The sequence below is a fragment of the Sphaerodactylus townsendi genome, linkage group LG06 (assembly GCF_021028975.2).
Source record: "Sphaerodactylus townsendi isolate TG3544 linkage group LG06, MPM_Stown_v2.3, whole genome shotgun sequence".
Lineage (NCBI taxonomy): Eukaryota > Metazoa > Chordata > Lepidosauria > Squamata > Sphaerodactylidae > Sphaerodactylus > Sphaerodactylus townsendi.
Window position 1 is genome coordinate 102,512,001 of NC_059430.1, and position 271,896 is coordinate 102,783,896.

General features: G+C 47.0%; 10 protein-coding genes, 1 long non-coding RNA gene and 1 other non-coding gene across 24 annotated transcripts; 4 read left to right on the forward strand and 8 right to left on the reverse strand.

Annotated features, from left to right (window-relative positions):
* The first annotated feature begins 6,339 nt into the window (after positions 1-6,339).
* Positions 6,340-37,814, forward strand: LOC125435159 (CYFIP-related Rac1 interactor A-like). Of its 3 annotated transcripts, XM_048501238.1 has the most exons (13): positions 6,345-6,724; positions 20,897-20,981; positions 23,571-23,651; positions 25,080-25,159; positions 27,279-27,400; positions 27,945-28,050; positions 29,265-29,401; positions 29,746-29,823; positions 29,959-30,075; positions 30,936-31,015; positions 32,601-32,727; positions 34,954-35,026; positions 36,956-37,814. In XM_048501238.1, the coding sequence occupies exons 4-12, from the start codon at positions 25,087-25,089 to the stop codon at positions 34,978-34,980; spliced, it is 867 nt and encodes a 288-aa protein (XP_048357195.1). In that variant the 5' UTR covers positions 6,345-6,724; positions 20,897-20,981; positions 23,571-23,651; positions 25,080-25,086; the 3' UTR covers positions 34,981-35,026; positions 36,956-37,814. The 3 variants fall into 3 exon arrangements, with proteins under 3 accessions (XP_048357198.1, XP_048357195.1, XP_048357196.1); XM_048501241.1 differs by lacking the exon at positions 25,080-25,159 and having other exon boundaries at positions 6,340-6,724; positions 32,601-32,734; positions 34,963-35,026; XM_048501239.1 differs by lacking the exon at positions 25,080-25,159 and having other exon boundaries at positions 6,347-6,724.
* Positions 37,815-48,483: 10,669 nt separating this feature from the next.
* Positions 48,484-74,479, reverse strand: TRIT1 (tRNA isopentenyltransferase 1). 2 transcript variants are annotated; one of them, XM_048500925.1, is made up of 11 exons: positions 74,316-74,479; positions 65,538-65,678; positions 63,798-63,896; positions 62,173-62,327; positions 60,207-60,349; positions 59,616-59,727; positions 57,866-57,978; positions 57,111-57,188; positions 54,884-54,993; positions 52,963-53,080; positions 48,484-49,474 (listed from the first exon to the last, which is right to left on the reverse strand). In XM_048500925.1, the coding sequence occupies exons 1-11, from the start codon at positions 74,442-74,444 to the stop codon at positions 49,320-49,322; spliced, it is 1,353 nt and encodes a 450-aa protein (XP_048356882.1). In that variant the 5' UTR covers positions 74,445-74,479; the 3' UTR covers positions 48,484-49,319. The 2 variants fall into 2 exon arrangements, with proteins under 2 accessions (XP_048356882.1, XP_048356883.1); XM_048500926.1 differs by lacking the exon at positions 74,316-74,479 and adding an exon at positions 73,311-73,547.
* Positions 74,480-79,835: 5,356 nt separating this feature from the next.
* Positions 79,836-89,993, reverse strand: MYCL (MYCL proto-oncogene, bHLH transcription factor). The gene is made up of 2 exons (XM_048502317.1): positions 89,359-89,993; positions 79,836-82,384 (listed from the first exon to the last, which is right to left on the reverse strand). The coding sequence occupies exons 1-2, from the start codon at positions 89,561-89,563 to the stop codon at positions 81,813-81,815; spliced, it is 777 nt and encodes a 258-aa protein (XP_048358274.1). The 5' UTR covers positions 89,564-89,993; the 3' UTR covers positions 79,836-81,812.
* A 13,229-nt stretch (positions 89,994-103,222) lies between these two features.
* On the forward strand, positions 103,223-135,384 carry THRAP3 (thyroid hormone receptor associated protein 3). Of its 2 annotated transcripts, none has more exons than XM_048499954.1 (12): positions 103,223-103,373; positions 112,509-112,583; positions 117,725-117,885; positions 120,356-121,243; positions 123,414-124,163; positions 125,939-126,111; positions 127,267-127,372; positions 128,203-128,287; positions 131,000-131,181; positions 132,250-132,448; positions 133,552-133,707; positions 134,023-135,384. In XM_048499954.1, the coding sequence occupies exons 3-12, from the start codon at positions 117,749-117,751 to the stop codon at positions 134,245-134,247; spliced, it is 2,901 nt and encodes a 966-aa protein (XP_048355911.1). In that variant the 5' UTR covers positions 103,223-103,373; positions 112,509-112,583; positions 117,725-117,748; the 3' UTR covers positions 134,248-135,384. The 2 variants fall into 2 exon arrangements, with proteins under 2 accessions (XP_048355911.1, XP_048355912.1); XM_048499955.1 differs by having other exon boundaries at positions 103,284-103,389.
* A 7,037-nt stretch (positions 135,385-142,421) lies between these two features.
* On the forward strand, positions 142,422-174,729 carry SH3D21 (SH3 domain containing 21). Its single transcript, XM_048501622.1, has 18 exons — positions 142,422-142,514; positions 144,054-144,211; positions 147,505-147,565; positions 148,555-148,673; positions 157,640-157,730; positions 158,127-158,221; positions 158,781-158,877; positions 159,411-159,517; positions 160,300-160,398; positions 160,968-161,004; positions 162,261-162,333; positions 164,456-164,524; positions 165,102-165,104; positions 165,490-165,554; positions 165,729-165,844; positions 170,812-170,963; positions 173,557-173,620; positions 173,771-174,729. Exons 1-18 carry the CDS (start codon positions 142,511-142,513, stop codon positions 173,873-173,875), a joined length of 1,515 nt encoding a protein of 504 aa, XP_048357579.1. The 5' UTR covers positions 142,422-142,510; the 3' UTR covers positions 173,876-174,729.
* Positions 174,730-177,105: 2,376 nt separating this feature from the next.
* On the reverse strand, positions 177,106-194,439 carry EVA1B (eva-1 homolog B). Of its 7 annotated transcripts, XM_048502518.1 has the most exons (5): positions 187,846-188,280; positions 185,260-185,485; positions 184,628-184,824; positions 180,626-180,712; positions 177,106-177,922 (listed from the first exon to the last, which is right to left on the reverse strand). In XM_048502518.1, exons 4-5 carry the CDS (start codon positions 180,690-180,692, stop codon positions 177,507-177,509), a joined length of 483 nt encoding a protein of 160 aa, XP_048358475.1. In that variant the 5' UTR covers positions 180,693-180,712; positions 184,628-184,824; positions 185,260-185,485; positions 187,846-188,280; the 3' UTR covers positions 177,106-177,506. The 7 variants fall into 7 exon arrangements, with proteins under 7 accessions (XP_048358475.1, XP_048358474.1, XP_048358470.1 ...); XM_048502517.1 differs by lacking the exons at positions 185,260-185,485; positions 187,846-188,280 and adding an exon at positions 194,247-194,439; XM_048502513.1 differs by lacking the exons at positions 185,260-185,485; positions 187,846-188,280 and adding an exon at positions 191,886-192,036.
* A 1,001-nt stretch (positions 194,440-195,440) lies between these two features.
* On the reverse strand, positions 195,441-223,678 carry STK40 (serine/threonine kinase 40). Of its 2 annotated transcripts, none has more exons than XM_048501151.1 (11): positions 223,561-223,678; positions 210,303-210,416; positions 209,220-209,305; positions 207,969-208,112; positions 206,338-206,565; positions 205,443-205,495; positions 203,697-203,812; positions 202,418-202,562; positions 202,111-202,230; positions 199,969-200,053; positions 195,441-198,676 (listed from the first exon to the last, which is right to left on the reverse strand). In XM_048501151.1, the coding sequence occupies exons 1-11, from the start codon at positions 223,562-223,564 to the stop codon at positions 198,458-198,460; spliced, it is 1,314 nt and encodes a 437-aa protein (XP_048357108.1). In that variant the 5' UTR covers positions 223,565-223,678; the 3' UTR covers positions 195,441-198,457. The 2 variants fall into 2 exon arrangements, with proteins under 2 accessions (XP_048357108.1, XP_048357109.1); XM_048501152.1 differs by lacking the exon at positions 223,561-223,678 and adding an exon at positions 223,506-223,524.
* TRNAT-GGU lies at positions 200,760-200,834 on the forward strand. The gene has a single exon. It is a non-coding gene; the product is annotated as a tRNA-Thr (tRNA).
* Positions 223,679-226,356: 2,678 nt separating the features above from the next.
* LSM10 (LSM10, U7 small nuclear RNA associated) lies at positions 226,357-227,870 on the reverse strand. The gene is made up of 2 exons (XM_048500833.1): positions 227,755-227,870; positions 226,357-227,061 (listed from the first exon to the last, which is right to left on the reverse strand). The coding sequence occupies exon 2, from the start codon at positions 227,039-227,041 to the stop codon at positions 226,670-226,672; it is 372 nt and encodes a 123-aa protein (XP_048356790.1). The 5' UTR covers positions 227,042-227,061; positions 227,755-227,870; the 3' UTR covers positions 226,357-226,669.
* A 3,333-nt stretch (positions 227,871-231,203) lies between these two features.
* OSCP1 (organic solute carrier partner 1) lies at positions 231,204-249,242 on the reverse strand. 2 transcript variants are annotated; one of them, XM_048500633.1, is made up of 11 exons: positions 248,932-249,242; positions 243,812-243,841; positions 240,504-240,658; positions 237,912-238,079; positions 237,161-237,241; positions 236,919-237,022; positions 235,997-236,125; positions 235,837-235,906; positions 233,252-233,391; positions 232,870-232,933; positions 231,204-231,817 (listed from the first exon to the last, which is right to left on the reverse strand). In XM_048500633.1, the coding sequence occupies exons 1-11, from the start codon at positions 249,041-249,043 to the stop codon at positions 231,701-231,703; spliced, it is 1,170 nt and encodes a 389-aa protein (XP_048356590.1). In that variant the 5' UTR covers positions 249,044-249,242; the 3' UTR covers positions 231,204-231,700. The 2 variants fall into 2 exon arrangements, with proteins under 2 accessions (XP_048356590.1, XP_048356591.1); XM_048500634.1 differs by lacking the exon at positions 243,812-243,841 and having other exon boundaries at positions 248,932-249,240.
* A 4,497-nt stretch (positions 249,243-253,739) lies between these two features.
* On the reverse strand, positions 253,740-255,076 carry LOC125434849. The gene is made up of 3 exons (XR_007244834.1): positions 255,004-255,076; positions 254,140-254,198; positions 253,740-253,848 (listed from the first exon to the last, which is right to left on the reverse strand). It is a non-coding gene; the product is annotated as an uncharacterized LOC125434849 (long non-coding RNA).
* Positions 255,077-256,405: 1,329 nt separating this feature from the next.
* On the reverse strand, positions 256,406-267,580 carry MRPS15 (mitochondrial ribosomal protein S15). Its single transcript, XM_048500635.1, has 8 exons — positions 267,398-267,580; positions 265,478-265,540; positions 264,903-264,978; positions 263,560-263,608; positions 263,004-263,088; positions 260,309-260,367; positions 258,835-259,026; positions 256,406-256,584 (listed from the first exon to the last, which is right to left on the reverse strand). Exons 1-8 carry the CDS (start codon positions 267,471-267,473, stop codon positions 256,468-256,470), a joined length of 717 nt encoding a protein of 238 aa, XP_048356592.1. The 5' UTR covers positions 267,474-267,580; the 3' UTR covers positions 256,406-256,467.
* Between the last annotated feature and the right edge of the window lie 4,316 nt (positions 267,581-271,896).

The window sequence follows — 271,896 nt, forward strand, 5'->3', positions numbered from 1 at the left end:
TGTGATGGGGGAGGGCGGCTGCCCATATGGGGCACTGGGCTACATTGTCCCTAGATATGCCTCTGGAGATAAGTGGAGGTGGTTTCCCATTGCCAGCCTCTGCGTAACAATCCCAGTCTTCCTTAGTGGTCAACCAAGGATTAACCAGCTCTGACCCTGCTGAACTTCCAAATTCTGATGAGATTGGGCTCATTCAGGCTGTTCCGGCTTCTGCCCAACTGCAGAAGTAACCCAAACTGGGCGGAGCACTTCGATGAAGCAATGCTCCAGGATTCCTGTCCTTTCAACATCATACAGAATGCTGGAGCACAAATCATGCGGCTGAACCCCTTTGCTAACTCTGCAGAGTGTTTTGGTGCCTCCTGGGGTTCATTTCTATGGAATCATTCCAGAGCAGAGGGTATATACCCTGTTTCCCCGAAAATAAGACAGTGTCTTATATTAAGTTTTGCTCCCAAAGATGCACTATGTCTTATTTTCAGGGGATGTCCTATTTTTCCGCTCCACAGCTGCATGCTCTGGTCGACAGGCATGCTTCCAAACAAAAACTTTGCTACGTCTTACTTTTGGGGGATGCTTTATATTTAGCACTTCAGCAAAACCTCAGGGGATGTCTTATTTTCGGGAAAACAGGTATGGGGAATGGCAGCTCCTGTCCTGACTTCAGGGGAGTTTGGCCTCCGGGCCATGTGGAGAAAGACTCTTCATTCCACCTGTTGTGGGTTTTCCAGGCTTTGTGGCTGTGGTCTGGTAGTTTTTGTTCCTAATGTTTTGCCTGCATCTATGACTGACATCTTCAGAAGTATGTCACAGAGAGATGTGTTTCTCTCTGTGGCAGAGTGTGGAGCGATTGTATGGTGGGGTATATATATTTTGTCCACCTCACAGGAGGTGTTTGAGTGGCTTTCATTTACAGTTGCATTTGGTGTTGCATTTTCAGTCACATTCACAACTGCATTTGCATTCACACTTGCAAGTGCGCCACTAGCAATTGCATTTGCAACCGCATTGGTATTTGTCTAGGTGGAATTCATTTGCAGTTGCCTTTGAATGTCTCTGGCTTTCGGCTTTGGTGTCTTTTTGTGCTAGTAGCCAGGTTTCATTGATTTTCAGACTTTCTTCTTCCTTTGTTGAAACTGTCTTGATATCTGTGGATTTCAATGGCTTCCCTGTGTAGTCTGACACAGTAGCTGTTGGGAGTTATCAAGAATGTGTGTGTCTTCAAATAAGATCCTATGTCCAGTTTGGTGGAGCATTTTCAGCTGCTGCTGATTTCTCGGTTTGAATTAGTCGGGTGGTGCCTTTCATGCTCTTTGTCAGAATGGTGCATTTTGTAGTTTCTGTGTAGTCAGCTGCATGGGATGCAATAGACTCCTGTGGAGGTAAGTAAGGGGATCTCTCTTATCCTTTGCTGACCATAGCATTTGCCGTGTTTTTCTGGTGGGTCTGAAGACTGTTTGAAGGCTATGCTTTCCCATCAGTTTCCCCATTCAGTTGGTGAGCACCCTGTGGTACAGTAGAAACCCCTTCCCTGTGTTTTTTTCTTGGATTTTTTTTTAGCTCTTCTGATTTCTGTTGTGGAGTTGCCATTTGCTTGCAGAGCCCAGACAAAGTGATTCAGTTCACTGGTGAGAAGGTGATGTCCACAGATCCGTTTGGCAGTTTACCAGAGTTTTGATCATGCCCCATTTTTGTTGGGGGTGGTGATTGGAGTTTTTATGTAGATATCAGTCTGTATGTAGATATCCTCTGTGGACTTTGTGGCCCGATTATTGGTTTGTTTTGCAGATCACCATTACATCCAGAAAGATCAGCTTTCCCTCTTTTTCTTTTCCCATGGTCAATTGAACGTTTGGATACATAGTGTTAAATGTGATCCAGAAGTTTCATCAATTCTTCATCAGTTCTTCGAGCAGTGGTGTAGTGGTTAAGAGCAGGTGCACTCTAATCTGGAGAACTGGGTTTGATTCCCCACTCTGCCACTTGAACTGTGGAAGCTTATCTGGGGAACTAGATTAGCCTGTGCACTCCAACACATGCCTTGGGTGACCTTGGGCTAGTCACAGCTTTTTGGAGCTCTCTCAGCCCCACCCACCTCACAGGGTGTTTGTTGTGAGGGGGGGGAGGGTAAGGAGATTGAAAGATCCTTTGAGTCTCCTTACAGGAGAGAAAGGCGGTGGGGTATAAATCCAAGGTCGTCTTCTTTTCACCATGGCTCCAAATTGTGAAAGTATCATTCATAAATTGGAACCATACCATGGATGTTTAGGGTGCTGCTTCCAGGGCTTGTTTTTCAAAGTGTTCCATGTAAAAATTAGCTATAACAGGGCTGAGGGTGTTCCTATGGCCACCCCATCTATCTGTTTGAAGATGTCATTGCCCCATTGGAAGTAGCTGGTGGTTAGGCAATGTTGAAGCAAGGATGTGGTATCATTTGGGAACATCTGGTTGATGAGTGCAAGGGTATCCCTTTTTTAGGACCTTACTGAACAGGGAGACCACATCAAAGCTGATCAGTCTGTCATTGGGGTTGAGTTAAACTCCACCCAGACACATGCTAACGCAACTGCAAATGCAAATGCACTTGCCAGTGAATTTGCTAAGGTGAATGCAAATACAAATGCAAAAGCAGTAAATGAACACCATTCAGACACATGCAAATGTGCCTCCCCCCTCTAAGATGAACAAAATATATATCTCCCTCCATACAATCACTCCACACTGTGCCATGGAGAGAAACACATCTCCCTGTGACGTCCCTCTGATGCCAGCCGTAGATGCAGATGAAAAGTTAGAAGCAAAAATGACCAGACCGCAGCCACACATCCTGGAAAACTCACAACAAACAGTTGATTCTGGCTTCAACAATGCCATTTGTTCCCTTTGCAAGTCTTGGGATTTGCATCTCGTTGAAAAGTTCATCTGCTTCTCTGTTTTGTAACTTGTCCCACATGTGATAGACTTCAACACAGAGGTGCCGACATTAGGTTGGGAAATTCCTGGGTATTTGGGGGTGGAGCCTGGGGAGGGCAGGATTTGGGGCGGGGCGTCAGTGGAGTATGATGCCGTAGAGTCCATGCTCTAAAGCAGGGGTCTGCAACCTGCAGCTCTCCAATTGGCCATGCTGGCAGGGGCTGATGGGAATTGTAGTCCATGAACATCTGGAGAGCCGCAGGTTGCAGACCCCTGCTCTAAAGCATAGGTATCAAACTCATGGCCCTCCAGATGTTATGGACTACAGTTCCCATCAGCCCCTGCCAGCCTTTGCTCTATGATTGCACAATTGCCCTGGAGGAAACAACTCCATCATCCCCTGCCAGCCTTTGCAATTGATATCTGTAGTCTGGAGAGAAGTTGTAATTGTAGGAGGATGGCAACCTTACTTCAGCTGCGGAAAGAAACCGTTGACATGTTCGGTTTAGGATTAACAACCATCCAGCGGGGTCTGGAGATCTCCTGGGATTACAAAGGATCTCCAGACATTTCCTAGAGGAAATGGCTGCTTCACGGGGTGGATTCTGTGGCATCACAATCTTACTGAACTCCCTCCCTTTCTCAAACTCTGCCTTCCTCTAATCTGCAGGGTTTCCCCCAGCCAGAGTTGGCTCCCCTACGCCCAGTTAGTGGGGTGTTTGTTTTGTCTGCTTCATCCCTGAAAACCTGTACTGGAGATTCTGCGGGACTGCATTTCAAATGTACACCATCCAAGGGCAAGGGTTTCTTGAATCAACAGCCTCTCAACCTGACAGCTATTTGGGATACGTCTGATCCCAGGCTCTGCCATCTTGGATGCAGTCAGACAGCCCTGCATCTGAAGAGTGTATCCCCATCCCCCCCCCCACACACACACACACACAACACACGCACAAAGAGGGAGGGAGAGGTTCTTACTAGCCATTGGGCAATTGATGCGTTCTGCATAGCCAGCTCACATGAGATGTGAAGAGCTCAGCAATGTTAAGTTGTCAGAGCCGATCAGCATCACCTGCGTTGCCACTGGCCTAAGATGAAAAATCTAGTTCAGGAGGCCAATGTGTTCCAATCCAGCCCCCACAGCAGGGGGAGTGTCCTCTCCAGCAATCCTGCTTTGGGAAGGGGGCCAAGACATTCTGCTTTCCCTTGTCTCTGGGTTGCAGCGAGCAAAGCGTTTGCCCTAGATTTCCCAAAGCGCTTCAGACCCCATTCTCTCAAATGGATGAGCCAGCAAAATCTCAACTGATGCAAATGATTCAGCCTCCTGTGTTCATTTCACGGGAATATCCATCCTAATTTCAGAATCCCCAGCAGACTTCAAAGCCATACCCATAGGGCTACTTCTTATACTCTTGAGTAATTACTTTGGTGCTCATATAGAAGAGGGGGGAGGGGGGGCAGGATCGCCAGCAGCTTATTACATTACAAATGGGATGGAGGGTTGGTAGAAAACCTTCTCCTCTCCTCCGTTTCTTGTGCTTCCAGAGAAAAACACTCGCTTTTTTTGTCTGTGGGGAATCCCTGTGCGGAACGTGGAAAGCCAGCCACGCAACCTGCACAGGCCAGAGTGGCCACGCCCCAATGTCTGCTAGCCACAGAAGCCAGCCTGAGTGGCACATGGCAGTGGTGTAACGTAGAAATGCTACAGTAGTCAGGTCACCCCCACACAGGCACCAGGGCTGACCACAGGGTTTTCATGCCCTAGGTCAGGGGTCTGCAACCTGTGGCTCTCCAGATGTTCATGGACTACAATTCCCATCAGCCCCTGCCACCATGGCCAATTGGTCCACTGTAAGGAAGTCCACTGCAGGGAAGTAATCACCCTCCCCATTCTCAATGGGCAGATTGAGAGGCAAAAACAGATTAGAACAAGGACTGACCCCAGCCCACCTATTGCCCTGCTCTTCCAGACACCGAAAGAAAGAGGAAGATGAGGAAGGCTTGCCATGGGGCGCCCAGTGGGACTGGGGCACTGCCTGAGCTGCTCCTTGCAGCGGCAGACTCTGGCACCATGGTTGAGGTGGTGATAGGGTTGGTTTTGGCACCTGTCCTCCCCTTGGCGATCACCCAGCTGTGCCTAGTGGATGGGCAGGCCCTGACTGGTACATCCCTTGCCTCTTGTTTCAGCAAACCAATGATTTATGGAATGAAAAGGGCGGGTCAAGCCCCTCAGCCCCGCCAACACCCTTTCCCTGCACTCTCTAGTCATGCAACGCAGCTGACATGACCAGGCAGTTTTGAAATACCTCTTAGACTTAATTGTTTCTTGCGCATAGACTCCTCCTGTCCTGAAGGCAGATATCAGGATATGTTGAAATGTGCACAAAACTTTCAGAACACAGTAGAATAAAGACATATGTAGATAAATTGTGGGCATATTGTAAGCATTTCTGTTGCTTATAGGAGCAGGGAAATGTCTGCGCAAAATTAGGTTTCTGTGTGTTTATGTTGTGTATATTTGCATGGATTATAGGGTTATAGACCTCCTGGATCATAGAAGAAAGTGGCAAGAAGGTCTCAAGTCTATCTGGAGGTATTACTTGATAACCTGTTTTACTATTGTCCTTGCACTGGATTATGTGGGAGTTGATGTCTCTGACTGTCTATGCCGGTTTGCAGCCCGTTGCTCTTTAGGCTGTGAACAGAGTCCAGAGGACTTTCCAAAACGGGGACTTGGACCAAAGAGGATCACAGCAGCTTAGCCTTTCAACACTCCCAAAACCTCCTGACGCTTGACATCTTGTACAAGACCACATGGTGAGTTTCATGGCTGTCTCAGGATTTGAACCCATGCCTTACCAAAAACTAGGTGGAGCCTGGAATTCTTCCAGAAATTACCACTAATTACCAGTTGACCTAGATCAGTTTCCCAGGAGGAAATGGCTGCTTGGGAAGGTAGGTAACCACTCCGCATTAAGCGCCCCCCTCCCCAAACCCCACCTGCTGCGGGCATCCCCCATTCATTTTGAGAAATTCCCTGAAGCTGGTGTTGGCAACCCCGTGTTTTCCAAGTCACGCACCACGACATGGAGCTTTCCAGAGGCCCTCCAATTTTTGCAAAAAGCACGCATTATCTCTAAGATATGATGTACCGAGTTCCAATCCACTAGGGATGGGTTATGCTCCCATTCTGGAGAAAGTTGGACGCTCCGAGACACCACATGTTTCATTATCCTACATGCCCAGAGCAGAGGCATAGCATGGACTATGTGACTTGAGCATAGCCCACCTCAAGGTTCAACCCCAGGTGGGTGGGATGGGAACAGATGGGGGCCCGGCTGGATGACCTCTCGGTGCCTTCCTTTCCATTCTTGGCATTGCATCTCCAGGCTTCCCTGGCTCGACTTCTCCTCCCTTTTCTCTCCCGCTGTGGAGAGGCAGACCTGAAGGGTGGGCTCGATGCCGCGAGGCAAGGGTTAACCAGCCCCGGCTTTCTTGCACTGAGGACGTCACAGATGTTTGAGAAGGAGGGGAGGGGGCGAGCCGTGGTCTATGGTGGTCTTTGTGAGGCATCGGAGACGGATCGCGGCAGCTGCACCAGCAACGTTGCCTTCCCGCGGCTGTCGGCACTCACAGAGAGGCTCCCCCACCCTGCCTGCCTTCCTTTCTGTCCAAGGGGCGCAGAGAGAGGGCTCCTCTTCCCAGACACCAGCAGGATCCGCAGAAGTCTGGGGGCCAAGATCCCCTCCTTCCCAACGTGCAGCCTCTCCCCCTCCACGATCTGTGCGCTCGCCTCTTCCTCGGCGGAAAGGTGGGTGCCTTTTCCATCAATAAAGGAGGTGGTGGAAGCCGAAAAGTCAGTGAATGGAGAATGGCTTTTGCAAAAAAAAGGGGGGGGGGGTTAGAACACTGAATCTTTCCAGAGTGCTCTGAAACAGGATCTTCCACCAAGCGTAGGAAAAACTGTCATGCTATGTTAAGTTGCATGAAGAAAGGGGCTGTGCCTGGCTGTGTGGGTTGGGGGGGGGGGAGCAGCACAGTGGGCTGTTGTGCCTCTCTGGGCACTCTGCATGCGGCTCTGCAGCCCCTCTGCCTGTTCCTTTCCCTGTTCAACAAAAATCTGGGCATCTCGCTTTACGGCATCGCCTCTCTTCTTCATCCCCACCCCACACCCTGTTTACTGGGGGGGGGGGGTGTCTGCTCGGCAAGCATGCAGGTGGGGCTGGGGCACTGTCTGCATGCGGAGCCAGGGGGTCTGAACCCCGTTTGCGGTACCCAACCGCAGATGAGGCCGGGGTCTCTCTGCTGTGTCGAAGGGGTGGAGTGCTTGTCTGTGCACCTCTCCCGCCAGACTGCACGCTGTGCTTCTGCTGCTTCAGCTGTTGCCCCTTTGCGGATTTTTTTTGATCTTCGCCTGCAGTTGCAGGAAACGAGATGCCAGCACACTGCCCTCCTTGCCTTGTCTCGAGCTGAGTGCCTCCTCGGCAAGCTTCCTTTGTGTTTGCAAGCCCGTCAGCTGTCCGCCTGACCAAGATTCTCTATTTGTAGGCTTCTGGAGTATAAATGGGGCTTTTGCCCAGAAGCCTCGCCAGTCCATTGGGACCTAATTTCAATGGAGTAGTAAACCAGGCTGGGTCTTTGGTTACCACGGGGATGCTGCTGGTGTGTGAATGCATGCTCTCTGGTAAGGGCTACCTCCCCAGCCTGGGGCGAGGGGATGGACTGCATTCAAATTGACCTTCACCGCTTTGCAATTCCTCCAGTTGACATTGGTCCAGGCAGAGGTCAAAGCCCCATGGGATGCTGGACTGATCTTCCTCCAAATGCAGCATCTCATTTCTTCTGCAAAACAGTTAATGGAAGCCCATCACTGCCTACAACCAGTAGCACCTGAGCGGTCTGAATAGGAGACAAGGGGGGCAGAGATAGGGTGGTGGGGACTAGTCTTCATGTCCTGATTGGAGGATCCTGGATGAGATGCAGCTACAGAGCTTTTTTGGGTATCGATATATGACAAGGGGCCTCCGGGTTATCTGTTGTGCACAGGTTTTCTGCAGAAACCGCTCTTTACTACTCAGCGTGCGTTAGATGTCCAGAGTGGATTCTGTTTGGGTGTATCAGTGCAGTTACTACAGCAAGCTTTACTCTGTGGCAACTCCCTGAGGAGAACTCGTAGAGGAAATTGGGGCAGCCGAGGAAAGGGGATGCACTCTGCATCCACACCTGCCTGAGGTTGATTCAGGTCACTCGTTGCTGGAATCTCAAGCAGGAGTTTGCAACCAGACATGCTTCACTGTCTGCGTTCAGACAGCCCCTTGGAGTGTGTTGGTCATCTTCTCCGAGACCATTTCCTTCCTGTCTGTTTGACTGGGACACCCGGCCGAATCTTGGGGGCTGTGGACTCTTTCCAAGCTATGGCCGAGGAGCAGAATTCAGGCTATAGTTGTGAGGTTTGAGCAGTGAAGCTAGAGAGCCCCAGAAGTGTGCATAAAGGCAGTGTACACCCCCAACAGACAAAGCAGTATAAAGGCTTCTTGCTTTTGGTGGACAGGAGGGAGAATTTCTTCAAAACAAAAGCTGATCTTCCTTCCTGTTGAATGAAGGCTCCATCTTCAACTGGTGCTTTGCTGGAGCATCACAAAGGCGCATAGCTAGGTGGGCCCAAGAATGAAACCTGTGCAAAGGAGCAACAGTCACAGAGAGGGAGGGAGAGGGAGGCAACACTGAAGGGGAAGAAGCTCTCCCTGCAAAGGAGCCCCTCCCCACAAGTCTTCTGAAGTGAGACAAGCCCAGGGAATTAATTCTCCTCCTTGGACTAATCAATTCATTCCCTCTCCGGACATCTTTGTCCTGGGCTATTCTTGATCCTAGCAAGGCACCACTAGTAGCATCCGAGAATCAAAACACCTGCAGGTTTTTCTTGGGCCCTATTTGCTGAATTTGGTTGCACGGGTGGTTATCCGTACAGTGAACCGGGAAGAACTCACTTGGATCCTTCGATTAGCCTTACCACTCCGTATGTTCATTTTCATGGCTTTGCCTTCAGGGGCTTCTGGCTGGGCAGGAACATGGGAGCAGCGCTCAGTGGCTGTAAGAGAGAAACTGCTGGGCTCACAAGGCTAAGGAAGCATTTCTTCCACCTCAAGGCAGGATGCCAGGGGCAGAGGCAGGCTGAACAAAGTCAGAGACGGAAGAACAGGGATGATGGGTGGGGCGGGGTTTTGGATTTGTTCTTCGCCCATTGCACTTGAGACTCCCCAGTAGGGTGACTGGCTTGAAAACAGATCTCCTTGGCTCAGACTTTCTGGCATCCTTCCTCCAAAGAAGCAACCGACTCCCACTTCTCCTCCACCCTGTGGTGTGTTCCAGTTAGGCTGAAAGCTAAAGTTGCTAACTCTGGGTTGATAAATTCCTGGAGATTTGGGGGTGGAGCCTGGGGAAGGCAGACTTTGGGGACAGGAGGGAGCTTTAGGATGCCATAAAGCCCACCCTCCAAAGCAGCCATCTTCTCCAAGTAATCCTTGTCATCTTGAGATCAGTTGTAATTCCAGGAGATCTCCAGGCCAAACCTGGAGGTTGGCAGTCCTAAGACCATGAGATGGTGGATGAGGTTGTGGGGAGGGCAAAATGCAGCCCGAGGGAGACAGTTCCAGGTAACTGGTTGGCATCTTGCAGGACAGGGTCTGGAGGAGCCCCGAAGGACAGCTGAAGGTGATCCGCCAGGGGTGTCAAAACTCGCAGCCCTCCAGGTGTTCATGAATTACAATTCCCATCGGTCCCTCCCAACATGAGCATTGGCTATACTGGCAAGGGCTGATGGGAATTGTAGTTCATGAACATCTGGAGGGCCGCGAGTTTGACACCTGTGCGCCAGAGTGACAAGCCTAGCTGATTCCTCCTTTGTTCAGACAGGGCCCCAGAACTGCCACTGACTCCCTCCCCCAGGGAAATGGCAAAGGGCTGGCTAGATATGCCAACTTCCCAGTGGAGCCTGGAGTTCTCCCAGAATTACAACTGACCTTCAGACTGTAGAGATCAGTTCCTGTGGAAGAAATGGGAAGTTCAGAGGGCAGACTCTGTGATATATCACAAATCCTCCAATTTCCCCCGCCACAGGCACCTTTCCTCCAATTTCCCCCGCCACAGGCACCTTTCCCATGATGGAGCTTTCAACTCTAGGGCCAGCTGTGGCTTAGTGCTTGGAATTTTGGCAGCAATGAAGCACAGGTGTCAAACTCGCAGCCCTCCAGATGTTATGGACTACAGTTCCCATCATCCCATCATGCTGGCAGGGGATGATGGGAACTGTAGTCCATAACATCTGGAGGGCTGCGAGTTTGACACCTATGCAAGGATATCCTCCGCCTTCCCCACAGGGGCCCCCAAAGGAGCAAGCTGGGACCCATCCAGACTCCTCCCTCCAAAGGTCAGAGTTGCTGGCCTTCAGGTTCATTCCATTCTTCCTTCCAAATAGGGTTGCCAACCTCAAGGTGGGTTCTGGAGATCTCCCAAGATCTGTTCTTATGGGGGGAAATGGTTACTTTGGAAGATGGCCTCTAGGGTGTTCTATTGTGCTGAAGTCTGTCCTTCCCCCAAACCCTGACCTCCTTAGGTTCCACCTCAAATCTGCAGGAATTTCCCAACCTGAAATTGGCAACCCTACTCCTCCAAGAGGTCTGCAGTTAATCCATTTGGGTGGAGTCAGGGACTGTGGAGGCCGCATGGCACACAGTGGGAGATAGTCTCCTGGGAACCAAGTCAGAAGATCTCTGGGCTTCCTCAGGTCTACCTTCACCAGCACACTGGGGCCTGGTTGTGCTGTAGATGGTGCTGCAGAAGAGCACTTCTGAACATGTGCAGAAGTGCTTTACTACAAAGCTTGCATTCATGCATAGAGATCAGGAGGAGCCAGGAAACAGTTTTTGGTCCTGGACTTCTGCCTTCCTTCCTTCCCCTGCCGGCCTGTCCCCCATTTCTCTTTTCTCACTCCAGTCTCTCAGATGCTAGTTTGTCAAGGGTTTTATCCCCTCCCTGAAATAATTTCCAGATCCCCCCCCCCCCGCCAATTCTGCATTCCTGAATAGTTATGGTGGAGGTGGGAAAATTAAACCGTACAAAACAAAACCTTTAAACATATGTAATTCTGGTCAGCAAAACGCTTTTGCAGAGAAATTATTTTTTAAAACTGTTGCAGCTGTTCCTCGTTTTGTGACCTGGGGGGGGGGGGAAATGGCTTGTAGCTCAGTGAAAGCCCAGGGCAGGGGTGTCAGACATGCAGCCCAGGGGCCAAATTCAGCCCATTATTAGGCCTGCGAGCCAGCTGAGGCAACCTTTCCCCCGGCTGAACCTGCTGCAGGTTTGCCAGCTGTGGCAGCTACCCTCCCCCCAGTACCAACCACCTCCCCAGTGACATTCTGGGCTGACAAACCTACTACAAATTCAGCAGCTCCTAATCTGACCTGGTAAGCCACGCCCTAATTCCAATCTGGATTGGCAAACTAGCTGCCAGCCTCCTCTCTCTCTCTCTCTCTCTCTCTCTCTCTCTCACACACACACACACACACACACACACACACACACACACACACACACACACACACACACACACACACAGAGAGAGAGAGAGCAAGTGCTGACCATTTCCCCAGTGCTGATCTGGGTTGGCAAGCCCACTGCAGACTCCCCAGCCGAGGAAGCCCCCCCCCCCAGCTGATCTGGTGAGCCTGCTGAACCCAACCCCACAAATCACATTGATGTCATATACAGCCCTTGTAACAAATTTCAACACCCCGGACCTAGAATTATTAACTCCCACTTGAGCAATTTCTGAAGATTTGGGGGGTGGAGCCTGAGGAGAGCAGGTTTGGGGGAGCATCCTGAGCTGGGTGTAATCCCATATAGTCCCCCTCCCAAGCACCCATTGTCTCCAGGGGAACTGACCTCTATACTTTGGAAAGCGGTTGTCATTTCAGGAGCTCTCCAGACCCCACCTGGGGATTTGCAACTCTAGAAGGGTCTCCTGGAGCCCTCAGGGTCACTTTTAGTCATGATTTGCCACCATCCGTTCTTTCTCCAGTCAGGGCAGTCTGGCTGTGGATAAAAGTCAAGTCACATCAAGAGGACACAAGTGCAATCCAGGGACCCAGCAGGGAAGATCTGGACTCCATGGCAAGGGCAACAGCTCAGGGGGGCTCTGCAAATGCAAGCCCAGGAGAAACAGACCCTTTCCTGTATTGTTGAAGGCTTTCACGGCCAGAATCACTAGGGTGTTGTGGGTTTCCCAGGTTGTATGGCTGTGTTCCAGTAGCATTTTCTCCTGACGTTTTGCCTGCATCTGTGGCTGGCATCTTCAGAGGCTCCAGAGGCATAGGAGTCCTTCCAGGAAATGGGTCCCTTCAGACTTTTCAGACATGAGAACACAAAGGGATCCTGCGTGCTGGCCCTGGTCCTGCACCCTGATTTTCATGTTAGGGTGCCAACTCTGGGTTGGGAAATTCCTGGAGATTTGCAGGTGGAGCCTGGGCAGGGTTGGATTTAGGCAGGGGAAGGAGCTCAGCAGAAGATAATGCCTCCAAAGCAGCAATTTCCTCTGTAGTCTGGAGATCCTTTATAATTCTGGAGGATCCCTCAACCCACCTGGAGGTTAGCCACCCTGATTCAAGCTTGCGTTTACTACTGTGTGTAAATAGGGCGCTTTCCCCAAGATGAAGAAACATGGGAAATGCAGGTCCCTGTCTATGCCAAGAGCCCCCTGTGCGTATTCAGTTACCTCTGTGAAAGTCAGATCACCTCAGACGGTCAAACCAACATGTGTAGGAATAAAGTGTGGCAGCCATCCCCTCAGGGTCACAATCCTGAGTACTGGGGAGTGACACTTATGGAGCAGACAAACTGACAGACTGGAGCGGGCTGGGGGTGGGTGGGCTTGAGGTGGAACTGTGCATGCTCGAAAATGGAAGTGGTCCCACTGAGGTGCAGTAGGGCCAGCATGAAAGAGATCATGTTTCTATTGAAAAATAGCTGTGGAGGGGCCCTCTGCCTTTGATCAAAGCAGCAGAGAGAGGTTCTGAACTCTCCACCCCCTCTTTCTGCCCCCCCTTCCAAACCGCTTTCACATTTGTGGTAGGAATGATAACATCTCCCCCTCTTTCACTCTAATGGAGAGAGCTTTGCCTGTCAAATGTTTATACCCTGGAAATCTTGTTGGTCTTTTTTTGGTATCCCGGAAATCTTATTGGTCTTGTTGGACTCAAATCTTGCTCTTCTGTTGCAAACCAATGCTGCCTGCCTCCCTGCAATTCTCTTTGCCCCTGCAAAAAACACAGCTGCCGTGTTGGTTTGCAGGGAAAGCTTTAAGCATAACCATAAGTGGTGTAGCGGTTAAGAGCGGTGGACTCTAATCTGGAGATCGGGGTTTGATTCCCCCCCCCCACTCCTTCACATGAGCAGTAGACTCTGACCTGGTGAACCAGATTTGTTTCCCTGCTCCTAGATTACTGCTGGGTGACCTTGAACTAGCCACAGTTCTCTGAGAACTCTCTCAGCCCCACCCATCTCACAAGGTGTCTATTGTGGGGAGAGGAAGGGAAAGGAATTTGTAAACCGCCCTGACTCTCCTTATAAATCCAAAATCTTCTTCAGCTCTTCACTTTGGACTGGTGTAGTCAAATTCAGTGCTCCACCTCTTATGGAGTCTTTTTAAAAGAGGCTGCCTGCTATGGGTGAAAATCAAGCACAGAGCTCCTTTGCAGAGGTATCATCCCTGGGACCCACAAGTGAGTGCTTTTTCCTCACCAGCATCACACTGAAATTAGCTGAAGATAACAAACCATAAGTGCCAGAAAAAGTACCATCAGCAAAGCAAGATGTCCAGTTGACCGTATGGAAAAGGAAGCATACAATGGGCTACTTACAAAAATGTTAACGTCAGATTTAAAAAGGAGCAGACAACACAGACATATAAAATTCCACGGCCAAGACAATTTAAACTATACAGATAGGGGAAAAAATGATTTCTGGCAAAAACAGAGCAAATGGTACCCGCTTGCCTGTTAGGGTTGCCATAATCCAAATAGGGCTTGGAGATCTCTAAGAATTACATCTCCAGAGTACCGTGATCAGCTCACCTGGAGAAATTGACTGCTCTGGAGGATGGACTCTATGGTGCCACATCCCTACTAAGGTCCCTTCCCAAACCCCACCCTCCCTAGGCTCCACCCCCAAATCTCCAAGGGTTTCCAGACAGCCTGGAGAGGGATTCAATACTTAAACAAGTGCTGGGAAGTCTCCAGTCTGCACATGCTCGTCTATTCTGTGGGGATTGCAAAAGATGATAATCCTGCTGTTGGAATCCCAACCTGAAGAGATCAAAGCTGAGAATAGGGATGGGCTGTGGCTCAGTGGCAAAACCTCTGCTTTGCAGGCGCAAGGTCCCATGTTCAATCCCCAGCAGTTCCAATTTCTTTTAACTGGACAATGCTGCACAGTCATAGAGCTTTAAAAGGATGGTGAGGCCTCTGTAAGAAGTGCTTCTCCTGGTAGTCATGCAGGATTCTGGAGCGCAGCTGGGGCTGATTCACACATAAATTCCACACAACCCCTTTGTGCCCAACCCGGTCTTTTTAATCAGACATGTGCTGGGAGTTCTGTGGTCAGAACTCCGTTCTCAGGTGTGCACGGGCCCCATAAAATGTCTGGAGAAGGGCCTCAAGCCTGGCCCCCCGCTCCATTTTCTTGGCCTGAATCAGCACCAGAGAGCTGCTATTTACCCCACAGGGAAAACTTACAGGGAGCCCATCAGTGGACATGCAGCTCCCCACCCCAATTGGGCAAATTGGGGGTTTTCTGGTCAGAAAAATGGAATAGGAGTGAAGCTTACAGCCCCTTTCCCCTTAGACCACAGTCCTGATCTGAATCAGGCCTATGTGCAACTGGAGAGTTAAGCTGTTAGTACAGAACTCTCAGTTATGTCTGATCAAAAGGACCAAAGCAGGCAGGTGATGGTCAAGAGGACTTCAAAAGGCGTGAATCAGCAATCAGGCACCAGATTGGCGGGATGAGCACTCCCACTACTACTTCTGAAGCCACAGGTGTAACAACCCGGTCAAGAATTTTGAGGTTCCTCATCAGCATCACCTCCATCTTGTTTGGGTACAATTTCAACTTGTTTGTCCTCAGCCATTAGCCCACAGCTTCCAGACACTGGCCCAGAACTCAGATGGTTTCCTCTGGGTACTTTGATTAAGAAATACAGAACTGGATGCCCCCATCTTATTAACAATCCTAAAGCTCCAGATGATTTCTCCCAGCTGCTGCTTATAAATATTAAATTGCACCAGGGGAAAAAAACCATCCAATCTTGTGACCCTCTCTTGGTCAACTCCCACGGGGCTGAACTTTCATTTCCTCAAGTCATAAGTACTACAGACAAACCAAAGAAAAGAACTGGCAAGCACAGTTGAAATGGGATTGATACTGTGATATGATGTGGGTATGGACTATAACCATGCCAACACTCGATGGCACAATCAGAGTTTGTGTTGACTGAACACAGCTGGACCAATTTGCATTTCAGAAAGATGCAGCAGCCCTTTGGCACAATTAGCTGTGGGTAACTAAAAAAAACAACCCTGAAGATTTTCCTAGCTGAGGAATTGTCCCTATTAACAAATTTTATGGAGATTTTCATTTACGAAATTACTCTTTGGCATTTCTTCAGCATGCCACAGATGCTAGATGACCTGGAAGATGTTTCCTGCTATGCTGATGACATTTTAAGTTTCAGCTCCACAGGCCCAATACAATGAAATGCTGATGGCCATGCTTCGAAAATTCCAAGAATCAGAGTGTCTTGAGACAAAGTGCATCTTTGCCAAATATATGTTTATGGGACATGGGATCACACTGTAGGCATCCAGGTGCTGTTCCCCCTCCTCTCAAAACAAAGATAATCAAAGGAAACCGAGAATATTTTTTGTTTACATGGTATTGTTGGAAAGGTCACCAGTCTTCCATGTTTTGTTTCAAGCTTGACTGCAGCCCCCAAACTACAGGGCTTTTTATCACCTGTGAAGAACGCGATGCTACCAAGAAGTAACTTTCAATATAGACCAGTTGAGCAATTCTCAAGCAGTTTAAACATTCAAGGCCAGAAGGACAGTGTATTTGTTAGGAAATACATTGTTCTGGGCAGAGGAATGGGGGGAAACCCTCTCTGCTCACTAGCATGTTTAAATATGGCCTTTTTTTCCGGACAGCTGCAGCATCTCAATTTCATTTGATTTGCAAAAAGTAATTTAAGTCTCAAGGGAAAAAAAATCAGGTTTATTCTGGGGGAAAATCAGTTGAAGAAGGAAGTTCAGTGTTCGTCTTAACACCACTCCAGCATTGTTGGTGCTTCTCAGTCGATCGAGCAGAGGATGGAGGACTGCAATAGAAAGATGAGGAATCTGAGCCCAAGGAAGGCCAAATCGCACAGACTGTGCTGAGTTAATGGCAGATACCTTGCCTGTACCATTCAGCACAAATCACAGCTTTTGGTATTTGCTTCCAAAGAAAGCATGAGCAGAAGTACAGAAATGAAAACCTGCAGCTTGAGTCCTTAGCAAACAGTTTTGATGGGCAGTTTAGTACAGCCATGGTTTTAACCAGGCATGGAGCAATAAAAGGGTTTGAATAAACTCAACAAAATAATGTACTGTGATTTGGACTGTAAATGTAGAAGGGTAAAGAATTGAGCCTTCTTCCCATTGCCTTTCCATCTGCCCTTAAGCTCCTTTGACTGTACTTAATTGCTAACAGCACATTGTTTTTCTCGTTCTTGGGTCCTAGACAACCTTTTGCACCTGATGAAATTGGTCTTTTGTTTATTTCCCAGGAGTTGTGCTGTTCAATAATTCTATGGCTTACAGCTGAGTAGTTAGGGTTGCCAGCCTCCAGGTGGCGGCTGGAGATCTCCTGCTATTACAACTCCCAAGCGACAGAGATTAGGTCACCTGAAGAAAATGGCTACTTTAGAAGGTGGATTCCCCTCCATAAACCCAACTCTCCTCAGGCTCCACCCTCAAATCTCTAGGTAGTTGCTAACTTGGAGCTGACAACCTTACCAATAGAGAAGAATGCCATTCCCTGACATCACAGCAGTGCTTTTCATGACATCACAGCAGTGCAGTCAGTGGCTGGAGATGGCAGGGGAGGTGTTTTGGGGAGGGAGCAGCAAATAATAGACAAGTAACTTCTACACTTCTGCATATTGTACATACACCACTTTTAAAACTAAAACATTCAATTAATGTCTAAAATAAGGTGTCACCTGCTTTGCCTTACAAATGTACACAAGGGCAAATAAACTATCTCTTGTAAAGACAGCTCTGCTTTGTTAGCTCATTTCCTGGTGAATCTATCCAGCTCTGATAAATGAAAGGGCAAAAATGTACTTCCTCCCAATTGGTTTTTTTTCCAGCAGCCCAAAGCTGGCTCAGCTAAGGGGAGCAATCCATTGATATTGTCCCATGGAAATAGTTAAGACAGTCTTTGTTGAAAAATGCTCAGAACCTGAAGATGAGTTCTGATTCCAGGAGGACCCCAGGCTCTACCTGGGGGTTGGCAACTATAGGTGCTGAGGCACAGGGTTTCCAGCAGGGCCCAGTGCTGCTGATGCCCCTTGCACACTTACGTGCTAACTCTCTGCTTCCAGTGCTTTCTGATGCATGCACTGCCTGGTGTCATCGGGGGAAAGAGCTGCAGGCAGCTATGAGGAAGGGCAGAGGGAGGACAATTAAGCTGGTTCATGAAGGACACACAAGCTGGTGGGGGTATCCAGGTGAGTGGGAGGAACTTCAGGCATGAGTGCCTGGTAGTTGTCAGAAGAGGCAAGGAGGCTCTGGGAACTGTCTGTCTGGAGGCCCTGAAAACCTGGAACTGTCACTGCAGGGGATGCATAAGAACTCTCACACCTACTCCCAGTGAGAGTTGACCTTGATAGACCAAAGGCCTCAGTAGAAGGCAGCTTCATTTAGAGGAGCTCGGTGTTAAAACATCTGGTCTGTACACGGAAGGGCCCAGGTTCAATCACTGGCATGTCCAGCTAAAGGGTTCAGGTAGCTGATGATGAGAAGGGCCTCCACCTGAGATCCTGGAGAGCTGCAGCCAGTGTAGAACTGGATAACCCAATGGTCTGGCTCTGCATCAGGTAGCTTCATGGGTCTGAACAAAGAGCACAGTCCCAGGCCCCTTGCAATGATGTTGCTCCTGCCCATTCCAGGGAGGCTTGGGCAGGAAAACGTCTCTGTGTGTAAAATATTTTCTGTTCCAAAAAGTCATTTGATAAGAGTCAAGCTAATGGAATTTTGAGGTGTTATCTTCCATACCCGCTCCATAGAGTCTGGCTTTCTGGAAAGATATCCATGCCTTCGAGAATGTATGAAGTATTCTCTTTTCACTGCCAGCCTCAGAATATCTGTGAGTATCAAACCGGGTTACCAACTCCAGCTTGGGAAATTCCTGAAGACTTGGGGGCAGACTCTGGAAAGGGGCTGAATTTGAGGAGGGGAGAGCTCAGAAAGCACATGATGCCAATAGTGGCCATCCTCCAAAGCTGCCATTTCCTCCAGGGAAACTGGTCTAATAAAGATGGGAGACAGTGGCAAACCACTTCCTAATGTCTCTAGCTTTGAAAATCCTATGGGGTCACCCTGAGTCAATTGTAACTTGAGGGTAAAAAAAAGGGGAAGGAACTAACTAACAGGGGCCAATGTGGGGAGATTGGCAAGTGAGTTACCCACCTAACTCTTGTTCTCAATCACATCTTTATATCATCCTATCACTAAGCTGCTAATTATCCTGATTTTGTTCACCAGTGAGGCAGGTAAAGCTGAGAGAGTGATGGACCCAAAGTCCATTTGTGAGGTTCATGATGTAGAGGGGGATTTGAACCTGAGTATTCCCTGTCTCCATCTAGCATTCTGACCATTCATGTTAATAAGATAAGTGATGGCTACAGCCAGATATTTTCAGGCTGACAATGCCAGGGGAGAATCTCAAATCTGTACCTGGTGGAGTCCAAGAGCATGCTGGAACCCAGTAGACTTTCCTTCCCAGAGCACTATGGGCAAGATTTTGGCTTTTCTTCTGGCCCTGGCTCTCTCTGGGGATGGCTGGACTCTTAAATGCTCTGGAAACACAGCCTTCCCAACTCAGGTCCTGCTGGCTTGCCGAAATGGCCATTATTTGTCCATCAGGACCAAACCAGAACTCTTTGTACCACAGCTTTGCATTTGACCATGATTTGTGCATAAGTGAATTGTGTCCAGAGATAACCCTTCCACTTCCAGCTTGAAAAATACCAGGAGATATGGGGGTAGAGCCTGAGGAGGTCTGGGTTTGGGAAAGGGGTGAGAGCTTAGCAGGAGTGTGATGCCATAGGGCATTTATGCACTTGTGGTCTCCTTTGCAGTGAGTGTACATTCTCTTTGGGTTGGATTCTCGGTTACACACACATTTTCCCCACTCCTGAACTCCCCGTGCCTCAGATCAGAGAATCTCCACAGTTTCAGAAATCTCTGAAAGCTTGACTTTTTCCCTGCATGGAAAGCAAAGGGGAACAACGTATATTTGGCTTGCACTGAATTTCATTGCTCCTCTCCACTTTTCTCCACCCACCCAACAGCAGTTCCTCCCACTCTTCAGGGCAGCAATTCAAAACAATCGGGAAAGCTTTTATTTATTAGTTAGTTAGTTTGTTTGTTTAACCGCTACTGGTCTATCGCTGGAGCAATAGACTGGTGATATATACATGCAATTTACATGGTCTGGCAAAATAATGCTAGTCTCAACAGAAAGAGCGTGCATCGCTAGACCCAACAGAAAGAGCGTGCGTGCGCACACACACAACAACAGAAAGCAACCTCCCCTGCTGGAGGTTGCACAGAGAGAATGGGTGGGTAAAATGGCAGATCAGTTCAGCTGGGTACACTTCACAGCAGGAGAATCCCAGTGACTTATCTGCCTAGGGACAGGAGGGGTACCCTCTATCCCCGGGTGCCACTAATCTGGTCACGCAAAATCCCCCCCCCCCACGTGACCAGGAAGATGCCAAGGCAGCAGGAAGTCCTGCTGCCTCGTCATTTAGGGCGCCCTCAGCCCTGCACATGTTGTCATCAACATGGGTGGGGCCAAGGAAGCCCGAGGATACTGCCCCCCCAGCCTCATTCTGCCCCATTCCCCAGTTCCCAGCTCTGAGCCGGCAGTCCCTTCTGCCATCCCCTTTGGGGAGAGCAGAAGGAACTGAAAGGCTCCGTCCTTGGCTCCTTTGCTTTTATAAGCGGGGAGGGGGGGGGATGCCCAGAGAACAGCTGTCTCTGGGCGTCATTTTCCCACCAGGCACCATTTTCCCACCATATGCCTCTGGAGAATCCTGTTTAAACAAAAAAAGTGAAGCTGATAGCTGCATGGTAAGCACTGCATGTCTAAAGGGCCATAGAGTCCACCCTCTGAAGCCTCTATGTTCTCTAGGGAACTGATTTCTGTAGTCTGTAGGTCAGTTGTAATTCTGGGGCATCTCCAGACCACACCTGGAAGTTGGCAAACTTGCTCAGAGAGCATTTAACCTGCAATCCACTGCAGGAAGGGCTCAGGTAATGGAGAGCATTCCTAACCTTTGTACTAAATAATATCTGTCTCAAAGCAGGTGGCCTGGCAATGCAAAAGATGACAAAGGAATTGGATGGGGCCAAGTATCCATTCCAGATTCCTTGGCCAGGTCTCCTGTTTGCCTGAAAGAGTACCCGGTGACCTTGATGAAACCATCACCTCCCTCTCTCTGGAGCTGGGTTTGGTGATCTCTGTGCTCAGGGTATCTACCAAGGACACTGAACTATCTGAGTCGCCTCAATCAGCACTTTGAAGGGGAACTGCTTAGCTCATGAGAACGACCTAAACTGATGAGGCATATTAATTCAATTCTCTCTCTCCCTCTCTACTGCAGGTTTCTCTCAGTTGATGAGGGGTTTTATGAACCCTACAGATCCTCCCTTCTTCCTGTAGAGGCTGCCAAAGCATCAGGAATTAAGGTAAAGTTGGCCACATCTGCTACTTTGAGGGCAGGGCTTTTGCTACGCTGCCAGAGGTGGGCGGGCACCTGCCACTCCACCACCGAATATCCCTCCAGGTGATAGAAATAAGGTTTGTGCACCAGAAAACTTGAAGTACCTCATACAAAAGCCAATAAAGTATTTAAATTCACAAATGCAGCCTCTCGGTTCTTCAATATGAATATATAACAAAGCAAATAGCAATGTACTCTTCTCCTTCAAGCATTGCAATGCTGTAACAAATCGAAGAATCTTATACAACACTTGGTAGCTGCCAAAAATAAAGCAAAGGTATGGCTGTGAGGCTCCAAGCACAGCTGAACACAAACTTTAAAGGGACCGTGCTCTAAAATGAGTCACAGGTTATCAAGGCCTAACAACGGCCTGTTTAAATGGGCCGTGGGCTGTCTACCTCCGAATAAGGTATGACTTTGTGGGGAAATTTCTGTAAGGCCCAATAATATGCTGTCATCTGAAGCTGTAAACAATAAAGATGATTACAGAACAGACTCTTCCATGTTGTCCTCACTTTCCCGGGACTGATTTTCTGCCTCAGCTTTCTGTTGAGCACCAAGACACAACTGCAGAAAGCTGGTCTGGAGACAATACTGAACAGTTTGTTCTGGAGTTATCTGGGGATCATTAGGAAAGGAATTGATAATAAAACTGCAAAGATTGTCATGCCCTTATATAAAGCAGTGGTGCGACCGCACTTGGAGTACTGTGTCCAGTTCTGGTCGCCGCATCTCAAAAAGGATATTGAGGAGATAGAAAAAGTGCAGAGAAGGGCAACAAGGATGATTGAGGGACTGGAGCACCTTCCCTATGAGGAGAGGCTGCAGCGTTTGGGACTCTTTAGTTTGGAGAGGAGACGGCTGAGCGGGGATATGATTGAAGTCTATAAAATTATGCATGGGGTAGAAAATGTTGACAGAGAAATTTTTCTCTCTTTCTCACAATACTAAAACCAGGGGGCATTCATTGAAAATGCTGGGGGGAAGAATTAGGACTGATAAAAGGAAACACTTCTTCACGCAACGGGTGATTGGTGTTTGGAATATGCTGCCACAGGAGGTGGTGATGGCCACTAACCTGGATAGCTTTAAAAGGGGCTTGGACAGATTTATGGAGGAGAAGTCGATTTATGGCTACCAATCTTGATCCTCTTTGATCTGAGATTGCAAATGCCTTAACAGACCAGGTGATCGGGAGCAACAGCTGCAGAAGGCCATTGCTTTCACATCCTGCATGTGAGCTCCCAAAGGCACCTGGCGGGCCACTGCGAGTAGCAGAGAGCTGGACTAGATGGATTCTGGTCTGATCCAGCTGGCTTGTTCTTATGTTCTTATCTTTATTATATTCAACTCAAGATGAGAGCATATTATTGGGCCTTACAGGAGCTTTTTCATCAAGTGGGAGGGAAAAGGAGGCCCCTCCCAGATGTGAATGCTGGGCATTTGGACTGACAGGAAGAGGGAATCCAGTGGAGCTGGGATGCTCTGGAAAACCACTGAAGATGCTCAGAGGGAGCCTGCCCTGTGGCACAGCCCGCTGTAAACAAGAGAACATAGAAGTGGTTGTAAGGTTTTAATGAGACCAGTGCAGTGAAGAATATGGGTGGGGGGCACTTAAAGCTCCTTTGCTGAGCTTCCCGCAGTCCTTCCCCCCACCCCCACATTCAGATGGACACACACAGAAAACTAGGCTTGCTTAGGTCAATTCCACTAAATCAGGCTTAGCTCCACGAGGCAACATGGGTCACAGAATTTGGTAGGCCCATGTGGCATGCTGGTTACTAACTCAGCTTGCCCTTGTGCCAAAGCTGGCAGAGAGGAAAGCAGAAAGAAGAGGGGGAGGGGGCATTGGTTGGCTCTTGCCCATGGGGTGGGGTGGGAAGACAGTTTTGCACCAAGCCAGGAGAAGCTGCTCTATAGGGTTGCCAATCTCCAGGTGAGGCCAGGAGCTCTCCCAAAATTACAACTGACCTATAGATTATAGAGGTCAGTTAGGGGAGGGTAGCCTTTTTCTCCTCCAAGGTCCTTCTTTGAGAGCCAGCGTGGTGTAATGGTTAAGAGCAGGTGCACTCTAATCTGGAAAGCCAGGTTTGATTCCCCGCTCTGCCACTTGAGCTGTGGAGGTTTATCTGGTGAACCAGATTAACTTGTGCACTCCAATTCTGCCACTTGAGCTGTGGAGGCTTATCTGGTGAACCAGATTAACTTGTGCACTCCAACACATGCCAGCTGGGTGACCTTGGGTTAGTCACAGTTAGGGTTCTTCTTCTTCTTCTTCTCCTCCTCCTCCTCCTCCTCCTCCTCCTCCTCCTCCTCCTCCTCCTTCTTCTTCTCCTCCTCCTTCTCCTCCTCTTCCTCTTCTTCTTCCTCCTCCTCCTCCTCCTCCTTCTTCACAAACCCTGCCCTCCCCAGATGCTCATCAGGCTCAACCCTCCAACCATGGGATTGGCAACCCTCCCTGGAGGGCTAGTGGGGAGGGAGGTGGGGGTTGCTGTTGTTGTTTTCTCAACTCCTTGGCTGTTCTTTTCCATTCTGTTCTGTTTCTCTTGCTCAGGTCTGCTGGTCATGGGCAATCTGATAAAGGTATTGGGTAAAGATTTAGAAAACTGCCCTCATTTCTTCTTGGATTTCGAAAGTAAGTCCCAGGCATGGGGTGGGGGAAATTTCTGTGCCGCTGGTAGCTGGAGTCGCTCTTCTCCACAAACATGGGGGCTGGGAGGGAGACATCCTTTGTGATCGATTTATGTTGGGTCAGCATCCTACTTCTGAGATGCAGCTGGCCTTCTTAGGATTAGGGCTGGCAATGATTCACACAGTCTGGCAGCCAGTGTGATCTAGTGGTGAGAGTGTTGGACTAGGATCTGGGTAACCCGGGTTCAAATCCTCACTCTGCATGGAAGCTTGCTTGTGACCCTTGGGCCAGTTACACACTCTCAGCCTAATTGATCTCTACTCGGGCTGTTGCTGAAAGGATAAAATGGTAGGGAGGAGAATGATGTAAGCTTCTTTGGGTCCCCAATAGGAAAAAGCAGAGGTATCAATGAAGTAAACAGAAGAAATAAAGGTATCAAGTTCTTTGGAGTTATCCTTTAGATTAGGGTGCCAGAGAATGATATGTCTAAAACATACCTCAGCATGGCTGAGAGGGGATTTGAAGGTGGGACTGTCAGGTCTGATCACCACTCTGTCCCAAAGTAAATAAGAGAATAAAGAGGACCTCTCTTGGGCCAGTAGTGAGTCATTCAAGGTCAGCTATTCTGCAAGACACGATTCAAGCCCAGTAGCACCTTAAACACCAAGGTACCGGACGAAGGGAGTTTTGACTCTTAACAGCTCGTTTCTTGGAAAGCTGATTGGTCTTTCAGGTGCTACTGGACTTGAATCTTGCTCTTCTGCCACAGGCCAACACAGCTAGTCTCTCCATCCAGCAAAGCTTCTTCTGTCACTCCCTTCCCAAAGAAGCAAGTCCAATTTAAAGGTGACAATGGCCAGGAGAGGGGCCCTGGTTCCAGTGTGGTGGCACGACTCCTACTGTGGCCACAATTGTAAATGCAGCAGTGCCTTCAAAATTCTGGTGTACGTTTAAATGCTTTTCCATCCTGTTTAAATGGGTCCTAGACAGGGCAATTTCCAACTCATCAGCCTCTGGCCCCTGCTGAACATGCGTGTCCCATGCGCCCTGAAACCTTGTTGGAGAACAGCGATTCTCTTCCCTCTCCGTTCCTTACCATTAATCTCTCTCCCCATCAGTCAATGTGCATCTCCACTCAGGGGCAGGAAGAGGCGGGAAGGACCAGTATTTACTCAAAAATGGAGTCTTGGCTTCTGGTCTCCAAGTCACTGTCAAGGGGGAACTGCTACATTATCTGCGCACTTGCCTACAAGGTGACCCTTGGTGTGGACATGGAACAGCCTTGCTTGGAGGCCAAGATTTGTAGCCAAAGGATTCTTTCTGCCACTGCAGTGGGGAGTGCTTTCCACAACCACGTTGTCCACAGACCCCTCCCCCTCCTTGCCTCCACTACCCATCATGCTTTTCTCCCTCTTGTCTCTTCTCTTGCAGGTGTCACATGGGGAACCTTCTTAAAGTGTTGACTTATAACGAGCTTGACCAAGGCCCTAGTTTTTTCCTTGACTTTGAACGTGAGAAGGGAAATTTTTTTTGCCTTTTATTTTGAGCCATGATTTGTTTCATTGATTTATTCATTCTTAAAAGTTGATTTATGCCATCTCATGTCACTTTGCCAAGCGGAGGGGAGGGGAGAGGGCAAGAGGTGCAGGAAAACTGGGCAGATGAGATTATGATACAGAGCATGGAGGGAGAAGAAGACCAAGACCAATGCAGGGGGAGCTGTTGCCTAGACAAACCTTCTGACAAGAAGAGGATGCTGGGCATGCTTGCCAATCTCCAGGCAAAACCTGGAGATCTCCTGGAATTACAGCTGGCCTCCAGAATACTGAAATTAGTTCCACAGGAGAAAAAGGCTATTTTGGAGAGTGGACTCCATGGCATTATACCCTGCTGAGGTCCATCTCTTCTCAGCTTTCCCAAGGCTCGTTCCCTCCCCCACCCCAAATCTCCAGGAATTTCCCAACCTGGAGTTAGCAACCCTAATGTAGTGGTGGCGAACCTATGTCACGGGTGCCAGAAGTGGCACTCAGAGCCCTCTCTGTGGGCACGTGCAAACAGAGTTCCCCCCACACACACATCTAGGCTGGCCTGGGCCGCTGGGCTCGATTATTAGCATTAAATCTAAGACCTAGTTTTGGGGAAGCAGTGTAGGTAACCCTGTTAAGCGCTGTTAAACCCCACTGATTTTCATGCGAAGAACTAAAGCGTGATCCTTTACCAGGGAGTAAGCTCGGTTGCTGGCAATGGGGCTTGCTTCTGAGTAAACCCTCCTAGGGTCGTGATTCACCCGTTGGAAGAGTTGCGCGGTTGCTTCAAAGGAAAGCCACCGACTACCACCAAGCTTACTTCCGAGTAACGAACACCTTGGAGCCAACCATTTTTTCTAAACTAAAACCTCAGTGTTCAGGTTAAATTGCCATGTTGGCACTTTGCAATAAATAAGTGAGTTTTGGGTTGCAATTTGGGCACTCATTCTCAAAAAGTTCACTATCACTACCCGAAGGGGAGGGGAAGGGAGGGCTGGTGATGTTTCTTAGGGTTCCAGAGACCAGTAGCTTGGGAGGGAGGGAGGGGGAGTTGGGAAATCCAGCTGCAGCTCTGCTTCTAGAACATGGGCCTGCAACCTGTGGCTCTCCAGGTGCTCATGGACTACAGGGGCTGATGGGAATTGTAGTCTGTGAACATCTGGAGAGCCGCAGGTTGCACACCCCTGTTCTAGAAGGTCCCCCAGTTTCTATAACCAGCAGTCCTGACACTGCAATTTGGCCTGGATGGTGGCCCTGATGTGAGTCCCAGGTGTGTTGTATGAGAGACAGCTCTCTTCTAAAAGAGGCTTTGACAGCCTCCTGAGCAACCTGGTGGTGCAGGAGGATTTCAGTGGCACCCTGTGGCTCCTTCTCATGAGCAGACTCCAACCTGGGGACAAAGCCCCTGTGGGCCTGGGCCCCTGAAGAGTACACCACTGACCCTGCTCCTGTCACTCAACTGCCTGCAAGTGGAAGGATGTGCAGATCCTTAATCACGGGAGACCAGGACCATGACAACAGGAATCTAGGCAGAGGGCGAGTGGCATGAGAGAAGGGACCCTTGAGAGAGACTGAAGCCTCGGATAGAGTGGCGGGGTGGGCCACTCCTTGCCAGCGTTGCCATTGACTTGGTCTCTGTTTGGTTTCCATACTTCTGATTTTCTTTGTCCTGCATCTTTATTTTCTAACTTTCCTCCCGTGCAACCAAGAGCCACAAAGAAGGCCTGTGGACTCGCTAGAGAGAAGCTTGGCGCGTCCTCTCTCTTGCAGCCCCCAGCTCCTACCTAGAGTGCCCAGGCCCTTCAGGGACATTTTAAGAACCTGTCCCCTCTGTAAATAGCGTGTCCCAGGATCCCTGGCAGAGTTCTGAGCTCACATGTGGCAACTCCACTGACACCCCTGAGAATGCTGGGTTTGTTTGTGCTGTTGGGGCAGCCCTGAGTCCACAGAAGGATGTTGTTGGCACTTCCCCTCTCCTGTTAACCCTTTCCCCACAGCAAGCCCTACCCACTTCCCATGTCCACCCTGCATAGGCACTAGGCTGAACCCCCTGCTGGGCAAGGCGCCTTCTGAATGCTGTCTTTCTGGGTGGGTTTGGATGTAGATGCGCAGCCCACAGAAGCCGAGACGGCTGTGTGGAACCAGGTGAATGCCGTCCTGGAAGAGGCCCAGACCATTCTGGCAGAATTGCAGTCCTACACGGGAGCTGGACAAGAGATTAGAGAGGTACGTAGGGCCAGCTTCCACATACCCTGAGGTAGAGCAGTGCTGGGGACTGGGGGTTCTGGCAGGGCCCACTGGCACCCCCTGCCCACTTGCTTGCTTGCACTCAAGCACCCAAGCTGATACATGCACTGACCACTGGGGACCCCCCATGTGATGAAATGGCATGCACCAGGGGACATGTGACACTGCTGACCAGTGTTATGGTGGACAGGGCTGCAGGCAGCTGTGAGCATGGGCACTGGGAGTGACTTGTGAGCAGACAGGGGAAGGATGCCCAAACAGGTGGGTGGGAGGGAGGGAAGGAAGGAAGGCGTAGGCTGGAGAGTTTCTGAGGAAACTGGAGACTGGGTTGAAGTGAGAGAGCTTGTTGAGACCCTGTGTGCTCACAACCCAGAAGGAAACAAGCAGGCTGCAAGATCAGCCTGTGGGTCAGGGAAACAGTGTGAAGACCAGGCCTGGGAGATCCTTCTGCAAAGGGAAGAAGCCCCAGCACCTGGAAAGGGTGAGATGAAGTGGTTCACTGCTTGTTTTTTCCCCCTTGCAGGCAATCCAAAACCCCAGTGACTTGGAACTGCAAGAAAAAGCGTGGAATGCCGTCTGTCCTCTAGTGGCAAAGCTGAAGCGGTTCTATGAGTTCTCTCTTAGGCTTGGTAAGCATCTGTTTAAAATTGGGATTTGGAGGAGGAGGAGGAGGAGGAGGAGGAGGAGGAGGAAGAAGACCAGCTTCTCTCTCTTGTTCTGCACTCTGTAGATGGTATCTGGCTGCCCAGTTTAAGATAAGCCATTTTTCTAACTCAACTGAGCAGGGGATCTCTCATGCACCCTCGCAGGATAAGAGATTGCATTTACCAAACCTAGTGGGTGACTTTGTGCAGGTACAGGAGCAAGGTTGGAGGGCAGGCTGTGCAGAGAAAAACCTGTCCAGACTGTGGGAAGCAGAGGACATGGGAGCTTCATAGCTGACAGTGATGGGAGATTAGGTCTTGGAAGTCACCTGATTCCCAAGACTGGGTCGTTCTGAGTTGTGGCTTCAGTTGCCTTCATTCCCTTGGTGACCAAGAGAGCAGTGCCTGACATGGAAGGCCCTGTGTCTTAGGTAGGAGTTGGGTCTGGGGACGCTGCAACTCATTTCTGAGCTAGCAGATATTTTGCTTATTGGTAGAAAATCTGCTTGGTGTGCAGAAGGTCCCAGGTTCAATGCTCAGCATCTCTGGTTAAAAAGGTCAAGTACCAGGTGATGTGAAAGACCTAAGCCTGCATCCTCACTGCCAACCTGGGCAGATGAAATGGGCCTTGACAAACCAACAGACTGGTTCATTATGAGGTAAATGTAGTCCCCTGTTCAAGTACCAGGTCAATACTGACCCATGGGGTGACATCATATGATGCCGTTTACTAGGCAGACTGTGTTTATGAGGTGGTTTGCCATGGCCTTCCCCAGTCATCTATGCTGTACCCCCAGCAAGCTGGGTGCTCATTTTACCGACTTCAGAAGGTTGGAGGGCTGTGTCAACTTTGAGCTGGCTACCTGAAACTGGCTTCTGTCAGGATCGAACTCAGGTTCTTTGTAGAGCTTGGACTGGGGCTCCTAATGCCTACTGGAAAGCGGTACCATCCATTCGCTCTTCAGCCGTCCACAGTCTTGCATTCAGGCCTGAACTGTAGAGCTCAACAGCACGGAAGTGCCCCACCCCCCATACTTTGATCAGCAAGTCACCTAGCTGTGTTGGGTCTGGGTAGCGAGCTCTTTTGATCCTCTCTCCACAAGCTGGAAAGACCCAACCACCCTCTTCAAGGCTATGTTTGGTCTGGCCGTGTCTAGACTATGTGTGACGTGCCGTTTTCTGCCTTCTGTCTCTCCCAGAGAATGCTTTGCGGAGTTTGCTGGAAGCCCTCACCAGCCCTCCATATGCACCAACTCAGCACCTGGAGCGAGAACAGGCCCTAGCCAAGCAGTTTGCAGAAATCTTACACTTCACTCTCAGTTTCGATGAGCTCAAGGTACTGCTGGAGGGGGTCAGGAGAGCACCCCGCTAGCAGGATGGTGTCCGCAGACGGGGTCTTTGCCTTTAGTCACCCTAGTGGGGATGTCATCTCAGGATAAAATGCCACAGCCCTGCCGTAACAGTTTCTGAATTGCGCTTATGCAAACAATGTTGTATGCGTTGGACAGCTTGTGTACATGTGCTCACGCATGCACAAAACGCGTTCTAAATGATCGGAACAGGTGAGGTCCTGGCTTATGAAGTGCATGCTACGTTTTCTCCCATACCTGGAGAGAAGCAGCCTGTTTCACACTGAGCAGGCACTAAAAATCCACTCTTCTGTCTTCCTCTGCACACCAGATGACCAACCCTGCCATCCAGAATGACTTTAGCTACTACAGAAGAACTATCAGTCGAAACCGAATCAACAATTTGCACGTGAGCACATTTCTGCCCTTCTCAGTGTGGAGGGGGAAACTTTTGCACACACAAAAATTGGGAGAATGAAGCTGTCATTAGTGGTGAGCAAAAATGTCCCCCTCTCAGCACCTCGTTTCTTTTCCTGTCATGCAGTTAGATGCAGAGAGCGAAGTGAACAATGAAATGGCCAATCGGATGTCGCTATTCTATGCAGAAGCCACCCCCATGCTGAAAACTCTGAGCAATGCCACAACTAAATTTGTGTCAGAGGTGAGTGACAGCTCTGTGGAGAGGAAGATGCCTCTTGCTTTCAGGAACTACAAATCCCAGAGTTCCTTGGCTGACTGGGTTGATGCTGCTCTAAATATGTAGCTTGCAGTGAACAAGCTCTAATCTGAATAGTCCTGATTCGCCTGCTCTTGTCAGAACCTGGAAGCTAAGCAGGGTCAGCTCTGCATACACCTTTTTTGACAAAAAGAACTAAACTTTATCTGCCACGTGCTGGCCTGTCTTCGTTTGAGAATACTCCGTTGGGGTCCTAGTGCTCTTACCTATCAGAACTAGGTAAGCACTAGGACCAAGGTGGAACATTCTAAAACAAAGATGGTCCAGCACATGGCAGATGAAGTTACAATTCTACTTCGTTCTTTTTGTTGAAAAAGGGATGGGATGGGGTGGGAGACCATGAAGGAAGATGAGGGATGGTATGCAAAGGAAGGCAATGGCAAATCAACTGTGCTCCTATCTTGCCTCGAAAACCCCATTGTCCTGGGGTAGCCATGAGTCTGTTGCAACTTGATGACACACTATAATTATTTCTTAGGCCCCTTCCGCACATGCAGAATAATGCACTTTTAATCCACTTTCACAATTGTTTGAAAGTGGATTTTGCTGTTCCGCACAGTAAAATCCAGCTGCATTGAAAAGTGGATTGAAAATGCATTATTCTGCGCATGCGGAAGGGGCCTTAGACAAGCCCTAATGGCTGACTTCTGCCAAAAGGAGCTAATCTGTTGGTGTAAGCATTGAGGTGGCATTTCTCCCATCAGGTATGAGTTCTCTTTTTCTCGAGCTGGGAAGGATGAATTAGGAGATCGAAATGCCAATCTTGTCCCTTCCCTTCATTTCAGAACAAAACTCTCCCCATAGAGGACACGACTGATTGCTTAAGCACCATGGCCTGCGTCTGCAGAGTGATGCTGGAAACTCCGTGAGTTCTTTGCCTTCAGTTACTAAATGTAAAGTTTGCTTTTTGGCTCTGATGCCATTCTAGGATGGTTTGCAGCAAGATCTAAAACCACGCAACAGGCAAAAAGGAAATCCACACATTCAAACACCAGACTGAAAAAGTGCAAAATAAGCAGGAAGAATCAAAATCAGTCACCAAGGACTTTCCTTAAGCAAAAAGCCTCTGCTGGCCTGAACATGGCCCTGTCCTGAGTGGCCTAGGCTCAGAGGTGTAGGGGAGGGGCAGAAATGGGACCCAGGGCAACACCACGGTCCCCCGCACTGCACTTACCTTAGCCAGTGGGAGGCTGCTGCAGGCTGCCTCTCGGCCCAGCCCCGCCAAGCTACTCTTTTAACCACGGAGCCTCCACCAGTTGAAGGAGCGGCCTGGCAGGGCAGGGCTGGGCTGAGGGGAGTGGTGTGGGGGAAATTCTCTGCCCCCCTACATGACCAGCTGGCATGCACCTGAGGACATGTGCCCCCCCCCCCCCCAGATACCCCCCACATACTGCCTAACCCAATCTCATCAGATCTCGGCTAACCCAATCTCATCAGATCTCAGAAGCTAAGCAGCATCGACCCTAATTAGCATTTGGATTGGAAACCACTGAGGAAGTTATTATTATGTATTGAATTTAATATGCCGTCTCTCTCATTCCATGTTTGGGGCATCACGTACATAATAATATAAAATCTCTACAAACTTATAAATACTACACAAATCCAAGTGGCACTTACATATCCTGTCTATTGTAGTTTTAAAAAAAACAGTAACCCCACCAAGGTGTCTAGATGGACTAATAAAAAAGTTGGAATCCAATTTGAAAAACTGGACCAGATTGATGGGGGAGGCCCAGGTGGTTGACCGTAGCTGCCTCAACAACAGGCCTGGTGGAACAACTCTGCCTTACAGGACCTGCAGAACTGCGTAAGGTCTCACAGGTCCCTGGTCTCCTGAGACAGAGTGTTCCTCCAGGCTGGGGCCGGGGCCGTAAAAACCCTGGTTGAGGCTAACCAGATTTCCTTTGGGTTGGAGCCTAGCAGTAAGCTGGTATTCATTGAATGGCGAGACCTTTCAGTTGTCTGGGACCTAGAGGGGGCTGAGGTAGCATGGTGCAAAGAGAAGCACTTGGCAGGATCCAGATCTTCATCTGGCAGTGCCAACAAATGGGAAAATGTATTGTCGAAGGCTTTCATGGCCGGAATCACTGGAGTGCTGTGTGGTTTCCGGGCTGTATGGCCGTGTTCTGGCAGCATTCTCTCCTGATGTTTCGCCTGCATCTGTGGCTGGCATCTTCAGAGGATCTGATGTAGGAAAGAAAAGCAAGTGGAGTATATATACTGTGAGGTCAGATGGCCTCACCTAATGACCTCACAGTATATATACTCCACTTGCTTTCCTTTCCTACATCAGATCCTCTGAAGATGCCAGCCACAGATGCAGGCGAAACGTCAGGAGAGAATGCTGCTAGAACACGGCCATACAGCCTGGAAACCACACAGCACTCCAAATGGGAAAATGCTGGAGGAGCCTCTTTCCTGAATCTTCCTTCTCTTCTTTGCCACAGGGAATACCGGAGCCGGTTCACCAACACGGAAACCCTCCTGTTCTGCATGCGAGTAATGGTGGGGGTCATCATTCTCTATGACCATGTCCATCCTGTGGGGGCTTTTGCCAAGACCTCCAAAATTGATGTGAGTGGCATTTTGATTTTCATAGAAGCAGCAACCCTGTGCTCATCTGTTAGCCAGAAAGGGGGGGGGGTCATCCTGCTGATTGGGGCATTATTTGTCCCGCACCCCATTCCCAAAGTTATACATTTTTGGTATGTTTTATTAGGGTGGTGGACACCTCAACCAAAGTCACGTTGCAATTAACTTTCCCCTTCTGGATTTCAGAATGTCAGTACACATGGTTGCTTTCCTATACCCTGGGTAATGCACTTCAGTGATGGCTTGCAAGTGGATTTTCCTCTGTGAAACATGAAAACCCACTTTGAAATGATTGCTAAAGTGCATTGAAAATGCATTATCCAACGTGTGTGAAAGCATACGTCTCCCTTAGATTCTCTCCTCCCGCCCATTTTCTTCTCTCCTTTTGTATTAACTGGGGTTTTCTCCTTGTTTCGAAGCTTTTCTCTGCCCCCATTCAGAAGGCACACCAATAGGAATCTTTAGAGTGGGTTTTTCGAGTTGTATGGCCGTGTTCCAGTAGCATTTTCTCGTGACGTTTTGCTTGCATCTGTGGCTGGCATCTTCAGGTGGAAAAGCTTGGGTGAACAGGGTTGTTTTATTGGTGTCTCCAAGTGAATTCCTGTGTCTTGCAGTCCTGAACTCTTCTAGGTGCCTTGTCCTCACAAACAGGGGCCAGGGCCTCAGAGAGGCCAAATGGATGCTTTTGGGGTAGGGGATCTTAATATAAAAAATACTCCTCCCATGATGAGGGATTCCATGGTAAAATATGGGGGAGGACAATGTTCCTCAAGTATGCGGGTCAGAGTCCACTCAATGCTTTGAAGTGTTTAAAACAGAATTTTGGACATGATGGACTGGAACTCACTCGGCATGCAGTGTGATGGCATGGTGGAAGACCTGGGTGATCTGGTCACAGCTTTTGATGCTCCAGTAAGGAGCCAGGCTTTGCATGTCGGACTAGCTTAAGTTTCTCCTGATCACAGCCAAAAGCAGGCCAGCGTAAAGCAAGTTACAGTAATCCAGTCTGGAGGGGACCGTTGCATGGATCACTGTGGCCAAATCAGAGCTGGAGAGATATGGGGCCAGTTGCCATGAGTGCAGAATTAGGGAAAATGGAGGCCAGTGTAAAATCTTGGAGTTTTGCCAAGCCCCCATGATAGCTTGTGTTTTTTGTATTGTTTAGTGTTTTTGAGCCAGCTAGAAAATGAGCCTGCAGGGGGGCATAGTTTTTAGGGTTACACCATCAAAATTCTTTTCATAGTAATTCTTTAGGAGACTGTCCTGATGATACCAGAAAGGTGTGGTGAAATTTGGTTCAGGGGGTCCAAAGTTATGTGACTCTCAAAGGTGTAGCATTCTTTCATCTCCCAGCTAGTTCCCATTGGAGGAGCGAATTCAGGGCACCCCTTTTAGAGAGTCTATACAATCTCTAACTCCTGTCCAAAGTCTCTGCACCCACTGAAAGTTGAGTAGTACTATCAAGGAGAGTCCCCTGAACCTCCCTGAAATCTAGGCCAGCTAAACACAAAACTGCGCCCCCTGAAATCCGAAAAAAAACCAGAAAACAATAAAAAACACAAAAAACAAACCTGACATTTTTGCTGCCCCCCCCCCCTCCCCAGCCGCGTGCCCGGTGCAACGCGCGCACCCTGGCCCCCTTGTTGCTCCGCCTCTGAAAGTTCTCACAGCTAGTGCCTGCCAAGTAGAGTGAGTAAAAAAAAGTCACTTTGGCTACCTAGGGTGACCCTATCTCCCGTGATAACACCAGGTCCAGGATCACTCCCAGGCTTCTGGATAGATTTGGTGGCAATGACAAAACTTCGCTGTCCAACGTAGGCAGGCATGAGAGATATGGAGCCACTGGCCTCCCCCTCCAGCCCAGCCACAGGACCTCTGTCTTTGCTGGATTCAGCTTCAGTCGACTCACTCTCAACCAACCAGCAACAGCCTCTAAACAGCGTTGGAGAGCACCTAGTGGCCTTTCAAGATTTTGCTGGTGCTTGGTCCATGATAGCACATTGGTGACACCGCAGCCTCTGCATTGACATGGTTGCCTCAGTCATATTCATGTTTTAGAAAAGCCTCCCTACCAGCCATAAAGGTTTTTCTTTCTCTCTTTCCCTTGGGGATGAAAACGTCTCCCCTGAATATTTGTTCTCTCTTAGTGCACTGCCTCCTTTCTTGTAGCTTTTGGCTAACTGCTTCTCTTATTTGTTGTCTTCCTAGATTAGAAAGGATGCACTCCAAATCTAGAAAGAGACCTCCCCAACAGCACAGAGGGTCTCCTCAACGCATTGAGGTAAGATCACCCAAGAGGCTTCTTTGAGAGCCCCTTGGAAAGCACAAGAATCATCCGCTACCTTGCGAAAATTGAGGTGGTCCTAATAGCCCAGTTTGGGCTGAGCTTAGGAGATAAGCAGGGTTGGCTACAGTCAGTACTTAGATGCAATAGGCTGAGTGCCAAGGAAGATTAGGGTTACTTCATGGAGAAAGGCAGTGGCAAACCACCTCTCATCTCTTGCCCTGAAAACCCTTTGAGGAGTGGCCAAAAATCAGCTGCAATTCGATGGGACATTCTTCTTGGTAAAAGGCATTCACGGCTATTGGTTGAGAATTCCAGCCTTACATGGAGAACAGGGCATGGATTAGCGCATGGATTCCCTTGTGTATGTACGTTCCACCTTCCTTCTATCATAAATCTGAAAGTAATATGCTTTGGTTTCCCACGAGGTCTCCCATCCAGACTAAGTCCTACTCTTAGCTGCCAGTAGGGGGCAGTATTGGGCACCCTGGGAACACACCTTGGGAACCGGGAAAGCACGGACAATCTTTCCATCATCAGTTTGGCCAAGGTGCAGGTTCTAGTCCAGTTGAGGTACTTGTTGGGGTGGGAAATGGCGAGGAGTTCTGAACAGACACCTGAGGCAAGGGGGAGTTTCTGATTCCAACCCCAGCAAGGGCGGAAGCAGACAGGTGGCCATGTCGGGCCAGGGCAAGCACCAGCGCTATATTGCTCAGCTTGGCCAGTCTCCATCAGGGAAGGGGAGGATTAGCCTGAGCCTTTAAAGGGCCAAGCCCTCCTTTGTGCTGGCCATGTGCTTGTGGGGGTGGGAAATGACGAGGAGTTCTGAACAGACACCTGAGCTGCATGAAATAATGGCCCAATCTTGCCAGATCTCACAAGGTCCACCCTGGCTAGTATTTGGATGGGAGACCTCCAAGGAATACCAGGGTTGTAACACGGAGGCAGGCAATGGCAAACCACCTCTGAATGTCTCTTCCCTTGAAAAGCCCAGCAGGGGTCCCCATAAACCAGATGTGATTTGACAGCAAAAAATAATAACCTGAAACTGGTTCAATGGAGAGAGAATAGCGCAAAAATGTAATGTTACTAAGCATAGCAATTCAATTAGAACAAAAGTGACTTGCATCATTCTTCTTCAAGTTATCTTCACAACAACCCTGAGAGGTAGGTTAGGCCCAAGGTCACCCAGCAAGCTTTTTTGGTTGTGTGGGGCTTTCAACCTGGGACTTCCAGATCGTAATCCAACACTCCAAGCAGTACACCATGCTAGCTCTGTGTACATCAATTTCAGAGCCACCCTAATGAGATAGATCACTGTTGTTCCTCATTTAACAGATGGCGAAGTAAGGCTAGGGTGCCTTTCCAAAAAAACAGAGGCAAGGAAAGGGTTGACAGTATTCTCTGGTCTCCACCATCCCTCCAAAGCCAGCATTGTGTAGTGGGTAAGAGCAGGTGGATTCTAATCTGGAGAACCAGGTTTGATTCCCCACTCCTCCACCTGAGTGGCAGAGGCTTATCTGGTGAACCAGATGTGTTTCCGCACTCCTACATTCTTGCTGGGTGACCTTGGGCTAGTCACATTTCTTTGGCGCTCTCTCAGCCCCCCCTACCTCACAAGGTTTCTGTTGTGGTGGGAGAGGAAGGGAAAGGAGCTTGTAAACCACCTTGAGTCTCCTTACAGGAGAGAACGGTGGGGTATAAATCCAAACTCTTCTCTTCTTCTTCAAACCAGAGAATTTTGAATTCAGGCATTACTCACCCCGCCCTATTTCACCCTTACCAGTCCTCTGTTCTCAGCCAGAATTCTGCATTTGGGGTGATGTGCTATGACCATCATGGAGCACTGCTGACCAAGGCTCAAGCAAGCTTCCCACAAGGCAGACAAGGTGTATGTCTCTTCACCCCCGCTCTGCTCCTTCTTAGGTACACCACTCGGCACCTCAATGACGACACCACATCAAAGCAGATCCGGGCCTTGCTGCAATGAACGCCTCCTGGGAGTCAAGGTCAAGTGTCCTGAGTTCACTCTAGCAGCCTTGGGTAGAATTTCACTCCATCAACCCTATTACAGTTTTAATGTTGATATACATGCTATAAATAACCATTGGCCACCATATCCTTCATTTTGTAAAAAACAAACAAACCAACCACACAAAACAAAAACAAGAGGGGGGAGGGGGAGATTTTAAATATATATAAATAAAAATTATATATACATATATAAAATTATGACAGAGAATCCTACCAACTCAACCTGCCAGCTTGGTCCGCCTCCTGAGATAGCTTGGTGTTGAACTCTGACCAAAGCGTGACTCTTTCCCTCAGCCCTCCCGGCAGTTCTGTGTCCAATCCCATTTGCATTGTTGTGATCTGTCCTCTTCTCAACCCTTACAAGTTGCCAGAGTCTGACCAAGCTTTAGGATGGAAGGGCAGAGTTTGGCCGTGAGAGATCAACCCCTTGCAGAAGCCATCTTGGAACCAGGAGAAATGGTCTGCCTTGGAGTTCTTCTAGGGCCCAGAGGTGGTCCAGGGAAGTGGGTGGGGTCCCGGGGACTGGCAGCACAGAAATTGCCTAAGGTGTAAATAATGTCTGGAAAGTGACTGTTGACTGGGAGGCCCAGGTGGATTGAGGGATGGTGAACGGCATCATCATTAAAAATCTTCAGCACTGATTCCATTCAAAATGGCTCAGTCACACCTTTTAGATTTTTAATATAATTAAAAATCACTCACATGTTATTTTGTACATTTTTGTGTCAAATAAAAGGAGATGGAAAAATGATGTGTTGGAAGAGACTGCCCCAGTTGCCTGTTTGACTATGCTGACATTCTGCGTGTTCTCAGAGGGATTTCTTTCCCGTGATTTTTTCACCTTTTATATGCTTGTGAAACAATTATGGCTCCAGTCTGAAGAATACTTTCCCTAGGAGCAGTTCTCTTTTGAATAACATGGACTGACTTCCAAGGAGACTGGTTGAGCATTGCACCCTGTGTGAACTAGCTCAAGACAGAGGCAAAAATCCTTACCCATGGCCAAAGCCTTTATTTATGGGCAAGTATGCACATGTGATCTCCTTTGCATTGGGCATACAATCTTTTCGGATTTAATTCTCAGTTTTGCCATCTTCAGCAGTCATCCTGCCCTCAGATCAGAGAGTTAGGAAACCTGTTTAAGTGTAACCTTTTCTCTTCCTTCACAGGGAAAGTGAAGGAGATCCGTGTGCATAAGGCTTTCTTTGGGTTTTCTCGCTCCTCCCCACCTGCATCATGCTGGCAGGGGATGATGGGAACTGTAGTCCCTAACATCTGGAGGGCCGTGAGTTTGACACCTATGCACTAGACCAAGGATGCCCCATCCCCCCCAAAAAGGCAGCAGGCAACCTCCCCAAATGGAGGTTGCACAGAAAGAACAAGGAAGTGGTAGACGGGCAAAATAGTGGATCTGGCTCAACTAGGGACAATTTACGGGAGGAAAATCCGTGTGCAAACAAAAAACTGTGGGAAAAACCCACTACGAAGCAAACAGCTGCAGGGTACGAAGGGCAGGCATCGATGGCCTTTGTGTAAATCAAGCCTGCAAAGTTAAGCTGCACCTGCTACATGTGGAAAAGAGTTATCTTGCCTGGGGCCGTAGAAGATTCGGTCTAGCATACTTGGCTGACACAGAGATGTGTAGCCTAACTCTGCTGCCTCTGTTTAGTGGAAGTGGAGGGTGACAGTTTGCTCTGCTGATAGCAGGGTCTTAACCTGGTGCCAGTTTTCAGGGAACAGCAAAGCAGCCATCCCCTGAGCAGTCCAGCCTCCGCCTGCACTGCTTCTCTGTACTAATAGGTGGCTCTCGGAGACCACAAACCACCTCTGAGTGAAGCTCACTTATCTGAATGGGAGGCTGCTGCCCTACAGTCTGCCTGCATGAAAACTCCCTGCCGTTCCCAGCAACATCAGCAGACAAGCAGAAGAAAAACTGAACACAGACCAACCACTGTCTGTTTTGGAACTGCAAACACTCGGAGACCATTACGTAGGAGCCAAGCCACTGCAAGAGCTTTCCTGGACTCTAAAACTGCCTAATCTCTTATGACCAGTTCACACATTATTATTATTTTGAGGGGAAGAGGAGGGGTAAGAAGAAGAGTTTGGGTTTATACCCCACCTTTCTCTCCTGTAAGGAGACTCAAGGTGGCTTACAAGCTCCTTTCCCTTCCTCTCCCCACAACAAACACCTTGTGAGGTAGGTGGGACAGAGAGGTCAGAGAGAACTGGGGCTAGCCCAAGGTCACCCAGCAGGAATGTAGAAGTGCAGAAACACATCTGGTTCACCAGATAAGCCTCTGCCATTCAGGCGGAGGAGTGGGGAATCAAACCCAGTTCTCCAGATTAGAATCCACCTGCTCTTAACCAGTACTCCACGCATAAGATATTTATGCTAGAAACTGGAACACGTGAGCAACAGAGGCAAACACATGTGTCAGAAACAGAGAGCAGCAGTGGCGTAGTGGCTAAGAGCAGGTGCACTCTGATCTGGAGGAACCGGGTTTGATTCTCCGCTCTGCTGCTTGAGTTGTAGAGGCTTATCTGGGGAATTCAGATTAGCCTGTGCACTCCAGCCAGCACAAGCCAGCTGGGTGACCTTGGGCTAGTCACAGCTTTTCGAAGCTCTCTCAGCCCCACCTACCTCACAGGATGTTTGTTGTGAGAGGGGAAGGGAAAGGAGATTGTAAGTCCTTTTGAGTCTCCCATAGGAGAGAAAGGTGGATATAAATCCAAACTCTTCTTCTTCCTCTTCCCTGTGAAAACAAGCTTTCAGTGACCTAAATTTGCCCCGAGTAATACATGAAGGGGCTTCTAGACCCCTTTTACATAGTCACCTGAAAAGCCTGCTTCAACTCGCATGGAGACTGTGTCCCTTGTGAATGTGGGTAATCACACAGTGGGGAATGTGGAAGTAAACTCAAATGTTGCACTCTATTGAGCATGACTTTGCAGTTCACACCATGCACTGGATTAAGCACAAACTGCTGTCAAGTCTCACATGGGAAAATGCTTAGTTGAAATCAGTGGGTCACGTGAGTCGCTTGCTGTACTGCAGACCACTGTTGGGATAAATACAAAATGGTACTCTCGTTCAGAGGCTACACAAAGCTTGTGTGGGGCTTCGGAAAATAGCCCCAAAAAAAATATCACACCATTGTGTATAGTGAAGAGTCTGCCAAAGACTGCAAAGGATACTGAGACATGTACAAAAGTGGGCTCCTGACTCATGCAAGGGCCTTCTCAGGCCTTGGGGACTGGCAAGAGCTGACAGTCTGTCCCAGTCTGCACCCACCGCACTGAGAGGAGCAGCAGTGCCGTAGTGATTAAGAACAGGTGTACTCTAATCTGGAGGAACCAGGTTTGATTTCTCGCTCTGCCGTTAGAGCTGTGGAGGCTTTTCTGGGGAATTCAGATTTGCCTGTACACTCCAACACATGCCAGCTGGTGACCTTGGACTAGTCACAGTTCTTCTGAGCTCTCTCAGCCCACCCACCTCACAGGGTGTTTGTTGTGAGGGGGGGGGGAGGGAAAGGAGTCTCCTTACAGGAGAGAAAGGGTGGATATAAATCCAACTCTTCTTTTTGTGTTGCTGTGAGCCAGCATGGTGTAGTGGTTAAGAGCAGGTGGATTCTAATCTGGAGAACCAGGTTTGATTCCCCACTCCTCCACCTAAGTGGCAGAGGCTTATCTGGTGAACCAGATGTGTTTCCACACTCCTACATTCCTGCTGGGTGACCTTGGGCTAGTCACACTCTCTCAGCCCCACCTGCCTCACAAGGTGTCTGTTGTGTGGAGAGAAAGGGAAAGGAGCTTGTAAGCCACCTTGAGTCTCTTGCAGGAGAGAAAGGTGCAGAGGCGTAGCTGGGCCAGAGTGCTGTGGGGAGGGAATCACGCTGCCCCCCCCCCCCCAGCTGGCGCCTTTATGATTTCGCTTCTAGAGGTCTGAACAGGCTGCAGAACAGGCCTTCCTGTTCTGGTGGGAACTACATTTCCCAGGAGACCCTTGGAAATGTAATCCCCACCAGAACAGGAAGGCCTGTTCTCCAGCCTGCTCGGTTTTCTAAAGTAAGGGGGGGGGGAGAGAAAGGGGGAGGGACCGGTGGATTTTGCGCCCTCACGTGACCCAAATTCGTGCGCCCGGTGCGTGCCCCCCCTCCCCGGCCCCTGGGAGCTTCGCGCTGGAAAGGTGGGATATAAATCCAAACTCTTCTTCTTTGTTGTGATGGTGGTAGTGCTCACTTTCAGAAGGCCTTATAAACTGTTAGTGATAGATTCACTGAGGAGTTCTCAGCATACATTCAAAGCTCTTTGGAGCTACCTGGACCCATTTGGAAGTCACTGATCTCAGTTAACAATGGCACCAACCCCAGACCACAGGGAGCCCAGGGCTTCCAAACCTGAGGGTACAATTGTCCAAGATACTGAAGTACTAACAGCTTTTCTCTTGGAATCTTAGCACTTTCCCTGGAAAAGCACAGTCCCCAGGTGGGTGGTTCCTTTCCTAACTGCCACTGTCTCTCTCCTGCTCACTGCAGGGCAGGAGTCCAAATTCCAAGAAGTGTTTCATTGTGTGTGCAAATACACCTTTTGTGGATTTTGCCGCCAAACCCTCTGCACTTTCCCGCCCAAGATCCATTTCCATGAATTGCAGCGGTTGGTCTGAACCGGTGCAAGCCCTGATGCCTGACCCCAACATGAACTGGAGGCTGTAGGCAAAAAAAATAATAAAGTGGCAAGAATGGAGCAACTTTCTGCAGTTTTAATTGTAGGGCTCAGCATCAGAACTTGCAGAAAAGGACACTGAGAGAGAATTCCTTAGGGGTCTTTCCAAGACTGAAATTGAGCGGGTAAGCCACCTCTGGTTCAGCCCTGGAATGTGCCACCAGAATTGGCGGCGGGGGGAGATCCATCTAACAAAGAGGAGACTCTGAGCATACTCTGAGTACATTTCTCTCTCCCTTATTCAACCGCCTCCACCTGTAATTAGAGGAAGGAATTTTCAAGCAAGTTCTATTTAGAAATCAGCCCACTGGGAATTTCCACCTAAAGAGGCTGGTTTGCCAGAAAACCTAGTGGGATTTCAGGAAGAACCTGCATTGAGGGTTGCCAACTCTGGTACATTAAATTCCTGGATATTTGAGGGTGGAGCCTGGGCAGGGCAGGATTGGGGGAGCTGTGGGACCTCAGCGTGGTATAACGCTACAGAGTCTGCCCTCCAAATCAGCCCTTTTCTCCAGGTGAACTGATCTCTCTCTTCCGGAGATAAATTGTAATTCCAGATCTCCAGACCCCACATGGAAGTTGGCAACCCTATCTGCAACCACACAATGGCTAGGGACCCTTCCTCTCTTCCTCAAGCCTTCATTCTATGAAGGATGTGACCAGGAAGCAGGAAGAAAGGCTGAACACTCCAAATGGGGGAACTCAGCAACTGAAAACAGAAAGGAGCAAAATGAACGAGTGCCCACAGGATTTCCCAATTCTTCACTGATGCCTCCAATAGTGCAGCTACCTCAGAGTCCCGCCCAGTTCCATGCACAACCAGGACAGTCGTGGAGCACGTCAGAAGCCAGCAAGAGATTGGCATTTGCCCAGTTGGATGGGGAACAGGTGGAGGGAGGGGGGAAAGTTTGCATGGGGTGGCTTTCTTTCTCTGCTGGGGACAGCCAGGCCTGAGCCAAGGGTGTAAAGCTAAACCCGCAGGTGCTGGGGAGTGGCAAAGAGCATTTCAGAAGCTTACTGGAACTGCTGTTCAGCCCGCGCCTGTGGGTTTGCACCAGGGTGTGCCTTGAAATGAAGTTTCTATGATATGAGCAGCGCAAAACCTGTGCCGTGGATTCCTCTCGCCTTTTTTGCCAAATCCAGAATAAAGTACACTGCATGAAGGCACACCTTCTGGGGACCCCATCAGCTACAGAAGAAACACAGCATCGGACAGCCCCTTCGAGCCGGGGGCCAGCACATCAGAGAGCTTGATGCTGCACACCTAAGTGCCGTCAAGTTGCAACTAATTGATACCTAAGTGCCATCAAGTTGCAACTCCATCAAAAGGTTTCAAGGCAAATGAAAAGCAGAGGTGGTTTGCCACTGCCTCCTTCTGCAGAGCCTTCCTTTGTGGTCTGTCATCCAAGTAACAACCCTCTTTAGCTTCTAAGATCTGTTGAGATCGGGCTATGCTGTACTGCCTTCCCACCTGACTTTGATACTAAGAAGCTCATGACTGACAGAAGACTCAGACCAGGGATTTCTTGATTCTTTGCCATGAATGCTACACTTGCTATCTTAGTTAGGGTTGTATCTGTGAAGAAGTTCATAAATGCAAAACTCTGTATTCTCCTGCCTGTGTTGGAAAAAGCTGACATGTGTCTGAACTCACCTCCCATTCAAAAAGCATTTACTAAAAAGGTCATCACAAGAAGCAAAGAGTGTGAGCTAGCATCTGTCTGTTAGAACCCAAGGTGACTTGGTAGGGGATTCAAAGCCAGGCCGTGCAAACCACAAGGTGGGGCTCCATGAAAAAGGGTGGAACCCTGCTGAGTGTACTTACAATGTCTGGTCTGGATCCTTCCTTTACACATCTGTCTGCCTGCTGCAAAGATGTGAGTTTTAATTTTTTAAAAAGGCATTTAAGGGTAAGGAGTTTAAGAAACAATTAACACTATTTTTGTTTGCAATCCCCAAAAATTTCAACCAAAACCTCCCTTGCAACAGACAGAGCTCCTTTTGACTCGGCTCTACTGAAAATGCATTCCACCCAGTGAGAAGTTGCAACTGGTTTCCACCCTGCTTCTGTTTCGCCGAAGCCCTAGCTGAAAGGCTGCCTCAATAGCTGCCCCTGATCGTATTTGCCATTTGACTCTGTATTTGAGCCATGGTTGCTAATCCAAACAATGTCCAAGCTGCTCACCTGCAGGTTGGGCAGATAAGCTGCCCCAAGGAGTGCTAACATTTTGTCCTCTGCCACCAAATGGCACCTCCCTTCCCCTGCTTCACAATTCACTAGGAACTTCTTGTGCCCCAGATTCATTGGAATGAATGAGGATGGCTCAGGAACACGCTTTTCTGTTGCCTTTACTTTCACTACCTAAGGCCTTTTCTAGTTTATGGGTCTCTCTTCCAATCCTATCAGCAGCCCATGCTAAGTCAGTGGAACCTCCATGAGAAGAGGCAGTATATCTCTGAATACCAGGTATTTGTCTCTAGCAAAAGGGTAGGGCCAGCACAGTTATGCTGTGGGCCTCTTCGAAACCTCTGGCTAGACATTGATGGGAACAGAATGCTGGGACTAGAGGCACCTGGGACCAATCCAAGAAGGCAAGTTTTATATTCTTAATGTGTTGCAAGACACATTCTCAGAATTAGGAACAGTCCTTCCGGCAACACTGAAGAAAAGCTGCACCTTTGGAAATCCTCCTCTCGCTTTGATTATTAAAGCCACTGGAACTTCCTCCGGGATGGGGTTGGTGCAAACGCTTCCTTGCTTCAAAGCCTCCAGCTCTTCCTCCTCCTTCTCCTTTTAGGCCTTTGTTCTTCTGCTGAGCGGCAGCATTGAGGGGGAGGGAGCAGGAAGAAACTGCACCCAAAGGGTTCACTCCTCCTTTGGTGCTCACGGCAGCTTCCTCCGGTTCATTTGTGCAAACAAGACACTTGGTCCCGCAACCTACATTAGAAACAGACTGTGGTCTCCCTCTAAAAACAGTCCTTTTCAGCTGTGTGGATGTCCATTTACACAGCATTTCTTTTTGGGGGTACTTGGGTTGCTATCAAGGGGAGGTTTTGCTTTGGTTCAGCACCCAAATTGGAGGTTTGGGTCGTTGCAGGGAGGTTTGCCTTTTGTTTTGTTTGATGTCATACACATGTCATTCCAGTTTCCTGTTATTCCTGTTTTAGTACAATCTTTTTGGGAAAAGTTGCTGTCAAAGCATCTTTGCAAATCATGTAGAGGGGAAGGCATGCATTCTTGAAGGTTGTGCCCACGTTGGCCCCATTATCTCCCCCCATGGACAACATCCCCCTCGCCAGACCTTTAAAAAAAAACTGGCAATCATTGCACCAGTACGGTACAAAAATGTTCTATTTATTGCCATTTTACCTTTGCCTCTGAATTCCTATTTTTAAAAATGACTTTTCGCTCTGAGCATTGCATCAGAATTCAGAGGAGTGAGAAGAAGAGTTTGTATTTATATCCCACCTTTCTCTCCTGTAAGGAAACTCAAGGTGGCTTACAAACTCCTTTCCCTTCCTCTCCCACCACAACAGACACCTTGTGAGGTTGGTGGGGCTGAGAGAGTTCCCAAGACTGTGACTTGCCGAGGGTCGCCCAGCAGGAATGTAGGAGTGCGGAAACACATCTGGTTCACCAAATAAGCCTCTGACACTCAGGTGGAGGAGTGGGGAATCAAACCTGGTTCTCCAGATTAAAATCCGCCTGCTCTTAACCACTACACCACGCTGGTAGTTCCTGACCATAAATTATGTTATTAGACTATAGTACAATAGCAATTACTGATTTTCTTTAAAAACCCTAGTGGGTTTGTGGGATCAGGCAGTCCAGAGAGTTAAAACTCAGGGAAGCATGGGGCGAGGGACTACCATGTGGCTATTAGGCTGCCCCTGCAAAAATAGCTACATGGTGTGGAAGCAGGTTAGATGTCATCCCCAGCTACTTGGTACTACTACTGATGTACCCATGTTCTTCTCAATAGAACCCCACCCCCTTCCATTATTAGCTTGACTATGTCTTTCTTAACAAACCTAAAGACCAGGCTCCACTGGCAGGCCTAACCAAGACCCAGTCTGGACACTGTGAGGAACTGAGGTGAGGGAAGACTCGTCTGAGAACATGGGATACAGCTGTTTGACGCAGCAACTACCTTGGGGTGGGGGATTGTATCTTGGATTTGTATACAACCCAAACCTCTGGAGAGCTGTCAGAAACCCCTTCTCCCTTATTTTTTGACATCAAGTCACAGCTGATTTATGGCAACCGTGTAGGTTTTCAAGGCAAGAGATGCTGGGAAGGTGGTTTACCATTGCCTGTCTCCACCTCACAACCCTGGTATTCCTTGGAGGTCTCCCATCCAGGGTTGGGGCTGAGCGTTTGTGGCTGGCTCGAGGTCACCCATCTATCCCCCCTAAAACATCAATTTAGTGGTGTCTCACCTCCAAGCCTGCCTTGAATGCGGATCTGCTAACCCAGCAGCTCTTCTCCTTAATACCAAACACAAATTTGTCAAGTGCTGAGGAAAAGCTACTCTGTACAAGCTCAGAGACATCTTCTCTCATGACTTAGGATCACTTGAGGCCACTGTGCAAAACAAGATTCTGGTACAGAGCCTTGTGGTTCTAATTAAGCTCTTCCCTTCTCCATTTTAAGCTCTTTTCTTCTTCTTTTTTTAAGGTGACGGGGTGGGGGTGGGAGGAAACAATTACAGGCCAGGCAGGGAGGGGCGTGCGCTATTGTCTAATCCCAGTGTAATTAATGACCTTCTCTTTAGCCCAAGCCGGTTAGCTAAAAGTGGCTGGTGGTGGTTGGGTGAGTGCGCGGGCGCTTGAAGAGCACAGATGGGAAGCTGGCATTTGTCTGCGGATTAGCCACGGCCAGATGGAGCTAAGTGGCATTCCTAGTCTTCCCCCCCACCGCAAACCCCACAATACGCCATGCCCTGAATCTGACAAATGAGTGAAGTGCTAGAGAATTGAACAACCCATGTTTCGAGCTTGAAGAGGCAGGAGTCCACAATGATCTCACCCTAGCGCTTCCAGGAGGCGCAGAGACTCAGACCCTGCCAACTGCTTGCTGCCAAAGAGATCTACCTCATCCGGTTCCCTCAAAGACCCCAAGAAGCCCACAAGTAGCTAGGTCTAGCCAGCGGGTTGCTTTTGCACTAGCAATGTGAAAAATGGGTTTCCTGGGCAGCCAAACAAGCTGGGCGTGTAGGGTACAATGGAGGCTGTTATTTTGTCCCACCCAGTCAAGGTAGACTGCTTCTGAATGTGGAGGTTCCATGTTGAGCTATGGGGGCTTATGCTTCCAGGCTGATTCTTGTGAAATCCCAGCTGGACTAACACAACATCCTATGTCAATGAAAAGGAGGAGGTTGCGGGGGGTGGGGTGAGTGTGAAGAGAAAGCCAAACGGTTCCAATTTAGAGACAACCCTGCGATTCACGTCACAAGGATGTGAGAGAGCAGCGGGGCAACCTGTACTTATTTTGTCTTTATTTCCTACTTTTCTCCCTTGTAGATAACCCAAAGGGATTTATCACAAAATTCTTATTTCCTCCATATCATCTTCCCAACCGTAGCCTTGAGAGGTAGAAATGTTGTGATGAGCCAAAGGCCGGCTGGCAAGCCCCTGAGGCAGAGCAAACATTCAAACCCAGCGGTCCCAACTTCCAGACCAGCAGACTAACCGTTACTTTAGGCTGTAGTGGCTGTGCTGCTGGCTGCCCATTTAAAGAATACAGGGCACATCTCCTGCTTTCAAACAAAACAGGGGGAAAGTTTTGACTGTTAAGCAACAAAAATATGGGGGGTATAAAAGAATATCAGCCATAATTTAAAAACCTACAAGACTATTGGGGCATTGTGAAGCTTTGCCAGCCTAGGGCAAAGAGCCTGCTTCTAAATTCTAAGTGTGGAACAGGTTGCTGTCTGTTCAAGAGTAAGGGAGACACACCTTGAACATGCTCAGAGATATTTTACTTCTTAAGGCCATGTTGCCTAAAAAGAGGGGGTGTGAGGCTACCTTGACCCGAGTCTAAAAAGTGACCCGGGTTACAAGTTCACTGCCAATGGCTCCTCCAAGATGTCAGAAGACCCCCCCCCCCAAAAAAACTGGATACATATAAAAGCATGAGAGCCTGCCCCATCTACTGATGTCAGATAACGCAGCCTACCCTTTGAGGATAGAGCACCAAGAGTAGAAAAAAACGAAGATGGTGACCCCAAAATCAAACAGCAACTGCTCTCCCCAATTCCAACTTTCCATTCCACTTGTTATCAACAGGAACAGGAACCATTTCAAAATTATCCCTATTCCAGTTTGTTTTCTATGAAGTTTGAGCAGAACTTCTGGGTGAATTCCATAAAAACAAAAAGCAGGATAGAAATATTCTAGAAAATATTTTGGAAAAATGCAACCTCCCAGCAAAAACCTTCCCTGGATTATTGTAAATGCACAGTGTTCCCAGCCACTAGACTAGCTTCCCTTCATGGGGACCACTACCTGGTTTTGGAGTAGGGCCAGCTATGGCCCTTCATCCTAACAGAGAAGTCTGTCCCCTTTTCACTCTAGATAGCTTTGACACTCAAGCCTTCTCGACTTCCACCCTTGCAGATTACAACACCGTGGGCATTCTCTAGTCCAGAGTCCAGTGTCAGGCAGCTAGCCATCTGAAACACAAACAAAACCACTTCAAAGTTGCATTTTACTGCGATTGTATCTCAGTTTTGCCTTACAAGACAATCCAAGAATGACAGAGAAATGAGACATCATGGCAGGAGTGGGCAAACCTTTTGGCCCAAGAGCCACATTTGAGTCCCCCCTTACTTCTAAGGTCTCCAAGTCGAAGACTAGCTCTTTCTGTTTCCAGCAGTCATCTAACTTGGAGCCCCTGAAAGTGGGCAGAGATGCAGCAGCCCTCGAGCTACTGAACTATTATTTGGTCTTCCAAGCAATGCTGCTGTTTCCTGATGGGTGGATGCCCCAACAAGCTCTTGAGCAGCTTGAGGGGCAGAAGAAAAGCTCCTGCATGCTGAATTTGCCCCCCTGAGCCACTATTTGCCCATCTGTCAGAAACAGAGGCTTACAAAACAGACGATGTGGGGCGGTAATGGAGAGCTCATGCCCCACATCATTGTGGTGAGTGGGTGTTCGCCTTCCTCTCATGATCTCTGTCTGTGTGTCCCAGGAAGGTTGTCTTGGCTTCCCCCTGGCCCTAAGAGACACAGTGGTCTCAGAGTCCAAAGACACTGCTAACAGCTTTGCAATACAAAAATGTAATTGATGATCATCTTCACAATGCAAGTTAGAAAGACAAACTGGCACCAACGTGTTCAAACCAGCATTAGCTCGATTCTTTCCAGACAGTTCCAGGCTGGAGGCAAAACACCTTGGTGTATTAGAGGTCCCAGATAGGTGGGTTCCTTCTCCCTGGATCCATTTGCTTTGCATGGCACAGATGGAATCCTGCCCAAATCTAGCCTTTGAGGATAGCTGCCCGGTCTCTGAATTCCCACCAATGGCTGGGCTACGTTTTGCAGGCTCCCAAGTTCCCTGATGATGCTTCCGTGCATGTTCTGGTAGTCTCTGTGTCACTGCTCTGGACCTTTGCCGAATGGGCGCCAGAGTGCAACTTCTGTGACTTCCTCAGATGGAAAAGGTGCGACTTCGATTTTACGTGAGCTGTTGACACAGATAACACATAGAACCATTCAGGAGACTGATTCAGAAACAGCTGGATACATAACACCATTTTTCTAACTAATATGTATGAAACACATGGCATACACCCGAGTAGAGGCTGGAGCTTTAAAGGGAAATTAAAAAATAGAATAATGAAACTACTATTCTCTGAACTTTAAGCTGTGCAAATAATCTGTGCAATTTCATTCCCTGCGCATGCTGAACACTTCCATTTATTCAAAGCTCTGACTGTGTGGCTATCTTAGGCACTATCCAGCAAAGAAAAGTCAGCCCTGTGTCCTGATCTACATATGCAGTGGATTGAGGATGGAGTACACCCCGTCAGCCAGCAGAAAGGAATACATATGAGGCTCTCTGATACTTGAAAAAAAAACATTCCCTCCAAGTATTAAGTAATTTTTTTATCCTCCAAGGAGCTCAGAGTAGCTGATATATTGACTGACTGAGGTGGTACACGTCCTCCACAAGAACCTTGCAAGGTAAGGCTACATACTGCAATAGAATGACTGCCTGGCCCAGGTCAACCAGAGAGTTTCTGTGGCATAGCAAGGACTAGAACCTGGATCTAACAACTGGCTCTCATCAGGTACCGTTTCCCCGAAAATAGGACCTACCCTGAAAATAAGCCCTAGCATGATTTTTCAGGATTTTTGGAGGATACCTGAAATATAAGCCCTACTCCAAAATAAGCCCTAATTACAGATTTCCAGGCGCAGCTGATCTGGTCATGTGGGGGGCACAAAATCATGGGGGGGAAAATAAGACATCCCCTGAAAATAAGCCCTAACGCATCTTTTGGAGCAAAATTAATATAAAACTATCTTATTTTGGGGAAAACGCAGTAGCAGTAGAACTCTACCATGTAAAGAAGATTCAGCTAGAACTTCCTGTTTATAGACATGAGAAGATCCACTCCTGATGGACATCTGTCCACCCCAATGCAAAAACTGGAAATTGGGGGAATGTTGAAGGGTATTTATTTATTTACTTAATGTATATCCTGCCTTCCTCTGTTAGGGGCACCCAAACAGTCATACGTTGTTCTCTTCTCTTTCATTTTATCCTCACAACAAATGTGCCAGGTAGGCAAGGCTGAGTGTGCGTGACTGGCCCAAGATCACCAAGTAAGCTTCTTTGCCAGAGTAGGGATTTGCCCCCCCTCAAAAAACCCTCCTATGATTTTTTTTTTCTTTTGGAATGAATGACACACTTTAAGACCATTAACTCAAAATGCTATCTAAGTTTGAAGATAACGATACTTCCTGTGTAGATACAAACAATGTATTTTCAAAGACAAACTTGTTTAAATGTGACTAATTCTGCCCATAATTTATGTGACATACTGTCCGGTGACAACGTCCCACATGTTTGCAGTGTTGAAGATGGCTTCCGAGCCCAAATAATAGACTTTCTTTTAGAAACCAAAACTTCCATTATTCTTTCCTACTTTCCAGATGGAAACTAAGATTCACGAGGTTAGTTGCCTCAGTAGCAGCAATTTGCAGTTCTCTCTCTCAGTACTGAGTAGATATCTTCAGGACAGTAATAAGAACAACTTTTTAGAAAACTGGAAACCTTTTATGGAATACCTTTTGAAAACCTATTCAAACAGAGAAACACTAGCAGGGTTTGAAATCTAAAAGAAAACAGCAGAATGTATTAGAATATAAGCAAAACAAAAAAACAAACAAACCCTGAACTATTTTTTTAATTATATGCATGAATATAGATTTAACTTTCAATCAAAGATGAGAGAGCTGGGAGTCATTTTGGGTGTGTAATGGGTTGTATTTTGTTATGTTTTAACTTGTTTTTTCCTTGCTGTTGTTGTTGGCGCGTATGTATGTTTTTTTCATGCGAGAAAAAAAATTAGTATTCAGAGTAATGACTAGGCATCTTCAATTCTGTCAAAAACTGAGGCATTTACTCTTTTCAGTTTTATGAATATGCTGAACAGCACATTTTTAACATGCTAACAAAGTTACATGTGATACATTTTAAAGCAGTGCAATAAGTTTAGGTTTGAGGAAAAAAAGCAGGTACTACACATTTCTCAGTTTCCCACAAAATTTCACCCAGCATATCAATATCAACACCTATTCACTGATATACCAGTTTTTCACTGGGAGGTAGTTTGTACTGCAGAACCCAACATTCAAGCACCATTCCTCTGCAGTCCGAAGTGGAACCTCTGCCTTTTAGCTACTTTACACAAACAGGAATATGAGTTAGGAGAGTCCCAAGGAGGGAGTGGATGGTACTAGTTTAGAATGCTGTCCATGTAAAAAAAACTGATGCAAGGAAAAATCCAGCACATGAGGCGAAAGGGTTCTAGCCCAGCCGAATGCCTGAGTGCTAGTTTTCAATCAGCAAAGAGGTGTTTTTTAAGGGTAGCACTGGTCATTCGAAAATATAGCCAAACAGGAGCTCAGGTTGGGTTGCAGAGACCTAAAGTTTGAAGCAATGCATCCCATTCTACCACTTCAAAACCTGAACACCACATTGTGCCTCATTAGTAAATCAGGCCCAAATGCCACTCATGAGCTCATAAGAAAGAGCCTGCTGGATCAGACCAGAGTTCATCCAGTCCAGCACTCTGCTACTCGCAGTGGCCCATCAGGTGCCTTTGGGAGCTCACATGCCGGATGTGAAAGCAATGGCCTGCTGCTGCTGCTGCTCCTGAGCCCCTGGTCTGCTAAGGCATTTGCAATCTGAGATCAAGGAGGATCAAGACTGGTAGCCATAGATTGACTTCTCCTCCATAAATCTGTCCAAGCCCTTTTTAAAGCTATCCAGGTTAGTGGCCATCACCACCCCCTGTGGCAGCATATTCCAAACACCAATCACATGTTGCGTGATTGTGTGTTACACATTTTACGATGTTACTTGCAAACCAAAAAAACGTCGGGGTTGAAAGGACAGCAAAGAGCAAACTTTCCAAACCAAGCTCCCCTTTTACTAGATTCATAAAGGGATGGTTTTATGGAGTGTTTTTACAGAGCAGGCAAGAGACGCCGGACTAGATTTGGCAGTATCTGGTCAGCGCCCAGCTGTTCTAAGCACACAGTAGACACCTCCCTGGCCATATGTCTCCTAAACTATTAGACTCTTGCAGACTGTGTTCAGAAAGAAAGCAAGCAGGGCACCCACAGAAACCAAACCCATCTCCTGGCTCCTTTGGCCAGGAAGAGGAAAGATTTTTCTGCTACATCATGCTGGAAGGTGGAGCAGTATGGTAGGAAAGGAGGAAAAAACAACAGATAGCTGCTTATGACTGTGCTTACTTTTGACCATGCCCAGTGACTGCTTCTATATTTCAGTTGTTAACAATAACCTCGTGGTTCCAATTTGAGTGACAGTTTTGTTTGAGACACCCTTGTACAGTGGGCTTCCCCCCCCCCCCCCCCCCCCAGCTTCTAGCAGCCTGTGCAAATTGGGCTTTTTCACTCCCCCAACTGCAACCTCACCTTTCCATTCTCGGTCCCCAATAATGATTTTGTTGCACACCTCGCACTCGTGGCTTCTCCGCTTGTTCTCTTCAGGCTCAAGCTCCATCTTGATGGGCTCTACTGGCGACGGCCACCCCTTGGGAAGGAGCAAAAACAGACAACTTCAGACTAGGATTGCTTTGGCATTCCTCACCTTCTCTGAATCACTCTTGCTGGTGGGGAATTTTTTCCCTAAGCTCCATCTGGCCTACCAGCAGTGCCTCCAGCTCAGCAATCACACTGATGATGCTCAGCTATGCATCACATTGAACAAGCCTCTAGAAGCAGCCGTCTCTGTGTCAGGACAGTGTCTGGATGCTGCGATCAAGGGACTGAAGAAGCACATGCTGAATCCTGATAAGAGATGATTCTGGCTGGAAATGATTCTGGCTGGAAAGACTGAGATGGTGGAAGGAATTATGCTGCTTTATCAGTCTCAGATGGTTAGGAACTTGGGTTCTGATGGAAAAGGAGACAAGCATGGTGGAAAACTGCCTTAGACAAATCTTGCTAAGTCTAGCCTAGCTAGGGTAGCCTCAAGACAGGGCTACTGTAATACGATCTACACACAGCTGCCCTTGAAGACAACACAAAAGCTACAACCACTGCATACGGAAGTAGCTGTAATGTTGAAGGATGTTAAGAATTTTGAACAAAGAAGTCCATCTTTAAGGTCATGACACTGGCTAGTGATTTTTTTCTGATTCCAGTTTAATGTGTTTAAAAGCCTTTCATGCCCCTCATATCTGCGGGACCGTCTCCACCCCTGTATGTCACTATGGCAGTTCCGACCATCAGATCAGTTCTCTCTGTTCAATGCAGCGAGCACAGTCTTTGCATGGACTTTCTCAATGTCTGCTTCTGATTTTTGGAATGGGCTTCCAGAGTACCCGAGGAAGGCCCCAAAACAAACAGATTATGGCTTTCAGCATGGGTTGGGGGGCAGCACTACTGATAAACTAGCCTGGTGAACCAGAGCCCTCCTAGGATGCATTTGTTTAGTTTGGAAACTTCTCTAAGCTGTTTGGGTCCCTCAGGGGGAACAAAAGCATAAATGTGTATAAACAAATAAATAGTTGTGGGGATCCATCAGTAGTGAAGAATTCAGGTGGGTAGCCATGTTGGTCTCCGGTAGAAAAGATTCGAGTCCAATGGCACCTTCAAGAGCACCAAGTTTTCCAAGGTGTAAGATTATGAGAGTCAAAGCTCTCTTGAGCCTTGTACCTGATGAAAACAGCTTTGACTCGTAAAAGATTATACCTTGGAAATCTTGTTGGTCTTGAAGATGCTACTGGATTCAAATCATGCTCTCAATTAGTGGTAAAAGTAATGCTAGCAAAATACCAGTCATATCAGCAGGGTGTGTATGCGTGTGTGAGGAGAGAAGGAGTCCCTGAAAGAGTCATACGTTTCTGTAAGGTGAGACCTGTTGCGTCCTCAGGTACACATTTGCACACACCACATAATCCCTGTTGGCCACCCAGTGTCATCACTTGATGAGCATGAGTGTTGCACACTCAACTGTTTCCCAGACTACCGTCTCTCCCATAAAACTGATCTAGCTCCTGTCTGTAACCCAACTCCAATAGTTCTGAGGCTGTCGGCACAGTGTAGTGGTTAAGAGGAGGTGGATTCTAATCTGGAGAACCGGGTTTGATTCCCCATTCCTCCACCTGAGTGGCAGAGGTTGATCTGGTGAACTAGATGTGTTTCCACACTCCTACATTCCTGCTGGGTGACCTTGGGCTACCCCCAGCTCCATAAAGCTGCCCTTCTATTCCCATCAGCTTCCCAAATGCCCCAGATGCAAGTTCCCAATGCTCCCAGTCATGCGTTGGCCTGGGAAATGCCACACCCCCATTTTCCTTCCTCGCTTCAAATCCAGCTGCCTCTTTGTTACCTGGAGAAAGCTGTCCACAATCTGGATGGCAGGTTCCAGCACTTTCTCCTCCCACTGAGAGAGATCAGAGACTTCCAAGCCGTAGACAAGAGGAGCGTTGGGTCCGGGGCCTGTACAGAGAAAAAAACACTGAGGGTCAGCAGGGGCCCAAATCTGCATTCTTCCGTGGAGGAAGCACAGCATGGCTATGAGGAGTTTTTTCCACGATGGTCCACTCTTCTGAGACCCAGTCCAACTTATGAACACTTTCGAGAAGTAAGGAGTGGCCGAGGGAGAGGGAGACAGAGATGGTCACCCGGCCCCTCACTCAGCCTGGTTTTGGTGGAAAGTGCCATCGAGTGGCTTTCAATGTATGATGACCCCATGGGGTGTTCACAGCAAGAAACACACAAAGATGGCTTGCCATTGCCTGCCTCTATGCAGCAATCCCAAATTTCACTGCTGGCCTCCCATCCAAATAGTAACCAGGGCCAATTCTGCTTAGCTTCTGAGATCTATGATTGGGTCGCTAGCTTAAGCCATCCACAACAGGGCAAACTTAGCCTTGGAAAACGAACAGCAGCAGCTTTGCTAACTCAGGTGGGTGGGTGGCGACCTCAATGCAGGGACAGGTCAGAGAACAGTAAAGCCTCCTTGCAAGGGAGCAGTCATTCCCCAAAAGCAGGACCACCTCAGAATGGCACATCTGAACTCTCTGTTTAAAACAATGCACAGGAGGGTGGGTTGATCTTCTAGAAACTAAGATCTGGACACTCGGATAGTGTTTCCCAAAGGCGGGGTTGGAATCAGCTTGCCAAAGGCTACACTGGAAGTGAAGGGGAGACAGGGCCCATGGGATAGGTCTGCAGGAGCTGGAACACCCAATCCCACCAAGCCCCAGCAGCTCCTTTGCATTTCCCTCTGGCTACCCTGTGCCAAGTGCTGCCTTCACCTGCCAGTTGCCTGACCCAACTTCAACAGCAGTTAGGACAAAAGGCCTCCCAACAGGAGCTGGGTGCCAGCCTCTGAGCAGGTGATGCCGATTATCACCGAGACCACAAAAACCCAACCCGAGGCGCACCTGTTGGCTGCTCGGCGAAAGGTGCCATACAGCCGGCCTGCGAAAAGGCTCTCCACTCCTTCCAACTCCCCCTCCCCGACTCTCTTCCCTCCTCAAGTTTCTGCGCAGCTTCCCCCGCCCTTCTCCTGACCCCACCAGGAACCTTTCAGCAAGTGCTGGGCTCTCAGCTGCCAGCCCTGGCTCCGCTCCAGGACTGGAGTAAGCCAGGGAAGTCCTGCTGGCTCCCAGCCAGGGTCTGAGCAGTGAGCCAAGCGAGAGCTGATCAGATCTGGAAGGGCAGCTGTCAACTGGGCCTTTCGCTCTGGCTTGGGGGAAAGGAAGGAGCCGAGGGGGGGGTGGGGGGAGCTGTCTGGTTCACAGGAGAGCAGGAACTGGGCTCAGCAGGCCGAGGAAATAGTTTATTCGGGGAGGGGAAGCCTCTGCACTAAAACGCAGCCATATTCTGGTCAAAGCTGAATCCTGTGTTCCAGTGCCACACCCTGCACTTTCTCCTGCAGAATCGGAGCATGCACAAAGTGCTTTCTGGTCTCCCATGTTGACAGGCGGTCAGTGGCCATGCCCCGAAAGGGAAATGGAGAGCTGAATATCACAATGATCCAAGATCACAGATTCATGGTTAGACTTGGGGGCCTAAACCTTTCTGCAAGCCACACCCTCTGCCCAGGAGGGTAGCTGTGACTCAGCAAGGGAGGGAAGGGCACTTTGCATGTGCTCAAAGGCGCTTTTATTGGTGGTAGAAAGTGCTGCCAAGTTGGCAGTTGGCTTATGGTGACCGGATGGTTTTCAAAGCAAGAGTCATTCAGAGATGGTTTGCCATTGCCTGCCTCTGCTTCGTGACGCTGGTATTCCTTGGTGGTCTCCTATTCAAGTATTAACCAGGGCTGACCCTGGTCAGTTCCCAAGATCAGATCAGGTTAACTTGGGCTATCCAGATCAGGGCCAATCTTTATTAACAGCTCCTGTGAGAAGTGAGTTCTGGCAGAAAGCAGGTTCTGGAACAAAGTCCAAGTGTGCTCTGGCTTGAACAGCACTGAAAAAACATACAGGAGACAAGAAAGTGGAGCGAACAAAGAGAATGGCCCTCTTCTACAAGCGGAGCAGGAGAAAGAAAGGTGCTTCCCCACTTCTCTTTCTGCCAAAGGGATGCAAAATCATGGAATGACTCACGTTTTAAGAAGCGGTTCTTGACCCATTTGTTCTGTTTGCGGGCATATCGCCTGGTCACCAACTTCAGAGCCTCAATTCCTGGATGCGGGGGGGGGGGTACACAACAGGATACGTTAGTACTGAACCCAGAGAACATCTAGAAGAAGAAGAGATGAAGAGTTTGGATTTATATCCCCCTTCCTCTCCTGTAAGGGGACTCAAAGGGGCTTACAATCTCCTTCCCCCCCCCCCACAAACACCCTGTGAGTAGGGCTGAGAGAGCTCCTAAGAACTGTGACTAGCCCAAGGTCACCCAGCTGGCAGGCACTGGAGTGCACAAGATAATCTGGTTCACCAGATAAGCCTCCACAGCATAAGTGGCAGAGCGGGGAATCAAACCCGGTTCTCCAGATTAGAGTGCACCTGCTCTTAACCACTACGCCACTGCTCTCCTGCATTACTGCATGACACCTGCACCAAAGCAGGAAAAGACCCTGGGTGCACTCCGTGAGGGCTGGCAACTTGAAAGAGAAGCCAGACTATGTTCTGAGAAAGTTTTTGAAGGGGATTTGTGCAGGAAAAGTATTCTCAGCAAAAATGCTAGAGCAGAATTTACAGCGTAGATTCCAGCTGATTTATTATGCCAGGAGGTCTTCTCCTGCAGATCTGCAAAAAGCTCTGGAGGATTTTAGGCTACAAATCCCACTCATTTCCTCTCTTGCTATCAAATAAAAAAGCCAAGAGCCATGCTCGCCGGCCTCCAAACCAGCTCTTACCTTTATTTAAGAGCTGTTCGCTCTGCTCTGCTGGGCACTTGCCCTCTGTGACCAGGAATTCATGAAATTCCTTGAACCCAATGGACTGGAATATACCATGCTGGTAATCCTGGCTGAAGAAAAAGACAAAGCTGGCTGGTCAGGGTAACGGGTAACATGCATGTGCACACATTCCTCCATCTAGGCAGCCCAAGCAAATGGCACATCTGCTCAGTTCAACACGGGGCAGGTTTAAGAAGCGACCTTTCAGTAAAGAAGGAAAAAGCACGCTGGCGGGGAGTGGCTCAGCACTCTCTGCCACCCCCACTACAGCCTCGTTCTCAGGTCCCAGCTGCTTGCTCCTACTTCCTCCACTGGACTGACAATGTCCAAAGGGACAATTTTGGGGCATGGGGCTCAGGGGGCCTTGTTTTGTTCTGGCCCTGTGGCTGCAACAGCATCCTCTGAGACATACAAACAAAGCAGAGGACGCTCCTCCCAGCATTCCTCTCCCAGCCGGGAGAGCTTAACTTCTACACAGTAGAGGCAAAGGAGAGAGAAGAGAAAACACTGCGGTCCTGGGATTGGGAGAGGCCAGGGGGAATGTCCTGCCTGGGTAATGCAGGAGGGCAGTTGTGGTTGGAAGAGCTGCCACAGCAAACCATAATCCCTTACATGCATGAAGATGCCTTATCCGGAATCAGACCCTTGGTCCACCAAGGCCAGTACTGTCTAATCCAGGGGTTTGCAACCTGCGACTCTCCAGATGTTCATGGACTACAATTCCCATCAGCCCCTGCCGGCATGGGGCTGATGGGGATTGTAGTCCATGAACATCTGAGAGTCGCAGGTTGCAGACCCATGGTCTAATCCAGTGGTGGCGAACCTTTGGCACTCCAGATGTTATGGACTACAATTCCCATCAGCCCCTGCTAGCATGGCCAATTGGCCATGCTGGCAGGGGCTGATGGGAATTGTAGCTCATATCATCTGGAGTGCCAAAGGTTCGCCACCACGGGTCTAATCAGACTGGATGCTGCTCTCCAAGGTCACAAGTGGAGATCTTTCACATCATCTCCTGCCCAGTCCTTTCAACTGGAGATGCCTGTGATTGAAATTAGGACCTTCTGCATACTAGTCAGAGGCTCTTCCCACTGAGCCCCAACCCCCTTCCTGTTGAGTCTCTCTGGTGCAGGGAGCCTCCATTCAATAGGGAGCCCCTCTGCTTTCCAAAACCTACCACGAGAGGCGTAGCTGGGCCAAACTGCGCCCGGTGTGCAGTCTATATTTTCCACCACCCCCCATGGCCCCCCTGTGGCACCCCCTCTTCCCCCCCTTCCCACACTTACCTAAGTTCCTTTCCTTCTCCTAGAACTTTTTCAGACTGAAAAAAAGGCCTATTCACAGTTCAGGCTTAAAAATGGCCTGATGGGAACTATACTTCCCAGGAGACCTTGTGAGCCCCAAGGTCTCTTGGGAACTGTAGTTCCTCAGGCCGTTTTTAGCCTGCACTGTGAACAGGCCTTTTTGCAGCCTGAAAAAGTTATCGGAAAAGGAAAGGAACTAGTAGTGGGAAGGGGGGTGGGGTGGCACTGCAAGGGGGGTGCCAGGGGGAAGGGGGAGGGGCCTGGGGGCGATTTTTCATGCCTCCCAGACGTGCGCCCGGTGCACGGTGCCCCCCTGTCCCCTTGTAGCTCTGCCACTGCCTACCACAGAGTTTCAGCTTTGCCTCTATCTCTATCCGTGGCAGAAGGAGGGATGTCCCACTCACCAGCTTTCTGCCACCTTCTCCTGGTTGTATCGCCGGTGGAAGTCTCGCAGTTCCTCCAGCAGCCCAGCCGCCAACATGTCATCCACGCGCGTGTCGAGCCTTTCATCCAACACTGGAAAAGGTCAGAAAGAGGGTGGTCGAGAAGCTGGTCAGAAGGGTGCAGACTGGCACTTGGAGGAAAAAGGGAAATGCTGCCACGCTTGTGCCTGGAGGAGGCAGGACATTCATGTGTCTGGGGGCCCCAGAATGCACTACAAAGAACAGAAGGATCAGCCTCCTGAATTTCCCTTTCAGTCCTTTCTACCACGTCTGTGGCTATCTGGCCTGAAATCTAGAAATTCATTTCCAGCCCTGAAATATCCCAGGTCACCTTGAACACCCTCTGCAAGAGAGCCAGCCATATCAGCGTTTCCTCAGTGACTTTGGGAGAGATCATGAAGGTAAAAAAACAACCAAAGAGCCCCAACACTAAGCCCAGGAAAGGGACTATTTGGGGGTGGGGTGGGGTGGGAGAGTATATAAATAATGGAGGCACCAAGGAGGAATCCTGGGGATCTAGGATAGCTGTTTCCACCCCCTCCTTGTTTTTACCTGCCTGTTCTGCATAAAGCCATAAGATGCATGAGTTGGGGTACTTCAGCGGGCCCCCCAATGGGCCCCCGCCCTCCTCATCCTGCTGCATCTGCAGCAACTTGCTATGGGTGAAGCCTGTTTCTTCGTACACTTGTAAACTCCTGCAAAGAATAAACAGAGAAAGGCAATTCTAGGGACACAGCCTTTTCTTAAAACTCTCAGGCTTTAAAATGGGGCTGCCGGGTGTGTGTGTGTATGAGTTGGCACACAAGGAAGGTTGCCTATGGGCAGAGGGGCACTAAAGGAAGAAAAATCAGCACCAGTGAGAGAGAGAAGGGTTTGTGCTGTCCCCCAGGGCATTTGAGATGTCTTCTTCTTTGGGTACCTGGGATCTGCTAACAGCTGAGAACTCCCAAACGTGGCAGTTTTGCCATTCATTGTCCCGAGCACTCCCAAAGACTTCTCCTGAAGCCATGAGAGGTGAGGTGCCGGAAAGGTTGGCCTGGTCTCTGCAGCAGACACCTTTCACCCTCCCTCTGGGCAACACAAGAGTTGGGCACTCACAGCTGCTAGCCATGACAACTGTCCTGATTGGTGTAATACATTTGGGAGCACCAGCGAATGAAAAAAACTGTGATGTTTCAGAGCAACGCGCTCCCGGGGTGTACGTTTTTTATGCAATGCTTCTCACTTCAAAAAAAGGAATCCTCACAAAGCAAGAAATGCAACGGTGTAGGTCACTGCAAACGACTCATGGGGAAATGGCTATCAGCGGGTAAGCAGTCTAACGCTGCCTGTTCTGGCAAGGGGTAGCCCTCTTCCAAGGTTCCCCACTTAACTTGTACAGGTGCCATATCATGCCCTGAATTCTCCAGCATTCTGGAAAGGAAATCAGGCCGTAACCAATACCTGCCCTCTACTACTGGCTTGGAAGGCAGGAGGAAGGACCCCCTCCCCATTTCCAGGAGTACCTTCCCCCCAAGAAGTCTTGAGGCTGCAGATTTTGGCTGCGGTTTAGGCTCTTCTTAAATGCTTGTCCAATCCATGTGAACAAGGCATGTGTCTCTCCGCCTGGCCCCGGGGGAAGGCAGGGCTGGGAAAATCTGGCCCAGGCATCAAGTCTGGGCGCGCTGCAGCTCTGTTTCCCACAGTGCCAAACTATGCTGCTCAGCTGGTGTGGTGACTTTCTCTCGCAGCAGCCGAAGAAAAACCATCCGTTGATGGCTAAGCCTAGCCCAGGAGCTCAGGATCTGGCAGCTGCTGCTGCTTCTTGGGGTGTGAATCTTCACATTGGAGTGCAGTTCAGCTCCAGGGGAAGAGCAAGAACAGCTCCCTCGAAGCCCTGCAGGAGAGGTTCTTAAACTAGGTCAGGGGAGACCTTTCCCAGCCTTTCCATTCTTCAAACTTAAGCCAGGCAAATCCAAAGGAAACAGAGGGAGGCACAATCCGGGCATCACAGACGCATCCCCTAAACATCAGCAAGGCTGCAGCACACGGCCCAGTTTCTCTTCAAGGCACTGGAGCTCACAAACCCCCTGTGAAGAAGAACACACCTCTGTGCACGTGCAGAGTGCTCCTCTCACTCACTCTTCCATAACCTCATTAAGGAAGTTACCACAACTTGGAATTAAGCTATAAAATTCAGGTATGGCGATGGGGAAAGAAGGCCGCACGCATTTGTGGAGGGAAAGATCTGGTAACAGCTCCTAACTCTAAATAGAACCTCCATGTTTAGAAGCAACATGTTGGTGAAGAGTTGTTGCATTCCTGTCCATCTGGTGAGTTTCCCAGAGGTGGCCAGCTGGCCACTGCTGCAGACAACACAACGTGGTCTCATCAGTGGGCTGCTCTTGCGTTATGGTCTCAAGGAATGCTGGGGTTTGCTAGATCACATCCAGCTGTCTGTAAGTCCATCTTGCTCTCCCTGATGAGAACAGTGACTGAGAATCTCCCTGACAGCTGGGCTCCCAGGTGGAAGACTCACCTGGCCACCTTTCGCTTATCATGGGGGTGCAACCTGTCTGCCATCTCGGGATCCACCTGTTTGAGGAGGCGATGGAGCTCTTCGCCATCTAACTTCTCCAGCTCAACTTTCCGATCGGCCGCTCCTCCTGCTGGACCTGGAGTCTTCGTCTTCTCCTGTGGGAGATTTTTCTGGGTAATATCTAAATCTGCATCTCTCTAGAACAGGGGTAGGGAACCTGCGGCTCTCCAGATGTTCAGGAACTACAATTCCCATCAGCCTCTGTCAGCATGGCCAATTGGTAGGGGCTGGTGGGGGCTGATGGGAGTTGTAGTTCCTGAACATCTGGAGAGCCGCAGGTTCCCTACCCCTGCTCTAGAAACATCTCTCTAGAAACCCATAACACACGTTCCTGCAGGTGGGCTTCTACCTTGTCTCTTACTTCTTAGAACAGGGGTCTGCAACCTGCAGCTCTCCAGATGTTCATGGACTATAATTCTCATCAGCCCCTGCCAGCATGGCCATGCTGGAAGGGGCTCATGGGATTTGTAGTCTTTATTTTGTTTATTTATTTATATTTCATTTTTATACCGCCCTCCCCCGGAGGGCTCAGGGTGGTGTACAATACTGACAAATAAAAGCAAAAATACAAAGTTAAGACTTGAAGAAGCACAGAAGCCGCCCCACCCCCATCCCCACCTCCTTTTAATGAAGAACCACATTAAGCACAAAGCCCTACAAACTATTCTCACTACAATGGGCTTATTAATTATTTGTTTCCCCTGTTTATAATCTGTTTTCCGCTGAAGCAGCTTCCAACATTCTCCTCTTCTCCATTTTATCTGCACAACAACCCTGTGAGGTGGGTTAAGCCAAGAGATGCAACTGGCCCAAGGTCACCCAACAAGCTTCTGTGACAGAGCTAGGATTCGAACCTGAGTTTCCCAGATTCCAGTCTGATGCTCTAGCCATTACACCACACTGGCTGTCCAGAGTTCTACGTAATTAGAAAGCATGTTCCTTTCAAGAACAAACTGGGCAAAGCTGGCAACAGCCCTCAGTCACAAACAAAAACACCTTCACTTCAGTCACCGAAAGGTATTATGAAAAGTTAATCTGGCAATTAAGGTTTGTTTAATACTCAGATTTGTTCATGCTTGAAGGCTTGGGTAAGAGACAAGGCAAACAAAGGTTTTGAGGCCAAGAGCAGCGGCATTTGAATGGCAAAGTTTTGTAGGGATTCTTCGAACATCTCAAGGGGTACAGGAATCAATGAGATCCAGGAAGTGTTTCTTTTTGGGGTGTGGATTAGAAAATGCAGGGGAAGAAAATGCTCTTACTGAATTGGCCACTTTCAGAGAGAACCTATCAATATCTCCACACACACACACTGTGCCCCATCTCAGACCAGCTCAGCAGAAAACGGGAGTACCTCAGAAAGCTCTTTTTGAATTGACCCAAGCACAGCAAACTGAGCAGGCCAGAATCTCGAGGATCAGTGGAATCTGGGTGAAATTCTTCCCTATCTTGGATATATGGCCCAGTCAGGCACAGCACCCAAGGCTATGAGACATCCTGCCTCTAGTTTTAAAGCTACCTACGGGCCCACAAGCAATCTCCCTCCCACAAAGGCAAGCAGTTCTTACCCCTGGTTCAATTAGGACCTTCCAGAGCAAAGACTCGATATAATAATTAGTCCCCCCAACCACAACTGGGATCTTCTTGCGGGCAAAGAGGTCTTCAATTTGTACTGTTAAGGAATGGCGAGTGAAGATTGTGTGTGTCATCGCCCTACACTGGCTGAGAAAATGCTGCCCTCCCAGACACCCATGGGCCACCGAAATGAGGTGCCAAGAGTTAGCCTCCAAATCCTGTGCTCCGTTTTCAAAAACACAACCAATGCCTTCTCTTTTTCCAAAGGGGTAATTGAAGACACCACTCAGATGTGGGGTCAACTAGCATAACCCTTCCTCACCTCTTATCCTCTCCCTTCCCTTACTGATGCCAGACAGCCAATTTTCATATTGGTCGTGGTGGGTTTTCTGGGCTGTGTGGCCGCAGTCTGGTGGATCTTGTTCCTAACGTTTTGTCTGCATCTGTGACTGACATCTTCAGAGATGTATCACAGAGAGAAGTCTGTTACACACTGTGTCCAGTGAGAAGGGACTGTTTTAGTAGGGTATAAATTGCCATGTTCCCAGGTGGAGAACCAATCACTGTTTGGATGGAACTTGCTGATTGATTCCCCACCTGGGGACATGACAATTTATACCCCACTAAAACAGTCCCTTCTCACTGGACACAGTGTGTAACAGACTTCTCTCTGTGATACACCTCTGAAGATGCCAGCCACAGATGCAGGCAAAACGTTAGGAACAGGATCCACCAAACCGCAGCCACGAAGTCCAGAAAACCCACCACAACCACTTGAATCCAGCCGTGAAAGCCTTTGACAATCATATTGTCAAATGATACATGCAGAAACTTCATTGCTGGGGTAATAGCAGCCGTCACCTCAAGCCTGAGATCTAAAGTGCACTGAATGTGTTTATACAAGAAGGCATCAGTCCACCCTACAATAAGAGTTTTACTGTAGTGCGGCTGTCCAGAGATCGTTATCCCGGAATGCAAGCCAACTGTTGAACAAGTTTGCAAAAGTTGGGACGGGGAAAAATAGTCTTTGATTTGTTTTCAATTCCATTTTTATTTCTTCTTTCCAGTTGCCCCTCAAAATACAATTGAGGACTAGAAATCTCAGTTCTGATTTACAGAATTCTAATGGAAGATGACTTGCTGCCTACCTCTGCTCAACTGGGAGACGACCGAGAGATTTCTGGCACATCTACTAGGATAAGTCGTTTCCACATTTCCATTTTTGGTTCCCTTATAACCAGCCCCAGAGTTCCTTTCTCCATCACTACTTGCCTGGAAAATGTTGCTTAGCAGCTTCTGGCTGCAATCTAAGGCCTTCTTCATTCTGCCCCATACCACTGACCAGGGCCGTATCTGCCAGAGGGAAATGGAGTGTCACATGTCCCTGGGTGTATACCATCTAATCACATGGGGGGGGGGGGAGGCCCAGGCCACACTTGCTGGCTCTGAGCAGTAGACTTGGGTGCCTCACCAGCTCCGGGCAGTAGACCTGGGCGCCTCACCAGTTCCGGATGATAGACCTAGACACCATCACCCAGGTAGATTCGGGCAGTAGAACTGGGGACCTCACTGGCTCCAGAGGGTAGAACTGGGCACTGCTCCGTGAGACCTGTGGGGGAGAAGGGCCCAGGGGGCAGAAAACTCAGATTTTGCCCCAGGCTCCATTTTCCTAGTCACGCCTCTGCCATTGACGTTACACCGGGGGGGGGGGGGATCTCCCCTGAAAAGGATATGAGGGCTGTGGCCTTGTTCCGGAAGTCCACCACAGTGTAGTTTGTCACCAAGGGGTCCACAAAACTGATCATATGATGCTTGCACAGCGCCTGCTCTTCTGTGGACGCTTTGTTGGTGATTATGTCCAGTCCTTGATATACCTGAGACAGGCAGACAGAAAGACGTTATGGCACAAGTCTCATTTCCACTAGGGGGGAAAAGCTGTGTTTGGGCTAAGCCACTCCTTACTGCATGCGGACTCTGTAAAAAACAACAACAACAACAACAACAACAACAACAACAACAACAACAACAACAACTGGTGTTGTGGAAACAAGTCTTTGTTCTCCGGCTGCTAGTTTTTTGTGTGAAAGGGTTTTATTTTGCACTGAAGAAAATTCAGAAACGTGAACCTCTTTCTGCTGTCTGAAGTGGTGCTGCTCAAACACAGGTTTAGCCATTCAAAGAGGAAAAGACTACTCAGTGAGTATGTATTAGTCCCCCCTCCCCCACCAAAAAGGTGTGCATAAAAAGATTGTACTTTGAAAGGCTGCTATTTGCAAGGGTAGACAAACTGTGTGGGGGGAACTGAGGTCTTTCCCCTTGCAACTTTCCCCTTTCCAACTTTCCACACTTTCACACACAGAGACACACACCGCATGAGGGGGAAAATTAAATACCCCCACTTCCACACTGGTCAATTTTGCCTGTTGACATTTTCTCCTAGTACTGCAGGAAATGAAACAATGTTGGATACAATCCAGACACCGGTTGTAAGACCTCGCTGTGTGTGACTGGTGAAACGTGCCCCAATGACCCAGTGCTCGAAGGTACACGGCCTGCCCAGGGTCAACCAATCCTGCTAAGACCTACTTTTCAGCATTCAGGCACTCTCATGGTTGCTCTGTGGGCACATCCAAACAGAACTCACCAAAGCACAGGTAGAATCCCCTGGAAGCCACAGCTGAGTCAAAGATACATGAACAAGGAAACATGGCCCGGCCTCAGAGACACCCCAAAGCTCAGACCGTCTCCAGAGTCTCTTTCGCATGCCAAGTGTAGAATAACTGAACCTCACTCAATTCTGCCCTGGGGATTGCTGATCCCCAAACTAAGCTCTACATATACAAAGCGACAACCAAGAACATAGATATCCAGAGCAAGAACAGAGTGTTTTTGGGTCATCCCTGCCTGACCACAACCTGGCTGTACAGCGTATGACTCTAGGCCCAAGATGAGCTCCAATGGGTGTATTTGTGCCAGTACTGCCAAGATGAGAAATTAATTGTGGAATATGTTCCCACAGACATTGTGAAGGATCACGTCTGGGCAGGTTGGCAGCGGCGCAGCAGAACAAGAAAGGGAGAGGCAGGTCAGAGCAACGGCCTCCAGTTCCCTCAGGAAAAGCTTTCCCTTCTTGAAACAGATTACGGGCCCTAGAATAGAACCCCAGACAGCAGGCTTAGGTGTAAAGCCACTATTGATGCCGGTGACCCAGGTAGGGAAATTGGTGAGCAGTTCAGGCACAAAAAAAGTAGAGGGTTCAAACCACTCAGGATAATGGGCAGGGGCAGATACTAGAGAACTTGGCTTTGTGATGTTCAATCTGTGGAAGCATTTCTTAGATACATTCACACCCAGATTCTGCAGAGAAGGACCTAACCCTGGGTTATTTTGATACTCTTCCCACCTGTCAAAATCATTTAATCTGACAGAGGGGATAAACCAAGAATCAGTTCATGGGTTATTTTCTTAGTACCGAAATCCTGGCAAAAAGACCAAAATCCTCTACCCAGACCAGCAGCTACTTCAACAGAGTGAGCTCCACTAGACACTTAGGTAGACCGGGTGGCATGTCAGACTAGGATCTGAGAGACGCAGGTTCAAATTCCCACTTTTAACAGGGAAGAAGGAAGAATTTGGATTTACACCCCCACCTTTCTTTCCTGTAAGGAGTCTCAAAGCAGCTTACAAACTCCTTCCCTGCCTCTCCCCACAACAGAGTTTGGAGAGAACTATGATTACCCCAAGGTCATCCAGCAGGTTTCATGTGGAAGAGTGAGGAAACAAATCCACTGTTTTGCACTGCAGTTCCTTAATTTTAAAAAGAAATGTATGCCTTCCCTGCTCACAGGCAGTAATTCCTAACACAGTGCCCACTAAAGGATTTTTGGTGACTGATCTTTGTTCATCCTCACCCCTTTCACATGCCTTCCATTTATTTCTTTATATTTATATCTGCATCCTGACCCCTTTCACATGCCTTCCATTTATTTCTCTATATTTTTATCCCACCTCATACCAGCATCTCTAAACAGCTTACACATGTTAAAAACAATAAAAAACCACAATAAAAACATCTCAAATAACATGTAACAATTAAAACAACAATAAAAATAGCCTTAAAATGACCCCCACCCCAGGAGCTGTAGAGGTGGATTTCCAAATGCCTGGGTGAAAAGGAAGGTCTTCACCATGTGCCTAAAACCATATGGCACATGGCAAATCTCCAAGGGTAGAGTATTCCACAGCCTGGGGGCAATCACAGAGAAACCCTCTCACATGCCCCGCCTGCTACATCTTGATGAGGGGAGGTGCCACCAGGAGTGCCTCTCCCTGTGACCTCAATGCCCAAGCAGGTGCATACAGGCACAGGTGCTCCTTCAGGTAGGCAGAGCCCAAGCCATTTAGGGTGTCTGTATGTCAGTGTCAACACCTTAAGTAGGGCCTGGGAGTGAATTGGGAGACACTTCAGTTCCTTAAGGACCAGTGTGATGTGTGTCTGGCCAGATGTACCAGCTAACAGCCTAGCTGCTGCATGCTGCACCAATGCCAGCTTTCGCGCGGTCTTCAAGGACAGCCCCATGTAGAGCACATTCCCTGCAAAGTTCTTCTTGTCATCTTTCACCCTTGTCCTCTTTCCTTTTCTCCTGCTTCTCTCACCTTACACATTCCTTATTTTCCATTTCAACATTTAATTCTCTCTCGGTTACTGCCCTTACAGCCCCAGGATATCTGATTTGGAAATGTTCTAAAGGCCAATGCCTAGGGTGGGACGGGATGCTTGGCTGACCAGATCTGGATACCTTCCAGTGGAAGCCAGGCTGTAGCTTGAGGGGCAGTGGGTGGTAAGCCTTGAATGCCATCTCCATTTGTCCTAGATACGAGAATGTGCCTGGACTTGAGTGGCCCAGGCTAGCCTGATCTTGTTAGATTTTGGAAGCTATGTACCTGGTTAGAGCCAGTGTGGTATAGTGGTTAAGAGCAGGTGGATTATAATCTGGAGAACTGGGTTTGATTCCCGACTCCTCCACCTGTGGCAGAAGCTTATCTGGTGAACCAGATGTGTTTCCGCACTCCTACATTCCTGCTGGGTGACCTTGGGCTACTCATAGTTTTTTGGAACTCTCTCAGTTCCACCTACCTCACAAGGTGCCTGTTGTGGGGAGAGGAAGGGAAAGGAGCTTGTAAGCCACCTTGAATCTCCTTACAGGAGAGAAAGGTGGGGTATAAATCCAAACTCTTCTTTTTCTCTTCTTAGTACTTGGATGGGAAACCACCAAGGAAGAAAGGAGTTACTGTGCAGAGGCAGACAATGGCAAACCACCTCTGATCATCTCTTGCCTTGAGAACCCTAAAGGATCACCATAAGTCAGCTGTGATTTGATGGCATTTTCCACAAGAGGCATGTGGTTTCTTGACACAACTCTATTATGACAGCAGTTCAATGTCCAGCAGGAAGGGGAGGGAAAATGCCCATTACAGGAAGTGAAAGTCAATATGAGTGAGCCAGCAAAAATTAATAAAGAGATAGCAAAGGGCGACAGTTTTACACCCCACTCATGTAAACTCAGGAAACACATAGGTTACGTTTAAAATACTTCACATTCACCAACTGCCCTCCCCAATAAAAAATTGTTGAACAAAAGCTGAGGGATTCGCCAGGAATGGCTTCAGTTGGATTCCGCCATCAGTTCCATTAAGACTTGATGATAATAAATAAGAACATGCACCACAATTTAATTCAAATGAATTAATATTGTGTGTATGCAGTGTCGTCCAGTCGCAGATAGCTCATGGCAGCCCATTGGGGTTTTCAAGGTAAGGGATGAACAGAAGTGGTTTTCCCTTGCCTGCCACTGCATAATGACCCTGGACTTCCTTGGTGGCCTCCCATCTAAATACTAGACATCACATTCAAGTACTAGCTATCCCATCCCAGTACTAACCAAGGCCAACCCTGCTTAGTGTCTGAGATCTGACAAGATCAGGCTAGCTTGGGCCATAAGGAGCTCCAAAAATTACCACATTATTTGACACTGAAATCCTCCATTTCCCTTGCCCCCACACCTGACATTTCATTGAAATTTTATTTTAAAAGTATGTATGAGGGAAGGCTAACCATTCTCAAATTTGCAAAAGGTACCTACAGATTCGACAAGGTGTGGAACGCCTGTTTGGGTGAGTGGAGAACTGATTTTCCAAATTAAAAAGCTGAATCATAAGATATGGCCCCTTAAGAAGTGGCTACTGATGCTGCATATGAACCTGCAGGAATGTGGGAGGAGGACATAATTTGACATGGTGTCTCCATCACTGTACTGAAGTGACCCCACTTGTGCAAGCAGGAGCCATTTTGGGAAGCAAAAGCTCCTCTTTCTTTAACTGTTGTCTTGCCCCGCCCTGTGACCAAAAGCAGCCAAGACCCCATCCCAGGAGATGGCTCTTCCAAAGAGGGCCCATTGTTCCACAGACGGGCGCACTCTTTGTCCGAGCCCCATCATTCATTCTGGCCTACACAAACCTCTTCAGTGCTGCCTTATCTTCAGACCCTGGCACTGCCCTCGCACAAAGGAGCCGGGTGCTACGAAAGCATCTGCTAAGCTGCTCTGAAAGGGCTTTGCAGACAAGCACGGGTCAGAGAAAGCTTCTCCAGCCTTGGCGCTCGCTCCCAGAGGAAGCCTGTCCTCGTGTGTGCCTCATGAAGACCGCCTTTTGGTTCAGAAAGTAGATTTCAGTGTGGAGAGCAGGACTCTGTCCTTTTTATGTTTGTCACTGTAACTTCAGGATTCAAGACTCAGGGGTAAGGGGACTTTTAATATTGTCGGTCCTCCCTACTCTCAGAGGACCAGGGTGCAAACCCAAATCAAAAAAGAAGAGTATAAAGTGAAGGGGGAAAAACACTAGTTACCCAGTACGACTCTGCAGAACGTGCTGTTCTGGCCTTGTCTCCAGGGATGGGCTTTGACAACATTATTTAGTCATGTCCAATTTGCAGAGAAGATTACCTACCTTGAGGAGAGGATAATTTGTCTTCCATCCAGAATGGAGAAATGCAACAGGCCATCTCCTTTGAGGCTGTACAATGCCTACTCTTTGAAATTCTTAGTAAACCTTTTTGGAGGGAAGGGGGCATTTTTGCCTTTTTAATGAGGCTGTACACCAAAGATCCCCAATGTAGCACCCATGGGTGCCATGATGCCTGTTGACACTGTTCCTGGTGCCCACCAAGTGTTTTTAGAAAATGGGTGGAGCCAAGTGAGGTTTCTGTCTATCAAAGCTTCTGATTGGCTCTGGAGATCTGATTGACTGTGAAGATCTACTATACTGTATCAAAATTCCAAAGTTGCCCAGAGGCTGAAATAGGCCGGGAACACCTCCTGTAAACTCTGCTGGGCCAGGGCCTCGCCAATCTCCTGCACAGGCTTAGCCCAATCCCATCAAATCTGAATGGAGCTGAAAGGGCCAAATGGTGCCATTAACTGGGAATGGCACCCATGAGTGATGAACAATAGTGCTTTCCTTGCAACAGCACACAGAACTGGGGCTCACTGCCCTCTCCCCCCACCTTTCATGTCAGATTGCTGCTTCTGTGCTGATTTATTAAAACATGTATTTGCCATTCACAGTAGGTGCAGGTACGTTTTGCCCTGTAAGCTCTATCAAGGATTTTAAACAGAGAAATGAAAATCAGCACTTATTGTGTGGGGTATGAGTGGAATGAGGAAAGGAAGGAGCTTTACTTACACACAATAGATCTCCCCCTTAGGTTATCTGAACTGCATTCAAAACCTCTGCAACTGAACCTTCCACTCTGCACCAGCTTCTTCTTGTGTAGACAAGGCTTTGGGTGACCATTAAGGACTCAGATAAGATTTGCCACCAGCTGGTATGCTGGTGGTGGTGGAAAGTGTCATCAAGTCACAGCTGAATTATGGTGACTCTGTGGTTTTCAAGGCAAGTGAGAGACAGAAGTGGTTTGCCTTTCCCCGCTTCTGCATTGTACTCCTTGGTGGCTTACCATCCAAATATTAGCCAAGGCTAACCCTACTAAGCTTCTGAGATCTCATGAGATCAAGAGCCAGCGTGGTGTAGTGGTTAAGAGCAGGTGGATTCTAATGTGGAGAAGCGGGTTTGATTCCCCACTTTTCCACCTCAGTGGAGAGACTTATCTGGCAAACTAGATGTGTTTCCGCCCTCCTACATTCCTGCTGGGTGACCCATGGCTAGTCAATGTTCTTCGGAACTCTCTAAGCCTCACCCACCTCACAAGGTGTCTGTTGTGGGGAGAGGAAGGGAAAGAAGCTTGTAAGCCACCTTGAGTCTCCTTATAGGAGAGAAAGGTGGGATATAAATCCAATCTCTTCTTCTGCTTCTAGCCTGGGCAATTCAGGTCAGGGCATGAAACTGGAAAGACAGCCATTTATACCAAGCGACAGTGTCTAGATATGCACCTATTTGACTGCAATAGTCAAGTGAACATGCGCTGTCCCATTTTCTAGCAACAGGCAAGGTCTTAAAGACAGGCCTTGCGGGGTCATGTCACTCCTTCTCCAAGAAATGCAGGCTTAGAGTTTCTGCTCCTAGCATAGACTGCAACTGGTAGAAGAAGAGTTTGGATTTATATCCCCCCTTTCTCTCCTGCAGGAGACTCAAAGGGGCTTACAATCTCCTTGCCCTTCCCGCTCACAACAAACACCTTGTGAGGTAGGTGGGGCTGACAGAGCTCCGAGAAGCTGTGACTAGCCCAAGGTCACCCAGCTGGCGTGTGTGGGAGTGCACAAGCTAATCTGAATTCCCCAGATAAGCCTCCACAGTTCAGGCGGCAGAGATGGGAATCAAACCCGGTTCCTCCAGATTAGATACACGAGCTCTTAACCTCCTACGCCACTGCTGCTCCCCTTAGGTACTCCTCTTAGGCTATTCCCTCCTTGGGGGCTTCTTTGAATGGACTGTGCTTGCAAACCTTCCACACAACTCCCTTTGTGCCATATCAGAGATGAAAGTGCTGTGGGAGGAGTCTCCAAGCAGGTGCTCCACCCTCAGAAGGGGGTGGAGCTAACTCTGCCTTCAAGATGGCAAAGCTAAACTTTGCATTTCCTCCTTGCTTTGCACTGAAGTTCACTTGGGAAGGGGGCAGCATGTCACGACCATAGTGCTGGTGCTTCTGTGAAGGATGGCAGTAGGAGCAGAGTCAGCAGAAAGTGAGGGGGAACAGGGCATGTGGATGTCATCCATGCCTGCTCTCATTCTACTTGTTGCTGCTTGTGGGGGGAGTGGGGGTTAATGCCCCTGCATGAAGGTGTTTGATTGTGTATTCCTACACGGAAAGGGGCTGGACTTGATGGTCCTTGTGGTCTCTTCCTATTCTATGATTCTATGTGTCCTTCCTGCAGCTGAGAAGTCTGGGAAGCGTGATATGGGGAGAGCCAAGAAATTCTGTGTTTGCCTCATGCCTGCCCTAGATAAACTGGTTGAAAGCACTAAGGTCAATAACACAGAGAAGAACAAACCTTGGGTAGAAAGAATCAGAAAAGGGAAGCCTTCTCCTATTAATTGTTGGGAATACATTGCGAGAAGCACCAAGGGTGTAAAATGTTAGCTTGGTAATTCTTCAGCTAGAAGATCAACAGGCTGAGAAGCAAGCCTGTAAGGTTTGTTTGACAGTGAAATATGCTGCTTCAGAGTGTGGTGGAGTCTCCTTCTTTGGAGGTTTTTAAAGAGAGGCTGGATGGTCATCTGTCAGGAGTGCTCTGACTGTGTATTCCTGCATGGCAAGAAGTTCGACTTGATGACCCTTGTGGTCTCTTCCAATTCTATGATTCTATTATTCTAAGCAGAGAATGGTTACTCCCCCAGCTAGATAAACTGGTTGAAAGCACTAAGGTCAATAACACAGAGAAGAACAAACCTTGGGTAGAAAGAATCAGAAAAGGGAAGCCTTCTCCTATTAATTGTTGGGAATACATTGCGAGAAGCACCAAGGGTGTAAAATGTTAGCTTGGTAATTCTTCAGCTAGAAGATCAACAGGCTGAGAAGCAAGCCTGTAAGGTTTGTTTGACAGTGAAATATGCTGCTTCAGAGTGTGGTGGAGTCTCCTTCTTTGGAGGTTTTTAAAGAGAGGCTGGATGGTCATTGAATACATTGCGAATGGTTACTCCCCCAGCTACCATGGAAGGAAATAAGCAGGGTGGTCCCTCCAAGGATCTGTACTGTAGGCTGGAGCCATCTCCGTGTTTCAGCCATGATCTGTGACCAAGGGGTGAATGCTGAGATGACGGACACCAAACGACTCAGGATTTAGACAGCTAAAGAGACTCCCAAAGGAGAACGGCAAGAAGATCAAGTGGAAGAAAGCCTGAAGTGATGCACCTTGGGGCAAAAAAACCAATTAGTTTTGGGAAAGACACTAGAAATAGCTTGAGCGGGCAGCAACTAGCCAGGTAAGAGAGGGGCCACAGAGAACTCTGACCCACTGCACGTGCTCAGAGGCCCCCTCGTCCGCGAGCCGCCCTACCTGCATGGAGTCCGCGCTGATGATCTCGCCGCCGAGCCGGGAGCCGAGCTGCAGCGCCAAGCGGGACTTGCCGGTGCCCGTCGCCCCCAGGATCACCACCAGAGGCAGTTGCCGCGCCGCCACCGCCATGGCCGGCTTGGGCAGCGACCTCCCTGCGCTGCTGAACCGGGAAGAGGAAAGGAAGGGGCGGAGCGGTGCTGGGGGGCGGGGCCGAGCTGAGTGGTCCCTTTCATCTCTAGGGTGGGGGCGTGGCCGGCAGCTCCTGGCTCGAATGGGGTACTCCAGGGGCATCTAATTGCTTGCTAGAGCGCCAGAGGTACTCGGGGACGGATGCACTCGAGGTGTACTTTCACATGCCCAGAGGCATGGGGAAGAGCACACGGGAAGAGCACACATGCTCAGAGGCACGGTTTCCCTTGGAGCATTTTTTGTAGTAACAAAGAGAGCAAGCGCTGGCTCCCTTGGCAAAGAATAGATGCTTTCTCAGTCGTAGTACATATTGAGGGATGCAAGCGCTGCCCAGAGTGAACTACCCGGGTTCAAATGTGTCTTTGTATACATATCTCTGGACCTCGAAGACCAGGCTCCAAGCCTTAACTCCACTTTGTGGTCTTGCCTTGGGCCATTCTTTCTCAACACCCATGGACGTGACACTGTTTTGTGACATGTGGGGAGGTGTCAAAGTGATTTCTCTCCCTCCCCGAAAAACCTCATTAAATTACAAAATCCGACTGGTTTAAATCTTCCCAAATGAGGGCTCTTGTGCCTATTTTCTCAGCAGCTGAAATGTCACCTTAATTGTATCATCATAACCAAGAATTAAATGTGGAATAACTTGGACTAGAAAGATGTGAGTTAATCTGAAGAGGGAGAAAAGTAGATACATCAGATCCCCAACCTTGTGCCCTTGGTTTACATACAAGTCCCATCTGAGCCTCTCCTGCCTTTGTTTTCCTTTTCAAAGATGATAATGAATGTTCCCCCCCTTCCCCTCCCCCCAGATCTTTTTCTTGTTGGTTATTTGGAATGGGGCTACATATTAGTTGAGAAGATGAGGGACAGTTTGCGTTGGGTTTTAGCGCCTTAGGATTTTTATTGTACTTTATTATGTGTTGTAATTTATTGTAGGGAATGTGGAATTTATATATTGTTATGTTGGAAGCCGCTCTGAGGCCACTACAGTGAGGGAGAGCGGGGTAAAAATCAAATAAAAATAAACACATAATAAATAAAAAGCTGGGAGTTAGGTCCTGTTTTCCACTGGGTGTGAAGGGCTGCATTGGCTTGGTTAGGATTGGGAAAAATGTGTGGCTAAGTTGTGGCTATGTAAGCCCTGTGCAAGTTTTGGAAAAAGGAGGTTCAGAACCTTTGAAAATGGACCACAGCGCTACTCAGCTGTGACCTTGTTCACTAGGGGAATTCATAAGAGGCCCTAGTCTATTGTTCTTTGGTACATGGATTTCATTCCATTGTAGGCCTGAAAACCTATTTTTCTTGATGGGAAAATGATGGCTTGTAGCTATGGTTGCCAACCTACCAATGGAGCCTGAGTAACCCCTGGTATTACACCTGATTTCCAGAGCACTTAGCTCAGTTTCTCTGGAGGAAATGTCTACTTTCCAGAGTAGTTTTCATAGCATTATACTCTGCTGAGGTCCCTCCCCCTTGCTCCCCCCCCCCTGCACCAAATCTCCAGGCATTTCCCAACACAAGATGGCAACGCTGTGTCCTAGCTGATGTGTCTGTTTATTGTATTGTGGAAGGCTTTCACGGCTGGAATCACTGGGGTGTTGTGGGGTTTCTGGGCTGTATGGCCATGTTCCAGTGGCATTTTCTCCCAACGTTTTGCCTGCATCTGCGGCTGGCACCTTCAGAGGATCCTGAACACCCCACTCTCTGTTTATGTATTACAACTTTTATACCCACCTTTCCCTGTGAACTTGTACAGATGCTGTAATGAAACCATTGGTTTTATCTGAGGTATCTCCTATCTGTGGGGTGGGGGCTGACAATGTGACAGAAAATTTTCTGGGTGGGTGAAGTGATGAGTGGGATTCACATGGCAACAATACTGAAAGTGAAATAATTGTATGTGGCACCCGAGTGGGATGCCCTTGGGAAGGGATGAAGAGATTACCTTGCGATCAAAGACCAGGAGAAAGGAACTGTTACTGTAGCAACAGAATAGTCAGGAAGAGAAAAAGATAGGAATACAGTTAGTTACCAGGGTGATGAAGCTATTGTCAAGGTAACAGAGGGGTTCTGTGATTTTCTGCCATGGCAACAGAGGGAGGGGAGACGGCTCTCCTAGCAACACACATCTCTCCACATGGCAACAAGGAGATCAGGGGTCCCCGGTTCAAAAGCGAGAGATGTTATTGGAGGATTATAGCAGCTATGGCGAAGCTGGCAGGGGAAATTTACTAGCCTGGGTTTGGACCCACCTTCTTGTCATTCTACAGCAAAACAATATGAAAAATATATGATGCTTTGGTTCACCCGGGTTTTTGTTTTAAGAGGTTTACCCAGCAGGGATAAAAATCTTCCTTGACTGCGTTAGTGTGTGTGTGTGTGTGTGTGTATACATATGAATGAGGTCATCAAGGAAAAATCTTCCTTGACTGCGTTAGTGAGTGTGTATATATACATATGAATGAGGTTCCAAAAATCCAGCTCAATGTAGGTTGCAATGGAATCCAAGATTTTCTGTTGTGGCAGGCATCACTAATCAGAAAATTGGCCACCAACTTCAGGAAAATTGTGGGAGAAGTAATTAGAACATCCTGGATCACTTTATATCTACAGCTTCCTTGCTATTTGCAATGGAAACAAAGGTTCTCTGCAGCAGGGATCACTCATCAGAAAATAAAGTTATGAGTCTCTACAGTGGTCACCAACTTGGAACATCCTGTCCCAGAGTAGCTCCAGAAAATCCCTATAGTATTTGCAATGGAAGCAAACATTTACTCATGAGAAGTCAGGAAGGTGCAAACAGCACAGACAAGGAGGGTGGAAATTATAATCCCAGTGACAAAGCAAAGGGGATTGAAAAATTTCCTGAGCCAGTGTTGTATAGTGGTTATAGTGTCTGAGTAAGATCCAGGAGACCCAGATTCACCTCTGCCCCGGAAGTTTTCCGGGTGACCTTTGACCAGTGATGTACTCAGCCTAACCTACTTCACAGGATTGTTGTGAGGATAAAATGGAGGGCAGGAGAATGACGTAAGCTATTTTGTGTCTCCATTCAGGACAAAGGGTTATGATGTTTGTAGTCAAAAAAAGGATGATCGCAGTTGCTGTTAACGTCATCCGGTATTGCGGCAGCTCTTTAGGCAGGAATAGGAACTGCTTGCTTGCTATTTAAACTATCATTAAATATGACAATTGCAAGCAAGCAGCTATGGGGCTGGTAATAGGGCACTCCTCTAGTGAAGTAAATGAAAATAATGTTCATGTTTCTGCTCCAGATCCAAACCCTCCCTGGAGCTACCCTCCAACCTGTCTTGGTTTGAAAGTGCCCATGCTTTTAAGGTATAGTTAGTGCCAAGCAGAATGGGATCGCACGCTACTATCCATCTCACATGGTGGGTGGTTGCCTATCCCTGGTGCGGCCTAGCAACATTTTAAAAGCAACCAGATTGATAAATCTGTAAGAATTTCGGTACAACCAGTTTCCTTTATGTTTTGTTGTCACAGATTCACACAACTACCTCTTTGAAATTTGTCTTATTAGCAAATTACCTTCCTGACTCTGATCAAGACCCATAAGAGATATATCTAGGAAAAATGGAGCTTGGAGATGAAGTCAGAATCCCCCCTCCCCCTCCACAGGCACCCAAGTCTACCGCCCAGAGCCCAGGTCTACCACCCTAGAGCCTGTGCCAGCGTCCAGGTCCATTGCCTGGAACTTGCGCCAGCATCCAGGTCTAATGCCTGGAGCTCGCACCGGTGTCCAGGTCTACCGCTCGGAGCCAATGCCAACATCCAGGTCTACCGCCTGGAATTTGCACTGGCATCCAGGTCTAATGCCTGGAGCTCGCACCGGTGTCCAGGTCTACCGCTTGGAGCCAATGCCGGCATCCAGGTCTACCACCTGGAGCTGGTGCTGGCACCCAGGTCTATGTGCCCCCGGGAACATGGGTTACCCCATGTCCCCATATGCAGTATGCCCAAGACCCATCAAACCCAGTATTTGGTTTCCAGCAATTTCCTACCAGATTATCTATGAGCCATAAATCTGAGGACCATCTCCTATATGTGGTGCCAAAATCTGATATACTGCCACTGTAGGAGGAAGTTCCATTCATTAGTTACAGAGTCCCTCCCTCCAAAAATCTGTGGAATGTGGTGCACAGGATTGTTACATGACTCTGAGTATGTGAAGTCCTTAGGCCAAACCTTCAAGGCTCCGGCAGCTGAGGAAAGCAAATTATACTTTGGAAAAGGGACTATAATCCAGTACCAGTGCACACAGAAAGTTCCAGGTTTAAATCCATTACATCTCTAATTATATGGTCTCAGGTAGCCAGGAAGGGCTCTGATTCAATGTCTGGGAAGCTTCTGTTTGTCAGCATAGACAACATGAATCCAGAAGTCCGCCTTAGTAGGATTTACATTTTTATATCCCATCTGTGCCTTCTAGCTATTGAAGTCTGGAGGCACATGACCTACATACTTTCTTTTGCAACATGACCTCCGAGTCCCTGCTTCTCATTAACCCCATAAAACAAGATGCTTTCCCATCTCCTCCCATCCCTATATTGCTTGGTCATCATGCATGTCAACATACCTCACTGGTATTGCAAAATGCATGGTTGGAATTTCTAGAGCTTCTCGCTGAAACATGAGAAAGATGTTCTTTACTTGGCCTTTTGCCTAGCTCCCTTTCCTGCACAAATACAGCTACATTTTAGAGAGGAATTTGCTTTCATTTATTATCGGGAATTATTATTTGGAGGCTTTGGAGAGCATTTAAGTCAAGCCTAAGCTAAAGCTATACTAGGGATCTTTTAGACAGAAAAGCAAGCTCGATATAGTTTAATATTTTCATATATAACACTGTTATTATATCAGGGGAGTGATATATTTGATGATATCCCTGCATTGTATAGTTATTTTCATGTGATCCCTGAAGGGGAAAAAAGTTTGCTTTAGTTTCACTCGCAGTTTGCTGACTGAGGTTGATTACAGGTACTGGATCCTGTGGTATCATTACAAACTAATTTTTGTCTTTCTCATATCAGCAGCTTGAATATAAAAATGAAGGTCTCCAACCCATGTGGGAAAGAATCTTGCAGCAGGCAACTCCCTCACACCATTCACTGGTCATGTCCCTCAGAATCCAGTCAACTGTGAGGGGCTGCTGCCAGTCCCCTGACCCTAGAGAGGTCACCAGCTTTTGGCAAGAATTGGTTTCTCTTGGGTATTCAGATCACCTAAATGGGAATGATAATGCTGTTCTGGGACACAGGCTTTCTCATTCCTGGGTTAGCGGTGGGGGAAGAAAGACAGAGACAAAACTTTGTCTTTTGCAACTCCTTTATTTACAAAGCCTGAGGTAACAAAGAAAGTGCTAAGTCCGACTGCACAGCCTTACAACTTAAAAGTAGGCTAGTCAAGGGATGCCTGAGAGAGCCTTGCCTAGAGACCAGTAAAGAACAAGGACGCCCTCCCAGCAGAGATAAAATGGCCATCCATCACCTTGGCTCTGCCTTTCCCTCCAAGGACACAAAGGCTGATGGGTGGGGAGAATTTGCATAAAGGGGGTGAATAGATGGCCTGACCCCAGCCAAAGCAACAAAAGCTGAGAAACAACACTTTTATATCAGTCTCTTCTTTCATGCAAGGGCCTAAATCCCTCCCACCCCCCATACACACACCCTGAAAATATTTCCATGTAGCCCTTTGTTTAGAAAGAAAGCGGGTGGGAGGGGGGAGAAAAGGGATTCCATTAATCAGAGATTCAGTAACACCTTCTATGTGAGAAATGTTTCTTTAGGGAACACACTGCAAGTGATAAAGGTGCCCTCCCTCCATTACTTTTGGAAAAGGATATCCCCAAATACAAGAACCCCACAAGCCCACCACTGTTCTCACAGCTGGTGTCTGAAAATTGAGACCAGCCAGGGGAATTCCCACTAAATGCTGATATTAGAAGCCATAAGCAGAAATACATGGAATAATTTGCAGGGGGGTAAGTAGGTAGGCAGAACTCTCCTCCCCTACCTTTCAGGGGAAAGCAGTTAAATTAATTTTTTAATGTATGTGGAGTACTTTTATAAAATAATGTTTTAAAAAAGTTGTACAAAAATACAGCATATTAAAAAAAGCCATCCAGTATAAACAGGCAGTTAAAACAATGGGATTCTACAGTATACAAAAATCTAGGTCAAACTACCATGTGTAGTAAAAAGTGAAGCATGAGGTAAATCAATTCCAAGGTGATCGCAGTGCATTTCCAGTGAAAACAGCTCAGTTGGATGAAGAAAGGGGACACACGTTCAGCAGACTTTGAAAACTGACCACCACCCAATTGTGGCAGATTTTGGCTCCCACTAAAGGACAGTAGAGTCTGATGTCAGACAGCTTGGAACCACAGGTCCCCATCTGACAGGAAGATTTGTTCATGCCCTGTCATAATTAAGAGGAACTGTTCAAGATCCCCGCAGGATCATGTCCTACTTTATGTTTCTCCTCCCAGGCAGAAGGATCTTATTCCAGTCTTGGAGAGGTATACCAGTTACAGCTTCTATCTTCTAGCAAATATCCAGAATTTAGGCAAAACCCAGCAGATTAAAGCCTCCTCCAAAAACTGCAGCTAGGATATTCCTTTGTTAGCAGTCAGGATCATCTTACAGGTCAACTCTAACCAAATTAGAGAGTGAGAGAAGGAAAACAGCAGTCCTCAGTAGTTGTGGGGGGGATTGTGCAAACAGATGCGGCCTCAGGGGACAAATCTTGCATTCCTCTGACAACAGCTAGGCTTAGCAATGTTGACTCAAGACCCTCCGTGGGCTTCTCACCCCTTCATCTTTTCTAGAAATTTATAACATCCAGTTCAATGAAGAGTTCCACTGAGCTCCAATACTTGTCCAATGTTTTACGTCAGTCTGGTTGGTCCTAATAAAAAACATTACTCAGACTGTGTTTTTGTCTCAAAGCACTGTGTTTGAACGCACGGCTGAAGAGGCACTCCCGGTCAATCCGGAACAGGAAGGCAGGAAACTCTGCATTTCGCAGAAGCCAGCATCTCATCCCAGGAACTCCAACACCTCAGCTTGGCCTTGCAGGAGTCTAGAAGGATAACACCTCCCCCATCCGCTGGGGGAACCACACATGAATGAATGAAGGGGGGTGGGGAGATACACAGAATGAGAACTAGTAAGACCTTCTGGAATGCGAGCCCTGTGCGTGTGCCAGCTGCAGTTTTGGAGCAGCAGTGTGGAAAAGGCCCACAACCATCACCACAGGAAGAAAACTGGGCAGGGTCTTTGGCATCTAATGTGTCCCCCTAAGGTGTGAAATCTGTTTCAGCAGCTGCTGCTGCTGCAGCTTCAGCCACTTTTTCTCTGCTACCATTTGCTGCTCCGTGCTGATGAGGGACTGCATGTACTCTGCCGCTTTGCTCAAGATCACCACTTTGGGGGTTTTGGGGCAGTTGGCAAGGCCAGGCACCTGGTCCCTCAGTGCCAGAAAACGCGAGCGAAGGTCATTGCGCCGCTTGCGCTCCAGGTAGTTGTGGTTTTTCCGCTTATTCACATCCTCGCTGTCTGAACTGGGAGCGCTCCCAGATTTAGGAAGGAACGAATGGGGGGAGAAACTCTCCACCACTTGCCCTGGGGACCTTGGGCCAGAACAGTCCTCTTCCTGGGTGTCCTTTGCCAACGTCGCAGATTGGGAGCCAGCCTCTGGAGGGGAGCGGGCTGCATAGTTGTGTTGCTGCTGGTGGATCGAGATGTGGAAACATTTCATGCATGGATCCGAGGGGTCAGCCCGCACTGTGATAGTGACTGGTTTCCTCACCAGTGACTGCCTCTTCTCCACCGTCACCACGTCTATTTCTTCCCCTTCTGTGCAAAAGACAAGTGAACACAGAACAAGCTGTCAAACTTCTGAAATTTACACATCGCCACAATCTCCCTCATGAACCTATCCAACCACTATGGTCATTTTTGGAAGCCCTGTTTGGGTGGCCCTGCCTTCTGAGACTAAGCGGCTGGCAACCCAAGAGGAGGGCCTTCTCAGTTGTGGCACCAAAACTCTGAACTCTCTCCCCAGGGAGATCCATCTGTCCCTTTCTGTTGCCATGCTCTATCAGTGGCTGGAGACTTTTTTCATTTCTTTTGGTGTTGCCTCAGAATTCCCTCCTTTCTGCCCATTGTTAATTGTCTTTTTATGTCTGTTATATAATTTAATTATGGCTTTACTGATGTGTGTCCACTGGTTTTCCTAGTTTTGAAATGTGATGTTATTATGTATACTTTAATTTGTTTGCCATCTTAATGGCAGGCCCTTGTGAGGGCAAAAAAGCAGGTCGTATGTTTTGCAAAATAAAAATAAAAGTATTTTGCAGGCAAGAGCAAGAAACTGATTTTGGCATGACTGAAATAAAATTGGAGGAGGCTGGAATACTACAGCGCAACCCTGGAACATGTTCTGACAGGCTTTGCCTCACCTTAAAAAGCACACAATTTAGGGCTCACAATATAAGGAGGTACACAGTAACATCCAACACATTTGGGGCAGGCCTCAGTTTTCAAGTCGAAAGGATCTCTTTGAGACACCCGACCTCAGTGTGCTCTCAATCCCGAGGTGCCAAAAACTATACTCTCAATCCTCACCTCAGGTAAGCACAGTCTTCAGTCTACAATGGGCTTTGAAGAAGGCATTTATTTTCTGAAATGTTATTCCTGCACACCTCTAGAAGCCCCTCCTTCTGGTCTTCTTTTGCTTCCTACATGGTTTCACAGTACATCAGGACACCCACAACAGCACATCATTGTACAATCTTCTGGGTGTAGTCCTTGAATACACTTAAGAATTATATGAGGAAAGAGAATCTTTGCCCTCCTCACCACCCTGGGGTAGATCTGTTCCTGCATGATGCTACCTTGCGGGGTGGGGGGGGGGAGGATATGCAAAGCAGGGTCGCAGACAACTTTGCTGTGACAAGCAAGAACTGCTAGCAGGCAAGCTGGGATGTTTTGTAAACTGAAGAGGAACCTTAGGCTATAGAGATTTATGGCAAGAAAAAAAATGGCTCTCCCCCTCCCCTTGGGAAAAAAACCAAGGCAGTTTATGACCTTAAAAAGCTTTGGGCTGCCGGCACACCCAAGCCCTTGCCATAAGAACACAAGAAGAGCCCTGATGGATCAGACCAGTGGCCCATCCAGCCCAACATCCTATCTCACACAATAACCAACCAGTTACTATGGAGGGCCAACAACAGGGCATAAAGGCCCTTGATGTGGCCTCCTGCTACTAGGATTGAGAAGTTTACTGTATTGAATGTGGAGAGTGTCTTTAGTCACCATGGCTAATAGCTGCAGATAGACCTGTCCTCTATGAATCTGTCAAATTCCCCAAAGGGAGAAAAGTAGTTTGAGACTCTCCTGTGGGTCAGTAGCACTTAAGGGGTGGGGGCTAAGTGCAAAAGGCTTTTCATTGTTACATGTTACATTGTTACATGGGAGACAGAGAACTGGTGGTGGGCCTGCCTCCAATTGCCACCCAAGCAGCCCTCGGGACAAGACACTACAAGTCACTCATGACTTGGGAACAGTAATCCATTCTTCAGTGTCCCTGCAAGGACAAAGATGAAATTCTTCAGGAATCGTGCTCCTCAAAAGGGAGAGGGATCACATTTCTAAAGCCCCCGGCCTTTGTCCTGACACAGATTGCTAAGTTGACAGAACTCCTGCCTGAGTTTTCTTTTTGGGCCGGAGGGAAGAGGACAAGAACTTCCATCTCAAGTTCCAGCTCATTCATGACCTCACAGGCCCAACACACCAGCCTCTATGACTAAGGGAAGGCTGCCCCGCCCCCAGGCAGTTCTCCCCAGGCAGGAGCAGCAGTGGCGTAGGAGGTTAAGAGCTCTTGTATCTAATCTGGAGGAACCGGGTTTGATTCCCAGCTCTGCCACCTGAGCTGTGGAGGCTTATCTGGGGAATTCAGATTAGCCTGTGCACTCCCACACACGCCAGCTGGGTGACCTTGGGCTAGTCACAGCTTCTCGGAGCTCTCTCAGCCCCACCTACCTCACAGGGTGTTTGTTGTGAGGGGGGAAGGGCAAGGAGATTGTAAGCCCCTTTGAGTCTCCTACAGGAGAGAAAGGGGGGATATAAATCCAAACTCCTCCTCTTCCTCCTCCCCCCCCCCCCCAGGACTTGCCTACACCCCCTCACAAGATAACATGGGGAGAAGAACAATCCCCACCAGGCTGAACAAAGTTTTCACTCTAAAGCTCTTTCTTCCATTCCAGCCCTCTAGGCTCTTTCATCCCCCACTGGAATTGTAAATGAAGTGGGCCTGGGGGGCGAGTTTCCTTTGTCCCCCGCAAACTTTACTTTACACTTCAGAGGCTGCTACTTTTCACAAGTAGTAAATCCTGCTCAGCCCAAGTCTCTCTCTACTCCCCCCACCACCTATTCAGCCAGAGAAAGGGACTCAACACCTCCCCACCCAGCAAGCAAAGAAAGAGGGTCCCCTCCAAGGCAATTTGCACAGAAGGCTCAAATAAGCCTCAAAAGCTACCCAGTCGTCCAATATTCATGCTTCAGATGAACTAGGGGGCCTTTTACAAAGGAGGAAGAAAAGAGTTTTAAGGGGAAAGGTTATCACAGTGGAGCACAAAAGGAATGGCTCTGAACCCATCATTCACTAGAAATCAAAGCAAAGGGCCCATTCCTGAGTTTTGGGAAGAAGCTGGCTGTTTAGATTTATTGTGCCTGAAGCTTTCAAAGGCAACAACTGCCAGTGAGTAAACTCATGATGACAGAAGGCAGATAAACCAGTATTGGCTAGCAAGGAAAATAGGGAGGCTCCGCTATAGGAGCACTGTTTAAAACGGGGAGTTTCCTCAATTGGCACAGATGTTTCTGTCGGCTGAAAAGTTTATGCAAGGTAAGAAGGGAGGTTGACCATCTTACAATTGTTAGTCGACTAATAATTCTCACTTGCCCTCAGCAACCAATATTGTTAAGCCGAGTTGCCTGGAGATTGATAGTCTGCTACTAGATGCACCTTAGACTACTGCTGGAAGACACTAGGATAGTTTAGTTTCTCCCTGGATTCTTGACTTTAGAGAGGATCATTCTGCAATGGAAGACACATTTTCCCATCCTCCTCCAAGAAACCACCTTTGTCAGGTCCCTTTGTCAAAAGCAACATTCTCCCTCCACATCTGCACAAAGAAACACAGGATAAGCCAGAACTCCATCAGACTGGTAGCAAAGCACAGCAGGATAGCATGAGCATTATCAGCTGGAACTGCTGTGCCTGTATCAGCTGTGTGAAATGGAGCCTTTCAGCCAAGCATGTAAGAAATGCTCTTGTTTTGGTCAGCTCATCAGAGCAGGAGATGTGAACACCATACAGCACTGTTCTAAAGCTCTGAGCAACTCACAAATACAACATTCGCTGAACCCAACAGAAGTTTCTCATTCATTCGTCACCATGTGACCCTAGTCTGCAAGACGATGGCATTTTGATAGAGACAGACTGGCACACAGCGGCAAGTTGCGCCAACTCAAATTACCCTCTTCTTCGTAGCTATTCAGAATTACAGGCCCCTTTTGCCCACCCAGACATCTTGCCTGCCTTGCCTAGGGTTTTCATGACAGGTTAGCACAATGCTTTTGGAAGGAGGGAGAGAGAGAGATCCTAAGGGCTGGTGGAAGGCACAGGTGGGTTGGCTGCATCACTGGCAATTGGGGAAAGAGCACAGAGAGCAGAAGAGCGTCCAAGGCATTAGCAGCCCATTCCCTCTTCCTGAGGAATTCTGCCAACGATTTAGGGAGGGGCTTACAAGAGGCTTTACCCACAGATTGTGTCCTAGGATTTTTCATTCCCCTTGCACGCTAACAAAAAATGGCTCTCTATCCCACCATCTGATGTGCCAGACTGTTTTCTGCAAGATCTCCGTCCTCCTGCCCATGAATGCCTTACACACCAACAACAACATTAAACATTTACCACTTGCTTTGCATATTGCAATTTCCTCCTACCAAACTCCTATGGTTGCGTAATATTGTTTTCCCACTAATAATAATAATGAAAAATCTTGGCTAGCAGGCCTTTCTTCCTCCGACCATGCTGGAAATTAGCCAGTGCAGGGCTTGGACTCTTGCTGCTCCCTCCCTGATTGGCTTGGACTCTAATCAGTCATTGAGCATGCATGGCCAACTCCCCCCCCCCCCCCCCCCAGCATGCTTATTGTCTGCATCTGTTGCTTTTTGTCTAAGGGGAGCCCATGGGGTTAGCTGAAAACAGCATCTGAGAAAGAAATCAATGTTGGAGGGGGGGAATATCATCCAGGTCAACAGAGAGACCTGATTAAAGCGAATCAATAACAGTCCCCACTCCCCTTTGCTAACAGAGATTAAGCCTCTCTAAGATCCGCCTATTGCTTAATGTAATTAAACCTTATACCCAATTTGAACAGGGCTGGAATTGAGAAGCAATCTTGGGAGTGAGTCACACACAGCCGTTGCTCACCCAGTGACTCAGCCAGGTCACTCAGTTCAAAGCTGCATCAAATTTCCTTCAATAAACCTTCCTTGGTTTATTGTATAGAATTTGTGTCCCCCCCAAACGACACTTAACAGTTTAATTCACCTGGCCATAGTTGATTTTTTAACCCAAGCCCTTTCAGTGCAGATATTTTAGTTCAATATCTGAGTTTAGTTCCTGTAATAACTTTGGAGATCCCCAAGCATTTTCCACGGAAGCTCACAAATAAGGGTCACTTGTATGCATCACAGTACCTAGTACTGGGAAACCATTTGTGCATTTTTCCCATTGTTTAGGACAGGGGTAGGGAACCTGCGGCTCTCCAGATGTTCAGGAACTACAATTCCCATCAGCCCCTACCAGCATGGCCAAGTGGCCGTACTGACCAGAAGAGCCTGATAGAGGTGGTTCAGGCTGTGGAAGATCTGAGAGCCGCAGGTTCCTCGCCCCCCTGGTTTAGGAGCTGGGCAGTTTACAAGAGTGAAATTTAGATTTCAAAGGGCTTTGGATCAAGCCACTTGGGGAAGGCAGAGGGGAATCCCCTTCCTTAGGGACTTACAGGAAGCAGACAGCTGGCTGGCATCCTTTCTACAGCTCCTGCCTTGAACAATTGGTGTGAATGGGCTCAGACACCAATTGGCTCATCCTCTTCCCCCGCCCCCACCCACAAGCTAGCTGGATATATCTTCAGACATGTTAACAAGCTCATCACCTCTTGGGACCCAGTTTGCATACAAGCAGGTTTAGCTTGGCACGCAAGAAACTGAGCAGTCAGCCCAGAAGTCTCCTGTCCAAGCCTCAATGCTTGTTAACCTTAAAAAGGAGAAACACTGTCCCCCAAGTATGTTGCCAGATCTTTACAATGACCTTGGTTAATACTCCAGCAAGTTCCTTAATATTTCTTGAAGTTCCACCTCCATTGCTTCCCTCCCCCCACCCCCCCCAAGCAGGAATTGTAGAACACACTTGAGATTCTTAGAGCCCCTGACAACCAGTGCACCTGGGATTTTAGGCACCCAGATCATTTGGCACTAAACTGAGTGGATTAAGTCCTCCCACTAGCCATTCACTGCTGATTCTACTCAACAGCAGCTCTATAGATCCATAACAGCCTCCAGGTGGGTTGAATCAATCCTACTCTGCAATAAATCTGACAATCCTTATATATCTTATAATAAGTAATGATGTTAGATACGTTCTTTTGTTCTTTCTAACAGGCAATAATTCAAAACAAAGCAATCCAGGGAAAGACTGTATGATATTATCAATAACCAGAAAAATTTAATTAATATTTTCACAGAGAAAATACCAACTCTACATTTCTGTTTATTGAGGATTACCAGATTCAGTGAGACCTTTACATGTTTGGTGCACAGTGCGACTGATTCAACCTTCAGGTGCACCAGGACAGATATGGTATCCTCCAGGTGGGATCTGGAGCCCTCTTGGAATTATAGCTGCTCTCCAGACTACAGAGACCAGCCCCTGGGGAGAAAATGGCAACTTCGGAAAGTGGACTTTGTGGCATCACATCTCTACCGATGTCCTGCCCTTCCTCAAACTTCACCCTCAAATCTCTGGAAATTTCCAGAGTTGGCAACCCTTTGGAAGTGACTTTAAGATTCTGTTTATTCACACAAGGGGCACAGCCTTGAGCCTGAGGATTTCAACAGGCATGTAAACACCAAGACAGCAACAACCCTTCCCGACTGGAACTCCAAAGGAGTTCTAGTGTGTCAGAAGCCCACTCCTTTTGCTCAAGAGGTGGCAAACTCTGCAAGGTTCCTAAAGCAGGGCTCTTCTCTCACCATCTGCAGAAACAGAAGTCTGGGGTTTACAGTTCCCCGCTGTTGCAAAACAAAAGCCTGCCTGGGTTCCTGCACTGGAGAAGGAAGTGCGCCTTTCTATAGACTTCATGGCAAGAGAAGCGCGCTGCTGCCCCTCTCTGCTTCCCTGGCCAGCTGGCGCAGGAGGGCTTGACTCTTGGCAAGCTGGAGGACCTCGCCTTTCTGGTCTGGGCGCTGCTGGGCTCCAAGGAAGAAGCGCAAGGGCTAGGCTCACAAAGTTGTGCAAGAGAGGCAAAGCAGCTGGCAAGCTAGGAGGACGGGCAGGCGGGTGCAAGCGGGGTCTCGCTCGGGTTGCAGGGCAGCAGCAGCGGCAGCAACCGGGCGAGCCCGTGGAAGTCCTCGCTCGGGGCCAGCAGCAGGCAGGTGCCTTCCCCACCCCCCGACCGACTTGCGAGCGCACGCCCCGCTTTCGCAAGGCAGCGCGACCCGGGAACGCAGCCAGCCCCACGCCCCGGGCTCAGCCTTACCCGAATCGCTCGGGCCCTCCGAGCCGGACGAAGCGGGCACTTTGCCGTCGGCCAAGGGGCAGGGGAAGATGGCGGCGGGGTCCACGCACTCGCCGCCCAGCCCCAAGTCCGGCCCGAAGGAGGGCTTGGCGGCGGGCGGGCCGGCCCACTTCTCGGTGGTCAGCGCTTTGCCCAGGCGCTCGCGGGCCGAGAAGCCGCTCCACATGCAGTCCCGCAGCACGAAGGCGCTCAGGTTGCCCAGCAGCCCGCCGGGCTCCAGCAGGTAGTCCCCCTCGTCGCGTGTCGGGCCGGTGCCCAGCAGGGGCGGCGTGGGCACCAGCTCGAACTTCTTCCAGATGTCCTCGCTGGGCTGCTGGAGGGTGGGAGGATCCTCCGCCTGCAGGTCAGCCTCTCAAAGTAGGAGTGGCTGGTGGAAGAGTCAGCTCCATCGCCGGTCCGCGTTGGGCACAAGCGAGGAGAGCCCGGCCGGCCACCCGCTTCCCCTTCCCACGTACAGGGAACAAACGGGAAACTGGGGCGCAGCCGCTCCTCTGGAAGAACCCTTGGCCCCCCACCCCCTTCTTAATCCGGATTCTCCTTCTGCCCCCAAGCGCGCTCCCGATTTCTTGTATAAAGCGACCCAGCCGGGATCGGAGAGCTCATTGTTTGAGCTTTGCCTTATACCGCGCCTGGAGTCTCTTGCCCCGCCCGCAACAGAAGCCGAGCCAATGATCGACGCCAGATTTGCAAACTGGGTTTAGCTCCGCCCTCCGGGGCGTGGCCCCGAAGGGGCGCGGGCACCTGGTTGAAGAGTGCCGCGGGAATCTGACAAACGGGCACTTTCTGGAAAAAAGGGGCCCTGGGGTCCAGGCTTGCCTGAACGGGGGCTAACTGTGGTGGGAGCAGCCCTGCGCTCCGCGAGCAACGCTGCTCACTGGCACGCTCTTCTATTTGTTCAAATTAAGCTTTACTTGGTACACTACAGGCTGTTGTTCATCCTCTCCTAATGCAGAGAACGAAGACAACCAAGCTAGCACAGAGTTAATGAATTAGTAATATAATTAGTAGATGTATTGTCCAAGGCTTTCACGGCCGGCTTCAACTGGTTCTGGTGGGTTTTCCGGGCTGTGTGGCCGTAGTCTGTTCGGTTATTTTGTTCCTAGCGTTTAGCTACCATCTGTGGCTGGCATCTTCAGAGGTGTGTCACAGGAAAACAGACTTTTCTCTGGCGATACACCTCTTGAAGAGGCCAGCTCACATATCCTTGAAACGCTAGGAATTCAAAAATCCACCAGACCATCGGCTACACAGCCCTGAAAACCTTCTATCTTTAATAGATGTTTCTCTTTACCACACAAATACAACAAGTCCTGCATATAACGTCTTTTTGATATATTTTCTTCTTGTAGATGGAATGTGAAGTTAAGGTTAGAAATTAGAAATGATTGTACAAGTAACTACTCCGAAATGGAGGAGTTGTCTTTGTGGGGGGGTTTATCCTTTCAAGAAAATTGTACTTGCCTTATTCATTTTATTGTATTTTTGAATTGACTTAAACTTTATTTAAATAAAAAGAATTTTACATGACATCAGCAGGGGCTGATGGGAATTGTAGTCCATGAACATCTGAAGCACCAGAGTTGGACACCTCTGGTTTAGAGTATTGGACTAGGTCCTGGGAGATCCAGGTTCAGATTCCAACTCTGCTCTGAAATCTTGCTGAGTGACCTTGTGCCAGTCACACACTCTCAGCTTGACCAGCCTTACAGGGCCGTTGTGATGATAAAATGGAGAAGTGGAGAGAACAATGTAAGCTGCTTTGATACCCACTGCAGAGAAAAGTGGGGTGTAAATGAATTACATAAATAAAATAAAACTCAACAGCAAAGAAAGTCTGTAGGTGGATTACACAACATCATATAAATTATGACATGAGACAATATTTAAAAGTTCTGTGTAAATTGATCTCTTTTGCACAAGGGAATGTAGTTAGGTTGAAGATTTATTCCCCCACCCCCAACACACATACCCCAAGGCCAACTCAGGAATTAAACAAAACTGCATTTAGGCTTAAGCCAGACTTAATGTTGGCTGCCACAGAGAGAATGGGAAGTGAAAACGGGGCTTGCAGAAATACATCTATACAAGAAATTCTATCCCAACAGATATTTGCCTGCACAGCATGGCATAATACACCCGAGTGTGTTGAAAAACTTGCATGCTCCCTTCAGAACTTTGAACTCCATTGAAACATGGCCTTGGAAAGCAGTAGAAGAAGAAGAGGAAGAGTTTGGTTTATATCCCCCTTTCTCTCCTGTACGAGGAGACTCAGAGGGGCCACAGTCTCTTGCCCTTCCCCCCCTCACAGCAAACACCCCTGTGAGGGTGGGTGGGGCTGACTGAAAGCTCCAGAAGCTGTGACTGGCAAAGGTCACCCAGCTGGCGTGTGTGGGAGTGCACAGGCTAATCTGAATTCCCAGATAAACCTCACGCAGCTCCAGGTGGCAGAGCTGCCAGGAATCCAAGCCAGTTCCTCCAGATTAGATACACGAGCTCTTAACCTCCTCGCCACTGCTGCTATATGCAATACATTACAATACAGCCCAACTTAGATTGGGTACTGTGCACCTATAAAGCTCCACACAAGAAGTGTCTTGCCTTGGTCAGTGTAAGGAATAAATCAAGTCTTGGTGGATTTAATATAGTAGTATTTCTTGCTTGGTCCCTGGAATGTCAAAGAATAATTTGTCTGGCTGAATCATAACTTGCTGTTGAACACTGACCTCAGCTGGTGATTTACCAGCAATGCACATGCAAGGGGATTCTTGGTGCCTTATCAGCAGACCTTTGGGTTGTAAGCAGGGGAGTACTACCCAGGGGAACATATGAGGTCAAAAGCCCCCGGGCTGTATCCATTTAGTCACTTGGGGGGCAGAAAATCCCCCCCCCCACACACACACACCTCTCCTCCTTTCCCTGGGTCCATACACTGACTTCAAGATTTGGTGCAAAAAAAGTTGTTTGTGGTCATCATGGGTGGGGGGGAGGCAGCCATATATGGGAGTGGGGACTCAGATTTTGCACCGGGCTACATTTTCCCTAGATGCACCTGTGGGTTGTAAGGTTGTGCTAGCAGATGCTAGATCAGTTACCTGAAAGCCAGTTAATATGGGAAGCAGTCCTAGATAATCTGGCATCAGAACCTGGCTTGTTGAGAAAGAAGGTGCCGCATTTTCACACCTGCATCAGCCAGGTTTCTAAGTATAGCACCAGACCAGACTCAGTGGTTAGGATATGTTTTCCTGTGGCCATGTTTGCAGACTTGCCATAGCTTACTAGATGAGCTCAATCTTAGATGCTAAGCAAGATCAACTCTAGTTAGTACTTTTATGGCAGACCATTAAGAAAGTCTAGACTCGTTACACAGAGAAAGGCAGTGGCAGACTGCCTTTGTTCATCTCTTGACTTGAAAACCCTGTGGGGAGTTACCATAGATTGACTGCGACTTAACAGCCCTTTCCACCACTTCACGATCCAATTCTCTTTAGCGGGCGCCCTGTTTAGTCTCAACATTTTGAGGACACTGGGATCCTCCAAGAGAGAATCTAGGGATTCTCAAAAGTAGGGTCCAAATCAAAAAGGAAGTCTATGGGGTGAACCACATTGAGTGGAAGAAGATGAACAGAAAGATCTGTTTTTGGTGGGGTAACGCTGTCTCCGAAGGAACAAACTTACAGCTTGCAGATGCTCTTTATAGCCGGATGAATAGGTGATGGAAATCCCATGCTGACTTCCCCAAACCAGCATATCTCCCAACTGGGCATTTCTTATTTATATTCCTATGCTTCTCTACAGTGCAGAAATAATGTCCAGAAATGAGTGCAGAGAGCATAGTGATGGTACTGGAGTCTGCCACATGCCAGCCAACATCTGCACAGCATGGAGCAACATGCCACTGATGCCTCCTTGCCTGGCAGACAAGGACAGCCCTCCAGCATTTGCTGATGTAGCCACATCCTCCTGATCTGGGGTGCCACCATTCCTACATAAAATCCTTCCCGTGGAATTAAGACTTTCCCCTGGCAGGAGCTTTGTAACAGAATCTGGCCCTGCAACAAACACTGCAGAAGTAGATTGCTGTCTCCCCCTGCAGGCAAGTTCCCTTTTGGCAGGCAGGCACCTATGAGGAAGGAAACGCAGCCACTCCAGTCACAGTTCTCATGAGCTTCTGGAGCACGTCCAGCTGAGGCACCCGTGAGAATGCACCTGAGATCTCTCCTGCAAAAAGGTTGGGGGCTTGGGAGCACTGACCTTTTGCCTGGCAAGGGGGGAGCAGATTTTGAGGCAGCAACGTGGGGACATGCCACTGCACCTTCCCCAAAGGAAGTGCTGTCATTTCCTCCAAACTGCTTACTGGGGAAAAACAATCAGGATCCCTTGTTTCAGTTCCCTGTTATGGAAGGCGAAGGTGATCAATTGGCCATGCTGGCAGGGGCTGATGGGAATTGTAGTTCATGAACATCTGGAGAGCCGCAGATTGCAGACCTCTGGCCCAGATGTACCAGCAGATCTTCATAGCATTTAGTCACCATCCTATGACCTTTCAAGCTGGGGTTTAGAACTGCACTGTGGGACTGTTAAGGGACAGGCATTTGGAAAAACAAAATAATGCTCTACTAAAGTTCTTCCTGGTCTAAGTGAAATTCCAGACTTTTTCAGATTGGCTGCCAGAAAGCTTAGCCACCAGCATTCCTGAAGAAGTAAACTTCCCACTCGGGAGAGGACAGGAACCTTTAAGAGCTGTTTGTAAAAGTGTTTTTCACTTGAATTCTGACCCACACCCCTCTTATTTAGATCTATCTCTGTAAGATGTATTTTTTCCTAACTAGCATCACAGCCCAGAGATCTGCATGTGGAAGTTGATGCCCCTGCATCTATCATTTGCTGCCGCAAGAATTGCACTAGCCTATCTTTGCAACCTCTCGTCCCCACCCCTTTCTGTACTAGAACTCAAAGAGTAAATGTTGCTGCTTTGGATGGACACACTGTGCATCAAGTGTAGTGAGTTATCATTTATGAACAGGTATGCTGGAATGTTGTTTTGTAAAGTAGTCTGACTACTGGGCCCTAACCTGGATGATCCAGGAGGTGACTACCAAGAAATCCAGGGTTGCTGTGCAAAGGCAAGCAATGAAAACCACCTCCAAACATCTCTTGCCTTGAAAACTCTTTATGATGAGAGGGAGGGTTGTTGGTGCCCTTAAGCTTTCCCAGTGACACAAGCCCTGAGCAAGTTTTTCTCTCAAAAATTCTAATGGTCAATTATGCTTTGACCCTTTTGTTTGTCAATATGCAATGCAGCAGCGAGAATGTGGTAATTTAGACTTTGTATATACACTGTGCATTTTCCCACTTTTATAGATACATTAAACAGTAAGAATGGTCTTTAGTTGTTCAAGCAGGCACTTCACAGACAGGAAGATTAACAGCTCTGTGAAAACATCAAAATATTTTTTCCCTAATGTCAGAAAATAAAATAATAAACTGGCACCAGAGGCTTGCAAAGTTTAAACAAAGAATCAAAAATTTTAATTTACAAGAAATAAATGGAAATTTTTTTCTGACAAAGGATAAAGTTGTAATTATTTACAAGAAGCTGACTTCTGAGAAGTTACTATTTTATAAGTTGTTTCAGTAACTTTTTGCAGTTTACCCAGGTCACTATCTCTAGTGCATAGGTGTCAAACTTGTGACCCTCCAGATGCTATGGACTACAGTTCCCATCATCCCCTGTAGCAGTGCCTTTGGCAGGGGATGTCATTGCAATCCATCTCGGAGGGCCACTAAAGATTGACACCACTAGCTCTAGTGCATTCAAGTTGTTACAGTCACTTAAATTCTTCACAAACTAAGGACCCACCAGGATAAGTATTTCATTTTCTGTTTGGCAGTCTAGTTAATGTACTAATGAAACTTTAATTTCTGCCCTCAGGTAAGTGTAACCTATGCAGTTCCTCAAACATTAAGTCTAAGTGGATATCCCACCCCACAGGACTAGTGATGGATCAAGGCATCAGGCTTTGAAATCAACGAAATTCCTTTTCTAACCACAAGATGTCAGTGTTTAGTTGGAGTTTTGTTTTTGGTTTCAGTCAAAAACAAGGAAAATAATTTTTGAAGAAAAAAATAGAGAAATCCATAAACTCCTAAAGTATAACAAAAAGGAGAGAAACATTAAATATGGAAAGTATCATTATAGGAAGTACAAGTACAATTATAGAAAAAAAGTGGAACAAGGCTTCAAAAAGTCAGAAAATGTTTTAAAATTGCATTTTAAAAAGTGCTTCCAAAATGGAACCAAATATTTTGAAATAAATAATACTTTGAAATAAATAAATAATAACTACAGCTATTGATGATGTCCAGCCTGTCAAGTGAATATCTTCCTTGCATGAATTGGATTTTGGTGCCCTCTTAAGCCACCTCAGCCATGGCCACACTTTGTAGCTCAGATAACTAGCCATGTGGCAACATTTATCTGGTCTTATGTTGTGAACTCTGCAAATGCACACAGGGAAATAAGAGTGATAGGTAATGGTGGAAAGTGGAAGCCAACTTATGGCAACCCATAGGGTTTTCAAGGCAAGAGAACAGCAGAGGTGGTTTGCCGTTGCCTGCCTCTGCATAGCAACCCAGGAATTCCTTGGTGCTCTATCATCTAAGTACTATCCAGGGCTGACCCTGAGATCTAATGAGACCTGGCTAGCCTGGGCCATCCTGGTCAGGGCATGGTGAAAGGGACCCACAGAAAGAGCTCTTTAGTCTAACAGTCAAGGAGGACTGGACATACCAGATCTGGGCCAGCCTTTTCCTGATGTGGCAAGTCGAGGGGTGGGATTTTCCCCCCTTAGTGCTTGCAGGGGAGAGGACACAGAGGGCATTTCTGTGCCATCAAGTTGAGGGAAGGAGGGACAGTCAAAATATTTGGATCTGTGATGTCACTGAAGTAACCTAATGTGCATGCAGATGTAGCAAAAGTATCAGCTGCCTTCAGTGATTGGGAAGCTAGGGCATGTTTGAGATGTCTTCTGATTCACAGAGAGAATCAGATTGTGGGAGTGGGGGGTGTTGTCTATGAAAAATAGACACAAGATGCCCTGAAGTCTCGTTCTGATGGGCCCAGCAAAGAGGATCAGTCTATAATGGCAGAGGTCTAAAAAAGACAGGGGGGGGTAGTATTGTAATTTTTACCTTGATATTGTAGGGTGGGCCCTGTTGATTATATGGGATGGAGATTGTATTGTCAACCATACTCAGAAGCCATTCCCAGTCAAGATTTATCCCTCCTGCAGAGCAGCTGCTATGCTGAGGTGAGGTAGCATAGCCTCCTCACACCACACACCTGAGGGAAGTCTCTTTCCTTCCTGGCTAATGACGAGTTGTTTTGTGGGCAGGTTGATCTTCCCTCTTACCTGGTCTTCAGGCAGATCCTGCTACTACTTCACTTGAAGCAGGGGTCTGAAGAAGTCCTTCTTGTTACCTGGGCTCTAACCCTGTTCCCCATTGATTTTAATGACCTCATTGTACCCGTTCATCAACTCTTTTGGGACACCTGCCCTATTATGAACCAGTTCATAAACTATGTAGAGAAAGGTACAAGGCCAAGAATGTCTGAGCCTAAAGTGCAGTTCCCACGAACCATGCAACAGGGAGAGAGACATGAGCTGACCTCACACGTAGGATTGCCAGCTTCCAGGAAGTAACTTGAGATTTCCCACTGTTATGACTGATTTCCAGGTGAGTGACAGATATCCATTCGCCTGGAGAAAGTGGCTTCTTTGAAAAGTGGACTCTATGATATTATAGTCCTTTGAAGTCCCTCCTTTAAATACTTAAATATAATTCCTTTAAATACTTAAATATCATTCATCCACCATGGCAAGCATTTGGTCCTTCGTGACATGGCTAGGTCATAAACAATACAACCTCTTGCCCCTCATTAGAGCTGTAAACCATGTTTGTGTTTACAGGAACAGAAACTGAATATCACAAGCCTATATCCTAGGACCTGACAGATAGATCTTAATCACACCTCCCTCTTCCTGGAATAGAGGGGAAGATGCTATTAAACACCCAGGCAAGAGAGAGAGAGAGAGATTCATTCTATTCCATTCGAATAATTCTCAGATAGATTCAACTCATTCTTTCAACTGCATTTGCTTTTTTATGTTTGGAACTGTCTGGAGCTGAGAGAAACTTTTCTTGTAATTTTCTTTCTTTTTAATAAACTCTTTAAAACTTTGTGGTTTGCCTGTTTTCCCAGTATGTTACAGGAAAGAGGGCGCCCAGCTCAGGGCAACCCCACTTTTTCCTTCACACCTCCCCTACCCTCCTCAGGCTCCCCCACGGCAGTTCACAGGTCCACACCCGGCTGCAGATGGCCCAGCTCAAGGCTAAGGAGGCCTCCCCCTGCTTGCATGAAACTAGTCAATAGAGCTTGGCCATTCATCCTTATCTGCCTTCCTGAAGAGGTGAACTGTCTGTCCTAAACAATGCTTCTATTCCCACCATCCTTTCACATGCTGATATTATAGGAATGCGAGGGTGGGGGGATTTTGGGTTGAGCCTTTCTGTAACTTACAGGTATATACCAGGGGTCAGAGAGCCAAACTCCAGTTTTGGCTATCTGAACCTCTGGGCTGACACTGTTCCAATAAACCTCTTGAAACGTTCCCGAGTCTTGTTTGATGACAAGTAACAAACCCTAACACTACCAAAATCTCCTGGTATTTCCCAACCCAGAGATGGCTACCCCACTCATACGTGAAACTCATGCTCTCTTGAGGGCAACTGGGACCCAGGAAACAACTAGAATTGGCAAGTTCCAGGTAGAACATGGAGGTCTGCAGCCATTATAACTGATCTCCAGATATAGAGATTCGTTCCCCTGGAGAAAATGGCTACTTTGGAAGGTAAACTCTATGGCAGTGATGGCTAACCTTTTTGAGACCGAGTGCCCAAATTGCAATCCAAAACCCACTTATTTATCGCAAAGTGCCAATTTAACCTGAATACTGAGATTTTAGTTTAGAAAAAACGGTTGGCTCTGAGGTGTGCGTTACTCAGGAGTAAGCTTGGTGGTAGTCGTTATCTTTGCTTTGAAGCAACCATGCAACTCTTTGAACGGGTGAATCACGACCCTAGGAGGGTTTACTCAGAAGCAAGTCCCACTGCCAGCAACCAAGCTTACTCCCAAGTAAAGGATCACGCTTTAGTTCTTTGCATGAGAATCAGTGGGGTTTAACAGCACTTAACAGGGTTACTTACACTGCTTCCCCAAAACTAGGTCTTAGGTTCAATGCTAATAATCGAGCCCAGTGGCCCAGGCCAGCCTAGATGTGTGTGTGTGGGGGGGGAATGCTCCCCCCCATGATGAAATCTGTTTGCGTGTGCCCACAGAGAGGGCTCTGAGTGCCACCTCTGGCACCCGTGCCATAGGTTCGCCACCACTGCTCTATGGCATTATTTATACCCTGCTGAGATCTTTCCCCAAACTCCCTCCTCCCAACCTCTAAATCTCCAGGAATCTCTCAACCTAGAGTTGGCAGCCCTAGAAACCACTGCCAGTTTATCAAAGAATTCTGGAGGGATGAGAAGAGCAAAGATCCCAGTTGGTGTACTGCTTTGTTTCTTATCAGAGCTTTTAAATTATATTTAGATTCAGAACCTCTCTCACATGCATCCCATCCCAGGAATATTTATGCCCAGTACATTCTGGGTTTTGTAATAAAAGTTTTAAAGAGCACCAGAGGATCTCTCGCTATGCACGCTCTCTTTGCTACAGCTGCTTTGGAATTCAAGCCTGTGATTTCCTGACATCAGGAGAATCAGGCTGTGATCTTAGGGACACCTGTCCTGGGAGCAAGCCCCATTGAATTACATGAATCTTACATCTGAGTAACTTTCTCCCCTGAAGTCCAGCAGCACATTTATTATCTTAACTACCATTTGAGAAAATGACGCCCTGAAGACCAGGACAAATGTTTCTGCCATTCCATCCACAGCGGTCGGGTTACAGCCCCAAAACTCTGCCTGCTGCTTTATGGCCAGCAAGGTAATAGAAGAGAAGGCAGCCATTGTGCCCCCTACCTACAACAGTCTGTTGGCTGGGATCTGACACTGCAGAATTGTGCAGCACGGTAGAGCTCAAGGCCCATAAAGGCACATCAACGCATTTCACAGAGAAGATGCTCAGCTCAGCAAGCAATTTCAGTATTAGGCTCCCCAAAGAAATGGTTGCTGCAGGGAAGGTGTCACTTCTATTTGCAAGAGCACCAATGCAGCTGGGCATGGGGAGACAGCTGCACATCACTGGCATCTTAAGCAGGGTGACATCTAATCCTAGTGGGAGCAATGCTCGAAGATGAGAAGGTGACAGAAACTCTATACTACCTCTGCAAGCAGTTCTGGAGTGAGTGGCAGTGTAAGAGAGGAGGCTGAATTAACAGATGGCTAGAAATATATATGGCCCAGGGGGACTGGTGGGGGAAGGGAAATTGCTCTTGTTCCGATTGCCCATCTTCTGCTTCCAACTCCCCACTCACTCTTTTCTTTCCCTCCCTCGATTATGCACCTACCCAAGCTTTCCTGGCTGCCCCCTCAGCTGGCTGCCCACCCAGTCTTTCCTCGCTCCCTGCTGGCTACTTGCTTCATTCACATGTTCTGTTTTTCTCTTCATTCACCAGTTCTCCTCTCCCTTTGCAGCTCCCCACACTTTGTCTCCCCTGCAATCCATATTGTAGTATTTGCAGCACTGGTTTTCAGGTGCCATTTTGAGCCCATCTGAACACTGAAAAGCCTACCTGGATCTCTATCAACCCCCCCCCCCCCCACACACACACACCCATGTCTGTGCAGGCAGAAATGTTGTTACTGTTTCAGGGGGGGAATAGATTCCTCAAAGACTTTTTTTATTTTTCTGCAAACCTGGTGAAAAAGCCAGATTTGCTGAAATGTGTACTCTTGCCCTGGGTGGATTTTTATGTTTTTGATCTGCAGCGGGGGCAACTGGTACATAAATGGGATGTAAATGTATAATTCATTTCCATTCAGGGTTTGTTTTTCCCACTCAGCAGCTACAGTTTCTGTTCAGCATCAGCGATGGAAGTTAACGGTAGGCCCTTGTGACCAGTCTGTGCATCTGGAGAACTGATCTCCTGCCCATGAAAGCTTCTTTCACAATATTTTAGTTTACCAGGAATCTTGTATAATTTTAGATTGTCAGGAATCTTGTATAATCAGCAATTCCATGGTCTGACTAGAAATACACCACTGTGTGATTTAAATCTACCAGGGAGATAGCTATATTGTAGAGCAAAACAAGGCTTCTTGAGATTCCTGATAGTCCAATCAATTTGTTGCACAACAAGATTCCCACGAAAAAAAAGCTCTCTTTGTCAAATGCATGAGGTGAATTCTCAGGCAGCACACATACACACACAACTCGTGTGTGTGTGTGTGTGTGTGTGTGTGTGTGTGTGTGTGTGTGTGTGGTAAAGTGCAAATACAGAGTTAGATAAGTGGCATGTGGCTCACATTGTTCTCCTTTCCTCATTTTATTTCTTCCATTGGGGAGAAAAGAGGGTTACAAATGAAGTAAATAACAAATTTCCCTATGGAGCCATACTTTGATGCTATAGCACAACTCAGCTTGGACAGGAAGAAGCCCTTTAAAGGGCAGGATTTGGCTTTCCCCCTTCCTTACAGCAGCTAGAGATGGAGAAAGTGGGTAAGGGCCACTTTCAACCATTGTTGTACGTGCGCTAAGTGCAGTCAAGTCACTTCTGAGTCATGGTGATCCTATGAATTAATGACCTCCAAAATATTCTGTCGTAAACAGCCTGAGCAAGGTTGTTAACGAACAGGATGTTTTGGAGGTTGTAGTATTATTATTATTATTATTATTATTATTATTATTATTATTATTATTATTATTATTATTATTATTATTATTATTATTATTATTGGTATCAAGTGTCAGGCCTGGCTCCTGCCCTGCCTAGCATCAGCTGGCTGGAGCCAACATCACACCTGCACTTGCTGTTATCTGTCTATGTCAGGGGTCTGCAACCTGTGGCTCTCCAATTGGCCATGCTGGCAGGGGCTGATGGGAATTGTAGTCCATGAACATTTGGAGAGCCACAGGTTGCAGACCCCTGGTCTATGTTAATGGGCCTTTCTGTTTTAATCGCTGTGCTTTGCAATATAGTGAAGTCGGCTTCCTTGTCCCAGTCCTCTTCTGGGCCTGAAGCAAAGACTATTGCATGTCCTTGAAACACTTGTTCTCATCTCCGTATACTGTTATTCTATTCAACTGTGGGAAGATGGGTGGGGTGGGGGGAGAAAGAGCAGGAGAATGTTTGGGAATAAATGTGTCTGCAGAAACCAAGATCTCAGATCTGGCTTTCTACTGCAATGGTAACTGACACAGTTCAATAAAGACTACTGAATTCCTCTAGAACCTCAATTATTGACTGTTGTACATGAACCTTACATAAAGTCACATGTGAATTATGGTGACTCCGGTGGGGTTTTCAACGCAACTGATGTTCAGAGGTGGTTTTCATTGCCTGCCTCTGTGTCATGACTCAGGCATTCCTTGGAGGTCTCACCTCCAAATACTTGCCAGAACTGCCCTTGCTTAGTTTCTGAGATCTGATGAGATCAGGCTATCATTAATTCATACGGTCATTACAAATGGGGAGCTCGTTGACAGCACTTAATGCACATACACAATGAACACATGCAAGCAACTTAGAGTGGATCAGACCATTGCTTCCTCAAGATCAGAGTCTCTAAGGCTCTCCAGGGTCTTAGCCTTTCACATCACCTACCATTTAGTGCTGGAGATTGAGATTGGGACCTTATGCATGCCAGTCAGATGCTCTACCAATGAACCAAGTCCCCTCCTCTTAATCACATAAGATCAACATGATTAATCAGGGACGAAGCAGTCCTAAGCACAGGAAATATTTACTAACATCAGTAAAAATTATAACATGTTTAGGAGCCAATTTAGCCTGTAAAACTGAGTCCTGTTGGGTTATTAGCAATTAACGTGAGAAAAAGAAACTAAAGTTTCTATGAGGAGGCCCACTGTTACCGGTTTCAGTTAAGGGGCTGTTTGTAACTAAGCAGAGGTCCTGAAAGATAAATATATTGTACCTAGGCCAGGGAGGACTAGATCAACCATGTTAAATTGGAACGGTTTTAACTTTCTGCGACGTTGCTGGGATATGTAGTCTTTCCTTCTCTCCTGGGCTCGGGGACACCATGGACGAATCCAGATGGGACACTACAACTCCCAAGATGCTCCACAGAGAACCAAGCTAGCCACGGCTGACCCCAGCAGCAATTTCCCCTTGAACGGAATAAGGCCAAATCTATATAGTTATTAATATGATGTATTTAATTAGCTGCCATTTAACCGGCCCAAATGAACAGAGGCGTGCTTTCTAGTTCCCTCCAGGCTTTTTCACACCCCCATCCCCAAATTCTAACGATCACGTCGCGCGTTTACCGTCTCTTCGCGACTTTGACTCTCCCTCAAGCCCTTCTTGGGAGTTGTAGTCCACCAACTCCAGGAGATCCCATAATAGGTAACGTTCACGTTTGCTCCAAAATGACTACATTTCCCATCAGCCTTTAAGGTCGCTCTCGCGGACGGGAACACCAGGGAGTGGGAAGGATTCTAAGTTAGGGGCTCGGGGTACGAGATTACACAGCGGAAGTCAGTAGACGGCGGGCGCGTGTTTCCCCCTAAGCGTGATGGGAGTTGTATTCTTCTATCCGGCAGTTGTTCATAGATGCTAAGGGGCACTTGCCGAGAGAAGAACTACATCTCCCATGTGCTTTCCTGTCTTAGCGCCTCGCGGGCCGAGTTTCTGGGCCTTTTGCTGCTGTGAGGCGGCGAAAGGTGGACGAGAGCGCCTCGCGGTCGGGAGTGAGGAGGGTGGCCATCGTCGTCGGCTCTTGAGGTTGGGAAAGGATTGGGTTCGTTTTCTCTACCTCATGCCTCAGGATTGGAGAGGGAGCGGGGGCGCGGGGAGTCGTAGCGGGGTGGGAAGGCGACGACTGTGGGGACACGTCCTAAACCTTGAGGTAAAGTGGCTTACCGTGGCCGCCAGGCCCGCACCTCTAAAGTTCCCGAGTTTCGAACCTGGGAGGGACCGCCGACGTCTCTCACGGCTCCCCACCCCCTTGTATGCGGCGATGGTGCTTAATCTTACATTTCCTTTCGACCCCCCCCCCCCCCCCGGGGTTTTATTCCTGAACCTTGGCCGGGCGTGGATTTCTTTCCGTTAGAAGAGTCATTAGTGGGAGGGGGAGCCCATGCGGCGGGCGGGACAGCTCGTGCGGGCTGGGGGGAGGGGGGCACGATGAGAATCTCTGCATGGGTTGGATCGTATCCGGGTGCTCCCGTGTTAGGACTCCGGAATGAAATTCCTTGCGTAGTCTCCAGGCCCCTCCTTCTTGTTCCCAAAGTCGCAGTTGTCACAGAATCTACGCTATGCAGCCCGATGGAGAGTGCCTCATTTACTTTTTACATATTTCTGACTGGAACATTATCAGGATCCAAAAAAACTCCAGCAGAAGGGATTTGGTAGTGGTGGGGCTCAATGGCTGTCTAGAACCACACAGAAGAGGGTCGGATACGGGGTGTTTGATGTTGGCTGTGGTGGAGGGGTGGATGATACAGAAGCAGGATTGCCATCTCTAGGTTGGGAAATACCTGGAGATTGGGGGCGGGTGGGTGGGTGGAACCTGGAGAAAGCAGGGTTTGTGGAGGGGAAACGGGTATAATGCTGTAGAGTCCATCCCCAAAGCAGCCATTTTCTTCTAGGGAACTGACCTTGGTTGTCTAAAAATAATTTGTAATGGCAGGAGATCTACAGATGCCACCTGGAGGCTGATGACCCTAGACAGAAGAAGTGCTTAGTTAGTCTGTTCGCTTTGTAAAGTTTTGCTGCTTGTCAACTTTTGGGGGCATCTGATTGAAAACAGAGAAATGTCCGAAAATTTTATTCTGGCATGAAGAAGAGGAGCTTGGATTTATATCCCTCCTCTTTCTCTCCTGTAATGAGACTCAAAGGGGCTCACAATCTCCTTTCTTTCCCCCCTTCCACCAACAAACACCCTGTGAGGTGGGTGAGGCTGAGAGAGCTCCAAATAACTATGACCAGTCCAAGGTCACCCAGCTGGCATGTGTTGGAGTGCACAAGCTCATCTGGTTTACCAGATAAGCTCAAGTGGCAGATCAGGGAATCAAACCTAGTTCTCCAGATTAGAGTGCACCTGCTCTTAACCACTACACCATGCTGGAGTAGCAGGAGGATAGACCAGCCCAAAACAAGATAAGTCCTCTGTAGTGTTATTTTGTCAAAAGGTAAGTAATAGGCAGATGCAGAATTTTCACTGGACAAGGGGAATTTGAGTAACCAACACCGTCTACTGGGCACCCCTGCAATTCTGTGCTATTCATGCTATATCACATTAGATAAGCTCAGGATTTCCCCTTCCTGAACCTCACTTCTCTGAAGCATCATGAGAACAAATGGGATGAGGCTTGAACAGCTGTAGGTTTTGTGATTGCATGCAGGACTTGGAAATGTTCTTGAGAGCACAACTGGGTCACTTCAGTGCAGTTAAGAATAACTGTAATAAGAATATCAAGAGATTTCCTGATAGTTGCACATATGCCTTCATAAACCAGTTTCACAATGATGCCAGAACATGATGAACTGGCACCATATCTTGTAGGAACAGAACTGTGCATTTGACTTTCAATGACCAATGGGAGGAGTTTTAGAGAGTTTGGTGGCAATGCTTGTGATTTTGTTAAAGATTTTCCTGTTTTTTTGCCCATCATTTGAGCATTGCTTTCAGGTTTGATTTTAGCGAAATGGTTATTTGCCACCAAGTGTTGGGTCTTGGTTTATAGCCAACATGGTGTAGTGCTGTGGTGGCGAACCTTTGGCACTCCAGATGTTATGGACTACAATCCCCATCAGCCCCTATCAGCATGGCCAATTGGCCATGCTGGTAGGGGCTTGATGAAATAACAGTCCCATAACTATCCTGGAGTCTCAAAGGAATCCATCACATCACTAAGTGTGATAGTTAAGAGCAGATAGATTCTAATCTGGAGAACCCGGTTTGATTCCCTGCTCCTCCACCTGAGTGGCAGAAGCTTATCTGGTGAACCAGATGTATTTCCACACTCCTACATTCCTGCTGGGTGACCTTGGGCTAGTCCAGGGGTAGGGAACCTGCGGCTCTCCAGATGGCCAATTGGCCATGCTGACAGAGGCTGATGGGAATTGTAGTTCCTGAACATCTGGAGGCATGGGTTTCCCACCACCCCTAGGCAACTAGTCACAGTTCTTGGGAAACTCTCTTAGCCCCACCTACCTGACAAGGTGTCTGTTATGGGGAGAGGAAGGGAAAGGAGTTTGTAAGCCACCTTGAGTCTCCTTACAGGAGAGAAAGGTGGGGTATACATCCAAATTCTTCTTTTTCTCTTACCCCCGCCCCCTTGAGTTGCTTATCTGGTACCCGAAATGTGAATACCTATATATTTCCTACTTCATTCCTGCTTTATTCTTTGTCACAGGTGCTAGGACTTCGCTGATGTGATTGTATGAGTTACTATGGTTGCTTTTCTCTCAACAAATCAGTTGCTGAAAATAGATAAAATCTGTTAGAGAACTAATATAGTATAATGACTAAGAGACTGAATTGTGAATCAGGAAATCTCGTTGTGTTCACATGAATTGAAACTTTGTGCTTGCATTGAGGACAAAGAATTAGCCGCTGTTCTTACCTACTTAAATTGAATGGTGTTGCTTTCCCACACTGAGTCCAAAAAAGTAAAAATTGGCAGCATTCACTGAATGGGCTCAACAGGTTTGCCTTGAATTTTGTTATGGAGCCCAGTATTTCCAGCAGTGGTTTTAGGAAAATTCCTGTTGACAATTGTCAGTGGGGGAACAGAGCTTATTTATTGATTTGCTTCAGAATATTTTGTTGTATGACATAAAAAATAATTATGCACTAAGTTTTTGTTGCTTCTTGTTTAATGTAAAGTTAATTCAGATTAATTCAGCTTCTTCCTATATTGGCTCCAATATTCAATTAAATAGTTTTGAAAAGCAGAAACCCCTCTATTTTGTACAACACCTTTTGTCACAGCTTAGATAAAATAGAAAGAAACCGAAGAGTTTTGCAGTATCAATAATAAGAAATATGGTCCTTAAAGCTTACATTTTTAGGCAAGGCTTCCTCCAAGATGTGTTCTGATGTTGTTCTAAATTGTTGGGTGTTATCAGTTCCTGTTCTTCAGCCTCTTAAGCATTATGATTTGAGTCTGGGCCCAATACCCCCTTCCCTAAGGATTCAGTTCCCTAATATTAAGAGACTTGAGAGTCTGGTTAAAAGACTGGTCTGTAATGAAAGCAGTGAGTTTGGGGCTAGTTATTGAGTGACTTTGAGTTCACTGCAGTTTTTGCAAGAGCTGCATGGTGCATTTGGTTTATTGGGCACATCTGAACAGGCATTGACTTGGCCTAAAATTGATATCTACTTTTTTAAATAACGTGGCCATGATTCCCCTTCCTTTTTCAGAGGGTGGGTACTTTGTGCTTTGTCATCACTCTCACCCTTCAGCCAGCTTCTCGGCATGCCCTTACATGAAAGCTGAGAGCAGCCTCTTTTCTGAGCATGCTCAGAAGCAGTACAGTGGTCCTTGGAAATCTCTCAGGGCTAGATGTCCCCTTCTCCTGGGATTGTGGCTGGCTTTGTGCCAGGGACTAGATGTGTTTCAAAGGATTTGTCAAATGGGAGTTGTGATTTCTTTCTGCCGCAACTGTTTCCAAGGATTGGGGAGACTGAGCATGTGCTGGACAGGTCTAATTTTTCTCTGAGCCTTTGCCAGTTAATACTCTAGTATGTATTTTCCAGGGACTTACTAGAAGAAGAGTTTGGAAGAAGAGTTTGGATTTATATCCCCCCTTTCTCTCCTGCAGGAGACTCAAAGGGTCTTACAATCTCCTTGCCCTTTCCCCCTCACAACAACACCCTGTGAGGTAGGTGGGGCTGAGAGAGCTCCAAGAAGCTGTGACTAGCCCAAGGTCACCCAGCTGGCGTGTGTGGGAGTGTACAGGCTAATCTGAATTTCCCAGATAAGCCTCCACAGTTCAGGCGGCAGAGCTGGGAATCAAACCCGGTTCCTCCAAATTAGATACACGAGCTCTTAACCTCCTACGCCACTGCTGCTCCTAGGTGTTCTCGATCCATTCACTTGTTATATAATGTTAAAAGTTTGATTCACATGACGGTGTAGATTGGTGTGAAAGTGAAAGAGATGTGTATCTACAGCTTATAAAGTATGGTATAAAATCTAGTGTCAATTGCCTTGGTGATTAAATTTCCAGTTCCATTACTGAATAACATTGCATTCTACTTCCTTCTGTACGCATGAAAAAAATTGTACGTTTGTGATTTTAAACACTTAATCAGTGGGATCAGTCTTTCACAAATGTTACATAACATATTTAATTCTGTAAAGGATTGAAATTTAACATTGTAGTATTTTATTGATATTATTGGGAATGCTGAAGAATGGAAAGGAAAACCAGAGCACTGTTGTGTCTCAAATAATGGCTTATTGCCATTTTCAGAAGTAATTGGTTTCCACAATAGAGAAAGTAGCTGAAATTTTGTTTGATTAAGATACAGAGAAGTCGATAGTATAAGGTGGAGTTTTGGTAGCTTCCTTGTTGGGAGCAGCTGAAATTCCCTCCACTTTAGATCTGCAAATGGTTTTATGTTGCTGACTTATTTAGTACTTAGTAATGCTAGGTAGCAACTGCTCTGATCAGTTGAGTGATGTACTGTTTAAAATGGCTTTGAGTGTCTTGCTTTGAAGCAGTCACATTCAAAATTCTTTCTTAGTTTGTCATATCTTGGACATAAATTTTATTTTCCAGTGAGGGGCTAAGTTTAATGTTCTTATTCCCCCCTAAATTGTGTGTAACAGCCTTTTGGGGGCTTGGGGATAAGTGTTCTTTCCTGATTTGGCATAGTTTCTTCCACATATTTCAGAAGTTTCTACTTGTTTGGATTAGCTTGGCACAGAGAGGAAAGCATTGTCAGTATTTTGACTGTTTTGGATTATTTTGTGTAATTGGAATGGAAATAGCATTTTAAAATGTATAAATCACCTTCTGTGACTTGATCTTTGCCAGAGGCATAACTGAATGACTAGTGTAATCTTTTTAGCTGCTGTTGTGGGGATTTTTTTAAAGAGAGAAAGTTATATTTTTGCGAATTTTTTTGCTGGTTTTGTGATACAGACCATATGCAGTGTCTATTTTGATCTTTTTTATTTTTTGGGATCCAACTGCCTTGGCACTCCTGTGAATATTGTTTTCAGTGGCTTCACTTTCAGCAGCTTCCAGTTTCCTCAGGGTTCTGCTCATAAAGTTAATCCCTTGATCTGTCATGATCTCCTTGAAAAATAATGAGGAGCTCCTGGGCCATCACATTGACTATCACGCTTCTAAGAGCAGTGAGTTTTTGGTGTAGCCCACTAAGAGTAGCAAGTAGGTGGGCACTGGGACTGTTTGTCTAGAGCCCCTACCAGCTCAATGACTGCACTATCAAGTGGAACTTCTATTAATGGCATAAGTTTCATGGGCCCTCCTGGGTGCTCATTGGACTGAGACAACTGGCACTCCGGGCAGGATGTGTGTACCATCTGGCCTAATCTATCCATAGAGTTCTGAAGCAGCTTGTTAGGACTGTGGTCAAGCATATGAAAAATTATCCTGGGAAAAGCATTAGAATGTGGATTTAATTCCTCTAAAATGGTCGTGTCTAGAAATGCAGTTGCTCCACATAAACAGGACTCTTCCAAAACACAGATTGTTGCAGCATTCTCTTTTAAATAAGGCAATAAAAGTATATGTTTAGCTACTATAGTACAGATTATCTCTTTCTTCAGGATTTAACTCTTCCTGGGTGAGACAGCAAATGCTGTTCCTCAGTCAGAGCAGTCCAGTTTCAGCATGTTTAGCAACATACAGAACACAAGATGATTTTGTGGTAGCTACTCATCAAAGCATAAATGCTGATTTTACAACTATGCAGTCAGTTAGTACTTTGTTTACTAGTGTACATGCATGTCCTTTTTGTCTTCCTGGGGAATATAATGTTGAATAAGCTACTGCTTTGAAAAGATTTCTCTTGAATTTTCAGTCTACTTTCTTGAATTTTTTTGCTTGCCAGTGGTAAATTGACTTCTTGGCACAGAGCTTTATATTTTGCTTTTTCCCATGTGTTCCATCACATTAGAGTGAATTGCTGTAGTTTGTTTGTTTGTTTATTTATTTATTTAGTAAGTAAGTAAGTAAGTAAGTACTTTAGGCTTCTATACCACCCTGTCCCCGAAGGGCTCTGTTCCCATTATACTAATTCCCATTATACTAGTTCCCATTATACTAATATACCCATTATACTAGTTCCCATTATACTAATAGAGGGAGTGTAACTTGCTTAAGCAGTCTGGAATTGAGCAGTGCTTAAATTCAGTCTGCTCACTGGGATTACACTGATTCTCTTTTTGGAAGATACACTTATTTCAAGTGGTTCGGCTAGCAACTTCTAAGATGCTTTCCAAGATTTACAATTCTAGGAATATTTTCCTAATTCTTTACATGATCTTTAGACTTCATCGTGGCATACTGATTCTATCTGAGTTTGATTTTCTCCCAAGCTAAGTGAGGAGCTAGGTATAAGGAGGAGCAAATTTTCCAAGTAAGCAGATTCCAGCATGCTTAGTGTTAGTTCTTAAGGTTGTCAGGTAAAAAGAACAGGGTCCACTTGAGGTATTAATTGGAGGTGGAAACCTTTCGTGGTGCACAAACTGTCAGTTTTAGGAAGGGGCCATTGTTGTTCCATAAACATGCCTTCTGTGTGTGGCATAGAAAACTGACTAAATGTGGGCGATCTCTTTTGCACAAAAGCACACAAACAAACAAAACAAAAAACCCACCAACACATTATTTCAAAACAGGACTAAACTTTAATGGCAACACAAAGGCGACTTGTCTCTTACTCAGTCATGAGACATCACAAGCAAGGTAGGTCTCGAGGGGCAGATGATACAATGTACCCAGAAGCTTAGGGCTACATTATAATCTCTGTTCAATTATGGGGTGAAAAGATAATGCATGGGGTGTTTCCAGGATGGATAAAATTAAAACGTCCTTTGAGACTGGGATCTCAGTGGACCAGTTTGAGCAGGTGGTGACTTCTTGTTTTGAAAAACCCAGATGGATTAGAAGAGTTGTCTGCCACAAGAAGAGCGTTTGGCTGGCTGCCATACCTTGGGGCTTTTCCGTGTTGAACAAAATATGTTTTTTTTCCTTTTCAGGTTTTTTAAAAGGAGAAAAAATCTTTTGTAATTTTGATTTGCTGCTCTGACAAGTGATAAGGCAAAGGAAACCACTTGTCTTCATAGGAACCAATGTTTGCACCCATCTGTTCAAAGTTAAAAATAAAGGTGCACAGAGTATCTCCTGTTTCATCTATGTGCATTTATATGCAAGCCATTTGATTGAGGCACATAAAACACCTTTCTCAAATCTTGCTTTGTTTTTTTTTATAATTCCCTTACTGTTGGGGTTTCCATTTGTGTTAATGCACCTTACTTAGGTGGGTGCAAGGTGAGTGTAGGACTGAGGGCTGGTGTGTACAGAAAGTAGATTGTGTTGACTCTTATGACGCCATAACACTAATGTATTTTGGATCAGAAAATGAAAGCAGTTAGAACAGTGAATCTTCTGTTCCTATCCAGCGTGGTTCCCCCTCTAATTTGATGCTGTGTTCTGGCTCTTGTCTTGGGAATTTCCTGTAGTTAGCAGCCTTGGGCTTGGCTTACCTGTGTTAGTTATCTGGAGCTGTTTTGCCTTCCTGCTGTGCTTTCTGTGGTGTACCTGCTCTCTTCTGGTCGTATGCTGTGTATTGATGGTGGATGAAAAGCAGGAGGTTAACTAGTGGACCTTCGAGCTGTAGAATTCTTTCTTGTTTGCTTCTTTGTCCTGATAGCTCGGCATTCTCAAGTTAGTGCCTGTCATTTCAGAGTGTGCCCCCCTTCTGGGAGTTCAGGAAAGCACTTCAAATAATAACTGAGTCAGTTGCCTCATAACAAATGGGAAGGCTAAGTAGTTTATATAGTTGTTAGGTGTGACAGGTACTTGTGTGCAGTTCCTCCTACCTATGATAGGAAGCTTCAGAACATGTTTTTATATGCTTTCGAAATGGCAATATTCTACATTTGGAGGACTAGCACTTTGCGGCACACTATGTTTTATTAGAGATGTGAAGGTTGGGGTGGGGGGGTTCTAAGGACTCTTCTGGGAAATGTCCAAATCTATGAATGCTTATGTCCAGAGCCTGAAGCCATGAACTAGAGAGCTCTTTCTACAATCTTGAGAAAAGCCTTGTTTGTAGGGGGAAAAATCTGAAATCTTAAAATATGATTACTTAGGGGATTTAAAACCAATTCAAAATATCACTTTAGTGCCTGTACCTTTAAGAAAAAATACTCTCTTAATGGCTGTTATGGCTGCTGCTAGGCAACTACAGCAGTATTGTTAGCTTTCAAGCCTTTTGTTTCTGCCAAGAAAAGGACCTTCTCCATGGCTGTTTTGGCCTTGAGGGGACTTATTGGGACAAAGTCTGACTGGCAACCACCAGGTGACTTGCTGCTGTGCAACTTGGATGACACACCTGTTCAACAGCAGCTACTTCACAAAATCCATTGTGGTATAATTGTTTAGATTCCCACTTGGCCATGGAATTTACCCTGGCCGCACACATAGCCTAATCTGTCTCATAGGGTTGTTGAGAAAATGAATGGAAGAGAATGTTGTAAGCTGCTTTGGGTCCACATTGAAGAGAAAAACAGGATATAAATGTAGTAAATCTCTGAAATTCTGTTGCTGTGTGAATTGTGTTATATGATTATACTGATCCCCCTGAAGAAGCAAGGGTGAAATGCATAAGAACAGTATATCTGAATAAAACATGCTATTCCTTTTCTCTTGCAGAACTTTTTGATTTCAGAAGCTGAGGATTGCAGCCAACAATTATATTGTGTGAAGGAAGAGAAAATATCAAACAAGGTAGGCTTGCATCACCCTAGCATTAAAAGTGGGAAGAGCTTAGATAAAATTTAACTCATCTCCATGAAAAGTACTGTTCTTCAATGAGGCTTCAGTCATTCAAGCTGATTACAACATGTCCCCTTATCTCCTGGACAATAGGGCGGGGGGGGGGGGGGTCTGCCTTTCCAATTTGGATAGCCCTGCCCGTTGAGGCAGGCATTATTCATACAGTTCCTGAAAGGGATCCTATTTTTAGGAGCAATTTTTTAAAAATCCACTTACCAACAACCGTGGAAGAAGACAGGCCTATAAAGAAGGCTTCAACTCAGAGCCTAAAAAAATACCTTAAGGAGAGACCCTTTCCCCCCGAAGATCCAGAGAGGGGAACTTTGAAAAGCCAATGGTGCTGGGGCATTTTAGGGGGGCCTTTCACTCCTGTGGGGAACCAGTGGCCTGGATGAGGACTCATTACCAGTGTCCCAGAAGATGCTGTGAACAGTGAGCTAATCCAGCCTACATTGCTCCCCCACCACTTGCCCGTGCAACAGTGTGGCTGCAGGGAGCAAACCTTCTGAGCTTAGAAATTGACTGTAGTAAAGAGGTGTTGACCCCCCTTCCTAGGGAGTTGAGGGAGGACAGTGATGACAAGGGACTGATTCAGTCTACTTGGATCACTCCTTGAGAAGTTATGTCTTCCACAATCCTGGGTTCCAACAGGGAAGAGGGGAAGTGATTGGGGGAAGAGGCTAAATTGCAAGAGGACTCATCCCGACTATTCCAGGTAGACCACTTTGTCAGGCTCCTTTAAAAAATTAATTGCTACTCTGCATTACCAGATGAAAGAGGCTGTTCCATTCTGTGACAGGGAGAATGCGCCGAAGTGCCGCAGGAAGGATTTTTGCTCGTGTGATCAGAGCAGTAGCCTCGTCAGCTGCATTCACCACCAGATCTCTGCTGGAAGAGATCTGGAAGACAGCATGTGTTCCTCCTTCTCCACCTTCTTACAACACCACAAACAGGATCAGCAAAGGTCTGCGAGACCTGCAGTGTTCAACCAGTTAGGTGCACTGCAGTAGAGGAATGGGACTATGTACAAGCATCTTAAAAGTTTTACCTCTCCCACTAGTAGTAAAACTTAGATACATAACCAGCTTGAATGGCTGAAGCCCCACTGAAGGGGAATGCATGGGACTTACTGTGATGGTGTCTTCTCTTCAGTGAAGTGAGGTCATCCACATCCCACCCTTGTGTAAAAAAATAGAGAGAGGATGGTGTGCAGAAGAATATTTTCATTAACAGGAAGACCTATGTACAGTGTATAGGCTAGGGCTTTTCAATAAATAGAAAGGCCAGCCCCCTATTGTCCAGGAGAGAGTGTACAAATTTGCAAACTCTGCCTAAACTATTGGGGCCTAACCAGTTTGGATGACTCTCCCCACTGAAGAAAAGACACCTTCATGGTAAGTCCAATGTGTCTTTTTTAGCATTTTCATGCCTTACCACTTCCATTTTTAGAGTCTTACGTTGTTGGTTCTACTTCTGTGTGACATATTCACAATACAGTTAACCTTAGATTTTCTTCAAGCTCCCTTGAAATCCCTGTTTTCTGTTTCCATTGTTTTAATAGCTTATGAAGCATAAACCTATGCTGTGAACTTACTTGGGATTTCCCAGGAGAATCCATTATGATTGCAGCAACTGTTGTTTCCTAAAATTTCAATATGTGTGTCACTATACTCAGTAGTTTTTACATCCTGTTCTTAGGCATTCATCTACCCAACTTCCCTGTAGTTATGCTTGATTTTTCAATAGCAGGTCATAAATAGAATGAGTATCACTTCCTGAAATGCACGGACTATATTGATGGTGCTATGTTTTAAGTCATTTACCGGTATGTTAAAAAAGAAAAATGCTTCAAAGCTAAGGCATTGGGTACTGGTATGCGTAAGCATGGGTAAGCTTGGTCATATTTTATGGGGCTTTTGGAAATGGTGTGGAACCACAGTATGAAAAGTTGAGAGAAATATGCAGGCAGTATGTTAGTTAGGCTAGCCTATTAGTGCTCATTACAGCTTTGTAAGATCAGTCAGTATTTTTATCCTCATATAGAAAATGGCCAGGGACTGAGATTTAGAGAATAATGACTTGTTTCACCATAAAGTGAATTGGTGAGGCGACATTTGATTGCAGGTCCTCATAGGTGAATCATTACATGGACCTGGGTCTTTTCAAGTTACTTATAGGGAGGTGCAGCAAATTAAGGATGAGCTTAGTGGACTCACTTTGTGACAAGCTTAAACCTAAAACCTTAGCCCTGCTCTGGCTAAGTTGGCCAAAAGGTTACTTAAATGAACCATTTTGCACTTTATGTAGTCTCGGTAATAGTACTGGATATATTGCTTTTGAGAGGCAGAAACATCTTAGTAACAACTAGATTGAGGATTTAAATCTGAAGGAGGCTGTGGACTGAGGGGAAGCAAGATAGTAGAAACTAAAGAAGGGGCGATTATATTGAAGGACAAGGAACCATTTGGAGTGGCCTGTAAACTGGATAATTTGCGTTTTGCAGCCCGGAGCCCCTCGGGGACAGGGCGGTATAAAAGCTGAAAGTATAAATAAATAAATAAACTCTTAACTAGCCATTTTGAACAGAATAGGGAAATCTGTTTTCAGTGCATATCCTGAAGTGCTCTTTTCGTGGTTTAATTTTTGCTGTCATTGTCTCTTTAGCCCAAGAGGAAACAGCAAAAGCATCTTTACCATGCAGTTGTTGGGGAGGATACCTGGTCCGTATAAAGAAAGATGGAATAGATTGGCTAACATTTCAGTGAGGGCACCCCCAGTTCTAATCAGTTTTCAGCCACAATCAATTTGTCATAGGGTGTACCACACTTCAGTTGTTCTTCTTGGGAATCTTTTCCTACGTACAGAATTAATGTGAACATTAACACAAATGGCAGCTGTGCAAGATTGTATCTTCGTGGCAGTGATTCTCTGTATGGCGTTCATCGTTACTCTGAATATAGCAAAACATTCACATGGACATTTTCCCTGTCCACTCCTTACTATGACTGATATTCTTCCCCCTCCTTTAGAGCTTTTTCAGGCTGAACAAAAGACAGTGGTATATATATTACTATAGAGTTATAATGATATTTCTACTAGTTTCTCTGAATTCCCATCTTTTTTTAAAGCAAAAAAGTCTTTGTTGTAGAATTGTATGGGAGAAAACATTTATCAAAAATGAAAAGGGCTATAGATGTAGTGCTTTTAAAAAAATAAAAGCTGTGTAAAAGTAAAAAAAAGATTGTCAGATCCCTTTAGGGATATGTCGATTGCCAGTTTAAAAACCAGCATAAAAAAACTCTCTGGTGGCCACGGGTGGGGGGGGGGGTGCTGAAGAAGTAAAATGTTGCCAGTGTTTATGGGATATGTAAAATTGTTTCCCTTCCCATCTACACTGCATAAAAAACATTCTGATCTTTCAAAAAAGACTGTAACAAATGAAATTTGGAAAATTGCAGCAGAGGGAAAAAAACACAGAAAGTAAACAATTTGAGGATGATTATGGAACCAACTTCAGTTAATTTTTCTGGCAAATGTCCAGTTAGAAGTGACACCTCTGTGTATTTTTAGAATTTTTCACCACAAAAAATGTTCTCTTTGGGGTCTGTTTAGAGTCTTTTGTTTTTATCTCTCCCATATTTGTATCCTGCTGGGTGAATGTGAGGGCTGCAGAATATAGCCGACTCCAGCACTTGTGCAGGAGTGGGAGGAGAATGAAGATTTAACCCTTTGTAAAACAGTGTCTGGAAATCCCAGTTGTGGTGTTGCTTCTCCTCTTATAATTGCTAGGGAAGAATGTGGGAGTGTACAGCAGAACTACTGTGATAAGCCTCCTGATTTTTCCTTGCTTTCAAAGTAGCAAAAGTATTTATGGTTTAAGGGAGTCACTCCATGTAATTCAGTCAATGTATGCTTAACCGAACAGAACTTAAGCTCCAGTGTGCTTTTTGTTAGGTGAAAGTGATAAGCCAGACCAAGTACTAGCTTTATAGGGTTAGGTTTGCAGCACAGCCTTGGCAAAGATACAGCAGAAGCTTTTACAGCCTGCCTTGAGGATTACTTGAGGTATGTGACATCCATGTTCCATTTCAAAAATGGGCTCGGCATGCAAAAGGACTGGCTTTGCTTTTCATTTGCTAACCTGAATTAGAACTGTGTCTAGGGGTGGGTGTGGAGAGATGTGTTTTGTACTATATGTGTGCACTTCTGAAATGAGTTTTATATGTGCTTTGTAGTCAGTTAGTAACGTTAAACTGTAGGTAGGAAAGCTTTGCTTGTTCATGAATAACCAGGAGACTTTCATGTAGGAAAGAGTAGCTCATTTGTAGAAGAGGGCTGTTTTGGTTTGCTTTGCAGCCATAGACTACTTTTCTGTTGAAAGAGGTTACTTGACTAGTCTAGGTGTAAAATCAGCCTCACAAAAGGTGCCTCTTGAGGAGCTTAGTCATTCTCTACTTAGTTATACATGGGGGCGGGTGACTTTTTTTTGCTCAGCTGGAAGGATGGGGTATATCTATTAACAAATAACTTTGCTGTGTTCTGCCTATGCAAAATGGAACTCTCAAAAGACATTTGATTCTGTAGGGAAATTCTTTTTCATTACCAACATTTGAGACCTGGGAATACTTGGAAGGACTCCCAATTTTATTTTGGCTGCAAGAGGAGTACCTAGTGGCTGCTTGATTATGAGAAGTGTGTAACTTGGTTTACCCAGCATCAGGGCTTTCCATAGAGTCAGTATCTCATCCTTGGATCTAATGTGTAAGTGTACATCCATCTAAGTGGGGAAGATTTTAACCAGTGGTGGACAGTTAATTTTGTGTCTCTTCTAAACATTTGAGAAGGCTTCAGGAACCCTGGCCTTTTGCAGTTAGACTCTAAATGGCTTTACATATGCTGGCAGTAAGAAGAGAGAAATTCTTCTGTAATGAAAGAGCTCATAAGTAGTAGATTAAAGTTCCGCTTCAAAATTGTTGGATTTTGTTTTGTATTGGCATAGAGAAATGTACCGTTCTTAAACTTCTCAGAACACCCAAGTGAAGAAGCCTAAATGTGATACACCTTTTTGTTTGTCTTTCTTTTTGTGATGACAGGTTTGAGACAAGGAGGTAGCAGAGATGTCAAAAACAAATAAGTCAAAATCGGGATCCCGTTCCTCTCGTTCAAGATCTGGATCCCGGTCTCGGTCCAGGTCTTTCTCAAAGTCTCGGTCCCGGTCCCGGTCTGTTTCACGGTCAAGGAAACGCAGGCTTAGGTAAGTGCTGCTGGTTGCTTCTAATAGAGTTGTAATCATCTTTCTTTTTCTTGTGCACAAACTGGAGCTGTCCTGTGGAAAGCCCCTTGCTGGATTGCAGGTTATTTTAAATATTCTGCCCTCTCAAGTTACTGCATTTGTTGTCTGCCACCTCTTTCTATTTTTATAACCTTTCCCTCAAAATGGCTCGGGACTCAGCCACGGCAAGAGTAGCTTTTTAACCCTTCTGTCTCTTTTTTTCTTTTCTTTGATTCCTTTGGAGAGGCTTTATTTTTTGTTTGGTTGTTGGCAGGGGTTCTGAGAGAGATTCTGGCATGCTTGTGACTTTGTGGACTGTTGTAAATTATAGTTGCAGGTGAACAGATATTCTGAAGGGATTTTGGAAGAGTATCTCTTGCTGTGTGCTTAGATGAGCAGGGGTGAAGTCTGTTCAAGACTTCTGGCTTAGAGTTGTTGTATTTAACCCAAATTCCTTATCCTTGAGCTTTTGACAACTGGAAGTTGAGAATGACATAGTGACGCTAATATGTGAATTTTCTGTGACTCATGATGAATATTCTTGCCATTGAAATTTGGGTTAAGGAATTAATTTTTAATGTGGTTGCAGTTTCTCTTTGAGCCTGGACTCATTTAAGGAAAATATGAATTGTTCTTGATAATCCAAGGGAGCAATTTGCTGGTACATCATTTAAACTGAAACCTTTAGCCTTCTATGATGTTGGTTTGCTTTTCAGAAACACCACCTTCCACCATCTGATCATTTCAAACAATTAATACCCATTTTGTTTAGCTGAAATAACTGTAAAGGGGAAGGCCAAGACTCTGAATTGTGCTGAGCTGGATGCACAAGAGCCACTGTTAATAATTAGTGTGTGGTTTTGAGCAAGATACAGAAAAACAACAAAATACTAGGGGAGGGGGAGTAGGGGAAGAGAAAGCCAGATGGAGGAGAGGAGCTGAAAGACAAGTAATCTCTTAACAGCAAGCAAGAGTGTTGGGAAAAGATTCCCCGTAGTCTGGCTATGTCCAGCTACATTTAGGAGAACTGTGGTAAATGGAGTGTCAGCCTGGCATGCAGCATGTCCCTGGCAAGGGTCAGCTGTGGACATGGCTTCAGTCTTGTGGATGTCTTGGCTAGGAAGCAAAATGGAGGAGACTGGTGCACACAAATCATTTGGCAAGAGCTCAGCACACTGGCAGAGGTAGGTTTTGCTCAGTGTCTTGTGTCAGGAAGAAGCAGCTGTTGCTCTTGGGTGCTTGGTTTGGGTAAATGTGACTGATTTTTCTGGGAGTTTCTCCTTAACTGTGTTTCAAATCTAGTTGAGTTCTGAGGTGGTAGGAACTAGCAGTTTGCTTGTCTTTTTCATTCCACTGCACAGTTTGTGAACCTAAGATGCAAGTATGGCTTTGTGGCTCACTGTGAACTTCATAGCCCAACAGCAGTCTTTGGAAAACAATACCTGCCTCTCCACCTGTCTCCAGTGTCCACTATACTTCAGGTTCTATCTCCTTTCAAGTGATTTCTCTGGAATGGCCTTTACGTATTTTTGAAGGAAAACCTTTCAAGATCTGTGACTCTAAAGTGACAGAATGGATTTTGGAAGGAGCAGGCAGCAGGTTTCGTGGCAGTAATTGATAAGGCAAGGCAGTAGCCACCTGGGGACTGACTCTTGCATGCACTGTTTAGTGTTTTCTGAACACATCTTAATTGGCTCATTTTCACCACCTGCACCAGGCTGTATGCATGTCTCTTCCATCTAAGGTTACTGAAACTGTTTGCGAATGAAACAGTACCTGAGGTAAGTTTCTTACCTTTCTTCCTCTCAGCAAAGGAACTGTGTTAATGCAGGAGACAAGACGGCAACTTCTCTTATATAGATTTGTATTAAATGTTTCTGTTGCATGCAAACATTGCCTTTACTGTTCTAAAGTCAACATGTGTTTGTCTTAGTTTTTTAAATCCATTTAGCAAGTGGATTTCTTCTCTTTCCTTTTCCATTCTCCCAAATTCATTTATACACATCTTAGTTAGCTCCTCCTCAGGATCAAAATCTTACACCTAGTCATATTATTGGGCCATTTGAGTTAATCAGGGTTCCTCTGTATTGTGCAAAACACTTTTAAAAAGTCTTTAGTCTGTTGAAATTAATCCTTGTCATGAGCATGCTGCCAGTGAGGTTTTTGATAATGTTCAAATTGGGTGCTTGTTTTCCACCAAAGAGATGGCTTCCTCCAGAACTATTTTGTATCTGTCATCTACAGAGTATCCCTTATGTGCTTGAGAATTACATTCATACTTCTTGCACTGTGTTTTCTGGCCTCACTTTATTTTGATAAAAAAACAGATATAAATTTCTGCCAAGGTGGCAGAAGGGAGTGATGCACACAAAAAGGCTTGCACTGTTATTTTATTGTTAGTGGTATGGAATACTAAATGCCACAGTTTCCAAGTACCTTTTCTTTTTATCAGTTCTAGGTCCCGTTCGAGATCATATTCTCCATCTCACAACAGGGAGCGAAACCATCCAAGAGTATACCAGAATCGGGATTTCCGAGGGCATAATAGAGGGTATCGGAGGCCCTATTATTTCCGTGGAAGGAATAGAGGATTCTACCCATGGGGCCAGTATAATCGAGGTGGCTATGGAAATTACAGGTCCAACTGGCAAAACTACCGCCAAGCTTATAGCCCTCGTAGAGGCCGTTCACGGTCCCGGTCACCCAAGAGGAGGTCTCCCTCACCTCGGTCTAGAAGCCATTCTAGAAATTCTGACAAGTCTTCATCTGATAGATCAAGGAGGTCATCTTCCTCTCGGTCCTCCTCTAATCACAGCAGAGGCGAGTCCTCCAAGCGTCGATCCGTGAAGGATAAGAAGTCCTCTTCCAAGGATGCGCGAGGATCTCAGGGTGCTGGAGACAGCCAAGGAGATGACACCAAGGATCAGCCTTTCTCAGGAGGAACTTCCCAGGACGCCAAATCTTCAGAGGGCTCAAAGTCTTGGCAAGAAGTGGGCACTTATGGCACCAGCACAGCATCAAGGGCCTCTGTTGTGACAGAGCTGAGTCCAAAAGAGCGCAGCCCGGCATTAAAGAGCCCCCTGCAATCAGTCGTAGTGAGGCGCCGTTCCCCCAGGCCGAGCCCACTTCAGAAGCCCAGCCCAACTTCATCTAACCCTACCCAGATGGGCATGGGTCTGCAGAGCAGCAGCTCCTTTCAGGCAGGCTCTCATCAGTTTGAGCATAACTTGGCCAGCCTGAGTCCAACGAGGAAGAGCCCTTTGTGCAAAAGCCCCACAACAATTGGTTCCATTTATGGGGCATCTCAGAAGGAGGAAATGGGGTCAGCCTTCTCCAAGAGGCAAGCTGTCTTGATTCCTCCTGTTTTTGATGTGCTGAATGTTTGCCTGACTTTTCAGTTCATTAGTAGCTTGGCTTGTGGTTAGGCCGAGCCTAAGTAGTCTAAAAAGTTTAATTGAGACTCATCAGAAAATTTGGGCACACCTATTACGGGAACAATGGAGTACTTTCTGTAAGAGCAGACAAAGTATTCTAACGGTGTATAGTTGGCTATGTGGGTTTTAACATTGTGGGATCTTGATTACTTCAGGCATTTCTAGGCTTCTCTTTGAATGGCAGATTGCTCAAGATGACATGCATGATGATGTAAAATGACAATAACATGATTAAAGTTGTCTTTGTGAAGTCCGGCAAGTTTGTTAGGAAAAGAACCAAATACCCTAATTTTAAAATCCTTGCCAAATAATATTGTAACCAAATGGCTGAAGGCAGATGGTTGAGTGGCTTAGTGGACTTCTCCACAAATAGGTGCCACCCCTGAAAGACTAGGCAAGTCAGTTTTAGAAATAATGGTTCCCTCTATTTACACTTCAGTTTTGTATATAATTTTTCTCTAATGCCCAAGTACAGAGTATCTTCCTGAGAAACATATATCTCTAGGCACATTTTGCTCCTGTTGAAATAAATCTACAGTCTTGTCCATAATTATTAGTATAAGTAGGCTTTGAAAGGGGTAAGAAAAACATTTGTAAGATAAGTTTAGTGGAGGCTGTATACCATGCTAGCCATTTTTAGAGATGGTGGGAGCCAGAAGGTGTCAGAACCCGCCCTCTTGTTCTCCGTAGATGGAACAGATAGATAGAACAGTGTTGCTCTGTCCCAGAATGACAACTGTTGTTTTCTTAGAGGAAGAAAGCTGTCTAACTGCTGCAGGTTGAATGGCGCTTGGGGCTTCTTGTGCATATTTTAGATCTGTAGTGCATAGATCAGGGGTGGCCAACCTATGGTGTTCCAGATGTTCATTCCCATCAGCCCCTGCCAGCATGGCCAATTGCTGACGGGCTGATGGGAATTGTAGTCCATGAACATCTGGAGCACCATAGGTTGGCCACCCCTAGCACAGGTGTTTCATCAGACCTCCAGGATACAGTACCTTTTCTTTTTTTTTAAATAGGAAGTCAGATTGCCAGGCACAATTACCGGTAGTCTCATGTTTTAGTCCTGATTTTAGAAATCCTTAGATGAGGCTCGTAAAAGAATGGGCAGGATCTTGGCTCTCCTTAGGAATCCACTCATGAGCTCAACTTCTAGCTGGCAAATGCTGGTAACAACCTTCATATGCAGCAAAAATTAAAGCCGCATACAACTACTGAGACGGCAGCTGGTACATGTTCTTTGGGCAGCTATACTGTTTGAGCTTCATTGCTTGTTTTCCCAACCTCAAAGTTCAAGAAGAACCAGTAGTAAAACTATTAACAAGCTAGGGAAATACAGCCCTGCATTTCCTGTTCTCTGTAATTGACCCCAGCTCTTTCAAAAGCCTAGTTCAGAAGGAAGGATATTAATTTTCTGATATTTTGTGGTGATTTTTTGCTCTAACTTAATTTTGTGATGCCATTCACCATCCCCCCAGGGTGCTTTTGAAATCCATCTTGAATTGTCATTAACTCCCCACCCCCCAGATCATGCAGTTCAGTTGGGAGTTGCCAGGCTTAATGAGGTTGCTGATCTTTCGTGTTCCTCCTACCCAATGAAATATCTTCCCCGTTAACCTTTTTGCTTCTATTTGTGTTTTGAATTATTCCTAGCTTCTCTAGGAGACTTGCCTCCAAAATTTGAAGTAGCTTTTGAGGCTTTAATTTCCAATGTGTGTTACTTAAAAAAGCATCACAGTCCAAGGTGAAAATATTGATGGGTTAATTCTCCACAAACAGGTTTGTAAGTGAATACACAGGTGGGGTAAGACCTTTTGCATATTTTCCCCCGTTCTAGCTGTGGAAACAGGTTCTTTGCTCATGCTGCAGTTCCATTTTATCGGTGGTACTTAAGTTCTGTCTGTCCACCTTATACAGGACCTGTTGGGAACAGGTCTGTTTCTTAGCATTCACAGATGAAAGAAGCTAAACAAAGTAGTAACTTTACCAGTGACTTGGGGCCTCCCCGCAGTTCTGATCGAGCAACTTACAAAATAATAGTTCCTGACCTGTGTATATTTTGTCTCTGTAAAACAGGTACTTGGAAGAGCAAAAATCTGAGAATGGAAAAGAGAAAGAGCAGAAACTGATGAGTGTGGAAAAGGAGAAAATGAAGGAGAAGGGAATTTTCTCGGAGATAGGATTAGCAGATGGCAAAGCAAAACTGGACCCCTATGCTCCCAAAGCTGATCCTGAGAAGGTCTATCGTGGAAGCCAGTCCCCAAAGCGCTATAAGCTCCGAGATGACTTTGAAAAAAAGATGGCCGAGTTCCACAAGGATAGCCACTATGGCAAAGAGGAGGCAGATGAGCCGGACAAAAAAATGAAGGGCAAAGGGCGGAAGGATCCCAATTTTGACGAGGATGAGGATGATGAGCCCAAGTTTCTGTCTAAGACGGTGTCTGCCTCCAGTAAAAACCAGGAGGAAGATCGGGCGGGCAAGTGGGAAGGCCTGGTCTCTTTCTCAACCAAAGAGAAACAGAGGAAAGCTGAAGAGTTGGAGGAGGATTCCTATGCTGAGCAGTCTAAGAAAGAAGAAAGGCAAGCTGCCAAGAGAGCAGAGGCCGGTCACAGAGGTTTTGTTCCAGAGAAGAATTTCCGAGTGACCACTTACAAAGCAGGCCAGGAAAAAAGTGCTGCTTCTCCTCCTCCAAGAAAGGCCTCGGAGGGTAGAGAGAAGGCAGGTGCTCGGGGAGATGGCCTGGCCACTGGGAAGTCCTCCTTTTCAATTACTCGTGAGACCCAAGTCAATCTCCGGATGGATTCTTTTGACGAGGATCTTGCACGGTGAGAGGCTCCGCTTGTCTGTCTTTCCAGTGGAATAAAAGGCAAAGTGATGGAGAGAGAATCAAAACGGACAAACCACTTTATACTGATGTAGTAATCTAAAGAGAATAGACATGTAACGCTTAAAGAATGAACCATAGGAATGTGTTTTGAAACCTAATTGAACCATGCATCTGTCACTAAAGATGTAAATATAACCTTAAGGCCCAAAATCAGAATAGATGTCATGAAACTTGAATAGGAAGGGAAGAGCAGAAAATCACAGGTACCTGAGGATGGGGGACCGGAACTCCTGCTTACAGTTTCTCAGGAGTGGGGAAAATTCTGCCCTGAGAATGCTTACAGTTTCTGATTTTTATGCAAAACCCGTCATTCAAAGTGGCACTTGGCATGAACTCATCTGAGTCATTTATCAGCAGGTGAAACTACTAAGAGTTCTTAGATTATTTCTTAAAGCTATTTTGGATAATGAATTTGATCAGTTAATGAACCTGCTCGTAGTGAAGTGTCTATATTTGTCTTTCCTATTTTTTAAACAGATGATATAACCATAATTGTGCCGTAGTTATAAAACACAAAACATCAGATCCAGAATAACACCTTTTTGCAGAAAAGGTTGGAGTTCAGTCTCATTCAGCTGGTTGGGTTTTTACTCTAAATCAAGATGTGCTAAAGATCACCCAGATGTTCCTTGATTAGCACCTTGGCTAAAATGTAAAGGCTACATGTAAATGTTGGACCAGAGGAGCTTTTATTGATCCTTGCTTTCTTTTACTCCTCTATTCATTGGCTTCATGACCTATCACAGGACCTTTGTCTCTCTCCTCCCCATATGAGTTACTAAATTTGTTTATACCAAATGACATTCTGTCTCCTGTAAGGAGTGAACTTGCAAAAATATTTTTAATTCACTGCTTGGAAGAGGTTATGAAGAGAAAACACAGTTGTGCCTTTTACAGTGACCTCTGCTGAACTTAAACTTTTTGTTGAAAAACTGCTGTAAGACTATCAGATTTCTTTGAAGATGCAAAACACGTAGATAATTTTATCTGAGTAATAAAAAGTATTTTTCCCTATTTTGCATCATCAGCCTTGGCTTTATTTTTTATCTCCCATGACTGGTATGGCCCTTTTGTTTCTTTTTGCTTTATGGATGCTCCCTGTGTTGACTTTCCAACCTGTAGAACAGTGTCTGCTTTTTGGTATAACCTCTTCTATGAAGAAAGTGCAAAGACCTACAGATGAAATCTGAAATTTTTCTGTGAACCATAGTTAACACCTCTTTGGGCTCTGGATAAACTGCTTTAGAGGCGATGTGGATGGAAGCCATCATAATACACGATAACATTTTGGTCAGGTTTTCATCTGTTAACACATTCACTGATATGTAAAGAGAGACTGATATAGTAAGCTTGGAAGGCTGGAAGAATGAAATTAATCTGTTCATGGAAATCATACCCTTGCTCAATCGTTAAGTAGTTAAAAAATACCATATTTGTGACAAGGCACCATGTTTGCCTTAAATTAATCGTAAAGTGCTTTCAGTTAGAAAACTTTGGTTTGAAATATTAGGGCGCCCTTTCCCATGATGCTCCCCTGCCACAGGACCATCTAACAAACATTCTCCCCACAGATGACTGGGGAGAAGCGCAGCCAATTAGCTTTTATGGCAAGACAGCCTGCATGTATGATATTGAGTGGCAGCTGTTGATTAATTTGCCTTCATGGTAGCCATGCTTCTTTAACCCAAGTCTGTGTGCCTGTTTCCTCACCAGCCCAAGTGGGATTTTGGCTCAGGAGCGCAAGCTGAGTCGTGATCTGGTGCACAGCAACAAAAAAGAGCAGGAGTTCCGGTCAATTTTTCACCACATCCAGTCAGCTCAATCCCAGCGGAGTCCCTCGGAGCTCTTCGCCCAGCACATAGTTACTATTGTCCATCATGTGAAAGGTGAGTTGCCACAGGTGCATCTGGTGACCATGTGCCTGGCTGGGTTGTCAAGCCTGACTTCGAACTGAAGGGGTGTGACTTGCTGAGCTCATGAAGGGGCTCCATGCTTATTTCTAACAGGTTTCTTCTATTAATGAAAGTGCACAATGATTAGTGCTCAATTAACAGTTGTAAAGGTTTTTCCAGATAAGAACAGGAGTAAAAAACCTCAAAGGATCTTGAAACTGTCTTCTTGTGCTTTTATTTTTCTGACATGTTTGCATTTCCTAGCTATGCTGGGAGTGGAGGAGCAATAGCAACTGTCTCTCTGAGGCCAGAGGGAACTCAAAATACCTTAAGTTGCCAAAGAGCCAGCATTTTAGCGTCACATGTCTTTTATGGGGTATGCGTGCAGTGCTTCAGCTCCATTTGAGTGGGTTGCCATCTGGAATCACAGAACCCTTATCAATAATTCTGACCATTATGAAGCCTGACCACTTGTGAAGAGGCCAATTTGTGGGGCAAAATGCATTCTGGCCTCCAGCCTGTGTGTGGAGATGATGGTAGCTCTCTGGTGAAAAAAAAATAGCTTCTCCTGAACTCAGCAGTTAGCTCAACAGAATACTCTAAAGTGGGAAAGAATGTAGCAGACCCTCCTTTCTGCTTGGCCTCCCTCTCACAAGTGCCCCCTCCCAGAGGGATTGAAAAAAAATCTGAGGGGGTCACTTAACTGAACAGGACACATGTGGGGCCCCCACTTCAGGTATTCAGTCACTTTAGGTGGATTAGAATCCTATTACTGGATCCTGCAGATTTACTTCTTGAGCAACAATGCTGTCCCCTCAAGTAAGAAGCCTTCCCATACTCCTGAGTTCAGGAGTGTCCCTTGCATTAGGGGAGGGGTGTCTTTATCTGGAGTGGGTTTAGTGCAGCTGGTCCAAGGGGCCCAGCCACCTTTTTGAAGGAGAACAGATTCTCTCATAAAATGGTCTGCATCTCTTAGCAGTGAGATGAATCCTTTCTTCTTCTTTGTTTTTTCCTCTGCCCATTTACTTCTTACATCGTTTGCTTCCCTAAGGTAATTGAAGACTTGCTTGCAGAGTTCACTTTAATCTCATCCTAGTGTCTAAATGCAATATTAACTCTGTGATATGTTTCATCACTTCAAATTAACAGAGCACCACTTTGGGTCTTCGGGAATGACGCTGAACGAACGCTTTACAAAATATCTAAAGCGAGCGGAGCAGGAATCGGCTAAGAACAAAAGCCCTGAAATCCACAGGTAAGCGGGATTTGGCATGATCACCAGGGTTAGGGAGGGTCTGGGTGGCTTGTCATTTCTTAAATTGTCTCTGTTCTCCTAGTTTGTTTGTTTTTTACCTCCCCAAGGCACCAGAACTTTTATTTGTTTGTTTGTTTTTTATTAGTTTTATATACTGCCGCTTCCCCGAAGGGCTCTGGGCGGTGTACAACATAAAATACAACAAGTAACAAATGGAGCTCAGAGGCAAAATACAAATTATAAATTAAATAACACAGGCTCCATAAACTGAAAGCTCTAAACACCTCTTAAAACAGCGTTACAAACTTATCGGCGTCCACATTAAAACCCTCATTAAGAAAAAAGCCCCCCCCGGGGAGGGGGGGAACAGTGAGTCCCATTGGTGTTGAAGGGACCCAAGATGTACTTTGGGGGAAGTGCTATCACATCACAGCCAATGTTGGGTGACCATGTAGGTTTTCAAGACAAGAGGCAAACAGAGGCGGTTTGCCATTGCCTTCCTCTGTGTGGCAACCCTGGACTGCCATGGTGGTCACCCGTCCAAGTGCTAACTAGACCCTATTGGGCTAGCCTGAGCCAGCCAGTCAGGGCAGATAAGGCTAAGCAGCAGTAGTGGGTCAATCAGGATAACCCTAGAGGTTCATGGCTGAATCGGTGTTAGGCTTAGACCCCCTATATTGAAATTTACACTCTGTTCATCAAAGTCAACTGAACGTTGTGGGCCAGCTGCTGTTGGCTTCATGGCTTTTATGTCTGATTTGTCTGTTACTTGTATAACCAAAAAAGTGGCTTTCATATGGTGATTTCTTGTCCTATCTTTTTGTTTTTAGGAGGATAGACATTTCTCCAAGTTCATTTAGAAAACATGGATTCTCACAGGAGGAAACCAAAAGTTCCAAAGAAAGCAGCTATAAGGTGAACTACTGTTTTGATCTGTAGTGGAATACGCTGTGTGCGTGCTGTGGGCATGATCTTTATTTTTTTTTGAAAAAAAAGTGATATTTTTGTTTAACTTGCTCTCTACTTAAGTTTGTGTTTTTCTTTCAAGGATGGGCATAATTCTAAAAATGAACTACAAAGGGTTAATTTTTATTAAAAAAATGTATCAACAACCTTTGTGAAGTGGTTAGAAATATGGTAAAAATGACCCCAAAGTCAATTGAGGTTGAGCTTGAAACAAAAAAAGTGGATTTTTGGAAACAAGTGACCTTGATGATGGAAGAGACTTTTTGTGATATTTTGCTGCTTGTAAGTATGACTAAATCACTTGTATTACCCGTGATATTTCCAACCATGTTTTCCAAAAGACATGCATGTCAGAAACAGAGGAAAGTCAATGGAATCCATATCTGAGCCAAATGCACCGTTGCTTAAAACAAATACTTTTCCTGCAGGTGTATTTTCTGTTGACTGCCATTGCTTTATTTAAAAATACAGCAGTGAATTAAACTTTTCTTGGATCTTTATGGACAGTAAAATGATTGCGAGTTCTTTATTTTAGTATCGTTTTAAAAAACTGAAACCAAAAAATACGGGCACTTTTTTGGGTTTAAACATTTGTCTGTTCGCCATCGTACATGTTTGCTGCAAAGTGTTGCTTTCCTATCATCTGTGTTTGCAGTTCTTCAAATTCACCCGTCACTTTTGAAGGATAATAGACTGCTGGAATGGATGGGGCCTTGAGCACTAGTTGTCAGTGCGGGCACGCACAAAGAAACACCTTCTTCAGGTGTACGGTCCTAAAGAGCTCCGCACGAAACCGAACTAAGCAAAATGTCGGCTACCCTCCTTAAGTTTTGCTGCTGCCATTCAGATACAGATCAGTTTCCGCTGGGGTGGCCAGCAATCAGCTTTGTTTTCTGAGTAGAAAAGAATCCTCCTTCACCTGTGGAAGGCAAAGGAGCAAAAAAGAGGTGCACGTGCAAAAATTGCCAGCTCCTGCTGTCTTTGAAAACAACCTTTGTTTTGACCAAAAATGTGCTAGCAACACGTGTAAGTAAAACCTTTAGTAGAGGGCTGCTAACCCTTTTAAAACTTTGCTAGTACTTGCCCCAATTGTCCAAGGCTTCACCTAATCATGGGCTTGAAAGATTCTGAATTGGGTCTAGAGACTCTCGAGATCCACTGTAACAGAAGCAGCTGAGCAAGGATGTGTAACAATTCAGCAGTTGTCGAAGGCTTTCACGGCCAGAATCACTGGAGGGTTGTGGGATTTCCAGGATGTATGGCGTGTTCCAGTAGCATTTTCTCCTGACATTTCGCTTCCATCTGTGGCTGGCATCTTCAGAGGATCTTCATATGCCAGCCACAGATGCAGGTGAAACGTCTGGAGAAAATGCTACTGGATCACAGCCAGACAGCCTGGAAATCTCACAACACTCCAATTCAGCTGTTACTGCACAGGTATCAAACATGACTGTACTGCCAGCAAGTTGTGTTTGCTCATTGAACTGGATCTTCTGACTGCTCTCTCATGTTCTCAGTTATTTCTTCCCACCTCTGCTAGTTAAATGCTAAACAAGAAAAGGAGAATGGGGATTGGGAGTATGTGTCTTTTTAATTTTTATTCTGGGAAACTTCTTTAAAGTGATCTCTGAGAATTTCTACATTTTCAGCTTGTGTGCCAAGTGCATAGGTGCTGCATGAATATTTGGTAATCATAGGAAGTGCTGTACAAATTAAGTAATTTGGATAATTTATTCATAATATCCTGCTGTCAAAGCTTGTTTCTAAGCAACTCAGGTGATTCTGCAAAAAGAAAGAACTAGAGGCAGGGAAAGGTGTCTGATGGTTGAGTTACAGGTGGGCCCTAAATAATAGGGAATTGCATCATAATAACCACGGATGCGTGTGGAAGGAGTAAACGATCAGTTCCAGCCCCTGACCCATGAAGCAAAAGCTGGATTTGATTTCCAAGTCTCCAAAAAGCCAGTGCATTTTCATTACTTTCTCTTCACCACCTTTGGTAATAGAAGTAGGCTTTTCATTTTTCTGTTGGCTTTTACGATACCACTGTCTGTGCTTCCATTTAATGTCTCTGAATTTGTGAGATGAAATTGAGCAAGTGCAAAATATATGGTCACTTCAGGGCTCTAATCCTAGACAACGCTGCAGAGATTGTAAGGGGAGCATGCAAATCAAGGCTGGCTCCCCCATTCATTCTTCACTGTATGCACTAGACTTCGATGGGCTGGTGATAGTGGAGTGAAGTTCATCTGCATGATTCCCCTTCTGCAGCCTGTTTGGGCACTACAGTTTCACCTCTCCCGCACAGAGGTTAGGTCTCCTTTTCCAGGCAGAGGTGAGGAATTTTGCTCAGAAAATAAGAAGCTTTCAAGAGCTTATAATCCTACCCCTTTGAGGTCTAACATTCCTCATTGTCCTGCCTTTGAGAGACTAAAGGGGCTTTGGTTGGCACTTGTTTGATAACAACTTATATTTGTCACAGAGAATAGTGAATGGGAGAGGATACGGCCTCCTCCTGACTTGCACAACCAGTCAGTGTTAACAGCAATGCTGTGTACTCAGCTTCAAGCTTTTCAGTCCCAAGCTGTGTGCAAAGGGTTGTAGTTTTGCAGGAACTGCTGGTGCCTTTGTGTGTAAGCCTTTTCCCTCTTCTTCTTGCAGGCTGAAAGCAAATATAAAGATGACCCTGTTGATCTGCGCCTTGACATTGAACGGCGTAAAAAACATAAGGAGAAGGATAAGCGGGGGAAGTCGAGGGAATCGGTGGACTCCAGGCCCTCAAGTCATTCGCGAGAGAGATCAGCAGAAAAAACAGAGAGGTCTCACAAAGGGTCCAAAAAGAAGTATGTAAAAGAGGAATGCTTCCCACACCTTTCTAGAGAAGGGTTGCGTGCTTATTGTTAGTAACACACATGAGGCTATGGATGATGAACTGAAATTATAAACTGTCCAGCGCAGGCCAGCTAATCCCAGTGTGGTGTGGGCCACTGAAAGCACCTGTATGTAATGGAAGCTGTTTCCTCTAGTTTCCACTGCAAAATGTGATTAGAAACAGTGGGGGTTAATTTGGATGCCAAGCCTGAATGGTGAAGGAGCCAGGTATGGCAAATTCACAGCTTCAAGCTTTCTGCCTTCAGAAGCTCAGTTGTACATTGACATTACTGGGGGCTCTGGGGTTTGGAGAGTGCTATGGGATGCACACTTGGTATTGAGAATACGTATGGGTTAAGATAGCAAAGGCGCCCTGTCAGGAAAGTGTGGAATCGTGTGCAGTTAAACACTCTTCAGGCCAGTATAATGCAGCAGTTAAAGAACTTACTTTGACTGAATTTTAACTTACATTCACAAGTGTTTTTGTGCTAGAAGGAGAAAACAGAAATCTCATTTTTATGTATTTATTCTTTCTATTTATATCCCCCCTCTGCCACTGCAGGGCTCAGGGTGGCTAGCAACAAATGTAAAATACAGCAGTTTGAAACATTCCATCCTTAAATCATATGATTCTAAACATCTAATAAAGTCTTCCAGTGGGGCAGATGTTGCCATATTTTTAAACTCTGCTGTTCTGGGTCTGGATGGCAAAAATGAGGAAGTGTTTGGCAGTAGGAGCCAGCCATAATAAAAACCATGGTGGGAACTCCAGATGGAAACCAATAAGCTGGTAGCATGGGAAACAGCATAGGAAGCTAGTCCATAACGATGGTACAGATAATACTGTCCTCTGCCATAGGTTTGGCAGAACAGCCTTGTCTTACGAACAGATGCAGAAGAGGTCCCTTCTTTTGTTCTGGAAGCTTCCTTTGCAAGAGGGATTTTGTGGTAGTTCCACTCACTATGCAAGGACAGTCTGAATAAAATCAGAAGCACATTCCTCTCCTGATGAATGCTTGTCTCTGTCTCTCTCTTTGCAGGAAGCACCGGCGTGTGCGGGAGCGATCCAGGTCGAGCTCCTCATCCTCACAGTCCTCGCCTTCGCGCTCTTACAAAGCCGAGGAATATGCCGAGGAAGCAGAAGAGCGGGAAGAGTCTACCGCTGGGTTTGATAAATCCCGCCTCGGCACCAAGGAGTTTGCCGGCCCAAACGACCGGGGAAGAGCTCGGGGGACTTTTGTAAGTTGCCCCTCTCGAAGAAACACTTCCTGAGTCATCAGCCTCCCTGCCAGGGCAGTGAATTAAAATAAGTTTTTAGCTGGCAAAGCTTGGTTGTGCACAAATGTCCCAGGACGGCAGGAGCTTGCATTTCTGCACATTCTCTCCCCACCTCCGCCCTCTTCTTCCCCTCTGTACCTTCTCCCATCTAATAAAACTCCCTCACTTCCGCATCAGAATAAATGAATTCATGGATTGTTTTAGCATCTTACTGTTGGTGCGCCTGACTTAGGTGGCCCAGGCTCATCAAATCTCATCTGATCTCTGATGGTAAGTGGAGTCAGCTCTGACTAGAGACCACCAAACATTGCTAGGCAGAGGTGCTCAATTGCAAATTATTGTGGTGTAGTGGTTAAGAGCGGTGGACTCTAATCTGGAGAACCCAGTTTGATTCCCCACTCCTACACAAAAAGTCTGCTAGGACCTTTGGGGCTAGTCTCAGTTCTGTCAGAAATCTCTCAGCTGCCCCTGCCTCATAAGGTGTCTGTTGTGGATAGAAGAGGGGAGGAGTTTGTATGCTGCTTTGAGACTCCGGAAAAGTAGAGAAAAATGGAATATAAATCTGAACTCCTTCGAATGCCCTGTGGGGGTCACCATAAATCAGCTGCAACTTGATGGCACTTTCCACTGCTGTTGTTGGCTGTACACTTCATAGCATGTGGTGTTCTGGCATGAAAATCTGGATGGTTGCTGACTGATAAAAAAAACAAAAATATCCTGTTGGGTGGGAAACACCAAATGACCCTCACGCCAGCATACAATCCCAGTCCTGAATCTGTTTATTTCTAACATTACTGAAGCACTTCTGGCAGCTGTTCATTCTTAGGTATTGGCAGGTCTTCAGTGTCAGGCAGTCCCATGGTCCTGGGAAGCACCCCTACCCCAATGGCCTGGCATATAGAGTTCAGCCCCTTCTTGTATAATCAAAGCTGCTCAGGCGAGGCTGATCGACCTCCATTTGCAGATGAAAAGGTGCTACATCAGTGGCTACTTTCTGCTGGCAACCTGTGCAGCTTCCTCCTCCTCCTTGACCTTTCCTTCCTTCCTCTCCTTGGTGCTCTCAGCTGCAGTTCCGAGCCAGGGGCCGTGGCTGGGGAAGAGGCACATTTTCTGGCAACAGCAACAATAACAACAGCAGCGCCAGCGGTGACTTCCAAAAGCGAAGCAGAGAGGAGGAGTGGGACCCTGAGTACACACCTAAGAGCAAAAAATACTACTTGGTAAGCTCTTGTAGGAGAGGCTAGAACTGGCCTGAGGGGCTGCAGTGGGTGAGATGCTTGTCCCTTCCTGGCAGTTAAAATCTCTGCGTGGTAGAGATCTAGAAATCTGTGGCATTGGGCTTCACTGTCTCATCACCCAAGGAACAATCATTTTCCCACTTCCATTTGTTATCAAGAAAAGGGGGGACTCAGCAGTCACTGGAGGCAGCTCCCAGCTTCAGCGGGAAGGGATTAAGATGAAGCAAAATGGGGGGGGGGGGAGGCTCCTGGCTGACCTGTCCTGGCCCAACTTTCCTTTGCCTTTGCTTATTGCAGCATGATGACCGTGAGGGCGAAGGTGGTGAAAAATGGGCAAACCGAGGCAGGGGCCGTGGCGGCATCTTCCCCCGTGGGCGGGGCCGTTTCCTGTATCGGAAATCGAACACCAGCCCCAAATGGGCCCATGACAAATTTAGCGGCGAGGAGGGAGAGATCGAGGACGATGAGAGCGGAGCTGAGAACAGAGAGGAGAAAGAAGTCCTTCAGTCCGTTGCAGAGTAGAAGCCGTGAGTCGAAAAGAGGGTCCGGAGGGGCTGAAGCGGGAGCTCCTCGAGGGGGTGGCCTCTGCCAGCCTGAACCGCAACTGATCCTTATTGACTAGTTGAATGTGTTTCTGTTTGTTAATTTTTTTTGTTGTGACCCTTGGAGGACAACGTGGAGTAAGTTTGTTCCCAATATTCTTGGCAATCATTTTCATTTCCCGAGAGAAAAGCAGAGGAGAAAAAAATGGCAATGGGAAAATTCCCTGATTTTATTTTTTGGTTTCTCCCTCCTCTTCCCCCTTTCTGTTTGTGGAGTTTTAAGAATAGAATATTTTTTTAAGCCTTGGTGTATAATGGAGACAATGCCAGTTAAGGATGCTTAATTTCAGAACAGCCTCTGTGGTTCTTACATATTAAACAATGATGCACGTGACTAAACACCTGAATATAAATTGTTGGGACCAAACTGCGTGTTCTTAGTTTTAAAGAAACTTCCCTCAGTTGAATTTGGAGTCCTTTCCCTTTTTAAGGAGTGTCCCTTGTGTGTTCCCTTTTTTGTTGAAGGAAAGTTGTCATGGTACAAAATTGGGGAAGACCTTCCCATCCCCCCATCCCCCAACTGCTCTTGGTGGATCTTAGCAGTATATTGGTCCTTCCACTCTAGATTTCTTGCTTACCCTCCTTGCCTCCAATTGTGAATTTGATCACTTTTCAGGGTTGCATAGTTTTCTAAGAAACTTCTGGATATATTAGGTTAACAGAAATCGTAGCATGAAATATGAGAATTTTTTCCAGTATTTTTATTAATCTTTTTATAAAGCAATTTTGACTCACTTCTGTGATGGCCATGGCAAGTTACTGGTGGTTGGTTTTGTGTTTTATCTTCAGCTTTAAATCCGTAGTGCTCAAAAAGGTGTTTGGCACAGGGGGCAATCTCCCTTTCAGGCCTTCTAAGCCAGCTGCAGAGAATGTTGTGACCGCATAGAGGAATCAGTCCTTGAAACTCTGGTTTTTGTGGTGCTTCTCTTTTCTCCCCTCACCTTCTCCTCTCTGTGCTATCAATTGAGCTCATTTTATGGGACCCAGAGCGGTTCTTGCTTAGCAACGCCTGCAAGCTTTTGTTTTGATTGTGCAAATAAAATTACATTAAAATGAACTATGAGCGAGTACCTTTGGTTTCTTTCTTTGCCAGTATTGGGCATTTACATTCTGTCAGCGAACTGTGTGTAGAGGTGTCTCTGCGACCGCTTCTGAATAAAACACACAGCTTTACACCACGAAAAACTGGTTTCCACATAGATCATGTACGTAACAAAGTCTGCTTGGCTACTCTTCTTGCTGTGTGTTGGTGCAAAAAGCGCTGGAGGGTATAGAAACAGACTCAGTCTTTAACCCCTCAAACTCTTTCCGGGCCCCACCTATAATTCTAGAAATGCCTTTACCTACTGGCTGTATATTTGCCTAGCCATGAGGCCCAGAAACATGTTTTGCTTTTACAGTACGAGACTTTATACATGAAATGGGTTAAACTGAAATCCTTAGGGAATAGATACGGCACAGAGAGCCCAATTGCTTTGTTCTGGAAGCTTCATTTTCCTCCCAGATTTAATTAAAACCGAGAGCAGCCATGCTCTTGCTGCCTGCAGGAGTGATGGAAGTGTGCAGCAAACAGTTTGGCAGCTCCATTGGCTCTTATCTACCAGGGCATCTCAGGGGAGGTGCTGCAAGCATGAGGAGCTTTAAGTGCCTTTATTTGTGCTACCTGAAGACATTGTGTCCCTTTTTCATCCGAGTGATATTTTTCCTAGGTTACTCTAGGAAAGTTCCTGCATTGCAGGGGGTTGGACTTGATGGCCCTTAGCGTCTCTTCCAGCTCTATGATTCTATACCCAGTGAGCTCTTCTGGGTAATTTGGTCCATCTCATCCAAATGGAGCAGTCCCTGCACTGCAGCTTCATGACTACCAGTTCAGCGGATACATTCCATGCAGCACCCGAGGTAGAGCTGGCAATCGTTAGGGCCTGTGATTGGTCCTTGATCTTCCCCGCATGGTGGAGAAAAGGCAGGTGCTTCCTTCAAACAGCTTGGCAGCTCCATTGGCTCTTATCTACCAGGGCATCTCAGTGAAGATGCTGCAAGCATGAGGAGCTTTAAGTGCCTTTATTTGTACTTTCTGAAGACATCGTGTCCCTTTTTCGTCCGAGTGATGAAGTTTTCTAGGTTACCCAATGAGCTCTCTGGGGTAATTTGGTCCATCTCATCCAAATGGAGCAGTCTCTGCACTGTGGCTTCATGACTTCCAGTCCAGCGGACACATTCCATTCACTGCCCGAGGTAGAGCTGGCAATTGTTAGGGGCTGTGATCTTCCCTGCATGGTGGAGAGAAGGCAGGTGCTTCCTTCACACATTAAGGGGTAAATGCATGCTGCCCAGTCTGCACCATGTGAAGTAGCAGCCCACTGATGTTTCAGGGGTTCACCTCTGATGCTTCATCAGCAAAATGCCCATATTGGACCTCAGACGGCAACTAGTTTTAATCCTTCAATTTTGCTGCGCCCTTCCTTCAAAGGTCCAGAGCAAGGTAGACCGAAAGCGTAACAGTGACTCCCTTTTTGAAAGCCAGCCCTGTCACAACTCTCTTATCCAATTCATAAAAGTCTTGGATTGCTTGTAGAGAATGCCCTTGGGCTGGGTTTGTAGGAAACTGTGGAGCAGCTTCAGGAACTGCCTTCCCTTGGGTGGATGTTTCCAGTGGGCAAGAGTGAGTGCGGATGTGACAGTGAAACAAGAGAAGGAGGTCTGTGCAGTACATAAAGTAAGAGCGGAACCTGGAGTTGTATGTGAGAGCAATGCTAAGTCATGGTGTTGCTCCCACCAGTTTGCTGAGCTGTTCTTTGATGCAAGTTTCTGCTGTTTTCTCAAGAGCTTTTAGGGAAGTCAGCATTCACAAGGCCTTCAATTGGAAAGGATCTGTCTGCCTTCCCTATTCTTAATTATGTTTCCTGGTAAGTGGGAGGGGTGTCTATTTTGAATATTATGCTTCTAGTTTAAACGGGGATAGCACAGTAAAGTGCACACCCCTTCGGAACCAGGTTTACACGTCCCAGCTGTAACAGTACTTGAAATAACAAGATTTTTCAGGTTTGGCAACACTTACACACCTGAGGCAGCTGCAAGCCTGGTACAAGCCCCCACTTGTAAAAGGCCCCACAAGAAGAGTGGGATTTCATAGAATAAAATCAGGAATACTCTGAGCAGTTTGATCTGAAAAGATTTCCTGTGCTGTATTTCTCAACAATCGGTTTTTATACCACTTCCGTAGAATCTGCAAGTGGTTGAATTGAGCTCACTGATCCTAAGGGAGGTGAAACCCAACCACATACGCATACAGGTGGCTTTTATCTCAAAGGGATTTTTTAAGTTTTTACAAAGCCAGCTAACCCTTCTCTCTTCAGAGTTCCTGGATCCGAAAAATGAAAAGAGGGCTCCATGTGTGACTATTATTTATTTGTTTGTTTGACTTTTAAACCGCCCACCCCCGGAGGGCTCTTTCCCAGTGGTGTGAAATGTGGGTAAAAACTACTGTGTTCTTCAGTAGGAAGCAGAGGTGCATGTTCTTGTCACAGCAGCAGGAAGCAGAAAAGCAGGCTGACGGCTTCATATCCAGCTGCAGAAATGTTTCCGGGCAGTGCAGCCTTCTTTTGGGCAGGCTACTTTGATCTCCTCCTTAGTTGTCAGGGAGAAGAAAACAGGTACTTCTACTTGTCTGGGGTCAGGCAAAGTTGGAATGTCTCAGAGCTGACATCATCTCAACCAGAAAGGCCTTGCTGGTGGCAAGGGGGAGGGGGAGCAGAGAGACTCAAGAGTACTGTCCTAAGGGAGAATGGAGTGAGCTTTCCTTCAATCAGAATGAGGGGGGGCAGTCGAGTGTTACTGCTGTCTGTACAAATGAGGTTTGTGCTTTATACATGGCAAAGAAAACACAGAACCACCAGCAGCAGCTTCTGTTGGGGCAGACCTTGAGGATGCAACGTGTGCTGAGCTAGAAGTGCCTTTCCAGAAAGCACCCCTTAACTCACATAATGATCAGGTTGGCAAATCACAAGGAATGGTAGAAGCCTGCCTGGTTTTCTTGCTTCTGAGCAGGGCATGGTTTATTGCTTCCCAACCTCATCCCCCAGGTACCAGTTTGACTCTAAGTGTCTCCTTAGATACCAGCATTTTAAACTGCAAGAGCTGGTAACTGGTTTCAGCTGGTAGATTGGGGCAAGGACTAATTAAATTTCTACTATGGCTAGCTAAGCCATTCTGAGTTCAGCTTTCTTTTCAGATTGGGAGAAATAAAAAATCAAAGTAGCAAAGCCTAGATGGAGAGGCCTTTCCTTCCCTCCCTAGCTGCCTTTGTAAGTGCCAACAGCTGAATTGCTTGCATAGAACTCTTTCCCACGTGTTTACGGTGCTTGATAAACATGATTGCAGCAAACCCCGACAAGAGTTTGAAGCTGGTCTCAAATCGTTGATGTTGGTTCTTGGGTGGCAGGCAGGAGCCTTCCAAGAGTCCAAGAAGCATTTCCCTTCCCCCACCGAAAGATGGACACCATTGTCGGTGGCAATGTAAGTCAGCCAGTGTTGTGTTGGTGTGCTGGACTAGAATGTGGGAGGTCCTAATTCAATTCCAGGTATGGAACAGGAAGCTGAAATGGACCGGTGTAAAAGGCATCCCGGGGGTCCACTCATCTGATGAAACCAAGAAAGGCATTGGCAACCGCCTCTAGGCTCAGTTGGCTGAGTTGCTTCCTAGTTGTTCTGGCAACTGACCTGAGACGGGCATGCTTGAGTGGCTGCCAGGACTGAGATTTTGCCTCTCTGGCATTGGGCTCAAGTGGCTGCATCTTCTTCAGCCAGGCTGATGACAGAGGCAACCCTCAGTGGCCGGTACACCCCTGTTCGAATCCCCAGTTTCCCATGGAAGCTTGCTGGCTTACCCTGAGCTACTCCCACACACTCAGCTTAACCCATCTCACAGGGTTGTTGGGAAGGTAAAATGGAGGAGAGGAGAATGAGGTAAACCATTTTGAATCCACACTAGAAAAGGGCATGGTATAAATGAGGTAAATAAAAATAATGTATGTTTAGAGAATCTCTTCCTACCATAGAATCATGGAGTTGGAAGAGACCACAAGGGCCACCAAGTCCAACCCCCTGCCAAGCAGGAACACGCAATCAAAGCACTCCCGACATATGTTCATCCAGCCTCTGTTTAAAAACCTCCAAAGAAGGCGACTCCACCACACTCTGATGCAGTGAATTCCACTGTCGAACAGCCCTGACAGTCAGAAAGTTCTTCCTAATGTTTAGGTGGAATCTCTCTTCCTGCACCTTGAATCTATTATTCTGTGTCCTGGTCTTTGAGGCAGCAGAAAACAAGCTTGCTCCCTCTACGACATAACACCCCTTCAAATATTTAAACAAAACTTCAAATATTTAAACACACCATACCGTTGACTGAGATGTCAGGATGCAGTTGGGTGTTCCTGAAACTCCCAAGGTACTGTGGAGAATGGAAGGTTGGTTTGAGGGGAAAACCTCATCCAAGGCTTGTGATGGTGGAGGAAGACCTCACATGGAACAAGAGGGAGGCAGCACAAGGATCAAGCAAAGAAAGAAGGTTGCACGCTGGGCAGGTGCTGGGGAGGTGGAGGAGGAATGCTTCAAATCCCAGCCAGTTCTAGGAATGTCAATTAACCTCATCCTGCATCCCAGAATCAAGCATGTATCACCCAGCATTGTGCTTTTTTAGGGTGCTGGGCAAGCCCACTTCCCTTCTGAATTTTTCAAGAGTGGCTGGCCTGTGACTGCTTCCCGTCGAGCCAGTTTCAGGCAGGATATGACCAATTCTTGTTTCTGTTCAACTTTTCTGTTTTTGAGCAATAAAAATGCAAAGTTTCTGTGTGGGGGTGGGGTTTTTGGGGATGAAGGGTGACTGCCGCAAGCTTTTTATGACTTCTCAATGCCCCACTGGGGCCTTCACAAGGGCTCCAAAACGGTACAAACCTCAGCCATACAACAAATAACTGGTCTCTGTGTCAACTGATGAAAACGTTGCTGTTCTTATAAGCTGCCTCCCCTTATCCCAGCTCTTTAAAGGGTCTCCTCCAGACCTGTTCATATCCCCAATTATCTATGGCGTGCACGTGCATGCACTAACAAAGCCCCAACAATCTGCCCAAGTGACTTGTGTGGCAGTATGCACAATCACATCATTTGGGGGAACAGATTGCAATCCAGTTCTGCTGAAGGCAAAAACACTTCAGCACACAACTCTGCAAAGCCTTTGTGCAATTTTATGCAAAATCTGTGAGAATAATTGTGTCAGAAGTGGCATGAAGGCTTTGGGATCTCTGTTACTTCTGAGTGCGTGGGGGGCTTATTCTTGTAACAGGAGTCTCAGCCTGCAATCTCTTGAATGGTTTGTTTATGCCCTGCTTTTCTCCCCAGTGGGGAGCCAAGCTGGTTTACATCATTCTCTTCCCCTCACAACAACCCTCTGAGGTAGGTTGGGCCAGAAGAATGAGGTCCCCCAGTGAGCTTCTGTGGCACAAGTCAAGATTCAAACCTGGGTCTACCAGATACTAGTCTAACAGTGTAAGCCACTGCACCACGTTGATTCATAATGGAATGAAAGACTGCCGCCCTTGGATCCTTTGAATCAGCAGTCAAGACAAGAATGCCTCTGAGCATACACAGAGTGTTTTCACCTTTTGGACTAACTGCCGTCATCTCCCAGGTATCTCTGTTGAAGAGGGCACAGCTGCCTGTCTGTGGTTGAACCGAAGCGCCTCTTTGTTGCGTCCTCCCGTAGGAAATGCCAGTCCTAGCCTCTTGTCTTTTCTCTGTTTCCTCTCCCTTTGTCAACATATAAACTCTTCAAGGTGGGGACATTTCACCTACTTGGTTGAGCACCATGAGCAGCAATGCCAGCCATATTTCAGGGACTCTGTTATAGACACCACATCTGTTTGGTTGGGGGGGGGGACAGAGGGGAAGCTGGTCAAATGCCACAGAGGGAGGGCTTTGAGGGGAGGTTTGAGCAGAGGACTTTGAATGCATCATGTACCTTCTCAACCATCACAAGGGTTTTATCTCCTCATTTTGAAGACATACAAACTCTATTCTCCTGGGCCTCTTCTCCAGATAGGGTTGCCAACTTTGGGTTGGGAAATTCCTGGAGATTTATGGGACGGAGCCTGGGGTGGTCAAGACATGGGAAGGGGAGATAGCTCAGGAAGGATGTAATGGCACAAAGTCCACCTCATGAAGCATCCATTTTCTTGAGGGAAACGGGTCTCAGTAGTCTGGAAATCTGTTGTAATTCTCCAGGCCTCATCTGGAGGTTGGCAATCCTATTCCCAGAGCAAACCACCCACAAGTACACACACGAAGCTGCAGAGGCGTACCAGGGGTAAATGGCGCCCGGAGACAAATTGTCTCCAGGACGCCCCAGGCTCTGCCCCTGCCCTGCCCACCTTGGCTCTGCCCCCACTGCCCTTGACCCCACCCATGTCACCATGGACATGGGCAAGGTTTAGGGTGCCCACCTCCCCCCCAGATTCCCCCAGCAGGACTTCCTGGTCACGTGGGGGACCGATTTTGCGCCCCTCACGTGACCAGAAGAGTGGCGCCCGGGGACAAGGGGTACCCCTTGTCCCTAGGCAGATACGCCACTGCGAAGCTGTCTCATGTTGAATCAGATGCTTGGTCTGTCACAGTCAGCACTTACTCAAACCAGCAGCAGATTTCTAGGGCCCTTTTAAATTGGAGATGTTGGGGATTGAACCAGATGCTGGGACATGCTGTATTCAAAGAGAGTGTCACTCAGCCACGGCCCCTTCCCATATTGTGCTGCTGCTTTCTTGACCCTGCCTGCTTTTCTGTACCCCTCAGGGCCTTGTTTTCCCTCCACAGACATCCCTAGCTTCCATGTTGATTTGACATTCTCCTGCCACTGTTGGGCTACACCAGACTCTCTGGGGGTAAACACGTCCACTGAGCCCACCTACCTGACTTGCTGCAGTTTGGCTGGGCCAGGAACCCGTCTTACTTGCTTGCCTGGTCTGAAGCCAGGGCCGTCCCTCTCTCTGTGTGCATCAGACTTGTCACAACGGGCCTGGCCCTCCCTGCTTCATAAAGGGAGTGACTGGTTGCCTCCTCTCACTTTGTCCAGGAAAGGGCAGCGGGATATATGCTGAGGAAGTCCACAAGAAGCAGACAGTTCGACCACCATGGGTATGTAGTGCGGATTTTCTCTTCCAATCCCACTTTGAGCCAGAGGTGCTGGAATAGTTTACGGTGAATAAGAGGAGTTTGGATCTACAGTCCACTTTTCTGAACCGTAAGGAGTGGCTCATAAACCTTTTCCCTCTCAACCCAAGACACCTTGTGAAGTAGGTGGGGCTGAGAGAGTTCTGAAGAGTTATGACTAGCCCAAAGTCACTCAGCTGGCTTTCTGTGAAGGAGTGGGGAAACAAATCCAATTAATCAGATGAGAGTCCAACCGCTCATGTAGATGAGTGAGGGAATCAAAACCAGCTCTTCAGATTAGAGTCCACCACTCTGAACCACTGCCCCTTGCTGGCTCACACTGTGCTGTTACCCAGGGTACTGTCTTTGGCAGGCTCTACATGTGCAGTCTCGTCTTGCACTTTAGCCATAGAAAATGGAGAGTCAAATATCCCTCACTATGTTATCAGTACTTTGTTACTGGTAGCCTCTTGCTTCTTCCACAGACTCTCTTCTAGGCAGCCTTTGGGATGCTGCTCTCTCAGCCCCAATCCTTCTTGGGAAGTAGAGATAATACTGGTCTACCTGACAAGGCTGTTGAGTGGCTGAACTAATATCTGCAAAAGCATGCTGAGAACTTAGAAAGGCATCGTAGAAATTATTATTATTATTATTTATTACATTTGATAACCTGCTCACCCCCAAAGGGCTCTGTTGCCTGTTTGTCTGTCATGAATGTATTTGTATGGGGTGTTGTGTGGTTTCCAGGGCTGGATGGCTGTGTTCTAGTAGCATTTACTCCTGACGTTTTGCCTGCATCCGTGGCTGGCATCTTCAGAGGATCTGATGGTAGTAAAGCAAGTGGAGTATATATACCTGTGGAATGTCCAGGGTGGGAGAAAGAACCATTTGCCTGTTAAAAAGTGTAAAGGGTGCAATATGTATTTGTATGTCTCATATTGCTGTTAAGTCGCAGCCACAGGGTGATCCCACAGGTTTTTGAGATTTTGAGAGGTGGTTTGCCATTGCCTGCCTCTGAGTAACAAAGTGGACTATCCAGGGTCATCTCTGCCTTGCTTCTAAGGTTTGATGAGATTGAGCTAGTCTGGGCTGTTCAGGTCAGGGCCAAGTTTTATCACTGAGGGGGATTTTAGACAGTGACTTCAGTGGGTTTCTGTCAGTTCTATGAATGTACAGAAATTGCTTTGGTAATTAGGTTCAAGTTAGTGAAGGGTTAGTGATTGCCTTTCAGTAGACTCAAAGGGGCTTACAAACTCCTTTCCCTTCCCCCTCACAACAAACACCCTGTGAGGTGGGCGGGCTACTGGCATATGCATGTGTGTGTATATGTATCTACAAAAACTTGGTGAGCTTCCAGACATGGAAGGACACTCACCTCTGAGATGGAGCAGTGAATAAACCAGAGGTAGAACACGTTGCCGAGAGGTAGAACACGTTGTCCTTGGCTGGTGGCTGGATCACAACCAACTCCCACAATGTGGGACGGCCATGATGGGCGGCTGCCACTCAGTCTCCGTTCCCCAGAGGTCCTGGTCCTGGTTGACTTTGAGGGCCAGCTGAGCGACGAGTTGAAGATCAAGGCCGGTGACATAATCTGCAAGGTGCATGCAGGCGCTGAAGAAGGATGGCTCCAGGGTGAACTGGAGGGCCGGACGGGGTTCTTCCCTCAGCAGTTTGCGCAGGTGAGTGAGACCTGATTCCACACACAGCATTTTAAAAGGTATACACCTCAGATGTATTATGTGTGCTTTTGAAAAAGGGAAGGGGGGGGGCAAGGCTGTGTTTGCATTTAGAAGGAAAAACAACACTGGGTGGGCATCCTGCCAGCAGCCAGTCATGCAAAGTCATGTTGTGTGCAAAATCTCTTTGCCAGCCCAGTAGCCCTTCAGGGGCAAAACTCAGAACGTGACATAAAGCACCTCTGAGCATGATGCGCAGCGTTGTCTTGCTCACCACTGGCCAGCCGAGCAGCCCTTCTGCCTGCCTGCCTGCTGTGATTTGATTTATTTCCTTGATTCATGCAGGTGTGTGTTGCCATCAAGTCACAGCTGACTTATGGCGCCCCCCCCCCCTTAACCCAAATGGGAAGCCAAAGAAGCATACATCATTCTCCTCTCCTCATAACACCCCTGCAAGGTAGGCTAGACCAAGAGTCTGTGACCAGCCCAAGGTCTCCCTAGCACCCATGGCAGAGTGGAGATCTAAACCGGACTCTCCCTTATCTTAGCCTTACACTCTAACCACTGCGCTATACTGTGTCCTCTTTCGTCTTTCAAAAGGAAGTACTTCCCGTCCTTCTCCCACCCCCCACGGCTTCTCCTTTAGCTGCTTTGCCTTCCTCTCCTCCTGACCCCTGCCACAAAGGAACCTAGCCGGCCATTTGCATTTGCCAGTGGCATTTCAAGCCAACAGATGCAAATGAATTCTGAAGCAACGCTGTTTTGTTTAAACGATGACCAGGAAGGAAGCTGTGTGTGGAGCCAGCTTGCCCAACCCCTGGGAAGACAGAGCAGACAGAGAGCGGGCATGGCTGGGTCCAGATGGGGCAATGAATGGGCACACATAGGGCCAGGCCACATAAAACCCAGATGTGGAGACCGGTACGGTACTGTTTGTTGCCCAAGCTGCTGCTCCCTGCAGCTGGCTGGGCTAGGGAATCTGAAGAACCTCTTTCCTTCTGCTGAGGGTTGGTTCAACGTACTTGGTTGCCCAGAGTCAAGAGGTAATGATTTAACCAAAGCCACCTTCTGCATTCCTAGGGTTGCCAACCTCCAGGTGAGGTCTGGTAATCTCTTGGAATGCCAGCTGATTCCCTGACAACAGAGATCAGTGCGCTAGAGGACATGGTTGTTTTGGAAGGGGGATTCTATGGCATTAGACCCCACTGAGCTCCCTTCTGTACCCCAAAGCCTGCCCTCCAGAGTCTCCACCCTCACTCCAAATATTAAGGAGTTTCCCAACCTAGAGCTGGCAACCCCATGGGTGGACTCAGATTTGTGTTCTGCCCAGTTTTCCCCACATTGAAATCCATCTGCCGAATCTCAACTTTGTTTTTTCTTAATTAATTTATAAATATTTCTGCCCATTGTTGCCAAAAAGACAAACAGTTCCAAAAGTCAAGCTAGTTTTGAACTGACCTGACCTGGTTTTTCTCAAGGAACTCGTGAACTGTGATTTTGTGAGGTTATTGTGAGTGCTTCTTAAAGCAGCCTTGTTGCCGCATTGAACTACAATTCCCAATGTCCTTTGGGGAGGAAGAAGAGACTATGTATTGCTCAGTCCTTGCTTTGCAGTTTTCAACTGCTTGCTGACCTCCCTCCAAGGGGGAGTGTCTCCTTGAGGCCACACCCCCACTCACCTATATATTTGGGATCATTGCACATGCTGCTTTTTTGCCGCCCTCGTCTGCTCTCTGGGATGGCCCCTTTGGTACGGAAACAGGGATTACTTCGCCAGGAAAAGGTGTGACTTTTATAGGAGAGGCTTGGATGCTTTCCTGCCCTTCAAAGGGCTGAGGGTGGTTTCAATGCAGGCTCAGCTCTTTCTGGCCCTTCGTATTTGGCGTAAGAGGTGGCTGCTGAGACTTGGGGACTTAATTTCCCCAGGGTGCAAAGCCTTGTGGGGAGGATGCCACCCTCTGCTTTGTTTCCTGGAAGGGATGGAAGCGTCAGGATTCCTGGGCCGTCACCTCCTCATTGGGGTCTCTCTAGGGAATTCAGCAGGCGATAGTGTCTCCCAGAGCTCTGAATGGCCTTGGAGGGACATGGCACATGCTGAGTTACAATGGAGCAGGTTGTGGGGCCTGGAAATTTCCTGAAACTACAAGTGGTGTCCCGGATTTAGAGATGAGTCCCTCTGGAGAAATTGTGTGCTTTGGGGGGTGGGGGTGGGTCAGTTCCTTGGCATTCTATCTAGTCCTTCCCAAGCTCCACTCTCCAAATCTCAAGGAATTTCCCATCCCAGAGGTGGCCACCCTAGCAAGGTGAGGCCGAGAGTTTGGATTCCTGGGTTCTTCTCCCAAAAGGGATCTGCTGGGCTGGACTATAGTTCTAGAGGTGAGACACCTGGTGTACTTGTAATGCAGACCAGGTGTACCAGGGTGTTTGAGCTGCTTTCTAGCCCGCCTTGATCTTTGTTGCTTGGCTTTAGCAAGCTAGTCTGGATGCAAGGAGAGAAGGCGGGATGAAAGGGTGATGGGCTGGACAAGGGAGATTGATGGGACAAGGGTAGATCTCTCCAAGACTTTCCTCTTGGTCTGTTGGGAAGTCCTGGGTCTGCTATCTTCCTTCCCCCACCACACGTGGCTCTATGCCATAGTGCCAGAGGCGTAGCTCCAAGGGGGCACTGGAGGTGGAGTGGGAGTTGCTTGCTTGAGCCATTTTGAGCGTGGCAGCCTGTGGGGTGTGTGGCGGGGGCATTCTGGGGCGTGGCAGGGGTGTGGTGGCTTTTCTCCACCTTGCAAGAAGAAGCAGCTTCGGCTGAAGCTCTTTCCTTCCCAGATTAAAAGATCAGGCACTCCTCGGCAGCCCTCTTTGGTGTCCAACCGACTCATTAGAGTTCTCCAGGCGGCTTATTCAAAGCCAGTGTTAAAGGAAAGCCCAGTCAAAAGTGAAATAAACCAAGCACAGCTGGTGGCAAGTTGGAGCAGCTGCTATGTTCATTGTGTGTGTTAAGCGCCATTGGGTTGCTTCTGACTTCTTGGGACCAACATGCCCTTCTGTTAACAGCCTTGCAAACAGGTTTTCTTGCAAACTGCCTTCCACCAAAAGCTCAAGAAGAGCAACCAGATTCTTACCTGGGGCTTAAAGATAATCAGCAGGACTGGCACTTGGCAAGAAGACTGTGTGCCATGGAAACAGTGCCCTCAGAAGGTGGGAGGCACCTAGATCTATGGGGCTGGGGCGGGGGAGAAGGTCTTTCCTCTTCAGACCTGCTTCTGCTCTTAGTCTCCTGTGCTGTTTTTTATTTGCCCTAGGAAATTCCAGCAAGTCTCCGAGCGGATGGCTCCCAGCGATGTCCCCGATCCATCCGTACTGGTAAGGGTGTATGAGTGGCTGCCTCCTGCCCTACAGGTTCAAAGGGGAACGTTTTGGGGACCAAATGTTCAAGATGTGACCATAAGGTATAGAAGATATTTGTTTTTAAATGATGGAAGCAAAGCAATTAGTTACAGGATGTTATGGAGTTTTGTGGAACTGCTGTGGATATCTGTGCAAAAAGAATGGTAGAAATGAAGGAGGTACCATTTCCATATGGTGATAGTTTAGGGCTGCAACCAGTGGTGGGATTCAAATAATTTAACATCCAGTTCCGGTGGTGGGATTCAAATAATTTAACAACTGGTTGTTTACAAGCACTATTTTAACAACTGGTTCTGCCGAAGTGGTGCGAACCGGCTGAATCCCACCACTGGCTGCAACCCTACTGAGCTGCCCATTCAAACCGATCTGATCTGGCTCTTCCTAAAGGAAGTGGGGTCCCTTGGGAGTGGGGTCTTTTCCTCAGAGATCCCAGGGCCTTGTCTCTCAGCTGCAGTGCCCGGGCTTCCATTCTGTGGAAGCGAGCTCAGAGGTTAGCTCCACAGAAGATGAGTATGCCACCATGCAAAGGAGCCCTTTCCAGACTCCACTGCAATGCCTTGCACTCAGCACTTCCAGGCACTTCTTTATCTTCTGAGAGCCGGAACACTACTGACTGCAACCTGTCTAACACATACGAACACAAGTAACTTCCTTATACTAAATAAGGCTCTTGCTCCATCACGGTCAGTGTTGCCCACTCAGATGGGCAGTGGCTCCCCAGGGTCTCGGGTATCACTCTCCAACTCGTCCTTTTAACTGGAGGTGCTGGGGATTGAACCTGGGACCCTTTGCATGCCAGTCAGATGCTCTACCCCTGAGCCATGGCCTCTTCCCAGACATACGTGTGGTGGATTTCGGCCTGGAAGTTGGTGGTGTGGGTATTCTTCCTGTTGGGGAGGGAATTGCTGCTGACGTGGCACCTTCTACGTTTGTTCCTTCTGTAGTCCATGCTGTGAAGAAGCAGCCGAAGCAGCGCTGGTGCCAAGTCACCTTCCCTTACTCCCCCGCCAAGGAAGATGAGCTGGCATTGTGCCCCGGAGAGCTGGTGCAGATCTTGGAGGAGGTGAGGCGGGGGTGGAGGGTGGGCAGCACGTTCAGATCCTCCCCCTGCCCCAGTTTAAATGGCTGAATTGTATGATGAGAGATGCACCCCATGGGAGGGAGGGCTTGGGTTGCTAGCCCCAGTCCAGAATCTTACCCTTCTTACCCTCCCCTTGTGAGTCTTTTTCATCAAGGGGTCCAGTATTGGCCTGGGAAGGCTGTCTGTCTGAAGGGTATTCGATTAAAAGAGATACTTATTAGCAGGGATGCGGAAGCAGCATCCATTGGGAAAGAATGGAGGCAGAGATACCTTGAGTTGCTTGTAGTCATGCCGCGAGGTCAGCGTAAGAACGAGATGAGACGCGGTGATTTCATCTGGTGGAGAGCGCCCTTCCTTAGCGGGAGCGCATAGTGTCCGTGTTCAGCGTGACTCTGCATGATACTGGTTCCTAGCACCTTTTATTTATGATTCTAAGCGTGTAGAGCAGGATACGGGAGCAGAGATTCCGGAGAGCCGGGAGAATGGAGAGACTAGGAGATCATCATGTGATACATGATCTCACACCTGGCTGCCTACGATGCGGAGAGAACATCAAGCGTCTAGGGCCTAATCCCTCACCTAGGAGGCAAGACCATTGTCCCAGCATCCAGGACACCCGGTGGTTTATGGAAACCAGGTAGTCTCTGACCTGCTTGACTCCTTCCAGAGGATGAGAGAGGTGAGGGAATGAGTCGACTCAGAGGAGGCCGATAGGAGGCCTTGGTGTACCAAGAAAGCTTCTACCACTACAGTGCTGCTCAGTCAACAGTGCATCCCTACATCTCCTCCCCTTTTACATTTGTAGAAGGGAGGCGGAAATGTTGGGGAGTGATTTAAAGGAGGCGGCTCTATCTCCTCCAAGTACGTTGCTTTCAGCCAAGCTACTTGGAGCTAGCAATACAACATTACTAGAACTTGGATTGCTGATGTAAGAAAGGGAAGGTTGAGGGAGTTTCATGCTATGTTACAGGCACATGTAGATATATATACATTAGATAGAGAACAAGATCCAAATAGGAGGGCAGCTGCCACAAGTCAAGCTTCAATGCATCCTGGCAACTTCCATGCACTCATATGAATCCTCAGCAATGACAAACAATCAATGCGGCACGATTAGAGGTGGTAAGACCCACTTCGCGAAGGGCACAGGCCAAGAGCAGCCCGATAGTCTTGGTGTTACAGGAAATAAGTCAGAGTTCCCACAAAGAAGTCACCGCTGAGGGAAACATCTCCCAGCCTTAGGCTAGAGCCACGTGCATCCTCCGGCAAAGGGGCGAAGGGGGGGGCAACCCACATGGGCAAATATGGAAGCTTCAGAGGTGCGGAGCCTAGAGGCTTGGGACGCATGGTAAGAGGCTGACAGCCAGAGAGTTCGCAGACATTTGGAATTACAACAACAACAAATAACATAACTTCTAAAAAATTAAAGCATACATGCTTACATGATCAAGCTGGAGTTACAGTACTCCAATGAATTCCTTTGGAATTCGGCTCCAAAGGGCATCAAGTATAGATGGAAACAATAAACATAGCTAACAACAATGCAAAGGCTAAGGATGAGGTAGAAGGGGACAGCCCATGGCTTATACATAATTATCCAATGCACTTGCTCTTGCTGTTTGGCCACTCAAAGCCAACTGGAAGCGATGATGGTAGTAGAGTCCATGGATTTCTCCAAGAAGGTGAGAGAGAGAGCTACAGATAGCTCTTGCTAGCATTGTACTAGGTTCAGTGACTCATCACGAGCAGGAGACTCTTGAGGAGTAGGCTGCATGTTCCTGATAACAATCAGGTAGCTAGAGCAGGCGGAGAGTTTGCAAAGGTTAACCTATCAGGAATGTTCCTGGCTGCAATCTAGAGCATCCAATAGTGACTTGAAGAGGAGAGAGGGAATGTGCAGCTATGGATGAGGAGCAGCGACACACAATCCAACCTCTGAGCCATAGCAGCTGGCCCAGGCAGAAGAACCCAAGAGAATATTGCGTAGTGGCAGCGAATAGGTGCTCCCAGATGTTGAGTCTAGTCAAAGCTCATCAGAATTTAGCCGCATTACCACCAGCAGGGAGGCAACAGAGCAGGCAGAGGATGAGTAGGCCGGCGAGTTGGCATTGATGATTTGCAAAGAGGGGCGAAGCTGCAGGATCGCCCGGCGTCGGGGTATGCCTTGCATGGCCGCAGCCTCTTGAGAACTTAACAGCTGGCAGTGCAGCCTTGACGTCCCCCCCCAGGTCATCGGGCCTCTTTGGATTTGCGTTAAGCGCTGGGCGTCGGTAAAGCGGCGTTTCCGTTGAGGAGCCGCTGTTGGGATCCTCCCAGAGGGATTCGTTCCCATCTCTGGGATGGGGTTGGTTTTCCTCACAGAAGCCATTCCATGGGCTGGCCTGTCATGGTGTAGTCCCGGGATCCCACAGGAGATCTTGTAGGAAGAAGGACTAGAAACACACCCTTACCCAGGTTATGAGGAGGGCAAAGGTCCTGCCGGAGCTTGGAGAGCCGATGGAGTCAAGATCAAGACTGCCTTTGTTGGATTTTAGTGTTTGATATAAGAAGACTATATAGAAGGAAACTTATCTTACGCAGCCTGCATTAGGGGGGGTTGCGCAATGCACTCTGCTGAGGCCGCCTACTCCTCTTTCTTCTAAGTTGTTTGACAGGGAGGGCAGAGGGTAGGCATCCGGCATGGAAGCTGGCACAGAGCTGCCATCAGGCGTGGCAAAGTGCGTCAAAGTCCGAGGAGCCTAGATGGGAGGAGGAGGGCTAGCCATGGACTCCTGAGAGGAATTGTAGGTGTGCATGCTTAATTTTACAACATGGGCAAAGAGGGCTTGGATGCGCTTTTGGGTGATGGATCACATCGGGAACAAAGCGTAATCAAGAGCCGATTAAGTGTAAATTTGCACACAAAGGGAGGTCTTTCTTTTGCAGGGGAAAATGTACTTACCGTGGACTCCCGGCGGTTAACGCAGAGTGGATTGCTGAGAACAGATGGTGCTGAATTTGTAATAGATTCATCTTGGGAGATGCTGCCCTTGAGACCCGCTCCTTAAAGAGGCGGCCTAAATAAGAACCGGAAATAAGTCCAAACCGGAGAGCAACATTGTTGGGGCGTAAGAAGCAGTTTATCACGTGGGATTTAGGTGCGGCAGCATCCCCAATTTAGGAGCCTTGTCCTGGCAGTGCTCTTTGCGTACCATGGATGGAGCTAGAATTGCTAATCCAGGGAGAGACCAGTCAATGAGTTCGGCTCCTCCCCGGCCTTTACTGATTGAAAAAATAGAAGGAAGGAAGGAGGAGGAGAGACAGCTCCTGGTGGAATTTAGGAGTAGATTCCAGGAGACAATTACAAAGTGCGACTTGAAAGAAAAGGTTTTGGAAATTTACCTTCCCCTGCAAGGAGACTTCTAAGTGGTTTAGATCTTGCTTCCTACCTTCACAGCATGGAGGCTGTATGGGATGTAGGTGTGGCTTTCGAGGAGAGCCCCGGGCATTCCATGATTCAGCCAGGTAGTTCCCAGGTATAGAACGTGATGCTCTGAAATAACTCTGGCTCCATATATAAACTTGTACTCATGCCAATGCTTAGTAATGTAAAATCCAAACCTTTCAGGGCACTAGCACACATAAATCAAAAAAGGAGAAAAACTTTAATTGGGGCATGGGGAGCATAGGCCTTAAGCAAACGTGGAAAATCCTCTCTGTAGGGGAGAACTTTAGGAGTCTCTGAGAAGGGGCAAGACCTTACAGAACATATATATAGGCATACGGAGCACATACAAAGTAGTGAGGAGGGATTACAGCTCTGGGCGGATCTCTTGCTCCTCTGAATCTTACAGGGCTACCATTCTCCCTTGGTGCTTAGAGCTCACGACCCTGCTTTCCCCTGAGGTACTGGCCGAGTTTGCTGCCACTGGGGAGCTTTGAGCTTAGAGGGCTCTTGCACACAGGGCTCCAGAGGCTATAAGAGGAGATCTGAGGTTTGAGAACCCATTACAGCTGGAGAGGGCCAAGGGAGCTTCTTCTTCATGAAGGACTTTGGGCTTAAGGCCATTGTGCTGGCATCTTCCCCTCTTCCATGCCCTCATTGTCCTGTAAGATTGGCTACTTAGGGCAATTCTTGAGGAGGGAGTTCAAAACGGCAGTCCCTCTTGCACTTAATGCAAGACGGACTGGGCATGGAGCGCCAGAATTGCGTTGGCTGCTCTTCCGCCAGCTATTTCTTTCCTGTGGCAATTCAGTGACTCTGTGGACTCTGCAGAGATTTTTGAAATCACAAGAGAGAGGCAGTACCACTTCGGGGCACTGAAGCGGAGGCAATGGTGACTTTGGAGTGATAGCAGAAGGGTTAGCAGAAAGCAGGGAAGTATAGACGTAGGGAGGGGAGGCAAGCAACGCAGAGGATTTAGATTAGCCGAACTTAGATCAGACTCGAAAAGGAAAAGCATTAGGGGCAGGATGCATCGAGTTTGAACTTCTGGCAGTTCCTGGCGGGATGCTTGTCCCGCACTCCTGGATGTGGATGGCTCCCTGGTGCTGCGGAAGTCGCATGACCCTGGGATGATGAACAATCCCTGTTCAGCTGCAGAAGCTTTTAGCAAGACCATTGCCAGAACCCAATGTAGTCTCCGTGGGGATGGGATCCGCACCACACTGAGCTTCAGGCTGGAGCAGCAGAGATTCTCATAGGGGAGCTCTCGGGGAAGGAGGTTTGAGAGTGCAGACCTTGGTTCCGGGCTGGGGAGATGCCCGGCGCAGGCCTCCCAAGCCAGGGCATTGGGAGCACCTGGTCTTTAGACCCTCTGGGGTCTTCACCTCTGGGGAGACCCCCCTCCGCTCGGGCTGTAGGCCCTCACCGGCAGAACGACCTACAATCCTTACGGAAGTGCGTCCTGGCTTGCTGCAATTGGAAACACTTTCGTCCTAGGGCTGTCTCTCATGGCAGCCGAGAGGAGCTGCTCTGGCTAGGAAGGCTGTCAGCTTTGATGGGCTTAAAGACCCGATATCCTGGCTTGAAGCCTTAAGCCATGTCGGCCAGTTCCGGGTTCCTACCTAGACCTGTGACTGACGTTGCTTTGGCGGCACTCAGCGGAGAGCATGCTCTTGTGGCAAGGCGCTTAAGGAGTTAAGCCGCCTGGCCTCCCTCGTTATCCAACTCCACCTGGTTTCTCTTGAGGGCCTCCTGGAGCCTGTTCACGCGAATCCGGCATAGGGCTCCTAGAGGCTTCTGCCGGACGCCAGAAAAGCTTTGGGCTGGCCGTCCAGTGTGCTGGGGACTTTCAAAAACACCTTGGCGCATTATCTCAGAGGCTTAATCATAAGCGGGTAGCCTCCAGCAGGACAATTTGTGCGCTAGGAGTTAAGTGAAAGCTTCAGAACGCGATTAAGGCTGGTGCGGGCGGTGTAGGTGCCGCCAGAGGCTGCTCTCTGCTTATGCACTGCTGTGCTGTAAGCGCCTTCCCAGATCAAGCATACCAGTGGGTTTTAAAAAGCATGCTAAAGGGTGGTTTGTCCAGGTCCTCCTGGAACCATTAGAGTGGTTTCCCTGGCGACCGCTTCCCAACACACATGCCTCTCACATAGGGGCTGAAGTGATTCCCTACGTCCCGCATTGCCTTGGCGTGGAGACCTCCAGTGAGAATGTCTTTGCTTGCTTAACCTAGGGGGGGCGGTACTTTCGACATTAACTTTCGGCCGAATGAGTGCCATCCTCCCCCCTCGCTATCTGCGTAATAGTGGGCGGGCACATGGCAAGGATACCGGGCATCAGCTCTCCGTCCAGGGTTTCCCTTCTTTTACCAGATCGTGGCTAATACGCTCTGTTAGGGTTTGAAACCCGCTGCCCATTACGCGGCTAAACCCGACGGATAGTCGCGGTAAAGCTTTGGTTTTTAGAAAGCCAGAGAGGCGGATGCGAGGGAGGAGGCGCTCGAAGCCGCTGGGAGAATTTGAAGGAGGCAGGGGAGCATTAAAGGCAGAAGCGTAGGACGAAGGCCCACCAATTGTAGAGTGATACAGAGAAAATTCCGAAGTGAAACTGAAGTTGAAAGATCGAAAGGAGTGGCGGCCTACAGCAAGGGAATATGGAGTGCCGGTAGGCCCAGGCTGATGGCTACATAACATTGTCTCCATTCGCCAGTAGACAGCTTACACCGGGCGCCAGCGCAGGCTCTGTGCGAAGAGTGCTACCGATGTTTTCCCAATCCTAAGATTCAATGTCCCTCTCCGGGTACTACCGCCGGACATTGAGGCTTCAATCTCGCCGACCAATTCTGCGCGAGCTCCCCTCTCTTTACGGGGACTGCAAAATGCCATGCTTCGCTAACGCTTTTAGCTTCGTTAACGCGGCTTGTCATAAGCCCTGCTTTCGCAAGCTCCCGCCATACTCTACCGGGTGTGTTCCGCTGGACGCAGAGAGTGTCCTAGGACTTCGAAGTCCCTGGATCGCCGATCCAGCTGACGGAAGCGATATCAAATGGGGTCCCTGGATGCGCTCGCATCCAGCGGACTTCGGTACCGTTGTGCCCTTTCCAGGCTTACGCTGGAGCAGGGAATTGGGAGGTTCGAGGATTCCCGGTTTCGCACCAGCTTGTAGTCGCGCTTAGCCAGCGAGGCCAGCGTGGAAGGTCAAGCGTAAGACGATAGACGCCGAGGCCGGTGATTTTATCTGGGTGGAGAGCGCCAGCACCGGTAGCTGGTGTCGATGCAGGTTCCGGCTTTAGAAACTCTGCCGCCGCGTGCTGGTTCCTGGCACCTTTTATTGCGATTCTAGCGGGCGCGGTAGAAGGGCGGAACGGGGAATTCCAGGGAGAGCGGGAGAGCCCGGGGAGACTAGAGAGATCATCATGTGATGCATGATCTCACCTGCAAGCTGCTACGCATGGAGAGGCATGCGTCAGCGTCTGGGCCTGAAATCCTCACCTGCTGGGGCAAGACTCATTGTCCTTTGTCCGGGACACCCGGTGGTTGTAGGGAGCCAGGTAGGTAGTTCTATGACCTGCTGACTCATCAGGGGGATGAGGGGTGGGGGAGCCGGAAGTCAACTGTAGAAGGCCGAGAGTCAGGTGTGCCAGCTGTGGCTAGCTCTGCTACGGTGCTGCTGGGTCAGCAGTGCATCCCTACATTGCTTTATATAAAAGTTTACTAATTTAAAAAGGAACATAAGAAAGAGCCTGCTGGATCAGACCAGAGTCTATCTAGTCCAGCACTCTGCTACTCGCAGTGGCCCACCAGGTGCCTTTGGGAGCTCACATGCAGGAGGTGAAAGCAATGGCCTGCTGCTGCTGCTGGTGTTCCCGAGCACCTGGTCTGCTAAGGCATTTGCAATCTCAGATCAAGGAGGATCAAGATTGGTAGCCATAGATCGACTTCTCCTCCATAAATCTGTCCAAGCCCTTTTTAAAGCTATCCAGGTTACATGGTTACATGGAATAAAACAAATAAATGCTGTACTGCTCTGTTACATATTTACAGTACTAACCATACACTTACATCTTGCTCTTCCTTCCTACTTCTCTCTGTCCATGCGGTCTTCTCCACTGAAATAAAGAAAACAAGTTAACTTCACACCTTCTGATGTACGTGCTCACTAACATGCAAGCAACAGCTATCTGACTGACCAACAGCTAATCAATAGGTCAGCTCAGTACAATATCACCTCAGTATCCTCTTTACAAAGAAGAAGAGTTGGGATTTATATTCCCCCTTTCTCTCCTGCAAGGAGACTCAAAGGGGCTTACAATCTTCTTTCTCTTCCTGTCCCCCAGCCCCCAACAAACACCTTGTGAGGTGGGTGGGGCTGAGAGAGCTCCAAAGAACTGTGACTAGCCCAAGGTCACCCAGCTGGCATGTGTTGGAGTGCACAGCTAATCTAGTTCCCCAGAGAAGCCTCCACAGCTCAAGTGGCAGAGCCAGGAATCAACCCTGTTCTCCAGATTAGAGTGCACCTGTTCTTAACCATGACACCATGCTGACTCAGTTAACCCTTTTATGACTGAGTCATAAAACACTTGCAAATACCAACACTGTCCCACAGTTTACCCTTTTTCCCCATGAAACATAAACAGGCGAGTAAGGCTCCTGCCAAAGTGGCCACAAGCCACCTCTGCATACTTCTGCACAGATGCCCCCATTCCTACCAACGAGCTTGGCTCTTTTGACTGAATATGTTGTCCCAAAAAATGGGAGTAATGAAATGTATCGGGTCACTTCAGGCATCTAATGGATGGGGGGCTTTCCTTTTTATTTATTTATTTATTTATTTATTAACCTTTAATAGGCATAGAGGGGGTAGAACCTTTAATAGGCATAGGGGGGCTTTCCTTTTTATTTATTTATTTATTTATTTATTAACCTTTAATAGGCATAGAGGCGGCAGAACCTTTAATAGGCATAGGGGGGGAACCTTTAATAGGCATAGGGGGGCTTTCCTATGGCTCTGTATCTAACCCCAAAGTGTTCTGGTGTTTTCCCTTCCAGTAGGGCCCCAGTGGGTTTAGGAGGACTCCATCTCCGTAATCAGCCTACTTGTCCAAAACTTGCCCAAACAATCTTGGGGACCGTTGCTATGTATGTAGGAAGAAGAAGAGTTTGGGTTTATATTCCCCCTTTCTCTCCTACAGGAGACTCAAAGGGGCTTACAATCTCCTTTCCCTTTCCCCCCTCACAACAAACACCCTATGAGGTGGGCGGGGCTGAGAGAGCTCTGAAAAGCTGTGACTAGCCCAAGGTCACCCAGCTGGCGTGTGTGGGAGTGCACAGGCTAATCTGAATTCCCCAGAGAAGCCTCCACAGCTCAGGCGGCAGAGCAGGGAATCAAACCCGGTTCCTCCAGATCAGAGTGCACCTGCTCTTAGCCATTACGCCACTGCTGCTCAGGAAAGTCTTGAGCCTTGTAAGGTTGCCCCAGAGCCAATTGGGGGACTCTGCAAGGACCATCTTTCTCTTCTTTGCAGATTGAGGATGGCTGGTGCCTAGGCAAGAAGAGCGGGCAGCTGGGAGCCTTCCCCTCCAACTTTGTGCAAGAGCTGGGCAGCCTTCCTCCAGGTGGGAAGTTAGATGAGGCTCCGGGGATCTCCCAGAATTACACCTGATTTCCAGACTACAGAGAACAGCTCTTCTGGAGAAAATGGTGGCTTTAGGAAGGGGTGGGGGTGGTGATTAGTGGTGAACTCTGTGGTATTATGCCTTGCCCAATCCCACCCTCTACAGACTCCACCACAAAATGTCCAGCAAATGCCCAGCCCAGATTTGGTGTTCCTATTGGAAGCGATGTCACGGTGGGAAGGCATGAATGATGGTGTCTTTGTTCCAGGTGGATCCCTTAAAGGAAGAGCTGAATTGAGAGGGGGGTATGTTGTATTGAAGCCGTGGAGGCAGGGCCTCTCTCCCTTCCCCTGTGTTCACTCTCTCTCTTCCCCCTTGCAATGTTGTTAACGGCAGGTCCAATTTTCCCAGACCCCAAATTGGGGGCAGCAAAACAACGGCCGAAGATGACAAACAAGACGTTTCTGCTGAATGCAGCTGAGGCTGAGAAGGTGAGTGAGTGAGTGGCTGCAGAAATGGGCTGCTGGGTGGTGAGAGAGAAAGGGAGGGAAGGGATTGAGACTCCCGGAGCCATTTGCAGTGCTGTAATTTGTGCAGATTTGCTGCCCCCTTCAGGGAAGGCCAGTTCCTGCATGCTGTACTACTGTCTCTGTGTTATATGCGGTCAGGTCGGTTTCGACTTAGGGAGACCCTATAAATTAGTGGTCATAACCTGCATGGCCCAGGCTAGCCTGACCTCATCTGATCTCAGAAACTTAACAGGGTTGGCCTTGGCTAATATTTGGATGGGAGACCTCAAAGCATAGGTGTCGAACTCGTGGCCCTCCAGATGTTATGGATTACAGTTGCCATCATCCCCTGTCAGCATAATGCATCTGGAGGGCCATGAGTTTGACACCTGTGCCTCAAAGGAATACCAGGATCATGCCAGGGAGAACCGTACAGGGTTCTCCACGACTGCTATCTCTTGCCGTCTTCACTGGACTGTCCAGATTAACATGGGCAACATTCTTGACTCTTTCCTTATTCGTTGGCTGGATCTTGCTGCAGCTGGAGATGGTGACAGAGAAGCTCGTACCTCCGATCAAAGGAGGCCCTAGGCCAGCGAGTAACAGCCCAGATCCACAAGAGGCCTTGCATAAAACCCAGTGAGTGAGGAAGACCAGAGTCTCATATATGTATTTATTTGGGGCTGGTTTTGTTCTGGGGACTTTTGGCTTCTGAGATTGGAAGAAGAAAACAAGGCAGTATCTCCTTTTCATCAGTTGCTCTACTAGGGCCTCTTTAGTAGGGAGCCAGTGTGGTGTAGTGGTTAAGAGCAGGTGGATTCTAATCTGGAGAACAGGGTTTGATTCCCCACTCCTCCACCTGAGTGAGTGGCAGAGGTTTACCTGGTGAACTAGATGTGTTTCTGCACTCCCACATTGCTGCTGGGTGGCCTTGGGCTAGTCACAGTTCTTTGAAACTCTCTAGCCTATGCCATCCAAGTCAGGGCAAAGTCACATTAGGGAATGCTGTGCCTGGAATTTCTGAGGAAGGGAGATAGCAATTTGCAACCAGTTGGGAAAGGGGTAGCTATTTGTAGGCTTGTATCTTGCGGGGGGGGGGGGGGGGTCTTGGAGTCTCAGGGTCCAGCATCTGGCCGGCGTGGAGGGTGATGTGCCCTCTGATTTCCTACAGCTGCAGGTGAATCACCGCAGTACTGCCGAGTCATGTTTGATTACGAGCCCCAGCATGAAGATGAGCTGCCACTCAAGAAGGGTGACTTGGTTCTTTTGCTGAGCAAGGTAAGAGTTGGGAGGGGGATTAGGAAGGGGTGGCAGGGGCCCTCATTAGGGTGGTTTGATGCTCCCATGAAGACCAAGAGCTACATTCCGGCTCAGCATTTCAAGAACATTTAAGAGGGGAGCTTCGGAACCCCCATTATTTAGTAGAGGTAGCGGTTGTCTTCTAAAAAGAGACTCAAGCTGGTTTGACATGGTCTTTGTAGACACTTTGCACTTGCCTTGGGGTGTCTTCCTCCTTGCTTGTTCAAGAGTTCAGCCAGAGCAGATGAGGGGACGACCCTCTCCCCATTCTCTAAACAGCTCCATCCCAGCACCTGCAGGAGGGAAGGGTCTTGTCATTAAACAGAGCGGGAAGGTGAAGAGCTGCTCATCCTACATGGGATCTCTTACGACTATTATTTCATGACAAACAAGCTCTGGGGGTTCAATTCTGGATCCTTCAGTGTCTGATCTAGTTAATCCCCAATACTTGAGGTTTATCTGGTCCCCAATTTCACACTTGCAGGGTGGGAAGAGAGATGGATGAAAGAGGCTGGGGTCCAGGGAAGAGTGTGTGCGTGCACATGTGCATTGGTTTGCACACCCCTGTGTTCTCAGAGGTTAATCTGGTTTCGAGGTTAGGGGTAAGAAAGCCCTTCAGCATTGAGTTCCGATCATCCCCCAGCGATGTTTCCTGGCTTAATCCTGTTCTGGGGAATGGCAAAGGAGATGGCAGGCGCTTTTCTGGAGGGCTCTTGGTTGCACCTTGGCTGGAGTTAATGATTTCCCTGTCTCTTTTGCAGGACACCTTGGATGAGGGTTGGTGGGAAGGGGAGATCCGTGGCAAGAGAGGCATCTTCCCTGATAACTTTGTCATGCCTTTGACCCAAGTGCCCCCAGGGGTGAGATGGCTGTTCTGTCTTTGGGGATCGGGGGGACAGATCAGAGCTCTGTGGGCTCTTGGTTGTATGGGTGGATGCTATGCCTATCATTGCAGAAGGCAGCTGTATGTTGTGGGTTCCCTCCCTCCACAGATTTGAGCTGGCTATGCTCCTCGCTGGCTTCTAAACTGCCCAGATGTAAAATCTGCACAGCCTATCCTGTGCTGGTTTTGGGGATGATTCCGCAGCCCCATTTGCTTTGGTCACCTGGCTCTTGAGAGTCAGCGTGGTATAGTGGTTAAGAGCAGGTGCACTCTAATCTGGAGAACCGGGTTTGATTCCCTGCTCTGTCACTTGAGTTGTGGAGACTTATCTGGTGAACCAGATTAGCTTGTGCAGTCCAACACATGCCAGCTGGGTGACCTTGGGCTAGTCACAGTTCTTTAGAGCTCTCTCAGCTCCACCCACCTCACAGGGTGTTTGGTGTGGGGTGGGGGAGGGAAAGGAGATTGTAAGCCCCTTTGAGTCTCCTTACAGGACAGAAAAGGGGGGATATAAATCCAAATGCTTCTCTTCTCATCTCTCTGCAGGTCAAATCCAAAGTGCCGATCAGGAGCAAAGACTCTGGTGAGTAGCAGCGCTGCCTGTTTCAGGCTACTGGCATTCGAATTCCCAACCCAAGTCTGTGGTCATACCTGGGGCTGCCAGCTTTAGTTTGATTTGGCTTTCTGCTGCAAGAGGGAAGCAAAGCGCCTCCTATCTTTTTTGTTGGAGCCCTGGAAAAGCCATCAATTCTTTGCCTCTGACTTTCCTGCCAGCTTCCCTCATACTGCCTCAGGACACATTTTGGGGTGTAAATATTATCCCTTTGGCCATTTGTAGTGTACATCTGTGTTCTGGATCCTTGTGTGTGGGTGCTTCCTTTTGCTCCTGTAAATGCTGGTCATTTTCCTCTTCAATTAAGAAGAAGAGTTTGGATTTATCCCCACCCCCCTTTTCTCTCCTGTAGGGAGACTCAAAGGGGCTTACAATCTCCATTCCCTTCCCCCCCCCACCCACAACAAACACCCTGTGAAGTGGGTGGGGTTGAGAGAGCTCTGAAGAACTGTGACTAGCCCAACGTCACCCAGCTGGCATGTGTTGGAGTGCACAAGCTAATCTGGTTCACCAGATAAACCTCCACAGCTCAAGTGGCAGAGCCCAGGATTCAAACCTGGTTCTCCAGATTAGAGTGCACCTGCTCTTGACTACTCTACGGTGGCTCTTTCCCTGGACGTTCTTTCAAGACTGATACCTATCATACATCGCTGAAACCCTGTTCAGTGTCCCTTTTCCCTTTGTCAGCTCCTGTGTGCTTCTTGTGTGTATACTAATTGCTTGAGATGTACTTCTTGCTTTTATTACTTAATTCTTTAATCAAACAAATTCTGATTATACAACCGCCTGCTCATGTGAGAGTTTTCACCCAGAACCATCCTGGTATATACGGGTTATTGATCCCAGTCACTCCCTCTCACCCTCTATTTCCAGCAAATTTCCCCAACTAAGCAGAGACTTCCTACTTGGGGTAACAATGGGAAGAGATACGGACAAAATATTTCCAGTGAAGCAGGGAAGGGTGTTTTTGTGTGTGATTCTGCCATGCCACTGAAAGCCAGTGGTTCAGAGTGTCAGACTAGGATCTTAAAGGTCCAGATTCAAATCTCCACTCATGCTACAGAAGCTTGTTGGGTGACTTTGGGTCAGTCACGCTCTCTCAGCCTAACCTACCTCACAGGGTTGTTGTGAGGATGACAAGGAGAGGAGAATGATCTAAGCTGTTTGCCTCTGAGGTGCCTCCCTCACACACTCTCAAATCTCCTTTGAAATGTGTTCTTTTAAAGCCATCAAGTCAGCAAAGAAGCTGTTCCAAGGCAATAAAGTGGACACAAGACACCTCGGAGACCACAAAGGTGAGTCTGGACTTCATGCAGGAGAGGAAAGTGCCTTTTGCCTTCTGGTGACTGCGGGAGGCCTTTGCCCAGCGACAGCCTCTGAACCTTTTCCCTGCTGTGCAGCGAGTAATTGTATCTGTGCAAAATGGAGCTGAGGCCCCGGCTGCAAGTTATGAACAGTTTGCAGGGTCTCTGCAAGACAGGTCAGACTTGTGGGCGAGGGCAGAAATACCCTCCTAGGGTGTAGGAGTCTCCACTCATCCTATGTCTGATCCATTCCACACCCTCTATAACAGTGATGGCGAACCTTTGGCACTCCAGATGTTATGGACTACAATTCCCATCAGCCTCTGTCAGCATGGCCAATTGTAGGGGCACAGCCTTGAACCCTAAGTGAGATGCACATTAATTGCCTGACTGAAGTGGAAGCTGTGTTGTGCCCCTTCCCACTCCCTGCTATTCCATTCTTTGGCCCAGAGATTTAACCCTCTCACTGTGCAAGCAGTGAGCCTTTTGAGGGGCTTCAGCTGGCCCCTTCCTAACTTGGGCTGAGGGGGGCTGAGGTCCCTTCCCTTGGAGCGCAGTGGTGGGTTGGCGACCAGGGTGCTCCTTAACTGGCACCTGGCCTGACATGTCTGCCTCTGCCTTCCGCCAGGCTCTGCTTCATCTGTGTCTGAGCTGGCACCCCAAATGCTGCCTGGGTTAATTTCACTTTAGTCTCCTTGGGAGCCCCGGTTCCTACTCCCAAGATGCCACAACATGCAAAGTGAGCATTTGTGTTTCCTCGAGTTCCCGTGAGAGGAAAATCCTTCTGCGCCCTGGCATGCCCATGTCCCAACCACTATATGCAGTGACATATGCCATGATCTGAGTCTCGCTTCCTGGACTGCAAAGGGAGCCTAAAAGTTTCTCAGGAGATTGAGTTTTCCTCACTCCCAGCCTGCTTTCACCAACTTTTTCTTTTCCTCATATCTGGCATGCCCTCCTGCACCAGTCCCAAGCATTCTTTTGCCCTCCTGAGAGACCCTGCCACCCTGCCTGCAGGCCCATTGAGCGTCAGTGTTTCCAGTAGCGGGCTAGGAGTGCCTCTGAGCATGTGCAGCTACCACTCAATTGACCATAACAAAGCAGAGATTAGAAAGGAAGATTGCTGGGCTAGAGAAAGATTTAAAAAACAGCCTCTGGTGTCCTGGAAGACCAGAGATGGCGTTTAAGCAGGTTTGGACGTATGGGTGGCATAGGGCAGGATTTACCTTGGGGGATAAAACTTCGTGTTAGGCTTTAGTCAGCTTCTCCCCACCTTGATTCTCCCTCAAGAGGATGTGCAAGTGGGTCAGCTGCTCCTTTCTAACCGAGGCTAGTATTGGGTTGTAATACGCATACTCCACTTGGCTCCTGATTGGCAATGACCTGTGGCATTCTGTACCACCTGGAGTATTCAGGGTGGCTTCAAGGGCAGGCCCCATGTAGAGTACATTACAGTAGTCTAGTGTTGAAGTAACTGGCATGAAGATAGAGTAAAACGTTTTTGGCTGCTGAATTGAATTGCTTCTTCAGCAATAATGCTAGGTCTGGAATATTCTCAAGACTTTAACCAAGTCTATAAAGCATTTGATACAGTAAGCCATGATTACTTATTTCAAATAATGGGAAAATTTGGGTTCGGGAATGGTTTAATAGAGGTAATAAAAGAAATGTATAGGAATAGTAGCTAAAACCAAAGATCCTACAAATGATGAATGGTCAGGAAGGAAGTAAAGATAGAAAAGAGGAGTTAAACAAGGATGCCCACTCTATCACCATCATTATTTGTAGCTCGCAAATGGAAATTCTTAGAAGATAGGATAAGAAATAATGGAAGAATTAATGGAGTTATAAAATTAATCAAGGAAAAGGCAAGGTTAAACTTTGCCTTTGCTTTGACGATATATTATTAATAACAATTAAACTCCAGTGGAAAAGTTGAATAATTGAAAATAATATTAAAAGATTTTTAGAAATACTCAGGGTTTTAGCGGCTGTAAGAAGATATAGACAAAACCCGAAATTCCTTTGGGAATACATATAGAAAAGAAAAACATTGTTTAGGAAAAGGAACTGGTGAAGAAGAGAATAAAATATCTTGGTATAACTTTAACAAACAGAAAGGAAAAGATGTTCAAATATAATTATGAAATGATGTGGCAGAAAATTGAGAAGCAACTAAAAGAATGGCAAGAGAAGAACCTATCAATCACAAGAAGAATACTGGCATTAAAAATATGTGTAATTCCCAAAAAATGTTTTACCTATTCCGCACTTTACCTATAGAGATTAAAAAGAAGCAGTTTGAAGTTTGGGATAACAAAATTAAATATTGGGTGTTTAATCAAAAAAGGCCAAGAGTAATGAACAAAATAGTATATACTCAGAATTCAGTTCTTTACATGGCCTTCTGTGAACAGTCGCTTTCCGGGGCTTGATACTGGGGCCCTGATGTCATCTTAATAACGTCTGCTAAACTTGCTGGGGGAAGTTGATGTCGTGTGTTCATAATGTGTTCATAATGACCTGGGATATTTCAGGGCTGAAAGCATGTTTCCAGACTGTAGAACCACAGGCAGTAGTAAAAGGGATTCAGGAGGAGGCTGTGGCTCAGGGGTTGAGCATCTGCTTGTCATGCACAATGTCCAAAGTTCAGTCCCCAGCTTCTGCAGTTAAAGGATCTTGCAGTAGTTGGTGTGAAAGACCTTGACCTGAGAATTGCTGCTTCTCTGAATAGAGAATACTGGCTTTGATGGTCTAATGCAGGGAGTAGGAACCTCGCGTGTTTCTCCAGATGTTCAGGAACTACAATTCCCATCAGCCCCTACCAGCATGGCCAATTGGCCATGCTGGTAGGGGCTGATGGGAATTGTAGTTCCTGAACATCTGGAGAGCCGCAGGTTCCCTACCCCTGGTCTAATGGTTTGATTCCAGGGGAAATGCTCCTTCCATTCTTTGTGTTGGGTTCTGATGGCCGGCACTCTGGATTATACAGAGAGAATCGTGGGCTGCAACAGCCACTGGTAGAATTGGATCTGGGGAAAATCAGTGTGTGTGTATGTGTGTGTGTTTTGGGGGGAGGGCTCACAATTTTATCAGTGGCTATGGAGATGGCTGAATGAATCCCTCCATTCCTTCCTTATGATTCTTACAGATCTTCAGGCATTGCTGTTTCCTCCACGTCAACCCCTGTGAGGAAAAGCGAACCTAGTGGGACAGGTAAGTGTTTACTCCCTTTCCCCTGCTCCCACCCAGCCCAAGTCAAAGGAGCATCTAGCTTTGGTCAGGAAGGGCATCTCTTGACACGACTTTCTGGTGTGCCAAAAGGGGGACTGAAAGAAGGCTGGCCAGGGGCTCCTTTACCAATGGCGCTGTGGCTGCATCTCTTCCCAGAAACATCTCCTTTTGATGCCGTCTTTGTTCCCAATGGCAAACTGAGCCACCCAACAACTGACCGCCCCAGAAGGCCTGGGAAGAGGCCTCCCAGCCAGCTGCCAGCAGATTCAGTGGTAGGTACCCCTCTCTTTTGCACCACTAAACAGCGCAAATAGTTTCACTGGGCTGGAGGTATAAGCCAGAGCATTTGTGCTTCCTGCAAAGGATGCTGGGATGCAATATTGACTGGATGTGCTGAAGTGGATGGTGTGAATTCCCTTTGGGAGGAGAAAGGGTTAATCCAGCCCTCTGGAGGAAGCAAAGATCTCTGACCTGGCGTTGGGGGAGAACTACTAAGCATGGGTAGTGGTGGGGCTTAAACAACTTTTTCTTCTGCTGTGGGGCTGCTAAAAGAAGGAGGGGCCACTGGTCAGAGTTAGAAGCCAAATGGTACAGGAGGGCAGAACTCTGTCCCTGTAGTGTGTGATTTGACCCTAAAAAGATCCCTACCACCACTACCAGCTTCTCTGATTTTGAAAATGCATCTCCTAGAGCCAACGTGGTGTAGTGGTTAAGAGCAGGTGCACTCTAATCTGGGGAACCAGGTTTGATTCCCCACTGCCGCCACTTGAGCTGTGGACCAGATTATCTTGAGCTGTGAACCAGATTAGCTTGTGCATTCCACACATGCCAGCTGGGTGACCTTGGGCTAGTCACAGTTCTCTGGAGCTCTCTCAGCCCCACCCACCTCACAAGGTGTTGGTTGCGGGAGGGTGGGGGAGAAGGGAAAGGAGATTGTAAGCCCCTTTGAATCTCCTTACAGGAGAGAAAGGGGGGATATAAATCCAAACTCTTCTTCTTAATGCCTGGAATGGAAAAACAGGCCCCTAGGTTGCACCTGTTTCATTTTCTAGTCTTGTGTTATAGGGTGCAGTGCCATGCCTAGGTGTGGCATGACCTGAAAACGGGTCTGTGTAATAGGGCAGGGATGCTCTGTGTTGCTGCAGTGAATACAGATTGGTAGCTGAGCTTCCACACAGGAGTTTTCTGTGCACTTTCCTGCCATTAGCCCCTTGTGGCTGCCAATTTTCTCATTGGGCTTAAAGAAAAATATTGTATTTATTTACAAAATTTGCACCCTGCCTTTCTGCCCTCATCAGAGCCAACAAGGTGGTGAACAAATTTAACATATATGTAATACAATCACATCTGAAAAAACATTAAAGACCACCAAAAAACCCCATGTCATTCAAACCAGAGCTAAAAGATTATGATTGTAACACACATCTCTATAGTTTATCTGTTATTTATTTATTATATTTATATACCGCCCTCCCCAAAGGCTCAGGGCGATAAGCTGTTGTAAGCTGCTTTGAACCACAAGGAAAACAGGAAAAAAAATGCGGTGTGGAAATGTTTTAATAGATAAAGTTAATAAATAAACATATAAAAACATAAACAACTAAAACATAAGGCAGGAAGGAGGGAACACAGAAGGCAACAAAAAAGGCTTTGCTCGCTGGTAGAAGATGGTAACAGAAGGGAATAGACAAGAAAGCACCTGCATAGAGTTCCAGAATAAAGCAGTACAATTACATCACTCGATCTAGACACTAAAAGAGCATGTGGAGAACAGGGAAAAATCAGGGAAGAAGAAGATGAGAGCAGGATGTCAGGAGCTCTCAGTTCAAAATACAAGCTTCAAAGGAGGATCTGTAAACCTGCAGAGGTAGCAATTCCCACCCACCTTTCTCCAGGTCATCCACTGTGCCTTATGGCCATGATTCATTCAACTATTTTCAAAAAGGCTGCTTGCACGCAGAGGTTTGGCCCTGGTTGTGCCTAAACCGGAGCAATGCTCTTTAGAATATCTGCATAATATCGAATTGTCTACTTTTAGTCTTCCCCCCCTGCTTCACTGTAATCATTCCCAAACCAGGAAAGGATCTCAATCCAAACATTTTTGCATGCTCTATGGATGAGAAAGGGTACGTTTTCATGGGGCCTGCCCACATCAGCACTATTTTGCTTCTGCCAGCCCCTCCTCCCCCCCCCCCGGGGGGCTACTGTCACTCCTCCCCATATCACAACAGAGATTGTTTGGGCTGTTAAAAAGGCTAATCAGCATTTCAGCTCTTCTTACGTGGCAGTTTTCTTGCAATTTAGGTGCTGAGCTACAGTGGCTTCCTCTTGATGCTGGCTTCTATTTTTAAACATATCTGTCCAGAGCTTCCTCCTTATTTCCTGTGCTTCTTCAAACTTCCTTTGATCTGATTTGGGAAAGCACAGACGATCAGGAAAAAAACTGTGGAAAGGCTACAAATAATGATATGCAAACTGCAGGAAAACATCCGGGACTGACCCATCATTATAACTTTATGGAGAGAGGGAAGTTACTCATTTTTTTTAAGCATGAGGGGCTCTCCAGTGGCACATGGTGGGGGGCAGGGGAGGTGGGACAGGCAAGTGCGGGGGGGGGGGTCCCTGATGGATGCTCCAGTACTGATGAAAAACCTCTGTGTTCCCAGCGGCAACAGAAGGAATATAGCCAAAGAATTCAGACGACACTGTTGGTGACCTGTTGTTATTCTGTGTATTCTCTTATTCCTTGTATTCTGTGGTGTGCAGTTCTCTCTTTTTAGCCATTCCACCCAACTCCCGTTTGTGCTGTGCAAACAGCTTACTGAGAGTTCTGCAGTGATTGTCTTTTTAAAAGTTCATTCCATCCTTCTGGGTCTGGCGTAGTTCACGATTTCCGGCTCTCCAGCAGGCTGTCTGGTTCTCTTTGTTCATGAATGCCAACCTGCTCTTGTTTCCTTTTCCAAGCACTCTGTGCACTGTGTACCTTGCCAGAGCTTTTACATTTTTAAATGATTGTTCTTTTGTATTTGTACTATTATAGATAAAATCATAACCTTTGGATTGCTGCAAACTCAGTAATGACCCCTCCCTTTCCCAAAGTGGGGGTGGGGGCGGGAAGTTAAGAAGTCATAATGAACCACTGATTCATGAGTGTGGGGACAGCCCCAGACAGTTCTGAAGTAGTGTTTTTTGCTGAAATTAGTGGAATGCTGTGTGAAATGCCATTCAGAACCCCATATTCACTTCTTGGGGCAAACAGCTAAACAGAAACCATGCAGTGCTGCAAAATGATTTCTCCTTTATCAAGTTCACAATTCTTTGCATTCCTGGAGAGTGCGGGAAACCATGGCCTTTTAAAACTGGCGTAAAACCATCTGGAGGCAGTTAGTGTGGTGTAGTGGTTAAGGTGTCAGACTAGGACCTGGGAAAACCAGGTTCGAATTTCCACTCATGCCTTGGAACCTTGCTGGGTGACTTTTGGGCCAGTTGCACAGTCTCAGCCTTGACCCTTGACCCTGGCTAGTATTTGGATGGCAGGCCTCCAAGGAATACCAGGATTGTGACCTGGAGGCAGGCAATGGTAAACCACCTCCCATTTTCTCTCACCTTGAAAATCCTATGGGGTCGTTATGAGTCACATGTGACTTGATAGCAAAAAATAAAAATTAATCTCTAACAAAGCGAATATGTGGTTTAATCCCTTACCTGTCCCAGGTTTAGTCCTTAGCATCTGCACTTTACACAAATCTCTGTATTGAGCCTGGAATAGATTCACAGAATAGAATCACAAAATCATGGAGTTGGAAGGGGCCATACGGGCCACCTAGTCCAGCTTCCTGCTCTATGCAGAATCTGCTAGACTTGAGCATCCCCGACAAGTCTTCACTTAGCTGCAGCTTGAAGACTGCCAGAGAGCAGGAGCTTATCACCGCCCCAGGCAGCTGATTACTGTACATTTTTTTTAATGTCTAAATGGCATCTTTCCGCCCATAATTTTTATACTCATTATTTCTAGTCCTATCTTCTGTTGCCAACAGGATCAGTTCTCTGCCCTCCTCTAAACAACCTTTCAAATACAATCAGGTACCTCCTCAACCTTCTCTTTTCCATACTAAATGTTCCTCAGCAGCAGTGGCGTAGGAGCAGCAGTGGCATAGGAGGTTAAGAGTTTGTGTATCTAATCTGGAGGAACCGGGTTTGATTCCCAGCTCTGCTGTCTGAGCTGTGGAGGCTTATCTGGGGAATTCAGATTAGCCTGTACGCTCCCACACACGCCAGCTGGGTGACCTTGGGCTAGTCACAGCTTCTCGGAGCTCTCCCAGCCCCACCCACCCCACAGGGTGTTTGTTGTGAGGGTGGGAACGGCAAGGAGATTGTATGCCCCTTTGAGTCTCCTGTAAGAGAGAAAGGGGGGATATAAATCCAAACTCTTCTTCTTCTCCTCAACCTTTTCTCAGAGGGCTTAGTAATTGCAATAACTTGCAGGTGACATAGAAGCTGGTAAAAGAATCTCCTTTTCCCTGTGATTTGAATGCTGGATCTCCTGTTTGGTGGTACATCCAGAGAATGTAGGAAAGGCCGTAGGCACAGAAAGTTTTTAAAAGGGATTAACAGTTTCATGGAGGAGGGGCCCATCAGTGGCCTTTTCTGCACAGCACAAATAAACTGTCTTGAGGACATTAAAAGAAGCATTTGGGGGAGAATTGCTTTCCCTGGCAGTGCCTTTTTTGGTCCGCGGTATGCAGACAAAATAGCCAAACAGGAGTTTTTAAAACGTCTGTGAGATGTTTTATTTGTGCTGTGCGCTGGGTCATGGTATATTGATGTAGTGCTCTTTCTTAAAAATAAAATGGTAGTTGCTGAAAATATGGAATGGCTTTTACCTGGTGCGTCTGAAGAGTTTGTAACTTGAATTTATCTGTACCTTCAGGATACCTGCCTATCTGCCAACTTTTCATCCTCCTGAATAAATGGGTCTAAGGCCACAAAAACATTAGTGTTGAAGGAGCCACAAGACTGTTTACATGAGACATCAGATGAACACCCTTCCTTCTGGAATGAGTCACAATGTTTGGCTGCCACTACCACAACATTGGTGTGGGGAATGGGGTCTTTGGTCACTTTGCCTTGGTTGGTGCCTGGAAATTATGCCTGGAGATTAGAGACCTCTCTCTGCTGAGGAGTTTAAGCTTCTCTCTGCACTGTTTCTTATTCTGCCCTGCTGTCCTTGTTTTTGCAGGTGCAGGAGCCACCTTTATCCATCCGAGAAGAGTCTCTGGCCCCAGCCAGTGAAATGCCTCAAATGGAGGACCATCAGACATCCCTGGAGGATGTCAAGATGGAGCTCAGCTCGCTGAAGACCCTCATGGAGCTGCTGCGTTCTCAGCATCGGTGAGGTGGGCTGTAGGTGGGCAGCTTTTATCAAGCAAGGAGGACCAAATGCTTTCAAGAAGCTCTGGGAAAGCCTCTCTTTCCCCTTGTCTGCTCTGGCAGTCATGTTACAATGTACGTGTTGGCTCCCTAAAAATAAGCAGCCAGTGAGCCCACACGTAGGTTTCTGGGCAGGTATCAAGGAAGTCTTGTTGGGAAGTCAAGGAGCTGGTTTTCAACTGGCTGTAGTACTGGAGGCACCAGTGCCCATCAGCCCATCTGTGTATCTCCCATTCTCCTGGGCATGGGGATGGCTGATTGCCTTTTCCAAACTGAAAGCAGTTGAAAATCTTTTTCAAGTAGACTCTTCCTAGTTTTGCTTCTGCTAAACACTTTTTAACATGTGCAGGCCCCAGGGCCCAGCTGGCAGTCTGGGGCTCACTGTGTTGCTAGCGTGAACCAGTCATGTGACAGGAAGAGCTCTCCCCCCCCTCAATCCTCTCCAGCTGCCTTGCCCCCTTGGAAGGTGTGCGGAGAGAGGCAGGAGGAGAATATGTGCACATCTTCAGCAAATGCTTTAAAAAGCCCCAAACCAGTGGTTTAATTGGGGATTGCCATCAAAAGGGGGAGGGGCTCCATGATCCCTCTGAGGGTCCTGACACGTGGGCTGAAAGTCACCACTGAAGGAAGCCTATGAAGTGATCAACCTTCAGGTACCACCTGGAGATCTCCCCCTGTTAAAATTGACCTCCAAGGGACCCAGATCCATTCCCTTGGAAATAATGGCTGCTTTGGAGGGCGGACTTTATGCCATTATATCCCTGTTGAGGTTCCTCACCTCCCTAAACACTGCCCTCCTCAGGCTCCGTCCTCCAAGTATTTCCCTACCCACAACTGGCCACCCTTTCTATGAACACGTTGCCCTGCTTGGAATCAGCCGGCTGCCAGTGATGATCCAGAACTGCTCCTTTTAAAGCCCCACAGTTCTGCCTGGCCTCTGAAGTACAGCCTTGTATGCGGAAGGGCTATAACCCAGAGGTTATGGTGGGGTGGGGTGTTGCTCCGCCCCCCCGGAAAAGACAAACAAGTGGCCTCCAGAATGTAGCCTTTTTCAGAGGCCATTTCTTCCTTAAAAATAAGAAAGGTGGGAAAGGCGACCGATGCCGCCTTCCAGCCTTAAGCTTTTCAGATTTTGCAGGTTTCTCCTGGCCAGAATTAGGAACTTAAATGCTGCAAATGCAAAAGAGCAAGGCCTTTGCTTGCAGTCTTTGAACTCTGGGATCTGGCCCCGGAAAGAACAGCTTTCTTGGGAGCTCTTCTGACCTGCCTTGGGGTCTAACACCACTTCATGGAGTTGCCAACCTCCAGTTAGGGTCTGGAGCTCTCTTGGAATTCCGTCTGATCTTCAGATGACGGAATAGTTCCTCTGGACAAAATGGCTGCTTTAGAGGGAGGGGTTATACTCCACTGAGCTCATGCCCCTCCCCAGGCCCTGTCCTGAAGACTCCAGGAACTTCCCAAGCTGGAGTTGGCAATTCTAGGTCACTGGTCGGGAGATGTTTCAAAACATATTTTTCAGGCATGTGGTGGGCAGAGTTCACGGGGAAAGGGGCTTAAGCTTCTGCCCATGCCACTTTCTCAATCTGGGATTGGTCCAGAGCAGGGGTCTTCAAACTATGGCCCTCCAGATGTTCATAGACTACAATTCCCATGAGCCCTACCACTTGGCCATGCTGGCAGGGGCTGATGGGAATTGTAGTCCATGAACATCTGGAGGGCCATAGTTTGAAGACCCCTGGTCCAGAGGATAGGATATTTGGCCAGTGGAAGGATTCCAATAATTTAACAACCAGTTCCAAAAGGACTCAGTGGTGGGATTACAATCAGTTCTCTGAATTAGACCAAAAAAATTAGCTACCGGTTCTACTGAACTGGTGCGAATAGGCTGAATCCCACCACTTTATTTGGCCCACTGCAACGTACTATACCCCTGTCCCCACCAGTTGGATAAGTGTAGCAAATGTCCCTGGAAATGTTTCAGATCAGTAAAACCCTTCTATGTGCCATTGTCCCTGTCTATATCAGGCCCCACAGCCCACAAAATGAAGCTTTCAAGACTCAAGTTCTGGGTGGATGGAGCTGAAAGAGCACTAGTAAACACAATCATGTGTAGCTGAGCCCTTGTAGCTGAGCTCCAGGAGCTCTTAGTAAGTGCTTGGGTTTCATTGCAGGGTGACACTCTTCTGATCTGCGCACATCTGGTGGAGGGGTGGGGTGAGAAGATTCTGCTGAGAGTTGGGGTGCTGTGGGTGGCGTGCCTCTTTTGAACCATTCCTGGCTCCCAGACAATTGTGTGTCTCCAGCTTTACATGTTGACAGGATCCACTGCTTGAAGTATGGCTGTAATAAAATAATGCATGCAAAGCAGCACCATGCCAATGGGAAAAATTCCATTTCAGTGTGTCCCAGTGTTTGTAATTAGCTAGCGCTGTTTCATGTGTCTCCCTGGGTGACCCTCTGCCCTTTTATCCCTCCCTCCCAATAAAACGCTTCCCTCTTCGATTTGCCCCTTCGGGTCTGTGGGGTTTCATGCCTTCCCCCCCCACTCTTGCAGGAGTGAAATGGAAGAACTGAAGAAGCAGCTTGGTCAGGAACAGTCTAAGAGGGCAGCCCTGGAGGTAAGAAATTGCAGAGGGAGTGGAAGAGGAAGGGTTGCTGCTCAGCCCAGCTGGAATCGATAAAATCCCATCTTGGAGAATGCTGATTCCTGTGTTTGCCAAATGGAAACGCTGCCCTTGCCTCATCCTTGTGTTATTTATTTATTGCAGGCTGAGATCGAGCAGCTGAAGCATTCCCTTGTCCATGACTGTAGGGCCGTGATCTCCAGGGATGGAGCCCCAGTCCTTGGTGCTGCCTCACCGGTGCAGAACTAATGGCTGCCTGCATTCTCCCCCCAAGCAGTGCTGAGGGTAGTGGCTTTGTTCTCCCTTGGCCTGGAACTGCTGGGGAAGGATCCTGTCTTCTGTTCTGCAAAGTCTAGGGTTGGGTCTTCCTCCTGTCCCCGATCAATTTTGTTGGGGTCCCAGTGTGAACTGCAAGGCCCAGTGCCATTCTCTTTCCCTAACTGAGCTATTTTGCTTCATTTGGGCTTGCAGGGTACTGAGAGCACTTATCTTGCCCCCTGGGATGGCCTGAGGGTGGGGTTGGCCTTGGCCCGGCACAGTTGTGATTAAAGTGCCCAGGCGAGTCTTGCAGGCTGGTGCAGCTGGGATTGGTTTCATCTTCCCCTTGCTGCTGCCTGAAATTTCTCCCTTCTTGAGCAGGCATCTGCCCACAGGCTCAGATTTGTCAGTCAGTTTGACACGAGGAAGGCAGGCCAAGAAGCCATTGTACATGTGGTGCATGGGAAGATATTAAACTGATTTCATTTGTGGTTTTCCTAGACACTTTTTGCCAGTATACTTATTTAGAGGAAGCTGTTAGAATCCACATATTTGTTTTTGGTGGGAAGCCACAGCGGTTAAATTGTTCTACCCCCTGTCCATTTTGGGGGTCCCCTTTTTGCCTTCTTCTACCAGGAAATACTTGGTGAAAATACCCAACTGCTGTTGTTTTTAGTGGTTATAGTATGGGGCGGGGGGAGGGGGGTGGTTGTTGGAAATCAGGGATGAAGAAACACGCCTTTTCCTAGGGTAGCTGCTGACGACGAGGCCAAGTGGCTGGAACTTGTTATGCATAGTTGCAACTTCCTCTTATTTTAAAATTAAATATTTTTATATTAAAAACAGACTGCTCTCCCTTTCTTGTGTGTAAACAGTCAGTGATCCACAAAATATGGATTAATAGGTCAGATTTTATCCTTCCAGCTTTCTTCAGTGCAGTGACAGTACATGTCCTTTTGATCCTTTCAGGGTGAGGCAAAGTAGCTTGGGGTTTAGAAAGCAGAAGAGGGCAGGCTTAAAATAGTGGGTTCTTGCCTAGGCTAGATCTGAGCCTCATCCAATCCTATGTGTGAGTAGGGGCGGAGGGATTTCTTCAAGGGGGCTTCCCTATAGCTATTTAGGATGGGGCAATTTAGCAGGCCAGAGGGCTGTCTCGTGACCAACTCTCTGCCTCCTTCACAGTTGCTTGCTGAAGCCAATTGATTGCAGCAAGAATATTTGAGGGGAGATGGGGGCTTGTGTTTAACCCACTCCCCCTGTTATTTCCCTGTACACTCTGAATAGCCCAGACTAGGCAGTTTGGCCATGATTAGTACTTAGATGGAAGATCATTGAAGACCAAAGCTTCTATGCACAGGAAGGTAATGGCAACCCACCACCGTTAGTCTCATGCCTTAAAGACCCAATGATGGGGTACATAATAACTCAGGCACCGTGTTATAATCAGGCGCCCACGTAGGGCTGCCCAGTTCCAGGTGGTGGCTTGAGATTTCCTGCTATTACAAAAACAGAGCTCAATTGACCTAGAGAAAATGGCTGCTTTGGAAGGTAGGTTGTATGGCATGATAGACCATTGAAGTCTCTCCTTCCCTAAAGCCCGCCCTCCCCCGGCTCCACCCCCAAGATCTCCAGGTATTCCCCAACCTGGAGCTGACAATCGTACTCCTGAGCTTTCTCCTAGCCTGCCCTTTTCTCTTTCCTTGTCCCTGCTTGGGAGATGCAGTACTTTCAGGCTTCACTTTGCTAACGGAGGGAGCGGCCAAAATCAGTTTGACTCTGCTTAATTCCCCCACCCTCATCCATTTGCAGAAATGCCAAAAAGATCGAAAGAACAGGGTTGATGTGGATTGCAGTGCAGATACAATTTCCACCACTGGGTGGTGCCACCTTGCCCCAACAACTAGGGCCAGAATGTCTGGTGGAGGAATGTGGGTCTGGATTCCTTCCTATGTAGCCCCCATGAGCCTTATCTATGATGATTAAAAGCCTATGCAGTATTGAGGGAGCATCTGCTCAGCCCAGCCAGCTCTGTCTGGATCCCATTGGCTCTGTGCTGACACTGGGCAGGGAGGGGGCTTTCAGAATCCCCAGATGTGCCGTGAAAAAAGTATTTCCTCCTTGGGAAAGGATTTAAAATCTTGGCTTATGCGAGGAAGAGAGAGAGGGCACAGTTGGGCAGATGTGGGAAATACAAAACCAGACTCTGGGTTTTGCCAACAGTCAAGGGAGCAGGAAAGAACTTGAAGTGACCCCCCCAAAACACCCACCCCATCTGATTTGACTCCCCCACCTCCCCCATGATGTGGGTGGTTTTTATTCCCCAACACACCCTCCCCCTGCATTCCAGGCAGGCTTCTGCCTGGCCCCTTACCCTGCAGGAAAACATCTGGCTCCAATTACAGGGGCAAAGGATGGGCTATTTTTATTAAGCCATGTTGGGGGGGGGGGTGCTCTACACTCCCCTTTCTTGAAGAACTGTAATCCCACACCACCACTCCGACCTTTTTTTTCTTTTCTAAAGAAAAAGACATAGTGACTTCCATAATTACAAAAGTGATGGTAAGCCTTTGATTTGCAACCCCTGGTGGGTAAAGGATCTATGGGCATATCCCCATCTTGCATTGTAAACAAAGTTTCTCAGGAGAAAAGCATTCAGAGTGGATTGATGCTGTACCCCCGCCCGCCAATCCAACTCCCAAGGCAAAGAAATCTTTGCCAGTCTGGATGGGTAGACTTGTTAGGAAAATATACTGGGAATGCGGGGGTGGGGGGGAGGCTCCTCAGCTACCTTGAACCTTTCTGGCCCCACTGGAAACAGAAAGGTTGAACCCGCATGAGGGCTTTATATAAGACACACAAACACCACAGCTCACCTGTCTTTCTCACTGTTCACTGTCATGGTTTGTGACTCAAACTACCAAGAACAAAGCTGGCGTATGGGGCAGCTGGTACAGCATCTCTGTGTTGCTAGTTGTTCCTTCTCCCCACCCCCCTTCCCACTAAAGCAGGCACCATGCAAAACCCAGGGCAGGACCTGGGGGTATGTGGCTGCTTTGGCTGGCAAGCCCCCCTCCCCCACGGCAGGTTAGAAGAAGAGTTTGGATTTATATTCCACCTTTCTCTCGTGTTCCCTTCCTCTCCCCACAACAGTCACCTTGTGAGGTAGGTGAGGCTGAGAGAGTTCCCAAGAACTGTGACTAGCCCAAGGTTACCTAGCAGGAATGTAGGAGTGCAGAAACACATCTGGTTCACCAGACAAGCCTCTGCCACTCAGGTGAAGGAGTGGGGAATCAAACCCAGTTCTCCAGATTAGAATCCACTTGCTCTTAACCACTACACCACGATGGCTTTATCAAAGCAATTGTCCTTCAGAGTCCCCTTGTCATGGGGCACAAATGCTGGTTTCTGGCCAACATTGTGCACTGGTAACCCTCCCTCAAATGCCCCCCCCCCCCATTCCAGCTGCCCCTCAGGTAGTTCTGAGATATGTCTTGGTAAGTAAGTTGAGAGTGGCTCATTTCTGCAGATCTCCTCAATCTGTCCAAGCAATACCAAGAGGCCAAACAGCCCCCACCCCCAACTGTCCATCCTGCCTGAGTTTGGAGATCAACTGATTGCATAGTCAATAGTAGTGGACTCTGCCAATGGTCCCTGTACCCGTCCCCAGGATGTCGGGCTGCCCGTTGCGCCAGATCTCCCGAAGAATCCGCTCACGCTCCTCCAGCCGCTGGGCCCGTTCCAGCTCTTCCGCCGAGGCGAAGACATTGACTGCGAGGGTGCTGTCGGGTGTGCCGTGCGGCTCCAGGGGTAGCTCCGTCATGGACAAGGGGGGTTCAGAAGCAGCATGGTCCACTGTGTCTTCCTCCTCCTCTTCATCATCATCTTCATCCTCCTCAATGAATTCCTGCAGGCTTTTGCGGGACCTAGCCGGGATCACATGGGGCTGCCACGAGATGTGGATGACCAGCATGCACAGGGTTAATACAAGTCCAAAGCAAACACCCAGGACAAAGTACAGCCCGAAGCTCTCGGGGTGATCTGGAGGAAGAGAGACAGAGAACAGGCAGAAACAAGAGCTGAATGGGGGCAGGTAATCCAAAAATGTTGGTATGGTCACAGGATTGCCAATCTCGGGGTGGGGTGGGGGGGTTCCCTGAAGATCTCCTAGAATTATAGCAGATTGCAGGAATTTCACAACCCAGAGTTGGCAACACTAGGAATGGGAAAAGAGGTGGCTGGTCCCATTAATGGTCACCTGCTGAAGAACAATTTTAGTCTCAGACCAGCTGCTAGGAAGCAATTGCCCACATCCATGCAGGGTTGCCAAACTCCAGCTAAGGTCTACAGATGTCCCAGAATTACAACTGATCTCCAGTCCATAGAGGTCAATTCCTGTGGATAAAATAGCCACTTTTGATAATGGACTCTGTGGCATTATACCCCGATGAGGTCCTTCCACTTCCCAAACCCCACCTTCCATGGGCTCAAATTTCCAGGATTTTCTCTAGCTGGGAATTCTACTCCCACACGAGTTGCTTCCTGCAACATTTTGGGTTGTGAAGCTGCCTGATTTGTATTACTGGAGGGATATCCTGGCAAGGACACAGCAAAGCATGATGAAGTCTTAAACAAAGCTCAATTCTAAAGAAAAAATGAAGTCGATATTTATTTTTCTCATATAGATATACCCCCTTTTCCCCACTTCCCTCAAATAATGGCTGCTATACTTCTGTGCACTCTGACTAGCCTAACTGGCAATTTTTCTATAGTTAATTTGGGGACCTGGTAGTTTTTTTGATTAATTTAGTTAAATGCAAACCTTGGCCTAGTCCTTAGATATCATCTCCTGGAAGGGCAGCACCCATGGGAGGGGACAGAGAGGAAGCTCCTGAACTACAAGGCTCTCTTTCACTCTCAGTGGAGCTGGAATATCTTAGGGCTGCTCAGCTGATGACTGCAAGAAACCTCCCCCTCAGGGAGTCGGCCACCCCCACCCGTCTCGGCACAAGGCCTTGCAGATTGTGTCTGAAATCTATCCCTTCCGGTATAGATAACAATATCCGGTATAGATCACAACCGGTTCCAGTGGTGGGATTAAAATAATTTAACAACTGGTTGTTTACAAGCACCATTTTAACAACCGGTTCTGCCGAAGTGGTGCAAACCGGCTGAATCCCACCACTGGATGTACCTCAGAGGTTGCTTGCTGGTGCCCAATCCTCTAAGAAGTTCCTTGTGGAGAAGAAGGTAGATGGGAAGGATTCGTCAAGGATGGCCACTGTCTCTGGGACCTGGCACCCATGCTTGTTTGAATCAGAACACAACAGCACTTCCGGGCCTGTGGGAGGATTGCCTAGCTGCATTTTCGCACATCCTATAGCAGGATTTGGCAAAGTGCAAGCCCAAGCCAGAGTTCGCCTGGTTTCTCCTCCTTTCCCCAATTCCTGGGAAAATGGAATCGTTTGTATCCTGTTCAGTTCAGAGCCCTATAACTGATGCCAAAGTTGTCCCTTACAGTTCTCAGTCCTGTATTGCATGGTTGACTCCACATGCCATTTTGATCTCTATTCCGATGCCAACAATGTCTCCAATGCCAACAAGTACCCCCTCTGGCTGGCTCCTGTGTTGGGGCATTCCAAGGTTCTGTTGGCTGTTTCCCAGAGGAATCCCCACTTGGCTTCTAAGGGAATAGGAGTCCCTAAGCCCCTGTTATCCTCTTCTGCTTTTTATTCCCCTATAATTCCTGACTTCCCTTTCTTGAGAGCTACATGTGGCACAAAGGTATGTGTGTATATTTGGGATTCTCAGATGGACATGGGTATTTGGTGACCGGTATTATTTTGATGGCTTTTAGTGTACTAATCGTTTACCTCAATAAAAGTTAGTCTTGTTGTACAGTATTTCTGAGTCTCAGGGTTTTTTGTTTGTTTGTAGCTTGCCCTACTGCCCCACTTCTCGGTCAGAGCTATTCCTTGATTTGTGTTTGCTTCACCTTGTCACAAGCTGGGTATAAACCCTTAGTCAGCAACTCCTGTCAAAATAGGAGGGTTTCCTGTTCTCCAGAATGAAAGACGGGATCACATTCACACAGACACAGGTCCAGCTCATGAATATCTTCCCAACCCCACATAACATTATTGGCCACTTTGGGTGTCTGTCAGAGAGAGAGGTCACATGCACAGGAGCTGAGAGACCTTGAGGTTTGAAGCAGACCCCAGGACATCCTGGGGATAATTTCCTGGAACAGAGAAAGTAGCCAATGCACTGAAACTCAATCATAATGATCCACACCAAGCCCATCAGTCCTACCTGGTGGTCTATGAAGGCTTCCACAGACCTACATTCAGAGGTGGGATCCAGCTAAGGGAGTTCTCGGCTACAGGTTCCCGAGAGTAGAGTTACTGAAATGTTATTTGTGCAGTGTGTGCCGAGAGAGGGTTACCTGAGTGGTGAGGATTTTGCTGCCCATGTGATTTTTGCCTAGGCGTACAGCCTCCTCCTCTCAGCAGTAGAGTCGCAGAACCCATTGGCAGACTGCGCCTGCGTGCAGTTATTAGACTTTCCTCACTCAAGGACTGGCGAAGCGGTTGCGTCCTTGCCACAGCCCCGCCCAAGAATGCCCCGCCCCCGTCGTGCCCCACCCAGCCCCATTGGCGCTATGCCACAGTTTGAATCCCACCACCATGGGAACCTGTTACCAAAATTTTTGGATCCCACCACTGCCTACATTTATGTACTCACCTCGGATGTGTGCATACGCCGCCATGCTGTTGCTCAAGAGCTCCATCTCCTCCTTGTGGGTTTCCATGGTAACTTCTTCAGTGGCACCTAAGAGGTGACAGGAAGCCATCTTAGGAAAAGGCAGCTTTTGCCCCATTCCACAGAATCGGGCCTTCTCCAGAGGGATAAGGAGCTCCCAAAATAGACTCTCCTCAGCAGGCTTCAGCAAACCAGTACAGGCTCCTCATTCACACAGAGAGATCCCTCCCCCACAGCTTTGGTCTTCTAAACAAAGAGCATTTTATGGTCTCAAGGACCTCAGAGAGAGGTTAAAATAACATCCAAATTTCTCTTAAAGGGGGAATTATATAGTTTACATCCCTGGTCATTTAAAAGTGTGAAGGGCTAACCAAGATGCAATAAAATGGCCTATTTGTACTCACCGCTGAGATGGTTAAAAGCTAGCAATAAAGGAGCTTTGAATGGAACCCGGTGCCGCCTTTAACCAGCCTAGTACTTTGAACCTCTCTGGGGCCTGTCACGAGATTCCCAGAGAGAACTGACCATGCCAGAAAACCCTGTGACAGTCATCCCAGGAAATGCAAGAGGGTAGGGATGCCCAGCACCGCAATTCCCTCACTGCGTGGTACTTCCAAGATTTGTTTGAGCTAGCTGAGATCTTGAAAATCTCCCCTATTTAATAATCCTGAAAAAAATGAGAGCAAATGGAGAGGAAGACTTAGCCAACCCTCTTAAGATTCATGGCAGAGTAGGGCTTTGAACCTGAGTTTATCAGGCACAGCCCCCCCCCCCCAGCCCCTGTGCCTTGCCCCATCATGCAATGCACTTTGTGCTTATGCTATAGCTCAGTGATGGTGAACCTTTTCGAGACCGAGTGCCCAAATTGCAACCCAAAACCCACTTATTTATCGCAAAGTGCCAACGCAGCAATTTAACCTGAATAACCCCCTCGAGCAGGGGCCAGCCTGCTGTAGCCTCCAGCAAATCCCACATGTGCCACTTTGTGCCTCTCTAGCATCTCTGCTGCCTCTGCCCCCCCCCCCCCGGCAGCAGCCACCTAGAGCACAGGCTCACCAGCCAAGTCCTCCCTGCTCGCTGAGATGCATGCACATCAAGTCCAGCAGCCCAGGCCAGCCTAGATATAGGGGGGCAATTCCTCCCCCCCACATGATGAACTCTGTGCATGCGTGCCCACAGAGAGGGTTCTGAGTGCCACCTCTGGCACCCGTGCCATAGGTTCGCCACCACTGCTATAGCTGTACATTCTTCCCTCCTGAACTGAATCGTAGTGAGCTCCCCTCCCCACAATACACTTCCTGTCACTCGGTAAGGGAAAGAAGCATCCTCAGCTGTGGGAAGATGATTTTCTGTTTGGAGACCGGACGTTTCCTCTTCCTCTTCCCCCTCCCTTTCTGGCACCACCGGTCAATCACTCAGGTCACATCTATTTCTAGCAGGCGGCGCGGACTTTGTGGAGTCCCTGGTGAGGGTGAGGCCATGCTCTAGTGTGGGAACTATACTGGAAAGATCAAGATGCCAAAGCAATGAAAAGGCGATAGGGAAATGGCAAAGAAACAGTATAGTTTGGGTCGGCGTTCAGCAGTGCAGATGCTAGAGAGTTACCCATGACAGTAAATGGCTCTTTCCAGGGAGGGTGTCTGAATTCAAACAGAGGGACTAAAAGATGAAGTTCCAAAGCAGATGAATGGAAAGCTGAAATATCATCAAATCCTGATGGTATACAGCAGGGGTCCCCAAACTTTTTAAACAGGGGGCCAGTTTACTGTCCCTCAGCCTGTTGGAGGGCCGGACTAAAAAAAAATATGAACAAATTCCTATGCACAAATGATTGTAAAATGTTTGATTTCACCTTTCAGCCTTTCTATCATGGTCTATTTTTAGAACAGTGACCAAAGTATGTCAAGTATAGGGCGGGCTCCAAATATTGTTGGGGAGGCTGTGGAATACCTTCCCCTGTAAAAAAAAAAAAGCAGAACTTTCCCAATGAAGCATTCCATCTAACCCAGGATCAGGTATCTTCCTGGGTTCTTTCCTCCCTAGCAGCCAGCGAGCGATTCGCCAGCCTGGCTGATGCCAATGGGAGTGAGGCGGAACAGAAAGCCTGAGAGCAACACATGGAGTAGCCGAGAGGAGGGCGGAGCAGGAATTGCCACATGTAAGGTTTCCAACTCTGGGTCAGAAAATTCATGGAGATTTGGGGGTGCCATCATGTAACTGCAATCAACAGCCGTTGGGGCCGGTTCCTCCTCTCCCTCGAGCCCCCACTGCACATGAATGGAGCCATTTCCACCATGCTTGGCGTTCGATGGGTCGGATAAATGCTGCCTTCAGGGGGCCAGCTTACTTGGCCCTCGGGCCGGTGAGGCTCTTGGGGACCCCTGGTATACAGAAATCAGGCTCTTAAAGAACGCTACTGTAAAATTGTGGATCTTCTTTTAAAAGTATGTCATTTGTTGCAAAAATCTTTCTCACGACAAAAAGATAGGAAAGTTACAAACATAATGCAGATTTTTAAAAAGGCACTGAATGGGGGAGCCAAGTAATTACAAGCCAGTTTGCCTACCCTGAGCTCTGAATAAGTGGCTGGAAGCTGATATTCAAGACAGAATGATGAAACACATAGAACTTGTAGCCCCTCCCCATTACTGTGCTTCAGATAACAAGACCAAATGGCCATGGTGTGGTTAAAGTCTTCTGATAACTGAACATTCATCAGATACTGAACATTTAGAATGTAGGGAAATTTAATAAATAGAAAAATGGTCTGTTCAAACATTTAGGCAGAGCAAGGGTACAAAGAAAAGGTGAAAGCCATGATCCCCTTTTTCGACACTTGACACTTGAAGTGCAAACAGGACAGGTTAGTTTTTCTTGAAACAGCAGTTGTTTTAAGTTCAGCATTTTCCTCTGTTCAGTTGGAATTTCTTCCCATTGTCCTTTACCACATGGGAAAGGTGGAATCCCTAGGCAAAGGTTTAGTGCTTTATGGCTTGCTCCTATTCAATGAAGAGAGCAAATGGAAGAGCGTTTCTTTCCTGAGCATTTATAACCTCCCTTTAGGAGAGTCCTTCTTTCCTTAAGGTCATTCCGATCTTCTTGCCCAAAGAGGAAGAGAAAACTTTATAGACATTTGGCTGTCTCCCTCTCTGTTCCTTTAAGTGCAACACTCTAGAAAGGTGTGAGATGGTAAACTCCCTCCTGCCTAATGCAAGTTTGCAGCCTAGTCCCAATTCATAAATGGAATGGTTGAATTACTGAGGTGAATTTTAGGGTGGAGGTCATTTTCCCACACCCAGATATAGACCTTCCAGGGGTATCTGGTTGGCTACCCTGAAAAATATAATGCCGAGCTAGATGGGACCACTGGTCTGATCCTGCTCTGCTACTCTTCTATTGTTATGGTTCTTTAGGGTCAGGGAATAAATCTGAGACTCTGAGGGGCAAAGCTGAACAGAATGGCTGTGCAGGCACTGGACTTGAATGACAGGAGTCCCCAACTTCAGCTAATTAACTCAAAATGCTTGGAATACTCCAAAATGCTTTACAGATGCTATATTGCCACAACCACACTGGGGCACAGTTTCCTTATTTGGACAAGTCATTCTTAGCCTAAGTTCCTCACTTGTATAATGGGAACAACTTTCCGTGCATGACTATTATGGCAGCAAACACAAGAAATTTAGCAAAGCATTTTGTAAATTGACTGAACTTAGTAAGAGAGAACAGGACCAAAGTTGCTTCCTCTGAGATCAGGTGCCAGTACCAAATCCTGGACCATATTAGCCAGCAGTGCAGTCTCCTGAGTTCATGCTGAGTCCCTTTTCTACCCTGTTAACAACACCTTCCCCACGTCAGCGCTTGGGAGCAAGGTTTCCTACTCAGAGGGTCTAACTTCCATGCCAACTTATCCCCTTGGTCCATCTTCCCAAAGTGAGCAGGGCTTGAAAACTGTTCCAAAAACATAAGCAAAGCTTCCTTCACCTGAGAGATTGCTCCCGGTATGGAAAAGGTCACAGCAGAAGTGAAGGCTTTCAGCAGGGCAGGAGTGACTAGGTCCTATTCCCAAGCCATTTTAGGAGTTGGTGTGCATTTGCACTGACTGTCGGGGTTCCTTCATCTGAAGTTCAGGGTTCAGTTCTGGAGGTGTATCTATTAAATAGCAAGTCCAAGAGAAGAAACTGGCAAGAAAAGACAGAGGAAAATGGGGAAAACTGAGTCAGAAGAAAGAATTAAACAGAAATATGCAGCGCCTCAAATGTTTAAATTCCAGCCAGGAGCGTCGCCTTTTCTCCAGGAAGGAGAGTCCTTGGAGTAAAGCTGTGAGTGGAAGGACTTTTCTAGGCCAGGGGTGTCCAACTTTGGCCCTTCAGATGTTCATGGACTACGATTCCCACCAGCTCATGGGAATTGTAGTCCATGAACATCTGGAGGGCTAGAGTTGGACACCCCTGTTCTAGGCTTTGCCTTTGTTTACAAAATGTTTATCATTGAAAGATGGGGCCTAAATCTTTAAAATATCTGAAAAGAAGTTATTTTAATACCTTTTAAAGAAATCTTTAAAATACCTGAAAAAATAATCAGATAAGCCTAATTCCCCCCTCCCCCAAGCTTACCTATTCCTTCATTCTGTCAAACTTCAGATTCCAAATTTTGGGGGGCTCAAGACAATCTCATTTAGATTTTGAGGTCAAGTTCCATGCACGTGGATGGATTTGGAGGCAGACAGGCCAGGGAGTTTGCAGGAAAAGGGCAAGTGTTTTGCAGGGACCCTCTGGGACTTTAGAGATGCCAGGTAGCCCCAAAAAATGACCAGCTCATCAAAGCCAATACCAGCCATATCTGCAAACAAACGCACACCTGTGAGTGGAAGACTCTGGCAGCACTATGACAAGAACCAGGCAACTGGACAGATATGGTACATTTGTCATCTCTCATGCGTGTGCAAATGTCATAGAATCATAGAACCATAGAGTTGGAAGAGATCCCAAAGGTCATCAAGTCCAACCCCCTGCCATGCTGGAACACATAATCAAAGCACTCATGCCAGCCAATCTTTTAAAACTCCAAAGAAGGAGACTCCACCACACTCCGAGGTAGTGCATTCCACTGTCAAACAGCCCTTACTTTCAGGAAGGTATTCCTGATGTTTAGGTGGAATCTCTTTTCCTTCACCTTGAACCCATTACTCCTGGTCCTAGTCTCTGGAGCAGCAGAAAACAAGCTTGCTCCATCTTCAACATGATATCCCTTCAAATATCTAAACAGGGCTATCAAATCATCTCTTAACCTTCTCTTTCCTAAACTAAACATACCCAGCTCCCTAAGTCTCTCCTTGCAGGCCATGGATTCCAGACCTTTCACCATTTCGGTTGCCCTCATGTCTGCTGTTTGTCCGTGCGTGTATGTTGCTAAACAGAGGCCAAAAGTTTCCGTCTAGATCAGGAGTGTGGGAGTCATTGCTGGAGGGAGTGGGAGGAATCTTTCTACCCCTTTACAGTTACCCAGGGGCTGAACTGGGTACTTTGTCATTGTCTTCAACGGCTCCTAGCACACACTTTTAAAAAATCTGTAGGAAGGTACAAAGGTTATTATCTCTGCAACGGCTTGTTGTTCTCTTTTGCCCGTGATATTCCATTTAAATGCTTACTCCTCTGAACCACTCCCCAACGCCTAGCATTTTTGCAGAAAAGAAAGGAAAAAGATGGTTTTAACAAATCACCTGCAAAAATATTTGTAAAACTGAAAAAAACAACAACCCAGGAAATGTTTGATTCCAGAGGACAAAGCACAGATGCTTTTTCTCATTAACTGTTTGTGATTTCGTTTTCTTTGTTCTTTAAAAACGAAGCAAAATAATAATACACATTATCCAAACTCCCTTGGTAGGGAGGGGGCTTTAAACGTCCAGCCCAAAGGCTTTAATCAAAACTATCCCATTGATTACAGAAATAATGTGAAGAACGCATCAGCTCCGAGTCTGCCTTTTTGTTTTCTGGTGTTGAAGACTGACACTGTCCTCCTTTTGCCTGTTCAGCTTAAAAGGTATCTCAGAGGTTCCCTCGTAAAACATGGTATTTCCAGAAAGGTTCTGCTGGATTTGGAAAGGGAGTGAGGAGAGGGAAAGGGGGAAGGGAGAGAAGAGAAAGGAATTTCAAAGGGAAGTAAAAGCAGTCGCAGATGACCCAGCAAATCCGGGCCTTATCCCACCCCCAGACGCCACCCGAACTGCTGTGATGATAAATCCATCTGAGCCGGAGGGTTTAAGCCGGAAACCTCTCCGGTTTGGTCCAGCTATGCAGAATGAACTGGAAAATGAGTAGAATGAGAGTCAGTGTCCTAAGCAGGACTGGCAACACTTGGCTTCAGATGACACGCCGGTTATTTGGCCCACTGCTATAGGAAAGCCGGGAGTGCAGAAACTGGCGCTAGGGTGGGGTTTCCAGTCAAAATCCAAACTACTGATCTACAAACCTGTTTTTAATGGCAAGATGTGCTAAAGGCAAGGGTGACTATGAACATGCACAGAGTGTTTGCCTCACATCCAACACGTCCCGGGACCTTCATTACAAAATAGCTTAAAACGTATTAAGTCCCCATACCTCCTCTCTCCAAAACAGCCGCTCTATTATCATGAAGCGACCCGAGCAACCTGTTTGAGGCTCATGATGTGACTTCTTAAAGTTTCAACAGTGGGTTTTGTTTGCATTCTCTGCAAAACATCAAAATCCAAAAGAGGTAGACAGCTTTGGGTTTCTGGCCATTTTAGAAGGGACATGGTGGTGAGGAAACCCCAAAGCTGGATAAAGTTCTAAAGGACAGGAGAAACCCTTTTAATACAGGGTTTTGCACAGGTCACTCAAAACCACTTTTCTTCAACTAATTTCTGTTTCCATCTAGTCCAACACGTCATTAAGATCTTATGGGGGACTTAACTGGAACCTGGGCTCCTGGCCAGTGAGCCTCTGAGCACGTGCGGGCTTTTCTTTTCCCAGTAACCAACTTCTAGACATTCCCACTGGTGCCAACGCCATGAAAGCACTCAGAGCAAGCATTTACCTGTCCTTTCCCAAAACTGAAACAAGAGTTCCTGAGGGTCCAGGGTCGTGACAGTGGTACATAACCCTACAGCTAAGCTAACCTGTCTCAAATGCCCCTTCCTGGAGGGAAACGAACAGCAGCCGCCTACAGTGTGAGCTTACCTGGAGCAGTGCCGGCAAACCGTTACCAGTGCTGTGTTCCTTCCATTCCCAGCCTCTGGCAGCAGCAAGGGGGCTCTGACAGAGGGACCGAGTGGAGGCCTCTCTTTCCAAAGGAGCCCCTTGAGTCGGGAGGGAGCTGCCAGTGGAAACTGCTGCTCACTTCCTTGCAGCTGGAAGAGCACAGTAAATAAAAGGGAGGACCAAGCTGGCTCCCTTTGGACTGCAAAGCCGCCTCCTCCCGCCGAGCAGGAAGCCGCGAGTGAGTGTGTGCGCGCTTGTGTGTGCCGAAGAAGAGAAGGCCTGCTGTTTCTCTGGGTCCTGGGCTCCCAGGCGGAGGGCCAAATGGCAGAGACGGGCATGGGTGGCACTTCTGGAAGCTAGTAATTTGAAGGTCCCAAAAAAAGACGTCTTTCTGGGCAGTTGGTGTTTGTTTAAGGGAACTGCGGTGCCCTGGAATGAGGGAGGCTTCCACAAAAGACTCCCTTTTCTCTTGAATTTCCCCACAGGTTGGCACTGAGGCCAGATGGGACGGCTTGTACAGTCAGCAGATATAAAACCCCTCATTTTGGCCTCTTCACGCCTGACCCTACACTCCACTGGGTGCACGCAGAGGTGTTGGATCTTACGCAACGTCTGAGCTGAGTTACACTGCTGAATTTCCTCCTGTATGGCTGACCACAGCGTTTCAGTGATCGGGGACTCTCTGTCCATGCTCAAAGACACCCTATTATGATTTCTTACCTTCCAAGACTGAGGTTGTGGAGGTACACTGGATTGCATTGTGAACCAAACGGTGCCATGGCCTTATAGGCAAGTGCCAAATTACATACTGCTTCTGAAAATTGGACCTTGCAGAGTATTACATGGTAAATTTAGATCAACACAGTAGGAGAGAATGTCAGCCATGTGGTCACATCACTTCCCCTGGAGTCTGGTGGTTGGCACACCCCACAAGGGTGTTCCCCCCCCTTTTTTTTAGAAATTGGCCTTTCCTGCTCCACTGCCCAGACTGTCACAAACATCTCCCAAAACTAGCCCCTGGAGAGACCACAACTGGGCCTCTAGCTCTTGCATGTTTTTCAAACCTAGGCCCTTCAAAGCTATCATTTCTGGAAAGCCAGATGTGGGAACAAAACTTCAGAAAAGCCACCAGGAACTGTCTGGTTCTTCCATGCCCCCTCCCCACCCCAAAGCTTCCTGTGCAGGGAGTGTGGGTCTCATGTCACCTGTATCCAGAAGCCTGATCAACAGGTCTCAGGCACGCTGGGGACAATCAAATGGGCAGGCTCCAGTATGCGGCTTAAAGGGAGGAATCTGTCAGTAAAGAACAGTGGAGAACCAGGTTCAATTCCCAGCTTCCCCACGTGAAGCCTGCTTGGCCTAGTCACAGTTCTCTCAGAACTCTCCCAGTCCTGCCTACCTCACAGGATGCCTGTTGTGGGATGGGGGAAGGAAGGTGATTGTAAGCCACAAACTCCTTACAGTAAAGAGGGGTATAAAGACCAACTCTTCTTCAAAAGACACTGCCTATTACATAGGTTCAAGGGATGAACTGGGGGCAACCTAAGCTTTGAATTCTTCAGTTAGGAGCCTGGAGGATCCCCTCAAAATTCTTTGTATGATCTGGGCTTTGTGGGTATGTCCCGGCCTTAATCTGAGCTGGGGCTGAGTCCCAAGCTAATGCTTCTGCACACGTGCAGAGAGCATTCCCCTACAAACCTTCCTACCTCTTGAGTCAAGGAAAGAGTTTCAAAGCCGCGTCTTTTAGGCAGCAACATCACTCCTGGAGTGGAACAGAGTCCTCTCCCCACCGCCCTGCATTGGCTGCTCCTGACTGGGGCCTCAGAAAGGCCACGTGCTCGCTTTGCAGCTGGGGCCCCGCTGCAGTTTGGCTGCTGCAGCTTTCCTGGGACCAAGAGCAACGACCGACTGCTCAGGTCAGCCGAAGTGGGGGAGTGGAGGCAAGAGCCGCCAGATCCTGTTTTTTCCCAGCAGAAACATCCCGACGGATGGGGACGATGGATGAAGGGAGAAATGCAAAAAATGTGACACATCAGCAGAGACGAGCCAAGCCAGGCCGACTGCAGTAAAACCAGGTCCCCCCAGGCTCTTGGCAAGGCGTCTGGCAGCTTAGCAGAGAGACGATTGGCCAACCACTAGCCAGAAGGTGACTGGGAGCGGAGGGGGGGGGGACACACTGAGCCCCTTCCTGTTGATGGGGGTGGGGAGGGGATCTGGTCCTATTAAATTGTGGATCTTTCCTCCTCTCCATGATAGCTCCCTTCTGGAGGGACAAACCCAATCTAAAACTGCAGAACAACGAAAGGGTTGACTGGCTAGAGCGGGAAGGGCTGTCCACATGGATTAGGAGTCCAGGCGTAAGTTGGAGATTCATCGCCACAAAAAGGAGTTGAAGCCCCCACCTTAGACGGGCAGTGGAAGGACCCTGGCCTCTGCTGAGCCTTGATGGACAGTTCAGAGATCAAGAGAATTTGCCCTCAACTGGTCCTGCTTTTAAGAGATCCTTGGTTCCCTCCCCACAATTATGCAGCTCTGTAAAAGTCCAGATAAACCTCACATTCCTGCCCTCCAGTATCTGGATGGCCTCCAAAAACTGGTTAATTATTGAGGCAAAGTAAAGAGGCTTGAAGTACAGCAAAAGGGCAGCAGAGGCACAGATTGGCTGGCCTTGCCAACTCACGTTTATTGCATTATTTATTCAAAACACTTATATCCATCCCACCCTTCCATCCTGTGAAAAATGGACAGAGGATCCCTCAGGGCCAAAGCTGCGATTTCTTAACAGCTGCCTGACCAGGAGAATTAGCAGGCAGACACCACACAATCCTGATGGCTGAATGCTTTGCAGTGGGCCCCCAAACCCCATAGATGAGGGAGGGAGTTTCTGCAAGCTCAGGGGATAGAAATGATTGATTATTTTGATGTTGTCCATCTGCTGTTATATGACATTTTAATTAGTTTACTGTATGGAGGAACTATGATGCAAACTGCTCCAAGCCCATGCAGATGGGGGGGGGGGGAGAAGAAGAGGAGTTTGAATTTATACCCCACCTTTCTCTCCTGAAAGGAGTCTCAAGGTGGCTTACAAGCTCCTTTCCCTTCCTCTCCCCACAACAGACCCCTTGTGAGGTAGGTGGGGCTGAGAGAGGTCAGAGAGAACTGTGACTAGCCAAAGGTCACCCAGCAGGAATGTAGGTTCACCAGATAAGCCTCTGCCACTCAGGTGGAGGACTGGGGAATCAAACCTGGTTCTCCAGATTAGAATCCACCTGCTCTTAACCACTACACCACGCTGGCATAAAATGGCATATTGGACAGCTGTCCAATAATCCAGTAAATACTGACTGTTGTGAGTTTTCCAGGCTGTGCGGCTGTGGTCTGCCAATTTTTGCTTCTAACATGAGAACATCTCACCGTGACATACCTCTGAAAATGCCAGCCATAGATGTGGGTGAAACGTTAGCAGCAAAAACTCCCGGACCATGGCCACACAGCCTGGAAAACCCATAACAGCCTTGGTGTGAAAGCCTTTGATAAATCCAATAAATAAAGAAATAGGAACACTGGCTTTAATATGGCCTCAGCACACCACCAAGGGGTGGGGGCAGGGCTGACCAGAACCTGAACTCCAGTTGTTCTGGAACCTCTTCTCAATGGTGTGCCCTCCACTTTGTAGTATGGAAAGAAAATAATAATGTTCTTCTGAGCATATGCAAGATACTTTCCTCTTGCCATGGCTGACGGCAGCAGCGCTGAGATAGGGAGAAACCGTTTCCAACTGAGTGTGGCTCAGACCCAGCCCTGCAGAAGCCAAAGTCCAAAGAGGGTACATCTGAAGCAGCAGAGTTGGACCCCTGCTCTGGAGAGATCCCTGCAGGAGACCAGACCGAACCGCTATCCTTTTTACACAGGACAGTGCCGAAGTCCCATGAAATACAGAAAACATTTCTTTTTCTCCAGCTCCCCACAGTTTCTCATGGGGAAAAGCACAAAATGTTGCCCCTCCAACTTGTACTCACCCAAGGACTGGAGCTAAGCAACTTGGGGGCCCCCTGAGGTCTCTGGGAGGCCAAGACGGAGAGCTTCCCCTGCGCCAAACCCCCGTTTTGTCTTCTTGCTTGTACGGCAGAAGCCAGGCCGGGTCTGGTTCCCATTACTGCTGCCGAGCAACAGGAAATGGTTTCCAGGGGACTTCCCTGCCCCCCCCCCCAAATACACAGCCAGTGAGATGTGGGGAGCAGAGTCCATCTGCCTCCAGTGCTCTTGATTTCCTGCCCACCCCATTTGTGGTGTCAAGGCTGTGCTGGCACATTCAGGGACCTGGGTGAGAATTGGCATGTCCAAAACACCTTTCTTTTTAAACATTAAACCTTAAATTCCTCACAAGTGGGAGGGAGGGAGGGAAAATTCAATCTGAAATCGGGAGCAGCAACTTCTGCCTGGAGAGGGGGAAGGAGCACAGTTTGTGCGTTTGCGCATGTGAGTGTGGAAGCGGAACCTAGAGTTGCCAACTCTGGGTTTGAAAATTCCCGGAGTTTTGGGGATCAAGCCTGGGAAAGGCAGCGTTTGGGGAGGGGAGGAAACTCAGCAGGGGACAGCGTCTTAGAGTCAATCCTCCCAGGCAGCCATTTTCTCCAGGTCAGGGGTCTGCAACCTGCGGCTCTCCAGATGTTCATGGACTACAATGCCCATCAGCCCCTGCCAGCATGGCCGATTGGCCATAATGGCAGGGGCTGATGGGAATTGTAGTCCATGACCATCTGGAGAGCCGCAGGTTGCAGACCCCTGCTCCAGGACAATTTATGTTTGTTACCTAAAAATCAGTTGTAAATTTGGGAGATGTACTTGCCCCATGTGGGACCTGGTGACCCTCAGGAGGCAGATACAGCACAGAACGAGGTCTGTGGTTTCAAGGGAGGGTGGACAAGATTTAAACCTTGGTGGAAGCAAAGCGGGGGTGGTGGGGTGGCAGGCTTTACACGACACCTTAAAGACTTACTATTTATTAATAATAAATGTAATCATAAAGGCTATTTATAATAATATAATAAATAATATTTCAACACGAGTCTTTGTAATGGCGGCCCGTGACTTGCAAAAACTTATTTGGAAATAAATCAGTTAGATTCAAGTCTGGTAGCACCTTAAAGACACACAAAATTTTCAGAGTATAAGCTTTTGAAAGTCAAAACGCCCTTTGTTAAATACCAGTATGAATGGAGATGTCTGAATCTTTATAGGGGTGTTGTAAAAAATGCTTGTAAAGGATGCCAAGGTATCCCTGCATACGATCATCAGCTTGAGTAGAAGAGCTGAGGGAAACTGCTTGGGGGCAGAAAAGTAACATCTGCAGTGAAATAAGAATCTAATGTCCCTATTCAGTCCTGGGGGTGGGGGTGGGGGGTGTCCAGTATTCTGAACTTGTGAATGAACTCAAGTTTCAGGTTCACTTTTTTACTTGACTACTTTTATTTACTGCTCTGCTGCAGGGCTACTCTCTGAAACTGAAATAAAAGTTAAACCTTTTGGGCCCCTCCCGCACATGCATAATAATGCTCTTTCAATCCACCTTCAATGCACTTTGCAGCTGGATTTTACTGTGCAGAACAGTAAAATCCACTTGCAAACAGTTGTGAAAGTCCATTATTTCTGCATGTGCGGAAGGGACCTAAGGTGCCGTAGTACTTCAGTTTTAATGTGCTACAGCAGTTTACACGGCTACCCTCGCCATTTGCGCAGCAAGCAAGTCATCTGCCTTATGAGAGATGCTGGAGAGAGAGCAAAGGCCCGGGGAAGAGCGCGTTGGCATCACCAGGTGCACGGGAAGACCAGATCCCAACATGCACCTGTTGGGGCCGGGCGACTTCACTTTGGGGCGGAGTTCTTTCAATTCCACTGGGTGCAAAGCAACTGAATGCACGGTATTGTCAAAGGCTTTCACGGCCTGATTCAACTGGTTGTAGTGGGTTTTCCGGGCTGTGTGGCTGTGGTCTGGTGGATCTTGTTCCTAACGTTTCGCCTGCATCTGTGGCTAGCATCTTCAGAGGTGTATCACAGTGTGAAGTCTGTTACACACTATGTCCAGTATCTGGTGTGTAACTATAGTGTGTAACTATCTGGACATAGTGTGTAACAGACTTCCCTCTGTGATACACCTCTGAAAATGCCAGCCACAGATGCAGGCGAAACCAGACCACGGCCACACAGCCCGGAAAATCCACCACAACCAGTTGAATGCACGTTGTTTGCCAACTCCGAGCAACAGCTGCAAAGGTTGCCACTTGCCAGCCTCCAAAACGAATGCTTGCAATTGCTTTGCACGTGTGGGCGCACAGTCCCAAAGGCTGGTGTTTTTGCCTCAACAGCGTCACATCTCTTACTGTACGGGCCGGGTCCCGTCCACCGCTGGGGATTCCGATCAGCCCTCGGCTTGCCTTCAGGGCAGCTCTTCTTGCAAGTTCTCCGCCTTTCTTGGTTACAGCCCCCCGAAGCCCGGGATTCCAACCAGCGCTGCAGCTCCGCAAGCCGTGCGCGTTCAGCACTCAAATACGTGTGGCTGTCTCCCTCCCTGGAATGGCAGCGAAGCCTCTGCGCCCCATCCAATCGCAAAGCCCGCACTATGGCAGCGCCCAGCCTTCCAACTCCATCCCGACGGGGGCGCAGCTGCGAAGGATGCTCAGCACCAGTCTTTGCTGGAGCAGCGGCTGGGCGGGCAGGCAGTCCACGGGCGCCCCCTGGTGCCCAAACCTGGCTATCGCGGTCCACCTTGACCCCGGTAAACAAGCACCCCTATGCCAGGGGGCTTTGTACTCAGCAGAGTGTCTTGCATGAACTAGGCTGCTCATAAACCTTACATAGGCATCATAGTTCGGACTCCCGCAGGCGTCCCCTCCCTGTGGCCAGAGAAAATGGCCCAGTGGCTGCTCAGAGCCCTTCGGGGATTGGGCGGTATAAGAAAACTAATAAATAAAAATAGGGCAATCACTGCGAGAGGAAACTTAATTCGAAATTATCAATCTAGCCCTCCCTAGCAGCACTGGAATTCTTTTAGAAAGGCTGTCAGCCAAAAAACCCTCACCCAAAGAACCCTTTACGCAGTACCACACCCCCTCCCCAACCCCTCTGAACCAGAATCCAGTTTCACTCAGTGGCAACTAGTTATGCCTACAGGGCCGACAAACAGAAAAGAAGTCCTGCCTCCGCTTCCTGGCTGGCAATGGCTTTCACAGGTTTGCTGTCTCTGTACATGGAGACCCTTCAGTCATCGGGATAATCCCCCTCCTTGTATCTATCCAATCCCCTTTTAATGTTCATGACCATCACTATGCCCATTGGTTGGAAATCCATAATTCTACCTACATATTATAATATTCCTGGAGCAAGTGCCTTTCCCATTGATGCATATTCAGTCTCATGTGTACCACAGCTTAAATTGCAGTTCAGCTGAACCAGTTTCCCTGGCACATGCTTTCAACAGCAAAGCGAGTTGCTCTAGAATACAAATTCTGCCGCTTTCCCCATTCTTTAGCCACCTTGGCACAAAAAGAAGCCAGTCCGTCTCGACACTGTGCAGATTTAATTCTACATTATGAAATTTTATTGCTGACATGCAGGAATAGTTGGATGTAATACAAAAATAGGTCTCTGTACAAATTCTCTTTGCATTTTTTTTTTTTACAATAGGATCTTTGTCTCCGGTCTGTCGTCTAACTTGTAATCCACCAAAAACAAAACCCCGTAGCTCATGCTGACTTTCCGTGCCACTTCGTGCCTCCTCTCCCTCTATTCCTTTCCACCTTTTTTCCAGTTTACTTTTTTATCACAATGTCAAAGATGGGTAGATCACTCGGTTTTGCACAGTCCGTGACGTATTGCTATCTTTTGAGGAACCGGGAAGAGCAAGACACATACAGCCAGCTACATTTAGGGATTGGACGAGTTAAATAGAAGATGAGGAAATGTAGGTTGTAATGCCTGGGGAGGGGGGAGCAGAGAGTCCGTGAGGGAAACAGAGAACCTGAACTCAAATGGCTGAAATTTATCCAAAAAACCCTCTGACTCTCAAAAGTGTATACGCCGAAAACCTTGTTGGTCTCTATGGGGCTACTGGTCTCTTGCTAAGATGGAGGCGCCAGCCTGCATCCAAAGCTGCCCTCCCTCCTCAGCAGCCACATTGATCTGATCCCACCCTTGCTTGGCCAACACTGTCAGGACCAAGCAGTAAATTACAGGTGTCAAACTCGCAGCCCTCCAGATGTTATGGACTACAGTTCCCATCATCTCCTGCCAGCTGGCAGGGGATGATGGGAACTTTAGTCCATAACATCTGGAGGGCCACGAGTTTGACACCTATGCGAGATGCCTCCAAAGCTCATTCTCATCACAGGTTTAGCACTAATGAGGCCAATTTAATATCAGGCTCACACCATACTTGATCCAGCTGGCAAAGTATACTAATATGCAGCTCGCTCTTGAGCAAGAGTTGGCTACTAGCCTGCTGGGGAGAATCTCCTCTGTTTTGGGAGAGGGCATTCCAGTACCACAAGGGCGAGTGACGGAAGCAGAGAATAAACCATCAAGGCCTCCAGCCCCCTTCAGTCCTAGAACAGGCTTCGTTTACTGGGGGGTGACGGGCCAAAGCTGCTGCTTCTTCTCCCCATACCCTGCCTCGCCCCACCAGGAAAAGGTTTTAGAGTTCTTTGATCCTGGTTCCATGCTGGTTTCAAAAAACAAAGAAAACACTTGATGCCTAGTGCTTCCGAAGCAATCCAACCGCAGCCAAATCTATATGCCAATGCACTGCTTGAGCCTCCCTGACTCAGCCTAGCCCAGAGCTAGCCCTAAACCTCCCAAGCCCAGCACAGGCATTGTGGCAAGAACAACTAAAGCGAGGGGGGGAGGGTTCCTATCCCATGCAGCCTCTGCCTTTACCCCTGATGGCATGCAGTGCAGCAGAGGAGGCAGCCTGTCATATAACACCTTAGTAGAAGATAGGTTTTTATTACAAGGTCTCTAAGCCTCAGCTATTGGAGTTTTTTCCAGGGTTCACATTAGAAGAAAAACATTCCTGCATGCTAAAGCCAGTCAGACCAGATGCAGGCTGCCAATGGCTGGCTCCCCTCCCACCGCCAATGTTTAATGCTGCCGTGTCTGGCCCCGGACACCCCTGGCCCCAAAAAATCTCTCATCTGTCCTGCTCCCTTGCCCGGTCTGAGCCAGCACAGCTGCTTTTGCTACTCTGTCCCTGGAGGGATCCAGCACCACAGCCAGGTGCAAACACGGAAGAAAAACAAAAAGGTCAGAGGTTACGATAACTGGGTTTAAAGAGAGCATGGTGCAGACAGGGCAAAAGCGCTCCCTTGCAGTGCAAAATGGGGTGCTAGTAGGAAGTGCTACTTTGCAAGGGTCACCACCCAGTCAGTGCAAACGAGGCTCTGGGCCTGTGCAAAGTGCTCAAGGAGAGCTTTTTGGCTTTGTCTGCATCATCTTTAAATCAGGTCGAAAGTTTGGGGGGGGGGGGGGGGGGCTGGCGCAGCGCAGGCCCAAAGAGTTGCCTGCAAGCAGTTTACCTGGCAAGAGAGGCATCCAGTTCCCAGAATGGGACTCACAAGTGAGCAGGCTGGTTTGGTGCGTGACCTGCCAGGCACAAGGCTGTTGGGGAGTTTCCTCCCTCGAAAGTGGGAGTGCCCGGACAAGGCAACCGTGGCAAGAAAAAGCATCACACAAGCAGTGGAGAGCAGCTGGCCTTTCTGAATTCAAGACACGTAAGGGGCGGGGAGGGAAGGGAAGACGGAGAAAACTTTTCACATTATCATAAATTTACCCCTTCGGCCATACCATTGTGGTAGGCAGCAGCAGAATTAATGCAATGTTAATTGCACCTTCCATAAGCTATTGATTAGAGAAAAAACAACCCCAACATAAAGTCAGAAGTCCCAAAAGAAGTAAGTGGCTAGAAAGGGGAGGAGCTCCAGAAAAAGTGGAATTTAACAACCCCGGGGCAGAGTTTGCGTGCAACGCTCCTTGCACTCACAGGGCTGATGTAAAGAGGACCCGTTGGCAGAGTCTGGGGTCACACAGGGCTCTGAAACCAACGTTTGTAGGAAAGTATATTTAAACCAGGTGTTAAATTAAAAATAGAACAATCAGGAAGGGCAGGGGGAGGCTTCTAAGAAATAGTTTGTTTAATGAAACCCAGAGGGGAGAAGGGGAAAAATGACTAAGCTTATTCAAACCATCCGGAGCTGAGATGCAACCCCGTGTCCTTTCTGCAGTCCCACATTTGCGTCTGAAAAGAAGCTCGCTCTGGTACCTGTTGCCAAAACACGCTCCGTTCAGTCCAGTCCAGAGAACAGTGTGGTTAAAAAAAGACAGAGGTAGATTTCAGAGTCACGTTTAAAAGCAGAGTTGCTGTCTAGGCCTGGACTTGAAGTCTGAGTCAGCCGTCCTCTCCCGGACAGCTTCGCTTTGCTCTGCTAGCGCTCGGAAAGCAGAGGAAGACTTGCTACATTATTGGTGACTCCTCGGCACGTGGCTATCACTGTCGCGCCACATCAGGCGGGTGGAGGACAACCCTCGCGGTGCTGAGGAGCTACTTCCGCAGGTAGCGCTGTGCCAGGATGGCTGCGTCAAGGGGGTTCATTGGCTGAGCATCGTGGCCCAGGCGGCGCACCGGCGGAATATTCCCGAACTGCCGCTTTTGGAGGAAGCCCTTGGCCTCGTGAAGCGTGTTCTTCTCCTCGGCCAGCATCAGCTGCTGCCTCATGTAGTTCTCAAACTCATACTGAGAGCACTCTTCGGTCACCTTGGCCTGAGGACAAAACAGATCCTTCAGATAACCCAGGAAGCAGAACCAGAAGGGAACCCAAAATGCCCCCCCCCCCCTGATGAACTCTTGCCCCCAAGAAGAAGAACAGTTTGGATTTATATCCCCCCTTTCTCTCTTGTAAGGAGACTCAAGGTGGCCTACAAGCTCCTTTCCCTTCCTCTGTCCACAACAAACACCCTGTGAGGTAGGTGGGGTGAGTGAGCTCCAAAGAACTGTGATTCGCCCAAGGTCATGCAGCTGGGTTGGAGTGCACAAGCTAATCTAGTTCACCAGATAAGCATCCACAGCTCAAGTGGCAGAGCGGGGACTCAAACCCGGTTCTCCAGATTAGAGTGCACCTACTCTTAACCATTACATCACGCTGGCAGCAAGGGTCTGTCACGCTGCTCATGAAACCAGGGGTTTGTTTAACCTGCTGGTACCCCCTCCATGTGCTTTATTCATCAGGTCCCTTAAAATTCCAGCTTTTAGAAGAGCACCATGTTTACCCCTTATGGAAGCAAGCTTTAGGGAAAAAAAGATTCAAGTGCTGAGGACTATTAGCTCCCATCGGAAACAATGGGGGATGGACTCCCTAAACCAAACCTCACCAAACCCGGTGAGGTTTGGTATCATCAGAAGAGTCTCCCAAAAAATCCCTGAAATTTTGGTGCTGCTAGCTTAAAATCTACGCCCCCTGCAGGCCAAAAACGGAAAAAACACTGAAAATACAAAATCCCCCACAAACAATTTTGTCGCCCACCACAAGGTGGCGCCGTGGGCAGCTGCCCACTTTGCCCAATGGGAGGAACGCCTCTGGTGTCCACCCTGCAGACACAGGATGTTTGACTTCCTTTTCCCAAAGCTCACCCCCTCCCTTGTAGATCCTTTTCCAGCCAGCAGTCACTTATGAACTCCGGTCTGCAGTTAGCTGTTCTGCTCAACCCACCAATGGCAAAAGCCTGCAAGATGAGTTCCCCTCCCAGGTCTGTTTTTATCCAGGAAGCAGAAGCCTTAAAGGCAGGTCTCTTGCCCACAGGGCTTAGGAAGCCAGTTTTGAAAGCAGTGTCCTGTGGGGACCAGAAGCCACAGGGAATGCTAAACAGCTAAGAATGGGATAGACCTGCTCCTCTACTTGCTCTGGGTTCAGCTAAAGGTAAAAGTTAGCAGGCGCCAATAAGGGGTCACTAAGTAAAATACAGAGTGGTTCAGCCTTTGCTGTGCCCAAGCAAACAGAATACGAGTTACCTGAGAAGAATCATCCCCCAGCACCCATCGATTACCCTGAGCCATACCTCATGTGCACTTTCTGGATTTGCCACCTGGTCATCGATATCTGGTACCACCTGCAAAGGTCCGCTCAGCAAGGACATTGACTGCCTGCAAAACAGGAAGGTGCAGAGACCAGAGGCCCATGAAACTCTTGCCCATCTGTTTCAGGTGCCCTCCAGCCACAGCAACACCATTTCTCACCAGTTCCACCCACAGCAGAGACATGCTGGCCAAGGCAAGGTATTAGAACACCCTAACGACAGTACAGTTTACCATCTCTCCCTGTTTGTCCCCAAACATAGCATGAACTCAAAGAAAACAACAATGACCCAGGCAACCAGAAACTGGTTTGACAGGTGGTAATAAATGTTATTTCATCTTAAAGGGTCTTAGGTCCAAGCCAGAGTGCACGGGTGTTACAATTGTTCTTTATCGAGAAAGAAAACAGACTGACAGCCATGCCATCCTAAGCAGAGTTATGCCTTCCCAGGTCCACTGCGGTTTAAACTAACTGCTGAATCAAAACTAGTCAACAGATGCAATTATCAGAGTCCTGGTTAATACAATGCAATGGTCGCCAACTTGTGATGCTAGGGAAGCTTAACTGCATCACAGACACCTGTGACAGAAGCTGGGAAGGGTCAGTGGGTTGATCTTGGACTTGCTGACAGAGGCTAGACTGCCTCCTCTCTGCATGTTCCCTGTGTGGCATCTTTGCTCTTTCCAGGAGAGTCCGCTGGATGTGTCCCCAAGTCTGGGGCACTGCTTGGGCTTTTCCAGCAGCTGTCCTGCCCCACCCCTTGACTGCAGAACAGGAAGGGCTGTGGCTCAGTGGTAGAGCCTCTGCTTGGTATGCAGAAGGCCCCAGGTTCAATCCCTGCCACCTCCAGTTAGAAAAGGATTGTAGAACAGCTTCCGAGAATAGGCAGGGCATTGACCCACCTGGCTTTCTGGGATGGCTGCAAAGCATAAATATTCTTCACAGCATTTGGGGTGACTCAAGTCTAGGTCACAGGGAGTATATGTATTTTAGAATTTTAAATCTAATTTATTTTGTTAATTATTGGATGTTACATGGTTTTCATTTCATTGTCACCAGCTGTAAGACTGACCAGCATATACCTATTTTAAATACATTTTTAGTTTTGCCTAGAAATGGTGCAATTCTGATGCGACAGACCAGCTCCTCTGCAATTATTGCTTCATTTTTTAAAAAAATATTTTATTGAGAGAATCAAAAAAATTTACAGGAAAACAAAAACCCCTACAACATCTTGGTAATCTATAAAAAAGAAAAGAAAAATAAGATAAAGAGACCCATCAATATCAATACTCAACTTCCAAAACAATACTTCAGGCCAGACTGATTCCAATTGTCTCTACTACTATGCATAGATTGAAGTCTGTATCAGCAGCTGGGTGACCTTGGGCGAGTCACAGCTTTTTGGAGCTCTCTCAGCCCCACCCACCTCACAGGGTGTTTGTTGGGGAGGGGGGGAAGGGAAAAGAGATTGTAAGCCCCTTTGAATCTCCTACAGGAGGGAAAGGGGGGTATAAATCCAAACTCCTCCTCCTCCTCTTCTTTTTCTTCAATACAGTCTGTATACAGTTAAACCAAGTTTGCCATTGCTTTTAAAAGCCCATGGTACTTTCAAAGTAGCATTTTTTTTACACTCTGAAGCCAAACAGGCTCATTTCTAAGACCCTGGCACTGCAGCACAGGTGAGCTGTGGGCTGAACCTTTCAGCAGAAGAAACCAGCTCTCTCCACTGTACCAGGGGCCTTCCTTGCTGGCTCCTTACATGGTTAAGCTACATACATCCAGGGGTAAACTGAGAAGGAAAAAAAAAGGGGGGGGAAGCTAGCTGCCTCCTTCCCTGGAAGGGGCTTGATTGCTGGCTCATTCCCTGCTCACTCAGGCTCCTTGGTTGGGGACGGTAGCCCATTGGCTGCGCTATCCAATTCATTGTGGTGGTATCCGTCGGGTTCTCCAGATAAAGGACCGCGAAGTTCTGATTATCCCTTGCCAGCATGATGCTGGCAGGGGATGATGGGAACTGTAGTCCATAACATCTGGAGGGCCATCCACCTACTGGGACTTTCTTCGGCGGCCTTAATGGCCAATCTGTCCCTGTACATAACCTCACTCCGTCTCCCCTACTTACCACGAGGCAATGATGGAACTGAGGGAGTCAAGCACCTCGGAGGCCGTCAGGCGCTGCTGAGGGTCCAAGACGAGCAGCTTCCGGATCAAGCAGACTGTGTTTTCCGAATAACTTCCATCTCTCGCTTTTCGCCAAAGGAAAAGTTTTCGCGGTCAGGCGCGCAAGGGACATTGGCGCCAGCGAAACCCCACTGAGGCCACCTGGAGCTAGGGCGGCTGAGTTTTTCACACCAGTTCAAGAAGAGAACCCCGACCCCCAGGGCAAGCCCACTGAGGTATACAAAGAACTTGGCGCCGCTTTCACTCACTCTGGGATGGTATATTCGGCAGCCTTGATTTTGCGGAAGAGCTCCTGAGGGATGCTGTCGTAGAAGGGGAACTGCCCGTACAGCATGGTGAAAAGGACCACACCCAGGGCCCACATGTCACTGGGCTTCCCGCGATAGGGCCGACCTGCGGGAACAGAAGGCGCCCTTGCAAATTAGCTGGGCTTGCAGAACTGCCTCTCTTATGCCTGTTTGGTAGTCAGTTTCACACTCCCTTGGCAGAAGTTACAGAAAGCCTCCTATAGAAAGTAAGCAGCAAGAACCATGCTCTTTGCTAAAGGAGGGAAAGGTGGCAGGAAGGGAAGGGAGCAGAAGGAACATCTTTGCCAGTTGCATAGCATCTCTGCTGGGGATTGTCCTTCCCCTTCCTGTTTCAGGTACCTTATAAATCTCAGGTGCGACCAGGGGAATCTTGGCCCTTGGCTTTTATTCCATGGCTAGTAAGCTGAACAGTGAACAGACGGCAACCAAAAAGTGCATTTGGGGCAGGTTCTGGACTTGTTGGCTAGGATCTGCCCCAAATGCACTTTTTGATTGCCTTTTCTGTTCACTGTTTTATGAAGGTCTCCTCCTTGCAATATGTTGTTTTGGGTTCTTTGGAAAGAAAAGCAGGGTACACTCACCAAATCATCAAGATGTTCCCTTTCCAGCTGCTCAAGGAAAGAAGGAAAACACTTTCCCAGCTCTGCCTCCCAGATGGGCCAGCAGCGAGCAGGTGGAAATTAAAGGGGACTCATGCTTCTTAAGATACACCAAATGGAATTAAGAATGCTATCATGCAGGGCTTGCTGCAGGCTGGCTAACAAGGACTCCATCCTCTCAAAACTATAGAAATGTCTTCTGAATTTGAAAGGCTGGGAGGACTCGGGATTAAATAGTGTCAGGGGTAGGGAACTCAGGAGCTTTCCAGATAGCTCAGGAACTGGCAATTCGTTTCAGCCTGTCAGCATGGCCAATTGGCCATGCTGGTAGGGGCTGATGGGAATTGTAGTTCCTGAACATCTGGAGAGCCGCAGGTTCCCTACCCCTGGTCAAGGTGAATAACGGGAGGAAAGGAAGGAGCTTCTAACTTTAAAATGACCCCAGGAGAAGGAAGATGCCTACAAGCGACCAGGGTCCCAAGCATCAGGTGGCACCACAAAAAAGTAATAAAGCAGAAGGACCTGCTGAGATCACAGGTGAAACAGAACAGTAGCCCTGGGGAAAAAAGGCTGGGGCTGCAAACGACCCTCAGCCCCACCAAAGATGACACAAAACTTACCACTGAGAACATCAGGACTAATGTAGGCTGGGCTCCCCCGCTGGTCCTTCAAGAGATCATCTTCGCTCACCAAGTGCTTGCCGAGGCAGAAGTTTGTGATAGTGATTCGGTGGGTCCTGAGAAGAACAAGGAGTGAATTGAGGGTGAGAAGACAGAGACCTCCCTCCTTTCATCTGGCCACTTAGCAAAGGAAAGCAAAAGAAAGTTTGGGAGACAGCTGAGGAAAGTTGGGGGCAGGGTAGCAGCTGAGTGCCAAGTTTGCCAGTGACACAATTATTCAGGATGGTCAAAATGAAACTGAGAATCTCTTCCAATTGGATGATGTTGCAGATGATGTTCAACATAGGTAGATGTAAGGTGAGACACACTAGACTAGATAGAACAACGTTCCTCCCCAGGTTGAAAAATGAGCCGATTGGGCCAGAACCTCCAAAACTAGGAGGAAAGATCTTGGAATCACAGTAAATAGCCCAATGAAAAGGACAACTCAGTGTGGCAGAGCAGCGAAAAGGGCAAACTCCATGCTGGAGATTATTAGGAAAGGGACTGAAAATAAAACTACCAATATTACAATATCCCTGTATAGAGCTATAGTATTGCCTCAATTGGTTATACTATGTGCAGTTCTGGTCATTGAATCTCAAAGAACACTGATGAGCTGGAAAAAGCACTAAAGAGGGCAACCAAGACTATTAAGGGGTCGCAGCAGCTATCCTATGAGGAAAGCTAGAGACTGGGATGTTTTAATTTAAGAAAAAAAGACAACTGGGATGGGGGTGATTGATAGAGGCTTGCGAAATTATGCATGGGACAGGGAGTAGATAGAGAACTCTTTCTCCCTTTCCCAGAAGACCAAACCTTGGGGGTATCCAGCTAAGAAGTGTACAGGCTAAGAATGGACAAAAGGAAGCATGCATGCATTCATTCATTCAACTTTTATACCGCCCACCCCAGGAGGGCTCTGGGCAGTGTACAACAACTAATATAATCTAAAATAACAAGAAGAGCATATTCAATAAATACATACAATATAATAAAATTAGAGCTCTAAATCTCACATTAAAACCATTTAAAACAGTGTATAAAACATCGCGTCCGGCAATCTAAAGGTCCCTCTGAGGAGGGAACAGAAAGGCCCAAGATGTAAAAGGCCACAGATGATAAAAAGGGAAGGAGGGGGCGCCATCAGCGGCTGGCTTCTCTAAAGGCCTGGTGGAACAGCTTGGTCTTACAGGCCCTGCAGAACTCTCCAAGGTCACGCAGGGCCTGGACAATTGGAGGAACAGCGTTCCACCAGGCAGGGGTCAGGGCTGTAAAGGCCCTGGCCCTAGTGGAGGTCAGCCGCATCATTTACTAAATGAGTGATTAAAATGGGGAATTCACCCCCAGAGGATGCAGTGATGGTCACAAGCATTGTTGGCTTCCAAAAGAGAGTAAAGAAGTTCATGGAGTACAGGTCTATCAGGATCAAATTTCTCAGCAGATGGGTGACATTCTCAGCACCTACTTTCAGTCCTTCCTGTTGTTTCTTGCCTAAAGCGCTTTGCCTTTTTCTATCCAAAAACAATAGTGCTGTACTTGGGACACAAACCAAAAGGTGGAAACTTTCCCTTGAAGCATCCAAAAGTACAGAACTGTCATTTCCATGAGCTCAAATATGGGAGTAGTGGAGGGGATGGTCCCAGACTGCCCCAAGCAGGAAATATCATCCCAGGGTGAAGAAACGGAATTCCAACATGAGCTCACCTTTTGTTCAGCACCATGTTGCCCAGCTTCAAGTCTCGATGCACAATGTTCTTCTGGAAAGGCAAAAGAACATTTAATTATTGGAGTAATAGGCATCTTGGCATGTCCCCGGGCACACACCGTTTCATCATGGGGTGTGTGTGTGTGTGTGTGCCGAGCGCCAGCCGGGGTGCCGCTCACCAGCTCAATTGTTTGCCGCAGCAGCAGGTTGGTCCCCCCCCCCCCCGGGGAGGCCGGGGAGGGCAGCAGCCTGTCTACTGCCACGGCACCCACCTGGACTGCCTGCAGCCAAGCCCCGCTCCCCCCCACCTCCCTGCAGGTTGGCTCCTGCCCTCCCCAGGCCCTGGAGAGTCAGCCTGAAGGGAGGCTGGTGGGGGGGGAGGCGGTGGGCAGCCCAGGTGGGCACCGTGGCAGCAGGTTGGCTCCTGGGCTGGCCTGCTGTCACGGCACCCGTCCAACCCACCCATTCTAGCCCGCCTGCCCGACCCCCGCCCTCCCTGCCGGTTCTTGTAAGTGGGGCACGAAGAGCCGATCATGCCCTCGGGCGCCATTTAGGCCCGGTATGCCACTGGGTGCTGGCCAACAATGTTCAGCTGATGCTCCAAGCCTTCTTCCCTGGTTACAAGCTACAGGAAATGGAATGAATGGCGACACACACCCCTCCCCCACTGCACTCATTTGGCACAACTGGATGCTGTAGTTTATGACCCTAGATCCTCTCAGCTACTGCACAGAGACATAGCTCTTAGGTTGCTGCTCGATACCAAGCCGCAAATCATTCCCTGGGACTCAGCATGCCGTTCATGGCTAATCCAGCCCCCACTTGTGCACCTCTAACGTGGATGCCACCTCACTTCCATGCTGAAAGTCCCCCTCCCCCAAGGGAGACAGGCACCTTATGCAAGGCCTCCACCACCCGCACGACGTCATAGAAGATGACCACCGTCTCCCGCTCGCTGAGGCGCTTCTCCTTGATAACGTAATGCTGGAGGTTGATGAGGTCGGCTGTCTTGTCGCTGAAGTCATGAGCACAGAGGCAGTCCAGCACCAGACAGATACGCTTCTTCATCTTGCGGACCATCCGGTTGGATTCCAGGTCCTCCACTAGCTCGCAAGCTCGGTCCTGTGAAGCCCCAGGGAGGAAGATGACAATTTAGCGAGGCGGCGTTACAGTTGTCATGGTGATATTTCTTTTATCTTGATGAGCCTGCAAATTGACCTGTTGCTTAGATTTACCTTTATCTTGGACAACTGGATCAGTTACAGAAAAAACGCTAGCTTAATTGTTTTTTAATTGCTGCTAATCTTGCTATATCAGCTGTACCTCATATGCATCTGCTGAGCGACTATTTGCCCTCAGGCTGCTTATCTCTTTTGTAGTGGCACATAACCAGATATCTAGACGTAAGCACATAAGAGTGATAATTCAGAGAAATCTAAGTGATATTTTTCTACAAATCTCTTGTGATTTCTATGGTTGGAAGTCCCAGAAGAAGAACAATTGAGATCTCTTGGTGAGATTTTGGGTAGCTTGGGCCTTTTTGATAATCCCTAAAAACAGTTAGACAAAAGCTGGAACCTGATTTGTTTAAGAACAAATTAGTTTTAGAACAGATTAGCTATAATCTGATCATGCAATGCTATGAAACCTGATAATTTTAGCATGCATTTCCATAGTTTTTGTGGGTTAATTTTTTAGGGCCTTTATTTCTGTTGTCCTGCTCAATAAGAATAATTTTGCCTTTTTTCAATAAAACACAATATTTTTAACATAGGTGTCCTGTCTGATTTGCTGGCAGTTCAAAAGAATAGACCTCATTTCTTAATTTTATATTATCAGAGGTAAAGGTTACAAATCTCTTCCAATATGATCAACCCTAGCGAATTATGTGTCTAATTAGATTTTTCACAGGCACAGTCTTGAAAATTGTTAGTGGAGTGTCTTCTACAGGGTGCAGGAGGCATTCCTATTGACCACTGGCTGACTGTTTCCCTGTGATCATCCAGGGCCAGCACCCCAGCCCTGGCCACCATCCCTGACAAATCATTGTGCGTTCCATCCCTACTGCTGCATAACAAACAGAACTTTTTTATATCAGTGGACTGTGTTACAGAGATGGTTTTTCTATCAGCATTTATGGTTGGACTTCTTGTAGATGACAGCTTGCATGTGCAGAATTTCTCTCACCCACCATTTCCCAAACATCAAGCCCAACAGAAGAGCTACCTGAATTTTGTTTAGTTCAAGCCTTGGTCAATTGTGACCATGTAGATACAGAACAGCATTTTATTGTTACAGTATAATTAATCACATAGCTGGGTACTAGAATCATTGCAAGCAACAACTAAAGATATGGGAGTTATTGATTGTTAGGGAAGCCGTGAAAAGGTTGTGCCTTTTGGGGAACATGTTTTAAAAGCCCACTGCTACCTGGCCCTATGTACAGCCAACACCAGTAAGATATACATACAGAACTTGGGCTGGCAGCTCCTCCCGAGTTCCTCCAAATGGCCCAAGGAAGTTACCTGGAAAAGGCCATGGTGGTGGACTACCCCATCCTGGTTGTGCAGGAGAGAGAGAAGGGAGTACTCCGTATGAAGCAGCATCTTGCCCTGACGTTCCTCCTGGGTTTCTGTGCCTTTGTCGTTCCTGTCCTCCAAGGTAAGGATCTTTTGGAATAGGAACAAAGAAAAAATATACATTCATAAGGCACCTACAAAGTACAAATCTCATGCCTGGAAAATTCCAGCAGGACACAGAATACTATCAAAAGGGTATCGTGATTATGTAAAAGCCGGTCTGTTGTTTCTGCTGGACTCTGGCAAGCAGAGAACAAGGGTGGGGGCACTTACCCCCCCCCCCACCATTTGGAGTACAGATGGTCGGGCGGGGGGGGGGGGGCCAACAGCTTAACGGCAGAGCACCTGGCCTGTATGCGTAAGCCCCCCCCCCCCCGCCTTTCAGCCACACTGCCTCAATGGTATTTTTAGGAAACTGAAAGTCACCCTGTGGCAGCAGGCCTCTGTAAGCAGATATGTGTGTGGAAGGGGATGTTTTTGGGTTCAACAGATGGACTGAGGTATCACTTTGATATATCCAGCAAACTAGTATGGGTGCGGGTGTGAATATATGTAAATATTTTGCTGGTAACTGCTGCACATATTTGGGATTTCAAAATCACATTTTTATTGTCATTTTATATTGTTAGCCTCTGGCTGGAACATACTAACTTAACTTAACACGACTTAACAGGATAGCAATCCATAATGAAACACAGGGATTTCAGAAGTAGGTGCTGGGAACCCAACACAGACACTACCAGTTAGAGAAGGCTGTAACACAGGGCTGGTGGGACTGTTGAATTGATGGCAGATTCACTTGTGCCAATAGAGTACATGTGCCCAAGGAAGAGAACTAATGGGGAAGGTGCTTCCCATAGGGCAGGGGTAGGGAACCTGCGGCTCTCCAGATGTTCAGGAACTACAATTCCCATCAGCCTCTGTCAGCATGGCCAATTGGCCATGCTGGTAGGGGCTGATGGGAATTGTAGTTCCTGAACATCTGGAGAGCCGCAGGTTCCCTACCCCTGCCATAGGGGATGCTGAGAGTGCCTGAAAAGACGGTGAGGCCTTGGCAGAGTCACACAGAACTCAGTCACTGCCTTCAGCCTCCTCTTTTTTCAACATTTTGTTTGCATGAGGAACAAACACAGCCGCCGATTGCAGCCACTTAGGAACTCCAACCAGCTGCTATTCACAGGCCAACGTTCTGCTCACCTTGAGCTGGTAAAAGTCATCCGTCCCATCTTTTCTTGCCAAACACTGGACGATGCTAGGCACCGGGGAGTTGCCCAAGCGAGGCCCTAGAAACGTAAAAGCAGAACTGCTTTGTTGAGGACTGAATGCCCCCGCTGTTACATCTGCTGGTTTGATCATCTACCCTGATCTCCTGTAGTTCCTCCTTTTGCCTGCCCAGCAGTGTCTTTCTGGAAGCCATGAGGAGCTCAACCACTGGGCAGCTGTAGTACACTCTCCCTGTCTTCTTTCCCTATGCTGGAATCCACTAGAGTCCAAAGAAATTGAAATAGTGGACACCTCCATGTACACCATAGCCTGGCACAAGGACCACACACACAGCAAAACTGCTTTTTTTCTGCATGTTATGTCCAAGGCTCTTCTGGTGGCTGCCAGCAGACTGCAACCCTAGCAACATGCTCCCTTAAAATGGCAGAAGTGACAAGGGGACCCGGTGGCTGAGACTGGGGATCATCTGCAGGCACACAACAATGTGACGGAAATGGGAAAAGCAAGTACTTATAGCCAGGACTGGAAATTTGCCGCAATTCCACGGGAAGCACAGAAAGTAAAGCTGGGCATAGCATACAACTTCCAGAACCCAGGGCTCTCTCTGTATTATTATTTTTAAAGCAAGTTTCTAATCTGCATCATTGGTGATAAATGCTTTGAAATGTTCACAGAGACTCTCTGGAGGCAGGGAAGCTTCTGTACTCTGCACAGCAGAAGCAGAATAAGTTATGCAATATGAAGCCAGGCAAATCGGATTCACCTGCACAAGTTATACAAGCTGCACAATGTTACTTTTTGGGAGGAAGCACACAGAGTGAATTATAGGCTACATCCCCCCTCTTATCAGGGTCTTTTGCATTGTTAATTTTTGAATGATATTCATAAAGTCTAACTTGCATTTTTGTTTCTACCACTGATGTTTTCAATAACTATAGGAGCTGCTTCAGAAGCTGAGAGTGGGAGGGGTATAATTTTTGCTCCCCACTCTAAACTAACAGACCAGCAATTCTTGGCTGTACTATGCTATGAGACACAAACTCCCTTTTTACTCACCAAGAATGAAAGGACCAGCCCTTTTGGCATTGTTGCTGGAAATCCCGCTGCAGAGAGCCTTAGCAGATGTTTCCCCACCTCCTCTGTCAGATGCCCGCCGCTTCATCCTGAGTTCTGGGAACAGAGAAAGCAGACAGATCACATATGAGGGAGCTCCTAGCCATCATGGACTTCCACCCAACAGCATGTGCACCTCTCTTGCGGGCTTAAATGATACTAGGCACTTCCTGCCACTCATTAGTGGTGGGGTGGGGGGCAGCACAGCCCTCCCATCTTTGTAGAAGAGGCTATCCAGATGTGCTCAAGAGAAACTTTAAGCCACAGAGGTACTCACTGGGTAGGAAGATCTGAGTAACTAAGATGTTCAGCAAGATCTAGCTGGGTCACCTTGTGTGAACTCCTCCATTTTTGAGCCATCTTGGCAACTAAAGGCTTGCCTTATTTTAAATTAAGAGGAGAGGTTCAGTCCCTCTGCTCTGCACTCCTTGCCTTCAAGACTGCTATTGTTGGGGGAAGGGCATCCTTATCTCCCCTGCCTCCCTCGAAGCTAACATCCCAGGGAAAGTGGAGAGAAGGAGAATGTCCCCAAGGAACTATCTATACCATCCAGGGACTACTTTTTGGATGCCAGACAGCAACCTGAGACTGCCCAAGGATGCTTGGAGAGAACCAAGCCACCTGCTTTTTCCACCTGCTCTGAGAAGGTGAATAATCAGACCTCAATTATTTCTTTGCACTTTTCAAAGAGCACTATACCTGCCAAGCACTTTTGGTCCCAAGATGCAATCCATCCCAGAGTAACTCTTCTGGCAGTGCTACATTTATGCACTAGCAATACTGTCTTTCCAGTGCGATGTAGTGGTGTGGAATAGGATCTGGAAGACTCAGGTTTGAATCCCCACTTTGCCAGGGAAGCTTGCTGGGCAACCTTAGGAATGACCGGTCACACCATGTGCCTAACCTACATCACGGGGTTGCTGTAAGGATAAAATCGAGGAGAGAATGATGCAAGCCATTTTGGATCCCCACTAGGGAGAAAGATGGGGTATAAATGAAATAAATGGCCCCAGGCACCATGTCACAGGCTAAGGACAAGTTCTCACATTGTCTTCTATCTCCTCCTCACCCTTGAAGAATCACAGAATCAGAGAGTTGGAAGAGACCCCAAGGCCCATCAAGCCCAATCTCCTGCAATGAAGGAACACACAAAGAGCCTCTGCACATCAGCAGAAAACTTTCAGCAGCAGAATTCCCCAGTTTCGAAAGGACAAGAAGGCCAGAGCTGGGGTGATGACAGCTGAAACACGAGAGCGCACAATCCCATTATGTTGCTCACCAAAGCAGAGCAGTCAGTCAAGAACAGAGCAGCACACAAAGGTGTGAACTGTTCCAGTACACAAAGAGTTCAACAGGCCCTGGCACATCAGTGGTGCTGGAGCAGCCCCAGGGACTTAACTAGGACATCTGGGAATGAGCAGATGGGCAGAGGCAGGAAAAAAATGGCTACTGCAGCCAGGCTGGTTGAAGGTTCAGCCTCAGGATAAGGACTTAGTCACCACAATTGGGGCAGCAGGGGAGCAGTTTCCTAGCTGCCATCAGGAAGTAAGAGGAGTGGAAAGAGAGAGCAACAGTCAGTGGCCCAGTTAAGAAGCTCAGAAAGACAACTGAAATACAATACTGTGTGTTTATCATGGGGTCAACCTTTAGTCCCAGGACCACTCTTTCCAGCCCAGCAACCACAGCCAGGGCTCCCTCTTCTCTAGATGAGACACTCTGCCACTCCCACCAGCCAGTCAGGCCTCTACAAGCTGCTTTAATGGCAGCCACTAGTATGTTGTTATTAGTACAGATATAACATTTCTGGGAAGTCTAAGCCGTGGCAGGAAAAACCTTTTAACTGGAGCGGGGGTGGGTGGAATCAGACATTTGTGGAAAATGTATATAAGAAGAAGAGTTGGATTTATATCTCCCCTTTCTCTCCTGTAATGAGACTCAAGAGGGGCTTACAAACTCCTTTCCCTTCTGCTCTCACAACAAACACCCTGTGAGGTGGGTGGGGCTGAGAGAACTCCGAAAAACTGACTCGCCCAAGGTCACCCAGCTGGCGTGTGTTGGAGTGCACAAACTAATCTAGTTCACCAGATAAGCCTCCACAGCTCAAGTGGTAGAGCGGGGAATCAAACCCGGTTCCTCCAGATTAGAGTGCACCTGCTGTTAACATACACATGCAATAGTTACTTTCCTACATACCTAAAAATCTTGTGCCGATTTAAAATAAAACATCATTTTTAGCTCATAAACAAAAATTGCACTGCGTGGCATATTTTTGGAATTTAAAAGTATAAATCTCTTTGGTTTTGGTACAAGTATATCCTATACTTAAGAAAGAGTTACAAATGGTGGCACCCTATGCTACCAAAGCACATGTTACCTTAAAATGTTACCATCTAAAAGGAAGAAAAATTAAAAGTTGAAGGTCAACAAAATTCTGTAGCAAAAAAAGAGAAAGAAAATAAACTATCTTTGGCACAGAAACTGAATTTGATGTTTGCTTTTAAGAATTTTCAGGATATAGGTTTTCAAAAACAGAATCCAAATCCCAAAATTGGTCACTGACCTATTATGGAGCTTCACTAACCCAACCAAGAACAGCTGTACTAAGACCATATTCAGTACCCTACACACATACTGCAGAGGTACATCAGTTATATTGCAGTAGTGGCTCAAAACTGACTTTTTAAGAAGAGGGACTCTACAATAACCACTGCACGTCTATTCAAGCCTCCAGTGCACAGAACTGCCTGCCAGAGACTGAAGCACCAGGCAGAACATAACATGGCGAAACAGGAGAAGTTCCCACGCCACTGCCACATACACGACTGATGAATCACTCTTCCTCGGAGACTCCTGGCAGGCACAATTTGTCATCATATTAGAAACGTCAGCTGTTGCGCTGCTGCAGCAGGGAGGAACAGAGATGCCCAAGTGGCAAGGGGCCAAGGGAATCTCCCAGAAGCAGTTCGCGTTGGCTCTCACAGAGAAATCCTGCCAGAGTCTCCTTGGGCTTCTGGACTAGAACGCTGACCAAGGAAAAGAGGCTAACAGCGGAGTGCTTTCTAATTCGTGGGAGTTACTGATACCTGCCTTAGCTTTAACACAACCACCTTAATGGCAGGCTTGACTGCCCAGGCAGTCGTGGTTAGAACAGAAAGACACAGGCTTGCAGACACCCCCCCTCCCCCCCGTAGAATTTGTGTCTTGGACTCTACTCCTTTTGAAGCGGAGGCATCTTTGGCATTGCCTAACAGTGTTTGGGAAGCCGCAATGACTAAACTGAGGCTATTATACTTTGGTCACATTATGAGAAGACAAGACTCACTGGAAAAGACAGTCATGCTGGGAAAAGCTGAAGGCAACAGGAAAAGAGGAAGATGCAACATGAAATAAATTGACCCAATGGAGAAAACCACAACTTTCAGCTTATAAGACGGGGCAAGGCTGTTAACAGGACAATTCTGAAGGTCATTAATTCACAGGGTGACCATACGCGACTTGACGAACATAGCCCAAACACAACAGTATTCAGTGGAATGACTTGGGAGCGTGGGGAGAAAACCAACCACTCGAATCTATCAGCCAGGGGCATTTCTGCCTTATGACCGACAAAAAAGAGCAGACATGATTGTGGCATTAAAATGCACCAGGCACAGCACAATGCTACCACCAAGAACAGGAGAGAAGTTACGTATGAACATGAATTGTACACTTAGAACTAATCAGCATATAAAAGCTGTTGTGTGTGGTTTTTTTTAACACAATGTTGTGTCTTTAAGACTACAATAAGCTTGAAAGATCTGCTGTAGGACTGGAAGCAGAGGGAACAGAGCAGGGCATGAAGGAGCAATACTGAGGATAAAATCACTGCAAGATGGAAGCTGCGCAGGGCACACTATGGTCACTCTAGTCCCGTGGTGGCGAACCAATTGGCCATGCTGGCAGGGGCTGATGGGAATTGTAGTCCATAACATCTGGAGTGCCAAAGGTTCGCCCACCACTGCGTCTAGTCTAACGTCTGTGTAAAACTACTGGCTGAGACAGTCCAAAGCTTCAGAGTGGGCTACTTTGCAACACACTTGACAACAACCAGCTATGCATCATATTGAATAAGTCTCCAGAAACAGCCATCTCAGTGTCAGGACAAGTGCCCAGATGTTCCAACTGAGGGGCTGAAGAAACGCATGCTACCCAGCTGAATCCTGATCAGACAGAGATGATGCTGGCTGGGAATGATGCGATTCTGGAGGGAGTTATTTGGCCGCATCCTGGATAGAATGATTTTATCACTAACAGGCTCAATCAAGAACCTGGGAGTTCTGTTGGAACCAGCCCTTCTGTTGGAAAAACTGGTAAACAATGTGGCAAAAAGTGTGGGTTTTTTTCCCCAGACACAGCCAACCTAGCCAGGCTAATCCATACTACAGAAGCTCATGACTGGATTAATGTTACAGAATTGTCAAGAATCACAGTGCTGGAAAGGGCCATACAGGCCATATAGTCCCATAAAGATTCAGTCTATATTTGTATTTGTTCAGCCACTGTAATCACATGCCACATGGGACAACAGTTGATGCAAAATTCAGCAGCTACTCTGTTTGGGTATGTGTGTGATTCTTAAGTGTTTCAAACACATTCATCTAACTTTATTACTTCGGTTGCTGATGGGCCCAAAGTTCAATTGAGTGCGGTTGGTGTCAACTTTTAAATAGCTTCGTGACCTGGGTCCCTCATATCTACAGGACTGTCTCCACTCCCGTGTACCAAGTCAACTCCACTCAGCAGACCAGACCAATCATCAGAGTAACTTCTTAATTCAGGTCAGTCAGTGATCAATGGTTTCTGCTTCGACTCAGGCTTTCTGCATGGCTGCTCCTACTTTGTGAACGGACTTCCCAAGAATGCAAGGAAGGCCCCAAACTTGAAAAAGGTTTTGGAGACTTTGTAAAGTGGTTTTTCCAGTGTGCTTTTAGTGGCTCACTGGAAACAGCCGTCTCTGTTGCTTAGAATGGCCTTTATTTTAGACAGTTAATTACAGACAAAGGCTAAATTAATTGCTTCTAAAGAGTTGTGATTGGCTTGCTTATCCTGGTATATTGTGTACTTGCTCATTGGCTATTTGCACTTATGTTGCTTATCTCCCATGCGCAACCAATCAGATATCTAGAAATAACCACATGACTATGATAAACAAAGAGAAAGATAAGACAAGTGTCTTGTTTTCTTTTGCTGCCTAATAGTTCAAAAGAAAGAGCTCAGCTCCTAGTAGTTTGCATTATCAAGAGTTAGAGGCATAAAAGTTTTGCTAAAGTGAAAAACTCTAGAGATTTCTGAGGCTAATAATTTTTTGCACAGGCATAGCCTTGAAAACTGTCTCATGAAGAATCTTTAATAGGGAATAAGACAGAATCTCCTGCTACACTATCACATGATGGAAGGGATGCTGTGATCACCAATATGATCTGGAACTAATTTATAATACTTCCACTATACTGTTTACGTTTTTGAAAGCATTACTGTAATTTAGTGACTTATATGTAAAGCTTTGAACTACACTTCAACAACCATAAACTACAATTTATTTTTTCCTAATGAAATATTTCAGTTCAAGTGTTTGCTGCTACTGGGAATGTTATACACTATTACTTTATTAAAGGTAAGTCAAAATAAACATGCTAAGCAAGAATGCAGGACTTTCTGTACTGAGAACACTAAAAAAAATTAATTCAAATTTTCCTGGTAACCCGCACTATTGATCTAACGTTAGGACTGCAACGTTCTGCTGTTTTTTAGGCCCCTTCTGCACATGCAGAATAATGCACTTGCAATCCTATTTCACAATTGTTTGCAAGTGGATTTTGCTATTCTGCACAGCTACAAAGTGCACTGAAAGTGGATTGAAAGTGCATTATTCTGCATGTGCGGAAGGGGCCATAGAGGCATATTTTTTTTTGCAAAGCAAGCAAATAGACACAAATATACCTCACCAACCAATTATTAAGATTGCAGAGTTTAGATTGACTGTGCAGTGACTTTGATGTGCAGAACTAACAATCCATATCATGAGGATGTAGCTGTGACAGAGGCCTGGTTATGAACTAGATGTTCTGAGCTTTGATTCTTTGCTCTAGATTTCGCCATTTCTACAAAACAAATACAAAACACCTGCTTTTTTTGCTCTGTGCATTGTCCACCAACAGCAGTCAGCAAACTCACTGTTGCTGAAGCACAAGCCCACGCATCAGCTGCTTCCCCCGACTCCCATTCAGTCTGTAACAGCTATGGCACCCCTGTGGAAAAATGCAACCATTTCTGTAAGTTCCATGCAACAAAATCTGTCAGCAAAGACCTCTCCCCCCGAAAAACACCCACAGATGACGCAATCAGGATCTCAGCCAGTTTGCAAAGCCTTTAGAACATGGCAACAACCAGAAAATTCAGGGAAATCTAGGTTTAAGGGAAATCCAGGCAACTCTCACCCAAAGCATTAGGTATCCCTACCCAAACCCCACCCAGAAATAGGGAGAGAAAAACTGACAGTCACTCTGCAAAACCTAGAAGTAGCAAAAAGTCCATGGGAGAAAAACCTGCTGGACAGCCTTTCGTATTCCAAGTCCACTGACGAAACCAAAACACAGAAGCTGCTCTAAAGCAGTGACACAATCTGGCCCAGGGATGACACACTGACGATTACAAACGTGGAAAGAACAATGGAATGAAACTGAAAATCTAGGCATAACCAAAGGTGCACATTCTGCAACTCTGGTTTGAGCCCAACAGGAGGATTCAAGGGCCTCTCAATAGGCAAGCCAAGCCAAGACTGCTCTTGTTGAACAGAATCAGTCCTTCAGGGTTTCAAAGCAGAGGCCAGTCTCCTCATAATATGCCAGGAAAAAAGCCTTGGACCTTCTACATGCAAAGTGTGTCTGCTGGATCAGAGGACCAACACTTTCTCTGCAACTAGAAACTGGACGGACCAGTGAGAAAGGGAACTGAAGTCCATTCCAACTCACTAGGTCATTGATCATTGCCAGGCATCAGAAAGCCGATCAGAACTCCCATTTCCTTGTAGGTACTGATTTATTTTACTTATATCCTGCTTTTCTCCTTCATCATGGACGCAAAGCAGCTTTTCACATAATTCTCACCACTTACTCCCCACAACGACAACCCTGTAAGCGTAAGTTATGTTGAGAAATTACGACACATCCAAGGTCAACTAGTAGGCTTCCGTGATCGTGGTGGTGGTGGTGGTGGGGATTAGAACCCATTTATCCCAGGTCCCAGACTTACATTCTATCCACTATACCACATTAGCCCTTGCAAAACATTCAAGTGACAGACCTACCTACTCACAAGAAGATCAGAACAATGGAGATCTATATTTGTAGCATGAGAACAAATGCTTCCTATGTCCAAACAGCAGTTACAGTTGAGGGGGGCTTATGAGCTAAACTAGCTTGAGAGAGGTTTGGTTTTTGGTGGCTAGTGCAGTGCTCACAGGCAAGGAGAGGACTAGTGTCAAACTCCCCTCAACCAAGAATTCAGGCTACCAACTCTCATCCAGTTAAACGACCAAGGGTGTTGGAATCAGCACCTTCGGCATCACTACCAGGTGTTTCCAGAGTCAGAAGCGGAAGGAAGGCAGATCAAGTCTTTATGTTCTTTAGGTCCCATGTGCACTGACCTGGATGGCCCAGGCTGGTCCAATCTCATCAGTGGAGCCAGCCCTGGTTACTTCTTAGATGGAAGACTACCATGGAAGTGCAAAGTCGCTGCACAGAGACAGGCAACTGCAAAGCCACCTCTGTTAATCTCCTGCCGTGGAAGACATATGGGGTTAGCATAAGTCGGTTGTGACTTGTCAGCACTTTCCATCACCAGGCACTGCTTAATACCACATGTGATGGGAGTTCTGCTAATGCTTCCCTGCCTGATACAAGGAGCCTTTCCTTGATGCTGCTGTAGAATGGGTGCATTGCACCTAACTGATGGATCTTTTTCAGCTGTGAAAAGGGGACTGAACTGAATACCCAAGGCCATCCCTCTGCAGTCCCCTCTCTCTATCAACACTCATAAGCAAGCCAGACATGAGACTGGCAGGTGAGAAGAAGCAATGGCAGCACAAGCCACTTGTTGTGGATGGCTGCAGGAGAAAAACAAGGTTTGTACCCAATGAGGCCCCCAATTATGACGACACAGCAAGCAACGACTTCCTAAGCAGCTGGACCATTATCTTAGACAAAGGCGAACTGCAGTTTTTCTGCACGGTCATAAAAGGAGGCAGTAAAAGGAGGTCTGTAAAATTCAAAAGTATATTCCAAGGGGGCCATACTGTACTCCAGAAGGTCTATGGCACGGCCACCTTCTCCTGGCATACAAGTGAGGCAGGTTGGACCACTTTGCAGATTTTGGAGCGATAACTATCACAAGACGGGGCCGTGGACATTTTATTACAGTGATGAAATCTACTGCTGTTAACAGTCACTAGCTGGGTAAATTGCAGATTGCCTGGGTCGTTCATCTTTGAAGGAGAACACCCTTATTTTTTAAGTGAGTCACCAGCATCGCTACAAGGGTATTGGCTCACTCATCTCCTACAGTTCTCCGTCTCTGGCATTTAAGATCTTCATGAGAGAAAGAACGCCAGACAACTCAAATATGTTCCAAGGCATCAGAAATACCTCTGGCCTTTGCAGCTGCAGCACACCCCCACTGAGCATGCAGGTACAGTGGGTGCAACTGTACTTCTGTTTGCCATGGCTTCTTCTAAAAAGAATCCTGGCAGCTGTAGTTTGGTGGAGATGCTGAGATTTTGTTTGAGATCCCCCAGTCTAACACACAGAACGACAATTCACAGAGGGAGACAGACAGACGGAGATTACTAGATCCAGTGGGCAGTGCTGATATGATCGGAGCTATTAAAGGGCTTCAAAATGCTGCGGAAAAAGGACTGGAAATGAAACCTTCATTTTCCTCTGACACAAGAAAGCTTCCCGTCTGGCACACCACAGCTCTGGAAAAGTTAATGGTGTTCCTACACAATTACTTATACAAAGACCAAAAGAGGGATACAGAAAAATCCAGAGAACCAAATTCTGGGAGCAATTAAAATGAAGTACTGCTGATTTATGAGCCCTGCCTGGTCAATTCAGTCTGCAGTTTGATCAGAACTCATTCACGTCAGCAGGTGAGACCGTTAGATGGTTCACTGAGGATTTCCCAGTATTATCAAAGAGCAACCCAGGTTTTTTCTTTGCAGCCATGTTACTTGCATAGCCATGTAAACGTTAGGTGAAGCTATTCCTGGAAGATTTAAGGACATTCTAGATCAGGGGTAGGGAACCTGCGGCTCTCCAGATGTTCAGGAACTACAATTCCCATCAGCCTCTGTCAGCATGGCCAATTGGCCATGCTGGGGTAGGCCGATGGGAATTTGTAAGTTCCCAACATCTGAGAGCCGCATACCCCTCACCCCTGTTCTGTGATATTGGTCGGTAAGACAAAAGCCTCTACTTCGCCCGAGGAAGTCACTCACTAAATGTAGTAGGGGCCATTTGCTGGTTGTGGCAAATGAGTAGTTCCCGTGCAAATCTTCAGCTTGAAGTGAGGCAAAGAGGCTTAACGCCCTCTTACCAAATGTGGGCAAAGAGAATCGAGATGGCGAGAAGAGGACGGCCAGAACTGCAAAGCAAGTCCAAATTAACAGCAATACTGCAAAGCAATGTATCGTTGTGTTCTCCGGAAATGACGGATTAGAAATGCAATTCCTTTTCCTGATTGTCATCAGCTACTTTCGGACAGTGTATACATCTGCACCTCCGTGGTGTGTTGCCAAGTCAAGACTGAATCCTCACTAACTTCAGACAGACTCCCCCATCCCATCCCTGCCACACACACACACCAAATCAGCAGTTTTCTTTGCCACTCAGGAGAACTTCCAGGCACAGGTTGTCCAGTCTTTTTTATGATGATGTTCCAGGCTTGAGACCATACAGGAGGAACCAACATCCACCTTTGGCCAAGTTCCTGATTCAAGGGAGTCTTTGTCACTCTCAGGTCCTTTTCAGTACTACTTGGTTAAAGGGCCTTTGTACCACCGAAGCCGCCCTGCTCAATACTCTTTCTGGCATTTCTTTGCTGCCCCATTCCTTTTGCAGTCATGCTTTTAGCCTATTGTGAAGGCGTAAGCAACCCGCACCTATACCCATGTATGCGTGTCTTAGATTTCATCCCTTCCTGGCATCTCCATTTAAACCGCTCAGAAGGGGTTGGCAAAGGCACATGACCTCGGGAGATTTGCTCGCACTAGGCAGGAGAAGCTCAGATGAACGCAGCTTACTGGCTAAACTAGAAGTCAATGGTATACACATTTCTGCAGCTCTTGGCGCACCCAAGGGTACCTGTTGTGCTCTTACACGGTTGGAGATTCCATACGACTATCGATTTAGCTACCAGATATTCCGCAGAATTCTCTACAACTGGCACAAATAATACCTGCGAGAGTGAAGTTTCTGGGTTGCTCATCACCTTAAACTCGGCAACTAATCTTGTAAAACAGTGGACATGTTCATAAAAAAGCCTACTTTTTATTTTTCTCACTCATATACAAGATGATGTGGATGTTAAGTTCACCTACCCCTGAGAGCTAGAGTTTTAGGTTTCTACATTTGGCGTGCGATCAGCAGCTCTAGTGCACCCGGAAATGACTCTCCAGTGATTAAATATCTGAGCGATGAAATTCTCTTCGTGGCCAGGAGCTACTTTGCATTTATTGGCACCTATAAATCGCCCTACACTGAGCTACCTATCAGCATTTCAATAGAATTGTGTCATAGAAGTCACTGAAATCCCACAGATGTGAGAAGTCAAGGCTCAAGGTGCATTATACTAGAACAGCATAATACTAAAGGGGTAGATCCAACCAGTATTTCTACTGATGAAAAAAGGGAAGTGTCACCTTTGACTACCTCCCTCCCCAAAGACTATCATGAGGGACTATGTAGGACGCATTCCACATAAAAGCCATGTGTGATGAGGCCCGGCAGTAGGAGACAGGAATGGTGGCATCACTGTTCATGAAAAAGCCGTCCAATCGAATCTGTATCCAATCCATTATCTCTAGCATTATGATCCTGAAATAACTATCACTGCCCATTTCTCCCCAAAGCTAGCATTGGAACCATCCACATGAAGTATGCCATATGCCATTAGCAGAAAAAGGCACAATCAGGATGGAGGGAGAAGGATGGCCTGTTGCATCTGCCACCCTCGTTACCAGTGGGTGGAGATCCACCCTTGGTCTTCTTTGAAAACCACAGTTTAAGTTGTAGCAGCATGGAGAAGCGAAACTACAAATGACAAAGGCAACATCAGATCATCCCTGTGAACACAGTGTGGGCCCCGCACTCCTCTGGAGTTTTTTGCACGAGGCCTCTGGTTTGTTGCAACCATCGTAAGTTGTCGAGGAGAAGCAGTATGACTAAAATAATCTCATCAAATCAGGGGTTGATAAAATGATGATAAAAAGGGGGAGATAAGCAGATAAGAAAACATGCAAATGATTCTCTAAGACTAGAAAATAATTCAGGACTGTAGGCACAAAAACCTGCACAGAGCTGAGAAACATTTCAGGTTCCTTTGCACCAGGAATAGACTACATACACCACTTACCCCCAGAATTTTTCCATTCCCACGTAAGCAGTACTTTCACCTACATGCTAGTGCATCTCTCTCATAAAAGAGAATGCCTCTCATTGACTTCTACACAGAAGGTTTGAAGAAGAAGATTAGTTTTGGGCTTCAATCACGCCAGCTTACATTAAGCTTCTGTATTTCCCAAGCTGCAAACATTCTCCTTTTGTAGCTGCAAACCAATAAACTCTTCCCAGAGAGGTCACTGGAGCCACAGTTCAAAGATACAGAAACCAACAATTAACACAGTGCTTCACAATCTTTGATCACTGCTCCTTCCAGCTGCAAGAAACCAATGCAGCATAGCCGTTGACATCCAGCTGCAAATCAGGAACCCCCTTTCCCCGAAACTTCACCTCAGGTAGGCCAGATGGTCTCCAAGAGACTCAGTTCTCACATTAATAACAAATGTACTGGATGACCTCTCAGGGCTGCAGTAAAAACTGCTGAGGTAACTCTTGAGGCAGACTGAAACACTTGACATATAAAACGTGCCTGAGATTTCTGCAGCCTAGAATATGAAAAAAGGCAGCTAAGGAGGTACCCAACAAAGGCTTGTGCAATTTAGGTACTAATACAGAGCAGCTTTTTTCCTTTTTTTTTCCTGATACAAACCTGAGGCACCCAACAAAATTGACAGGTCATGGGTTCAGGGCACCGGTGGGCATTGGGTCACCAGCATCAGTAGCTTCAAGGGAGTTTGACAAACATATGGAGGGAAGGTGCATCGCTATTGCAGGAGGCAACCTCCATGGGATCGGCGGACCGTGAGTTTAAACCGGCAGGGCTGCCCTCTGACAGTATCCCCTCCTCATTTGACAGCGGGGAGTGCAAGCCCCAGCACCACTACCATGGCAAAGGGAGGACCAGGTTCGGCTGCCCCACGTCGAGCCAGCTCAGCTCTGTCACTGGGCCCACAGTCACAGACTGAGAAGGGAGCCGAGTAGCTCGATCCCCCGCAGGGCTGGCGGCGCCCAGGATAGTCAGAGGAGCATCCCGCCCTACCTTTCTCTCCGGCCAAGGGGGGCCGGCGGCACCCCGCCTCCAACCTCCTCCACGTGCTCCACGCCCCCCACTCGCCGCGGTTCCCCAGGCTCCGAGCAGCGCCGCACACCCTTGGCAGGCGAGAGAGGAGCGCAGAAGAGGACGCCAGACTCCGCGGGGGAGGCCGCGTCTGACGGTCTCCTCGGAAACAAAGAGGAAGCAAGACTGACAGCGCAGGGAACGGGGGGGGGGGAGTCTAACAGGTCGGAGAAAGAGATCCGAGAGAGGGGGACTCTGCAAGGCGCGCGGCGTCTCGTACGAACAGAACCGACTCCCTGTGCAAAAGCCCCGCAGCCTGACGCGGGTCCGGAGAGGATCCGTCGGAACTGGGGGAGGGGCGCGAGGCAGGAGAACCCCCCGGAGCAGCTTCTCCCCCACCCCCGGAGTCCACTCATCGGCCGCCACGCCCACCGCTTAAAGAGCCGCAGCGGGCCTGTTTCCCCCTTGGTCCTCCGCCTCTCCTCACCCATCCCCGCCGCCTCCAGGCCCGGCCCCGCCGGCCACCGTCCGCCTCGTCTGGCCCCTGCCAACTCGGGCTTTCCGACTCCGCCACCTGACAACGGACATGACGCGACGCTTACGTCACCGCCGCTGGCCACGCCCTCTCCCCAGCCTCCCGGAGCCAAGAGTAAGAAACTGCCGCCCGCCATCTTCTTTCCGGAAATAGCGGCTGTCCCTAAAGACACGATGTCGGCTCTTGCTTCTGATTGGTTAAAAGACGGAGGGAACGCTCCGAAAAGGAGATGGTATTGGTGGACAATGTAACACTCTCCCGCCCGCTCTCTGGGAGCACCGCCCTCCTCGCGAGTCCCTGCCTCTAAAAGGTGGGGAAAGAAACGCCTTGAAGCGCCAGGGGTTTCCCCTGTCACGTGCTGCGAAAGATTTTATTTATTTATATTTACATTTATATCTCGCCAATAAATGTCAGTGCTAACCCCCTCAAGGGGAATACAGCCCAAGAAGATTTATATCCCGCCAATCTCCCAAGGGACTCGAGGGGGCTTACATATGATAAAAGCAATACAAAGTATAAACATTGAGCAAACCATTGACATGCGAATTGGCTGCCATATTTTTTAATTATTATTGTTAAACGTTCTTTGCCTCCTGTTCCCTCCCTATGAGAGGCCGATGATGCACTAGCACCTTAAGAGACCAACAAAAATTTCAGGATGGGAGCTTAGACTCTCAAAAACCTATAACCCCGAAAATCCTCTGGGTCTTTCATGTGCTACTGGACTTAAATTTAACTATTCCTTTGAAGAGCAGCACAGCTGCCTTCTCAAACTTTGTTAAGAAAGGAGCTGTAGATAACAGTCCTGTGGGTTTAAAAGAAATGCGACAGCAAGACAAAGAAGGCCTTGCACACAGGCAAAGCTTCTCCAGAGGGTGCAGTAAAGAAAAGCAGCCCTAGATAGATATCATATGGCCTTTCTGCAGCTGCTCTGCTCCTGCCTACTCATGGCCTTTGGATCAATTACAAAATGAATCACTTTGCAAACTTGTACCTGCCCTGCCCAGGGAAACTGCCAACCTTCAGTGGAGCAAAGAGGAGTCACATGCATGCCCTGTGGGAGGAGAATGTGGCTGCAACTAGCTAACTATCTAGGGCTGGGGACCTGAATGGTTCTCTAGTTGCCAGCTTTTCTTTCAGGCCTTTTACATCTTCTGAATATGCACAAGAACAATTGCTATGATGTGTAGGCATTTGCAACACCCAGGGGGAGGGGAGGCTGTGCATCAGATTACAGCTTCTGTCGACTGGCTGTAAAATTAAAATCCTTCGTGAGCTAGGATTTCACTGGTTTCCCACGGCCATACTTGCATGCTGCAGCCCTTTGGCCAATATCACATCCTATTTCACTATTAACAAACCCAATCCTATCAAAGAATTCTAAACAATAGAATTGTCTATTGTGTGTATAACATCCCTTTTTCACTGCAGTCCATGCAACATACTTCTCCTGTATCTATGCTCCATGTCTTTTTGGTGTAAATCAGTGTTAAATTTAAAATCTCCTCAAAAGGGAGATTTTTTTTTAAAAACCCACAATTTGAGTAACGTCAAAGGCTTTCATTACCAGAATCACTGGAGTGTTGTGGGATTTCCAGGCTGTGTCACCATGTTCTAGCAGCATTTTCTCCTGCCATTTTGCCTGCATCTGTGGCTGGCATCTTCAGAGGATCCTCTGAAGATGCCAGCCACAGATGCAGGCAAAATGGCAGGAGAAAATGCTACTGGAACACGGCCATACAGCCCAGAAATCCCACACATGTCCTACCATTTGAGTGCCTTTTTCTGACCCATTTTTGTTCCTATTTCTTCAAACATATTTGCTCATGGTTTTCCTGATGAAGCTTTCTAACTTTGAAATGCCATCATGAGTCAAAAATGTCATTTGCAATTTCAAAGCCATCAATAAGTCATACTACATTTAAATGTTTTTAAAGTTTTCTCTTTTAAATGGAAATATGCTAATAATTTATATGCCATTAAAGGTTAAAATGAAAATGAAATGAAAGTCATACTACACACCGGCACAGAGTTTTGGGTAAGGTGCATGCAAACACTTGCAAAGCCCACTAGTTATAGGGAACTTTTTTTGGATATTTACATATATTCAACATTTGATTGCTTCTTGTACAGGTTTGTAAGCAATATTCAGTATCTACAAAAGCTTTTTTTTAAATGAAGAACATTTAAAACCATTTATTGATCAGGGTAGTTCAGTGAGATTGTACTACTAGCTTTGAGTATATAAATTAAGTATATACTTCTTGCCCTTGATATATGTGGTAAGGTTGTCGCTTCCTTAAAAAAATTCTTCAGTTTTTAAATGTCAGGGAGGGAATTTATAATAGATCTACATGTAAATATATTTATGTAGTTTTCTCTGACGGATAAGATGCTGAAAATGCATTGGGATACAAAACATTTGTCTTTCAGTTCAGTTTAAGGTTTTCCAGTTAATGTACTGTTGAAGGTTTTCACAGCTGAAATCGATAGGCTGTTGTGGATTTTCCAGGCTGTGGTCTGATAGTTTTTGTTGCTAATGTTTTGCCTGTACCTATGGCTGGCATCTTCAGAGGTATGTCATGGCTATAGCCTGAAAAACCCACAAAAGCCCATTTTCCATTTAAGTAGTGATCAGGTGCTACTGGGCTAGCCAAGTCAAGAACATAAATCAAAACTAGCACTGCTGTTGGTCAAGTGGTTAGAAACAGTGTGCAAAAGGACAGAAGACCCTAAACAACATGCAGATTGATAAGTATTGATACAAAAGTTTATTTGTAAAAATAAAAACACAAAATCAGAATTTATCAAAATAGAACAAGCTCTATAGAAGCATCACATATTAGAAACTTAAGGGAATTTTAAAGTACAAAGAGGCTCAAAACATTTCTCCTTTAAAAAAAAAGAAGTGAAGTCCCTGAAACATCAGAGGAGATGTAGTCAGCCATGGAGCAATGAAGATTTGCTGAAACATCATGTGAAGCCCTAACTCAAGAGAGCAGATTTCAGTGCAAGACAACCAAAAGGACAGAATAAAATCAGGGCACACTGCCAGTCCCATTCATTTGTCCTTTGACCTAAGAAACTCCTTCCTTCCCTTGTCGCGGCCACCAAAGGTGCGAATTCTTTGGATGAGCTGCAGCTGTTTCTCAATTGTAGTCTTGATATCCACATTATCCGGGATGTGGATGTAGCGAATGTTCCTTCCTGTCACAAAGAGGCTGTCCATCCAAGAGGAGCAGCCATACTGGTCTGTGAATGTTGCTTCAGCCAAACGAACATTCATGAAGGCATCGACGTTGATGATGCGGCCCACAGCCATACTCTCGTTCCGCAGCTCCACTGTGGTGACCTGTCCATGGAGGCCCTGCAGCAGGATCACCAGACTGTTCTCAGAGATTGTGCGCTCCTTAACAGAGTGAGTGATTTCCATGGTGAAACACCATCTAATGGCTAAAACAAAAATACCAGCGGGTCAAGTTCAGCACCTGATACATCCAGGACCATTACCATCCATGGCTGTAGCTTCACATTCTCCAAGCATGGAGCTCTGGTGGAGAAACAGTCTTTTGGAAAAGAAAATCCAGCACATGGCACGCCCACTGTACCCTTAAGGCCAGCTTGAATACATGCTGGCAAAGCCAAGAGAAGCCTCAAGAGTCAGGGGCCCCAGCACAGTTTACAGCATTCAGGGCTCACCTTCCTCCCTTAGGTTGCCAGCCTCCAGGTGGAGCCTACTAATCCCCCAGAATTACAACTTTAACCCGGATTAAAGAGACCAGATGTTTTGGACAGTTGTCTCTATTGCCTCATGCCCCCCTTAGGTCCCTCCCCAGGATCCACCCCAAAATTTTCAGGAAATTCTCTACCAAGAGCTGGCAACCATAAGTCAACCGGCAGCCGCTTCGCCAACGAACACAGTTGACACAAGCCGACCCATCCTGCAAAATCAGGCTTGTCTAGGCGCTCCCTAAGGCACGAATCAGGGCTAAGCTTGCAGGCCGTAGCAGCGCCCCGCACAGTGGGCTCAGGCCAAGACCCTTTTAAGGACCCCTTTCTTGGCAAGCGGTGCAGGAATGCAGCCTGAAGCTGAAAACTCAATGGAGAGCTGCCGCTACCTCCCGTCTGGCCCCCCGGCCTACCGACCTGAGTCGAGGGACGTCTCAAGCCCACCCTCGGGGGAAGCCTAGGCCCCAGCCACCTATTTGCGACCCCTGCCAATTACAATAATTTCCGGGTCAATGCCTTTGAGTGTCATGAGGCGGGGCATAGGGATGACAACGGGTTGCTATAGGCTATCGCCCAGCCTCGCTGTTCTGATACCGCCCAGACTAGATACCCTCCTAGACCAACGCTTCCGCCCATGCTGCGCCCCCTGGAGCCTCAGTGCGGCAGAGCAAGAGCCTGGCTTGCAAAGGATGCTCTCTCCTGGTCCAGGGCTTGCTGCTGCCTCCGTAAAACTCCCGAGCCCGGAGTTTTGCTTGCAGCCCCCTCACCCCCCGGGAGGGAGCAGGGGGTCTGTGAAGGTGGGGAGAGTTCTTCCTATCTCAATAGACCCAGCCCCCTTTGCAAAGCTGGATCCAGGCTTTTCAAGAGCCTGTGAAGATGGGGACAGTTCTGTTTGCAAGGCTGGATTCCGACTTTGTGAAAGGGGGGTGCGGGAGGCGGCACCTTGCATCCTCAGTCTCCTCACAGCTGCTCGCTTCTTATGCAGCAGTTGCGGGGGGGGGGGGGGCTGGGACTTGCCCACATTTCTTTCTCCCCGGACCCTTGAAGCTCGAAGAGTTTGCTTTAAATTTAATTGTTAAAATTAGTTTCAGGTGAGTGGCTGTGGCAGGGAGGAGACTGGGGGCAGGAACAAGGCCAGGAAGGATGCTTTCCCCTAGCCTTGTCCCCACCCCCAGTCTTTGGTGGCCTCAGCCAATTATTATTACAGGCTTTGCAGCAGTTTTCGGGGAAAGGGGCGGCCAGTGTTCCCCAGGCAACTGGTACCCAGGCAAAAGCCCTGGGTTGCCCCACTCTAGTCCCTGCATCTTACAGGTGGAACTGTTCTCCAAATGGTCTGTGATGGCAGTTCAAGCATCTGCTGGGTCTTTTTGGTGGGGGCACCCACAGTAGGGATCTGGAAGACCAGGTCTAGCCTGGTTTTGAGACAATTGGTAAGTACCATTGTAGAACACCATTTTGCAAGAATCTGAAGTTTGTTTAGTCATCCCAGAAGCATCTTCCAAGAACATAGTGGAATCATGTACCAACAAAAGCATCACAGCTAAATAGATATGGGTTGTCAGCCTCCCGGTGGAATCTTAGAGACCAAAATTACAACTGATCTCCATACCACAGTGATCAGAAAATGGCTGCTTTTGAGAATGGTCTCTGTGGCATTGTACTCTGCTAAAGTCCCTCCCTTCTACAAATCCTGGCCTTCCTAACCAGGAATTGGTAGCCCTAAGAAGTCACAATTATACATGCTGCAATTTGACTGTGCTATATGTTCTGGATAGAACTGCCTTTGAGACCATAATGAAGCTTCAAACTACTTGGAAATGCATCAGCAGTATCAAAGCTTGCCCTCAAAGGGGTCCTCCATAGATTGTATGTCCTTGCAGCAGAGGGGCATCTGTCACATGACCATTATGCTAGATCCAGCTTCCACCTATCAACTAGCTAAGCCAGATATGATGGGCCTAATAAAAGCTATTATGTGGCCTGTGGTTTGTTTTTTGGATCTTTCCATTGTGCCTGGGTTGAAACCTTACAGTTGTCTTTCAATTGATGTTTGTATTGTTTTTTAAATTGGTTGAGATTGATGCGGAAATCCATCTTTTGCATGGCACAGCAGAGTACAAATAAAACAAATAGGTTTTAAAGGGGGAGTTTCTGTAGGCATGGCTTTCAGTGTGATGGGAAAAGCTAGAAGCTTGCTGAAAACAAAGGGGGATCCCTATTCACCCCTTTAACCTGCCAAAGCACTAGTGGGAAGAAATGTGGGTACAGGGAACTTTCTGTAGGCAAACAGGCCAGAGCTAGAATCCATTTGGGAGTCACACTTGATCTCACTGCATGCAAATTAATTACACACAAAGCACACCTTCTGGCCGCCAGCATTTTAAGGTTTTCCTAATACAGTTCCTGTGTCTTCGACAGCTGTTTGACAGCTCATCAGATGCAACTTCCCTCAGCATGGAGGTGAGGGACTGTAGTTCATTTGCAGAGGTTATGTTTTACATGAAGAAAGTCCTAGGTTTAACCCTAGCATCTCCAGCAAAAAAGGATGAAAAGTCTCTATACTTGAGACCCTGGAGAAATGCTGCTAATTTGAATAGACAACATTGGAATGGATGGCTCTGACTCAGTATAAGACAGCTCTGTGTGTTAATGGATGAAGAAAACCTCATTTGTTGAAGTTCTGGGTGCCGCAGGAACTGTGATGGATGGGAGGCTGCCCTGCCCCTGAAAGGAAAATCAGCCATTCAGATGAGACCATGGAAGTGCTGCTCCAGCAACCAATCACAGAGAAATGCTGGAGGGAACATAGGAGAAGAGGGAATTGGGTTCTGCCTCATGGGGAAAGCAGTGAAAACTCAGGTGTGACTCAGGAAAAACAGCAGACAGAGTGAAGGCTAGCTCTGCCTGTAGTATGTCTCTGGGAGAGAAGACAGGGTTTGATTGCTAGGCCTGTCTCTGGTGATGAACAGGCCTTGTGCAATTTGACTCTAAGGAAAGGGCAGGCTGGTAAGGGAGGAGTCCTGTGCATGTGAGAGAATCCTAGCTAGTAGCTAGTCAATAAAATTATATTTGAAAGTAATGTCGATAAGCTACTCTCTGAAGTCAGAACCAGTTTAAATTTTTATGCCTCAGTCAGGTTTCTTTGTCTACCTCGAGACTTGTGCTGCCGATTTGTTCCTTTAAAACCAACCTACAAATAAATCTTCTTAGTTCTTTATATATCACTCCAGCCTCAGTGACCTCAGTAATCTCCTTGTGCGCCACAAAACGTATCTCACAGCAGCAAACCAAAAGCCTATACACTCGATACCTGTAGAATACCTGGAAACTGAGGGGCAGGTTTATAGTTAAAAATGAACCTAGATTCCCAAAACCTTGTGTGCGTCTTCTTAGTAGGAAAAAAAAAGGTTTGCCACATCCTGCATGCCCAAGGAGCTGTTTCAGAAAAAAAAAATGGAAACCTTAGTAAGAGATTATCCTTTCCATGCACACTCATGGGAAAAGTGAGGAGAAGGTTACATAGACAGAATCAGGGGCTACAGTTATGCCCAGATGGGTTAATGCAAAGTGAGCATACAGGAGGCATTTGGTGGGTGTGGTGTTGGAGTTAGCTGTCCACAGCCAGTTTCCCTGAAGAGGCTCATCTGAAAAGTGAATACAGAGATCTGATCTAGAATCAGGTAAAGTGTCAAGAAAAGGCAGAAATGCTAAAAAGGCCATATAGCCCATTGTTGGAACCTCCCCCACAACAGAAGGAGCATAACCATTTTAGATGTGGGCCACAAGCTGACATGTGAGACTGCAGATTTTCACAGATCGGCACATACACTGTTCGCAATCAGTAAGGCACTTCTGGAAACAGCAGGTTGTTTTTGGTCTTTATTACTGCAGCAGATAAAGAATGTGGCTGATACATCAATCCAACCTTCTTGCCAGCTTTGGCTGCTATATTAAAAATGAAGGAACTGTTCCTTCTGTTCTTTGTAGGATACATTCACAAGATAATTAGCATCACTGCACAGCTGGCATTTCTAATTATGAAAGATACCTGGGGGAAACAATGCCTCTTCCATGAACACGTGTGAGTTAAAGGCAGGATGAATGTCCACTTCCACTGCTGAAACATCTAACTGACCCCACAGGGGTCAAGGTAGGCCACGACAACAAAGCGAGGAGGCTACTGAATCACCTCCGTCCATTTCCCCAAAGGTCAACTGGGCCTCTGTGCCATCCAGCTTGTATAACCCAACACAAATGGACGGCCTTGGCGACCATTCCCTTCTGCAGGAGGCTGGTGGCTGAGTTCTACGAGGGACTGGATATGACATGCTGCCCAGACAATTCTGTTCCCCAGAGCCAGGCCTTACAGCTCGTCCATCATGGCTAGTAAGTCAGCTCCCTTGCTGGTGCTCTGCTGGGGCTGCTCTGCCACCTCAAACTCTTCCATGATTCGGCTCAGCTCCTCATTCCGCTCTTGGTCCTATTTAAGAGAGTAACATCATTACAAAGAACAGCTTAAAGGAAAAGAATGAAAATTCAATATAGGCCAGTTCTAACTCAACTATGTCAGAAACAGATTCTTGAACTCTTTACCTTTTCTCTTTAGAAAATCGATTTAAAATTAATGTAACCTCAGATAATTTCAGAAGTTGCAAAATGTGAGTGACAAGTTCCAGGTATTGCCTCAACAAAACTGTTGTATGACCAGATGCATTTACCAGGAGCTCTGAGTAAGATTTTAAAGTGTGGTGCCAAAACCTGAGTTACCAGGAGTTTCAGCTGTGGCAAGACTGTCTTAGATGCCCCTAGTAAATGCATCTGGCTGTACAACAGTTTTGTTGAGAAGAAGCCTGCAAAACTGGAATTTGTCTTATGTTCCAGGAACAAAATGCCTTAGGAATTCCCTACTGCAAGATATAAGTGTTGCAAACTGGTTAAAATTTTTGGTAAAGCAAACCTAAGATGTCCACGATGAAATAAGTCTACCTATCATTGGAGAAAACTGCATGGAAAAGCAGTCACTTGAATATACACTTCCCATAAACACCTGCCTGGTTCTTTTGCGTGCTGGATCTTTGTTCTGATTCACCCAGTTGCATTCTGCTGCATTCACAGAATGCAGGGTCCTCCCATATTCAAAGATATTCAGTGTGAGCCACACCCTCATGTAGTTACTTATGCAGGCAGATCACATTAAACACACATCCACCTGCATATTCTGTGAAACTGAAAAGCTTGCATACCATTACTCACACAAAGGCTCACTCCGCACATGCAGAATAATGCACTTTCAAACTGCTTTCAGTGCTCTTTGAAGCTGTGCAGAATAGCAAAATCCACTTGCAAACAGTTGTGAAAGTGGTTTGAAAATGCATTATTTTGCGTGTGCGGAAGGGGCCAAAGTGTTGTTTTCTAGCACACATGACATATTCAGTGTCTACATGGGCACTGCGCAATCCATCCAAATATACATTTTATTCAGCTACTAAAGTCAGTCTCCAAATGAAATGTCACAGAGTTGTGATGGCATACCTGGTCAGCTTGTATGCTCACAACCTGATAAGAGAGTTCCTCCGGACGTGTCAGAGCTGCGTGTCTTGAGGAAAAGAATAAAGAGACTTAGATGAATTTCATTTGCTGCCCAACAGGATGCCACAAAGACAAATTGTCTGAGAAGTTGCCCTTGGTAGCTTTTGCCACTTCTCTCTCTCACTGAAATTTTTGATGCTTAGTGCATCAATTGTTGATCCATAGTGCCATATCTGGAGAGGATCTTTGGTGACCCTTATGCTAGTCAAAGTGGGTGCTGACCTTCTCCAGTAGAGAAGGCACACAAACTCCACTCTCCACTTTCCCCCCTTAAAGCTACCCCTTTCTTGCACCAACATCACAGCAAAACAGAGACTAATCATACTCTTCTTCTTCATCTGTGGTGAAGAGATTCAGCCGGAAGCCTGCCTCAGTGCCCAGGGGCTTCTTTATCTCCAGGCCACCCATCAGCCTGGCCAAAAAGTTCAGCTCTTCTTTGGCTAGAGGGTTGGGAGTGGCATTCTCCTGCAAGGAATGGCAATGGGCTTGTTACACATGGAAGCAAATAAATAAACAGACAGATACTGGGAGGTCTCACCCATTCTAGTTTAGCAAACTACCGACTCTAATAGCCCAGATTAGCCCACTCTCATCAAAGCTCAGAAGCAAACCACGGTTGGTACTTGGATGGACAACTGTGGCTGCTTCAATGGCAAACCTCCTCTGCTTATCTCTTGAAACTTCACTGGGCCGCTATGAGTTGGTTGTGTCTCAACAACACACTTTACCTTAGTTCAGCAAAGGGGAGGGTCGTAAGCCTGGACTTTAGAGGAAAAGGAACTTTACAAGGGAAGGATATATACTTGCATCATGAAACTATTCTCAAGAACTTGGGCAGCTGAAACTTCTATCAAGCTACATCTCAGAGAGTGGACTGTAATGCTGTGGGATATTTTGGGGCTCAGTTTACAATTGCATAAATCTACAAGATAAACCTCTTGTTCTAGAGCAGATATTCTCAAACTCTTTGAGTTGCAGAGCACTTTTCAGCAGAGAAATTTATCATGGAACACTATCTTTGCCCTTGTGCTAAAGGCATGTATGTGCATTCTTGGCTGTTTTCTATCTACTGTATTTTTTCAAGTTGTTATCTTTTATTGTACATATAGCAAAAGCACAAATTATTTTTTGAATTTTAAATAACTTAAAATTTGACCTAAACTTAATTTTTTGCATTGAAAGTCATTAAAAATTGTAACTTTAAATATCGTTTTCTCAAAACCACTGATCACATTTATTCCAACCTCTCTGTGGAGCACTTGGACATCATTTGTGGAGCACTTGAACTGTTTGGGAACCATTATTCTAGAGGCTCTCTCTTTCTCCTCTCTGGAGATCTCTTGGGAAAAGAGATGCTCCTCTCCTACCCTGGTGGCCTATGCTCTTCTCTTCTGCCATCCTGCCTTAATTTTCTTCCAAGTTCTTCAGAGCTCCGTAAAAAATTCCTATAGCAGACTACTGAAGTTGTGCCTGGCAACTGAGACAACCCAATCACAAGCAGGGTTGCCAGCTTCCAGGTGGTTCTAACAAAAGACAGTGAGGTGCAGATACTGAATGGATACAATACAGTAAGCTGTACCAATCAGCACTGTAAATATTCCAATAAAACAATAATGAACAATAAAGTGTATTTTTTGTTTCACAAAAGTAAAGCAGCTGTGAACATTTTTACTGCAACCCAGGATTGAAATTAAACCTGTTTAGTCCCATGAAAAAGTCCTGATCCATCCCAGCGAAAACATGCTTCGAAATCTTCATCATGGTCAAATAATCATAAATCTAAATGCTGATATTTTTCATAAATAACAACACAGTTCAGGATCTTCAAACGATCTCTAAGCTGAATAAATCAGGACTTTTTCTTGGAACTGAACAGGTTTACTTATTTGGTTTCATTTATATGCCGCCCTCCCCGAAAGGGCTCAGGGTGGCTTACAATAATAAAATATAACACAGTAAAACTCTATTTAGTAAACAATTAAAACTGCTATTAATAATTAAAACCAAGTCAAAATTAATTAAAATACAACTGAAATAAAAGTCTACTTAAAACTTAAAACCAGAATTAGGATTAGGGCCGGCAACAAATGTAATTATATAGGCCTCAACCAAAGGCCCTGTGGAATTGCATCAAATCCCGCAGGGCCCCGGTGTTAAGCGGCAGAGCATTCTACCAGGTAGGGGCCAGGGCGGAAAAATCCCTGGCCCTGGTTTAGGCCAATCTAACAGTAGAAGGGCAGGGGGCTACCAGGAGGTTCGTATCTGCAGGAAATATAGGATTATGCAGGAAATATAGGATATATAGGAAATATAGGATAATGCAGTTTCAAGCAAGGGTTTCTTTTTTTTTTTTGTATATGATTTCTGTTTTGTGATGTTATGACTGACATCTAGTGGTGAACATTTTTACTGCTTTTTATATACCAAAAATACATATTTACCATTGTTAATTATTGTGTTATATTGGAATATTTACAGTGTTGATTAGTACAGATTATTGTATTGTAATCTCCTGATAGTAGCTGAAGATCTCCCACTATTACAACTGATATCCTGGTGAAAGAGATCGGTTCACCTGCAGAAATTGCCTGCTTTGGAAGGTGAACCTTATGGCATTGTAATTAATCAAAGTCCCTTCCCTTCCCTCCTCTCCCCAAAACCAACCCTCCTCTGGCTCCACTCCCAAAATCTCCAGATATTTCCCAACCCTAATCACAATGGAAGGGTTAGAAAATAAAATCAACCTGACGAGGCTGAGTAATGTTCTGATGAATGTTGTTCTAATTTGAGACAAGGGGGTTGTTCACCTCACAAAGGGACTGCACAGTGGGGAGGGGTGTGTGTGCAGCAATATTCCAAGTGGGCTCTAAACACAGAAGTGCCTGAGAAGATAAAATACAAGAGACCAACCTTTATACGGGACGCTGTATTTTTGGCTGTTCCTGACATGTGTGTCTCTACAGGCCGGCTGATGCTATACCTAGAAGGCAAACAAAAAGTGTACAGAAGACACAGAGGGAAAGTGCCAAATGCTCACAACAGAGGTGTGACTTTGCAAGCTGTTGCTTACATGTTTGTTCCCAGTTTAATGACTCTGTCTCCATAAAGGTCGAATGAGCCTTCCCGGAGAGGAAGGAGATAATTCCCACCATGAACAAATTCAGTCCTTTTAATTTCATCCCCTTGATTGTTGAAAAGCCTGGGGGGGGGGAAAAAAAGCAAAATCTGATCACCAATTTTACAGTACAGGCTTGTGAAGCTCTAGAAAGTCTTTGTCTTCAAAAGGGTCTATCAGAAGCAATTCAACTGGGATAGCTTAGTAATGTGTACTATTATAGGAGTTGAGGAAAACATGTTTTCCAGTCTAGGGCATACCCTAAACTGAATCAGACCATTGATCAATCAAAGTCAGTACTGTTGTCAGACTGGCAGTGGATTTCCAGGGATTCTGGTGGAAGTCTTTCGGATCATCTAGCACCTGATCCTTTAGAAGAAGAAGAGTTGGATTTATATCCCTCCTTTCTCTCCTGTAAGGAGACTCAAAGGGGCTTACAATCTCCTTGCCATTCCCCCCCCCCCCACAACAAACACCCCGTGAGGTAGGTGGGGCTGAGAGAGCTCAGAAGAACTGGGACTAGCCCAAGGTCACCCAGCTGGTGTGTATTGGAGTGTACAGGCTAATCTGAATTCCCCAGATAAGCTTCCACAGCTCAAGGGGTAGCGGGGAATCAAACTCGGTTCCTCTAGATTAGAGTACACCTGCTCTTAACCACTACGCCACTGCTACTTTAACTGGATATGCTGGGGATTGAACTTGGAACCATTCGTATGACCAGCTGATTCTCTTCCATTGAGTGATGGCCCTTCCAGAGACACTCTTGCTCCTATTCAGGATGCCCATTTGACTTAGACAGCCCATCTCAGGACAGGGTCTCCCTCCAGGACTGCTGACCTACCCCAGCAATGTAGAGAAAGCTGATGGAAAGAGTCACCTGATGAGTCCTGGAACCTCTGTCCCCCAAGGAACTGGACCCGAGGTCGGGAGCACAAAGCGGCCATTGGAGTTCTGAACTTTATCTTTTAAGAAGATGGAGACCTGTGGAGGGACAATCCCAAAGGTTTGTCAGCGCAATGGCACCATTTACAAATTATTTATGCTTTGTTTCTACATCTTACCATGCAATATTTTTCCCTTGCCCCATTTCCACTGGACAGGCTTTTTGGAAATACATACCCTGATGTGCATGTCCTGAAAGAAGATGAGCAATGTTTGCCGAATGAGCTGAAATTCCCCATCAGAGAGTGATCCATATGTCTGGGAAAGAGAATTGGATTGTAACATGAGCAACGCACAAGGCTTCAGCTTTAGTGTCATTCATATTTATATAGCTCTTTTTAATGGGCAAGGTGCTTCACATATCCCTATAATGGATGGTAAAAAGATTCACTCTTCCCATTTCAGCGACAGGCCACTTAAAACAGTATGACTTTCTCAAAGCTATCTAGTGGATCTCTGGATGCTTATGGGATCTTAAACCAGGTTCAACAATCAAGTAATCAACATGGAAATCTGGATCAAAACAGCACACACTTATTTCATGAAATCTGTGCTCTGTTTTCAAATGCCACTCAGTTCAGAACGGGTTACAACTTTTGTACTGCAATACTGACATAATCCAGACTTGCTTGTGTTATATTTAAGGCTGCTGATCTATTGCTGTCTGCTGCTTAAATCCCTAAACATTACTTTATTTCATCACTAATCATCCTACCCCATTTTATATCCTCCTCTCTGATGCTTTTATACTTCCCTTTTGGAAATCTGTATCTACTTTGTTATTTGCAAAGCTGTCACCTCTTCTGTAATCAAGTGTGACTTGCAACTAGACAAGTGAGCTAGCCACCCAAAAGCCATCTTGTAGCACTTTTGTCATTACATATAACCAAAAGTTGAACAACTCACAGAAGGCATGATGTATGCTTACATCAATTAGCTGCCGAAAGGTTTCATCGACTTGATTCAGAATGCTGGGTGAATCTTGGATAAAATCCTTGATGGAATCCAAGTGGTTGAAAGTGACGAGCAGAATGTCTTTGGGCCGAGGGCAGAGTAGAACCTGGTACTTGAAGGCCATGGTCATAAGATCGTAGAGCTACAGAAAAAATGCAAGTGGCATCTAGTTAGACTGCAGAACCCAGAACAGATAGCTAAGCCACCACATATGTAGTGCAGTTCCAAGCAGAGTTTACACCCTTCTGAACATCAGTGGGCTTAGTTATAGAAGCAGTGTGACTCTCCTTGAGACTGCTCTGATAACCCTGATAATGCCCTGATTTTGGGACCAATTTATGCCTGAATAAATTAATTAAAAATAATAAATTAGGGTTAGGGTTAAGGCAAGGGCAGGGGCTCAGGCTTGCCTTAGTGTTCTAGGGCGCAGTCCAATAATAGCGCGATGGTCATTTTTAGGTTTCGGGTTTTTGTTACAATTTTGGGACCAATTTGTGACTGAATAAATTAAATAAAAATAATAAGTTAGGGTCAGGGTTAAGGCAAGGACAGGGGTCAGGCTTGCCTTAGTGTTCTAGGGCGCAGTCCAAGAATAGGGCTATGGTCAGTTTTAGGGTTGCGGTTTTTGTTACAATTTTGGCAACAATTTAAGACAGAATAAATTAAATAAAAATAATAAATTAGGTTTAAGGCAAGGGCAGGGGCTCAGGCTTCCCTTAGTGCAGCAATTCCCAACCAGTGTTCCGGGGCACCCTGGGGTGCCATGAGCATGCTACTGGAATTCTACTGGCCCTCCTCCCTTTATCCCTACCCTGCCCCTTCCTTGTTTTCCTTTGTGGCCTCCCTACCCCCTCCCTGGGGACTTCTCCTGCTCCCGCTGCTCACCTTGCCTCTTGCTTTTTCCCAAACTCCTGTTCCTCCTGCGGGCGGCAGTGTTTTGGTTACTTTGCCACCTGGAAGCTTGCTTGCTACCCCCGCTGGGCCCCCATGCATCCTGAAGGCACCCCTCCCCCGCGATCGTGATGGTTCAGGGCTGGAGTCCGGGGCACAGGTGAAACCTCCCTGCCTCCCCCTCCCACCCCAGTCATCTAAATTCCACCCTCCCACACCCATACCCACCCCTTTCAACCCTTCCCCACCCCTATACTCATCCCAACCCCTTCCCAACTCCTACTCACAACTTCCAACCTTGTCACCCTGCCCCACCAGGACCCTCTCCCAATCTGTCACCCCAAGCTTTCCCTTTCAACCCCCCTGCCATCTCCAGTTGCTCCTCCCCACCCTCCCCTTATCCTCACATTCCAACTTACCCCAAGCCACACCTCTCTGACCCCCAAGCCACAGACTTAGAATCAGGTAAGTGTCGTGCCATGAGAAAGGGGTGTAGGATTCACTACAGCTTCACTAAAGCCCACCATGGTGTGTATGTGTGTGTGTGAAGCAGGGGCACTGGGAGGGGAATATGGGGGTGCCAAGCAGGGGCACGGGAGGGGAAGGTGGGGTGTGGCAGGGGCATACAGCCCATGGGGTACCGTGAGATATGAAGAGTGAGGTCAAGGGTGCCGCAACGTCAAAAGGGTTGGAAAACATTGAGTTAGCTGTTTGGAACTCTCTAATTGAAGTGCTGACAAGACTTAATTTCTAAATTCAGTTCAATGTAACCATCATCGTTCCTAAACCACTAACTCCTAGACTATTCCCGCCCCCCCCACTTAAAGACATCTATTTCACCCATTGCTTACCAAAGAAGGACTTGTGGCTTTTCTCCAGGAAACTCAGTTCTTTCTCTATTTACAATTTCACCACACTCAGGAGCTTTACTGCCCCATATCAAGGTTTGGTCTCCTCAGAGAAACTAAACCAAGTCACCAGTGTGATTAATTAGGGTTTCTGTGTAACGGTTACATATAGGACTTTGGCACAGATTCCTTCACTTAAATCTGACCTTACTGGCCCTTACTCATAGTAGCTCAGCTCTCACAGAACTAGCCCTCAGCCACCAGATAATGGATCTATAACAGAACAAGCGATCTATAATAGAACAAGACTTCACTCTGGGGCTCCAAACAGTTCTCTCCCTCAGCTCTAATTGCCTTTGGGTTAACAATGCGCAGCAGTTCTCTCTGGCCAATCAGGCTGCGTTCTCAGTAAACCCTTTATGCTCTCCACATTCTAAGGTCAGAATGAGCCTACGTGGCAGTATAGGTTACATTAGGTGATAGGAATTAAGTGGGATGAGGTTGTCTGCAGGAGTCCAACAAGCAATGAATGTGGTCATGAAAGTGCACCCAGCATGGTACACCAAAGTGGTTGCATCATTTTCCTATCACACATGCAATTCCTGCAGCTTCAGGGATTTTGTAACAGCCTTCTGAAGCTGGACTGTGATGGTGCAGTAAATCCCCTGCAGTGGAGCATCTCAACTTTGGCCATATCCCCACTATGTGCTCATCTATACCCAGTCCACATGCAGAGTTGTGTGATTTGCCTCTAGTTGCATTCAATGGCAGTATTTTTTGGTAAAGAGTGAGTGGAAGCTGAGGGAAATTGAAAGGTTGTACCTTACCTTATCCATGCTGGCTTGGTTCAGCCTCATGATGGATGCGTGCGCTAGCCGGTCATACACGGTTCTCAAGGCCTTCTTGGAATAGAGCTCCTGTGGTTTAAACAACTCCTCCATAAACTTTTTATTGAACATGGTTGTAATGATGTCATTCATAACTGCAAAGACAAAAGAGTCCAACTTGTCAGGACCGCCTATGCTCCATTTTAATTCTGCAGGACAAAAAAGACGTTTGTGGCTGAGGGAAGGGTGGACTGCACAGGCCGTTCCAAATGCAACATGGAGGCACCATCCCCAAGAACCAAGGCCCCATACATGGCTCTGCCTGTTCCCAAGATCCTTTCAAGAAGGCAGCCAAGGATTTCATTACTAACATTAGCAATGCAGGACTGGGAAACATATTCTTCTCTTGGGAATGAAATATCAGCACCTGCTCTTCCTGTTGCTCCTCCAACAAAACGATCACAACAAAAAAGTGGAAATGTGTCTTAATTCAACAACTCCAGGAGTGGAATGACAAGTGTCTCTCCTTTCACATCAGCAAGCTCCACCAACTCTGTTTCTTGTGACTGTGACTTAAAACCTTCTGAATCTGCAGCAGTTTGTTTGAACCAGGAAGTTATTGTACCTGGTCTGCACTTGCAATTAGTTTGGGCTGAGATACACAACCAAATGCCACTAGTGGCAAAAGATTAATACTGGTGGCTTTTTATTAAATATTAATACATATCTAAAGGGGCTTCCAGGTCTGCCTGGTACATGCTAACAATACTGCCCCTGCAGCAGTGGTGGGGTTCAGCAGGTTCGCACCACTTCGGCAGAACCAGTTGTTAAAATGGTGCTTGTAAACAACCAGTTGTTAAATTATTTGAATCCCACCAACGGAACCGGCTGTTAAATTTATTTGAATCCCATCACTGCCCTGCAGTCTTCAACATCTCTACATGCATAATAACTGTGATATAACACCACTGCTCTTTAATTACTAGTTTCAGGTGGATATCCATTTTGGTCTGCGGTGGAAGAGCAAGATTTGAGTCCAGCAGCACCTAAAAGAGTAGCAAGATTTCCAGGGGATAAGTTTTCAAAGTAAAAGCTCCATCTGATGAAGGATGTTCTGACTCTTAAAAGCTTATACTGAGAAAATCCTGTTGGACATGAAGATTGCTACTCAATTAGTAGACATATTCCTTTTGCCTCTAGTGATAGGCAAGAACTGCTTGGTCTTCAGAGGATGCTCCCATTCATCACAGTAGATATCCCTTGTGCTATAGTTGTTTGGACACATATAAATAATCCTCAAAAATGGGAGACAGTAAAAAACCCCTACTCTTAGAAATGACCGCACACCTGGGGACTAAAAATAGAGCAGGAAAAATATATCACACTCTGGAGTGTTGTGGGGTTTCTGGGCTGTATGGCCATGTTCCAGCAGCATTTTCTCCTGACTTTTCACCTGCATCTGTGGCTAGCATCTTTAGAGGAAGGTGAAAAGTCAGGAGAAAATGCTACTGGAATATGGCCATACAGCCTGGAAACCCCACAACACTCCAGTGATTCTAGCCGTGAAAGCCTTTGACAATACATATCACACTCTCATTTGCCAAAAATCAAAGAACCAAGCTGATAGGTTATCCTCGAGTATGGCTGGAAAATCCTCCAGTCACCAGCATCAGATTTGAGGTAGATGGGATTTCTGTAGGCAAGCTGAGATTACCTGCAACTTTCTGGGACAAAGGAACATTTTATGGGGTTTAGCCTTGAATGAAACCAGATTCACGAGGGCAGTTCTGACACTTGAGAGAGCATCAGCAATGATTGAGGTGGTCTTGCCTCCTGTCTTAGACAATCTTATGAGTGGTTTTTCTCCAGACTTTCTACATAGTAGTTTCAATTATTAAGCCTTTTTTTCTATGTTCCCTTGCACTAACAGCAGATGACCTATCTAGTATCCAGCAGTGATTGTTAATGCACAGGCACTGGGGATGAATGCATAGAACCTTTATTTTGCAATTCCCTCTTGATCATTTCTGCAACAATCCTTGACAAGCTCTAGGCATGGTATGAAATCTACCTCGCAGGATGCCTCTAAAGAGCTTCCAGGACACTATTCATTTCTGCTCGTGGAAAGAGCCACCCATAGCAGAATTTGACAGTCCTTCCATGTCTCCGTTTAGGGCTTTTGGAACGGGCAGCCTCGTGTCTGAGTTGTTTCTCTGTCAGCCCCAACCGGAAAAGCCCCTCTTGCTAGTTGGGAAACACACCCCAGAGAGAGTGGTCCCAAGAGTCACTTCTCACATTGTTCTTTCATGCCCACATGATGCGTTAGGTAACATGCCACTCTGCCAAAACTGAAGCCATGGGAAAAACCAAGCGGGTGAGACGGCCTAGCCAGCTGCCCTGTCATCCCTCAGGATCTTCTGTACCAGGAAACAATTAAACTTTGGGAGCGTCAACATGAGACAAAGTGCTGGGTCTCCTTAAGCAGCCACCAATGAAAACTAGAGAGGGGAGTCGTTATATACTGTCTCTTGAGTAGCTGTGCCAGTAGCCGTGCCAAAGCCACCTCGCCATACAGCTCATATCTCCATGTGGCACATCAGCAATGCAGGACACGCCCCCCTAACTACTTCCAAAATTGCAGTGCAATTTGAAGCAAGAAAAACAGACACCTGGCGGCACTTGGAGCTGGATTTGTCCCAGGGCGTATTTGCTAAAACTTGATCATTTCCTCTCTTTAATTCATTTCAGGCCTATTAAACAAGACGCAGCAACGGTTTTAGGATTTAACTCAGGATATCTGAAGGTGCCAGAAGAGAACGGTGACACTCTCTGGACTTAGTCAGAAAACAGTGGACTGGGACTAGTACAAGACAGCTGCCTACAGGAGCTGGGGGGAGGGGCTGCAATTATGCGGCAGGGGAGGAAAAGGGGGAGAGAGCTGGGAACAGGGTGACACATAGACAGTATGCATGCTCTCTGCCTGCATTTGCTCATGAACAATGCTCATGGTACTCATGCAGCTGCATGCTCGCGCTCACATGGGTTTGAAAAAGTTTTCCAATGGCGATGTTCAGCAGTCAGTTGGGTAAAGCCCACTCAGGTGAGTTCCCAAAGAAGCTCGCCTGAGGAGCACTGGTGAAGTCTCTTGGTTGTTCAGCTCACCGTCAGGGTCATTTCTGCCTGTTTTTAAATGCAGAAAAGCCTCAGTTGAAGAGCTGCTACCACTACAGCAGTGAAGCGGTGGGGGGACGGAGTGTGTATGTGTGGGCACATGGTTCTACTGCATGCAACTAAAAATGTTACAGTACCTCGTCTCCTGTCCACATCAGTCCATTCATCTACACGAAGCATAAAACAGAAAAAACGATGGGTCAAGGAGTAAGAACAACACACTGACAAGCAGGCTGAAAGGGGGAAAAAATAAATGAAAAAGAATCCTAGCAAGGGACAACAGCATTAAGCGTGCTGCTGCAGCATTGGAAATATACAAAAGAGGGAAGTGAGTGTTAATTTCGTTTTAAAAAATAGATATATGAAAATTTAAAAACTACACTATGGCCCTGTTATTTCATCTAAAGGGCTACAAGAATCTGAGATCTCTGTCTATTGGAGAACCTGGAATATTTATGAGATTTACTTCTTAGCCTTCCTTTAAAGAGACTGGGGAACGAAGTCACATGGAGTTAGCCCATGTTATCCTTGTAAGTTAGAGGGACAGAGAATGACTTGCCCAGTAAATCTGATGGGGAATTGATTTGCGGGTCTCTCCAAAACCAAGATTTCATCAACTCCATCACATTGGTAGAAAATTTAAAATATTCCCCTAATAGAATCAGCACCTCAGTATCTGATGCTGGTACCTGGAGAGCAGAAATCTTTTTCTGGCTTTTTCTATGTGTACCAAGTTACTTACATCCCTTCACACATCAACCTTGCTTTGACACCCCCCCCCCTTTCTCTTACAATTATATTCCAAATGGTTTTTTCTGGGAAATCAGGACTAATACCCCTCAAAGCTAACCCAGTAAAAAAAATTGTCCTAGAAGTAAAGGAATGTTTCCTCATAGCATCTGGAATTGCAACCCTTTGTGTGACTGCTAATATAGGATCAGGCATTTTCTCCTCTATGGCTTCCTCTTCTTTTAGGATGAAACATTCCCAGTATTCAAAACTCTACTGAGGAATATTCTTTACTGTCATGTTTCCAAGTACTACTGACATGGAAATGCTTTCAGACATGGTGGTCCAAAACCTATCACCAGATAGAAGACTCAAGATCATACAAAGACACACAGGTCATCAGTTAGAAATTGAGAAGAACTTTATGAACTTGATAAACAGGTGGGAATTAAATGCCTCTCTTTATTCTTGTATAAAGTTTCTGAGTTTAAAATGTGTGGGACAATAGACACTCAAGAATTCAGGATCCTCATGAGGAATGGCAAAAGAAAGACCCATTGAAAAACATTAGAACTACAAGTAAAATATCAGCTCAGTACCTTTATTGGTAAGTCTTGGCTCAGTATGTCTGAGAAATCAGATTATTTATTCATCTGCTTCATTTATACCCTGCCCTTTTCGCCACTGGGGACCTAAGGCATCTTAAATCATTCTCTGGTCCTCCATTTTATCCTCCTCAAAACCCTGTGATGTAGGTTAGGCTGGGTACCTATCAGCTCAGTACCTTTATTGGTAAGTCTTGGCTCAGTATGTCTGAGAAATCAGATTATTTATTCATCTGCTTCATTTATACCCTGCCCTTTTCGCCACTGGGGACCTAAAGCATCTTAAATCATTCTCTGGTCCTCCATTTTATTCTCCTCAAAACCCTGTGATGTAGGTTAGGCTGGGGGTATGACCAAAGTCACCCAACAAGCTTCTGGGATTCAAAACTGGGTCCTCCTGGCTCTTAGCCCAGCATTCTAATCACTACACAATACTGGCTGTTTAGTAAAAGTGGCTTTTTGTGCTGTCTGAAAAGAATCCCAATAAGAATAAAGAAAGAATGAGAGGGTCTTCATAAAAGATTGGAACTAATGATGCAGAATGCTATGCCTGCAGACTGGTCTTTGGAATGGAGACATTTCAAATCTTTATGCGTGGAGGGATTCTATAAGTCAGAAGAGTCCAACTCTGGCCCTCCAGATGTTCATGGACTGTGCTTAATGCTGGCAGGGGCTGATGGGAATTGTAGTCCATGAATATCAGGGCCAGAATTCAACACTCCTGCTCTAAGTGCTGCAAATTGTTGGTCTGAGAGTCCCAAAACATGTGAATCTTCTGCCAATTAAAGACAACATTCTTACTGCTCTGCCCCCACATCCGTAGTAAGAGAAGTCCTTCCTGGAACACATAAATCACCAGCAACTGTCTATTTCTGGAGGGTAAATGATGCACATTTTTGCACCCCTTCCCCACGGTCTCTTAACTGTACATGTCAATGTGCGTAACCATCAGCAAGTAGTCTACCTGTACCAACAAACACAGGGAAAAGCTTGCAAATCCCAGATGGAAAACAAATCAAGTTACAATTAACGTAGCTTGCAGAACATTTGTGTCTGGGTACACACGGAAAGCCAGGAATTGGGGAGCCTGCATCCCAGACCAACATTCCCATTCTCATTTAGATGACCTGAACACCCAAGGGAAACACATTTTTGCCAAAAGCTGGTAACCTCTTCAATGGTAAGCAGTAGCCCCTCACTCTACAGGACTCAGATGGACATAAATGGCATATGGCATAAGGCAGCTGCCTATCCAAAGGACCACCGTTGGTGTACAGTGCAGCTTCATGTAGTTACTCTAGTTTAAGCCAATGGAATTCGATGGGCTTAAACTGGAGTAATTCTGCACATAAATGAACCAGGAGTCAAGCATATGAATGTTCAGTCTTGACTGTATCATCTCCCCCACCTGTTTGATACTGGGGCATATCTTTGAGGACCACAAATCACCACTTAAATCTAAATGCATTTTCCAATCCAGAGCTGGCACCTCTACCATTGGTCCACAGCCCACTTTATTTTATGCCAGTTCTCTTAAACTTCCTCTGATCTGCTAGATACATGCCGTACCCAATCTTATTTCGGAAGAGACTACAACTATCACCTCTGACCAGGAAAGAAGTGTTGCAGTAACAATGATACCATTCCTTTTTTTCATGCCAAATTTGCAAGTTGAATGAAAGATTATACGTCTGCTGATCACCCTTTGTCTTTGACAGCTGGAACAACTCCAGAAAAAGATTTAATTGCTTTTCAGAAGTCATAATTGGGCTTTTTGCCTTCATATATCAGATTATCTCATATGCACTTGCTGATTGGCTATTTGCATCTGTCTTGCTTATCTCTAATTTAGTGTAACCAATCAGAAATCCAGAAATAACTATGTTTATGAGAAAACAGAGAAATACTATTTTAAAAAGAAATAAGCACATCACATACAAATGAGAAAGAGATTATATTTAATAACTTGGTTATCTTTAGTATGTTTGGGAATTTGTCCTAATCTATAACCTGTGACTTCTCAGCCTACAGGTGCATGGACTTCACAATGATTAAAAAAGTGGGCATCCAGCTGAGTTTGAATAGCAAATGTTTGCTAAAACTGAAATGTTGGGGTTGTAGGGTATTTTCAAGGTACCCAGTACCCAGTTTGGCAGGATATGAATATGCAGCACATATTCTAGATCATTTAATGCTAACAGTGGGATCTACAAACATGCAATATTAATTAAGGAGTGAAGTGCCACATGATAGGGCAGGTGCAACACAAATCAAGCCGGGATTTTAATTTGTGTTATTAATTTGGAAATGATTTCAAACTGACTTAGAGTCCTGAGTTCCATGCAAGAAGATTTAGATGTCATTTCAATGGCAAGGGAATCTGGCTAGAATTCTTCTTGTGTGCTACTTCAAAATGTTTGTACATCAACCATAGCGTCATGCCCTTTAATTAGTTCAGAAACCAAAACTTTTAGCAAACAAGATTTGGTAACAACCTGCTGATGGTCCCCAGCCTGAAGTGCCCAGCTGTCCTTAACTAGATCCAAGGATTTCTTGGTTCTGACCAGGGCCCTGCAGGACTTATCTCACTTCCGCAGGGCCTGTAAGACAGAACTGTTTCTCCAAACCTACAGTTGAGGACAGCAACAGATATATTTCCATCTTAGTTGGCCTTCTTTTCTTCCCCATCCCTGTTATACTGAATTTATTTTAGCATGAAGGGTTGGGAACTTTTTGAGCCCTTTCATCCTTGGTTGGACCAAGTGACATCTTTATATGTTTTAGTGTATTATTGTTTATTACAAGTTCATGTCTAATTTTGTTTTGTTTTTATACAGTTGTGAGCTGCTCTGAGCCCACTATAGTGGGGGCGGGGAGAGGGATTAAAAAAACAAATAAATAAGTAAATGATATGTTTGGAAACTTGCATTTGCTGACTTCAAACAGCAATGGATCAAAGAGAAATCTGTGCCTTTGGAAGTTCTACCCAAAACTCACCTCTTCCTTGTCCTTTTAACTGATTTGGAAATAAAATCAAAGAAAACTTTTGTAGCATCTGGAAGACTCTGATTTGTTAGAGCCACTCTGTGGACTGCAGGAACTGGAATTGCAGTCAGCTGTTCATAGAACACATGCAAGAACACTTCTGCCACAATAAAAAAGGCAAGTCTTTCATGAAGCCTGTCTACCCCATTCCTACACATGCAGCAATTCAGGGGCATATTGATGAGGGGAGAATCACCTGTGTCACTGAAGAGCAAGGATTTTAATTTTCAAAGAAGTTCTAGATTAGTGTTCCAATAAATAAAGGGCATTACTAATCTCTTGCACTTTCTTATAAGCAGAAAGCTAGTTCCTCATTGATAACCCCTTTTTCTCTATGGCTTTTAAAAATTTGGCAGATTTTTTATGTGGGAGAGCATGAGCCATGCGGTTTCTGAAGCCAGCAGTCCGAAGGGCTCCAGTTCATCTCAGGATTCGACCACTTCACTTTACTACCTGTGACAGCTGTGGCTTCTAAACTAAGCAGTTCCCCCAGGGTTCAGAGCGTGCGTTTGGCGACTAACACACGATCTGCAAAGAGGAGGCAGCAAAGCGGGTGAACGAACTGCGTCACTGCAGACTCCAGTTCTGAACGCTCCTTTGCACACACGCGCCTTGCAAGTAGAAAACTAGTCATGGGGCCTCACGACGACCACCCCTTTGTGTCCTGTGCTGGTTTTCTGCTTGCAATGCCGACACTATCTAACAGAGAAATCCCGTTCCGGAGTAGGCGAGCAATCTATCCCACGCCCTTATTCTCCGACACGTTTCAGCCAAACCAAGCGGGGGAGGGGGGTTTGCACTGACAGGAACACTTCTCCCCCCCCCTTCCAGGGTGCTTTCAAAGGGGGCGGGGCGTTTCCTGAGGCCGTCCGGCTGACCTTTGCGCGCCTTCTCTCCCGGAATGCTCTGCGCGCGCAGCCGTTGGTCCAGAATGTAGAGCATCTCCCCGCCTAGGTTAAGGAACAGAAGTGGCAGCGTCCGCGTCGACATGGCGCCCGACTGCGGCCCAGGCCCCGGCCTGGCTGGAAATGTCACCCCACCGAGCGAGTTTCGGGAGCCACTTTGACGACGCCAACCCTGTTGCTCGGAGACGGGGAACGAGCCAATCGCAGGGCGTCTTCGTGACAGGTGGGACTTGACGTTCTCCGAGGCTTCGCCCGCTCCACCCACTCCCGGCAAAGAGAGCAGCATCGAGGTGGGAAGGACTGTTTTGTGCGTTCTGTGCGCATGCGCGGTGTGGGAAATTTGGCTCTCGCTTGAAGGGGGCGGAGTCAAAGATTCGCCCTTCGCCTCTGGCTTTTCTGAAGTTACCAAGTGCCAAGTGGGACCTGAATATATCCAGCCTTGGGGAAATGGCAACTTGTCCCACGGGAGGCCCTGCTTTCAAACCTCCATGAATTTCCCAGGCCAGGGTTGGTAGCCCTCCTAAAATGTAGAAAAGTGGGCACCGAAAGGGTTGCCAGGTATGTGTTGGAAATCGTACTATTTACACTATGCCCAATGGCGTAAGACAGAAACATATGCACAGAGAAGGAAAGTGCAAAGCACACTTAGCGCTTTCCTTTTCTGTGTGTGTGTTTCTGTTTTAAGCCATTGGGCATAGTGTAAATGATAGGTTTCTAATTCTTTATACAATAATCACATTGCCCAAGATATATTATGGATTGGAAATCACCTGGAGATTTTGGGAATTGAACCTGGGGAGGGACTTAAGTAGTGAATAATGCCACATGCTCCATTCCCCAGTGAGGGTGTTTTCTTGAGGGAGGACTAGTCTTGGTTGTCAGGAGATGAGCAGGGACGTAGGTATAGATTTTTTATGGGGTGGGGGTTCGGGGTGGGGCCACACCCCCACCCGCCCCAAGCCCCGCCCCTGACCTAGCGTTTATAAAAGCAGCTCTCCAAGGTCGGGGATGGCAGACTCCCCTGCCCTGCCCTGCCCCTCCCCTCTGGGCTGAGGCATAGAGGGAAAATGGAGCCTGGTGCAAAATCTGAGTTTTGCCCCCCCCCCCCCCCCCCCCCCCCGGGCAGCCACTGTGATGCAGGAATCCACCCCCAAACAGCATCACTTTCAATGGTGTTTAAACTAGATCCACCTTAAAGGGAGAATCTGGGGTCCCTAGTTAAACAACATTGAAAGTGATGCTGTTTGGGGGTGGATTATCCCCCACCCTGAAACAGCATCACTTTCAATGTGGCGTAGTGGTTAAGAGCTCGTGTATCTAATCTGGAGGAACCAGGTTTGATTCCCTGCTCTGCCACTTGAGCTGTGGAGGCTTATCTGGGGAATTCAGATTAGCCTGTGCACTCCCACACACGCCAGCTGGGTGACCTTGGACTAGTCACAGCTTTTCGGAGCTCTCTCAGCCCCCCAACTCCACTTCACAGGGAAAAAGCTTGGTTGTGAGGGAGCAAGGTCAAGGAGATTGTAAGCCCCTTTGAGTCTCCTACAGGAGAGAAAGGGGGGATATAAATCCAATCTTCTTCTTCTAAACTGAGGACCTCAGATTCTCCCTTTAAATCCATGCCTAAGGGGGGTGGATTTAAAAGGAGAATCTGGGGAAATTTGGGTGTGCCTGGATGTCAGGGGTGCACCATGGTTAAGCTAGAAGCACCAAACTTCAGGGTATCTTTAGGAGACTCGCCTAATGATACCCCCCAGGTTTCGTGGAAGTTTGTCCTAGGGGGTCCAAAGTTATGGGAGCTCCTCAAAGCGTGTAGCCCCATTTCTCCTAAGCCTCCCATTGGAAACAATGGGAGATGGGGAGCACCCCCTTTGGGAGTCCCATAGCTTTGGACTCCTGGACCAAACTTCACAAAACCTGGTGTGGTATCATAAGAGACTCTCCCTGATAGTATCCCAGGTTTAGGAAAGCAGCGGGTTCAGGGGGTCCAAAGTTATGGACCCTCAAAGGTGTAGTCCCCATCTTCTATTAGTTCCCATTGGAAACAATGGAGGATGGGGCACCCCCTTTGGGAGTCCATAACTTTGGACCCCCTGAACCAAACCTCACCAAACCCGGGTAGTATCATCAGGAGAGTCCCCCAAACAATCCCGGAAAGTTTGGTTCTGCTAGCCCAAACACTGCACCCCCTGCAGGCCAAAAACTGAAAAAGCACTAAAACGTTTTAAAAACCCTCAAACGGGTGGGCGGAGCTTCGGACATGAAAACTTACCTATGTGCATGGAGATGAGTTATTGGATTGCATCTCCAAGTGCTACTAAAATGGTGACAACCCTAAGGATTGGCCATCTCAGCTGGGAATGTGGTTACTGGCTCATTGCATCGCCCAAACAACACATGCCTCACTTCAGAGACATCAATGAAAATGGTTTGAAGTAGTCCCAGGGTTGCATTTCAGGCCAAAATGTCATTGTAACCTGCAGAGGAATGCAAAATTGTGCTATTTTGTATGCATAACATTGAAGTGCAAGGACATACCCCAAACCTTGTTTTACTAGAGGTAATGGACAGTTTTCTCAAAATAATTCTTTTCACAACAGAAACTACTTTAAGATCACAAAAATGATGAAATCTCTGATTGCAATGTTAAGCATGGTAGTTTTCCTAAGCAATTAAGCGCAGAGATCTTCACAACTGTGGTGCCTAAAGGTCATCAGAACCCCACAAATAATTTATGTCCTTGAGAATTGAAATGTCTGTGCTGCTGTATCTTCAGTTTATTTATTTAGAGCAATTTCCACCAGTTTACAGTGCTATCGATACAATTTTAAGCAAAAGGATTATTTTTAACAGAATAAAATCAGTCCAAGCTTCTCTTCTCCATCTTTGCAGCAGTACAATTTCTGGCAGTTCTGCTTTTAAGAACTCCGGGAGCGGGTATGGACTTCACGGGCCATGCGGCATAGTTCACACCAGCCACAACAGCACATGGACAGTGCATCCTGACAAACGGTACCCTGTGTTATTCAGATCAAGAGAGATTGTGAGCTTGTGTTCAGGCTTCCATTTCTTTAACAAAAAAACACTTTAAAAAGATTCATGTCAGTGGTGCAGTTGGATCATTTTAGATTCTGGACCTAGGTTCCTCTGAGGATCCACTTTTTATGGTAATGTATGCTTCCAATGCAAAACTACAGCCTAATTTGGGCCCCTTGCTTCTGAAAACCATGAGGCAGAAACCTCCATGGATCACTACTTTATATTCTTCTCTTCCACAGCTCAGAGTAGTTTAAAGTATAAAATTTGCTACACCCCCACGTTCATGCCTCGTTCAGGAATTGATGCACTCTTTAATTTGTTCATAAGTGATTTGGAACTCGGGTTGAGTTTTGCAGAGGCCAGGTTTGTCTGTGACACCAAATTATTCAGGATGTTGAAAAATCAGGATTGATCATGAAGAGCTCCAGGAAGAACACTTTATCCACACGCTTGTTAACCTCCTGAAAGAACTCCAAAAGGTTGCTGAGGAAGCCTTCCCTTAGCAGAAACTGGGCTGATTTTCCCTCAGCAGACTTAGTTCTTTGATGGGATTAATAATTCTCTGTTTGATAAAAATTTCTACACATACAAGGCTTGTCTAAATTAATATTAGGGGAATGGTAAGCCAGCCTTTCCAAGCTGGCTCCATAATACAAGAGAAGTCAGAAAACAACAGATGATAATTCTTGCTAGGCACTGTGGAACCATTTATCCCAAGGGGAAAAAATAGATAGCATTCCATGCCTGTTTTCCACCACACAGAAACATGGCTGTAATGGGGGAGCTATAGCAGGGGTCCCCAGCACCGTCCCTTTGAGTATTTTTGGGAAGTGGTTGGAGCCAGGTAGGGCTTTTGCTCTGCAAGGCTTCTGATTGGCTGTTGCTTTGGCAGCAGCTGCCACCACAGCACAAGCATCGGCACTGTGTCACTGAAGTGTCACTGAAGTTTTGTCGTCGTGCCACCACGCTATGTCAGAATTTCAGATGTGCACAAAATGTTGGGCCCGCCTAACCTGTTAATATATCTTACAACTTCCTCTGCGACATGGCAAAAGAAATGCCACATGTTGTTGGGTTTTTTTGACTGAAAAGGACAACTTGTTCAGAGAGGGGGATATTCTGTAACCCACAGGAAATTATCTGTGATATTGCAATATCAACGGAAATGGTTCCATTTTGCAATAGGGGCAGGCCCATTTTAGGACAGTCTTGAGGAAATTTGTCCCTATTAGAAAGTACACGGAATACATTTATAGCAATAAGCAGTGAATTCTTAAAGCACACTGCAACTTTTCCATTATTGAACAAGGGAGAAGGGCATCTCTAGGCCACTCAAAAGGTTATACTGGAAATCCTGTGATCTCTAGGGACAAAACCCATTTGGTGGGGGCTGTAGTAAGGCAAGAAATTGGGTACCGAGCAGAAAAACTAGCTGGATCTAACCTCCTGTTTCTTTCACGGTGAGTAATTCTTTCATTTAGACAGTAAAGGTCGTAGCAAACCAAGCTTTGATTACCCCCGATTTCCCCTATATGATTTCCCCTTAAATATCTATCTGAATAAGTGAGCTGCAACTTACAAAAAAATATTGAAATAAATGTTATTAGTCTTTAAGGTTCTTCTGGACTTTTAATTTTACCTGGACCACCCTTTTGCAATCACACTGCAGACTACAATTCTGCAGAAACCTGAAAACTGTCATTAGTCATGTTACCGGAATGCCGTAAGAGAGCCGCATGTGAGTCCGTAATGCTGTCATTCCACCAGGCACCATCCCGAGCCAACAATTCTCGCCATATTTGTGTGATACATAACAGGATAGGATTGTCGGGCATATTAATCCCACACAGCCTGCCAAAAGAAGCACACACATCTTTGTGTGGAGTAACTCATAGTTAAACCTTTCAAAAACAAAAGAAGCTTACACTGTGGTTCGTATCTTCTCTTTGATAGCTCTTTCCTTGGTCAAAGTAGCAAAGTGGGAATTATGTGCAGATATCCACGTTTGTTCACTACCATATCTACATCATTTCATTTCTTAGAGAAAATACATGTGGAGTTTCTTTTGTCTTAAAAATAACGTTATTGAGAGGCAAGCAAGACAGAGGAAAAACAAGCTGAATGCATCAATTTTAAATATACCTTTACTGATGCTAGATCTAGGAAGAGAACTCCCCCTCACCCTGCAGAGAAAGGTCACCCTGAAATCAAAGAATCTGGCAATTAGTTCAGTGTACCCCAGAGATTTCGGTCTTGTATTTCTCCAGCAGCCACCCTCTTTCTCTTGCTGCTGCCAAGCCATTCTTGAAACTAAGAGGATGTTCATCGGTAGGCTTGCCACCCTCCAGGCTGGAGATCTCCCACCATTACGACTGATCTCCAGGCGACAGAGATCAGTTCCCCTGAAGGTTATGGCTACTTTCAAAGGTGACCTCTATGGCATTACCTGCTGTTGAAATCTCATCTCTCCCCAAATCCTGTCCTTGGGCTCCACCCCCAAAATCTCCAGGTGGCAAACCTATTCATAAACTGCAGGTACAGCCTGGGAACTCTGTTCTTTAAAGAACATATGGATGAAGCATCCAGTGTCGACAGCCACACCATAGAGGTACCTTAAAAGGGTCTTTGGATCCCAGCTCCTATAAACAAATCCCCCATGCCAAGGCTGGCAGTTGCTTAAGAGTCACTTTAAATCTGACACCATTCTGTCCCCAAATAACTTCAGTTTTTCCCTCTTTCCCAGATATTCCTGCAGCTGCAGTCCCAGACAAAAGTCCCACTGAACCCAAATCAGATTTCAAGAAGCCCACATGCTATCAGCATGGCTGCCACAGCTTTGTTACCTCAAGCTCATTCACCTGAAACGGGGCAACATGGGAGAAATAAGCCCCAAGAAAATGTACATGTGGGACAAGTTTGCAAGCTCCCCCCCTCCCCCCCCCCGGCCACATTAAGTTGCCCACAGCAGCACTAGTGCAGAGAATAAAAACCACAGAGTGCACTTACACATGGGGCAATCTGCAAAAAAGTCGTATCTGGCTGTGCTCCAGCTGCCTTCAGAAGACATAGTCACAGGGTCGATGGTGGCAGCTGGCTGACAAGTCACCAGATCAGTCATGGTTTGTTGCCAAGGGCCCTAGAGCTGCCCAGAGATGCAGTTGCCTTGCAAACTGTGTGCGAAACACTCTTTACCAAGGCTAAATCTGCTGACACTTCCTGTGCTGCATTTGGAAATTGAGGAAGGGGAGGGAGACATATTCACACAAGACATAGTTATGCAGGGGTGAGCGAAATGTACCTGCCTATGGGAGCTCTTTCACTGCTTATCAGATTTAACCTATGCAAAAATCTTGATGATTTCTCTGTGAAATATTCCTTGCAAGCACTTCTGGTAGTTCAGAAGGATGCCAAGTACAAAGTTACAGCTGGCACTGGTGCTGAGATCTGAAATGAGAGATGTTGAGTGTCAGAATGTCTGGTATCCCTTTCAGGTAACTATGTGTGTGTGTGTGATGTGCCATCACAAGTGATTTATGGTAACTCCAAAGGGTTTTCAAGGCAAGAGATGAACAGGTGTTTAGCCATTGCCTGCCTCTGCAACCCTGGATTTCCTTGGAGATCTCCCTCTCATCTAAGCACTAGGCTAATCATGTTTAGCTTCTGAGACGGGACTAGCTACAGCTGTCTAGGTCAGGACATACTGATAGTTAAAATGAATATCGGGATGTACTGATATTTAAAATCATGGCCATCTGTCAGTGCTTTGATGTGTATTCCTGCATGGCAGGGGATTGGACTTGATAGCCCTTGTGGTCTCCTCCATGATTCTATGAATCTATGAAAAGAGGAAAATATATTTGAAATAAACCTGGTCTCTGTCACTAGCACCACAATATGATCATGTTACAGATATAAGACAGACAAAGCTACCTTGGATGGATCTTCCCTATTCCTTGCTGCTCAGACTTCATTTACTCCATCACACCTTCAAACATTTCTGTATAGGTTACTCAAGAGAGTGTGCATAAATGCTTTACAGGAATATATTTCCTGGTCCCATGTCCTCCCTTTCCACCCTGCTGGAAAGGCTAATTTTCAGTATAATCAAGCTATAGAATCCCAAAGTCTCTGATCTGTATCCTGGCAAAAACAAGGCATTCTGGAGAGGAAGGTGTGGAAGCAGGCCCTGATGTTGCAAGACATATGGATGAAGAATTTAGGAAGGGAGGCCTCTATCACTTTGCTCCCCCCCCTTGCCTCATCCCTCTCCATGAGAGAATGTGACAGTTCAAACCAGTCAACCGATGCTCTACTAAACTAACCCAGCGAAGCTTCCAAATGGATCACAGAACTGAAAGAGGGCTGTGTGTGCCCCCCCCCCCCCGCTACACCACAGTAGAGAGAACGCTTGCAGTAAAACCATTTATTGGTAATCATTGTCAGGATCCCACAGAAAAGTATAAGCTCTGCTTATACTGGAGTTCCTTCATTCTGTTCTTTCAGTGCTCGTTCCTTTGCAGCTCTGGCCCGCTCTTGCCTCTGCTTCAGTCTCTTAGGGGCTTTCATCTTCTGTACCTCTTGAAAGACCTGAAGGGGTTAATGAAAAAGGGAGAGAAATGGAGATGACCTGCTGTAAACCTGGGTATAGCACAAAACATAAGGTCATGTTTCCATTGCAATCAACCTGTTCCTAGTGAGCCCTCTTGTCAATACATTAATTGAAAGGGCAGGCACAAATCTTTTAAAAAGGATTTTTTTTTCACTATCAACCCGCTGCAACTGTGCCTTACCCTTAGTGGCTCATGGCTTCTCAGCCATGACAGCCATCTTGGATTTCCATAGACATCTGACAAGATTAGTTTCCCTGCTGATGCCTTCAAGTGCTGATTGGGGAAGCTGTTAACACCCTCAGTCCAGAAGCCATGCTGCATTTATGATACTGTTCACCAACAACAAACATGCCAAATAAAATTTTGCCAAGTAATGGGTTGACCACAGCTAGCCATATAAAAATACTTTGATAGTCCGTCTAGCACCCACATTCATTAGTGCTCCTTTGTTCTGCAAAGAGAAATGCATTTGCTATTTGGACTCTTGAGCCCGTTCTTAATTAATTGTCAAATTCAGGATTTCACAAACTGACAGGTAGGACAGTTTCTTCATCACCTCAGAGTAGGGCTAGCTGATTTTCCACAGGTTGCTGGGCAAATCTAGCTTCTTGCCTATATTATTTTCTTCTCAATTTGTTTCCTAAATCCAACTTGCTATGCTCAGCATGACTATTCTGCTGTTCCAGCCAACATTCTCTATTAAGTGCCAGCTGAGCTTCCCAATACCCCAGAGCACAGGCCTCCAATGTGGTGCCCTCCAACCGTATTTAGAATGTGGGTGTGGCTAGGTGGGACTTTTGCATGTCAGGGTTTCTAACTGGCTAGGTAGATTAAAAGGCATTCTGTTTAAGAAGAAGAAGAGTTGGATTTATATCCCCCCTTTCTCTCCTGTAAGGAGACTCAAAGGGGCTTACGAACTCCTTTCCCTTCCCCCCCTCACAACAAACACCCCGTGAGGTAGGTGGGGCTGAGAGAGCTCAGAAGAACCGTGACTAGCCTCACTCAGCTGGTCACTCACTCACTCAGCCTCACTCAGCTAGGTCACTCAGCTGGACTGATAGGCTAATCTGAATTTAACAGACCTTTTGCCCGAAATGTTGAAGAGGTGCTATTAAGAAGAACTGGTTTTAATACCCTATTTTTCTCTACTGTAAGGAGTCTCAAATTGGCTTCCCATGCTCCTACCACAGGCACCCTGTGAGGGTGTGGGTGACTCCACCTCAGCTTCACCCCCCAGGGACTTTGCTGGCCAAGCCTTTGCTGGCCTCAGAAGAGGTGGAAGCAGACCTCTCTTCTGCCCTGGCAAGAACCCTCCCTGGTTATTCAGGAAAAGCCCAGCAACTTCCTCCTCGGTCTCAGACTCTGGCTCCTTTTAAGGGGGTTGCCTTTCCCTTCATTGGTCCCCTGGGTTGCCTGAGCTGGGAGTGAGCTCCTCCTGCCTTGGGATTGGCTCCTACTACTGTCTGTCTTCGCTTTGTCTTCTTTCCTATCCCTTCTCTCAGCCCCAGGTACTGCTTTCCCTGAAACCCTCTCCCAAATCCTTTCATAGATGTTGGCAGTCTACTTGATAGCTTTGCTGATGTGGGTTAAATCTTGCTCTGCTAAGTTTGGGCTTTCACCCCGCCCCCAATTCCCCAGCCAGGTCTCTGCTGTGCTGGCTGAAGGAAGCCCTCTTTCTTGGCTCAGTCAGAGAAGCCCTTTCCTCTGGCTTCCCCTGACCTGTTGCCTTCCTCCACCCTCAGCAAGCCTCCATTGCCCAGCTGTGCAGCAGCCTGGCAGAATCTAATCTTATGTGCTTGGGCATGCTTTCCTGGGGTAAATGAGGCCAGGAGCTCCAGGAGCACCCCTGGGCAGAGGTAGATGGGGCTGAGAGAATTCTGACAGAACTGTAACTGGCCCAAGGTCAATCAGTCAGCTTGGTTTGGAGGGGTGGGGAATAAAACCTAGTTCTCCAGAGTCTGTTGTTCATGTGGAGGAGCGGGGAATCAAGCTCAGTTCTCCAGATTACAATCAACTGCTCTTAACCACTACACCATGCTGGCTGGAGTTATGTGTAGCCTTGCTCCCTAACATTTTGTGACTGGCTCCACCTCCTGTGACAGCCATTTTGTGCCTGTTCCTGCTGCCATGCGCAGAACTCCAAAGGTGTCTGCAGGCTCAAAAAGGCTGGGGAGCCTGTTCCAGAGGCTGCTGCTCTGAAAACCAGAGCCAGCCACTGTCCACATACCTTTATGCAGAAGGCTTTCTTTACCAACCAGCGTCGGGTGCGCCTCCGGCGGTACTGTTCTGGAAGGGTGTATTCAATGTCCAGCTGCTTGCATGTATTCTCAAAAACATCATACTTTGTGTTGCGCAGGGCCTTCAGCAACAGGTTCCGCCGGTCAATGCTCATCAGCATTATGCGTTTGTTTGTTTTGTCCTGGGGATGGGACAGAGGTTTATTCACTACAGTCAGGGCATGTGCAAGGCTATCTGCGGATAGTTACTCAACTGTTTTATTAAGCTGCTGCTCAAATTTATTCACATATTGCAGAGCTTCACTGAATGTAATGTGCTGAAAAACAGATGCAGTTTTTCAAGCAAAAGATTGATGTGAATATAAACTGCTGTGGCTTCTGGGTGGAAGGAAAGGGCTGTCTTCATCATAGTGGGGGATTATGAAACGCTGCATCTCAGTGTGGTTTCCCAAACAAGTGAAGTTCAACATCATCTTTATTATATTTACAAAGATCTGAAGCTGCTGTATCCCAAATCAGCATAGTCCACCACATTCAGCACTTTTCACTATGACTGGCAAGTGCTCTGCAGGGTCCCAGTCACTGGAATATCTATCCCAGGGGTCTGCAACCTGTGGCTCTCCAGATGTTCATAGACTACAATTGGCCATGGTAGCAGGGGCTGATGGGAACTGTAGTCTATGAACATCTGGAGAGCCACAGATTGCAGACCCCTGATTTATCCTAACATCTGCTGCCAGGGACTAAACCTTAGGCCTTCAGCCCACAAGACTCTATTATCAGGCCACAGTTTCTCCAGGTTTAAATAGGCATTTTAATCTGAATGAAGCAGAAGAAAAGCTGTTAGGGTTCAGCAACCTGCGGTGCCTGACAGCCTATCAGCTCATGGATTACAATTCGCTAATCAAGTTCCCTGCCAGCATAGCCAATTGGCCATGCTGGCAGGGAGTGATGGGATTTGTAGTCCATGAACATCTGGAGAGCAGCAGGTTGCAGACCCCTGCTGTATAGCATCTGGAGAGCATCTGCAATGGTAGAGAATCTGCTTGGCAGACGGAAAGTCCCAAGTTCAATCCCCACCATTGCCAGTTAAAAGGACCAGGCAGTGAGTGAAAGACCTTTAGAGTCTGGAGAGCACCTGCCAATCTGAGTAGACAACACAGACCAATGGTCTGATTCAGTATAAGGCCACTTCACTTGCTCCTGTTCAACAAAAGCCACACCAGGTTTAAGTTATCATCTCTTGACGGTGGAAACTATCATCAAGTTGCGGCTGACTTATGGCAACCCCATTTAGCTTTCCAAGGCAAGAGATGGTTTGCCATTTGTCTGCATCTGCATAGCCGTTGTTCTTCCTTGATAGACCCCCATCCAAGTACTAACCAGGTTTCCAAGACCTGGCCAGTCTGGGTAATTTCTTACTTAGGTAATAACACATAAACAACTTGCTTCAAAGAAAATCACCTTGGGGTGTGTCTGTACATGCTCCCGGAGTGTACGGATCTTGGCCGTCAAGTGAGCAACTAGAATGACAAACAACAGTCACTGTAGGAAGCAGAGTTACCCAGAACTTCTTATAATGGAACATTTTCTTACTCTCATATATATATAAGAAGTGTCCTTCATCCTCTTGGATTTTTGCCTTGAGTTAAACATGTTCCTGGTGAGACAAATGCACTCACTTGTGAGACTCTGGACATGCCTGGTGTCTCATTTGAACTGGGCTTCGAGCCATCCAAAGGAACCCAGTTTAAACCGGATGCTCTACCAATGCAGAGTCCCACAGAAGAGTGCTTTTGCTTCAGTCAATATTTAAATCAACGCGAGAGACTATGGGACAGCTGCTACTTCTCAGTTGCAGACAAAGAGAACAGCGATCATTTGCTCCTCCTTGAACCAGGCACATGGTGCCAAAATGTGGCAAGTGAATGGAGAAGTGCAAATGTCCGCTTCCTAACACTGCAAGAAATCAAATAAAATCCTGGCTGTCCTGACTGGGCCAGAGGGCATGCTTAAGGAGATGCTCTTGTTCAGAGTCAGAGGGACAAAGAGGCTGTGTCTGAGACTTCAAGCTTTTTCATACTAGGGAGGGAGGAAGCAGAGAAACCACCACCAGAATCATTAATGGGTTCTATGTTGGCCCAAGGGCTGGATCTAAGTGCCAAGAGACCATCCTGAGCTACCTCCATGCAATACCGGCTGTTGCCATGCCATAGTCAGTTGCAGCTGTTTGCGCAAAAATGTTCTTCCGACAGCTCTACATCCTGCCACACAGCCCTCTTAGCACCATTGCATCATTGCGGTTTTGAAATCTGGAGCAGCAAGAAGCTTAGAGGTGCAAATGTCCCCGTATGATTGGTCATGGTGGGTTTTCCGGGCTGTGTGGCCACAGTCTGGTGGATCTTGTTCCCAACGTTTCGCCTGCATCTGTGGCTGGCATCAGGAGCTAGGCCTTAGGATAGAGGTGCCCGTTCCACAGCAGGTCCCTTCTCACTGGAGGTTCAGAACAGACTTCCCAGTGATACAGCTCTGAAGATGACAGCCACAGGATGCAGGCAAACCCACAGGGAATGAAGATCCACTTCCTGACTCAATGTCACACACAGTCCTTGAAACCTGACATGACACCCAGTTGAATCCAGCCATGAAAGTCTCTGTATGATGATGACAGGTTACAAATGGGAGGTGCCCTCCAATATTTTATTCCTTTCTGCAATGTTCAGGACTGGGTATCAACAAAAAAACTATTTCATTTGGGGCCATCCAATGAAACAGATAAAAACATAAAGCTAAGCTCCTCTGCTCAATAACACTCAACCCAAAAGATCTTGGAACACCTTGAAAAGATGTCAGTCTTAGAATTCAGCAAAACTTCTAGCACTGGTAGAATCCTAGAGATGGAATCAAGTCCAGGAAATAGTTGAGCTTGCCCAGCATATGACTGCCCAGGCCCTGCCGGAAGACCTGACAGAATGGAGCTCTGCAACTGGTTCAGCCATCACAACAACAGCAGCTATCCAAATGGGAAGCAGTAACTGGCAAACCCAACCTTGTTAGTCTTCAAAGTTGTGGCAGGATGGAGTCCCCGAGGCCAGAAGCATTGCAGAGGAAGACAAACTAAGCTCCAGCTGATGCCAACCTTACGATTAGCCCTCGTGGCAAGAACACTTTTTGTTTGTTTGGCAAGCTAAAAAAATGTGTTGGAATCCTGATGGTGGGGTGGGGGACAGCCATGGGGCTCCACTAAGGAAGTAATCCCCTTCGGAATCCTCCCAAGTAATTGGTAGAAGCCTCAAATCTGGCTTCTTTGTTTTAACACAGTGTGTCTGTCACAGGTAAGTTAAGGAAGACACTTGTCGAGGGCTGCTACTGAAATAAAAACGTCAAAACCTTCTTTGAACGGAAGTTTGATTGAATACTAGGACAGGTCCTCTGCAAACTTATACCCAAAGCAACTGCTTCATGGCAAGGCTAGTCTGATTTGTTTTGTTCTCACGTAAACAGAAGGAAGCAGAGTTAGGTGGTGGTGGAAAGTGCTGTCAAGTCACAGCTGACTTACGGTGAACCCAAAGGGATGGTTTGCCATTGCCTGCCTCTGCGTAGCAGCCCTGGACTTCCTTGGTGGTCTCCAATGCAAGTCCTAATAAGGGCCGACCCTGCTTAGGTTCTGAAATTTTACAGTATCGGGCTAGCCTGGGTACTCTGGAAGAAAATATATGCCTCAATTATGCATTTTTTTTTAAAAGGAGTAGCTACTAGCATCCATCCACAAGGAGGAACATAGTCACAATATCTGGGGGAATGAGAAAATTCTTTTCTAGTCCAAGTATCAAACACCCAGTAACACCAAAGGAGACATTTCTCTGTGTACTTCCCTGTGCATGAGTTTGAGTATTGCTCCTCTTTGGCAAGACTCTCCTTCTGCAGTTTTTTTGTCATTTTACCTGCTCCCTTGGTTTGAGCAACACAGAAATTTGTGAACATTGAGTATTTCAAAGTTGACACCCCATCGTCTAAACTGGGCTCAACGCTGTTCTGTAGGCCAGATGCCCTCCAGCTCAAAGGAGGCCTTTCTGATTTCCCCTTGGTCAATGTTGCAAGGCTCATATGGGATACTGTGACCCAGCTGGTAGCTTCCATTGTGGATATTTCTGCTTACTTTGAACTTCAATAGAACCATTATCAGTGGGTGACCTCCGCACTTTTTCAGCCAGCTGCTCTTTCTTTATTTTCACTTTCTCCCTCTGAAAGCAAAAGGAGAAGATACAAAGCATATCTGAAATTACTGACTATGAATTTCCTGATACACTTTTGGACTGTGAAGGGCCTGGCAAGAAACTGATCTAGCTTTTGTTGGAAATACTAAATCCAATGCCAAGGGTCACCTCCCCAGCCTACAACATAGGTTGGAATTGTGTTTTAAGAACTCAACTAACTGTATTAGTTGCATTATGCAACTAATACAATTATTGCTTTTATGATTCTGTATGAGTATTTTAGCTTGGTTTTAATTAAATGTTTTATTTGATGTTCATGGTTCTTAAGACACATTTTATTATGCATGTATGTTTTAATGGTAGCCCCCTCGGTGGTTCTGATGACAGCAGAAAGGTAGGATATAAATTATGTACTGGTAAGTAAGTAAGTGAATAAATTAATAAAGCTTAGCTAGTCCTGTTCCAAAAACCACACCACACACATAATACAAAACTGACCTGGCTTGCCATTTCCAGTGACAGGATTCTTTTCACAACATCATCTACCCTATGGGAAAAAAACAGAGTCCCTTAGTTTCTGCCTCCTGAGCAACTTAGCATTTTGAGAAGCCTCACGGAATTTTAAAGTCCAGAAAATCATGAATCCATGCCCTACAAGGAGAGACTTTGGGAGCTGGGTATGTTTAGTTTGGTGAAGAGAAGGTTAAGAGGTGACATGATAGCCATGTTTAGATATTTGAGGGGATGTCATGTTGGTGAGGGAACAATCTTGTTTTCTGCTGCTCCAGAGACTAGGACCAGGAGTAATGGGTTCAAGGTGAAGGAAAAAAGATTCCACCTAAACATCATGAAAAACTTCCTAACAGTAAGGGCTGTTTGACAGTGGAATGCACTAACTCTTAGTCTCTGGAAGTTTTTAAAGATGGATGGATGGCCATCTGTCTAGAGCAGTGATGGCGAACCTATGGCACGGGTGCCAGAGGTGGCACTCAGAGCCCTCTCTGTGGGCACACGCAAACAGAGTCCCACACACACACACATCCCTAGGCTGGCCTGGGCTTGATTATTAGCATTAAACTTAAGACCTAGTTTTGGGGAAGCAGTGTAGGTAACTCTGTTAAGCACTGTTAAACCCCACTGATTTTCATACAAAGAACTAAAGCGCGATCCTTTACCTGGAAGTAAGCTCAGTTGCTGGCAATGGGGCTTGCTTCTGAGTAAACCCTCCTAGGGTCGTGATTCACTCATGTGAAATGTTGCACTGTTGCTTCAAAGCAAAGCCACCGACTACCATCAAGCTTACTCACTCGGGAGTAACGAACGCCTTGGAGCCACCCGTTTGTTCTAAACTGAAACCTCTGTATTCAAGTTAAATTGCCGTGTTGGCACTTTGCGATAAATAAGTGGGTTTTGGGTTGCAATTTGGGTACTCGGTCTCGAAAAGGTTCGCCATCACTGGTCTAGGGTGCTTTAATTGTGTATTCCTGCATGGCAGGGGGTTGGACACAATGGCCCTTGTGGTCTCTTCCAACTCTATCATTCTATGTCCTTGAAAGTTTAGAGTGAAAAGTAAACTCAGTCTTGAGAGCATTTGTTTGTTCTGGAATGTTAGCGTAAGCAAATGAGAAATGTGTAAAAGGAGGGACAAGTTTGATAGGATCAGGACAGCACAATGATCATGATCTCATTCAGTAAAATGAGGCCTCTTGTCCATCTTTTATTAAACAATATTTTGGGTGGTAGCAGAGTTAATGATAACACAATGCTGCATAAGCACCATCTAGCTTTATCATTTCCTTTGCCACCTTTCTTTGCCACAACTCTGGCTTTGCAAACCTTACTTGTCGATAATTGGGACGTTGGTATATTTTTTCATCAACAACGTAGGAGGAAGGTCATCCAAATGGCTGGGGATTTCTGCAAAGAACAGATATACATATATAAATGTGAGTGCCACCTTCGACCAAAATCACTTTAGTTTAGCTTTCTGTTTCCACCAGGAACCAGCTAGATATTTCTGGATCTAAAAAGTTAGTGCCTGCATAAACTCCAGAGAGAAATTTCTTCAACCCTTGGCAGAAATAGAATAGGGAAGTGCCTTACACAGCAGAGAAAGATTCCAGCTGAGAAAGTTTCAGTGACTCGGAAGTCATAAGGAAGTTAGCTCAACATTTTTATTGAGCCAATAGGACATCAGAATAATTGGTGGATCTGTGTCAGTTTGGGCAGAAACATGCCAAAACGCAGAACATTCCGCTTCTCTACCAAGGCTCAAAAATACAGACCATAGATCTCCAGGACTTGGACCCCAAACAGGTGATATGGAAAATTCCATTAATTCTGTGACATTAATAGTACAGGAGAGCAAGCATTTGGAGTGATAGAACGGAACCACAGAATAATTCAAAATACAAACCTGTCTTCCTTTTCCGAACAGCCCTGGCATAACTCCTTGCTGTTTGAAGAAGGGGACTCCTACCTAAGCAGAGAAAGATTCACAGGGAGGGGAAGAGCTGTTATAAATTGTGACATTCCACACATCTCCAGAATCTTTTCAGTGCAACACATAGAGGAACATTTTCCTTTTGGGTAGTTATTAAACAATAAAGCAGCACTTCCATGTATCTTCCCTGTTTTGAGTTTTGGGCCGCATTAACAGTCCTGCCTTTCTGAGAACATCATCATATTAAGGGGCTTATTTTTGATATTCAAAACAGTTTCATATACTATGAAATGCAGCTCCATTTACTTGTCAGAATGATTTGATATCTGTGTATAACATCACTGCTGAAAGAACCCCACTGGTTACTGATCAAAGTCCAAGTTCAGTTCAAAGGGCGGGTTAAAGACCTTCATAGCTTGCATGTTTGGGGAATGTCTTCTCCAGCTCTGAGCCTATCAGCTCTCACTCCATGCTGGCCATGCCCTCTCTTCTCTTTGCCAGGTATACACAGCCTCCATCAGCAGCTGAGCCTCTCCAGCAGACACCTGTTATCTCACAGAACCTAATTCCCATATACCATTACTTTTAAAAGTATGACACTCCCACTTGTGATGCCTACTTGTGATGCCCTAAAAAACTGTATGAATTACTTGGCCAGAATTTTTAACGCACAGAATGGCACTATTTTTATGACATGCCGGTAAGAATGCTTGTATACGCAAAAGGTCTCTCTTCTGCATGCCATATTCCCCTCACATCCTCTTCTCCATGTCTCTTATTCTTCTCTTCTCATATAGGCTTTGGTCTAGTAATATTTCTATTTAGACTTGTAAAACTTGGCTCACCAGGGGACATGGCTCATGTCCTGAGAAGAGTTTGGTAGCAGGAAGGAACTAGAATGTATCAGTTTGGAAGCTGGTCTTGTGTGTGTGAGAGAGAGAGATCTAGGGTAGACACCAAACAGTTTAAAAGATTTCCAAGTAATGGGAAGTAAGAGCTGGACTGCATGATCACTTAATGGCTGTTTGATGGACTTTTAATCACACTGCCCTGCCAACAGTACAAAAACCCAGTACTTCAGATCACAGCACATTAATCATACAAACTGAGATGAGGACAGAATCTCAGTTTAATGCTTGCTTTGTGAGCATGTCTTTGATGGGTGAGTAGGATCAGAGAGACCCACGTCTGAATCCGCACTCTGCCATGGTAGCATGCTGGGTGACACTTTGCCAGTCACACATTCTCAATCTAGGCTACACCATTAAGTTGATGTGAGGATAAAATGGAGAGAAGAATGATGTAAGCCTCTTTGGGCTCTTGCTGAAGAGAAAGGCAGGGTATAAATGAAGTAAATATGTGTGTGCTGAGCTAGACAGCATCAGATGGTTGCTGTGAATTTTAATAGGCCTTGATGCAAGAGGCAGCTGTTGGGATGCTCCATCACCTTATGTCTGATGCTGATAACTACATCAAGGAATACTTACTAAAGTGATTATTTCAGTCCCAGGCTACCATGGTTTCTCTTTTTACAGTACTAACCCTGTTGTTACTGCAACATCACCTGCTGCTCATATAAAGGCTACTATTTTTGCTTTGTTGGAGCATAATCATGCATTCAAGCAATGCGGATTCGAATCAAGCCATAGGATTGCCAACTCTGGGCTGGGAGATTCTCAAAGATTTAGGAGCCTAGAGAAGGCGGCGTTTGGGGACAGCCGACAGCGAATATGTGGTTCCCTAAGGTCTAACCCTCCAAAGCTGCTGCTTCCTCCAGTGGAAATGATCCCCAGACTCTGTAGATCACTCATAATTCCGGGAGGACACCAGGCTCCACTTGGATGTTAGGAACCCCAGCCCTGGGTCCGAACTGCACAGGGCCGAGCGCCTTACTGGGGATCATTGCCGCTGTCCTCGCCGTCGTCGCGCTCCACCGGCGCAGCACCGCCGTCGCCAGTCCTCGCAGCATCGCCCCACGATACTTTCAGCCGCCACCGCGACTTCCGTGCTCAGTGAGAGGGCGCCGCCATCTTGCGAAGTCAGAAGACCGGGAGTACCGAGAACATCGATCGGAGGCAGAATAAGCCGCTCGCCCACTCCCATGATTGACAGCCGACTCTTCCCAAAATCTTGGCTCTCTGGCTCCGAAACCCCGAGGGGGCGCTTCCAGAAGCGACTATATTTGCATAGAGAGTCCCGCCCCCTGGCGAAAGGTGCCTGTTGAAGGCGCCTCGGAGCCCGGGGAAGTGAATGCCTATTGCTTTGCGTGGGTTCCCTTGAAACGTTGCAAATTATTTAATGTTTAGAGCCCTAGTTATATTGTATTTAGATTTATGAGGGTGCTCTTTATTTGTTAAGTTATGATGTTTATGTTGTACACCTCCCAGAGGGCGGTATAAAAGTTTAATTAAATACTACTACTACTACTACTAATAAAAATAATAATGATGTGAATGAAGCGGGGTGGGTGGGGGAAATAGTTAGGATTGCACGCTCCAGGTGGTGTCTGAAATTCTCCTGGAATTGCAATTGATTTACAAACGATAGAGCTGAGTTCTTCTGGAGGAAATGGCTGCTTTAAAGGGCAAACACTCTAGTAGCTATAGAGTCTAGGTGGAATTGCTTCCCAAATGCTTTCCTCCGCAGATGCTGTCCCAAATATCCAGGAATTTTCCAGTCCATTGTTGGCAACCAAAGGTCAAACTGGATCCCTGGGAGAGGAATCTGCACAAGAACAGAGCAGGGTACACCTTTCCTTCTATCTATTCTGTATCCTCTGTCTCTGCTTGCTGCACTGTGTTCTCTTTGCAATTAACACATAACAGTGGAACCATTCCATAAGGTGGCTCTATGCTTGCAGGGATACAATCCATTCCGCCAGCACTGCATTCTGCCACCTCATTCGCCTTTGCCCTGTCTGCTCCATCCCAGAATTAGCTGCTCTGAGTGGTTGAAGCATCTCTCCTGCTAAAAAAGTTCTTTCCTGGAATCTGCTTGTTGTCAGGGATTGAACCTGTGATCTTCTGAGTGTAAAACTGTGACTGCTGCACCACAGTTGTGGTTGGATCTACAGATCTGAAAATTACAGCGGCACCTCCTGTTGGGCTGGAGGACAGTCCCTGCTGTGAGTCTTTGGACTTCATATGGCAAATCTGCGGGGAGTTCAGGATGCTTCCTTTCACACAAATTTCAGCCCGAAGGGCCTTCTCAACAGTAGCCTCTACACTGTGGAATGCCCTCCCAGCAGAGGCACCTACTCACTTGGAGTTTTGGCACTCAGTAAAGCAGGGGTGGGCAATTATTTTTTCCATGGGGCCGCATAAGAAACAGAAAATATTGTGGAGGGCTAGGCCAAAAGGCAGGGGGGCGAGGCGCTTTTGAAAGCCCCGCAGAAGCCAGCAGCCAAGGCAACTGGCTTCTGCGGGGCTTTCAAAGATGCCTCACTCCCCAGCAAGGCAGGGGGGCCAGTCAGGGTCATCTGGCAGGCCGGATGTGGCCCGCGGGCTGTATAATGCCCAGGTCTGCAGTAAAGATTGGCCTATTTTCCTGGGCATTTAGCTGATTACCCCACTACTGGGAGGGGGCTGGAGTCGAGTTGTCCTTATACTCCTCCCACTTCGGGGGATGGTTGGGGTGGGACTTTTAGAGTATAGAATGTTTTATGGTTCTATGATTGGTTTTATAGTGGCTTTGCTGTCATTTTGTATGGGATTTTATTATAGCTTTTATTTTAACTTCTCCCGAGACTGTCAAAAAGGGTGAGGAGTAAATCTAAACAATAATAAAAAACAATAAAAGTTCCCTCACATATATCTCAGATTTTTGAAGTGGAAACGGAAGAAATCTGCAGAAATTGGTTTGAAACCTATTCTCCAGCTCTGGCTTGTTTGCCTAAAGTTGGATTTATATCCCCCAATACGTTTTTAAAAATAGGTTTCACATTTATGTGTTTAAGTAAGATGAGGTCACAGTCTTGACTGTTAATTAATACAGCATGGAATTGCCTTAAGTTATTGCATGTCATCCATACAAAAGCTGCATTCTCTGTGAGTGTGTGAAATATCCTGGAGTAGGTCACACTTCTTGGACTGTGCTCTTTCATTCAGACCCCATCTTTTGGACTGACCCCAAAGGAAATAACTAAGAATTGGTCAGAGGAGCCTGCAACCCGTTGCCTTGGTGCCAACATTGAATGAAGCCAGCATTTTGCACAGGAAGTTATCTGGGGTATGTGTGATAGCATCGGACTTTTCACCCAATGAAGAAGTGTGTTGCTGGCATGGTAGGGGCCACTTCCTGTATGCAGAACAAGTAGGGCAGGGGCCCCCAATGTGGTGCCCATTGGCACCATGGTCCCCATTGCTAGTGTCTACCAAATGTTTTCAAAATTATTGTAGTGAGGTAGGGCTCTTGCCCAGCATCTTTGGCCATGGAAGATCTAATTGGCTGTGAGGGTTAAAATAAAGCTGTTTTGATGGCAGCTGCCGCTACAGCGTGGTTGTGTTCTTTTTTCTGTTCCCCAGTGTATTGTTTAAATTACCGCTCTTCTTCCCTGCACTTGAACTTTCTCTGGGGATGTGTGGCTCCGCCTCCCACAGCAGCCATTTTGTGATTGTTCCCCGTACCCTTTGGTAGAATTCCAAAGGTTCCCAAAGCTTTAAAAGGCTGAGGACCTCTGAAGTAGGGAATGCAAGAGGACCTTCCTCACAAGAGTACTTTGACTGCACACTGTTAAGAATCTTTAAGTGCATAACATTTTATATATAAAACAATATATAAATGCAAAACATTTTATATACAACAATAAATAGTATTGTTTGCAGGTTAAAGAAGAGTTTCCTGCCCAAGAACTTTTGCCCATTTTGGTCTTTTTGCCTGGTGAAGTTGAGACCAGACCGGGCCTGCTTCTAATCCTCCAAGCTGCTCCTCTTATTTAACCCCTTATTTAACCAAGGCTTTGGGGTTCATAGGTCACCTAGAACTGATGGGAAAGGTTTTTGTTTGTTCATGGATTAACTTCCTCTCCTTTACATTCTGTCCATGCTCTGGGCAGCTCTTGGACATGGGTTCCTTAGAGCCAGTCTACTGCTCAATAGTCTCTGTAGCCTCCACCAGAAATGCACAAAACGATTCTTGTTTCTCCCTTGTTCTGTTGCAGTGAACACACATGCATATTGCCTACATCTGTTTGTAAGAAAAAGCCAATACACATTCACTTAGGAATAAAACTGAGGACCAATACCTGGATAAATGTGTGGTATGTATCACATATTCAGCTGTGCGTGTGTTGAGTTTAACATGAAAATTACTCTCTGTAAAGAACAATTAAGTGTATACATTACGTGGCTTATGTTTGCATTCACTGTAACTTTCAGACAGGGCTATACTCTATGACATTTGCTTCTTGGAGGCAAGGGCCCTTGGAATTGTAGTGCCCTTTCCAATTGTGCAAGCTGCTGTTGTGATTGGGGCAGCCACGTCTTCATACACTTGTTTCTTAATGTACAACATACTTAAAAACTGTCCAGTGCAGACTGGCATGGCACCATGGAGGCTTTCCAGATTGCTGTCTCTTTAAAATATGCTCCCATGTTTTAAGCGGCTTTCACTTCTCTGCTTATCTTAGTTATTTCTGTTGCTTGCATTCCTGAATTGATCCTCAATCATGAGTTCTCATTGGGCGGTGGGGAGGCGCTTTAATGAAAACTGTTCTTTTTGTAGTCAAAGAGTTTTAAAAATTAGTTTCCTTCTTTTGTAGTTGTAATTGCATGATTACAATAATGGTTTTTGGAACAAACGAACACTCGTTTTGACTGCAGAAAAGAAAAGCAGCAATTCAAGCCCCTCTTCCCACGTACAACGTTGAAATGCACGGCCACCATGAGAAAGCAGTGGGAAGGGTTCCGGAGCAATCCTAAGCAGAATTACACCTGTCTAAGTCTCTTGACATCAGCGAGCTTTGAATGGCGCGAGTCGGCTTTGAACTGCACTGTTAAGCAGAGAACAAATATGACTGTAAAATGAAGCCCTTGGCACCAGCACCTTCCCTCTCTCACTGGCCCATTTTCTGTCCCTGGTAAGGGTGGAGGTACCAGCACCATTCCTGACCACCTTGTTATGCACCTAGCTTCTTTTGTGACTGGCAGCAGCTCCACCACCACCATCCACCTTCTCCCCCCTTCCAATGACCAGGGGTCATTTAAATTCCTCCTGCAGCTTCCTTCTGCCCTGCTGCCTTTCCTCCCCTTTCTCTGCTGCCTCTGTCTTTCCCCCTTTCCTTATGTCTTTTCTTCCCCACTGCCTCTCCCACTGCTGCCTTGCCTTCTTGCTCATGGGCACACACCGCTCTGGCTTACCCAGGAGTGGCACCTCTGCCACCCTCCCCACCACTT

Coding starts and splice junctions, on each gene's coding strand:
- LOC125435159 (XM_048501241.1), top strand. CDS start 23,582: ATGGGCAATCTGATAAAGGTATTGGGTAAAGATTTAGAAAACTGCCCT. Junction 28,051..29,264: donor TGAGTTCTCTCTTAGGCTTG/GTAAGCATCTGT, acceptor TGTCTCTCCCAG/AGAATGCTTTGCGGAGTTTG. Junction 30,076..30,935: donor CAACTAAATTTGTGTCAGAG/GTGAGTGACAGC, acceptor CCTTCATTTCAG/AACAAAACTCTCCCCATAGA.
- TRIT1 (XM_048500925.1), bottom strand. CDS start 74,444: ATGGCGGTGGCGGCGCGGCAACTGCCTCTGGTGGTGATCCTGGGGGCG. Junction 57,189..57,865: donor CGAACAGCTCTTAAATAAAG/GTAAGAGCTGGT, acceptor CCCCGCATCCAG/GAATTGAGGCTCTGAAGTTG. Junction 49,475..52,962: donor TGGGGACCGAGAATGGAAAG/GTGAGGTTGCAG, acceptor CTGTGTCAACAG/CTCACGTAAAATCGAAGTCG.
- MYCL (XM_048502317.1), bottom strand. CDS start 89,563: ATGTGGAGCGGCTTCTCGGCCCGCGAGCGCCTGGGCAAAGCGCTGACC. Junction 82,385..89,358: donor GGAGGGCCCGAGCGATTCGG/GTAAGGCTGAGC, acceptor TCTTTTGCACAG/AAGGGGAAGAAATAGACGTG.
- THRAP3 (XM_048499954.1), top strand. CDS start 117,749: ATGTCAAAAACAAATAAGTCAAAATCGGGATCCCGTTCCTCTCGTTCA. Junction 124,164..125,938: donor TTTGACGAGGATCTTGCACG/GTGAGAGGCTCC, acceptor TTTCCTCACCAG/CCCAAGTGGGATTTTGGCTC. Junction 131,182..132,249: donor CACAAAGGGTCCAAAAAGAA/GTATGTAAAAGA, acceptor CTCTCTTTGCAG/GAAGCACCGGCGTGTGCGGG.
- SH3D21 (XM_048501622.1), top strand. Junction 158,878..159,410: donor AGAGGCCTTGCATAAAACCC/AGTGAGTGAGGA, acceptor GATTTCCTACAG/CTGCAGGTGAATCACCGCAG. Junction 162,334..164,455: donor CTCGGAGACCACAAAGGTGA/GTCTGGACTTCA, acceptor TTTAACAAACAG/AAAGGAAAAGATGTTCAAAT.
- EVA1B (XM_048502519.1), bottom strand. CDS start 180,692: ATGGAAACCCACAAGGAGGAGATGGAGCTCTTGAGCAACAGCATGGCG. Junction 177,923..180,625: donor GGCGTATGCACACATCCGAG/GTGAGTACATAA, acceptor CTCTTCCTCCAG/ATCACCCCGAGAGCTTCGGG.
- STK40 (XM_048501151.1), bottom strand. Junction 208,113..209,219: donor ATGACTTTTACCAGCTCAAG/GTGAGCAGAACG, acceptor CTATTCCAAAAG/ATCCTTACCTTGGAGGACAG. Junction 202,231..202,417: donor GCCGAATATACCATCCCAGA/GTGAGTGAAAGC, acceptor GCGAAAAGCGAG/AGATGGAAGTTATTCGGAAA.
- LSM10 (XM_048500833.1), bottom strand. CDS start 227,041: ATGGAAATCACTCACTCTGTTAAGGAGCGCACAATCTCTGAGAACAGT.
- OSCP1 (XM_048500633.1), bottom strand. CDS start 249,043: ATGTCGACGCGGACGCTGCCACTTCTGTTCCTTAACCTAGGCGGGGAG. Junction 237,023..237,160: donor TTCAGGACATGCACATCAGG/GTATGTATTTCC, acceptor GTCCCTCCACAG/GTCTCCATCTTCTTAAAAGA. Junction 235,907..235,996: donor ATTAAACTGGGAACAAACAT/GTAAGCAACAGC, acceptor TTTGCCTTCTAG/GTATAGCATCAGCCGGCCTG.
- MRPS15 (XM_048500635.1), bottom strand. CDS start 267,473: ATGCTGCGAGGACTGGCGACGGCGGTGCTGCGCCGGTGGAGCGCGACG. Junction 264,979..265,477: donor TGTTCGGAAAAGGAAGACAG/GTTTGTATTTTG, acceptor TGTTCTTTGCAG/AAATCCCCAGCCATTTGGAT. Junction 256,585..258,834: donor AGAAAGCCTTCTGCATAAAG/GTATGTGGACAG, acceptor TAACCCCTTCAG/GTCTTTCAAGAGGTACAGAA.